This window comes from Hippopotamus amphibius, chromosome 13, assembly GCF_030028045.1.
Source record: "Hippopotamus amphibius kiboko isolate mHipAmp2 chromosome 13, mHipAmp2.hap2, whole genome shotgun sequence".
Taxonomy (NCBI): Eukaryota; Metazoa; Chordata; class Mammalia; order Artiodactyla; family Hippopotamidae; genus Hippopotamus; species Hippopotamus amphibius.
The window spans coordinates 102359371-102592549 of NC_080198.1; the positions used below are offsets into that span (position 1 = coordinate 102359371).

The following is a 233179-nucleotide window of genomic DNA, read 5'->3' on the forward strand; positions in this document are numbered from 1 at the left end:
GGGCGCCCTGCACCCCACCCCCACCCCCACCCCCGCGGCCGGGTGGCCCGGACGATCCCGCCCTTGCAGGGCTGCCTGCAGAGGCCATCCCACTGTGGGTGGGCACTGCAGGTCCCAACAGAGCCCCCAGTGCAGACGTGCCCAGTGGCCAGGCCCTAGTCCTCCAGAGAGGGTCCTGGCCCAGCAAGGACCACGGGCAGGGCCGACCGTGTCCCAGACAGCTGGGCGGGGGTGGGGATGGGGACGAGGGGTCCCGGTGGGAGCTGCGCCCTTCAGACTTCTGGGCCAGGGGCGGGGTGGGGGCTGACGCACTCCGGAGGGGTGGCTTCCCCGCCGCCGCCCCAGCTTTTCCCAGTGGGAGCTGGGGGACGGCGAGCAGGGCCCGAAGTGCCCAGCCTCGGCCACCCCCGTGACCCAGCGTCCTGGTGGCTCCTGTCTCCTCTTAGGCCCCCCCAGAGCCACCTCCTTCAGGCAGCCTTCCCACACAGGGGTGCCCCCCATCTCCCACCCCCCACCCACACACACTTTCAGAGCAGCGTCTGGGACCCTTTGCAGGAGTCAGCGAACCTCCCAGACCCTGTCCTGCCTCTGAGACGGGAGGCGCGGATTCCAGGCCAGCACAAGCTCAGACGTGACCTGCCCCCAGAGACTTAAACACGTGGGGCTGGGGTTCCGCTGGTGTGCTTATCTGCTTCCACGAGTTCAGGGAAGCCCAGGGCTGGATCCTGTACTGGAACCGGGCAAAGATGAGCACCCGGACGCTCCAGACCGGCCCCACCCTGACCCTGGGGTCTGCAGGTCTGGGGGCCACGCAAGCTGGCTGAGAAGACTGGGCCTTGGCCCGGGGGGGCAGGCTGGCAGTGGAGAATGGGGTACCAGAGCGACACAGACGCAGCCTGGTCAGAAAGGGCGATGATCCCTGTGAGGGTGGCGTGCAGATGGGGAACAGGACGGGGTCACCCCAGGCCCCAAACGTCGGGCTTGAGCAAGGGCGGACACAGTCAGATTTGTGATTTGGACACCTCGGGGGGAGGGGGAGGCCCTGGGGCAAAGCCAGGGCCCCACTGCTCCACCAGAGGCCACAGACACTGCTCCCACCTTGCTGCTCCCCAGCCCTGCACCACTCAGGACCCTCTTGAGCCGGGGGGGCTGTGACCTCTGATGGAGGCAGTGCGGGCACTCTCGCCAGAGCCTGATCTGCCTCCCTCTGGGTCTAGAAGCAGCTGCGTGACTGGGGGCTCAGGGATGGGGGGTCAGGGGTGGGTTTACTGGGCTCAGGCCCTCAGAGCATCCAGCCTGAGACTAGGAGGCCTCTACCTTATGACTGTGTGTAGCAGCCAGGGCCAGGTGAAGGCCACCTGGGCATGGCCTGGAAGGCCCAGAAGGCTTCCTGGAGGAGATGCGGAAGCAGGCCAGGAACGCCTAGGCCAGAGAAGCCCAGATGGTAGGACTGGGAGAGGGGTGTTGGGGCCCGAAGCCCCTGTTGTTCAAGGGAGGGAGGTGTGCCCGTCTACTCCAGATTCATCCTCCCCAGGCCTCGGGGAAGAAAAGGCCCTTAGAAACAGCCATTAGGCCCCTGCAGCAGCAGCAAGGCCAAGCTGGGCCCCTTGCCTGCCCCACCTGAGCCTGGGTCCAGCCCCTGGGACTGGAGGAGGCTGCTGGCCCTGAGCTGTCAGAGGCCCTGGCCCTGCGGCTCCTGGAGCCGCCGCAGCAAGTGCCTCAACCTGCATCACAAACCTCCTCTGTAACTTTTTCCTGAAAAAAAAATTTTAAAGAAAATTTTATTGTTGTGCTTTTGGACATTTTTAGCTACAAAAACTTAATTTACAATTGTCTAAATGGTTCAGGGGTCATTGAATATAGTGGGAAAACCCTGTAAAGAGAGAAAAAAATTTAGGCCACAAATCGTTCACAAGTATAATCAACTTTTTTCTTATTTTAAATTTAAAAACGATGTTGACATTATGTTGACTATGCAGACATTTATTACATCTTCACGTGCCTTGATTTTGTTATCTTCTTGTGTTCTGGAGACAATTTTTCCTGAGTGTTAAACTTTCTAGAAAGCCCCCAAATGCCCTTGGTGGGGTGGCTTGGGCGCCATCTGACGTGACTCTGGTGCTGCCCCACTGTGACTGGACAGGCCCTGCCCCATTTCCCTACGTGGAGGGCCTGGGGTTAGAAGCACTTGCTGATTTGGGGCTGATAATATCCCTGCCATTTCCTGCCCTCCCCCACCCCTGGCCGGCGCCCAGCCCACTACTCCCCAGGGCTTAACAGGCATCCTTTATCACAGCCCAACCACCCTAAGAGGCTGCTACTGCCAACTCCATTTTATAGCAGGGGAGACCGAGGCTCAGAGAGGCTTAAGGGACTGGGCCAAGGTCTTGCGGCCAAACTAGAATCCAGGGCGGCTCTGGGGGAGGAACCCAGTGACAAAAGCCCCCAGAGTTACCCCCTGGTCCTGGCACACACCAGGCATCTCAGTGCAGGGGAGCCAAGGCTTCTGGGAGGCCGGCTGCAATGCTGGGCTAGGCGTGGCCCTCCGGCACCTGATAACCCCGCAGGTCATCGCTGTCCGCGGGCCCCACAGACCCAGAACCCACCTGCAGGGAGCTGTTGGAACTTGCCCCTGCCTGGGGTCTGCGGACAGCGGCTGGGGGGAGGATTCCAGCCCTGACCCTCACTCCCAGGATGCTGGGTCTGGGGGCACCGGTGGCAGCGGGAATCCACAGCAGTGACTGACCGGGCAAGAGAGGAGGCAGGGCCAGGGCCACATCATCCTGGAGGTGTGAGAGGACGCTCTGGAGGGGGGCGGGCCTCGCACACCTGCTCACCCTGGGTAGGGGTGCGGGTGCTTCCTGATGCTACAGGCATGTCCCAAATGAGTGTGTGTGGCGGCTGGGGGGCGGGGTGGGTGACATACTGGGTCCAGAGCAGGGGAGCCGTCTTCTGGAGGTTTCTTTCCCTCAGGTCTCCTCAGAGGGAGCCCTCGCAGGATCCTGGGGGTGGGGAGTAAGCCAGCCTTTCCCAAGCTTCCCACCAGGAATCCTCCTGTCCTCCTCCAACGCCCAGAGGCGGGCACTGCCGTTCTCCTTTGCGAGCCAGGGAAGCAGAGGCTGGGGTGGGGGGTGGGGGCGGAGGAAACCCACGGAGCGGACCGCCTTCCACCCACATCCCTAAGGCTCTTCTGGATTCAGGCCCCACCCCTTCTGCCCTGGCCGGGGGCTCTGGGGCTAGCGGGGCTTCCCCCAGGGCAGGGAGGGGAACGGCCCGGGAGAATGGGCAGTGCGGGGAGTGCGGGCTGGCCCGGGAGGGGTGCCCTGCAGGGGCCGCCGGGGGTCCTGGGTGCATGGGAGGGGATTCAGGGGTGAGGGCAGGAGCAGCCCAGGCTCTGGCTTGTGCTCTAAATGAAGGTAAGGGCGGGGGCCTCGCTCCCGGAGGGTGGAGGCCTGAGATGCCCGCCTCCTCTCTCCCCAACATGGACTTTGCTGGTTCCCACTCGGACAGGACCCCGCAGAGGAGAAGAGGCACAAAGGGCTGGGCAGGCGTGGGAGAGGCGGGTAGGCGAGGAGGCAGCTGGCCCAGCCTGGGCTCAGAGAACACTTCCTGGAGGAGGTGACTGGGCCCTCCTGGAGACCTGCCCTATGGAACCGGTCCTAGGGATGGCACCCAGTGCTGGCCTCGGGCCTGGACCAGCCAGCGCCCACCCAGGGCGCCAGCGGCGCCTAAGCCGCTCCTTCCACCTGGCGGGGCGGGGCGGGGGGGACGGGCACGGAGGCTCTGCGTGCGGAGACTTGACGGGTCCCGGGCAAGGCCATCCCCCCATATGTCCCCTGGCCCCCCAGCACCCCCAACCCGCGGCTCCTCGTCCTCGGAATCTCCCCCGGGAGCTCTGGACTAGCTCACAGCTGCTGGGCCACGCCCGCGGCCTCTCTGCTCCCCTCATCCGCCGTCCGGCCCACGCGGCGCCGCGGGGCTGCCCCTCGGCCTGGGACCCCGACGTCTCCGCCCGCGCCCGCCGGGCCCACTTCTCCCCCCACTCCCCGCGGCGCCGGGAAGTGGCCGTCCCGGGTGTGGCTGGGGGAGGGGACCCGCAAAAGGCCTAGATGCAGTCACGCCTCGGCACCTGTGCCGTCTGCTGTGACACAAAGCGCACCTCATGCCCCGCGGCAGGAAGGAGGGTGGGCGTCTAGCAGGTGCACGCACACCCGCACAGGTGCAGGCTTTAGGCCTGGGGCCAGCAGCCCAACCCTCACACAAGCAGGGATGGAGTGACCTTGCAAACACCAAGTGGTAAGGCGGGGTCCTGCCTATGCTACCCCAGAGCTGGGCGCCCTCCTTTATGCCACACAGCCCTGGGCTGCCCTCCACACTAAGCTATAGGGGCACAGCACCCACTCTTTTTTAAAAATTAATTAATTAATTAATTAGGCTGTGTTGGGTCTTTTTTGCTGTGTGCGGGCTTTCTTTAGTTGCTGTGAGTGGGGGCTACTCTTCTTTTGGTGCACGGGCTCCTCATTGCTGTGGCTCTCGTTGCAGAGCACGGGCTCTAGGCACATGGGCTTCAGTAGTTGCAGCACATGGGCTCAATAGTTGTGGCTCACGGGCTCTAAAGCACAGGCTCAATAGCTGTGGCACACGGGCTTAGTTGCTCCACGGCATGTGGGAATCTTCCTGGAGCAGGGATCGAACCCATGTCCCCTGCATTGGCAGGCGGATTCTAAACCACTGCGCCACCTAAGAAGCCCAGCACCCACTCCTGACAGGGGCTCTGCCCTGGCGTGACTGTGGAGCAGGGGCAGAAAGGGCCAGGGTTAACATCGAGGTGCCAAGTTGTGTTGTTTGGCTGCACCTCGGGGCTTGTGGGATCTTAGTTCCCTGACCAGGGATTGAACCTGGGCCCCAGGCAGTGAAAGGGGAGAGTCCTAACCAGTGGACCCCCAGGGAAGTCCCTCTAGGGGTTGTTTTAATGTCTAAGCAGGGCTGTTAATCCCAGTTTCCATGTTTCCTCATTGGGTCCTGCCACCCTTGGAGGGGGTACACATTCCTAACCCCATTTCTCAGACCAAGTGTGCTGGGCCAGGAGGTGATTTGGTCTCCACACTCCTGTGTCACCAGCCCAGGGTCACATGAATGGCAGCACTAATCTCCATCCCCCTGGAACTGCTGGGAGACCATGGCGCGTCCCTAAACCTCAGGATTCCTTGTCTGTAAATTAAGGATGCGGAACCCCAAGGAAGTGCATATAAAGCAGGCGATAGGTCCTAGGACTGGAAGTGCTTGATTTTTAGTTTTTGTTCTGTTTTGCTGGCAGCAGCGGGGGGAGGGGGGTCCAGACACCTCATACCCCACACTCTCCAGCCTGAAGGGCCCCCTCCGCAGGAGCCCCCAGGCCACCAACCTCAACACCCGGTGAGAGGGAAAACCAAGGGGCACGGAGGCCAACCTGGGGCTGCCCCTAGGCTGCCAGTCCTGCCCCTGTGGGCCAGCTTACAGTCAGGGGTCGCCGGCCCCCGCCCCCAGCCCCCAGCCCCCAGCCAGCCGGGAGCGTGATGAGGCGCTCTCTCCCCTCTCAGGGAGGGCAGTTCTCCCCCCAGAAGGCGCTTCCGCGGCCAGAGGGGCCAAGCGCGAGGCTCCCGACACGTGCCCACCCTCCGGGCCCCACGTGAGCGCGCAGCGCCCCGGCGGCGGGCGCGCGTCTAGGCTGGGAGGCATACCCCGGCCCCTCTCCTCTCAGACCCTTCCTTCACCCCGGCGTCCACTGCGCGGCCCCTGCGCCTCTGGGCCTCGGGTTCCCCGCTGAGATGCTCAGGGAGGCCTGGCTCTCGGGCTCGGGCCGCCTGCGCCCCTCCTCCAAGCCCCAGGCTCTCCTGGGGTCACGCCGCGTTCGGCGGGGAGGGCTGTCGCGGGCAGCCCCGCGGGAGACACGAGGAGTCTGCGAGGAGACCGCGAGGCCCCGAGCTTCCGCGAAGCCCGTGTGGTAGCAGGCCTGGGGCGACGGGCCCCTGCGCAGAGGGCGCGGGCCCGGCGGGCCGTCCGGGGCGCTCCCCGCGCCATAACGGGCCCTCACGCGGGGCCGGGCGGCGGGCGCTCCCAGCGCGCTCCGCTTCCTCTCGGCGACGCGTCTGGCCGCGGCGCCCTCATTGGCCGCGCGCCCCGCCGCCGGCCATTGGTCCACCGTACCTATTTTACATAGACCGCTCTGGGCCAATCGACGCGTGGCGCCTACTTAACATGCACGCCGGCCGCCAGTCAGCGAGCGCGGGGGCCGGGCCACCACGTGCTGTTGCTAAGCTTGGGCTTCTAAATTGTTACTACCGCGGCGGGCCTATCGCAACCGAGCTTCGCATCTGTCAACATTCTCGGCCCGGCCCGAGGCGTTCGGCCGGCTCCCATTGGCCCCGCCCCAGCCCAGCGCCCGCCCCCGGAGCCGAAGCGCCGGCTCCCATTGGCCGCGCCGGCCGTCCCTCGCCCTTATGTGTCAATTTGAGGGCCTGAGGCGGAGGGTGGCGGCCGAGCGCACGGCGAGTCCGCGGGAGTCGGGGAAGTGGGGCCGCCGGGCGCGCGGGCCGGGCGGCGAGCGGAGCCGGCCGGAGCGGGCCGGGCAGCGGCCGCCGCCGTCCCGGAGCGCGCGCGGGCGGGCGGGAGGATGGAGCTGAACTCCCTGCTGATCCTGCTGGAGGCGGCCGAGTACCTGGAGCGCAGGGACCGAGGTAGCGCCCGCGCCCCTTTGTGCGCCGGGCCGCGGGCGGGCGGGCGGCGGGGCCGGGGCCGGGGCGGGGCGGGGGCCCGCTGACCGCGCCGTCTGTCCGCAGAGGCCGAGCACGGCTACGCCTCGGTGCTGCCCTTCGACGGCGACTTCGCCAGGAAGAAAACAAAGGCGGCGGGCCTGGTGCGCAAGGCCCCGAACAACAGGTACCGCCCCCTGCGCGGCGGCCCCTGCCCCGGCCCGGGGTCCCGGGCCCGCGCCCCCGGAGCGCCCTGCCCCGGCCCAGCCCCAGCCCCAGCCCGTAGCCCGGCCGCCGCCGCGCGTGCCGGCGGCCAGCCTGGAGGAGGAGGCGCGCCCGGGCCGCGGCGGCCCCGCCCGGCCGGCCCCGCCCGCGCCGTCGCCATCTTCCCGCGGGCCGCGCCTCCTCGGCCGCTCGCGTAAACAGTGCCACGCGTACAGCGCCCGCCGCCCGGGGTCTCCTCCCGCAGCCGCTCCCCGCCCGGAGTTGTTCGGCGCTTCTCCGGGCAGGAAAAAAGTTGTCAGGGGCGCTGGCCGGTGCCCCGTGGGTCTGGGGAAACCGAGGCTCGGCGCACAGCAGCGTGGGGCTGCCCGCCCGGACCTCCGCTCGCCGCGGGCGGGTGGGCTGCGTCTCTCCGACTGTCTCCAAGGGCCGAGCCCCGCCGCTGGGCTGAGTCCCGCTGCCCCCGGGGGCCTGCGCACGAAAGGCTCTTGGTGGCCCTGCCCTGGGCCCCTAGCCCTCGCACGGCGCCCACGGCTCCCACCCAGCCTCCTGACGCGAGAGAAGCTCCAGCGACCGGTGTAGGGGTCCCCTCCTTTGGGTCAGAAGGCCCTTTCTGAGGGGCCGGAAGAGGTTGCGGGCGGCTGTGCAGCAGCCTCTCCTGGTGCCAGTAACCCTCCCGTTTGGCCTTGTCCTCAGGCTGTGGAAGCCCGAGAGCCGGCGTGCGCATCCCTGGGTGGGAGAGAGGACCCTCAGCGGGGGCTCCCGTGGGATCCCACTGTCTTGGCTGCCGTGGGGAGCGCAGCACACCTGGCGCTGCCCAGGGGCCCCCTTTGGCCCCGGACCATGGCGCCAGGCTGGGAGCTGCACTTCCAGGGGGCTTTGGGGCCCCTTGGCAGAGGGCGCGGCTCATTCCTGTGGCCTGCTCGTTCTTGGGAAACAGAGAGGCTGGCACGAGGACCCATCTCCTGTGACGTCCTGGCGCCCTGGGCCTGGCAAGGAATTGGTTGAGTCTCCATCTGCTCGGGCTGGACATGCCTCTGAGTTCCAGCCCCTGGTGTCCTGCTGGGGACCGTTTGGGAAAGGACATACGTGGGTTGGGGGGACACCACTGCCTTAGGCGTCCTCGGTGAGCAGGCCGGGCCCTTGCTGTTGATTCTCACTGTCCCCAGTGCCCTGCCACCCGTGGAAAACTTTCGGCTGTGACCTTTTACTCTCACGGCATAGGGTACCCAGAGCCGATAACCGGAATCATCGCTGAGGTTTCCACGGATGTGCTCGTTAGTAGTCACCCGACCCCATGAAGAGGATGTTATGTTTATCTCTACTTTAGGGCTGAGGAAACTGAGGCATAAGGAGACTGAACTACTTGCTGGGGCCACCCTCCCACCTCCGGGGCTTCTGTTCTGAGGTGGGATCCTGGCCTCCTACGTGCTGCTGGGATGGCGGCCTTGAGGGCACAGGGAGGGACCCAGAGGGTCTCCCGAGCCCAGGTGCACCTCCCTGCGGCACGTCTGGGTGGAGCCCAGCTCCCCCAGTGCTTCAGGCACCCCCACGGCTCACAGGCGGCCCCACACGCGGCTGTCCCGGCCTAGCGGAGCTTCGGACAGTCCAGGCCCGGGGCCAGGGCGGTGCAGGGCCCAGACGATGCAGAGGCCTCTCTTGGCGGGGCAGCGCCATACCTACGAGGCTCTGTATCTGCCCAAGGCGAGGGGAAGGGACGGGCACAGCGGGGACCGGGATGAGGCATGGGTGGTGGAGCAAAGGGCAGCGCGTGTTGGGGGAGATGCGGGTCTCTGCGGTTGCCAGGGTTGCAGGCAGGGCCTTGAGGGCAGTGGTTTAGCAGGAGGGGGCTGGAGCCAGCCTGCCCGGGATCAGGTCCTCCAGGGGAGTGGGCAGAGGAGTGCCTGCTTCAAGGGGCTGAAAGACAAAGCAAACAGTGATGCTGGGAACCCACTTAGCGTGGCTCTGGCCAGGGGGCCCCTCCCCTCCCCAGGCTCCTGTGCTCCTGCGACCCAGGTGACAGTCTTCCATAAGGCTCTGAGAGTGTCTGGACCTGGGGGGGAGCTTCAGGAGGGCTGGCTCCTCCGTGTGCTCCAGCTGCCCAAGTAGCGCCCCCTCCCTCCAGGATGTGGTCTGGGCCAGCCGTGCGGGGCAGGCTGGCAGGCGTCTCTGCACTGAGGGGGAAACCCACTGCCCCTCACATCCCTGAAAGTCAGCCCACCCGCAGAGCCCCAGCGCCAGGCTGTGGTTCAGACCAGCGAGGAGCCTAACGGCCATGCCCCCCCCCCCGCGGCCCAGCCCCGGCCAGCCCTGGCAGACGTTCGGAGGCTCCTTGCCGCAGCTCATGTGATCAGCAAGGCCCTCGAGGCCCTGCAACCTGGGTCTGAGGTTCTGGGCTGCACAGGGCAGCCTAGGAGCCAGCTGCCCTGGTGAGAGGAGGTGAGGCCTTGAGCCCCACTTGGCGGTGGGGGGACCACGAACCATGGCAGGTGGCAGAGGCACAGGTGGAAAAGCCTGAGGGTTATGGACGGGGACACCTAATCCGAGTTCCTGGAGCAGGAGGGAGTTGGAGCAGGTAGGCAGAAGCCAGCAGAGGCACCAAGAAGGAGTGCGGGGTGGGGGGGGCATGGCGCTTGGTCTGGGTGTGCTCTGAGGTGTGCTGGGTCTTCTGCTCCTGTGTGAGGCAGCCTGGGAAGCCTTGGAGCCCTGGCTGGCCCCCGGGATTCCTGCCTGGACGGGGAGGGTGACCTGGAACTGGGAACGTGGCCGCACTGCCTCCCTGTCCTGCAGGGTGTTGCCGTGCTCCTGCTCCCCGTGGTGCTCAGACTCTGTGCTTCTGTCTGAAGGCGGGCAGGCCTTGGGCAGCAGATGGGGCCGCTGCCCCTGGAGAGGACAGTCCTGCCAGACCAGGGAAGCAGAAGGGCCAGCCTCGTTGTCCCCACTGGCCCAGAAGCATCCATGTCTGAGAGGCCCCCTTTTGGGCTGATCCCTCACGGGCTGCGACCACTCCGTTCCTGGGTGTCCCCGTGGGCTTGGTGGGCTGTGATCACACGGCTGTGTGAGCTGGATGGGGTGGGGATGGTGCTCTGGGTGGGGGCATTGGGCCAGGATGCCCGTGCCCTGAAGTCCTGGCCTCTGTGCTCACCTGTCCTTGGCCCTCTGTGCCAGCCCAGGTGACTCCCAGGACACCACTAGCCTCGGGGAGCAGGGAGCCGAGAAGGCAGGTGGCTCAGTGCCCGGGCAGTCTTGGGGGTACCGGGTGGCTCAGTGCCAGGGCCGGCTACTGCTGCTCCTTGGGCCTGGCCCCCCCCCTCGGAAAGGGACCTGGACCCTCCTGCCGGCTGGACAGCCGGGACGCGGCTGCGCTCCCGTGTCTCTTGTCTTTGTCATCGGGTGCGAAGTCCCCCAGCTGTTGGGCAGCAGCTGCTCACCTGCCCCAGCCCTCCCCGTCCTGGGCCATCCTGGGGCCCAGACCCTCCCCACACTGTCTGCAGGTCCCCAGGCCCCCGAGTAGGGCCCTCAGCCTGGGTTCCGCTGGTGCTCTGGTGGTGGGCAGCGAAGTGAGCTCTGTCTTTCTGTTTCTCTAAACAGGTCTTCACACAATGAACTAGAAAAGCACAGGTAAGCGATCTCCTGTCCCCCACCCCCCACGTGGGGGCGGGGGTCGCCTGACGCGTGCTCCCCCCCTTCTGCTGAGGGACGCTGTGGCCGGCCCCCACCCCGGCTGCCTGCCTTGGGTCCTGGCGGTGGCTGGGCGTGCTGCCGGCAGGCTGTGCGCCCCCCTTGGGAAGGGGCCGTCTGGACGGAAGAGGCTGGGCTCTGCTCTCAGGCATTCCCATGCCAGCAGCAGGGGTGGGGTCCAGGCTCTGCTCTGGGGAGCGCGGCCTGGGGTCCAGAGCCAGGTGGGGGTCAGGGACGTGGGGCAGGGCCCCGCGTGCTGTCTCAGTCAGGGCCGGCTCTCTGGAAGAGGAGCTCCGTCTCTTTGGGGGGGTTTGAGTCCTTTGGGAGCAGCGCCTCGGCTCCTAGTGGGATGCTGGCCTCCCACTAGGAAGGTTCGGCCCTCTTGGTCTGGGGCCTCTTGTGCCCTGGGGTCTGCCTTCCGAGAAGTTCCCAGTAGAGTCTTGTCCGTGGTCAGTGGAATGGGCAGCCAGTCCCTGGCCACGTGGGCCTGGTGGGCAGCTCTGGCCCAGGGCAGGATCTGGGGGAGTCCCTTCATGCCCACCCATCGGTCTCAGCGCGGGGTCCACGCTGGTCCTCCTCTGAGGCGTGGCGGGCTTGCAGGGAGAAGCGGGAAGGGCAGCGTGGTTGCCGGAAGAGGGTCTGCTCTCCAGCCTGGGTCAGCCCCAGGCCCTGTGTTCTTCGCTGCCACCTCCCCGCCTCTGCCTGGCCCCGGTCTGCGGCTCTGGCTGCAGGCCTCCCTCTGCAGGGGGGCTAAGGGATGGCAGACAGGTGTCCGCGTGGCCGATCCCAGCTGGGCCGACGGGGGCTGCGGGTGCGGACAGAGGCCCCGGAGGCGGGAGTCCTGAAGCCGGGACCGGGGTGACTCCCCGAGGGATGCTGGCGGTCGCTTTCTCCTGACCTTTGCTCTCGTCTCCGGAACGGGCCAGCCCTTTCCTCCTCACTTGGCTTGGAGTGGGGTACAGAGTGGGGGTCTGCACACGAGATAGACTCCCAGCCTGCGCTGGAGCTCGGCCAGCTCCCTGTGTCCCCACCCCCATGTCCACGCCCACGGCCCCGCCAGCTTCCGCTCCCCTGGGACCGGGGCCTCTGCTGGGCGGCCGCTGAGCAGGGACAGAACGCCGTGTTCTCTGCAGGAGCCGTACTTCCTGGACCGCTCTTGTGCGTTTGGGGGGTTCCTGAGAGACCATGAAGGTGGGGCGGGTGCAAGGGCCCAGAGAACCAGGCCGGCCCTGGGGTTGCTTCCCAGCCGGAGGAGACGGCCAGCCTCGGCTGGGGCCTGGAGCCTGGGCAGGCACCTAGGGCTGTTCTGGGGAAGGCTTCCCAGGGGGTGGTACCCTGGAGAACCACCTCTCGACGCAGACAGAGTGGGGATGACGCTGGGGGAGGGTGGGTGGCAAGGGCATGGCCGCCTGCAGGGGAGGACAAGGCCTGGCCTTTGACCCCTGCAACTGCCGCTTGACCCTGGCCTTGGCCTCAGCCTCGTTCTCCCAGAGCCTGCCCTTAGGTTGGGGCTCGTGGGGCCCTTTGGAGACACAGAGGTGGGGCTGGTGGGCAGAGGTCTCTGTGTACTTCCCCAGCCCAGTGCAGGGGTCTCTGTTCCTGCTGGCCCGTAAGCAGGTGTGGTCAGCCTTGAGGACCCACAGACGTGGAGCTTGGGACCGTGTTGGGGCCCTGGGTCACGGCTGTACCTGTGGCCGCCTGAAGCTGATGCTGGAGGCTGCTGGCTGCTGGCCACAGGAAGGGCCGTGTGCCGTCCCGAGGAAGGAAGGAAGCACCTGGCTGGGTCACCCGGCCAGCCCCAGGGAGGCTGGCCCTGGACGTCGCCTTCCCCGGAGGCGTGCTGTGTTGGGCCTGCGGGGCTTCCCCTTGCCGGTGCTCCAGGCCGGTGGCCCCCCCCAGCCTGCCTGTTCCTCCTCTCCTCCGTGCCCTTCCCGCTTCAGAGACAGCGGCTCCAGCCACTCGGCTCAGGCCAGTGCTCGGTACTGACCCCGGGGGCTGGGAGTCCTGATGGCCATGTGTTCCTGGGCAGGATGACCGCCCTACGCTCAGCTCCAGGTTTTAGCTGTTGTGGGGGGGAGGGGGCCTGCAGGACTCATGGCAGAGGCCAGCTGAGGGCCCTGAGTGGAGCCCCTGCCCACCTCTGCCCAGCGTGGAGATGGTCGTTCGGGTCCTGGTGGATCCTTCCAAGGGAGGCCTGCTGTGCAGCTGCCCTGTCTGCCTGAGGCCACCCCACCAGGCCTTTCCAACCTCACGACAGCTGGAAGATACAGGGGGATGGGGAGGGGACCAGGCTACCTTGCTTCCCACCCCACCCCCTGAGGAACCACGGATGGGTGTCCCCGTCACCTCTTCCCCGAAGCCAGGCCTGGGGAGGTTCAGAGCGTGGCTCTGCTGGGCGGCTGGGCCTCTGCCCTGCAGGCCTGGGGGCCCTGGCGCGGGAGCTCTGGGTCCTCTCCTGAGGAGCAGGGGGCTTTCGGTGAGAAGCTGGGTAGGGCCGCGTCGGGGCTGGGCTGTGGCAGGAGCTGCCGTTCACAGCGTGCAGGTTCACAGCAGTGCAGGTCTGCCTCCCGAATCCACACAGGGTTCCTTGAGGAAGTGGCGGGTTTTCAAAGCTCCCAGGAATGGCGGGCGCAGCCGAGGGCCCTGGTGCAGGGCCTGGGCACCGTGGCAGCTTCAGAGGAGGGCCGAGCAACAGCCCAGAGCAGTCGCGGGTCCTTGGCTGTGCCTCCGGCTCCAGGGAGGTGGTGGGGATGCCCGCTCCCCGTGGGGTGGGACCCTGGGGCTCAGGAGGGTGGGCGCTGGGCGTGTTGTGCAGGGTTGTAGCTGGCGGCCTCTCTCTGTCTCTTGAGGAGCCTCTGCTTTATGATTTCTAAAGCTGTCTGTTCACGGACACCACGGACATGTGTGGAGCCGCTGTGCCCCACCCCAGAGACGGCATCCTAGGCAGGAGAGAGGCCAAGCCTGCATCCTCTCCTCCCCCACGCGGGGATCAGAACCTTGTTCCCTGCCATTTCCTCACCTGACCTCTCCCCTGACACCTGCGAGCGCCGTCCGCCTGCGTCGGTGCATTCTCCTCTTCCCCTCCGCCCAGTGCCCGCGCAGGACTTGCAGCTGTAAGGCAGGGACGTAGTGATGGTTCTCCAGTAAAATCAGACCGGGCGGCAGCCTGCAGTCTGTTTGGTCTCGTGCTGGGCGGTAGATTTGTGGGGCCAAAATGCTAGACCTAGAAGTGCCGGCTGAGGGCCTGAGTTGCCTTGGTGGCCCTTCAGAACTGCCATTGCCCCGAGGAAGCCGGGACTGCCTGCTGGCCAGCCTGACGGCTAGTGACACCTTTTTGTTTCAGCCCAAGCTAGCGTCTCCTCGGTGAGTTTTCCTTTCCTGGGTGGCTGCGGGATGGAATTGGTTTTGTGTTAGATGAGCTCTTTGTGTTCTGCAACTTGCCTGTTTGTGTCCTTTGCCTGTTTTCACATTAAGATATTCCTCTTTTTATTGTGATGTGTATGAACTCAGAGTGTCGTGAATACTAACCGTTTGTCTTTTGTGTGTATTGCAGATATTTTTCCACTGTTATTTGTCTCTTACCTGTGTTTTTTGTTTCTTGTATAAATGTGTCTTTCTCTGATTGTAAAAGTAATACGTGGGTTTTTCAGCGTAGTAAATCTGAAAAATACAAAAAAACGCACAAAGCCAAAGAAATAAACGTTGCCAACCACGTCACGTGGAGACGCGTGCTTCCTGCTCTTCCTTGTGTCCTGTGGAGTCTCTTGTGTGCGTCTGTTGCTTTATTTTTTTGACACTGTTTTGGGTGACTTGTCACATAGGTGGTTCTATATCTTGATATTTTCACTTCTGTTCATGATGGGAAAATGTGGAATATACTAAAATGATGGCATTTGTCTCTGGGTGGTGAAATTTGGGGGATACTTTTCATTTATTCTTTTCCTTTGATTTGCATTTTCTAAGTTTCCCCAGAGATCACATACTGTGTATGTACTCACATGGTGGGGTGTGAGAGTGGCCTCTTGCCATAGAATGAGTGGACGAGGGAGCCCCGCTTGTGAACTGGGTACAGGTGGCGGCTCAGGGCCCGTGGGGGTGTCTGACTGCGAGCTGGGCTTGAGCACACAGCGCGTGCGCTGGGGCGGCTCTGCACCTCCTGCCCTGCAGTCCTGGCGCCTTGGACGTGGGGAGACTGAGGCTCTCGGCCCCTGGCGGCCACACGGCAGTGAGCCCAGCAGCGTGTCCCCTTCCACAGCCCTGTGTGAGCGTGGGGCCAGGCTCCTCTCTGAAGATCCTCCAGCCTTGAGGCGGACCCTGGGGCCTGCTCAGAACGCAGGTCCCTGGTGTCCAGGCTTCGGGCCCTGCTCTGTGTGGCGTGATGGCCGAGCGCAGCCTCAGCCTCGTGTTCCAGGAGTTCCTTCTAAGGTCGAACTCAGGTTCACCTGGAGGACTTGGCCCGGGTGCTGGGGGTGGGGGTGCCGGGAGGGGAGGAGCTTCGTCAGCAGGAGGCGCCGAGTGGCCTGGTCGCAACTGGGTCCGCCTCCTCCCGTCGGGCGGGGCTGTGATCGCCCTCCGCAGACGGGCTCCGGCCCTGCACCTGCACTGAGCTGCCCCCTCCCTCCCTTGCCCTTCGGGGCCCCCTCCGTCCAAGGCACGTGGCCCTTGCTGCCCACTTTCCTTCCAGAGACTAAGGGAGACTGGGTTTGCTGGGGCTTTGGCACGCGGGGGATGACAGGGGGGGCCCCCAGGGTTGGCACCTGCAGAGCGGGAGCGCGCATGTGCGCTGGTGATGGGGGGGCGGTGGTCGTCAGAGCCTCGGGGACGTCTGCCACGGTCCTCTCCTGAGAGCATCGCCGCGGCAGGGCAGGGCATCTTGGTTTGGGGACTAGCTGGGCAGCCTGCAGGGGCTCTGGTGGGTCACGTGCCATCAGCGTGCTTTGGGGGTGAGCCTTGGCTGCCCCGTCCCCAGACCAGATGAGCCAGGGAAGAGGGCCATGTGCAGGTGTCCCTCGCCTGAAGCCCTGTATGTGAGCAAATGCCATTGAGTCTTAAGTTCCAGTTTCGCAGGGAAACTGCATTCATCTGCATGGACGCAGGGACAAAATCTAGAACTAAGCGGTTTCTGAAGGGATCCCAGACGCGGGTGGGAGGGGCTCACCCTTGACCTTCCCTGACTTGGATGGACTCGCGTTTCTGTGGTGACGAGTGACCAGAGAGCGCCCTGCGCTTGGCGAGGGGGGGACGGGAAGCTCGTCGGGGGTCTTGGATCTCCACTGGGGAGAGCCTGGCCGGCACCCTGCGCCTCTCCCCCTCCAAGGCTCCCCACCCCCACTGCCGTCTGGACCGCGCTGTGGAGGGTGGGCACAGCAGGGTGAGCTGGGGCTCCAGGGGCTTGGCTGTAGCACGTGGAGGCTCCAGGGGCCATGGTGGGCAGGCTGGCCACACGGCCCAGCCACAGGCCCTGCTCTTTTCCTGGGGCTTCCGGAGAGCCGTGGGTGCCAGGCTGCCGCAGGGGGCAGGGGGCACTGCCAGGCAGACTGGGAGGGGAGCCCGGGGAGGGACCCTCAGCAGGTCTGTGTGGGAGTCCGGCTAGACGTCCCCGGCGCCCCCCCCCAAAGCTCTCGGGCTGCTCTGCTGCGCTGTCGCTGCTCCACAGCCTGTGCCGTCACCCTGACCGTCCTGTCTCTGGTTCTTTCAGACGAGCCAAACTCCGGCTCTACCTGGAGCAGCTCAAGCAGCTGGTGCCCCTGGGCCCCGACAGCACCCGCCACACCACGCTGAGCCTCCTGAAGCGCGCCAAGATGCACATCAAGGTGAGCAGGGCCGCCCCCGCTCGCCCACCCTGCCAGCTGCCCTGGCTGACCCCGGTCAGGCCCCGTGCTCCCTGTGGAGTGACCAGAGGACCCGAGGCTGGAGTGGGGAGCCTGCTCAGCAGGTGCCCGGCGCGGGGCCGGAGGCTCTGGTGGGAGAGGGGCACTGCAGCGGGAGCTGCTGAGGGTCGGGGGGGTGACAGGTGCAGGTTGGTTTTTGTGGGGTGGGAGACGGGGGTGGGTTATACATCGCCCCCTGGGGTGTGAAGGGGGGGCGGGAGGCGTGGGATGGGGTTCCTTCAGTGCTGTTGTTGGAGGCCAGTGGGAAGCGGGCAGCCCAGGCGCGTGGGGAGTTTCTGGGGCGGGCGTAGGGGTTGGTTCCCAGGGGCTGGCAGTGGGGTACGGGCTCTGGTGAGACCTTGTTTCTGGGGCTGGCCCCCTAAGGCCTGAGGACTGAGACCTGCTGGCTTGGGGGCCTGGGGACACTGGGGCCAACCCGGGTGGGTCTCAGTCCTCCCACAGGGCCCCCCGAGTCTGCGCAGGCATGGGCTCCCCCAGGCAGGGTGGCAGGAGCATTGAGGGGGCACACCCAGGGCCCTGGGGCCCTCGCAGAGAGGCCGCAGCTCCGTGCCTGGGAGGGCGTGGAGCAGGCGAGCAGGCAGGGCGGCCGGACTGTGCAGGGAAGAGCCGTCGTGGGCAGGGCCGTCCTCCGGACGGGTGTTCGGCCACGGCTGGGCGCTGCTGTCCCGGGGCTTCAGGCCCACGTGGGACTGCATTTGGCCAAGCTGGCTGGGGGCCGGGGGCCGGGGGCCAGGGGCCCTGTGGCTGGTGTCAGTCAGCAGACGGCAGAGCACAGGGCTGGGAGGTGGTACCTAGCGTAAACGCCTGGTGGGGGTGAGGAGGGGTGCCTCAGGCCTTCGGGGCCTAGACCGGGTGGGGGACAGGAACCTGCCGTGGCGTCTGTGCCCTGGCGCGTCCCGCTGTGGGGGTGCCCCGCCCCAGGCTCACAGCTTCCCCCTGCCAGAAACTGGAGGAGCAGGACCGCCGGGCGCTGAGCATCAAGGAGCAGCTGCAGCGGGAGCACCGCTTCCTGAAGCGGCGCCTGGAGCAGCTGTCGGTGCAGAGCCTGGAGCGCGTGCGCACGGACAGCACCGGCTCCGCCGTCTCCACTGACGACTCGGAGCAAGGTGGGGACGTGCGGGCCACCGCAGGGGCTTTGGGCACGAGGGTCTTGCAGCCCCGGGTGGGAAGCTGGGAGGGGGAGCCGGCCTGGGGGAGGCTGGGTCGAAAGTCCCCGCATGTGAGGGGCACGTCGGGGCGCCTGCGTGCGGTGGCAGGAGGGCGGGATGAGGAAGGTGAGGCGTAGGGGCTGAGCGCGGCTCGGCCGGGCGGCGTGCCTCGGGAGGCCTGGCTGGCACCCGCGCAGCGTCTGACCCCACCCCGTCCGTTCTCCGCAGAGGTGGACGTAGAGGGCATGGAGTTTGGCCCCGGCGAGCTGGACAGTGTTGGCAGCGGCAGTGACGTGGACGACCACTACGGCCTGCGCGGTGGCGGCTGCAGCCACGGCGGCTACGCGCCCCCCTGCCGGCGGCCTGGCCGCCCCGGCCTCTCGTAGGCCCTGCCCTCTGCTCCTCGGCCCGCCTGCCCGCCCGGCCGAGCGCCCAGCCCTCCGGTCCTCGACGCCTCTCCGCGGGCCCACTGCTGTGCCATCCTGGAAGCCCCGGCTGCTGCCTGGGCCCCGCCGCCGCCCGCCCGCCTGCCGGTCAGGGCCTGCCGCGCCGCCCGCCCGGGCAGGGACCCCTGCGGGGAGGCGGGGCCCAGCTCCCACGTCCCGGAGCCCAGCATAGCCGCCCACGGTCTGTTCTCAGATTCCTAATCATTCCAGAAGTATTAAATATCATTGCTGCAAACCTCGGCGGGCGCCGTGTGAGGGGCTTAATGACCACCACGGGGAGCTCAGACCCCAACCCCGGATCCCAGGAGAAAGGAGTGGACTGAGGAAGGAAGGAAGGCGTGGCTCTCCGTCCGTCCGTCCGTCCATCTGTCGGTCCACGTAGGCTCCTGAGGCGTGGACAGAGGGATCCACGAAGGGCGGGACTCGGGTGAGCACCTGGGGCAAGTGGGCGGATGGGGCCTTTGCACCCCCAGGTGTCAGGAGCCAGGGCTGGGCTTCGGGGGGCTGCCAGGCTACCCCACCCTGATCTGGGCGGCTTCTGCTCTGTCGTTAGAGCTCTCAGATGTACACACGCATGCACCTAGGCGCACACACCTGCCCGCACACACATGCACACACGCAGACACAGGTGGTCCCTGGGAGCCCGAGGGCACGTGTCCTGGGGCCTTCAGGGGTCAGTTGGGCAAATACTGGCCACTGGCCTGTGCCCCGCTCCCCTCCCACCCCAGGCTCACCTGCCCGGTCTGCCCAGGGAAGGGACTTCTCCTCCCCTCAGGGTCTGAGCAGTGCTGGCGGCTAAGAGGTGAACCACTGGGTCCTGAAAGGGCTCGCGCGTCTCCCTTTAAAAAACAAAAACAAGACAGAAAAATTGCTGCACTTCCCAGCAGCCCAGGACAGGGCTCCTGGGAGAGAAGCTTTTCCCAAAAAACAAAGGAAAAACGTTTTTAAAAAGAGAAGGAGCTCTAAAGACTCCGGCCGTGATGCTGGTGTGTGCCGCCTATTTCCTGTATGAGATTTTTCTACTCTATTTTCCTAGCCGTTACCGCGTCCTTGTTTGCTGAGGGGTGGGAGCGACCCAGCGTCTCAGGGACTCGTCCGACGGTCACCGTCCTCCAAGTGTGCCTTGTGTCCCGGGTCAGGCCCCTCCCCGCCTGCCACCACCAGCATCTCCCGCGTGGCTCACGGGACGCCCCCAGGTCCCCTCCTGCTTCCTCCCGGTGGGCACCCCTCCCAGCAGCCAGGCTCCCTGGTCAGGCCAGCAGCTGTGCGGCAGCAGGGCTGTGCTGTCACCTGGTGGGAGGGGCTGTGACCTGCTGTGCAGCCCAGCCTCCTTGGGGCAGGGGTGGGGGTGGGGCGCTGCCCGTCAGAGAACGAGGTTCCTACCTGTGACCCGCGTGACGCCTCCCTCCTCCCCGACCTGAGCGAGGGCTCTGGACGGCAGACATGGACAGCTGCTGGAGACAGCCATTCCCCCTGGGTGGTCAGGCCTGGGCCTTTGGAGGCTTCTCCTGGCCCTTTGTTCCTGAGTCTTTGTCCCCGGGGACCACACAGCAATATGTGGGTGGTGGGCTGAGGGGCTGCCTCACAGCTGCGTCTGCCGCCGTTGGGTGCGTGGTAGCCAGTTTCCAGGTGAATTTGTTTACCTTTGTCACGCCGACGGACACCCCAGCTGGGTGGCCTCCTGAGGCAGAAAGGGGCTTCTGGAAACGACTCTGGCACGGAACCTGCCCACAGGGGCCTGGGGGGGAGTGGCGGGGACAGGCGTGTGGGGGGCAGGGCACGCAGTCAGCGAGACCATCCAGGTGTTCTGCCGCTGGTTGCAAGGGCACCTCCTTCCAGCTCCCGTGGGGTCCAGAGGGCCCAGAGGGGGCTTCTCCCGTCTGCCTGGGCAGGTGCACTGAGCGTGTCTTGCACGGCCCCTACACCCTCCTAGCAGGGCTGGAACACGCGTATTTAAGAGCCTTCTTTAGGAGATACGATTCCAGGCCCCTGGGATGGTCTCTGTTCTGAATTCTTAAAGCATCAACTCTCCAACCACCCCCACCCCCAGCACCTGGGAGAGGTTCTGCTCCCCCCTCTGGTTGGCAGAATCCTACCCAGGTGACCAGCGGTGGCCCTCAGCCGACCCTCCTGGCAGCTCATCCCATGGCTTTCAGGCTTCAGTTCCCGTGTGGACCAGGGAGTCGGCCTCACTGGCAATCCAGGGGTGCTGGGGTTCCAGATGCCACTCCTGGCCACCCGCAGACACTGGTGAGGGTCTGGTGCTAGAGCTACTCACGTACCCACCCCCCATCCCTCTGGCCGTCTGCACAGCTCGGCCCCTGCTGGTGGCCAGGGGGACCCAGAGGATTGTTAGGAGCAAACCTGAGTGTGGTGGGGTCCGTAGAAAGCCAGCGGGGACCAGAACAGGGCCCTTGGGGGCCTGCGCCCTCTCTCTGTGTGCCCTCCCACACCCATGTGGGCCTCAGGGGCCGAGACCCTGGAAGCCCAGGCGCCGGTTTGGGTCCACACCTCACTGTGAGGTGGCCCCTATGCCTCAGTGCAGCCCGGCGGGTTGGGGAGGCTGCAGGAAGGCTTCCCCTCCATGGAGCCCTGGCTCTGCCCATGCAGAGCGGGTCTCAGAAGCACGGTGCCCAGGCTCGCTTTCCTGGGTCGATGGAGCCTTGAGCCCAACTATGGCCCTGAGGGCCCATACCCTCCCGTCCGCCCTGGACAATCTCCACCTCCTGGGCGAGACAGGCTTCCCCTCACTCTCCCACCCCTGTCTCTTTCTGGGCCAGCCAACCTGGGGCCCCCTCCCCACTGCCAAGCACACAGGACTCTCACCCCTCAGCCACATCTTGGGCACTAGGGCAGGTTCTGTGCCAGAGTCTAGGGCCGCCCAGGGAGCCTGGTGCTGGCCAGGTGGGCATGTTACAAGATCCTCGCTGGAGAGAGATGGGCCACCCACCCGCCTGTCCACCGGAACTGTGCTGTACCGTTCTGTCTTTGTAACATAAATACAGATTTTTATACCTCATCTCTCTGGCTTCCGGTTCTTTCCATCACCGTGTTGGGCTCCCCTCCCCTCGGCCTCTGTAGGAAGCTTGAGCCCACTGGTGGCCTTGGTGGCCCTCCCCACCCTGCCCATAGCCTCAGCTTTCTGGGAGTCCCAACAGACCACGGGCCTCCCCCTCCTACTAGCTGGCCACCGAGACCCCAGCATCACAGCTGCCTCCCTGGGCAATCACGCGGAGATGAAGGTAGGTGTCGAGGTGGAAGCCACCCCCTCAGCCCCGGCCTGTTTGCCAAGCAGGGGCTCTTGCTGCTGGCCTCAGATGGTGCCCCTGCGGCTGGGGCGCTGCCCCCCGAGCACAGCTAGGTCCTCAGGGTGCTCCGTGCCGGCCAGGTGCCCTCTGCCAGTGCCCTCAGCCCTCAGCCCAGCCCTACGTGCCTGTGCCCTTTCTGCCCCGCGGCTGCTGGCTCTTAGGGCTGCACTGCGAGAAACTCTCCTTGAACCTGTCCTCAGTGTCCCCAGAACGTCCTGTCGTGCAGTATGGGGGTGTGAAATGGCATGGCCCCAGAGAGGGCAGCCCGGGGAGGAAGTGCCACCCAGAGAGTCAGGTGGCCAGGACAGGGCTTCCCTAGGAACCGGGGCTGCCACGCTGGGCTCCGCTCCAGCACATGGAGGCCACTCCATGAGACCTGCTGGTGGGTGTGGGGGGCACCTGTGGGGGAGAACTTAGAGGGACCCCCCGGGGAATGGGAGTTCCTCCCCCCTCCCCCAGCAGGAAGCAGTCCTCTGGCCCCTTGTAGCTGTGTGAGTCCCTTGGGGACCCTCTAGAAAAGAAGGGAATCCTACTGGGAACGCAGCTGGGGCCTTGAGCCTCCAGGACTTGGACGTGAATGTTAATGGGAGTATTTGAATCCAGATGTTACTGTGACTCCAAATCACCACCACTTTTTATTGAGGGCATGAGGGCTCCCCGAGCTGCACCTGAAGTCCTCACCCTGGGCCTGTCTCACAGACAGGTTAACTGAGTCTCAGGGAAGGTGCCTGCCTTCCTCAGGTCACCCAGCTGGAAGGTGGTGGCCCTGGGACCCGACCCTAGCCCCCTAGGAAGCCCCTCCACCACCAACCCATCTCTGTATTCCAGGTCTGGATTCCAGCAAGCCCCCCAGCCCCCAAGCAGCATGCCTGCCTCAGCCTCAACCCTCACGCTGGCCTCGGCAGCCAGAATGGCTGCGGGTGGTCCTGTTGCCCCCATCACCTCCAGGATGAAACCCAGGTTCCTGCCCCCTCCCCACCCACTCCTGCACCTTCAGCTCAGCCCAAGCCCACCTGGCTCCCCTCCGTCCCTCCAGCTCACCAACCCCTCGGCTCACAGCTCAGTCCAGCGACTCCTCTGGGAAGTGGGTCTTCCTAGCGCATTCTTGCCAGGATTATGGCTGCCCAGAAGGGTGCTGGTCTAAGCTGGCTACTCGGTGGCCGGGCCGTTTTCAGGCTGTTTCCATCCCTCCTTTCCCGGCTCCTCGCCAGGCTTTCAGGGCACACTAGCCCCATAGGGATCTTTCCAGAATGTAACAGGATTACGCCTCTTGCCCATGCAGTATGCAGTGGCTCTCAGTCCCTCCTTCCTCATTGCCTGCTGCTCCTCAGCCTGTCCCGATGCTCTTTAGGAGACCCCCAACCCCCTGCCAGGCCCCTCGCTGCTGCCCCCTTCCTCTGACACCCGGGCCCCACCCCCATCACCCCCACCCCCTGCCGGGTCATCTTGGTCAGCTCCTCACCCCCACCCACTCAGGAGTTTGAGGACTGAGTTTTCACCTTTGTCACGACTGTCAACGTGATGGAGGACAAGCGCACTCTCCTCTCACCCTCCTCCAGCCCACAGTGTAATGTACACGGGTGGTGTTCTTCGGAAGAGCAAGGATGGAGGGAGAAAAGCAACGAGTCACTTCTTGCTCAGCCGTACACGGAGAGTCATCCAGACTCGCCCTCTCTGGCCCTCAGGCCCCAGGCCTCTGCCCTCAAGGCCGCCCTCCGCTCCCCCTCCCCCCAGTGCACCTGACGCTCCCTGCATCTGTCTCTTGCCACCGTTGGTCACTTTTGTGACTGCAGAATAGAGCTGCTAACACTGTGGAAGAGTGTCACACCCCCGCCACCATCACTGAAAACTATCGATACATCTGAAAACAAAAGCTCTTCAGCATCAGACCGCAGTTTAACAAGAAATCGTGCAAAACCTAAAATACTTTTTAATATCAATAAGAGAAGAAAAGATTTCCACGGGAAGGAAGGAAACAACAAACACACCTCCATCTTGGTCTGTTTAGTCCAACTGAGTTTCAAGGGCTTTCTCAGGGAAGTCATTCCAGGTTCCCTTTGTCTTCTGACTCCCTAAGTTCCCCACTAAAGCGACAAATAATTTTGACTGGAGGAAAGAAAGCTTGTCCTGAAAGTAAGTGCAACACACTTGCTTTCTTAAATTCCAAATGCACCCTCAAGTACAAAAATGCCCTAGTAAGTCAAGTTTGCAAGGAAAACGTTCTGAGCCTGGGTAGTCTATCCTCTAGTATTTGTCCTTTGTACCCTGGAGGCTAATACCGTTATGATTTTTACTGTAAATTTTTATGGCGTTTTTGTTTGGGCCCACGAACATCTTTCAAGCAAATAACCATGGCCAGCAATTCGAAGACATACGGGGAACTCGTGGGCCCAGGACACGACGCGGGAGTCACCAGGAAACGTGGGCTTATAGTTCAGGCTCGGTGGGCTGGGGTCTCACCCTCCTATTCCCAGAGATCTTCCTATAAAGCAGCCCTTTTCTTTCTGCATCTTTACTTCTGTCTCCTCCGAGTTCCTCCTCACAGTCTATAAATATCCCCAAGTTCCTCCCATCTTAAAACAAAACAAAACCCAAACCCTCCCCCCCAGCTCTGCATTCCCACCCCCTCGTCTCCTGCCGTCCTGCCGCGCTCTCTCTCCCTCGATCTTTGCCTCCTCAGCAGAATCTCTCGAAGGCGCTGCCTCCGCAAGCCTGCACTTCCTCCCCATGAAGCGGCTCAGCTCCTCTCCCCGCTGCCCCGCCGCTCCCCGCCTCGGCTGGGCCAGGGAGCCTTCCCGGGCCGGGGGCTCTAACCCGGCTCCCAGCTCGCCGACAGGACCGGCCCCTCCAGGGCCCGGGCCCCTGCGCTCCGCCGGGGCACCGCTCTGGGAATTTTTCTCCTGTAACGTTTGCTTTTCCGATCATTGGAGGCTTCGCTGTCTTTTAGAAAAGGAAGATTAAAAAAAAAGTAAAACAAAGGGAGAATGAGTATGTTCCAGTCGAGATTAATTTCATGGTCTCTGCCCCCAGAACATCACTCTTTCTTTTCTTAAAAACATTAAGAAAAATCGCCGGTGAAGACTCCCGGCCTTGCCGTGCCACCCTAGACTGGGACGTCACCTCGCGGGCCGGCTCAGGGCCACCGGGCGCTGCGGTGGGGGGCACCGACTGCGTGGTAACGACCGGGGCCAGCCTCGCGCGCTTAGGCGCTAACCCGCAGGGCACGGGCGCGCTAAACAGGACCCGAGCCTGGCAGAGACGCAGACCAGCTGCGCCCGACGCCGACGGCAGCCGCAGGTCCGGCTCCCCGGGACGGCGGGCGCCCGCCGGACGCGCGCCAGGCCGGGCCCCTCGCTGGGCGCGCCCCCCGGGAGCGCCGGCTCCGGCGTTCACGGCAGAGCCACGCGTGCACGACGGGGATGCCGGGCGAGGGCCCGGCGGCGAAGGGCCCCTGCGCAGCAGCGTTCGCCGGGACAGGCCGTGGGGCGCGCGCGTCCGCTCCGCGAGCTCCTCCGCCGCGGCCGCCGGGGACCCGACGCAGAGGCCGCCGGGCCGGGGCTGTCCGGTCCCGCGGCGCGCGGGCAGCAGGGCCGGGCTGGCTCCGGGGCGCGCCCCCGAACGGACGAGGCTGCGGCGAGAAGCCGGCTCCTCACGGGACGGGGACGCGGGGCAGCGCGCACGCCGAACAGCGGCGCGAGACCCGACCTCCCCGCGAGACCCGACCTCTCCGCGGGCGAACCCCAGACCCCATCCCGCCCCCGCGCGCGCCCTGGCCCCGCCCCTGACGCAGCGAGCCAATCAGCTCGCTCCCTGCCGGTAGACGTCAGGCCGGGGCCCGCCCGCTCCGGGCCCGCCTCTTCGGACGCTGCGCCTGCGCAGAAGGTCGCCCCACGGCCGGGAGTCGGCCTTCTGCGCGCGCGCGGGGGCGGGGAGGCGGTGCTCCCGTGAGGCCGTGCGAGGCGCGGCGGCGGGCTGCTGAGGTGGGCTAGCCGAGCTTCCTGAGGAGGGTGGCGCCGGGCTCGCGGTTCTCTGAGGTGGGCGGGGGTGCTGTGGCAGCGGTGCGGGCCAGCGGCTGCGTCTTCTTTCCTGGCGCCCCTGGGGGCGTCTTTCGGGCGCGCGAGTATTTTCCCGCGCGGCGCAGTCTCTGTCTGCGGGGCGAGGGGGCGGGGGCGCGAGTGAGGGGCCGGGGGCGAGGGCAGCGCCCGGAGACTCGGGGTTCCCGTGCCGGCGGGGAGGGGCGGGGGACGCGGCCGGAAACGGGGTGCTCCGGGGCTGGGGGTGGGGGCTCCGGCCGGGCCGGACCCTGAGGCGCTGCTGCGACGCGGCGCGGGCCGGCCGGGAGCCCGCCCGGGGTTCGTGCGGATGGTCTTCGCGCCGATTCGGCGGCGTCCGTGGACGACTATTTTATTGGCGCGCGCGCCACAGATCACCCCGAGGGCCCGAACGTGTTGCTGGGTCCCGCCTCGGGGGTGCGCAGCGTGGGTTAGTCAGCGGTCCCTTTGAATAAAAGCCTGAAAGATCTCTATCCAACGACCGCTCAGTCCCTTGGTTCTCCTCAGGTCGGGGGGTTCTTAAACCTGCAGCTTCATTTTCTCTGCACTAGGTTGGTCGTATCTGACTTTGGTTCTTGCGTGAATGCGGATGTTGATCGAGTCGCTCAGGTAAATGTTTAGTGGACTCTTCCTCAAAAGACTTTCTGTATTTATTTGTTTTTTCTCAAGAAGGACAGGGAAAAGAGGCAGCTTAGCCACGTGATGGCTTGGACATATTTAGATTGACTTATTTTGAATTAGAAACTGAACTGCTGCTCTATAAAATGTAATATGTGTTAAACCATTTTGGGAAAAAGTGATTTTCTTGTTAATTAGGTTTTCATTACCGTTGCAGTGTTCTAAGTAATACCCTAACTGTTGCTCTTTATCTTCATCAGACTTTTCAGCTGCATCTGTATCTTGTGGTATTTATCTGTACCATCCTTTTAAAGATATCATTTGTAACCTTATTTGTGGTCTAATGCTTGTTTTCTTTCCCCTCTAGGAGAAATTATTATAGATTCTAAAAATATTTTCCCCCTTTTCTGTGGACTTAAAATTAGTTTTGTGTGTATTTGGATTTATTTTCTAAATATCAACACCATAAAGCCTTATCAGTTACAAAAAATTGGGGTAGTTAAACCATGAGTTGTGGCAAAGAGTTTGTGGAAACATTAAAAAAAATTGATTATCCCAAAGCTGATATTCTTAATGGGGAAGATTTTGACTGGTTGTTTGAGACTGTTGAAAATGAATCATTTTTGAAGTGGTTTTGTGGGAATGTGAATGAACAGAACGTATTGTCTGAAGAGGAATTGGAAGCCTTTAGCATTCTTCAAAAATCGGGCAAGCCCATCCTAGAAGGAGCAGCATTGGATGAAGTTCTTAAAACCTGTAAAACGTCTGATTTGAAGACACCTAGTCTGAATGACAAAGAGCTAGAGAGATTAGAGGATGAGGTTCAAGCTCTGCAGAAATTAAAGAACCTAAAAATTCAGCGGCGTAACAAATGTCAGTTGATGGCTTCAGTAACTAGCCACAAATCTCTGAGGTTAACTGCTAAAGAAGAAGAAGCCAATAAAAAGCTGAAGCAGAGTCAAGGAATTCTAAATGCTACGAATACTAAGATCAGTAATGAACTTCAGGCTCTTACTGATGGAGTTGCAAAATTAATGGTGTTTTTCAGACATTCGAATTTGGGTCAAGGGACGAATCCACTGGTGTTTTTATCTCAATTTTCATTGGAAAAATATCTAAGCCAAGAAGAGCAAAGCACAGCAGCATTAACTTTATATACAAAAAAGCAGTTCTTTCAAGGTATACATGAAGTAGTTGAAAGTTCAAATGAAGAAAGTTTTCAGCTTTTAGATATACAGGCACCATCTGTTTGTGATAATCAAGAAGTTCTTGAGGAGAGACGGCGAGAGATGGCTAGGCTGCAGCTGGCATACATTTGTGCTCAACATCAGTTAATTCACTTGAAAGCAAGTAATTTGAGCCTGAAGTCAAGTATAAAGTGGGCAGAGGAGAATCTTCATTGCCTCACTAGCAAGGTAAATATGAGAAATGAGACTAGATTCGTATTGAAATTGTTGTTAATAATGAAGTAATACTGATAGTAAAATACTTTAGAGAGGGGGCTGTAATAAGTAATTTTCTTATTTTATGTTTGTTCAGTGTTTAGTTGTGATATGTGTCATTGTTTCATACAAACAGATCTTCATATTAGTGGAGGGCAGAAATAGTAATTGTAACCCAACCCCATTATCGGCTCATTTTAAACAAAGTACTTTTGCACTCTGTGTTTGTTCAGATACAGACGACGCTGAAATTTCCTTTTTTATGATGAATGGGTAAAGAGCCTTATGGCTGTGTTATGAGTATTCTGCTTTGTTTGCTCTGTCCAGAGGATAGTGTTAATGAAGTTAAGGTCCAGTTCAGTGGATTGAAACCTTGATTCTTTTTTTAAGAATGTATAGATGTGTTATAGATACCAATCTGCACTCTTGGGAAGCTTGCTTTCTTGGTAATGTAACCGCTAGATAGTTGAGTAAAAAATAACAGCCTTTCTGAAGCTGAATACCTATAACTGACACAGATTTTGGAATGATGTGTGAAGTCTTGTCTTTCTTTAGAAGTGCTAAAATCAACAGGCAAGCTGGGAGAATAGCTACTGAGGTTATTTTAATTTTAAGGAAAACTTAAATAACATACATTAGCATTCAGTGAGTAGTGTGATTTTTATTAAGACAAACATGACAAGATGTCTGTTTTGGTAGCCATTACTGTGTGTAGTATTTTACACAGTAGTAATAGCATTGAAATTTAGCAATTCATAATGGCTTTACCCTTGGTTTTGTTTACAGTTTTCCTTTTTAAACTGTAATTTTGGCTTTTGCTAGTATGAAATAAGTTTTTATTAGTGAGTATGTTGTCTGATAACCTAAAATGGAAAGTGAAAATAATTTTAAAACTATTTTAACTTTATACTTATAGTTTGAAATGTAATTGTTTTCTTTGTGTAGGCTCTTGGCAAAGATAATTTGGATGCTAAAATTTCAAGCTTGAACAGTGAGATTCTGAAACTTGAAGAACAAATCACTCATATAAACAACAAAATTTTGCCTGCTGTGGTAAAAGAGAATGCCCAGTTATTGAATATGCCAGTTGTAAAGGGAGATTTTGATCTGCAGATTGCTAAACAGGACTATTACACAGCAAGACAAGAGTTAGTTTTAAATCAGTTGATAAAGCAAAAGGCATCATTTGAACTTCTACAATTGTCATATGAAATTGAATTGAGAAAACATTGGGACATATATCATCAGCTTGAAAATTTGGTTCAAGAACTTAGTCAAAGTAATGTGATGCTCCACCAGCGATTAGAAATGCTAGCAGACCCATCAGTATCTCAGCAGAGAAATCCAAGGAACACCATCGATACCAAGGATTATTCTACTCATAGGTAGGCTTCATTGTTTCTTTAATGAGTAATTATTTTTCCATTCATTTTTGTAAAATTAGTACTAGAGTGTCAGCTAAAAGTGTGGAAGTTTAAAAAATTCTTTGCACTCCATTTTTGGCCTTTGTATTCTTTTCTTCCACCTTTCTGTTATATGCTTTTCCCTTTTTTAATTTCTTGCTCTCTTTTTCATTTATGTTAAATCTGGAAATAGCTGGTTTTAGAGGTGAGGTGGATGGGTTGGAGGATGGAAAATATACAGTACAAGGCCTTTATTCATGTTTAGGCACTATTGGGTTGGCCAAAAAATTCGTCTGGTTAGTGAATACGTTGTACAATAAAGTTCTTGGTGAAAATGAAAAGATGTGTCTTTTTATTTAAAACCAAAGAACTTTTTGGCCAACCCAGTAGATGTTTTTAGTTTTAGGGCAGGAGTTTTATTTACAGCAGGAAGTTTAACTACAGCTTGGCATATAGCAAGTGTTGCTGAGCAGAGAATTGACTGCATTTGGAGAAGGCAGCAGTAGAGAGGAGAGGAGACTTCATTTTTGTGTCGTCAGGTGAATCAGCAAGAATGAATGCTAGCTTCCAATCTCTTTTGGATGTCTAAGCAATTGATGGCATGGGGATACTGAAATTGGAGGGCTAAAGTAGTCAAAGGACGCAAAGATCTGGATCCTACTCCTGATTTTTCTCTAGAGTAGAAGAAAATCACCTAATACTTTGTGTTCATATTAATGAAATGAGGGATATGGATAGGGCTGCCTCACTGTACAGTTTCAGAAAGTGGCATTGATGTCGTGGTTCTGTGTGAATAGTGCCCCCTGGAATTGTTCCACGAGAACAGAATTAGCCTTGGGCTTGAACCAGTTTTAGGAAGTCTGTTGCAACTTGTTAAAATAATTAAAATAATACATTTTTAAAAAATGCTAAGAAAAAGAGCGTACACTTTTTGTTATAAACGTGCAGAAGGTGCTGCCTCACATTTTTCCGTTTGTCTCATAAGATTTTTCTGCCATTAATGTTTACAGTGTTGAAGTGGCCTCATGGTTCATTAGGAATTTAATTTGTCAAGCAAGTATGGACATGACTGGAGTAGCAAGTTTACAGTTACTATTTATGTAGCTCTTTATTGTTTACTTTTTAAAACATTTTTCATTGTTTATGTTTTCAGTTTTTCTCTTTTAAGTCTACCACACTCCTTTAAAATTAGGTAGGTATTAAGATGTGAAAATTAGGCCTCAGGGGTTGACTTGACTTAGGTCTTACGTGACAGCCAGAACTCAAGACGTAGGTCTTGGGGCTTGCTAGGTGGCACAGTGGTTAAGAATCCGCCTGCCAATGCAGAGGTCACGGGTTCGATCCCAGCTCCAGGAAGATCCCACATGCCGCGGAGCAACTAAGACTGTGTGCCAAAAAAAAAAGACGTAGGTCTTGTGTTTCAAGTTCATTGCTGTTTCAACTACATCATAGCTGTGTTCTGTGAAAGAAGTGTTTTCTAGGGAGGTATCTCTGAAATGTTTGTTTGAAGTAGGTTAATGGCAGTTAAAGTCAAAAAGAATTTTATGTCTAAAACTTGGAAGATGGGAAAGCTGGGGATTCAGATACAATACTTAGAATACATATTTCTGTAATGAGGTAGTATTTTAGTTGGAATGTTTTTAGTTATTTGATTAGTATTTATAAGGTCTTAGCTTTCCCCAAAGATGCCCCAATATAGTGAATTAGAATTTGGAAAACTGTGCTGACTTGAAAGTTTTTTCCTGTAATTTTTATTTTCACATTTTAGGCTTTATCAACTTTTAGAAGGAGAGAATAAGAAAAAAGAATTGTTTATAACCCATGGAAACCTGGAAGAAGTGGCTGAGAAATTAAAACAGGATGTTTCTTTGGTACAAGAGCAGTTGGCAGTATCTGCTGAAGAACATTCTTTTTTTCTGTCCAAACTAAATAATGATGTGGACGTGCTTTGTGATGCTTTGTATCAAGGAGGAAATCAGCTTTTGCTTAGTGATCAGGTGGGTGCTTGCCATAGTAATTAAAAACACTTTAAAAAATGATGTTCATTGTAAAAGATACTAAAGAAAATGTTAACATGAGGAAAATATTACCCCATATCCCATTGCGCTAATAATAACATTTTTATATCTCATTTTATTCACATATAAATATATTTTTCGGATAGTTTTCATCAGTATACACATAATTTTAAATTTATGAAATATTTCAAATGTAAAAGGATATGTAATGCTTATGCTAAGAATCAAAAAAAAAAAATCATCCCTATATTTTTTTCACCTGTCTTAGTAAATGGAGGATTGCTCTTGTATCTTTACTATCCTGTGTACACTTAGTAATAGCACGCTCCTGCTAATAGCATTCCCCTCTCTTCAAGGAGTAACTGCTGCATTTAATTTTGTCATTTGCTTTCTTTTATTTATAATATAGACTGTGCGTTAGTTGTTTTGTATGTTTATGAACTTTATGTAGATTGTATTATATGTATTCTTCAGTAACTTGTTCGTTTCTTAATATGATTTTTGGATTCATTCATGTTGATATTTGTAAAGCTATAGCTCATTTATAGTTTTCTCTTTTGTATAGCTAGTATTCCCTTATGTGAAATTCCACAATTTAGTTATCTGTTCTGTTGACAGACATTTAGATTATTTCCAGTTTTTGCCATTGTAGGTCATACTGCTGTGGATAGTCTCTTGTTGCATGTGTTATAGATGTGTACCTGCACACACAGACACACACACACACACACACACGCACTCACTCGCTTTCACCCCACACAGGAGTGGGATTGCTGGATAACAGGTTCAGCTTTACAGCGTACATCGAACTGATTTGTAAAGTGGTTGTACCATATTGTATCAGCAGTGCTTAAGAGATGCTATTTATCCGTATCATTTTCATCACATAGTGCTGTCTGATTTATAATTTTCTCCACTCTGTATAGATGTAACATAGGGTCCCATTGAGGTTGAAATTTGTATTTCTCTGATGATTAGGGAGGTTGAGCCCCCTTTCAGTAGGAATTATTTGTATATTTCAAATGCCATTCCTTTGTCAGTGATGAGTGTTATGTATATTTGCTCTCTATTTGTGGCTTGTTTTTTTCTTTTACTGTTTCCTGTTAGTTTGGTTTTGGCTTTTTTTTTTTTTTAAAGATTTTAATTTGATGTCATTTATTGCTGTTATGGTTGGCCCTTTTTTATATCTTGTTCTTTATATCTTGTGAAGGTTTGCCTTTAACATAATAATGATAGTCCCTTTTAGTTTACCTTAAAGTTAATGCTGTTCAAGTTCAATTCTTTAATCCACCAGGAGTTTATTTTTATGTATGACATGAGAGGCAGAGTTCTAATTTTATTACTTTTTTCTCCATGAATAATCATATTGTCCCATCACCATTCATTGAGGCATACAAATTTAAAATCAGTATCTTTCTGGTGAAAGGACCCTCTTCCATTATGAGATAAAGGCCTTTCGCCTTCATGTATGTTTTGTTATATATTATGGACACTGCCTGTTCTGAACCATAAACTAGGTTCAAAGTCTGTTTTTGGAGGACCCAGGTGCTTCCTATTGGGGCTGTAATTCTAACCAAAGGCTCTTCCATCTCTGGCCATCCTGATATTAAGATTGTTGGTGTCCTTTGAGTCCTTAGTTTATTATGAAGAGAGTCTCCTGTTTGACTTCCCAGCTTCTGTTGCCTTTGGACTTTGATTTTTCTCTCACTCATCTTATGAGTCTCAGGAATCATGGATTCTGATTTTCCAAGGTTGTCAATTGAGTAAAGCGGCCCTAGGCTCCCTTACCAATTTGTGTTGTTTTATGGACTTACAGTTTGTTTTAATGTCTGGTTTATCTCTGTTGCTTTTAGGGAGCTTTTGTTTTGTTTGACTCTTTTTAAATATTTCATTTCACCTTTTACATCTTTTCATATGGAAGAATTGATCTGAATAACTAGCTTATCATTTCTTGAAATAGAAAGGCTTATGATTAGTTTTTTAAAATAATTTTTTCTACTTTGGTAAAATACACAAAATGTAAAATTTACAGTTTTAACCAGTTTTAACATGTGCAATTCAGTGACATTAAACACATTCACAATGTCATGCAACCATGACACCATACATTTCCAGAACTTTTTCCTCATCCCAAATGGGCCAAACTCTGTGCCTATTAAATATTAACTCCCCATGCCTCCTTTTCCCCCCATCCCTGGTAACCTGTATTTCACTTTCTGTCTCTATGAATTTGTGTACACTAGGTACCTCATGTAAGTAGAATTGTATAATATTTGTCCTTTTGTGTTTGGCTTATCTTAGCATAATGTCCTTAATTATCATCCATATTGCATTAGGTGTGAGAATTTTATACCTTTTTGGAGCTGAATATTGTGTATACACACCACATTTTATCTGTTCATCTGTTTATAGACACTTAGGTTGTTTACACCTTTTGGCTGTTGTGAATAATGCTGCTGTGGACATTGGTGTACAAGTATTTGAGTCCCTGTTTTTTCACTCCTTTGGGTATATACCTAGGAGTGGATGCTGAGTCATATGGTAAGTCTGTGTTTACCTTTTTGAGGAACTGCCTAATGTTTCCACAGCAACTGCACCAGGGTTCCAGTTTCTCCATATCCTATGCTTGTTATTTTTCCTTTTTAAAAAATATGTAATAGTCATCCTAATGGATGTGAAGTGATATTTGTGATTAGTTTTTTAAAGTCTCCTATTACTGATTTTATCTTCTTGATCTTTTAAATAATTATGTAAAAATCCCATGATGATGGATTTGAAAATTTCTCCTTGTAGTTCTATCAGTTTTTTCTTTATATTTCAGTTTATTTTATAACTTACATCCAAGTTTAAAATTACAGTGAATTATTATCCTGGTAGATTTAAATTGCAGTGAATTGAGCCATTTAGCATTATATAGGTTTTTATCATACCACTTTTGACTGTACGTTAAAAGGAAAAAAGCCAATTAAAATGGTTAAGGTATTTCTAAAGCTTCACCTTTAGAGTCCACTTCTATGTTATTTCCTGATTCAAAGTATTTTTTACATTTTTCCACACTATACATCAAGAATGTTGGTGATAGCAGAAACCTTAATAACCTGGTTTAAAAATGGGCTAAGAACTTGAATAGACATTTCTGCAAAGAAGACACAAATGGCCAACAGGTTTATGAGTAGATGCTCAGTGTCGCTAATTATCAGGGAAATGCAAATCAAAACCACAATGAGATATCACCTTAGACCTGTTAGGATCACTATTATCAAAAACCCAAAAAGGCTAGGTTGGTGAGGATCTGGGGAAATTGGAACCCTTGTACATTTTTGGTGGGAATGCAAAATGGTACAGCTTACTGTGGAAAACAGTATGGAATTTCCTCGAAAAATTTAAAAATAGAACTACTATTATGATCCTGTAATCCTACTTCTGGGTATATAGCCAAAGGAAATAAAAACAGGATATTAAAGAGATGTCTGCACTCACATGTTCATTGCAGTGCTACTCATGATAGCTAAATTGTGGAAACAACCTAAAAGTCCATCAGTGGAGGAATGGATAAAGAAAATGTAGTATATACATACAATGGAATATTATTCAGCCTTAAAATAAAAAAGAACTGCAAAATGCCACAACATGAATGAACCTTGAGATTATGCTAAGTGAAAAATAAGCCAGTTATGAAGAAATAGTGCATGATTCCACTTGTATGAGCTATCTAAAACAGTCAGACTCATTAGAAGCACAGAGTAGAATGGTGGTTGCCAGGGATGGGAAGTTGTTAATCAACAGGTATAAAGTTTCAGTTATGCAAAATGAACACGTTTTAGCAATTGGTATACAGCATTGTGCCTGTAGTTAACAATACTGCATTGTACTCTTGAATTTGTTGAGGGGCGATCTCATGTTATGTGTTCTTACCACAATAAAAAAGTAAAAAAAAAAAAATATTGGTGAGGGAATTCCCTGGTGGTCCAGTGGTTAGGACTCCCCACTTCCATTGCAGGGACCATGGTTCAATCCCTGCTTGGGGAACTGAGATCCTGCAAGCCTTGCTGCACAGCAAAAAATAAAATATTGGTGATACAGTGCTTCTTATGAGTGTCTGGTGAATAACAGTTACATGATCCTTTTGATTATACAGTGCATATTGATTTCAGTTATATTAAAAATGTGAAGATTCCATTCTAGAATCACTGAAATATGGTGATTTCACTGTATTGTCATTGGGTATCATTATTTAATGTTTTTTGCCTAGCCCAGTGAGGTATAAAATGCCATCCATGTGAATTTTAATTTGCATTTTTATTAATGATGTTGAATATTTTTCAGTATTTGTAGGAGTATTATTTTAGTAACTGTTAAGATCTTTAGTATTGAAATTAAAGATGAGATTTTTTTCATTGTATTCAAGTTTACAGAGTTTTTCCTCAAAGAGAGACCACTTAATGTAGATACTACTTGATTTTTTTTTTTTAATGTATTTAGCTCTCTGGAACTGGGATTTATGACAGGTGTGACGCTATTATTCTTGAACTTTTACATTAGAATCACCAGGGAGCCTGTTGAAATGTAGCTTCTGGCCCTGTTGCAGAGTGATTTAGTGTGGAGTGAGGTGTAGGATCTATTCATAACAAGCACCCCCAGGTGATAACCGTGCTGTGGACCATGCCGAGAGGCTGTGGAAGGTTGAGGTGTAGTTATAGCTACAGATTTTCTGAGGACCTCTTTGATAATACTGGCTGAAAAAAGCCATGGAAACTTGTTAATAAACTGTTTTTAATGTTAAGAAGTGAGGAATTTCAGTTATTAAATGTGAAGGGTCCATCATGTCTAGGTTTTTGAGAAGAATTACATGGTAAGTCATTATTGTTGAATGTCACATATAATTCCATCTTCTGTAACAATGTGAAAAAAGAAAAATCGAGGGGCTTCCTAGGTGGCGCAGTGGTTAAGAATCCGCCTGCCAATGCAGAGGTCACAGGTTCGATCCCAGCTCCAGGAAGATCCCATATGCCGCGGAGCAACTAAGCCCGTGTGCCAAAAAAAAAAAAGAAAAATCGAGATTTTTGTTAAGGTTTTTATATTGGTAATTGCTTCATTTCAGGTTTTTCCCAATACCTCTGATGTCTAGAGTAAACAGATTAGGCTAAAACAAGATTTGATTACTCAAGTTCCGTGAAGGAAATGGTGTTCATTCTTTATATTTGTAGACTCTAAAACAGTGCTTGGTACCTGATGGGCATTCAGTGATATTGAATGTATGAATATGCAGAACAGTTTACATATCAGACTCTTCCTTCAGGGAGTAAGAGTGTGCTTTGAATTACTTAAAATTGCCTGTAGGAAGTTGTTGCAGTGGATCTTCAATACATAGACTTATTAATCCTGCTATGGATTTGGTTTTTTTTTTTTTTTTTTTTTGGCTACGCCCTGCAGCATGTGGGATCTTAGTTCCCCCGACCATGGTTTGAACCCTTGCCCCCGGTAGTGGAAGCGTGGGGTCTTAACCACTGGACCGCCAGGGAAGTACCCCCTGCTATGGATTTTTAATTGAGGTTCATTTACTGTTGAGATTGTGGGAATAATCATTATATCATTTAGATTCTTATGTAAGTTACATTTTAAATTTATAATTGGTATTATGAATAGAGCTTGAATTAAAGGCATTATTGTTTTCCTTTTAGGAGTTAATGGAGCAGTTTCATCAAGTTGAATCTCATCTAAATAAGCTAAATCATCTTCTTACTGATATTCTTGCCGATGTGAAGACAAAAAGAAAAATTTTGGCATCTAATAAACTGCATCGAATGGAAAGAGAGTTATATGTATATTTTCTTAAAGATGAAGATTATCTGAAAGATATTGTGGAGAATTTAGAAAACCAGTCAAAGATTAAGGCTGTTGGTCTTGAAGGTTGAAAATTACTAAGAATGAAATCTTTACTGCATGTGTTGTGTTTTAATGTTTTATTTATTAGGAGGAGAATATAGCTAATAAACACTATGAAAATTTTAAATTCGAGGTCAATGGAACATTTCCTTTAATGAATTCAGATATTATATCAATTTGGTTTATTTCTTATATGTTTGCTCAGAGTACCAGTGCTTTTTATGACGAACATTTGCTTGGTGGCACTTAGTCCTGATAACTTCTACAGGGAAAAAGCATTATTATATAATGCAGATATTTTTAATAGAGTTAATTGTATCTCTCATTTTTTTTTGAGATAGAAATTTCTACTGTTAAATATTTTAAAAATCTGTAGAACTTTGAATCATCATTGTTAAAGCTGTGGGCCTTAATAAATGGAATAGTCAAGTCCCCTCATTTTTACCTGTAAAGTAAAATTTTGCCACTCAAACTGTATTCACCCATAATTCCCTGCTGTAGACTTTGAGACTATTTTAATGTTCCCTACTTGTACCACAAAGAATGTCAAGTTTCCATTGGCCATTGCTCAGTTTAGAGGTTGGGTCCTGGGGATTCAGCATTTCTGCAGGACAGATCTCAGCAGTGCTCTGACTTCAGTGTGACTTACATATCATGAATAGCTTTCAAGTGAAATTTCAGAATTCCTTAGAAGTGGTTGCTCAGATGATGTATAGCACTATTTTAATCAATTTCTTAGGAGTGAAAATACTGAAGTGTTAGATTGTATTGCTTGGGATACAAGTGTAGTATTTGGACAATTAGAAATTATTTTTAAGAGTTGAGGTAAAATAATTTGCAGTAGCTTATTTATCAGCTATTACATCAAATGCATCTTGAGTGCCTGGTTTTTATGTGGCCTGTGTTACATACTAAGTAAGCTTTATGGAGAGAAGAGAAGATTTAGACATTACTTTCAGGAAATATTCCTACTCCAAGAAGGTATTACCTGCTTGTAATGTGGAATGCCTGTCTAAAAACTACTATGCATTTTAGGTGATCTTTATGGAGTTTTTTAGCTATAACCATCAGAAAATGGGTATGCTTAGGTGACAGATGGGCCTTGACAATTTTTATAATCTGAAATATGTTTTGCCAATTATTGTACTTGTATATTATTTGAAATTTTGTATTTACCAAGTAGATCTTAATATGCTTGAAAAATTTGTAGCAATAAATTTTGTCTAAGACTCTGCTTATTAACCCCTCACAGGTAACCTTTTTTTGTTCCTGTTTTTCCCTTTGCCCTACCTTGGAATCGAGAATTTACTTGAAATTTTTCTTCTTTCCAGTAATGTGGGAAAATGTCACCTGGTTTTCTGGTTCATGGAAGAGCAAATTCTGTTTAGATTAGTGCCAAACACATTAGATGTATGATCAGCTACCTGATGATTCATACTGTCCCTTCTAGACCTTCACCCACTCAGCCCAGGGGCCCAGTACAGCTGAGCAGTGCAAGTGAAAGGATGTCAGGTTAATTGTCTGTCATAATAACCCAAGTCAGTTAAAAATAATTTCTGTTACTAGATGTGTATGTTTAAGATTATAACAGCCATTTGTTTCAAACCTCAGGAAGTAGGAAATATACAGTAGATCTCTTGCTTCAAAATTGGTTAACGAGGAGATATGTTCTTTAGTTTGTTTCCTATTTACCATAATACCCAATTGAGCCTCTTAAATGTTTTGTTTTCTTCTTACTATCCCATCTATATTATGGGGACAGTTGATACCTATTTCCTGTAGTGGTGAATATCGTAATTTTTATGAATGTTTACATAAAAATTTTTACATGACTTGTTTCTTATTTTGAAGTCTCAAAATTAATATGTGGGTATTATGTTTATCTTATGTTTAGGAGTTTATGAAAATGGAAAATTATGAGGCATTTGTAGGCTTTGACCTATGTAAGATACCACTGTCCAGTGTTGCTCAGAAGATTATGTCTGCTATGCATTCAGGTGATTTAGTGGAGTCTAAGAATTGGAGAGAAAGTGAAAAGAGTGAGTAATTTTTACGAACCTTTGTATTTTTTGCTACCTTGAATGTTAATCATTCTTAAGACTAAGTTTTGAAAATTGACCTTAAAAATAAAAGTTATTTTGTCAGCAAAAATGGGTTTACTCAAGAATAGCATAGAATTGCAATTTGGGACAAGCATGCTATATAAGGGCCAAAGACAAGTCTAAACAAAGCAGAGGAATATTATTTTATAGAGAAAAAGGTGGATGTTGGTGGGGGTTGTTTTTAACCAAAGTCCGTCGGAAAAAGGTGAGAGTTCAGAGTGGTGATGGTTTCTAGCTGAGTTGCTGGGGTGGTGGATTCCTTGTAGCAGATACCCTGTACATCTTTTGCTGGGGGGACCTGTAATTGATGATTCTTCCTCCAACTGACTTTGAGTGGTACTGCATGAGAGCTCCCCCTTCTGGTCCCCTGACTCTATTTAGTGAGGTTTCTCCTGACTGATTTTCACAAAATGAAGTGTAGCAGAGTTTTTCTATAGAACTTTGTATTGTGTAGGGAAGTTCCTGCCTACAAATGAACGGAGTCCGGCTTCCCCTTGCATTACTCTCATTTGATGATGAATGAGCTTCTGCTCACTAAATTTTACATTCTCTTAGCCCTTACTGCTTTGAAAATGTAACACTCTTCCTTGTTGTAGGCATTTCTGCCAAACATTCCCTTAGCATCTGGATCAGCTGTTTAACCTCAAAAGAGGTGGGTTCTTTCATAGTGCCTGTTGCTAAACCCTTAGCTCTCAGGTCATTGAATCTGTATTTGCTTATTGTTTGTGGTGGACAAGAGAAGTGTTCTTGACAGTATGTGTATTATACTGCTGTAGAAACATATAAACACTTAGGTGGCAAAGATTAGTAGATCAGTGTACATATGTGTATGACATGATATAATAGTAAAAGCTCACAAGTGTGACTGAAACGGTTGGAATACCAGGGTTTTTGGTTTTTGTTTTTCCTCTTTTTTTTTAAATTTTACTAACAAAGCAGTCTGTATTTTGAATTCTAAGTCTGGGCCACTAATTTGTTTTTCTCTTCTACAGAGTGGGTTATAAGTGAGATATGAAATAATTGAGAAGTATTGACCAAAAATTCAAAAGCTGTTATAAATACAGTTTGTCAATTAAGATATAGTAATGCTTAACATTTCAATCTGTTCATATTCAGGCATCTGTTGCCCTTGTTATAGAAATCAGTAATGAACCAGTAAGAATTTTGGGGTGAGGACTGCATACCTAGTAGTTGATAGTGTTTTAGGGGAAATGTTGGTGCTGGAGGAAATAGTGAAAAAAGGTAACATCACACATCAAAGAGCCTTCTCCTTTGTATACTTTCTATAATAACAAGAGCAGTGTGCACTTGACAGAGCTCGAAATACACTTTCCTTCAAAAACTGATGAGAATAACAAAATGCCTCTGGAAGCTAAAATGTGAGTCTCTGTTGAGAAAAATTTATGGCAGTCAGCACATCTCATGAACTGTCTTGTCATGCTCTTAAAATACTCTTTTAAAATCCTAGTTTTCATAAATTTGAGAAGATAAGGTATTACTTTTCTGTCAAGTGTTCTTGGATTTGGAAAAAGAGTGGAGTTTTCACAAAGATTCTGTACATCAGTCGTTGTGTAACAGTCTTACTACGAACTTAGTGACTTAAAACAACACACATTTGTTATCTCATAGTTTCTGTGGGTCAGGAGCCTGGGCACAGCTTAGCTGGGTCCTCTGCAGGGCTGCAGTGCAGGTGTCAGCCAGGGCTGGAGGCTCATCTGAGGCTCGAAATGGGGAAGCATTTGCTTGTAAGCTCACATGGTTGTTTGCAGAATTCAGTCCCTTGTAGGCTCTTGGACTGAGAGTCTTGGTTTCTTGGTGACTGTTGGCTCAAAACCACCCTCAGCTCATTTCTACATAGTTCTCTCAATGGGCAGCTTTATGTTATTGCAGCTTGCTTTTTCAAAGCCAGCAAGAAAGTGTCCCCAGCAAGACTGACATTACAGTTTGTGTAAGGTAGTCACAAACATTCTGTCACTGTTGCTGCAGTCTTTTGGTTAGAAGTGAGTCAGTAAGTTCCACCCACACTCAAGGGGTTACACAAGGGCATGTGAATGCTAGAAGGGCGGGGTCTTGGGACCACCTTAGAGTCTGTCTGCCACAGAGTCCCACCAGTTTTATTCTTTTTTCATATAAATCTGAATTAAAGTTGGATTGCTGGAGTTATTGATGAATGATGCTGAACCTGAATTGATTGATTCCTGGACTCTTGTCACATGCTGAGCTGTTATGTCACATCCTTCTCATAAGTAAAATATTGTAAATCAGCGTTTCATCTTTGAAAGACCATTTCATACCAAATAAATATCAAAATTGAACTCAGAAATCAATGGAAGTAAACTGCCAATATTTGCTTTTACAAAAATGTAATAAGTAAAACCAAACAATGTTAAATGTCACTTTGGGATCTAACTTTTGATCTGCTAGACTGACTGACAGGTATACACATCCAGTAAGGATTGGACTGTGTGTATCTTCTTGCAGCAAGATTGGTCTTTATTTTAAAACCCTTTGCTGTGAAAATACAAAAGATGGAAAAACTTAAAATACAGCTTAATGAATTAGTATAAAGAGGACCTCATGTAGCTACCACATACATTGCCAACATCTCAACATTTCCTTCTCAATTAGAACTCTCTTCCTGCTCAAAGGTAACCAGTATCCTGACTTTGATGGCAGCCACTTCCCACTTCCTCATCACATGAGGGCTTTTGCATTGCTCCAAAGGCCTTTCTGGCAGAGGTTACTCGTCCACCACACTGGAGTCCGTGCTTCTCTTTGGAGGCATGCCATCAGACGGCGTGGCTCAGTGTCCTTGCAGTCAGGTATGAAGTGGCAGGGTCGTGTCAGTGGGGTGTGCTGTTGCCGGCGTAGTCCTGAAGACATCTGACTTGCTTCCTAGCTGGCCTCTTTCCTCCCCTCCAGTTGGAACCTGAAATAACTCCTTTCCAACCTGCAAATGATAAGTGTCCTAGAGGACTGTGGACCAACGTGCTGGAGGGACCCTGGGTCCAGAGTGACTTCATGAAACAGCTGCTCCACCAGCTGAGACCACTCACCTCAGAACAGGAGAGAAGAAATAAACTTTGTTGTTTAAGCCATTGTATTGGTGGGTCTTTTGTGACTGTGGCTTAGCTTTTTACCTTAACTCTTAACACCTGTAAACTAGACTCAGAATTGGGTTCATCTGACTTAAATTTATATTGTCATTTTAGTGTTCAGTAATGCCACTGAAAGTCCTGGGAAATATTGGGGAGGACGATTTTTCAGGCTGGTTTCAAGGTTGTCAGCTGGCCTGGTGCTATGTATAGCATTATGCATTTGATTAAGCACATATTTATTAGGCTACATCTCTATATTCTGCCTAAGTACCTATAGTGATCAAATAACAGTTTCTAGTACACATTTATCCAAAATTATTTTTAACTTAATAGAGCTTAGAGGTGAATATGGTTTTTTTCTAGTAAAATAAGAATAGTTTTACAGACATTACAAATTAATGCAGGTTTAAGACTCTCAAGGTAAATATTTGTCAAAATCCAGTTCATTAATTTGAAGTGTGTCTTTATTCTCACCATCTAGTGGAAATCTTTGCAATTTCAAGGACAGATAACATAAAGCTAAATGAGAAAATAGATTTATTTTTATTATATTCATTCTGGTCAAGAATATATGGATAAACATTTTTATTTCTATTAAATAAATGTAAAATCCTCATGTCCAGTCACTTAGCAAACCCTGCCAGATGTTGGGTCACAGTTCCCACCATCCTAATTCAAGCCTTCGTTCCTTCTCACTTGAAAATTTGCAGAAGTTTCCTAATTGCTGTTTACTGCTGATTTATTGCCACTTTTGTCCTGCCTTTACACCATTGCTGGGATTAGCTCAGCTCTTGTCTTTGCTCTGTACAGAATTTATCTGTAGAAACATCCCCATGTGTTCCTGCAGGGCAGCCTGGCCCTTGCCTGCCCTTTTAGTCTTCATGTCCCATCACTTTCCCTCTCTTTATGCCCCATTCAGATTTTTAAAAAATAATTAGTTTTACAGTAGGTCCTTCTTGGGTTATCTGGTTTAAATATAGCACTGTGTACATGTCAGTCCCAAACTCCCAATCTATACCTTCCCCCCACACCACCACCCCACCCCAGTACCCAAGGCAATCTACAGGCTCAACACAATCCCTATCAAATTACCAATGGCATTTTTCACAGAACTAGATCAAAAAATCTTAAAATTTGTATGGAGACATAAAAGACCCCACATAGCCACAGCAATCTTGAAAAAAAAGAACAGAGCTGGAGGCATCAGGCTCCCTGACTTCAGACTATGCTACAAAGCTGCAGTCATCAAAACAGTATGGTACGAGAACAAAAATATATATCAATGGAACAGGATAGAAAGCCCAGAAAGAAACCCATGCACCTGTGGTCAATACAACAAAGGAGGCAAGACTACACAATGGGGGAAAGACAGGCTCTTTAGTAAATGGTGGTGGGGAAACTGGACAGCTACATGTAAAAAAAATGAAACTAGAACATTCTTTAACACAATGCACAAAAGTAAACCCCAAATGGATTAAAACCTAAATGTAAGATGATACTATAAAACTTAGAGGAAAACATAGGTAGGGCACCCTGACATAAATTGTGGCAGTATCTTTTCTGATATTACATCTCCCATGGTAATGGAAATAAAAACAAAAACAAACAAATGGGACCTAATTAAATTCAGAAGTTTTTGCACAGCAAAGGGAACCACAAGCAAAAAAAGACAACCCACAGAATGGGAGAAAACATTTGCAAATGACAAGGAGTTAGTCCCCATTCAGATTTGACTCAACTTCAAAATGTATCGTTTCCTGGCTTCATCCTCTGCTTACCTTTCTTTTTCTCCTTCATACACAACACTAAGTGGTGAAATAGCATTTTACAAAGTTCTGCTCAGATGGCACTTCATTACCAGAATGCTTTATTGGAAGTAAACTGCATTTGATTCATTTGCAACTCAGAATTTCCTGTGATGTAGTTTTTGGTTATTTGCATAATGCTTTAACTCTCGATATGTTTTGAGCTCTTTGAAGGCAGGCAAAGGTGGTCTCAGCTTTGATGCTACCACAGGTGGATTGATCCGTGAATTCAGCTCTTACTGATTTGTAAGAGCTTTCTTCAAACATATAAAACATATGAAAGACTATTATTTATGTTGTATTTTCATATATGAAGGACTTTACTATTTATGTTGTGTTTTCTTCAGCATTTTGGAGGGTCTTTTTTTGTTTGTAATACTTAAAAAAAATTTTTAACAGAAAAACCAGAAAGTCCATAATCCCACATTAAAAAACAATTTTTTTTTTTACATATTTACACACACACACACACACACACACACACGAGTGAAAGGTTTATATGTACATTGCTTTCTTAATTCAGGCTTTTGCTTTGTTGAACCTTCTTCACTTGCTCGTATCCCATATTAACAACTTAGCACATGCCTTTCAGGTTTTTGTCCATCCGTTTTCATGGTTGTGATTATAGCTTGTGTGTGTGTGTGTGTGTGTGGCTGTGCTGTGCCATCCTGACCTTCCCCTCGGATGGGATTGGTGAGGCCTTTGTTGCAGCTATATCATATCAGAGCTTCCACTCCCTCAATCCTTCTCCCCGAGAGCATCCCCAAGTAAATAAATGTCTGTAGGCAAAGCTCAGTCTGGTCCTCAGGGAACTTGACCCATGGCAGTTGGTGCCAGTAGTGGTCTGAGAAAGCAGACATGGCATTTTGGAATTTGGTCACCCTTAGGTGGGCTGCCACCGACGACTTCATCACAAGTGGTGGGTGAAGTACAGATGGCAGCGGCGCAGTTAAAGCTTTTACTGGGGTGGCTGGTCTGGCCGCTGGGCAGTACTATGTATTTGAAAAGTATAGGGCAGTGGCATTGCTGGCTGTGGCTGGGTCTTTTGGGAAAAGACAAAGGCTGGGGGTGATTATAATTAGCAATTAAAGGGTAAATGTGATAGCCAGAGGGCTCACTTGCTAGCCTGTAAAGAAGTCATCTGCAATCACAGCCCTGTGCCTAGTAAGGCTGGTAGAGCTCCAGAGGAGGTTGGATTCTCAGCCCCAGTGGGTGTTCTACCTCAAGGTCAGGGCCTGGGTCAGGAAGAGGGACCTGACCCCGAGGTGCAGGATGGGGACTTCCAGATGGGTGCATTCACATCTTGAATCCCAGATACCTCTGGGACCTGCAGAAGTAGCTACTCCTCTTCGTTAAAGGCCAGCGCCTCCTCTCCACCCCCCAGCCCCTCAGCCTGAAGACAATGCAAGAAGGTTCTATTTTGAGAAATAACACATTTTCCCTCAGGAACTGGCACCTCCTTCTCTTTTGACCATTAAGTCACGACATAACCTGGCCAAGAGGTACCAGGACCTATTAAGGGAGTGGGTGAGACAGGGCTGGTCAGGGAACAGAAACCGTACAGTCATTGGAACAGGGACAGTTTAAAGCATTATTAACTAGTAATGGGATTGGTTGCCAAGGTGTAAAGAAAACTCTGGAGATTACAATAATAACAGATGCAGGGAGCAGCTGCCTCAGGTAGTTCAAAGGAAGGAACAAAACTGGAGTGACGTGGCCGGGTGATGTCCATCAGCCTCTGTCATCTGCTGTCCCAGTACAGGCAACTTGGGTTGCTTAATAGAGTGGCCATGGAGCTGGGGTGGAGGCTACGTGTGAGCCTGACAGCATGGCGCTCCCACTCGCCAGGGCTGATCTTGCTGTTGCCTCTCTTGAATGTCCGGCTTTCCAATGACGGAGAGTACGCTGTGTCGCCAATTGTACCGAACTTTGAGAACAGTCACTTGGGGGCTCGTTGGCAACACTGAACCTCTTGTGCCCCCAAAGGTGCTGTGATTCTTCTTGACTGGAACCCACACGTATTCCAGGCATGGGTTTGCCTGCCCCATACCCAGAGCCTCGGTGAGCTCTGTTATCCAAGGCTCTCAGAGTGTTTGATCCACTGACACAGAATCCCACATAGCATTGCCCTGGACATAGGGACCCACTTTACAGCAAAGGGGCTGCAGTGGGCACATGATCGTGGGACCCATGGGTTCCGTCACAGCCACACACCCAAAACACCAGCCCGACAGAGTGGTGGAGTGGTGGGTAGAGGCTCAGCTCGGGTGACTTGCATTATACCCTGTACATCAGTGACTAGGGCAGGATGCAGTGTCCCCAGTATAAATAAGAGCTCTGGGAACCAAGAGGTGGCAGTGGAGTGGCCCTGCCTACCATCACTCCCAACACCCCTCAGTAAATTTGTGTTTCTCTCCCCTGACACCTCTGGGTTTTGCAGGTTTAGTCTTGACGCCCCAGGGGGAACCCACCAGCGGCACAGGAAGAGTACCGTTCAATTTCAAGCTATAGCTGCTGAGAGGTCATTTCAAGTTGCTTACACCAAGAGACTGGCAGGCAAGGGATGTACTCCCCATCCTGTTCACCAGAAGTCAGGACTGCCGTTACGTAACGGGAGCAGGAAAGCTTGTATTTGGCACCCAAGTGATGTGATTGGACACCTCTTGGTCCTCTGACCAGATGTGACGGTAAATGCAGTGGCCGTGGCCTGAGAAGGGCGTGGTGACCAGGGACTTACACCTGTCAGGGATGCAGGTTTGGGTCAGGATCAGGCGAGCTTCCTAGCCCAGCAGAGGTGTCAGGCCAGGGCGAGGGGGCCACAGAATGGGTAGTAGAGGGAGGTGAATGCTGTCTGCAGCCTTGAGGCCAGCTGCAGGACAAGGACAGGCAGTTCACCCCATTAACCTTCCTTTGAAGTTCCCCCCAGGAAGAGGCCAAGCAGAGTCCCGAAGGAGCTGCTCCCAGAGCACATCTGAGCCACACAGTGTAGTGAGTTGCAGGCAGGACGGTAGTGAGCACTGTGGGTGCCCAGAGCCCCCATTCATCACCCCAGCTACTGCTCACAGCCCAGCCCTTCCTGATGGTTGCCTCAGCCGCAAAGGACTTCTTTGCCCAAGGGCACACCCCTGCCCCAGGAGCAACCAGGTAATGAGACTGGTGGATGCTGGGGTATCAAGGCTCAGCTCCCTTGACCCTGTGCCAGGTGCAGAGCAGGCCTTTGTAGCGACTGCATCTTGGACCTGTCCTCCAGCCTTCACTCCCCTACAGACCTTGATCCTGAGGACGCACCCCAGTCACCTTTCCGACCGCAAGCCTTCATCTCAGGTTCAGCCTCCCAGGGGCCAGACCTGTGCCAGTGTGTGAGCATAACACACTCATGTACACACATGGGGAGGCTGGGTCATGGTTTTCAGAAATGGGGTCATACTTTCACAGAGCTCTGCATCTTCAAGTCAGTCAGTACAGCTCCTTTTCAGCGGCACTGCTTCACAGTGGGGTGTTACATGATACAGTCACTGCCCTCTTGGCTGCTGTCTCTTCATTTTCAGTCCTTTGCCATAAAGCAATGCTCTTCTGGTTTAAGCATATTTACTGTTGCATATATTTCTATGAAACAGCCAGGAGTGAGGTGGTTTGGTTAGATGATTTATATATTTTATATCTCTGTTTTTATTGAGGTTACAACCCCCCTGCCCCCAGCACATCTATCCTAAGATTACAGCTCAAAATTTCACAAACTGAACACCCCTATAACCTTCGCCCAGATCAGGAAACAGAACATTGGTAGCATCCCAGAGGTCCCTTTGGGTCCATCCGTTTCTTCCCAACTCCTGAGAGTGATGCATGCTTTTTAAATTTTAGTAAGTGTTGACGCTTTTCCTTCTAAAAAGATCCTAACTATTCGCATTTTTACCAGCAAAAAGTGAGACTACCTCTTCTCCTCCACCTCCAATTATGTTTACTTAGTGTTTCCCTGACTACTGATGAGTTTAAGTATTACATCATGCTTGTTTGCTTTTTGGATTTGCTGTTTTGTGTATTGCCTCCCCCTATCTTTGGCTCATTTTTCTATTGAATTGTTTCTTTTTTGGTCAGTGTAACTTGTTGTATAATATAAATATTAACTTTTTTTTTTTGTCCCAAATAGTTTTCCCAATGTATTATTTTCTTTCAGAAGTGGTGCTGGTTGTACTTTCCCTATTTATTAATTTACCTTCTCTACTTAATTGAAATACCATCTTTGTTGTTTATTAAATTCTTATAAGTCCTGGGGTCAGTTTCTGGGTTGTCTACTCTGTTCTAGAGATCTTTTTGTCTATTCCTATTCAAATACCTTGTGGATTTGATTACAGTGGTTTTATAGTATGTTCTGATAATCTGGCAAAGGAAGTCTTCTTTTATTTTTTGCAACTTATCTTTCTTGTCTTAAGATATTTAATATTTCATATGTACTTCGAAATTTTTTTTTCAATTAAAAGAGCCCTGTAGGGTCTCTGATGGAAGTTGCATTAAATTTATATTTGGGAGAATTAAATGTTTTGTTCATATCTCAATGCTATTTCTTTCCATTCGTATAGATCATGCTTTATGCCATTTCATAAGGTTTTAAGTTTTCATCATTGAGTGCCTTGTGCCTTTCTTGTTAAATGTATCCTGAGTATAACTGATGTTTTACTGAATCTCTAATTGTTCCGTTGCAACATTATTCAGTCTAAGAATTTCTTCAAACCTTTAATACTTACAAGCTTTCTGTAAAATGTTGAACTTGGGTTTTCAGAATCCAGTATTCAAATGCAAATGCCAAGTAATACTTTTTAATAAACATTTCATGATTACATAGATCTGTCTCCAGTTAACTTGAAGATACTTTGCATGAATATTTATTGCAATGGTAGCATGCATTTTGGTTGTAAATTGTATTACATTGTTTTAATTACATAAATAATGAGTAAGTGATTATAGAGGCTATTTTCAATGTTTAGCTAATTATATGATTTTAATTTCTCTGTTCCCTCACATTTCCTTTCTGTGTCTCTTAAAGCTGCAGAAGTGGTAGACAAATCCAGTGCTAAGTATTCAGTACTACTTGAAGATGGGAAGAATCAACCACTGGAAAAAATGGTGAATCCTTGCAAATATGAGTAATTCTAAACATAACTTTCATTGAGTCAGTAAATACTTATCAAGTGTCTACTATATGCTAGGCACTGTGCATGCAATTGTTAGAAAACAGGAGTTCTTCTCCAGGAGCTTACAGTTTAATTTGTATGAGGGGATGAGGAAGACAGATAAGCACAGTATTTCTCTATGACACGGTGAATTAGTGTCACAATAGGAGTCAGGGCCGAGTGCTCTGGGACCAGTAGGGGACACAGCTAACCCAGTTTTTGTGCTATTTCGTTCCGCTTTTTCTGGGTGGTGGGGAGAGGAATCTGGGACGTCTTTCTGAATATGAACACTATATCTGAGTTGAGATCTAAAGGATGACTAGAAAATGGTCAGTCTAAAGACCCTCACCTTTAGAGAGTGGGGGAAGGACTTTGGGAAAATTTTTTAGGTTAAGGGAAGAGAGTTTAGAAATTTGGGGTAGTGGAAATAAAGAGACGTTCAGAAAGGAAGGGTTATAAAATTTACATGGGTGAGGTATGTGGTTTGGGCTTGGGGGAGAGATGAGAAGAAGTCATGTTACCAAAGACCTTATATATGAAGCAGTGGTGGAGGTGGCATAATAGTCAAAGAGAGTGGACTCTGGAGCAAACTACCTGAGGTCAAATCCCAATCTAACTGAGTCTAACTTAAGCTCCCTGTAGTAAACCCCTGGATTGATGGGATGGTTATTTGCCCCTTAAGTGGAAGGAGCAGCATCTTTGACAGCGAAGGGACTCTGTGCAGCCCTTTGAAAGTGGATGGAATTTATCTCTCCCAAAGGTATTCAAGCTGTGCTCCTTGGATCCTTAAGGCAGAGGTCTTCAAATCTTTTTGCTCCCTTTCTCTCAAAAGACTTTTGAAAAGCTGTGTATCTCCTGACATATTTTTAAGTTGAAATTTAAAATATTCATCATTGGGACTTCCCTGGTGGTCCAGTGGCTAAGACTCCGCGCTCCCAATGCAAGGGGCCTGGGTTCAATCCCTGGTCAGGGAACTAGATCCGGAATAAGAGTTCGCATGCCACAACTAAGAAAAGATCCCTCATGCCGCAACTGAAGACCCCACATGCCACAAGTAAGATTCCACATGCCGCAACTAAGAGCTGGTGCAGCCAAATGAATAAATATTTTTAAAAATAAATAAAATATTCATCTCAAGTTTAAAAAGTTTCGTAGGACATGATTTCTGGTGTATTGATAATACTGACATTTTAAAAACTGTTTTATCAGGTTTAAAATACATCCACTAATATCTAAATACCGTACTTTGGTAACTTGATATCTACAATCACCCCTTTAAAAACACATGAGCAGGATATTCCTCAACAATCTGAATTGTTATATTTTCCTTTTCCTTCTTTACTCCTTTTCTTGTGTACTCCTCTACAGAATTTTTTTTTTTTTTTAGCTGCACCACATGGCTTGTGGGATCTTAGTTCCCCGACCAGGGATCGAATCCAGGCCCACAGCACTGAAAGCACCGAGTCCTAATCAATGGACCACTAGGGAATTCTGCTCCACAGAAATTTTAATGCGATGTAATTTTATGTTTGGAAGTCTCTTCTTGAAAAGCATATAATATTTCTATGCAATAAAAATGAGTATAATTTTAAATTTTCTGTGGTCATGTGACCAAGTGTTAAGACATTTTCTTTCAAAATTATTTTTGAAGTACTGTTGGTATGCATTTGTTTAGAATAGCATAAATATATCATAAAATCTGAAAAATGAACATTAAAGGTAAAATCTTATTGTGAATGAATCCTTCAGTGAAACAGAGAGATGCATTTTCCCCTCCGTCTGTGAAGCGATGAATGAATATTGCGCATTGCTGGACGGAAGCAGGGAAGAGGATTGCTGCGGAACTGTATTTTTTTTTAAATTTAGTAGATAGATTAACATAGTATCAGCTGGTTGTGGTGATTTCATTTTCTCTATAAATGGCCTTTGCTTGGAAGCTGTTAGTGATTCACCCCCCCTCTTAGGCACACGCACAGCACACGCCCCTGCACAGCACCTCCTGTTACACCACGGCTCCCGCCCAGGGCTGCGGTGGGAGACTTTCTAAACCAACTCCTGCCTGCTCCAGCCCAGGATGCAGATACGCACTCCTGCCTGGGTTGAGAGAAACCACTGCCCATTAAAAAGCTCAATCATAGTTAGTGTGACACTGTGTCCCCACTTCACCTTAGATTAGTTTTATCAGATTTTACTTTAGTTTATAGACCTGTCTTATGAATCCATATTCTAGTGAAGTATTTTCCATTTTTCTCTAGAATCTTAATTCTCTTACAAGCCAGACATCAAGAGTTTGCATCAAGTTCTCTCCTCAGTCCTCCAATATCAGACTCACAGATCAATTGTCTAGTGACCAAAACCAGAAGAGCATCAGCTCATCGGCTTCTTCCAGGTGCTTAACTCCACAGTGTGACCAAGAGGCCTCAGTTCTACGGAAAATGGGACGTGAAAGAAAACAGCTGCCAAAGGAAAATATAAGTAATGAAAGCAACAAAGAAAGCATGAATCTTAAAAGAAAACATATCACATGTAATAATTCATCAGAGAAAACAAGTAAACTTATGGCATTGGAAGAAGATGCTGATGAGGTTGAAACCTACCTAAATTCTGGGAACTCAAAAGCATTCAAAGACGATTTTTGTGATGTTAGATATTTGGATGCTTTGGAGAAAAGCCAGCTGATTGAAATGCTCAAACAGGCAGTGGCCTTGGTGGTAACTCTGATGTATAAGGATGGCTCAACTCAGCTGAGAGCTGACCAGGTTAGTAAAGGGCATTGGTGTTTGTTTGTTCTGTTTTGTTGGCACCATAAAAGAAACCCATTTTCTTAGTGACTGGTTTTGATAGGAGAGCTAGAAATAAGATTTTAAGCCTCCTCCTTCCCCCAGTGGTGAGTGACTGATAGTGCATAGTTCTCGTCAGGTTGTTGAGAAACTGCCAAATGGTTTCCAGAGTACCTGTACCATTTTACATTCCACCAGCAATGTGTGAGTTTCCAAATTCTCCACCTCCTTGTCAGTATGTGTTGTCTCTCTTTTGTATTTTAACCATTCTACTGTGTGTGAAGTGGTATTTCATTGTGGTTTAAAATTGCATTTCCCTAATAACTGGTGACGTTAAGCATCTTCTCACATGCTTAAGGCCATTTGTATATCTCCTTTGGTGAAATGTCAGTTCAAGTCTTTTGCTCTTTTTTTTTTTTTTTTGCTCATTTTTAAAATTGGGTTATTTGTGTTTTATTTTGGATCTGTAAGTGTTCTTTATATGTTCTGATACAAGTCTCTTGTCAGCTATATGATTTGTAATTCTCCAAAATCTGTGGCTTGTTTTTATCAATTTCTTGATGGTGACTTTTATTAATTAATTAATTTATTTATTGGCTGTGTTGGGTCTTTGTTGCAGTGCATGAGCTTTCTCTAGTTGCAGCGAGCGAGGGCTACTCTTGTTGTGGTGCACAGGCTTCTCATTGCAGTAGCTTCTCATTGCAGAGCATGGGCTCTAGGCGCATGGGCTCAGTAGTTGTGGCACATGGGCTTCAGTACTTGTGGCTTGCGGGCTCTAGAGCACAGGCTCAGTAGTTGTGGTGCACGGACTTAGTTGCTCTGTGGCATGTGGGATCTTCCCAAACCAGGGATCGAACCCGTGTCCCCTGCATTGGCAGGCAGATTCTTAACCACTGCACCACCAGGGAAGTGCCTTGATGGTATCTTTTAAAGCACAAAAAGTTTTTTAATTTGATGAACTCCAGTTTATCAAGTACTTTTATTTCTTGTGCTTTAGTTGTTATATTTAAGACTGTTTTGCCTATCCCAGGTTATGAACATTTACTGTATTTTCTTCTAAGAATTTATCATTTGAGCTCTTACATTTAAACCTGTGACCCACTGCGAGTTTATTTTTGTGCGTGCTGTGAGATAAGGGCACAAATCTACCCTCTTGCATGTTGATGGCTAGTTTTCCCAGCACCATTTGCTGAAAACACACTTCCCATTAAACCTTTTGGCACTTTTATAGAAGCTCAATAGACTGTAAAAGTAAGGGTTTATTTCTGGACATTTAATTCTTTCCACTGATCTATATGTCTGTCCGTATGCCAGTACCACACTGTCTTGATTACTTTAGATTTACAGTAAGTTTTGAAATCAGGAAGTATGTCTTCCAGCTTTGTCTTTTTCAAGATTGTTTGGGGTATTCTGGTTCCTTTGCATTTCCATATAAATTTTAGGATCAACTTGTCAATTTTTTCAAATATCCAGCTGGGATTTTGGTATAAATTGGGTTGAATCTGTAGATTCATTTTGGCAGTTTTGTTACCAACCCAAGCCCTTGGACTCTTTAATCAATACACATTGATAAGAAGTCAGGCAAGAATGTCCAGCAAGCTTTACTGGGGCTCGTGCTGCAGCACAAGGGAGCAAGAACAAGAAACAGGTTCCCTTGCTCGCCACCTGAGAGGAGCTGCTTGGATCCGTAAATAGCATAACAGTGGCAGCAGATCCGTGGGTTGGGCAGGAGACGTGGCCGAGGGGTCTGTCCACCCCTCGTTGGTGCCGTGTGCAGGGATCACGTGCAGTGCCCTGCTTTTGCTCCCAGCACCTCAGAAATGGCCGTTTGCTTGTGGCCATGTATCCTGTTGCTCATAATTGCCCCAACTTGCCCACACACACAGTTATTTTTAGTCACTTATAGCTTCTTTGCATCCTATTGCTCAGGGAGACGTTTGTCCAGGTGCAGCACCATCTCATTTCCCCCGAGGAATTCTACATCCCTTATTCTTAAGGGTTAAGGGGCTGAAGGTCTCTTCTTCTGGAGTTGCTTCCTGCTGAACTGGGGCCACAGACCCTAGCCAACTCTAGAGGTGTACAAGTCCCTTGCTGACTGTTCCAAGGACCTGCAGGGACCCGGGTCACCCTCCACGGGAATGGGTTGAAATCCTTGGGCCATCATGAGCCTTACTTGAAACTGTTGGGGTCTAGAAGACACAAACTTGACCCAAAGATTAAACAAACAGAGGCTAGAAAGGAGAACAATAATAGCCACTAACGGGCCTAGAAAGGGAAGGAACCAGGTTGCCTTGGGGAGGGCGTCCCTAGCTCTTGACCAGACAGTGGAGGCGACAGCGGCCCTGCCAAAACTGTGAAGCCGTTCTGCTTGGGTGTGTATCTCCTTAATATTAACTTCCACCTGGCCTGTCGCATCGATCCAGCAGGAAGTAGTGGTTAGCGCACAAAATCTGCCTTGCTCTGCTAGAAGGTAATCAAGAGCGGCATCAGCCAGAGAAACAGGAGAGATCTTCAGTCCTGTTAAGGCTTAAGGCTTGCCCTGTCTGTTCCATTATATAAGCAAGCTGCTTGGCGAAGTTTCTTAGTGTAACTTCAGGATGGGTGGAGCACCCCTCCATGGGGCTGCTGGTCTGACGGTCAGCCCCGCCCCGCTGAGATGTCCCTAGTGCTCTCCCCCAGGGCAGTCCCACCATGAGTGAAAACTCCTCCTCCCCGTGGTTCCCATCGTGCATTCCCTTATGAAGCGGACATCATCAATGCACTTGTAGGATATAGCTTCATTGGAAGAGGTTGGGATCTGGCCATTATTCCGCAGCGTGTGGTGGTTTGGGTGTTTGCAGAGGAAAACAGAACCTTCAGGGGCTCAGATCTGAATGTCTGTCTCACTGTTAAGAGCGGACAGTCCTTGAAGCACATAATCATTGCTAGTGCTGAGCAGGTAGGGGAGGGTGGACCCTTGTGTTGCTGATTTGGGTCACATAGTCTTACAGTGGTCTTGACAAGATGCTCGTGCGTGACCTTGCTGGCAGTGTCAGGAGGTCGCACTGATAGGCCTGATCACTGTTTGCTCAGTATCCCACAGGTGAGTTGAATTGGATGGACCAGGTGGATGGGCCGTTTCCTTCCCACCATCCACATTCCCCTTCTGTGTTGTTTAAGGGGACGGAGCCAAGCTTTGAAACAGGGTATCAGTGGGTGAGGTTGTAGGTACAGCCCATTCCTGTGTAAGAGGCAGGATATCTGTTGTAGTTGTACCTCGGGGGGCAGGGATTCTTGGCACATGTGAAGCAAGGGCCATTTGTGCAGTTTAATTTAGTGTATCCCACGCCTCGCGTCTGGTTGTTTAACCCAGGAGTCCGGTGAAAGCACTGTGTGACCAGCAGGGGTTGGGGGGTGGCAGGTGTCCCTGACCCAGATTGTTCATTAGTAGCAGAACTGACAGGTTCAGAGGGATTGCGAGGGGCAGGGAGAGGGACTCGTAGCCGGGGTGTTGATCGCATACCCAGCGTTCTCTTAAATGTTCCCCTTCCGATGCGAGTCTGGAGATGCTGATAAGTGAGTTCTCCTGCCACTGTTCCCTAGTCACAGGGACTAGCTGGGCAGATAGAATCGATAGGAGTGTTCCCTGTGGTGGAGTGTTTCCCTAAACCCAGCACAGACAAAAGAGCTGCTTCCCTGCTGGGGGTGGCTGAGCAAACCGGCAAAACACAAGCAAGGTTATAATGACAAAAATGGCAAATAGGGACTTCCCTGGCGGTCCATGGTTAAGATTTCGCCTTCTAACGCAGGGGGTGTGGGTTCAATCTCTGGTTGGGGAGCTAAGATCCCACATGCCTCATGGCCAAAAAACCAAAACATAAAACAGAAGCAATATTGTTACAAATTCAATAAAGACTTTAAAAATGGTCCACATCAAAAAAAAACTTAAAAAAAAAAAAAGGCAGGTAGGAGTCCCGCCCACCACATCACTTTTTACTTATCTGTTGGTGGTGCTTGTCTTTGAGTAGGTATCTTAGGTCCTCCACTGGCTTATGGGTATATTGTTCCTCCCTTATGACCTGCGGGGTTTGGGCAGGTAAGAGCTTTAGTCTGGACAAATGTACCCAACTAGGTACCCCTTGCAGTTTGACAGCAGTGGGGGTGGCTAAAATCACTCTGTAGGGGCACTTCCATTTTGTCAAGAGTTAGTCTTCGGGGGAATGCCTCCTTCCAAGTCTTAAGAACTTGATCCCCAGGGTTAATTTGTAGAGGGGCGGCTCCTTCTGCTGTGTTTTTAGCGGAAGCTGGAAGAGCCTGATTGGCATAGTCCTGGACTGCCTTCTGAACTTGTCATAGGTTAATAACATATCTCAGGGTCTGGCTCACTTCCTCATGCAGTAGGCTGTCAGTAGTAAGAAAAGGCCCCCATAGGACATTTCATATGGGTCAAGCCTCAGACCACGCCTGGCGAGTAATGGACCCTGTGGAGTACAGTAGGAAGCAGGTTGGTCCAGGGTTCATGGGTCTCTTGTCAGAGCTTTGCTAAGGCTTTCTTTAAAGGATGGTTCATTTTCTCTACCTTCCCTGAAGATTGGGGGTGCCAAGAGGTGTGTCGCTTGCAGTCTATCCCTACAGCTGCTGAGCACCCCTACAAAAGAGGGCCGGTGATCATTCCGGAGGGATTTTGGAAGCCAGAACTGAGGAATTATCTCCTTTAAAAGGGACTTTCAGACTTCAGTAGCCCTTTCAGATTGAGCGGGAAAAGCTTCAGTGCAGCCCGTGAAGGTATCAACAAACACAGGAAGATATTTGTATGCTGAGTGCAGGGGCATTTGGGTAAAATCTAATTGTCAGTCTTCTCCCAGGTGTGTTCTTCAGCGTTGTACTGGCTTGAGTAATGAAGGGGGATTGGGGGGCCAGTGGGTTGTTACGGACACACAAATCACAGGCAAGGATCACTCATTTCACTGCTCCCTTAAGTCCCTTCCCTGAGGAAGCCTTCTACGTCAAATCCCATAGTGCATCCCTCCCATGATGGGTGGCACAATGCAAAGTCTTAACGAGCCGCTGTCATTGGTCTTCAGGGGTAAACACTTTGTCCTCTTTTATGTACCGACCAGTGTCTTTTTTGTCATAGACCCATTTTTCAACATTTCCTGTTCCTCCAGCGACGGCTAGGATGGCTGGGACGGCTAGGGAGCCCGGGGAGCCAGTTACCAGGGCCGTGATCTGTTTGGGCTCTTATAACCAAGTTGCCTGCTTTGCTGTTTGATCAGCTTTGCTATTCCCTTGGCTCTTAAGAGATCCATCCTTCCAATGGCCTTTACAACAGCAGGTTACTGCCACCTGGGTTGGGAGCTGTACTGCTTCTAGAAGGGCCAGGATTAAATCTTTATGTCTTATGGGAGAGCTTCTAGCAGTTAACATTCCTCTTTTCTTCTAACTGGCAGCATGAGCATGTGGCCCATGGAGCCCATGTTTAGAATCAGTAAAAATATTTCATCTCTTATCCTTCCCTAATTGCAACACTCTCATTAATGCAAATAGCTCGGCCTTCTGGGCCAATGTCTGGGTGGCAGGGCCTTGGCTTCTGTGACTTCATCTAGACCAACTATGGCATACCTTGCCTTCCGGGTCCCCATCTCTATAAAACTGCTCCCATCAGCAAGCCACTTGCCCTCTGGGCTGTCAAGAGGTTCATCTAGAAGATCAGACCTGTGGAGAAAGTTTGTTCTGTGGTCTCTATACATGATGCAGTAAGTCTCCATTCTCAACCTCTGGGAGCAGAGTTGCTGGGTTCAGAGTTTGGCATACCTTAAGGTCCTAATGTCAGGGGTGTCCATTTGGAGGGCCTGATATCTTTGTTAACGTCCTCTAGTGAACCAATGATGTCCTTTGACCTCCAGCACAGATTGTACCTGATGAGGGGTTAGCACATCTAAGTGTTGTCTAGGATGAGCTTGGAAGCCTCATTAATCAACAGGGCTGTGGCTGCTACTCCCTGCAGGCAGCTTGGCCATCCCAGGGCCACGGAGTCCAGTTGGTTTGAAAAGTAAGCCACTCGACTTTGCTCTGGCCCCAGCTTTGGAGTCAGGACTCCGAGAGCTATCCCTGACCTCTCATGGACATATAGGGTAAAGAGTTTGTCTAATGTTGGAAGCCCTAGTGCTGGTGCCCTACTCAACTCAGTCCTTAGAGTCTCAAAAGCCCACAGGCGGCCCCTATTCCCTTTCTTCCCCCTTCAGCGCCTTATATAGAGGTTTTGCTATAAGGTCATAATTTGGAGTCCGGATACAACAGAACCCAGCCATCCTGAGAAGGCCTTGGAGTTGTCTCTTTGTGGTTGGCGATGGTAATGCACTCATTGCTGTCTTTCAGTCCATGGTCAGGACTCATGCTCCTGGGATCAAAACAGATCCTAAATACTGAACCCATTGTTGTGAAATCTGAGCCTTCGTTAGAAAAAGAGGACCTTAACAGTATTCTCATCCCAATCTTGCTTTGTCTCACTGCTTATTAGCAGGATCATCAACATACTGTAATAGAGTTCAATTTTTCAGGCTTAATTCTCTCAGTTCTTTTGCTAACGAGTTTCCAAAAAAATGGGGGCTATCCTGAAAACCCTGTGGAATCAATGTCCTAGTGTGTTGAGTAGCCTCCAGAGGGTCAGGGTCCCTCCATTCAAAGGCAAAACGATATTGAGCGTCTAGATGGAGGGGAATATGGAAAAATGCACCTTTGAGGTCTTACACAGAGATACGGAGCGCTTCCTGGCACTTGGGCAAGGAGGCTGTGTGGGTTTGGCACCGCTGGGTGACTAGGGATGACTGCCTAGTTCATCGCGTGTAAGTCTTGCACAAACCAATACTCCCCTTTAGGCTTCTGAACGGGGAGGGTCGGGGTGTTGCAAGGGGATTGGCAGGGCCTGATGAGTCCGTGTCTTAGGAATTTGGTGAGCAGCTGTTGGATCCCCCTCAGGGCCTCGGCCTTTAAAGAATGTTGTCACCAGGAGCTGGGGCCAGCCAGGCATCCCACAGGAGGGCACTCAGGACGTTCCCTTTCCCAGTTCCCCTCCTTCCACGGAAAGTCACACTGATTTCTGCCCAGGCGGCTCCTGGGCTGCTGGTCTGGTCTTCTCGGCCATCTAGGGTCACCTCAAGATGGCGGGTGATCAGAGCAGCTAAGAGCTGCGTTTTCTTGATTAATCTCCTATCCTTGTTGGCCTCATCTGCCATCTTCAAGGTTGTTATAGACCTTGAAGGCCTCCTCTGCTAAGGTTGACAGCAGGATTTGGGGCCCAGCCTCAAGCTTTTGTAATTTCCTCCTGATAGGAGGAGTGGACTGGGTGATACAATGCACAGCCAATAGTGACTTCCCTTCTGCAGACTGAGGGTCTGTGTGGGTGTCCTTCCTGAATGCCTCTGTTGCCCGGCCCAGGAAGACTGCTGGGTTTTTATCTTTTTCTTGTGTAACCTCTTGAACCTTATCATAATTTACAGGCTTCATACACCTGTTCATTCCTTCTGATAAACAAGTAATATAATATCTCATCCTGGCCTGGCCTACATGATCCTCAGAATCCCAGTGGGGGTCCTGTTTTGGGATTGAGTCACCAGTTCGATAAATCCGGTGGTGTGGGTTGGTGGCCACTAGGCTGTCTGTGTGTTCCCTGGTCTTGCTTAGTATGCATTCCTTCTTGTCCAGGGTGCAGCAATGGGCCAGAATAACTGCGATTCCTGCCATGTCAGGGAACACGTTAACCCCAGCATGGTAAATTTGTCCCTAAACTTGTCAGGGTTCTGTGAGAATCTGCCAAAGCCCTCCTTACAGATTCCTAAGTCTCCCATTGAGAAGGCGACATGCAGTCTAGTAATTCCCGCATTCCCATCAGCTACTTCCAGGAGGGGGTAAAGGCCCTATGGTGTGAAAGTAGGGGATAATTTTGAACCTGATCAGAGCCCCATTGGGGGCAGCACTGGGGGTTCTGGTCTCAGGGTTCCTGGCTCAGTGGGGTAAGGTGGGGGTCCAGGGGCTGAAGGTGATATTGAAGGGGAAGAAGTGGGGACCTTAGAAGGAGGCCCATGTGCCAGTGACTAGCTGGCGGTTGAAAGAGGGGATCTGTGAGAAAGTCTGGTTCTGAATCTTGGGGGCAAAGGAGAAATAGAGGCCACACACACATGACAGAAGTCCCTCAAACCAGGGTCTTGATAAAGTTTCATAAAGGCCTGCACATAAGGGACCGCTCCCCATTTTGGGGACTGCTTACAATATTTTGGTCCAGTTGTAAAATGGTGTTAAAGTTAAGGGATCCATTCTGTGGCCACTTCTTCTGGTCACCTAAAGCATATTGCACCTAGGCTGTGTTGCAAAAGAAGATAGTTTTTAAACCATCTAATTTAAACTGTCCTCAGTTTTAAAGAATTCAACCCAGAGGAAAATCTTTGGGGGCGTTTCCCATGTTTACATATAAATCTGGTGGCTAACGACTAGAGATCCTGGGGCTGGATGAAGTCCTCAAGACCTGATGTAACAAAACCGAAGGATGAGATGACAAAGGAGATTTCAGGACTCGTTTCTCCACAGTTGAAGACACAGAACAGAGAAATACTGGGAGGTTGTGTAAAGTTCGCCCCAACAGGGGCCTTGGAGGGTGGGGGTATAGATGTATGAAGTAAGGAAAAAGAAATAAGAGAAAGAGAGAGAGCCTGCTGTTTCAGCCTGCCCATCTGTGGGCATCTGTTCAGGCAGTTCCAGTCTGCCATGCTCTTCCACAAGGGCCAGTGGAGGGAGGCACTCCGTCCACCACCCACCAGGGTGAACAGACCCAGAAACCAGTGCTGGTGGGACGACTGGGACTTTACTCCACAAATGGGACTTTAACCCAGGAAAAAGAAGTTGAGAAGTTTGTGACGACTGGGCTTCCCACCACTACACGATATGAGGATTGAACCTCTGTCACTCTCGGAACTCTCCCCTCAAGGAAAGCCCACCAGACCAAGATCTGCACACTATGAGGCAAGCCTCTCCCACCTCTGTCACCCATTAGGGTGAGCCAGTGCCAGCCAGAGGGAGCATGGTCTTACCGGCTGAGAGGAGTTAGGCTGTACTTGCAGGGCATTCACTTTCTCAGAAGGATGTGGCAGAGTAGGAGAGGACAAAGGAAGGAGATGGGGTGAGAGAGAGAGAGATCAGAAGAGAGAAAAAGGACAGAGGGAAAGGGGAAGGGGAAAGTTGCCTGGACAAGGATAGTGAGATCCCTGGGGCAATGAAGGAAGGCTTACCAACTGCTGCAGCACTGAAGCAAAGATTCAGGTGGCTGCTTCTCAGCTGCAAGGGTACCGAATGGGCCCAGATCCTCTCTCAGAGGGGCAAGGAAAAAAGAAGGCCCCACATGTCCCAGCAGAGTCACTAAAAATTATGTTACCAACCAGGGCCCTTGGACTCTTTAATCAATAGAAATTGATAAGAGGCCAGGTGAGAACTTCAGACAAGGCTTTTTTGGGGCTTGTGCTGCAGCACAAGGGAGCAAGAACAAGAAACATGTTCCCTTGCCTTCTTCCTGAGAGGAGCTACTTGGGTCCTTAAATAGGGTAATAGTGGGGGTGGGTCTGTGGGTTGGGCAGGAGGCATAGCTTAGGGGTTTGTCCACCCCTTGGTGGTGCTGTGTGCAGGGATCATGCGTGGTGCCCTGCTTTTGCTCCCAGAACCTCAGAAATGGCAGTTTGTTTGTGGCCTTTTTGTATCTTGTTGCTCATAATTGCCCCAACTTGCCCACCATGGAGTTATTTTTAGTTGCTTATAGTTTCTTTGTATCCTATTGCTCAGGGAGACATTTGTCCAGGTGCAAGCACTCTGGTAGAGGATCCCAAGTCCCGGCCTAGTTCAGTTTTGCCATCTTAACAGTATTGAATTTTCTGATCCATGAACAGGGGATGTCCTTTCATTTATTTAAAACTTCAATTTCTTTTAGCAATGTTTTGTAATTTTCAGTGTAGTATATAAATCTTGCTTTACCTTTCATTTTTGAAATGCATTTTTATGAGATAAAGAATTATAAGTTGATAGGTTTTTTTCTTTCAGTAGTTTAAAGAGGCCATTGTCTTCTCACTTGCTTTGTTTCCCATAAGAAATTTGCTATCACCCTTCTCTTTGTTTCTATCTAGGCAATGTGTCCCATTCCCCTTCCCCAGCTTCTTAAGGTTTTCTCTTTATCACTGTTTTCAAGCAAATTGATTATGATATGACTTGGTGTAGTTTTCTTCATGTTTTTTCTACTTGGAGTTTATTGATCTTGGTTCTACAACTCAGCTTGAGAGAACTGACATTATTTTGAGTTTTGTAGTCCTTAAACATGGTATGGGTCTCTGTCATGTAGGTCTCCTCTGATTTTTTTTCATTAGTATTTTATAGTTTTCAGTATACAGATCCTATACATGTTATATTGATTTCTATCTAAGTATTTAATTTGGGGGAATAGTTACTATAAATAGTAATTTCTTTTTTAAAAGTTTATTTTTACATGTTCATTGTCAGTGTATGGAAATATAATTGATTTTTGTGTTTTGCTCTTGTATCCAATAACCCTGCTAAACTCACATATTAGTTCCAGGACATGTTTTGTTTTGTTTTGTAGATTCCTTTGCGTTTTCTATATAAACATTTACATTATCTGTAAATAGGGACAGTATAGTTCGTCCTTTCTAATTTATATACCTTTTATTTCTTTTTCCTGCTGTATTGCATTGGCTAAGACTTCCATTATGATGTTGAATAGGGAGGAGACCAGATTTGGAGAGTAAGCTCATGGGTTTGGCTTCTGGCATTGATTGTCATTAAAAGAGGTGTTCATTTACAAATTTTAATTTTAGGCCTTTTCTTTCTGCTTAATTATAAAACGTGCAGATCTTTGTTGAATAAATGCATTGTTTATGTTTGATTTTGGAACCTTATTTTGTGTTCACAGGTTCCAGTTTCCTCTGTTAAAGGCATTGTGATGTTACTAAGGAGCCGTGCAGAGGAAGGCAGTGGTCCTCTGGCTGCCCCAGCCTCTGACAGTGCTCTGGAGGAAGGTTTCACGCCCAGTGATCCGTGTATCTACATAAAAACTGAGCACTCTTCTATCTGGGGCCAAGAGCAAGAGGCACACCATCAATTTGCCAGGTGAGAAATCTTTATTAATTACCTTAAATCCTACTTATTCACCTGCTTTCTCCTAATTTATTAGAGTTTCCCAAGCTCCAGTTTTAGTTATTTAAGCTTTTAGAAGTTTTGTACGAGCACATGAAAATAAAATAGATCTAAATGACAGAAACCTCTACAAACACTGGCCCTGTCTCCCTCAAAGAGCTTCTGGAATAGAGGGTCCATCCACGGGAGCCTGCCCTGGATTTGAGTCAACATTGCAACAAGAAGTTGGTGAGAAAAGCATCATCTTAAGGTGTGAAAACCCACCGTCGCTGCTGGAGTCCTGGGTGATTTCCTTATCACACTCGTCCACTCGCTCATGGCATTAGAAAATTGTTATCACTGCCTTCAAACAGTAAATAGTCCTCAATACCACCAAGATATTACTAATTTCAAAGCTTTGTCCTGTGAAAATAGACAAGAAATGCCTCACTTGTATTTGCCTTCCTAGAATCTTAGAATTTCAGAGCAGGCAGGGTTGCTTGAGTCTCATTGTGGGTGATGCCCCTCATCACTGTTTCTTTGTTCATGTTGTCAGCCTGACTCACTTCTGCTTTGGGTGCAGGCATCCACTTCCTGTTTGCCCAGCCCTCTGAGCTCAAGTCAATTAGGTGCCTGGAAGGAGCTCCTTGAAGCCACTGCCTGAAGAGGTGTTCAAGGAGGCTCAGGGTGAGAAGGTGGGGGCCTGATCCTGGCCCTTCCTGCCTAATACAGTCTCACGGGGCTTTGGGTGGGTTTAGGTAGTTGTTGTGTCGGCTTCAGCCTACGGATAGGGATGCTCTCGTGGCTAGGAGTACCTGAGGCACTGGTCCCGCCTCTATTCCTCCCCCCAAACCCCCACAGACACTTCCTCCACAGGGGCCAGCACTGTAGCTGCACCAGCCTTTGTGGTTCTTATGATCAGCAAAAACTATTAGGGAATTTGAGGAACAAGATTTATCACTCATGAGGATTAAGATGGTGGAGTAGGAGGACGTGCGCTCACTCCCTCTTGCAAGAGCACCGGAATTACAACTAACTGCTGAACAATCATCGACAGAAGGACACTGGAACTCACCAAAAAAGACACCCCACATCCAGAGACAAAGGAGAAGCCGCAATGAAACGGTAGGAGGGGTGCAATCACATTAAAATCAAATCCCATAAATGCTGGGTGGGTGACTCACAAACTGCAGAACAGTTATACTGCAGAAGTCCACCCACTAAAGTGAAGGTTCTGAGCCCCACATCAGACTTCCCAACCTGGGGGTCCAGCAACGGGAGGAGGAATCCCCAGAGAATCAGACCCTGAAAGCCAGTGGGATTTGATTGCAGGACCTCCACAGGACTGGGGGAAACAGAGACTCCACTCTTGGAGGGCACACAAAAAAATGTGCTCACCAGGACCCAGGGGGAAGGAGCAGTGACCCGATAGGAGACTGAACCAGACCTACCTGCTGGTGTTGGAGGGTTGCCTGCAGAGGTGGGGGGCAGCTGTGGCTCACCAAGGAGGCAGGGGCACTGGCAGCAGGGGTTTTGGGAAGTGCTTATTGGTGTGAGCCCTCCAGAGAGTCTACCATTAGCCCCACCAAAGAGCCTGTGGGCTCCAGCACTAGGTGGCCTCAGGCCAAACAACAAACAAGGTGTGAACACAGCCCTACCCATTAACAGACAAGCAGATTAAAGTTTTACTGAGCTCCGCCCACCAAATCAGATTAAAGCTTTACTGAGCTCCGCCCACCCAGCCCTATCCACCATCAGTCCCTCCCATCAGGAAGCACACAGGAGGCTCCTAGATAGCTTCCTCCACAAGAGGGCAGACAGCAGTATCAAGCAGTATCAGCACTATTTCATCTTGCAGAACTGAAAACCACAGCCATAGAAAGATAGAGAAAATGAAAAAGCAGAGGACTTTGTACCAGATGAAGGGACAGGATAAAGCCCCAGAAAAACAACTAAATCAAGAGGAGATAGGCACCCTTACAGAAAAAGAATTCAGAATAATGATGGTGAAGATGATCCAAGACTTTGAAAAAAGACTGGATGCAAAGATTGAAGAGTTTACCAAAGACCTAGAAGAATTAAAGAGGAAACAAACAGAGATATGCAACACAATAACGGAAATGAAAAATACACTAGAGGGAACCAATAGCAGATTAACTGAGGCAGAAGGGCGAATAAGTGAGCTGGAAGACAGAATGGTGATAATCACTGATGCAGAAAAGAATAAAGAAAAAAGAATGAAAAGAACTGAAGACAGCGTAAGAGACCTCTGGGACAATGTTAAACGCACCAACATTCGCATTATAGGGGTCCCAGAAGGAGATGAGAGAGAGAAAGGACCTGAGAAAATATTGGAAGAGACTCTAGTTGAAAACTTCCCTAACATGGGAAAGGAAATAGCTACCCAAGTCCAGGAAGCGCAGAGAGTCCCAGGCAGGATAAATCCAAGGAGAAACATGCCAAGACATATAGCAGTCAAACTGACAAAAATTAAAGACAGAGAAAAGTTATTAAAAGTAACAAGGGAAAACCCACAAATAACATACAAGGGAACTCCCATCAGGTTAACAGCTGATTTCCCAGCAGAAACTCTGCAAGCCAGAAGGGAGTGGCATGATATATTTAAAGTGATGACAGGGAAGAACCTACAACCAAGAATACTCTACCCAGCAAGGATCTCATTCAGATTCGAAGGAGAAATCAAAAGCTTTACAGACAAGCAACAGCTAAGAGAATTCAGCACCACCAAACCAGCCCTACAACAAATGCTAAAGGAACTTCTCTAAGTGGGAAACAGAAGAGAAGAGAAGGACCTACAAAAACAAAAACAAAACAATTAAGAAAATGGTACTAGGAACGTACATATCGATAATGACCTTGAATGTAAATGGACTACATGCACCAACCAAAAGACACAGACTGGCTGAATGGATACAAAAACAAGACCCATATATATGCTGTCTACAAGAGACCCACTTCAGACCTAGGGACACATACAGACTGAACGTGAGGGGATGGAAAAAGATATTCCCTGCAAATGGAAATCAAAAGAAAGCTGGAATAGCGATACTCATATCAGATAAAATAGACTTTAAAATAAAAAATGTTACAAGAGACAAGAAAGGATACTACATAAAGATCAAGGGATCAATCCAAGAAGAGGAGCTAACAATGATAAATATATATGCACCCAATATAGGAGCACCTCAATACATAAGGCAAATGCTAGCAACTATGAAAGAGGAAATGCAAGGCAGAAATAGAGCCACAGGTGTAGAGAACAAACACATGGACATCAAGTGGGGAAAGCAGGGAGGGTTGGGGGGGAATGAATTGGGAGATTGGGATACCGAATTGTACACTCTAAATATATGCTGTTTATTGTCTGTTAACTGTAACTCAATAAAAGTTCTTTAAAAAAAAAAAAAAAGATTTATCACTCACGAGTCCTGGAGGGTACACAGCATGGCCAGGGCCACACAGCGAGGTTATGGGGAGAGAGAGAGAGAGAGCATAGACCTGGGGCTCTGCCATTTTAGGGTTTGAAGGAGGGGTGACGGGTTTCAAGGATTCACTCTTTATTGACTAATTTAAAGCATAAGAGCAGGAATTAGGGCACAGGAAGGTTGAGAAGCCACGTCATCACGCAGTCAGTTATCTGGGTTACACAGGGCTTTCTGGAAGAGGGAGCTTCATCTGGTTCCTTCTCTGGTTGTTTTGCCAGCAGCTGTGTTGCACAGCTGGCAACATGTCTGTTCAGGATGGGTGTCTTTTTGAAATGGGTGCTTTGGCAGTCAAAGCATGATGTCAGGCATGTACACCACAATGTGTACATGGGATGATGTTTGACAACAGAGCACTCTGCTCCCAAGAACCCATAACCTTCCTTTTGCATGATTTTCTTTTGAAAGAACAATTGGGCAGGCTTTTTCTATGGAAGACCTCTGTGAGAACAGGGCCCTAATATTTGGACAGCCTTTTCTGAATTCTGGATTTATATATTCTACTCGACATCCTCCACTGGACATCTGATGGTCTCTTCAGCTCCAGTCCTCCCTGTGCCTTTTGTTTTGCAGATGTGGCATAATTGACCTCTGTGACTGACTTAGAAAATACGCTGTGTTTCAGGCACTTTGTCTTACAAGATACTCTTTTTGTTATGTGTCCTTTCTTAAGCTAGAAATCAGATAGGCTGTGTCTCTTAGTGGAAGAGATCATAGTTGTTAGGTGGCCTTATTGAGAACTTCTGAGTTTCCAGCTACAAGAGCATCAAAGTGGGAGGATACTCCAGTAGTCCTAGCTCTTCTCCTTCATAAGGCCCCCACCCCTGCACAACCCCTCCAGGTCCAGCAGAGCTAAGACATGAAGCCTTGCTTTCAGCAGTGGTCCTCTTCATGGGAAACCAAAGTGAAAGCACACAAGAAAATGCAAAAAGCCTAAAAATGTCTGTCTGTGGAGCAAGCAGAGCTAATTGGACTCCAGGTTTCCTTCTTCCTCAGCCTTATCCCAAGACCCTCATTGATGTATTAATAAGGAGAGATGAGGGGCTTCCTAGGTGGCGCAGTGGTTGAGAACCTGCCTGCCATTGCAGGGGACACGGGTTCGATCCCTGCTCGAGGAAGATCCCACGTGCCACGGAGCAACTAAGCCCGTGCACCACAACTGTTGAGCCTGTGCTTTAGAGCCCGTGAGCCACAACTGTCAAGCCCATGTGCTGCAACTACTGAAGCCCACGCGCCTAGAGCCCGTGCTCCGCAACAAGAGAAGCCATGGCAATTAGGAGCCCATGCACCACAACGAAGAGTAGCCCCCCATCACCGCAACTAAAAAGAAAGCCTGCACACAGCAAAAAAGACCCAACACAGCCAATAAAATTAATTAATTAATTAAAAAAATAATAAAGAGAGATGAATACCTTGGGCCCTGGCAGCAGCAAGATTGAGTCTCAGACCTCAGCTTTGCCATTTCTCAGTTGTGTAAGGCTGGAAAAATTGTCTCACCCCTCCCAGCCTCAGTTTCCTTATCTGTAAAATGGATCTAGCTCTTGCCTAATGCGATTATGATAAGTTTCAACACAACAATCCTTGTGAAGTGTTTGGCGTGGTATTTGCGCATGGTAAGTGTTCAATAAATGTCAACTAATATGAATCCCATATTCAAGGAGCTCGTGATTTAATGGGGCCATGGTAAATTGCAGTATTGCAGGTGTGGTCCCAGCTGTAGCAGGTGTGTGGAGTACTACAGGAACAGGGGACTGGGCAACTCCCTGCCGAGGAATCAGGCCCTTGAGCAGTTTGTAGAAATTGCGGGAGGGAAATTTTAGGCAGGAATACAGCATGTGCTGCGGCCCTGAAGTCTGAGAGGAGGTGGCGCAGTCTGGTGATGAAGGAAAGAGAGTCCAGTGTGGGCAGAGGGTAGGCTGTTTGGGGCCGGCTGGGAGGAGTCCATGGCGTGTCAGCTCTGCTCAGGAGCTGGGGGCTTGGCTGTAGTGGTTGTGCTGCACCCAGGGATTGGCCCTGAACAACTGTGTGAACGCGAGTTCATCGCTAGTCTCTCTGTGTCTCAGCGTCACTATCTGTAAAATGCAGATAATAAGTAACACCTATCTCTGTCACCCAACAAATAGTGCAGGTGGCTGCGAATAAGAAAGGAAGTTTAGCTTTTCTGCCCGTGGACACTGCCGAGTAAGCATCGTTGACGTCTCCGCCCTCCACTGCCGTCATGTCTAAGTCAGAGTCTCCCAAAGAGCCCGGACAGCTGCGGAAGCTCTTCATCGGAGGTTTGAGCTTTGAAACAACCGATGAGAGTCTGAGGAGCCATTCTGAGCCATGGGGAACGCTCACAGACTGTGTGGTGATGAGGGATCCAAACGCGAAGCGCTCCAGAGGCTTCAGGTGTGTCACCTACGCCACTGTGGCGGAGGTGGATGTGGCCATGAATGCAAGGCCACACAAGGTGGATGGAAGAGTTGTGGAACCAAAGAGGGCCGTCTCAAGAGAAGATTCTCAAAGACCTGGTGCCCACTTAACTGTGAAAAAGATTTTTGTTGGTGGCATTAAAGAAGACACTGAGGAACATCACTTAAGAGATTATTTTGAACAGTATGGGAAAATTGAAGTGATTGAAATCATGACTGACCGAGGCAGTGGCAAAAAGAGAGGCTTTGCTTTCGTAACCTTTGATGACCATGACTCCGTAGACAAGATTGTCATTCAGAAATACCACACTGTGAATGGCCGCAACTGTGAAGTAAGGAAAGCCCTATCTAAGCAAGAGATGGCTAGTGCTTCATCGAGTCAGAGAGGTCGAAGTGGTTCTGGAAACTTTGGTGGTGGTCGTGGAGGTAGTTTTGGTGGGAATGACAACTTTGGTCGTGGAGGAAACTTCAGTGGTCGAGGTGGCTTTAGTGGCAGCTGCGGTGGTGGTGGATATGGTGGCAGTGGGGATGGCTATAATGGATTTGGTAATGATGGAAGCAATTTTGGAGGTGGTGGAAGCTACAATGATTTTGGCAGTTACAACAATCAATCTTCAAATTTTGGACCCATGAAGGAAAGGAACTTTGGAGGCAGAAGTTCTGGCCCCTATGGCGGTGGAGGCCAATACTTTGCCAAACCATGAAACCAAGGTGGCTGTGGCGGTTCCAGCAGCAGCAGTAGCTATGGCAGTGGCAGAAGGTTTTAATTACTGCCAGGATACAAAGCTTAGCAGGAGAGGAGAGCCAGAGGAGTGACAGGGAAGCTACAGCTTACAACAGATTTGTGAACTCAGCCAAGCACAGTGGTGGCAGGGCCTAGCTGCTACAAAGAAGACATGTTTTAGACAATACTCATGTGTATGGGCAAAAAAAACTTGAGGACTGTATTTGTGGCTAATTGTATAACAGTTTATTTTAGTTTCTGTTCTGTGGAAAGTGTAAAGCATTCCAACAAAGGGTTTTAATGTAGATTTTTTTTTTTGCACCCATGCTGTTGATTGCTAAATGTAATAGTCTGATCATGACACTGAATAAATGTCTTTAAAAAAAAAAAAGAAAGAAAAAAAAAAGAAAGGAAGTTTATCTGTGGTCTTAAGAATTGCAATTCAGGGGACTTCCCTGGTGGTGCAGTGGACACTGGTTTGATCCCTGGTTCTGGGAAGATCCCACATGCCATGGAGCAACTAAGCCTGTGCCCCACAACTACTGAGCCCTCATGCCACAACTACTGAAGGCCACACGCCTAGAGCCCATGCTCCGCAGCAAGAGAAGCCATTGCAATGAGAAGCCCACGCATGACCATGAAGAGTAGCCCCTGCTCGCCACAACTAGAGAAAGCCAGCGTGCAGCAACACAGACCTGATGCAGCCAAAAAGTAAATAAAGCCATAAAAAAAATGAATTGCAGTTCAGGACACAAAGATTCATTATTGTTCTACATAATGTTCCAGGGGAAGAGAAAGAGTCATGGGCTTATGAAAACAAAAAGCCACAACATTGTTAAAGTTGCCAGGTGAGAATTGTGACTGACTCTGATACAAGCCAGAAAACGTTTATCCTTCAGGAATTGCGAATTGTTTCAGGGTAGGGGTCCGCCAAGTAGATAGGGTGACCTGGGTTTCCAGCAGATGTTCTGGATGCCCCCATGAGGCCACAAGGTCAGATTCCATCCAAGCTGAGACGCACATTGGCTCTGTTCTTGGGACTGAGCAACACTGACCGTTTTGATTTTCCTTCCACACCTCGTAGGATGTGAGTTAATCTGCGGAAAGCTTTCAGAAGAAGAATGTCTGCCCACAGTACAGCATAAGTGACAGCTGTTAGCGGAGTAGTAATACTTTTCCAAGGTGAAAAGTTTCAAATTAGTGTCAATCAGTGAATGTCTTTTCCTCCTCTAGGAACGTGCTGCTTCAAACACTGAAACGTAAATGCCCAGTTATTTGTTTTAACGCAAAGGATTTTGTGAGAACAGTGCTGCAGTTTTTTGGCGATGATGGCAGTTGGAAGTGTGGTACGTTTTAGTTTTTAGAATCTCCTGAACTTAACTCTCCAACAGTGCTTCCTCCTGGAAATGGGAGCACGGTGAGGGCTGCCATGTGGCACAACTCGTGGGTGGGGGGTGGGAGGGAGGTCACACTGCTGCCATGCCCCACCTGTGCAGCCACGGGCCCGAGCCTGAGGAGCAATTTCCCTCTGTTTTAGATTATTTGAATTTTTTCAAATGTGTATTCCTTTTGTAATTTAAAATAGGGAAGAAGTAACTCATGCAGCATAGGCAGATGTTATTACTACAAATAGCTTCTATATAAACTTGCTAAGAATTAAAGTCCACAGTAATTAACATCAAAACAATATAAAACACATTTTTATCTTTCATTTAAAATTGTAAATAAGAATTTTTAAAACTTTTTTGTACTAGATGGACAGATACATAATAAAGTAAATATAGGAAGAGTGTTCATTGTAGATTCTAGGTAGTGGATATATGAGTGCTCACTGTACAGTTCTTTTCAAATCATCTGAATGTTTGAAAATATCCATAAGATCTTTTTATTGTACAAAATTTCTAAGACGTGCAAAATTACCTGGGATACAATGAGAAGTATGTATTTGGTCTTTGTCCCTGGTTCCTGGCACTCAGCTCCCAAAACCCGTGCAGTCCCCAGGGTGATGAGTGCCTTCGGTGTGTTGCTGGAGGCTGGAGGCCCCCGTGGCTTCAGGGTGGGCGTGGTCAACAGAAAGAGGAGGCACTGTTAGAGGAGCAGAGCTTTCAGTCGACCCTCGCCCTCCAGGAAGGGGAGGGGCAGGAGAGCACGTTAACCACCAGTGGCCGGTGACTTAATCACACCAACGTAATGAAACCTCCATAAAACCCCCTAGCCGGTGGGCTTCCTAGGTGAGCACGTCAGGGTGCTGGGAGGGGTGAACCTGGAGGGGGTGTGGAGGTTCTGCGCCCCCACCCCATGCCTTGCCCTGTGTGTCTCTTCCATCTGGCGGTTCCCGTGTTGTAGCCTTTATGATAAACAGGTGTCCGTAAATAAGGTTCTGTGAGCCGTTATAGCAAATGATGGACCCTGAGGAGGGGTCGTGGGAACCCCCCATTTACAGCTGTTTGGTCGGACGTGCAGGAGGCCCAGGACTTGGGGCTGGTGCCTGAAGTGGGGCCGTCTTGTGGGGCTGAGCCTTGACTGCAGGGTCTGCACTAACCCCAGGTAGTTTGTGTTAGACATGATTTGAGTCTTTGGACCTTGGCTGGCGTCTGCAGAGAACAGGAAGTATGCGGTGGGAAAAACACAACAGAATATACATTGCCCAGCTTCAACAGTTATCAACTATGGCCAGTCTCCTTTCCCCGTAACTCCCCACATCTCCACGTCTCCATCCCTGGGGCTATTTTGTAGCACATCTCCAGTGTCATATTAGTAACCTGTAAACATTTCAATTTCAGATGATGCTGTCATCACCTCCCCACACAATTAGCCATAATCTTTTCATGTTGTTAGCTATCCAGTCAGTGTTTTTACTTCCCATTGTCTTTAAATATTTTTGCTTGTTTGTTTTTGTTTTTCACAGTTTATTTGAATGGGGACCCAAACAGGGGTTAGTGTTGTCCTTTGCTCGGGTTTCTTATATTCTACATATTCTCCTGAGTTTCTCATATTCTACATATTCTCTCCCTCTGTTGTATTTTCTTGCAATTATTTCGTCATTTTTGACGGACTAGGCTTTTGTCCTGTAGGATTTCCCTTTCATGTCATTTAACATGTTCTCGCTCTTCTATTTCTTGTCGATTGGCAATGAGATTCAGTGGCCTGATCAGATTCAGGCTAGGTTTGGGGAGTGCAAGACTGAGCCTGACTTTGAGCGGTGTTGTGTCCTTCTGTCAGGAAATACACAGTGTCTGGTTGTTTATCTTTTTTGTGATGTTTGAATTGTTACTGTGATTTCATATGTTGAATCTTCTCCATCTTTCATATTTATCACCTTATCTAGAATCCATTTTCAATCTCTTCATTTTTTTAATTTAAAAAATATCTTTTCCATCTTTTTGAAAAAAAACTTAAGGCGTTATCTATTGCACTTATTTGCTTTTGTGTTTTGCCAGTTTAGTTTTTATTTCAGAAACGGTTTTTTGGTTTTACTGTGCTTTCCTGAATTCTTTCATTTCTTCATTAAGTTTTTCTTTTACTAAGTCACCTAATCTATAAGAATTTCTAACTCTGAGTTCTTTATTTGTTGTAACTTCAATCGTTTTCTTAATTTTTCTTAGCTTGCTTAAAATCTGTTTTGTTGGCATTTCTTTTTCAACTACTGCCATTCTCCCCATTGTGGGGCTTGTCCTGGCAGCTTCAGTTTATTAGTTACAGGAGTGTATAGGGACCAGACCCCAGACCATTCCAGTGCTGTCAGACCTTCCCTGAGGATTTTAAAAAATACGAGGATGAGTCAAAAATTATCTGCACTCCAGTTGTTATTAAAACTTCTATAAATTCTACAGCTAGAGTGTGGATAATTTTTGACTCACCCTCGTATATGTTAATAAGAACACTTAATTTTGAACATTAGAGTTTTGAAGAGGCAAGTAGAATCACAGAGTCTGGCTGGGTCAGTGTTGGCAGACATGGTTACGTAATGTCATGATGGCTGACTTGGGCGTCAAGTAGCCAGAGGGCCTGCCGACTTCCTGTCACCCCAAGTCCCAAATCTGCCAACATAGGAGACTTCCTACATATCAAACGGAGAAGCAGTGATACTGGCTGCTTTGGTAAATATAAGTCTCTTAGACTCCTATGATTTAAAGATGCCAGAAAATATTGTAATATTTAGTGGGATGTGATCTAAGACTACAGTTTTATTTAAAGGCAAACTCCTTGTTTTTGTAAAGCACACTTCAGAATGTTAAAGTAACTTCCGAAAGCAATCTCTTAGGATTCAGACGTATCTCTTAATTTATCAGCTGCGCCAGGCTTTTATAGCTCCCTCTCCATGTCTAAAATACTCTGGTACTAAAATGCATTTAGCAAACATCACTTTTACGGTTTGAAAAGCACCTTCATGAGTGTCCCACGAATACGTACAGTGATCTTTCTCCCAGTTTTCAGACGAGAAAACTAACACTTAAGAGGTGACATGGCCTCCCAGGCTTGTGGGTGGCCTTGCACCCTGGTTTTTTTCACACGTCACAGTGCAGCACACAAGCTGTTTCACAGGGTATCCTCACAGCAGGTGACTGCACAGAATATCTGGCATCTTCACCCTCAAGTACACTGCCCACCTGCCGGCTGCTGTGCGCTCAGGGGGTTCCACCGCTCCTCTTTCACTCGCAAGACGCCGGTTCCTGACACCTCGATGTGGGGTCAGGAGGGCCTGGAGGCAGCCCAGTGGGAGGGTGGAGGAGGGGAGACTTGGAAAGAGTGGACGTGGGGACACACATGGTTGAAAAGAGAGGTGAGCAGGGCAGAGAGGCTCCGTAGCAGGGAGAAAAGTGGGGGAGAGAAGGCAAGGGTGTGGCTGAGGGTTCTGACTTCTATCTCTTTCAGCGATTTTGGGAGAGCTGGTTTGGGACGGATTCCCCGTGGAGACTGGCTGTACGGGACCTGGTTGGTGGAGACCACTCTTATCAAGGGTTCAGCATTCTTTAGGAATGACCGAGCATCACTTTGGTACTTAGCTCTGTGACTTGAGGGGATGGTAGTCCCATAATTATTCATTTGAACCTTGAGAACCTTGTTAAAACAGGGAAAAGTGTAATTATTCATTTTTCTTAGAATGAGTAAGTGACCTTTCTCTCTGTAGTTGCTGATTTTGTGGGGCTAGATCCCAGAATTGCTGCATGGCTTATAGATTCTAGTGATGCTGCAGCTTCTTTTGAAGATTTAGTGGCAAAATACTTCAGGAACTCCATCACTGTCAAGGTGAACAGCACATATGGAAATTCCTCAAGGAAGACTGTGGTAAGTTGTTTTAAGATAAGGTTTATCAACCTTAATACAATCCTGATTTTCCTCTAGGAACCTTTTCTACTTCATAGACAGTTCAGTAGTAAAAAGAACATTGCTGACATTCATTTTTACTTATTCAGCAGAAATGCTTTTCACCCTGACATTTCTGGTACAGGATACTGAACAGGATGGGAGATTTCTGTCCCTTTGTGAAACTGCCCCTGGGAGATGCCATTCACATCGTGATTCTTCAAAATGGATTCTTTGTGTCAGAGAGTCACCTGCTCTGTGAGCGGAGAGCTGCTTGTCTCGAAATTCTCGGTGATGGTGGCACAGCCACGGTGGCTCTCCTCGGTCCCCGTGGGGAGAATTGTCGAGGCTGCAGGTCTGTCTCTCCGAGCCCCCTCTCTGGAAATGCACCCAATGGTTAGGAGCCACTGTGTGGAGAAGCTCTGGAACCCGGCCCGGAGGCCAGCGAGAGGGAGACTTGACCTGCCGTGCCGCAGGGCCAGAGGAGGCGTCCCAGCGGGAGCAGCGCCGGCTACCGTCAGGCCACGCTGTTTAGGCTTCCTGGTTGTGGGTTACCAGGCACGTGTTAAAAGCATGACTCCAAGGCCGCGCAGGAGGCCGTGTGAGCTTGTCCTGCATGCTGGGGCTGAGCTGGGGCGCTTGGGGCACTTGATACTACAGACCCGCTGAGGCTGGGAGGGTGGGTGGGAGGGGGAATCTGTGTCAGATGGGCGCTTGGGGTTGGAAATGCAGAAACTCCCTCTCCCTTAATTTAAGAAGAGATTTGTCAGAGGAATGTGGGGTAGCTCAGAGCCTCAGAGGAAAAGCAGAACCAAGCTTTGGGAAGACAGGAGCCAGGGGGCTCTAGGGACCCAGGCAGTAGGGACCCACAGGCCCGGGGCCAGCAATGAGCCGTGATCCTTTCCTCCTTGCCTCGCTTTTGTCCAAGAGTCGAGGTTTTAGCGCTCAGAGGCTCCTTTCCACCACCGAGCCCCGCGTCTGCCCCTTGGCAGGGCAGGCAGGGCGTGGAGATTAGCAGTCCCCCCAAACGCGTGCTGCTAGGGAGGGAACTTCCCAGACAGGAGCCGAGCTGTTACTGCTGAGGGAAGGATTGTCCGCTGTGTGTTATCAGCCCCGATTTACAGCTGAGACCCCAGGTGCAGAAGGGTTCATGTACACGCACCTTGCCCAAGGTCCAGCCGCGGCCATGGTTCAGTTTAGAGTTTGGATTTCTGACTGTATAGTTTCTTCCCAGTATGCACGTGTGCACGTTACAGATGGGAGTAGCTGCACGGAGCAAAATCCCAGCTCCCTGACCAGAAGGCGGTGCCCTCACCCAGGCCCAGCAGCTGCTCCCAAAGCCGTGCGACTCAGCCACTCCCTGCGTGCAGTTGCCTTAGGGTTCTGCCAGGAGCTTCGCCCCAAGCCCTCCTCCATACGCTGGGCAGGAAGGAGGCTGCCTGGGATGAACTTCCACTTGCATCTTATGACACAGGCCAGCGGTGTGTCTGTTGTGGAAGCACGAGGTGCGGCAGCAGGCGGAGGTGGAGGTAGAAGTCGGGCCACTGCTCCGCAGGGTCTGCGGCGCCTGCTGCCCTGGAGAGGTGGTGTAAGAGGAGGGGAAAGGAAAGCGCGTGGTAGGTTGAAGGAGCAGCAGGGAAACAGTGAGGACTCCTGGGCAGGCAGCGAGACCTTGAGACCTCGCCAGGCGAGAAGGAAGATGCAACCACGGGGAGAGGAGATGCGGCAGGGCTGAGCTGCTCAGGGCCTGAGCTCCGCCTGGAACGTGACCGCGTCCCGGGGAAGCCTCGCGGGTCAGCGCTGTTGTGTAGGAAGTGCGTTCAGGCAGCAAGGCGGCCGCCATCTACCCGGCACGTGTGCTTGTGGTGCTGCCCAGCTAGTGGTTCCCGAGAGAGCCAAGACCCGGGGTGACTGCCAGACAAACGCAGCGTGCACAGCCAGCTGCCGCTCATCGTGGGGGCGCGGGGTTCTCTAACACTGAGTCTGGGGGGCTGTGTGCCAGGTGAGGGGGGCAGTGGGGACACAGGGCTCTGGGCAGGGGGCAGAATTAGACTGAGGGTCGGGGCCAAGACTCACCACTGCCCTCTTTGTCAGTTGAACACAGACACTGTTGGCCCACCTCCCAGGGTCTCTGTGTGTGTCTGGGGCGAGGACACATGGTGAGTGTGGGCGAGACACGTGGCTCCGAGACGCTTGTGGTGGGTGGAGGTGGTGAGCCGAAGGGCCGGGTCTCTCTCCTTCTGTCTCTACAGCACCGTGCAATTTTTGCACCTTGGACACATAGCTTCTTTGTGGTTCATTTCCTGTAAAATGAGGAAAATTGGGTTGGGGAGAAAGTAAGAAAAGCAATAAGTAGCTAGAATTTGCCCGAGAAGTACCTTCCGTGGTGTGGGAACTGCTCTACTTGAGGCAAAGGTGGCGGCACCAGACATGTGATCCCTGCCGAAGAAAGAGTGTTGCTTCCTAGGTTGTGATGACATTGCTGCCAAATGTGCCTAATTTTTCATTCTTTTCATCTTTTAAAGAACCAGAATGTATGTGCGAACCTGAGGGTGCTCTACAGACTTACGATGGGCCTTTGTTCCCAGCTGAAGGCAAGGCATTTCATTGTAACTTCACCGTCTGAGGGCCACCTTTCACGCGCATCCCTGCTCACAGGCAGCACCACCCTTGGGGTCTTTGTGCAGGAAGCGGGGTTCTGAGGCCAGGTGAACCTGTGCATCACTCCTGGAGGGGCAGTGGGATAACAAGACCTGAAGTGTTTTAAATGTTTTCTATAGGTTGACAACAATGGTAACGTTTTTTTTAAAGACTCCTACTCAATTGGAACATTTCTAACGCTGCAGTTAACATAAAAGCTAAGAGTTTATTTCAGTTAGTAGTGATGGACACAGCTCCACTTAGTCTCATTGGGAAGCAGAGGTCATTAAGGGTTGAATGAAGGGACTGCGTACCACAGCAAGGGCAGGAGTCTCCGTCCAGGAGACGGAGAAGCCTGCGGGGACAGGAAAAGCTGGAAGTTTTTCCACCCCTGGGCTCAAAGGGTGGGCTGTTACTGGGACCCTGGGAAAGCAGTGGCCCTGCAGGGGGTGGCTGGCCAGGAGCTGGGCACCAGAAGTGCTGGCTGCAGGCTGAGGACTGGGGCCACCGTGGGCTGGTGCGGGGGAGACCCGCTTCCCTCTGCTTCTGCCCCCAAGTGGGCAAAACCAGCCTGAGGGCAGAGAAGGAGCCTGGTTGATGTGGCCTGGAGGGCCTCAACCCTTCCTCCAGGGCCAAGAGCAGGACAGAGGGTGGGTCCTGGGGCAGCCGAGAAGGGGAGGGTACAGTGGAAGGGCAGGCGAGGCTGAGGGCTCTCAGATGGAAACCCTGATAAAGAGCTGGGAGGTGATCTGAGCAGATGAAGATGGTGCACGTCTCGCCACATTAATTTATAAAGTCTATGCAAAATCGATGAAAATTCTAGTTAAATTATTGGGAATTCAGAAAACCTATTCTGAAATTAAAATAGGAGACTAAAAGTCCACAAGTACTTAAATCACACTTAAAAATGAGAACGCTTAAAGAAAAGTGGGAGAGGGACTTGTCCCTCCAGACATTTCTGAATATCTCCTAGGACTTGGTAATAAAATAGGGCACTTGACCGAAATAGGGGTTTTATTAGGAAGGAGGATGGGGGACCAGCCATGTCCACTAGAGGACTTGCTCAATGAAACTAAGTAGGCTGTTCAGCAGACGCAGGTAGAAATAATAGTTTAACACTGATGTCATTTCTTCCTGTGAAACAGGTTTATGGTTTATGGCAGCTGTTTTGTACTTTAGAGCTTCCTCTGATACCAATTTTGGCAGGTAAGTTACCATAAACAGTCATCTTTCTGGAGAGTTCTTTGTAGTGTTTGGGAAGACTGTTTTCTCTTAGTTTGGGATAGGTAGAGCATCACATGGGCACTGAAGAGGTTTAAAGCCCTTAACTTTCCCTTTCTGTAACAAGAGGGGTTGGACTACAGCTCCTCTTGGTCTAGAAGGACTCGAAGGTGCTGACATCTGCGTCACACGGGATCTCTTCTGTACTGCCTGTTCTGCAGAAGTCCTGGCCGAGGGGTGATCCCCCTCTTCTGACTCCCACGCCCCCGAGAGCAGTGGTGGTGGGAGGGGGACTGTCTGGATGTTTTCTGGGTCAGCAGTTGTCCTGGTCCTGGTGCGTTGGACCCTCCCGCTTCGTGAGAACCCTGTGCAAGGACTATTGCAGGCTCTCCTTTGCCCTTTCTCTTACCCCCCAACCCACCCTGTCCTGCTGGGCACCCGGGAGAGCAGAGCCCAGCGCCCTGCAGCCGAGCAGCCGGGGGCAACTCTCCATCCCGAGTCCCCACACCCACTGACCCTCGTGGACGCTGCTGGGCTTGCATGGTCATCTTGGTCCTCCTTGGGGGTGAGGCTTGCTCCTGGCACTGCAGTTTTTCTCACAAGTGATTCATTGATGCAGTACAAATCTTACCTGCTTTGGTTTTGAATCACAGTGATGGAAAGCCACCGCATTCGGGTGAACAAGGAAGAGATGGAGAGGACTTCGGCACTTCTTGGGGTACGTTCTTGTGTCAGACTGCCTGCATGGGTGAGCGTGCTCCTGTCTGATGTGTTGCTCCCGTGGCAGTTCTAGGGTGACTGACTTTCCTTTTCTTCTCTTCCTCATTTGCCCCAGACTGATGTTGGCACTGTTCTTATCTCTGACTCCTGCAGGGGAGTACCACGCTTTTTTCTTTTTTTTGGCTGTGTTGGGTCTTTGTTGCTGCTTGTGGGATTTCTCTAGTTGTGGTGAGCGGGGGCTGCTCTTTGTTGTGGTGCGTGGGCTTCTCATCCCAGTGGCTTCTCTTGTTGCAGAGCCCGGGCTCTCGGTGCGAGGGCTTCAGTAGTTGCAGCACTCGGGCTCAGCAGTTGTGGCTCTTGGGCTCTAGAGCTCAGGCTCTCCATGTTGTGGTGCATGGGCTTAGTTGCTCCGCAGCATGTGGGATCTTCCTGGACCGGGGTCGAACCCGTGTCCCCTGCATTGGCAGGCAGATTTCTAACCCACGTGCCATCAGGGAAGCTCCGAGTACCACTCTTTGAAAGGATTGAAACAAGTGTCACATCTGGTTGCTCCCCATGCAGATGTGTGCATGGTTTAATGGATACCCACTGACCTTCTCCAAACTTAGGTTCTTCTTGCAAGGAAAGTGCCCCTTGAGTTGGTGAGGGGAATTCATGGGTTTCTTGGATTTTTTAAAAAAACAAAATCAAAGTTTTCTAACTGAAAAATAAAAAATACAGAGGGATGCGTAAAGGTGCATGAAAAAGATGCATTAGGTGTCCCACCCGGGTTGTTTTAAAGGAAACTCCGGTATGAGCATCACCTAGGTCAAAGCAGAGAATTTCCGGAAGCCCCACTTGCCCTTTCCTATCAGGACCCCCTTCCTGCTGCCAAAAGTAACCCCTTTCCTGACTTTTATAGTTGTTTCACTGTTGGTTTCCAATACGGTTTTCCACTTCAAAGCCTAAGCGATGTAGTCGTCTCTCCTGAAGGAGCTGTAAGTTAACGGTTGTGTCTGACCTCTCACTCGGCCCATCTCTCAGCTCCCTTGGTGCCTCGTCCTCCGTTGCATGACTCCACCCACTGTGGATGGCATCAGGTTGTTTCCAGTTTGCAGGCGTCACAAACCATGCTGCACCCCTGAGCATGTCTCCTGGGCCTGTGGGCACATGCTTCTTGGGGTACGAGGCAGGGTGGGCTGCTGCTGCAGCTTCATCAGACAACACCGAATTGCTTTCCGAGGTTGCAGCTTCCAGAAGTGCACACAGGGTTCTGTCCTTGTGCATCCTCACCCGCACAGGTCACGGGTCCACAGGACTCTTGGTAGAGCTGTTTTTTGTGAGGACGTAATGGTATCTCATTCTATTGTCCTGATTACTGAGGAAGTTTTAGCTTTTACTTCATCACTGGCTGTTAGGAGTTTCTCTTTGGTAAAGGATCTGCTCAAAATTTTTACCCATTTTTATATTGAGGGTTTTGCCTTTCACTTTCTAATTTATAGGACATGTTGATATATTCTGGTTACAAGCCAGTTACATGTACCTTCACCATCTCTGTCTTACCTTTTTACTCTCGTAATGGTGTCTTTTGATCAACAGAAGTTCTTAATTTTTAATGTAGTGCAATTTATCAGTCTTTTTCTTTGTGGTTAGTGCTTTTTGCATCCTGTTTAAGAAATCTTTCCATACTTCAAGCTCATGAAGTGTTCTTATGTGTTATGTTTGAAGCTATTTTCATTAGCCTTTGCATTTAGGTTTTTAAACCTGGAACTGATTTTCTTCTATTTAAGTACTTTTTTAATTGAGAAAGAAATTACATACAATGAATAGTGCAAATCTTTTAAAATTTATTGTGATAAAACATACTTAAGATTTACCATTTTAACCATTTGTAACTACACAGTACAGTGGCATTAAGTACATTCACGTTGTGGTGCAGCCGTCACCACTATCCAGCTCCAGAAAACTGGATAAAACCCTGTGCCTATTCAGCAGTAACTCCCCATCCTCTCCTTCCCCCACTTTCTGGCGACCAGCACTCTTCTTTCTGTCTCTATGACTTCGACTACTCTGAGTGCTTCATGTTAAGTGGTATCATACGGTATTTGTCTTTTTGTGACCAGCTCATTTCACCAGCTCATTTCACTTAGCATAGTGTCCTCAAGGTTCATTCATGTAGCATATTGCAGAATTTCCTTCCTTTTTGAGGCTGAATAATATTCCATTGTATGTACATACCACATTTTGACTCTCTGTCCATCTGTTGTTGGATGCAACCTAGGTTGCTTCCATATTTTAGCTATTGTGAATTTCAGCAATGAAAATTGATATATAAATATTTCTTTGAGATCCTACTTTCAGTTCCTTTGACTATATACCCAGAAGTGAATTGTTAAATCTTGTGGTAATTCTGCTTTTAATTTTTTGAGGAACCACCATAGTTTTACCACAGCACCTGTACCATTTTATATTTCCACCAACAGTGCACAAGGGTTCCAGTTTTTCTATATCCTCGTCAACGCTTATTGTTTTCTCTTTTTTTTATAGTAGCCATCCTAATGGATGTGAGGTGATATCTCATAGTTTCAATTTGCATTTCACTGATGATTAGTGATGTTGAGAGTTTTTTAATATACTTATTGGCCATTTGTACATCTTCTTTGGAAAAAATGTCTATTCAAGTCCTTTGCCCATTGTCGAATTGGGTTGTTTGGTTTCGTTTTGTATTTTCTTATTATTGTTGAGTTTTAGGAGTTCTCTATATATTTTGGATATTAATCCCTTATCAAGATACATGATTTTCAAATATTTTCTCCCATTCTTTGGGTTGCCTTTTTACTCTGTTGATACAGGTTTTTGATGCACAAAATTTTTAAATTTTCATAAAGTCCAATTTAAAGATTCGTTGCCTGTGCTTTTGGTGTTGTATCCAAGAGATCATTGCCAAATCCAATGCTCTGAGGATTTTGTCCTGTTTTCTTCTAAGAGTTTTATTATTTTAGGTCTCACATTTAGGTCCTTGATCAATTTTGAGTTAATTTTTGTATATGGTGTTAGATAAGGGTCTGGCTTCAATTTTCTGTATGTGGATATCCAGTTTTCCCAGCACCATTTGTTGAAAAGACTGCCCTATCTCCATGGAATGGTCTTGGCACTCTTCAAAATCATTTGACCATATAAGCAAGGATTTATTTCTGGGATCACTATTTTATTCCCTTGGTCTGTATGTCTGTCTTTATGCCAATACCACACTACTTTTTTTTTTTAATGTGCTAGGTATTTGTTCTGCTTTATTTATATTAACTCATCAAATCCTCCCAATAACCCTCTTTTTTTTTTTTTTTTTTTTTTTTTTTAAATTGGCTGTGTCGGGCCATGGTTACTAAACATGGTTGCGGTGAGCCGATGCTACTCTTTGTTGAAGTACACAGGCTTCTCAATGCAGTGGCTTCTCTTGTTGTGGAGCATGGGCTCTAGACGCGAGGACTTCAGTAGTTGTGACACATGGGCTCAGTAGTTGTGGCTCACAGGCTCTAGAGTGCAGGCTCAGTAACTGTGGCGCATGGGCTTAGTTGCTTTGCGGCATGTGGGTTCTTCCCGGATCAGGGCTCGAACCCGTGTCCCCTGCAGTGGCAGGCGGATTCTTAACCACTGTGCTACCAGGGAAGCTCAAACCCTCTTTTTTTTTTTTTTTTTAGGCTCTTTATTGGAATATAATTGCTTTACACTCTTGTACCAGTTTTTGAGGTACACCAATGTCAATCAACTGTATTTATACACATATCCCCATGTTCCCTCCCTCCTGCGACTCTCCCCCACCCTCCCCATCCTGGCCCTCAAAGGCATCACCCATCATCGAGTTGATCTCCCTTTGTTATACAGCAACTCCCCACTGGCTATCTATTTTACAGTTGGTAGTATATATATGTCTATGCTACTCTCTCACTTCGTACCAGCTTCCTCTTCGGCCCCCGCCCCCCCAACCTCGTGTCCTCCAGTCCATTCTGGGCATGTGCATCTTTATTCTTGTCACTGGGATCATCAGTAACATTTTTTTTTAGATTCCGTATATATGAGTTAGCATACAGTATTTCTTTTTCCCTTTCTGGCTTACTTCACTCTGTATGACAGACTCTAGGTCTATCCACCTCATTACATATAGCTCCATTTCATTCCTTTTTATAGCTGAGTAATATTCTATTGTATATATATGCCACATCTCCTTTATCCACTCATTTGTTGATGGACATTTAGGTTGCTTCCATGTCCTGGCTATTGTACCACACTACTTTTATTACTGTAGCTTTGTAGTAAGTTTTGAAAGCAGGTAGCATGGGTCCTGCAGTTTTGTTCCTTTTTTTCAAGATTATTTTGGCTACTTGCTGTCCCTTAAGATTCCATATGAATTTTAGGATGGATTTTTCTATTTCTGAAAAAAATGTCTTTAGGATTTTGATAGGGATTACATTGAATCTGTAGATTTACTTTGGTATTGACATCTTAGTGTATTGCCTTCTAATTCATGAACATGAGATGTGTTTCCATTTATTTATGTCTTTTAGAATTTCTTTCAGCAGTGTTTTGTAGTTTTCATTGTGTATGTCTTTACCTCCTTGGTTAAGTTAATTCCTAAGTGTTTTACTCTTTTTGATACTATTGTGAATGGATTTGTTTTTGTAATTTCCATTTCAGATTGTTCGTGTATAGAAATGAAACTGATTTTTTTTGTGTTGGTGTGTCCTGCTATTTTGCTGAGTTCAAAAAGTTCTAACAGTTTGTGTGTGTGTGTGTGTGTGTGTGTGTGTGGAATCTTTAGAGTTTTCTACATGTAAAATCGTATTATCTGCAAACAGGGTAATTTGGGGTGCCTTTTATTTTTTTTTCTTGACTAATTGCTCTGGCTAGAACTTCCATACCTTGTTGAATAGAAGTGGTGAAAGCAAACATTCTTGCTTTTTTCCTGATCTTAGAGGATCTTTCACCACTGAGTATGATGCTTGCTGTGCATTTTTCATTTATAACTTTTATTATATTGAGTTGGTTTTGTTCCAGTCCTAGTTGTCTGAGTGTTTTTATCATAAAAGCGTGTTACATATTGTCAGATGCTTTTTCTGCATCATTTGAGATGATCATGTATTTTCCTCCCATCCATCCTGTTGATGTGGCATAGTACATTGATTAATTTTCATATGTTGAACCATCCTTGCATTCCATGAGTCAATCCCACTTCATCATGGTGTATAATCCTTTCAATATACCACTGAATTCTGCTTGCTAGTATTTTGTTCAGGGATTTTGCATCAGTGTTTATAAAGGATATTGATCTGTAGTCTTCTTGTAGTGTGTTTGTCTGGCTTTGGTATCAGGGTAATACTGGCCTCATAAAGTGAGTTGGGAAGTGTTGCCTTCTCTTCAATTTTTTTTTTTTTTTAATTTGAGAAGGATTGGATTGGGTCTTCTTTAAATGTTTGGTAGAATTCACCAGTGAAGCCATTGCATCCAGGGCTTTTCTTTGTTGGGAGATTTTTTGATGACTGACTCAATCTCCTTACTAGTTATAGGTCTATTCAGGTTTTCTATTTCTCCGTGATTTAGTCTTAGTAGGTTTTGTGTTTCTGTGAATTTGTCTGTTTCATCTAGGCTATCCAATCTGCTGGTGTACAGTTGTTCACAGTGCTCTCTGATAATTCTTTTTATTTGTGCAAAATCGATAGTAATATTTTTCACTTAAATTTCTGATTTTCATAATTTGAGCCTTCTCTTTTTTTCTTAATCTAGCTAGCCAAAGGTTTGTCAATTTTGTTGATCTTTGATCAAAGAACCAAATTTCAGTTTCATTGATTTGCTTTATTGTTTTATTTAAGTTCTATTTTGTCTGATTAATATGCCACCCCTGCTCTGTTTTCATTACTGTTTGAATGGAATATCTTTTTCCATCCTTTCAATTTCAAACTGTTTGTATCTTTATATTTAAAGTGAATCTCTTGCAGACAGCATATAGTTAGACAATGTGTTTTTATCCATTCTGACAGTCTCTGTCTTTCAGTTGGGGAGTTAATCCATTTACATTTAATTAATTACTGATAAGGAGGGACTTCTGTCATTTTGCTATTTGTTTTTTATATGCCTTGTAGCTTTTTTGTCCTTCATTTCCTGCACTACTTGTTTTCCTTTCTGTTTAGTTAATTTCTGGTAGTGAAATATTTAAATTCCTTTCTCATTTCCTTTTGTATATATTCTATAGTTTTTTTTCTTTGTGTTTACCATGAGGATGACATTTAACACCCGAAAGTTATAGCACCCTAATTTGAATTTATATGAGCTTAACTTCAGTGACATACAAAAACTGTGCTCCTTTACAGCTCTGTCCCTACCCCTTCCAGTTGTTGATGTCACAAAATTACATCTTTGTACATTGTGGGCCCCAAAACATAAACTAATAATTTAAAAAAATTATTTAGATGGGACTTCCCTGAAGATCCAGTGGTTAAGACTCCACGCTTCCAATGCAGGGGGCACGGGTTCGATCCGTGGTTGAGGAACTCCACATGCTGTGGAGCATAAAAAAAATACAAAAATAAATACACAAATACATACACACATAAATAAAAATTGTTGAAAAGAAGCTTTGGAGTCACATACTAAAGTTACAGTAATACTAGTTTTTATACTCATAACTTTTTTTCAAACCATGTGGAAAATAAAAAGTATAGTTACAAATTGTTATAATACTAGCTTTTATAATTCATGTATCTACCTGTTTTGAGATCTTTATTTCTTCATTTGGCTTTAGGTTCCTGTATAGTGTCCTTTCATTTCAGCTTGCAGGACTTCTTTGAGCATTTCTTCCAGGGCAGGTATAGTGGTCACATCTCCTTCAGCTTTTGTTTATCTGGGAATGTCTTAATTTCTCTCTCATTTTTGGAGGACAGTTTTGCCAGTTAAGGATTTTTGGTTGACAGTTTTTTCTTTTAGCACTTTGAGTATATTAACCTGCTGTCTTCTGGCCTCCAATGTCTCTGATGAGAAATCTGCTGATAATCTTATTGAAGATCTCTTGTATGTGATGGCACTTTTCTCTTATTGCTTTCAAAATTCTCTGTCTTTGTCTTTTGAAAGTTTGATTATAATATGTCTTCTTGTTCTTCTCTTTGAATTCATCTTATTTGAAGTTCTTTGAGATTCTTCAATGTTTCTATTCATGTCTTTCATCAAATTTGAGGAGTTTTCAGCTATCATATCTTCAAATATTTTTGCTGCCCTTTTCTCCTCCAGGGACTCCCACAGTGTGTATATTGGTCTGCTTGATGGTGTCCCATACGTCCCTTAAGCTCCGTTCACTTTTTTTCAATCTTTTTTTTTCTCTCTGTTCCTCAGCCTCAATAATTTTCATTATTCTCTCTTCCAGTTCACTGATTCTTTCTTCTGCCTGCTCAAATCTGCCTTTGAATCCCTCAAGTGACTTTTTAATTTCAGGTATCATACTTTTCAGCTCCAGAATTTCTCTTCGGTTTCTTTTTACATTTTCTGTCTCTTTATTAATATTTCTATTTTGTTCTCACATTGTTTTCTTGACTTTCTTTACCCTTTTCTTTAGTTCTTTGAGCATGTTTCAGATGGTTGTTTTAAAGTTTTCTGGTATATCTGCCATTATGTTTTTTTTTCAGTGATAGTTTCTGTTGACTTGTTTTTTCCTTTGAATATAGCATATTTTCCTGTGTTTTGTGTATGTCGTGTGATATTTTTGCTGAATACTGCACATTTGGTCTAATAATGTGGTAACTCTGGAAATCAGATTCTCCCCTTTTCCCATGGTTTGCTTTTTCTATGTGTTATTGTTTCTGTTTATTGTTTGGGGTTTTTGATTGTTTGTTTGTTATAGGTTCTCTCTGTGTTGAGGATCAGCCTAAAGTATAAATATAAGATCTTCTCAGGTCTTTTCTGAGCCTTTTCCTGGGTATGTGGAGTCACTTTCTAATTTTTCCCATGTATGTGCTGTTATTTTTGTTTTTTTTTTTTTTGTTTTTTTTTTTTTTTTTTTTTTTGGCACACAGGCTTAGTTGCTCCACGGCATGTGGGATCTTCCTGGAGCTGGGATTGAACCCGTGACCTCTGCATTGGCAGGCGGATTCTTAACCACTGCGCCACCTAGGAAGCCCTGTGCTGTTATTTTTGAATGTCCTTATCTTTAATATTTGGCTCCTGGAAGGAGAAAAAGCAAAAAATGCAGAGGGATTTCAAAGGGCACTGGCCCTTTAAATCCCCTGGAAGTTTCTTCAACTGGATGGGGAGTGTCTTGCAATAATGGGGGAGGTGCAGCAACAGTGGCCGCAGCCAGTTCCTCTGCACGTCTGTGATCAGGAGCAGCAAGCATCAGTCAGAGCACAGACCCCCAATATCTGTACAGGGTCTTTTTCGCCCCCGCCCCCTGTTCCTGCAAGCTGTGTGCAGGCTGCTCCAGAAACAGGTGCATGGCCTCCTGGCCTCCTGCCTCCTGCTGGGGGTGGGTAGCTTCCACTGTGCTAAGAGCTAAAATTGACTGAAATTAACTGCAGTTCACCATCCAAGGCTTCTCCTGGAAGCTGGAAGCCTTCAACAGACTCCTGAGTTCCCAGATGGTTCCATCAGAGGGTTCTGCCCCTGCAGGTGTTGTCCAGGTGGGAGACGGATTCTCACCTCACAGGTGCTTCCTGCTCTGCCATCTTCCCTGAATCCACTTGGTACAGATCTTAAGTGTACAGCTTGACATATGTTTACATATGTACACACCCATGTAACCTCCACCCAGCTCAAGATATAGAATATTTCTAGCACCCAGAAGGCTCCTTCCTGTCCCCTCCCAGTCTGCACCCCCAGAAACAGCCATTCATCCGACTCTGTCCTCAGTGATTTTGAGCTTCGTGTAAACCACACAGCATGGGCTCTTTGGTTCTGGCTCCTCTTGCTCACGTTCTGTCTGTGGGATTCACCCATTCGGTCGAGTAGAGTGGAAGTAATGCTGGCAGAAAGTGCTTATAAGTGCCTACTGTAAGGAGGTGCCTACTGTAAGGAGGTGCGTAATGTCCTTACACACGCTCATGCTGTTGGGCTCTGCGATCACAGTGGCTGTGACTGTTCGTGTGGTGTGACTGTAACTGCAGTGGGTATGAGAGCTCTTGTCTCTTGGTTTTATATGTGGAAGTGGAATTGCTGGGTTACAGTGTATGCGTATATTTACCGATAGTAAGTACATCCAGATAGCTCTTCAGGTTGGTTACGTTTTCCAGTCCCATTTGCTACATCCTCACCGACACAGTACTGTCAGTCTTTTTCACTTTAGCTATTCCGGTGGGTCTGTAGGCATATCTCATTGTGGATTTAATTTGCCTTCCCTGATGGATAATAATTTTGAGCACCTTTTCATATGCTTGATGGTATTTTGGATATACTGTTTTTGTGATCCAATTTTTCAAAGAATTTGCCCTTTTAAAAATTTATGTCAAATAAAAAATTGGGCTAAGGGAAATCCCTGGTGTTCCAGTGGTTAGGACTCTGCGCTTCCACTGCCAGGGGCCTGGGTTCGATCCCTGGTCACGGAACTAAGATCCAGTAAGCCACATGGTGTAGCCAAAAAAAAAAAAGTCAACTTTTTCTTATTTACTTGTAGGAGTTCTTTATATATTCTTTTTTTTAATCTTTTTTTATTGTTAAATTTTTTAAAAATTTATTTTTTTGGCTGCATTGGGTCTTCATTGCTGCACGCAGGCTTTCTCTAGTTGTGGCGAGCAGGGGCTACTCTTTGTTGCGGTGCATGGGCTTCTCATTGCAGTGGCTTCTCTTGTGGAGCAGGAGCTCTAGGTATGCGGACTTCAGTAGTTGTGGCACATGGGCTCAGTAGTTGTGGCTTGCAGGCTCTAGAGTGCAGGCTCAGTAGTTGTGACACATAGGCTTAGCTGCTCCGTGGCATGTGGGATCTTCCCAGCCCAGGGATCGAAACCATGTCCCCTGCATTGCCAGGCAGATTCTTAACCACTGCACCACCAGGGAAGCCCTACAGGTATAAATTAAAGGTTTCCTTATACCAGCATTTCCTGATTGACAAGCTTATGCTTTAGTCGTCCTCTCCTGGTGTCTGGACTTACTGAGCCTCAGGTTTTTGTTGTCTCATCACAGAAAGAATTCAGTGAGACACAATGTGATAGTTAAGAAGTGGATTTATTTAGAGAGAAACACACTCCACAAACAGAGTGTGGGCTATCTCAGAAGGTGGGAAAGGCCTACATATTCTTACGTGAGTCCTTTGTGAGATACATTGAAAGTACTTTCTCCCAGTCCAGGGTTTGACAAACGGTGGTCTATAGGCCACATTCATCCTGTGGCTTGTTTTCGTATGGCCTGAAATTAAGAATGGTTGTTATAATTTTTAAAAAACAAACAGAAGTAGAGAGGAATACGTGACAGAGACCACATGTGACCCATAGAACCTGGAGTTACTTACTCTCTGGCCCAGCTTGTGTCTAGGGCTTGTCTTTTCACTCTCAGTAGCTATGTCTTTTGATGAACAGAATCTCTTCATTTTCATGAAGTCCAGTGAACCATTTCTTAAATGTTTGAGAATTTTTGTGTGCTAAGAACACTTTGCCCTCTAGTAAAGATATTCTCCTGTTTTCTTCTATAAGCTGTATTATTTTAAGCCTATCATCCATTTCAAAGTAATTTTTCTATGTGGTATAAAGTACAGTTAAGATTTTTTTCCCAAATGGATTTCCATTCATTTCAGCACAATTTATTAAAAGTGCCACTGTTTCCCCCACTAAGAATTACAGTAGTGTCTTTGTCAGAAATCAGGTCACTGTGTATGTGTGGATTTTCTTCCTGGACTCTGTTCTGTTTTATTGCTTTGTATGTCTGTCCTTGTGCTAATACTCCCTGGCTTAGTTATTGTAGCCTTATAGTATTTCTTGATGTCCTACAATCTTCCATCTTTGTTCTTCATGGTATTGGCCATTCCAGGCTCTTTGCATTTTCATATAAAATTCTATCATCTACTTTTACAAAACCTACTGGGATTTTGATTGCACTTGCAATGTATATGGTAAAGGACTTGTATGCAGACTATATAGAGAGCTCCTGTCAATAGAAAAAGCCAGTTAACACATTTTTATATAGGCTAAATATTTTAAATAAATCTAATGAAAGATGTGTAAACCTCTGCCTGTGAGGCCACAGGCCAGCACGAGCACCTCGCTGAGCCCCACCCGCATTGCTGGCCCACAGAAATGTGAACGGGTAACACATGGTTGGTTGAGTGGTGTGTTATGCGGCAGTAGGAAGTGGATACATCCTGGCCCTGGTGCCCAGCTGGGCTTTGGCCTCAGCTCTGCCCACCGCTTTGTGCTTCTTTCTCATCTAAGTTTTGTTTTGTTTGAAGCTGTCTTTTTGTTTTTCTCTTTTTATACTTACCCATTATTGTTGTGTGCTTAAACACAAGGAATGAATTAATGTGTTAATTTACTGTACCATTTTTAACTGGAAGCCTATGGTCTCTCTTAATTCTTTGGGATCAAATAATTCGTTACTGAATTTTTTCTTACCTAAGATACACCTTATTCCTGAAGGGATCCATTATCTGTTTTTTAATGCTTTGTTCCTTGTTTTTTTTTTTCATCATTTGCTCCTTTGACTATAGAGTTTTGGCATACTTTAACGGAGGCAGTTGTTTCTGGGTTCTTCTTTTTGCTTAGTACCATTTTTTCGTATCGTACTCGTCCTGCTCCTGCTTTCCCTGGACCTACTTGTAAACTTCTCTCAGCATCTCAGCCTAAAGGCAGTTCTTGTCTGATAAAGGTAGAGTGCAGATAATATTTCCCCAGAGTTGGTTGGTTTAGACTCTGCTCTCTCTTTTCTTTTATAATAATTTTTAAAAGCCGTGGTCATCTTCTACATTGCTTCACCAGAATGGTGAGGGGGTGATGGGTTCATGAATTCAGCATGTCCTGCTGCTCTGCTCAGACGTTTCACCAGGTACCTTTGTCTTTTCCCACCTGGGCCTTCCACGGCCCCTCCCCTTGCCCCAGGCTGTGCCCTAGGCTGTGCCCAGGCTGTGCCACTGTTCAGAGCCTTGTTGCTTGTTTCCCCTGCAGTGGCTCTGCTCGCTGTTGGGAGGGAAGGTCCTACCTCGTGGTCACTGTGGGCACCACACAGTTTGGTCCTAACTCCTCTGCCTTGGGATACTTTGAGGTTTTGAGGTTTATGGTGAGATGCTGGATCCCTTTACTGGTCATAATGTTGCTGGAGAATTTCTCCTTTCCCTCTTTTGTTTTGATGTGTTATTTACTATTTTTACTTCTTTCAAATTTGCTTCCTTGGGTTCGCTTCACTTAGAAGAGTGATTCTGTGAGCCTGAGTATTCCATCATGAGTCAAAAATATGCATTTTGTAATGTCCTATTTGGTAAATTATAGATTATTTTTTATTCTTATAGATCTTGTGTTGAGAGAAATAATCTTAAATTGTGAAAACTATTAATAAGATTGTGTGTGTCACATTCACAGTCTCGTCTCAAGGAGCTGGAGCAAGAAGCCCATTTTGTTGCAGGAGAACAGTTTCTTATAACGAGCAACAATCAGCTTCGAGAGGTAAAGCCCAACTCCAGTTCTTTTATAAGATGTACAGTATTTCCGGTTCGGGGTTAAAGGGAGATTTGTTCTGATTTTATAAACGTTATTTTATGTGATCATCTGAAAAGTATGAGAGTTGCTCAAGTTCTTTCACGTTGAGATTCATTACTTTGAAGCCTTTACATCTAAGAGAAGTACTGAATCAGAATCTAAGCATTTGTAACACGCGTCAGGTGTGTCCTCTCTGGCTGGTTGCCTGAACTGCGTTACAGTGATGCTCAGGTCCTCTCAAATCTGGGCCCTGCTTGTCATGTGAAATTTTTTTTGTTGCAGATCCTGTTTGGCAAACTACAGCTGCATCTGCTGCGCCCATGGGAGACTCTTCCCAAAACAGGGCTGCAAAGACACCTGTCCACATCAGAAGCCGTGGTAAGGCTCGACAGGGGTCCCCTTGCTCTTTCAAACAGAAGCATGTCCGTGCCACGTGTGAGTCCCTCTCAGACCCCCGTGCTCCCCTTGGCGGGACAAGCCGGCAGCAACCACCATGGAGCGGTTCCACTGGAGCATTTCCTTTCTGCGGCAGGAGAGGTGCCCCCACCCCAGGGTTGCCATATAGTTATGAACAAAGGACACAGGCTTATGGTTCAGTTTTTCAGAAGCAATAAATTGGCTTCATTTCCTGAAAAGGATTATTTGATGGAATTTTGTTCTGAAGACCAAATTCTTGACAATTTAGTCACATCTTTGTTTCATGCCCTCGTCAGAGACTAGAGATGGGAAAGGTCGTCAGTCTCCTCCTTTCCCCAAGTTTGTTTTAGAAGAATTTAGCTGCCCTTCTCTGGAGAGGAATGCATTTTTTAAAAGGCAGGGAGTCATGAGATGCCGCTTTAATGGGCTGGCAGAATGTGGGTAGACATTCAGGATCCAGTGGGCATGGTAACCGCTGGGAGCTTGCAGCCGGGGGGCCGGCGAGTGGCGAGAGGATCCACGCTGCTCCGATGAGAGCCGGCTTGTGGAGGCTCTGGTCTGTCCTCTCTGTGCCTCATCCAGTGTTTGATTTCACAGCAGAGGAAAGTCTCCTAACAGCCCTGGCAGAGCCCCGCGTTTGCCAGCTGGCCCCACACCTGGCGCCCAGGGGGCCCAGGCAGCAATCACTGCATGAACCCCCACCCCTGGGCAGTGCGCTCCCTGGAGGGAGCTGCATCTGCCCTCTTCCCTGAGTCTCCCCCACCTTGGTGAGCGTCCTCCTCCTGGTCCTGGGGAGCTGCAGTGAGCTTTCCCCTGCTGGTGGCCTGTCACACCCAGGCAGGATGATCTTTTAAAAGCATTAGAAAAATCATGTGGATCCCTTGCCTTCAACTTCCAATGGCCTCTTTCCATGACACTGAGAATAACAGCCAGCTCTCGAGTGTGTCCCCTAGGCCTGTGGGCCTGGCCCTTCTTTGACCTCCCCCACTCCTCACCCCCAGCACCCCACTGAGCACACTGCTCACAAGCTCCCCCTCAGTCTGGAGACTCTTCCCACAGCTTGTGCTCAGCCGGCTTCTGAGCGTCAGCTTACGTATTGCTTCCAGAAAGACCTCCTCTGGTCACAGAGGACAGTGAGGCCCCCAGTCGCAACCTGTTCCTTCACCTTGATTTGTTTTCTGCGTACAACTTGCCAAAATGCTGGCGACGGTGTGGACAGAAGGGAACCCTCCTGCACTGTTGGTGGGGTGCAGGCTGTGCAGCCACTATGGAGAACACTATGGAGGTTCCTTAAAAAATTAAAAGTAGAGCTACCATATGATGCAGAGATCCCACTCCTGGGCATGTATCCAGAAAAGAAGAAAGCTCTGATTGAAAAGACACGTGCCCCCCAGTGTTCACAGCAGCACCATTTATAGTAGCCAAGATGTGGAAGCAACGCAAACGCCCATCGACAGAGGAGCGGATAAAGAAGATGTGGTACGTGTACATACAACAGAATATGACTCACCCATAAAAAATGAAATAATACCATTTGCAGCAACATGGATGGACCTAGAGATGATCATACTAAGTGAAGTAAGTCAGAGACAAATATATAATATCACTCATATGTGGAGTCTAGTTTTTAAAAAATGATTCAAATGAACTTATTTACAAAACAGAAACAGACTCACAGATATGGAAAACAAACTTATGGTAACCGAAGGGGAAATGTAGCGGGGAAGGATAAACCAGCAGCTTGCGATGAACACACACACACTGCTGTATAGAAGGTAGCTAACCAACAAGGGCCTACTGCATAGCACAGGGAACTCTGCTCAGCATCCTGTGATAACCTGTATGAGGAAAGAAGCTAAAGAAGGAGGAATGTAGTATATGTATAACTGAATCACTTTGCTGTACACCTGAAACTAACACAACACTGTAAATCAACTATACTGCAATAAAATTTTTAAAAATAAAATAACCTAGTTACTTGTTTGCTTGTTCCAGTAGGATGTAGGTTGCACAGATCAAAGACGTCAGCTGACTTGTTCACTACATCCTCAGAACCAAATGGCCTAGAACTAGCACTCTTTGTGGCTGAACTGTCAGCTGTGTGTTCGTGGTCGCGGCGAGGGCAGGGAGCGGGACCCACCTTGCTGGAGAGACTCTGGCGCAGGTTTCAACACTGCATGGCGGTGTTCCCTCAAGTCCTGGTGGTGGCTGCACCTGTGCTGGGGGTCGCAGCCTGATTTATTCTCTGTCCGGGCACCAGCTGGCAGTGTTGCCCTTCCCTTTGCTGCTCCTTAGCTCTTCCAGACAGCCAACAACGGAAGGCAGGAAATGTGATTCTCCTCTGGTGTCGAGGTGCTTTCCCGTGCACAGAATTCAGACAGTGCCCTGAAGTTTTCTTCACAAAGACATAATCAACACGAATTGTATTACATCAGCCTTACTCTTACTTACTGAACAAGTCATACTATTCTTACATTTAAAAAGATGAACCTTCACTAGGCAACACGTGCACATGGTTCTCAATTCAGAATTAAGACCCTTCTTCCTACTTCCCTTCACCCTCCCTCTTCCCCTCCCCGTGGGAAGGGATGTGGACTTCTGGTGAGATGGACAGCCTGAAACAGTTCAAGTAAGGGCACAGCTGCAACTGTGAGCTTAGATATGGTTTTATTAGACTTGGATTTTTAGAGTAGTGTCAGGTTCACAGCAAAATTGAGCAGAAGGTACGGAGAAGTCTCATATACCCCTCCCCACCCAACACACACAGCCTCCCCCACCATCAGCATCCCCACCAGGGGGTACATTTGTTGCAGTAGATGAACCCACACTGACACATCATCTTTGCCTGACATCTGTAGTTTGCATTGGGGTTCAATCTTGGTGTTATAGGGTCTATGGGTTTGGACAAATGTATAGTGACATGTATCCACCACCGTTAACAGTATTAGAGTGGTTTCACTGCCCTAAAAATCCTCCCTGTTCTCCCTGTTCATCTCTCCCCTCAACCCTTGGCAACTGCTGTTTTCACTGTTTCTATAGTGTTGTATTTTCCAAAATGTCTTATAGGAATTATACATTATGTGGCCTTTTCATATTTGATCCTTTCAGCTAGCAATATACACTTGAGGTTCTTGCACGTCTTTTCATAGCTGATTCCTTTTTAGCACAGAATAATATTCTGTTGCCTAGAGGGACCACAGTTTATTCATCTCTTCACCTACTGAGGGACACCTTGGCTGCTTCCAGGTTTTGGCAGCTGTGAACAAAGCTGCTGTAAACATCTGTGTGCAGGTTTTCATGTGGACTTTAGCTTCCATCTTATTAGAGTAAATAAAGAGTATGATTTCTGGGTTGTATGGTAAAAGTATATTTAGTCTTGTGGGAAACCCCCAAACTGTCTCCCATGTAGCTGCACCATCCAGCGTTCCCACCAGCAGCGCTGAGGGTTCCTGTTTCTCCACATCCTCGCCAGCCTATGGTGGTGTCAGTGTCCTGGATTTTGGCCATTCTGACTGGCGTTAGCTATGTTTTAAAAAGACTACTCTCAGGACTTCCCTGGTGGCCCAGGGGTAAAGAGTCTGCCTTCCAATGCAGGGGACATGGGTTCAATCCCTGTTCGAGGAACTAGATCCCACATGATGCAGGGCAAACAATCCCGTGCCACAACTACTGAGGTCACTCACGTTAAGCAGAGAACCTGCGTGCCACATACTGCAGAGCCTACACACCCTGGAGCCCCCGCACCACAACTAGAGAGAAGACCGAGCACCGCAACAAAGAACCCGTGCACCAAAACGAAAGATCCCGCGTGCCACAAAGAAGATCCCATGTGCCACAACTAAGACCTGATGCGGTCATAAAAATAAAATAAATATTAAAAAAAAAAAAAGACCACTCTTGTCGCCGGTTGGAGAACGGAGGAGTCCCAGTAATAGGCTTTCGCTGCAGTGTGGGCACGGCTGGCTCAGTGTCCAGGCGACGGTGGTGAGGATGGAACAGAGCAGACACATGCTCAGAGCATTTTGAGAACAGAAAGGGGCTTCGGTGAGTGTGAGTTCACGTGAGTGTAAAGACAGAGTAATTCTTGATTTCCTCAGCTGTGCACCTGAGCAGGTAGCGATGGCCACTGCCCAGGGAAAACCGAGAGAGGAACAGTTTACAGCGGGGGCAGGGGGTCAAGCATTCAGTCTTGGACGTGTGAAGACAGACGTGTGCACGAGACATCGACACAGAGCCGTTGGGTCTGTGAGGAGAAGCCTTGCGCTGGAGATGCTCGCCTGGAAGCAGTCGGCCTGGGGTGGTGGTCCTCTACCCTGGTGGGGGCTTTGGGAAAATACTCACGTGCAGGCCCACAGCTGATCCACAGAATCAGAGCCTGTGGGCTCTGTGGCCCAGTCCGCACATGTTTTTGTTTTTGTTTTTCGGGCACACGGGCTTAGTTGCTCCGCGGCATGTGGGATCTTCCTGGAGCTGGGACCAAACCCGTGACCTCTGCATTGGCAGGCGGATTCTTAACCACTGCGCCACCTAGGAAGCCCCCTCCGCACATGTTTTTGAAGCTCCCCTGCTGATTCTAGAAGCAGCCAACACTGAGACCCACAGAACTGAACTCTGAGAAACTGACATATAGGGGTCAGAGAGAAGAGGCGCCAACAAGAGGCTACAGAGTGGCCACAGAGAGGGAAGGGGGCTGAGAAGAATGTGGTGTCAGGAGCCAACAGAGGGAGCGTTTGATAATGCGAGCAGGGCGGCAGCAGCCACGGCAGTCTGCCTCTGATCGGGAACCAGCACGCGGGCCTTTAGCCGAAGCTTTATGCAATCAAACACTCCATTCTTTTCACGTGTTCTCAGACAGCTCGATTCGAGATATACAGGGAGACTGTGGTTAGAAAGTTATTTTGTGAGTAAGGTATCAGGATAAAGAGTTAGTTTATCTTAAGCAGTTTTCTTGGCTATTTTCATGCGCTTTCATCTCCCTAGGGATAGCTTTTCTAAGAAACTGCAATTCTGGATTACACTGAGGCAGGAGTCCTCCCCCCTGGGGAGAGCCTGCTCCGAGCACACCAGTATTGGCCCTCCTGTTTATGTTCCTGAGGCTGGCCAAGACTCCGTGTCCTCAGGCTTTCCTAAATAGAGAGTGATACAGTTCCATGGCTTATGCTAGGACATTAAAGTTATGTCATCAGTTCTCCCCCAGATTGATTTATAGATTCAAAATGATCCTAACTGATGCCCTAACAGGAATTTTTGGTAGAAATTGGCAAGCTGAATCCCAAATTTATATGGAAATGCAAAAAACTAAGAAGTACCAAGGTAATCTTGGAAAAAAGCACTATTGAAGGACTTAGTCTATTGGAATCAAGACTAATCATAAAGCAATAGTAATTACGAGGAATTAATCAGTACAACGTAGTGTCAATTCAAGGATAAGCAAATAGACCAGTGGTCCAGGGTAGGGAATCCACAAACAGACCTGCACATGTGTTTAAAATGCATGTTCTCTGAGAGGGAGGGCTCGTTACATAAGGGGCCAGTGCATCTTGACCCCTGTTTCACACCATGTACAAAAATAAATTCCAAATGAATTGTATATCTAAATATAAAAAGAAAAACAAAGATTGTAAAAGATACCGTAAGCGATTATCTTTAAGACCTTGAGGTAAACATCCTTAAACAGGACATAAAATGCATCATAAAGGATGAGATGGATCAATTGGACAACAGTGAAATTAAGAATTTCCATTTATGGGAAAACACTAATAAACAAGTGAAAGAGCAGGCCACAAAAGGGTAGAAGATATTTCCACTAAATATAGCCAACTAAAGAAAACCCCGTCCAGAAAAATGAATTCTACAAATCAAGAAGAAAAAGACATACAAACCAAGGTTTTAAATGACAAAAAAAACCCCCAAAAAACCATGAACAGGGTTTCATGAAAGGAGGTATACAATCAGTCAACAAACATTTGAATAACTTCTGATTTTGTTCGGGAAACACACATTAAAACTGTAGTGAAACATCACTTCCCATTTGCCAGAATGGCTGAGACGACGACCGAGGGGGAACGTGTGTTGGTGAAGATGTGGAGCAACAAGAATGTTCACACGCGGCTGATGGGGCCAGAAGTCGCTGCACTCACCGTGGAGGACCGGCTGTGTCAGCTCCGCTGCCGGCGGCCTCGCAGTCTCCCTTCTCTTCACGTGCACGTCCAGCAGAGCTGTGGACGCGTGTTGACCGGGATCCATGTACCGCAGTGTTCACAGCAGCACTCTTCATGATAGCCGTGAAGTGGAAACCACGCACGTGTCCATCAGGGTTGGAATGGGTAGGTCGTTGTCCTGCGTTCAAATAATTCCACACGGCACGTGCAAGTCACTGAAATACTGCTTCATACCACAAGCACCAACCTTAAAACCAGAATGTGGAACAAAAGGAGCCACACACAAAGAGCACCTCTCCTACTCCACGGATACGAAGTTCAAAAACTGGAAAAAGTGGTCTTGCTGCTGGAGGCCAGGGTGGTGGTTGCCTCTGGGGGAGGGGCAGAGACTGCTTGGGAAGATGGGATGGTCCCTCTGGGTGGTAGTACCCAGGTGTCTCCGCTTTGTGATAATTTAATAAACCGTGTTCACATGATCTTGTACTTTCCTTAATGTATGTTGTATTTTGACTTTTTAAAATTAAACGTAACCATAGTCATGTTCCAGTGTTACCTCCCCGACTTTATGCCCAGATTACTGTGATTCAGGTGTTCCTAAACTATTGAGTTACACATTTGTAGGCATTTTCCTAGGTTACGCTCCTACACGGTATTTTACATGCCCTGGATTTAGATTTCAGGAATTTAAATCTCAAGAGGAATCTTATTTCCAAGTTCGTGTGAAGTGCCTTTAGCTACCATGTGTACAAATAGTGGTTCCATAAAGGATTAAGATTAAGACGCTTGATAAACCGAGTTTATTATGTCTTCATTTTGGAAAATATGCTCAAGATAGACCATTTATTAGGACTTCTCCAGCTGAAAATGTGTTTGAAATGTTAAAATTAAGTGAAGGAATTATATTGGTGATATTTATTCTTATTTTTTAGTTAAATGCTCTGCAAGACCTTCATCCATTACCCAAAATAATTTTGGAATATAGGCAGGTAAGTTAGATTTTTTTTCATCAGTAAATTGGTAATGAAGGGGGCCATATGGCCCCGCCTCTGTTCACAAAATCCATCATCACTGAAGTTCCCCTGACAGCGTCCTAAAGGGAATGCAGTTTGTTCAAGTTGACCTCACATTAGCACTGCTTCCTTGACGTTACTCAAGTCTACAAACAGCCCTGCTGTGAATCAGAGGAGGCGTAACTGGAAGAGTATTTGGTGCGTCATCCTTGTGTGGCCGCGTCCTTGTGTGCATCATCTTGTGATCTTGTGTGTGTCTACCTTGTGAGTTAGACCCGCATTGGCCCCGCGTTCTGTACGGAAGCTCTCACTCGCGCCTCCTCCCTCTCCCCGCCTGGCCGCGTTTTCTCATCCCGCCCGGACACTTACTGACTTTCGGACACGCCCTTCTTTCCAGCTGCTCTCCTGGCTCCTCCTGTTTTCCCCGTTCACGTGCTGCTGTCTGTTCACGTGTGTCTCAGGCTATCCTTATTTCCTGCTGTCCTTGTTAGGGCTGGGCAGCTGTGTGTGGGGGGAAGGGGGGTGGTGGCGTGATGGCAGCACCACGGGGACACTGGATGGTGGGACTCGGGAACCCTCCCTTTGTCTTTGCAACTTTCTGTAAAAAGAATTATTCCCGGACAGGGTTTATTTTGTAAGGGGTGGGTGACGTCTTTCTTTCTCGGTCATTGTTATTAACTCTGGGCACCACATCAGGCCATTTCAGGGCCTCCTGGAGTCACCTAAGGTGACATCAGTGACACGTGCCCAGCACGCTATGAAACACGGCTTTGATGCTTATTCCTAATTTAAACACTTAAACAAAGTGATTATTTTTGTCTTGTAATCTAGGTTCACAAGATCAAGTCCACCTTCGTAGATGGATTACTAGCTTGCATGGAAGAGGTAACTAAAACTAAAAAAAGATGTCATGATTGGGAATATGGCCTACACACCAGTTCAGATACATGTAGAATTTCTTTAAATAATCTAATATTCTTGAAACGATGAACCATGATTTTGTTATCATTTAGGTCTTAGCATAAGTTGACATTATATCCTAAAATCTCATATTTTTGTGGAAGTTCTATTGCTGACCACGTGCTTTCACGTCTGTTATTGAATCTCTTTTCCAATCACTTGAGGGAGATGTTTTAGTTCATGCGTGAGGAGTCTGTAGCCCGAGGTGTTCTGTGACTTGTCTGAGGCCACACAGCAAGTGACAGCCCCCGCCTTGAGTCCACAATGAGCCCCCAACAGGCACGTCGGCCCACATATCCTATTGCAGCTTCTGTACGGGTCAGGGAGAATCTCCTTCACCCTGATCACATGTAGGAGTTTTGTAACCCCAAGGACATTTGGGTTGAGAGTTTAGGGCCAGTGGCTCCTGGTTCTCTGGAGGAGAGCAGAGAGCGTGTGTGCTGAAGGGACAGCATGGTTTGACTTCACGTGGCATTATCAGAACATAAACGGACTCTTTCTACATGGACAAAGGGCTCCATTTCCTCCATGTGGAACCAGACTGGAACTGTGACTGGAAGACTGTCAGCGAAGCATCCTGTAAGTTAATTTTTGTTACATGTCTGTTTCTGTGTCAGGTTTGCAGCTTTGCATAGATGTGTTTGCCTGTGCCCTCTTTGTTTCTAAGAGGAGACCCCATACTGACAGATTGTGGGATTTTTTTTCTGTGTATTTATTCAGCTAATGTTTATTTAGCACATACTATATTTTGGGAACTCAATGTGGGGTCAGGACACAAGGTCCCGCACATGTGAAGTGTTGAATTAGTGAGAGGTTCTTCCCGTCCAGAGAGTCACACACTCTGTGCTGAGGGCAGGAGGGATAGACGCCTCTTTCCATCCCCGTCTTCATTTTCAGATTTGTACTGGACAGGTGGCTTCAGATTTCCAGAACTGTGTTGAAATATCTGATGCTCTGATGACCACCTCCATTTTTTTGTTGCTGTTCAAGACTACCTCTGAGGAGAAAAGCTGTAAACGCTCTTGAATTTATGATGCAGCCTTAATAACACTTAAAGCGATTAACTTTTTAAATGGCTTTATATTTTTGAAGTAAAATGATGTGTCACTAATTTCTCATTATAGAGCAGCTTCTTAAGTACAGAAAAGACATGTAAAACAAAAAAACTAATACAAGTCACTCATCATTCCCCCACGCAGCATTAACTGTAGGGATCTCCCTGGTGGTCCAGTGGTTAAGACTTGAGCTTCCACTGCAGGGGGCACGGGTCCAATCTCTGGTGGGGAGCTAAGATCCCACATATCACGGGGCGTGGCCTAAAAAGAACAAAAAAAGAATGAACTGTAGTTAACGTCTTGGTGTCTCTCCCTTCCAGGCTTTTTTGCTAAGCACATATATTTATAAAATACTATTTTTTCTACAAAAATAAAACAACACTTTTATGTTTTTTAATTTTGTTTAAGCTGTCTTGATATTATACATCAATATTGATCTGAATCTATATTCAGATTTAAGTATTTAAATTATATAAGTATATGAGTCATTTAAGTATAGGAATTAAATGCATGACATTTAAATATGCACTATGTAAGACACATACACGTGAACATATGCTCATAGTAAAGGAATTCAAGTAATCAGGTAACGTGGAAGTTTATAAACAGTATAGGTCCTCGTCCGTTCCCTTTGTGATACATCTGTCTGTGGCAGGGTCCCCTCTGTTAACAGTCCACCTGCGTCCCGCCAGGACTCCGCGGGCGCGTACGTGCACAGTCTCCCCAGAGCACACAGGCAGGAAGCGGGGTGACTGTGTGAAGGGGAGAAGGAGGGGCTGGGCAGGCTTGCACCTGGGTGTGCAGGACGCCTGCTCGGGGACCCAAGCCCTCGAGTCACTGCTGTCCCTCGGGCCAGGCACTCACTCAAGGAGGGCCTTACTTGGACACCCCACTTCGGAGAGCTCTCCTGTGGCCTTTATCCCACAGAAAGGTGGTCTCTGTCCGGCACGAGCACGGACGCTGACGACCCGCGTGATGCTGTGCTCGCACCGCCTCGTCTGAATGCAGGCGCTGCTCTTACCCTGCCCTTGCGCTGCCCCCGTCCCTCAGCTGCTGCTGCTTCCGTCCGGGAGCTGTTTAGGACCCTCCCGGGAACACTCACTCTTCGCGGAGGCCCTCGTTGCTGCCCAGGTGTGGCTCTAACGTGCCATCTTCTGTGCCATTTCCACACGACCTCTTGCTGAGCTTTATTCTCTTCCGGAAGTTTCTCACATGTCTGGCTTGTGGATAGCACTCCTCCCAGGTTTTCTAGGACGCTCTAGTTTTATATATTTATTTTTCTGTTATTTCAATTGAATTTTTTTAAAAAGGAGGTAAACATAACATGTGCATCTGGCTCCCACCTTTAACTGGAAGTCCTTGTCGTCATGTTAACAGCTGCGTTGTCCTCTACTTAGTGGCTGTCCTCACTGAGGGGCATTTAGATCACTTTCAGTTTAATTATTTTGTACGGAGGTGCCGTGAACTTACTGGTACAGATATTTCTGGTATGTTTTTCTGTTGATTTCCACAGCACGAATTCCTGGAGATGGAACTGCTGAGTCAAACTATAGGTGTGTTTTAAGACTTTACATTGCCAAATTGTCCTCCAGAAAAAAAAGTTTTACATTCCCAATCAATTTGTGAAATGTTTGGTCCCCTACATCCTTGTCAGTGCAGGGAGTCTTCACTTGATGACTAGTTCCTGGCTTGATCTTTAAATTTCTGTTCCTTTAAAACGTAATTGAGGCTGACTATATAAAAGTTATACTTCTGTGAGTTGTCTGTTCATGTTGTTTTGCCCATGTCTCTGGGGGATGTATTTTTTTCTATAGGTATGGAAAAGTTCTTTCTGTAATAAAAGATCAACGCTTTGTAAAATACTGAATTATTTTTCTCCATTTCTCTTTTGCCCCTTAATTTTAAAAATATATAACATTTGCTATACTTAAATTCGCCTTTTTCTTAAACAAATAATACATGATAATTCTAAAGAACTCAAACAATAGGTAAAAGTATAAATAAAGTGAAAGTCACCTGAAACACCACACGATTAACATTTTGGTGAGCACACTCTGTTTCTTTGCGCACACACGTATGTGCATGCGTGGGCATGAGCGCATGCACGCCTATGTGGCTGGGATTACATCCGATGTGTTGTTTTTATTGCAGACACTCCCTCAGCACACCCATATCTCAGCCCCTTACCCTCAGGCCCAGGGCGTTGGAAGCTCATGTGAGCAGCCTAGAGTGCATACATCCGTGCAGACTTATGATAAAATGTTATGCAGACCCATATGTATCTCTGCATTTATATACAGAGACACATGATGACTTTCTCATTCTTATTTTACAGAATAAGAATTTTACTTTTCTGCCTCTTGCTTTTCTGTCTCAGCCACAGCTGGTGAAGGCCCTGCAGTTCATCTGACAGAGTCCCATTTCACTCTTTTTTTTTTTTTTTAAGTTGAAGTATAGTTGCAATATTATGTTAGTTTCAGGTGTACAACATACAATATTTTATATGCTACGCACTGTACAACATTATTACAATATTATTGACTACATCCCTGTGCTTCACATGACATCCCTGTGAGTCATTTTAAAACAAACGCCCGGTTTCTCCTTGTCCCTGTTCTGCCCTCCTGTGCCTTTCCTCTTGCTGGTGGACGTGCGCTTCACGACCAGGTCCTGTCCTCTAAGGGTGAAGCCACAATAAGCATCACGCACGTGCGTCCTGGTCTGCTGATACTTGTACTTTTGTGGGATAGATGATCAGGTATGAAATTACTGGATCAAAGGGTATTACAGTTTTTTACTTCGAATAGCTGTTGTCAGGTTGCCTTCCCCAGTGCTTCCAGCTCTTGCCACCGCTGTGATGTGTGACCATACTTACCCCACTATCTGTCGTGACTTTTCCCTGTACTGGGGTCCCTTACTGTTTCTGCCTTAGTGTCGTCTTGGAATGGCTTTCCTCAGCTCCAGGGTTATTTAAATAATCACCTCTATCTTCTTGTAGAGCTTTTGTGCTTTCACTTCTTTTACAAGTAAACTTGAATCCTGCTGCATATTATGTAACCAGATATTATGCAGGTTATATAATGGTACTCTAAAATGGCTAGAACTTGAATTACATTTTTTTTGTTTAAAACACACAAAACACACTTGATTAACATTTTAAAAGATCAGATTATAAATATTTTTCAGCGTTTGCAGCAAGCTAGTTTCTCTTACACTCATGCCCTCCCAAGAAAACTTTATTGTTACCAGGTGACGGCTGGAGGTCTTACCACCCACTCGTGTTCTGCTTCACAGTTATTTCTTTTTTTTTCAATAAATTTATTTATTATTTATTTATTTATTTATTTTTGGCTGTATTGGGTCTTCATTGCTGCATGTGGGCTTTTCGCTAGTTGTGGCGAGTTAGGGCTACTCTTCTTTGGGGTGCGCAGGCTCCAGGCATGTGGGCTTCAGTAGTTGTGGCTCATGGGCTGTAGAGCGCAGGCTCAGTAGTTGTGGCGCATGGGCTTAGTTGCTCCACGGCATGTGGGACCTTCCCAGACCAGGGCTTGAATCCGTGTCCCCTGCATGGGCAGGAGGATTCTTAACCTCTGTGCCACCAGGGAAGCCCTTCACGGTTATTTCTGATAATAGGAAAATGTAAAATGCTTTTGCCTTTTGGTTGACTCATGTCTTTCCCATATTTTGACGTTTTAATGAAGCATTAGCAGGTTATGGTTTATTTAAGAACTGTGAGGTAATAGTAGATCCAGTTGCTTCAACTCTAGTCTCAGTAATATACATAATAAATATCTTGGAGCACTTTTATAACAGCTGTTTTAAAGTTTTTATCAGATTATGCCAACATCTGTATCATCTTGTCATTTTTTTAAGCATTTGAACAATGAATTTTTTAGTGAATAAAAGATTCTTTAAATTCTATAGTGCTTTATAATTTTCAAAAGTTTCACATACATGATTTCATATAATCCCATAATAACCCTTTTCCCCCCGATACCCCTGTGTTGCCCCTCCCCCCTTCCTCTCCCCGCTGGTGACCGCTGCTTTGTCCTCTGTACCTGTGAGTCTGCTTCTGTTCTGTTATATTCACAGGTTGTGTTGTTTAGGTTCCACATGTAAGTGATATCACAGTGTTTGGTCTTTCTCTGTCTGACTTACTGCATAATGGCGTCCGTGTCCATCCATGTTGTTGCAAATGGCAAAACTTCATTCTCTTGTATGGCTGAGTAATATTCCATTCTGTGTATGTACCACATCTTCTTTATCCCTTCATATGTTGGTGGACACAGGTTGCTTCCATGTCTTGGCTACTGTAAATAGCACTGCTGTGAACATTGGGGTGCATGTATCTTTTCAAAGTAGTGTTTTTGTTTTTTTCAGATATATGCCCAGGAGTGGGATTGCTGAGTCATATAGTAGTTCTATTTTTAGTTTTTTGAGGACATTCCATACTGTTCTCCATAGTAGAGAACTGTACCCATTGACATTCGCACCAACAGTGCATGAGGGTTCCCTTTTCTCCACATCCTCACCAATATTTGTTATTTGTGTTCTTTTTGGTGATAGTCATTCTGACAGGTGTGAGGTGAGGGCTCAGTGTGGTTTTGATTTGCATTTCCCTGATGATTAGCAGTGTTGAGCGTCTTTTCATGTGCCCATTGGCCATCTGCATTTCCTCATTGAAAAAAATGTCCATTCAGTTCTTCTGCCCATTTTTAAATTGGGTTGTTTGCTTTTTTGATGTTGAGTTCTATAAGCTGTTTATATGTGCTGGATGTTAACCCCTTTATCAGTCATATAATTTTCAGATATCTTCTCTCTTTGGTAGGTTTTTTTTGTTTTGTTGATGGTTTCCTTTGTTGTGCAAAAGCTTTTAAGATTAATGTCCCATTTGTTTATTTATACTTTTGTGTCCTTTGCCTTGGGAGACAAATCCAAAAAAAAAAAATTGCTATGACTTACACCTGAAGGTGTTCTGCGGGACTTCCCTGGTGGTCCAGTGGTTGACACTCCGCACTCCCACTGCTGGAGACACGGGGTCTGATCCCTGGTCAGGGTAAGATCCCGCATGCCCACAGCACGGCCAAAAAAAAAAATTTTTTTTTTAAGTGTTATGCTGTTTTCTTCTAGAAGTTTTATGCTTTCTAGTCTTAAACTCAGGTCTTTAATCCATTTTGAGTTTATTTTTGTATGTGGTGTTAGAGAATGTTCTAATTTCATTCTTTTACATGTAACTGTTCAGTTTTCCCAGCACCACTTATTGAAGAGATCATCTTTTCTTTACTGTATAGTCTTGCCTTCTGTGTTGTAGATTAATTGGCCATAAGTGTGTGAGTTTATTTCTGGGCTTTCTATCCTGTTCCGTTGATCTATATGTCTGTTTTTGTGCCAGTCAGATACTGTTTTGATTGCTGTATCTTTGTAGTATAGTCTGAAGTCAGGCAGTGTGTTTCCTTCAGCTCTGTTCTTCTTTCTTAAGGTTGTTTTGGCTATTTGGGGTCTTTTGTGTTTCCATACAAATTTTTAAATTATTTGTTCTAGTTCTATGAAAAAAGCCATTGATATATTGATAGGGATTGCACTGAATCTGTATATTGCCTTGGGTATATACAGTATATATCTTTCCAAGAACAGTGTATATCTTTCCATCTGTTGGTGTCAACTTCAGTTTCTTTCATCAGTATCTTACTGTCTTGATTGTCTTTGTCAACGTGATTTGCGATTTTCTTGCTTCTTTGTGTGTTCAGTAGTTTGGAGTTGTATCCTAGACATTTGGAATTGTGCCGTGAGACTCTGGGCATTGTTTAGAAATCCCATAAAAATGTTGACATCTTTGTTTTTGTGGGCAGTCAACCTGGTTAGGTCCAGGCTGCAAGCTGTGACCTGCCTTCCGTGAGCTGTGTTTCCAATGTGTGTTCAGTTTTCAAAGCCTTTGTAGTACTATTCAGATACTCCCAAATGATGGCCACCCAGTGGTCAGTCAGTTCCACGGCTGGGGATTGGGCTGTGGTCTATCTGTTAGTTCAATTCTCACAGTGTTTAGGATGATAGCTACACGTGTGTGGCTTGAGCCCAGCCCAGTGGTTTATAAATAACTCTGTGTTACCATCTCCCAAGCTCCTCCCTCTCCATGGTCTCCTTAGTTAATTTCTGATTCTTCAGCACTCTCTTTTTTGATCTTCTAGCCAGAAATCTGAGGCTTTAGTATTCTTCTTTTTTTTAATTTATTATTTTAAATTTATTTATTTTCTATTTATTGGCTGCATTGGGTCTTTGTTGCTGCACACGCACTTTCTCTAGTTGTGGTGAGCAGGGGCTACTCTTCATTGTGGTGTGCAGGCTTCTCATTGCGGTGACTTCTCTTGTTGCAGAGCATGGGCTCTAGGTGCTCAGGCTTCAGTAGTTGTGGCATGTGGGTTCTAGAGCTCAGGCTTACTAGTTGTGCCTCACGGGCTCTAGAGCACAGGCTCAGTAGTTGTGGCGCACAGCCTTAGTTGCTCCGCGGCATGTGGGATCTTCCTGGACCAGGGATCGAACCCATGTCCCCTGCATTGGCAGACGGATTCTTAACCACTGTGCCACCAGGGAAGTCTCTGAGGCTTTAGTATTCTTACTCTGCCACACACCTCATGCCACTGGCCCCATATCCGGGACCAAGTGGCAAAAGGAAGAAATGAACTCACTGCTTGTTGGGTGATACTTCAGCTTCTGGTCTGCTTCTCCAGTCTGCCTGCTGCTGTGAATGTGTCAGATCTTCAAGTTGCTGCCCTATGCATTGTGTCCAGTTTTTATAGCTGCATTCAGTGGAGTGTGCTTATAGTTTCTTACCAGAAATAGGAACCTCAAGTTTTCATTTTTTAACAGCTTTATTGAGGTATAATTGACATACAATAAACTTCACATACTGCGAACAGTTTGGTAAGGCTTGACTTACGTGTACAACCATGAAACCATTACCACCATCAAAATAGTGAACATATCTATCACCTCAGAAAGCACCCTTGTGCCCCTTGGTAACCTTTCCCTCCCTAATCCCAGCCTTCAGCCGCAACCTCACACAACTGCTGACTTGCTTCCATCACTAGACACTGGTTTGCATTTTCTGGAAATTTGCGTAAATGGAATCGCGTGGCATGTACTCTTGTTTGTCTGGTTTCTTTCGCTCAGCATTACTTTAAGATTCAACCAGATGTTCTCTGGCTCAACACTTCATTCCTTTCCATTGCTGAGCAGTCTCCCATCAAACCTGTATACACACTTTGTTAAAATTCACCTGTTGATCAATATTTGGGTTAATTCCAGTTTTAAGATATCTTCCAGTTTGAGTTATTACTATGCACAATCATGCCCGGCCCTTATATGGACATATAGTTTCTTTTCTCTCAGGTAAATACCAAGGAGTGGAACAACTGGGTCAAATAGTAGGTATATGTTTCCATTTTTAAGAAACTGCCAAAATGTTTTCCAAAGTGGTTGTACCATTTGCTGTTCCCACCAGCATGTGTGAGAGTTCCACCTGCTTCAAATCCCCATTAGCACTTGGTATGGTCATTCTTTTATTTCTTTTTAAAAAAATACTTATTTATTTTGGCTGTGCCAGATCTTAGTTGCAGCATGTGGAATCTTGTTGCTGGCATGTGGGCTTCTTAGTTGTGACATGCGGGCTCTTAGTTGCAGCATGCAGACTGTTAGTTGTGGCATGCTTGCGGAATTTAGTTCCCCCATGAGGGATTGAACCCGAGCCCCCTGCATTGACAGCACGGAGTCTTACCCACTGGACCACCAGGGAAGTCTCTGGTCAGTCTTTTTAATTTTAGCTGTTCTAAGAGCTGTGTAGTGGTATCTTGTTGTGGTTTTAATTGCATTGCCCTGTTGACTAGTGATGTTAAGCATCTTTCCATGTACTTATTTGCCATCCATTTTTCTTGTTTAATGGAGCATCTAGTCAACTCTTCTGTACATTTTTTAGGGATTTTTTTCTTATCATTGAGTTTTGAGAGTTCTTTATATATTCTAGATACAAATCCTTTCTCAGATATATACTCTGCAAATATTTTCTTCCAGTCTGTTATTTGTCTTTTTATTGTTTTAACGTAGTATTTTAAAGAGCAGAAAGTTTTAAATTGTAACAAATTCTGATTTATCAATGTGTTCTTATAAGGATTATGCTTTTGATATTGTATCTGAAATCTTTGCCTAAACCAAGATCACAAACGTTTTATCCCATTTCCTTCTAGAAGTTTTATAGTTTTTGTTTAACATTTAGATCTGTGTTCCATTTTAATTGATTTTTGTATGAGGGTGAGTCAAAAATTATCTGCACTCCAGCTGTAGAATTTACTTTAATTAACTTTTACAAAAGACAAATACATCATTTTTCAACATAATCTCCTTGCTTTTCAATACACTTTGTCCATCTGTCAACAAGCTTTCATTTTCCCTCATTAAAAAATTGATTTAGGCTGAGCTGCGAGCCACAAATGCACCGCTGTCTTCACTTCTTCATCAGAAGTGAATCTTCGTCCTTGTAGGGCTGCTTTCAGGGGACTAAACAGGTGAAAGTCTGATGGAGCAAGATCAGGACTATAGGGAGGATGCTTTAATATCTCAAAACGAAGTAATCCACGGCAGACTTAGGTTTCGAAAAGTTTGTGTGAGATGGGTACCGAAACAACTCACAGAAGAGCATAAACAGAAGCGTTTGGATATCTGCAAACAAAATTTGGACCGATGCTCTAAGGAAGGTGAAAATTTCTTAAAGAGAATCATTACTGGTGACAAGACATGGATTCATCTACGAGCCTGAGAGTAAATGGCAGAGTATGGAATGGAAACATCCTCAATTGCCAACAAAGAAAAAATTCAGAAGTCAACCATCAGCTGGAAAATTGATGCTTACAGTTTTCTGAGATTCTCAAGGGCCAGTATTGGAACATTATCAGGAAAAACATTCAACAAGCAACAGTGCTCATTACAGTGAGATGCCTATTGAAGAGCTGAAGCCTAAACTTCGGATTAAATGCAGAGGACTGCTACCCAAGGGCGTTGTGATCTTGCATGACAATGCACATCCACACACTTCTCCCCACACTGTCGATGCTCTGGAAAAACTTCGTTTTGAGGTGTTAAAGCATCCTCCCTACAGTCCTGATCTTGCTCCATCAGACTTTCACCTGTTTGGTCCCTAGAAAGCAGCCCTACGAGGACAAAGATTCACTTCTGAAGAATAAGAGAAGACGGTGGTGCATTCATGCCTCACAGCTCTGCCTAAAACATTTCTTAATGAGGGAATATGAAAGCTTGTTGACAGATGGACAGAGCGTATTGAAAAGCAAGGAGATTATGTCAAAAAATGATGTACTTGTCTTTCTTAAAAGTTAATTAAGAGACTTCCCTGGTGGCTCAGTGGTTAAGAATCTGCCTGCCAGTGCAGGGGACATGAGTTCGAGCCCTGGTCTGGGAAGATCCCACATGCCGTGGAGCAACTAAGGCCGTGCACCACAACCACTGAGCTTGCGCTCTAGGGCCCTCGAGCCACAACTACTGAGCCCACATGCTGCAACTATTGAAGCCAGAGCGCCTAGAGCCCATGCTCTGCAACAAGAGAAGCCACCACAATAAGAAGGCCACACACCACAACGAAGAGTAGCCCCCACTCACCACAACTAGAGAAAGCCCACGGAGCAATGAAGACCCAACACAGCCAATAATAAATAAACAAATAAATAAAAATGTATTTAAAAAATAAAATAAAAAATAAAAGTTAATTAAAATAAATTCTGCAGCCAGAGTGTGGATAATTTTTGACTCACCCTCATATATAGTGTGAAGCAAGTGTCTAAATTCCTCTTTCTGTGAATGGACATCCAGTTGTCCCAGCACCATTTGTTGAAAAGATCATCCTTTCCCCCTCATTTAAATGCCTTAACACCTTTGTCAAACATGAGTTCACCATAAATGTAAGGGTTTATTTCTTTACCCTCAGTTCTGTCCAATTGATCTATGTATCTACCATATCAGCAATACAATGTCTTGATTATTGTAGCTTTCTAGTATGTTTTTAAACTGGGGTGTGTAACTTCTCCAACATTGTTCTTTTTATTTTTTTTTCTTTTTTTATTTTATTTTATTATTATTTTTTTTCATTGTTCTTTTTAAAAAAAATAATTTGGTTATTCTGGGTCCTTTGTGTTTCCACATGAATTTTACAGTCAATTTGTCAATTTCTACAAAAAGGTATACTGAGTTTTACATTGGGATTACATTGAATCTAGAACTCAATTTAGGGAGATTGACACCTTCGCAATATTTAGTCTTCCATGTCTTGAAAAGGGTATATCTCTTCATTTACTTGGATCTTCTTTCATTTCTCTCAGCAAGATTTTATAGTCTTTAGAGTATAGGTTATTTTTAATATTTTGTCAGATTTATCTCTAAGTGTTTCATATTTTTGATAGTATTGTAAATTGTTTTATTTCAATTTCAAATTGTTTATTGCTAGTATGTAGAAATACGATGGACTTTTGTATTTTGATTTTGCATCCTGAAACCTTAGTTCTAGTAACCTTTTTTTGCAGATTCCATCTGATTTTCTGTATAGGTGATTGTGTCATATGTGAATAAAGTTTTATTTCTTTCTTCCTAATATAGATTCTTCTTCTTTATTTTTCTTGTCTGATTGCACTGACCAGAGCACTCTGTACCATGCTGAATAGAAGTGGTGAGAGCAGACACCTTGTCTATTCCAGATCTCTAGGGGGACACACTGTTTTATCTGTAAGAACGCGGTTAGTTTTAGGTTTTACGTTAAGTACCCTCAACCAGCTTAAGGAAGTTCCCTTCAAATAACAGTTTGCTGAGAGTTTTTAATCTGGATATTGGATTAGAGCTAGCAGGGCATTTTCCTTCCTTTCACTTCTTTTTTCATCCTTTTACTTTTAAACTATTTATCTCATTGTGTATAAAGTGCATTTATTGTAGGAAGTATGTAGCTGGTCTTGCTTTTTATCCATTTTGATAATATCTGCCTTTTAATTGGAATGTTCAGCCCATTTATATTTAATGTGATTGTGCACAGGATTAGATTCAAGTCTGTTGTCCTGCCATTTACCTTGTCTATTATCTCCCAGTTGTTCTTCGTCCCCCTTTTCCTCGTTTTCTGCCTTCTTATGGATTGAGGTTTTTAATGACTCTTTTGTCTTTTTTGATATGTTAGCTATAACTCTTTGTTTTGTTATTTTAGTGGTTAATTTAGGATTTACAGGCTACAACTTTAACTTATCACAGTCTGTCTTCAATTAGTTGTATCATTCCACATATAGTATAAGAACCCTTGTAAATCAATTATATTCCAATAAAGATCTTAAAAAAAAAAAAAGAACCTTACACAAATAGAGTCCCATTTCTCTTTCTGGCCTTTATGCTATGATTGTCTTTTATTTTACTTTATACATAAGTCATAAATTCCAAAATATGTTTTATTTTTGCTTAAACAGTCCATATCTTTTAAGTAGGTTTAAAAAATAAAAAGAAAATCTTGACTATTTGCCCATGTATATTTTCAGTGCTCCGTGTTTCCTTGTGTACATCCAGATTTCTACTTGGTATTGTTTTCCTTCTGCCTAAAGGATATCCTTTAACATTTCTTATAGTGTGGGTCTGCTGTTGATGAATTCTTTTAGCTTTTGTAGGCCTGAAAATATCTTTATTTCACTTTCGTTTTTAAAAGTGATTTTTGTGAGGTATAAAATTCTCAGTTGAAAGTTTTTTCTTTCAATACTTTGAAGGTGTTACTTCACTCTCTTCTCTCATTGTTTCTGCTAAGAAATGTACTGTCATCATTTTCTTTGTTTTTCCATCTGTAATTTGTCTTTTTTTTCTGGCTGTTTTTGAGATTTTCTCTTAATCACTACTTTTGAGAAATTTGATTATGATGTTCCTTGGTGTAATTTTTTCATGTTTCTATGTTTGAGTTTCTTGGATCTGTTTATAGTTTTAATCAAATTTGGAAAATTATTGGCAATTATTTATTCACATACTTTTTATGTTTCTCCTCTCTCCTCTCCTTTGGGAACTCCACTTATAATTATGTACAGTAGGTCACTTGTATTTGTCCCCTAGCTAACTAAAACTCATTTTTCTTCTTTTCCTTGGATTTTTTTCCTGTTTCAATTTGTATAGTTTCTGTTATTATATCCTGTAGTTCACTAATCTTTTCTTTTGTCATGTCAAATCTGTTGTTAATCCCATTGAGTATCTTTTCCATGTTATATGTTATGGTTTTCATTTCTAGAAGTTTACTTCTGATCTTTTTTACACCATCCCTGTCTCTATTTCATTTTTAATATATTTGATACAGCTGTAATGACTGTTTTACTGTCCTTGTCTGTAATTTCAACATCTGTGTCCATTGTAGGCTAGTTTCAGTACATGGTTATTCTAATTATGACTCCATTTTCCTGCTGCTTTGTATGCATGGTCATCTTTGTTTGGATACCAGACATTGTGGATTTACATTGTCGGGTGATGGACCTTTTTGCATCCCTGTAAATATTCCTGAGCTTTGCGCTGGGGTAAGTTACTTGGAAACAGTTTGTTCCTTTCTGGTCTTGGTTTTATGATCTGTTAGCAGGTCCAGAGAAGTTCTTCTTATAAAACTAATTATAGTGTGGGTCTGCTGTTGATGAATTCACCCCTGAGGAAAGACCTTCTGACTATTTTACCTATTGTCCGTGGATTATGAGTTTTCCAAGGATGGCTGGTGGGGGACTTCCCTGCTGGTCCAGTGGGTAAGACTCTGAGCTCCCAATGCAGGGGGCTCAGGTTTGATCCCTGGTCAGAGAACCAGATCCCACATGCATGCCGCAACTAAGAATTCACAGGCTACAACTAAGAAGTGCACATACTGCAACTAAAGATCCTGCATGCCAGCAACGAAGATACCATGTGCTGCAATTAAGACCTGGCACAGCCAAAATAAAAATAAATAAATAAATAAATAAATAAATAAATAAATAAATAAATGTATTTTTAATGAATAGCTGGTGGGAACAGAATCCACTCGTGGCCCTGTGTGAGTGTTGTGCACAGTTTCTAACCCCCTTGGGTGCTTTTCCCAGCCTTTGGGAGCTTCCTCACGTGCATGCACTCAGCCGTTCACTGCTGGGTCCTCAACTCTCTGCTGGGCTCAAGAAGGTGATGATTTTATACGTTATCTGTCCTTTCCTCATTATTAGGGTGGGAGCACTTTCTTTTCAACTGTATACTTCCCAGGTGAAAGTAGAAGCTCCCATCCAATAATTTTTAATCCTAAAACCCTGCATTCTTTTTTTTTTTTTTTTTTTGGCACACGGGCTTAGTTGCTCCATGGGATGTGGGATCTTCCTGGAGCAGGGATCGAACCTGTGTCCCTTGCATTGGCAGGCAGATTCTTAACCACTGCGCCACCTAGGAAGCCCCACCCTGCATTCTTGATGTCCTCTTCACCTCGGATAGTTCATTAATCAGTATTTGCTTTATCAGAACATCGTCTCAGGTCCCTCCAAAGTAGACCCTGAACTCCCCATTCGTGATGCTTATTACGTTGTGTTTTAACTGCCTAAACTGTTTACTTCTGTGTACCTCACCAGACTGTAAATTCCCTGAGGACAGGGACCTTTCCCACCTGTTCCCCTGACATATTTCCAGGCCTGGCTCTGGACCTGGCACATGCCAAATACCAGGTTTTTATTGAAAGAGAAAGTGGACGGTGATCCAGTCTCACGTCGTCTCCCAGCGCCTCCGGGCCACCTGGCTCAGGACGACATCAAGGTGACAGCGTGCTGACAGTGGGGGCCAAACCATTCCCCGAGCTGGACGACCCGTCTGCATCCCAGGCCGGAGTGGGTCGTGAGTCTCCTGTTCGTGTAGATTCCCCTCTTGCCCTGACTCCGATCCTTCAGGGGTCACACCTGTCAGTCTCTGTTTCGTGCGTCCCTCTCATGACTATCGTGTTTGTACAAGACCTTCTCCTGGGAAGGGGCCGAGCACCTTTGTTCCTATTGCACCTGCCAGGAGCCACATTCTTACCATCTCTTCATCACCGAATACCTCCTTATCAGGCGTGGCTTTAGATGTCCCTTCTAGTGTTTCCGCGTCCACAAGGCCAGTTTTTGTCAATGCCTTCATTTCACTGCAGTGCCATTTGTGGTACTGGCTCAGCATTCATCAACATTTTGTAATTCAAAATACCCAACCTTTCACATTGTATTGTTATGCATTCTCTAGTATCCAGAGTCCTCATTCTTCTTCTAGGTTAGTGTTTTAAAAAATTTTTTTTAACGTTACAGTTTTTAAAATGTATTGATTGGAAATGTTAAAATCCAGCCATTATTTAGCTGGATTTTTGCATTAGTTCCTTTGTGAGTCATTTTTCCCGATCGTTTTCTTTATTTTTCTAAATGTATGTCCAGTATTTTATTAGCATGTTTGCACTAGCTTTTTGGTATCTGACTTGGAGCCACATTAAGATTTGTCATGCTGTGGTTATGACTTGCACATGATTTATGATTCCTGGACCCCTCGTGCTGCCCCTACCCTCGAGCCTTTGCTCTCGTTACCTCTGTTAGATACTTTTCCACCCTAGATCCCCAAGTGTCCTCCTCTAGCTGTGAGCGGCAGTTTAGTTTCTAAGACATCTGGGTTTTTCCAGGTTTTGGCTATTATAAATAAAACTGCCACAAACATTGATGTACAGATTTTTGTGTGAACTTAAGTCTTCATTTCTCTGGGATGAGTGTCTAGGAGTGCAATGGCTGATTCATATTTTTTAAATATATGCTGAATTTTATGTGCTAGTATTTTTAAAGGATTTTTGTGTCTTTTTTCATGAGAGATATTCATCTGTTTTTATCTGGTTTGATATCAGAATAATACTAGTTTCATGAAATGGGACGTGTTCCTTCCTCTTGCATTTTCCGGAAGATACTGTGTGGAATTGTGTTAATTCTTTACGTATGTGGTAGAATGTGTTAATAAAATCCTCTGGGCTTGAAAATTTATTTTTGGAGAGTTCTAAAATTATGAGTTCAGTTTCCTTACTATTTATAGGCTTATTGATACTATGTTTCCTATTGGGTGAATTTTGATTGTTTGTACTTGAGAAATCGGCCCATTTTGTCTGAGTTGTGAAACGGACGTGTGTGTAATCGTTGATTAGCGTTTCCTCATCCTCTTGATGTCTGCTGGGTCTGTAGTGATGTTTCCCTACTTCACTCCTGACATTGGTAATGTGTGTCTTCTCTCTTTTTTCTTTGTCAGTCTAGCTAGAGTTTTGTCAATATTACTGACTTTTTCAATGAAGCAGCTATTTTTTTAATTAATTGATTAATTTATTTATTGGCTGCATTGGGTTCAGCTCTGGCTTTCAGCGTGGAACTTGTGTGAGAGCACAGCAGAAACAAGGAAGTATCAGAAGTGAAGATCAGAGAGTGTTGGGCTTTTTTTTTTTTTAATTTCGTAAGCTTCCCTTTAAATATCAAGACTCAGAGACTTGTATTTTCAGTGTTTATTATGTAAGGTATGCAAGATATACTATACGGGCAAGTCCACTTCACATGGAGGCATGAAAACTCCCTGTGAGCTTGGAGGAAAAGCTGAGGAGACCAGCACCAGTGAGTACCTCCAAGGGAGCTCTGGCCTGGCCTCCTGGGGGAGAAGCCCAGAGGAGGGGATAGACCCTCACAGGCTGTAACCCACAGGGATGAGGCTTGGCTTCTAACCCAGAAGCCCGGGAATTCCAAGCCAAGACAGGGCATGGGCGTTGGGCAGGGAGCCTGAAATGGCTCTCTCCGGCCAAGTCTCCATGGGCCCCAAGGGGCATGAGTGAGAACTGGAAAGCTCCCATGGTCCCTTGGCACTGTGGTCCTCTGGTGTGGAAATGCAGGACCACGTTTGTGTAGGTCTGACTGGACCACAGAGCGGGGCTGTGAGGTGGACAGCCCAAGGCCAAATCCATACGAGGAGGCATCTGAGTTTCAGCAGATCAGTAGCGTTCAGCAAAGCCAAGGCCAAGGCCAGGTCAGCAGAGGAGGGGCTGTCAGATGCCGGCCATGGGTGATGATAGGCCTCACCAGCAGAAGTGGCGAGGGCAGGTGGCCCCACGCTGGTGACGTAGGACCCACCCCTTCCGGATGCTGTGGGTTTGTAGGCCCCTCCCCTCAGACATCACGTGGGGTGAGAGGAGCATGACTGAGAGGGGAGAAGGGCTGGGCTTTTGCCGAGACCAGCTCGGCGACTCGAGGCGAGTGACGGGTGCCGCAAGCTTGAAGAAGACACAGACACAGACTGAAGAGAAAAGTGGGACCGGGGGGCTCAAGACCTCTCGGATCAAGAGCCCCGCTGACTCATCCCAGGCTGCTTTTATTGAGTTCGTGGGCTAACATTCTCAGGTTACACTCATAAACAATCAAAGGCCTCACATGACTGAGGCAATTATCTTTGTTTACTTCCTGGGTCTGAGTTGAGCAGGTGTGGATTTGAGCTGGGGGTGGAGAGCAAAACAGCCCTGGGGGCAGGAGACCTCTCTCTAAAGGATTAAGGGTCTGTGCCCCACCCGTGTTGGCCCCTCTGCGACTGTGCCTGTCTTAGGTTGTTCCTCCCTTGAGGAATCTTACCCGTCTCTGGCTAACCAGTCATCCTCCAGGGCCAAACACGGTGATATAAGGAAGGTTCTATGCACCACCCCTGTTGGCCCCTCTGCGGCTGTGCCTGTCTTAGGTTGTTCCTCCTCTGAGGAATCTTACCCGTCTTTGGCTAACCAGCCATCCCTCAGGACCAAACAGGGTGATATTAGTCTCCACGCCCCGCACCCTCAGCTCCTCCACTGCTCAAGAATCCCATCGCTTGGCCCACATCAAAAAGGTTCCCGAATGTCTTCCCACAGGCTTTGAGGACTGTGGGTCCTACACTGATTGAGTGCTTTTCCCCGAGAGTTTAAACTGGTGATTAAAATACCTCTAGTCCACATATTCAGCTGCAAATGACAAAAAAAAAATCAGACTACATTGATATAAACAATTAGGGTATTTCTCAGCATACCTGGCTTAGAAGTCCACGTAAGGGCTAGCTTCAGGCAAGGTTTGATCTAACAGGAGGAGGAAACATCTTTTGCAGACGCCCTCAGCAGGCATCTCCTTGCATCTCTGTCTGAAATAGCTGCAGGCCATCCTGGAACTAGTTACTGTGGTCAGAAGATAGGCTGTGCTGGCTGGCGTGAAGAGGGGAGGGCCCTGGTGAAAGCCTAAGTGCCATTTTCTAAGGAGAAAAGAAAAGAGCATGCTGCAAGGCCCAAAACAAGTGGCGAGATTATGAGATTTTTCATGCTATCAGCAGAAATAAGGGTTACAGATTTTAAACCTACTAGATAAGTTTAACCTATATCTCTTTGAATATACTAAAAAAAGGTAATGTATATTTACTACGTATCTTTTTAATCTAGCAGCAAATGTTCTATGCCTTCTTCCACTGTGCTGGCCATTCTTCCGTTGTTATTTGGTAAAGAGTCTTGGGAAATTTGTCTTCAGGCTCAGACTGTGCCACCAAATGAAGAGGCCTGGTCTTCCTGATAGGATGCTTAAGCCCTGTGTTTGCCAGCACCTGCATAACATTAAAGTAGCTGATGTGGAATAGTTCTAATCATGCTGTTTCCGTTGTTGGTGTGTGAACCTTTCAGCTTTGCTTATCAATACCCCTCCCATGTGATATCACTTAAATATCTATCAAAATATTTATTAGCAAGATTTTTGTAAGTCAAACAATTATTACTAAATCTGCACCATTTGAAACCCAAATGAGATTTTTAAACATCTATACTTTGTTATTTTAGTGATGTGTTACTTTCCTATCTCTATTTAGAATAAAATGAGCAGTCCCCTCCTTGTTCATGGACCACGTCACAGCACTTTCCGTGCATCTCCTTTCGGCAGGGACCTTAGCAGCTAGAGGATACTAGGAGCAAGTGCCACTGAGAGCAGCGCACACTGCTATTCTGTTATTCTGTTCAATTTCATCTTTTAAAGCACCAGTTGCAACCTGCAGCTAAACAGACCATCAGAGCCAAAGAGCCGGCAGGGAGAGGAGCCTGTTCTTGGAGTCACACTGCCTGGCCGCCCCTTGGCCTCGCTGGGCCCAGCCCCCTGCCCTGCTTGGCGGAGGCCCACGCTCTTCCTGGCAGGAGCTTTGCTCTGCTCTGCTCTGCTCCTCCTGCACTGCCCCCCTGCTGGTGGGCCAGGCGCTGCTGCCTAGTTCCATCCTTCCTCCTGTCCTGGTGTGGTCCTCCCGTCTTGGCATGGTCCTCCCGTGTCTGTTCCCTCTCTTCCCCGCTGGGGGCCTGTTTCCTTCTCCAGCGCCCTCCTCCTTACTGCTCTCACGCAGCCTGGGGCTCCTCCCTCCTCTCAGCCCACTGCGCGTGCCCTTCTTTCACCAGCAGCTTGCTGCGTACGTGCTCACGACCCTCACATCTCTCTCTTTACTTAGCTCTCCCTCAGGTCTCTCAAAAAAACAAAGTCACGGTCCCTGTCTCAGCTCCCTGGTCACTCAGGCAAGGACCTGCGTGTCTAGCTGATTAGATGCCAGCCTGATGCTCCTTCAAGCCTCAGCCGCTGCCAGGGCTCTCAGGGTGAGGTCTGAACCCCCTGCCTCCTTCTCCAGCCTCATGTCCTGCCGCTCCTCACTCACTCACTCACGAGCATATCCTGTGTGCCAGGCTGCTCACAGAGCTCACGTTGAATGGACCGAAGCCCGTGCCCTCATGGAGTCTGGGGGCTGGAGGGCACGGACAGACGGATGTGCTAAATGAGTCACGGTGTGGAGGGTGATAAACACTGTGGGAAACGGTTACCTGGTCAGGGATTTGCACATCTTGACTCGCAGCCCCTAATGCTGACTCTTGCTGGCCGGAATCCACCTTTTGCTGCTGCAGAGCTCACGTGTCTCTGTCCACACCAGCAGTGTCCACTGGTGTGGACAGAGACACTGCAGTGTCCACTGCAACGGACATCAACGCTCCCTCCAATGGCACTGTTGCCTGGACTTCAGTTTGCTGTTTGGCCAGTGAGTGCTCTCCCCAGGTGGTAAGCTTTCTCACAACACCACCCCCTCACGTCGTCTCTCTCATTGTACACAGAAAAATACTTCATGTGACCACTTCCCACCCCTTGAGCGAGGGCTGTGCTCAGAAACTTGATTTCAAAGAGTACAGCATAGAAAGGGGGAAATAAAAAAAGTAGCTTTTCAGTGGAGAATTTAGCAAACACCACCTCAGATCAAGGTCAACATCAGCAATGATCGGTCATGTTGACAGCAGATGCCCTTGACGTGATGGGGTGAGAAGGGCACTTTATCTCTGAGGTCTTCCTCCCCAAACCCATAACCCCAGCCTAACCATGAGAAAAACCACAAGCAGATCCCAGCTGAGGGGTAGTCTGCCTGACCAGTGCTCCTCAGAACAGGTCATAAAAAACAAGAAAATCTGGGAATCTGTCACAGTCAAGAGGAGCGTAAGGAAACATGATGACTGAGTGTGATGTGGTGTCCTGGATGGGGTCTTGGAGCAGGAAAAGGACAGCAGATGAAAACTGGTGAAATCCAAATAAAGTATGGGGTTTCATTAATAATAATGTATTGATGTTGGTTTCTTAGTTATGTGAAAGAGACCCTAGAAACGTAAGATGCTAGCAAAATGGGAAACTGGGTGACGGGCATATGGGGACTCCCTACACTGTCTTCCTAACTTTTCTGTAGAACTCTTCTAAAATAAAAAGGTTATATTTATTTTTTTAAAAATTTAACATAATAGAAAATTCCATAGATGTTTTTGGTGCTCTCCATCAAAATATTCTGGTTCTATTTTTAACAGCTGATTTATTTAATTTTAATAACTGTTATCTCTAGACATATTTGGGACACTTCATAAAAGCAATTCTGATTGAAAGTGATTTGTTTTTTCTTATTCGGTGATTGTACGTTCCTCTAGTCTCCAGTCAGCGTGCATGACATTTTTATTTGGCTTGCTTAAGGTTGGCTTATGGGAACTACTGTTCCTCTTCTTTCCCTGCAACTTGACAGTGAAAGACAGTGTTCAGGATTTCCTTGGTGGCTTAATGGTTAGGATTCTGGGCTTTCCCTGCTGTGGCCCCGGTTCAATCCCTGGTTGGGGAACTGAGATCCCACAAGCTGCTCAGCGCAGTCAGAAACACCCAGACAGCATTCACGGTTGAGGTTCTCTTACGTAGTCAGGTGCCAAAGCTTTATTCATGCCTCAGCAGTCACCATGGGCAGAATGGCCACTGTGGGATAATAGAAAAGAAGATGCCATTTGAGATTAGAGGGAGTGCCTGGGAATTGCGCTAATGTCTGTCAGCAACGGTGGAGGGAAAAAAAGAGCTAAAACCTTCAAGTCTCTTCCTAGAATGCATTCTTCCATATGGTCAAAGGACAAAATATATATTTTAACTTTCCTTAAAATGTTCAAATTATAGAACACATTTAACAATGTGTGCTATACAGGTTAGATATTTAGTGAAGTTTCTGTTATTTTATTCTTACGTTGTAAAACATAAAAAGTGGCATTTAATTATTAAAAAGCTTCCTTCATATTCATCTGAAGATAATCAATTTCAACTTCATATTTCTGCTTTCTCAGGACAAATAGAAAACTTGTTTATCCCTCTTTCTGTCGGTAAAGTGACTTTCGTTAAAACTGATATTCTATGTGCTGTGGGAGGGGAATGATTTTAGGGATCATGTGCTTGTTTGCCAGGTGACCCTGACACCACACTGTGCTTACCGAGGGCTCCTAGCTTGGTAGGTTGTTAGTTACCGTCTGGTCTGATCCTGATTTGACGTGCTGCTGGATAGAGAACACATTCTGTTTTATATGCTGTTTTATATAGCTATAGACACTGATGTTGCTCAAAGTGTGTAAATTTTGTAAATGTTCTTTTAATAACTTGAGAAAAGTCCCTTATTTTTCTAGTTACTTGAGATGTCTTAATATGAATGAGTGTTGGATTTGGTCAAATACTTTTAATGTTCTATTGTGGTGATGATGTGTTTTTTTGTCCTCTAATCTGTTGTATTATACTAATTATTTTTGGATTTTAAACCAACCTTGTATTTCTTTTTTTTTTAACAAGTCAAACATGTATTCAATTCATTAATTAAAGAGGGATCCAGTAAGATGTTAACAGTGGTGCAAAAGGAAAATTGAAATACAAAGATTTATATAGTCAAAGTCCTGCTAAGACAAATTTGCTAATAAATGCAAAATAGTAAATATTCTACATAAAAACCACCTTGTATTTCTGAGATAAATCCCACTTGGTCGCGGTACATAACCCTCTTTATATGTTGCTAGATTCAATTTGCTAATATTTGTTGAACATCTTTGTGGCTATTTATGGGGGATGTTGTATTTGGCATCTGGCTTTAGCATCAGGATAAACCTCATAGAATGACTTGGCAATCTCCTCACTTTGCCATCCTGGAAGTATCTTCATTGCTGAATTTTTTGAGAGTTCTTCATATGTTTTGACTCCAACATCCAACTTTTTGTAAAAAAAAAGTTTGATGGAATCCAGTTTTTCATTGTTTTCTTTTATGGACTGTGCTGATGGTGTGTATCTAACAACTCTTTATCTAACCTAAGATTACGAAGATTTTCTCTAAAAGTTTTAGAGTTTTACATTTAGTTTAAAAAATATTTATTTATTTGTTTGTTTGTTTATTTATTTGGCTGTGCCGGGTCTTAGTTGCAGCATGTAGGATCTTTAGGTGAGGCATGTGGGATCTAGTTCCCTGACCAGGGATCGAACCCGGGCTCCCTGCACTGGGAGTGTGGCGTCTTAGCCACTGGACCACCAGGGAAGGCCCTAACCTATATTTATGTTTATGATGCATAAATTATAGACTCAGCTTGTTGATGGCTATGAAGAATCCTGCTCATATTTTGATTGGGATTGTGTTGAATTTCTAGATCAATTTGGGAGTCATTGGCATATTAATGTTGAAAACCCTAATCCATGAACATGGTATATCTTTCCATTTATTTAGGGTTTTTAAAATTTCTTTCATCAAGATTTTATAATTTTCAACATACAGATTTATACCTAAATATTTTGGGGTGCTATTATAAATGGCATTTTTTATTTAATTTCAGTGTTCAATTATTCATTGGTACTGTGTAGACATAGAATTGATTTTTGCATATTGACTTTATAGTGATACTTTGGTTAACTCATTTATTAGTTCTGGAAAACTTTTTTGTAGTTTCCATAGGGTCTTCTACATATACAATCACATCGTAGTGAATAAGGATCATTCTGCTTCTTCCATTGTACTGTATGCTTTTCATTATTTTTTCCCTCCCTATTGTGCTGGCTAGAACCTCCTATACTATGTTGAATAGAAGTGTTGGGAGTGAACATCCTTGCCTGCTTCTGATTTTCAGGGGAACACAATGAAACTCCCACCATCAAGGATGTTGTTAGCTTTAGGTTTGTCACAGGCTCTGCTTATCATGTTAAAGGATTCTCTTGTGTTCCCAGTTTGCTGAGAGTAGGTTTTGTAATGAATGGATATTTAATTTTATCAAATGCTTTTTCTGCATCTATTGAGATAATTATGTGACTTTTCTCCTCTAATCTATTAATATGGTGAATGACATTGATAGATTTTCAAATGTTGAACCAGCCAAGGCTGGGATTTGGGGGATTAACCCCACAATGGGACAGATTATCCTATTGCTGGATTTGATTCGCTAATATTTTGTTAAGGATTTTTGATGTCTATATTCATGGGGATGTTGGTCTGTAGTTTTCTTTTCCTGAAATGTCCCTGTCTGATTTTGTTATTAGGATATTATCGGCTTCATAAAATGAGTTAGGAAGTATTAATATTTCCTCCTCTTTTATTCTTTGGTAGGGATCATGTAAAATTGGCACAATTAGCAAGCACTAAGACCAAGGCCAGTGCCAGCTGCCAAGAGCAGTAGCCTTGGTTAGAGTGGAGAGACCCAAATACTCATCTTAAAATACACTTTTAAAGGAAAGTACGGTATACAAATTTCACAGAAATCTACATTAGCATATTATGTAGGAATTTTAAAGGTAACTAAGTTCATAATTCAAGCTGCTGATGAAAGAATTACTGTATATAATATGATAAGGGTCACACAGACCAGAGTCAAAAAGAATTGTTCTTGTAATTGCTGATAATCCTTAGTGGTATACCCACCAAAATGATGTTTCAGTATTAGTTGTACTAAGTATTGATACACTTATGCATAATATATTAGCATTAGTTTGGTTTGTTGGGTTTGGGGGGGGTTGTTTTCCATTTTGTTTTTGTTTTTTTGGCTGCGTTGGGTCTTCATTGCTGCATGGGCATTCTCTAGTTGTGGCAAGCAGGGGCTACTCTTCATTGTGGTGCGCGGGCTTCTCACTGTGTTGGCTTCTCTTGTTGCAGAGCACAGGCTCTTGGCGTTTGGGCTTCAGTTGCTCTATGGCTTAGTTGCTCTATGGCATGTGGGATCTTCCTGGACAAGGGATCAAACCCATGTCCCCTGCATTGGCAGGCAGATTCTTAAGCACTGTGCCACCAGGGAAGTCCCAGTTATTTTGATAATATTTAATAAAATGTGACACATTTTAAATACCATCAAGTGCTACAGATTAATTTAAGAGAAGATATTTCAACTAAAGCAATTTCCCTCTTATTATTCACAGAATATCCAGGGTATCTCCAAGAATCCAATTCAAATAACTAAACCTCAAAATTTTAAAGGTAACACATTTCTTTCTACTTTGCAAAAGTCTTGGATAACATTTTTTAAAAACCTAGAAATGTTTGTAGTTGTTTTTCTATATAACTAACTGCTTTTCGTTCCTGAAGTTCTCCTTTGTATTTGCATGACCAGGATTTAAATATACATTGAAAAATAAAACATAGCTAAAGTGATATGGTACCTCCCCTTTAGCAGTTTATAAGTTAAAATAGAAGATAATTATACAAGGGAAGTAGCTCCCCTCCTACTATCTCTCCCCCACCAACTTCCCAACAAAGAAAAAACAGACAGACATACAATAGAACTGGCTTTTATTAAGGTCTGAAAATTACTGGAAATGTTTATAAAAGCATAGTAACGCTCTTCTTTCTCTTAAGCTATTCCACTGTAATGCTGATGGTTACATTTCTAAAAAAGAAAAAGGTCAGATCCGAGCAAAGTAGGGCTCTGTGGCCCATTCCCAGTAAACTCCTGCCCCTTTTGCTTTGGAAACTGCTGCTTCTGGAAGGTCAGGGCCAGACAACGAAGCGCGATGAGCAGTCCTTTTGAAAGTCGTGCGTGAGCAGAGCTCACGGGAAGTGAGCAGCAACTTTGCCTCCTCCAGCCCTTTAAAGTATACTCGGGGGAAGGTCTTAGAAACTGTGCTTCCCCAGGCGAGATCTTATCAGTGAGGCCAGGGGGTCTCTAGGTGGCTCTTACTGCAATGTTTGACCTTTTCTTATTTCATTAAGAATTCTACACAGAATTTTAACAGCAGAAAATCCAGTTTACTTTCAGTCGTCTTATGATGTTTGTTTGTTTTTTTAACTTTTTATTTGTTTATTTTTTACAATAAACTGCATATATTTAGAGTGTACAATTTGGTATCCCAGTCTCCCAATTCATTCCCCCCCAACCCTCCCCGCTTTCCCCTTTGGTGTCCATATGTTTGTTCTCTACATCTGTGTCTCTGTTTCTGCCTTGCAAACCGGTTGATTTGTACCATTTTTCTATAGTCCACATATATGTGTTAATATACAATATTTGTTTTTCTCTTTCTGACTCACTTCACTCTGTATGACAGTCTCTAGGTCCATCCATGTCTCTAAAAATGTCCCAGTTTCATTGCTTTTTACAGCTGAGTAATATTCCATTGTATGTATGTACCACATCTTCTTTATCCATTCATCCATTGATGGACATTTCGGTTGCTTCCATGTCCTGGCTATTGTAAATAGTGCTGCAATGAACATTGGAGTGCATGTGTCTTTTTGAATGATGGTGTTCCCTGGGTATATGCCCAGGAGTGGGATTGCTGGGTCATATGGTAGTTCTATTTTTAGTTTTGCAAGGAACCTCCATACTGTTCTCCATAGTGGCTTTGTCAATTTACATTTCCACCAACAGTGCAGGAAGGTTCCCTTTTCTCCACACCCTCTCCAGCATTTACTGTTTGTAGGTTTTCTGATGATGCCCATTCTCACCAGTGTGAGGTGATACCTCATTGTCGTTTTGATTTGCATTTCTCTAATCATTAGTGATGTTGAGCAGCTTTCCATGTGCTTCTTGGCCATCCGTATGTCTTCTTTGGAGAAATGCCTATTTAGGTCTTCTGCCCATTTTTTGATTGGGTTGTTTGTTTTTTTGATATTGAGCTGGATGAACTGTTTATATATTTTGGAGATTAATCCTTTGTCTGTTGATTCATTTGCAAATATTTTCTCCCATTCTGAGGGTTGTCTTTTCGTCTTGCTTATAGTTTCCTTTGCTGTGCAGAAGCTTTGAAGTTTCATCAGGTCCCACTTATTTATTTTTGTTTTTATTTCCATTAGTCTAGGGGGTGGATCAAAAAAGATCTTGCTGTTATTTACGTCGAAGAGTGTTCTTCCTATGTTTTCCTCTAGGAGTTTTATAGTGTCTGGCCTTAAATTTAGGTCTTTAATCCATTTTGAGTTTATTTTTGTGTATGGTGTTAGGAAGTGTTCTAATTTCATTCTTTTACATGTAGCTGTCCAGTTTTCCCAGCACCACTTATTGAAGAGGCTGCCTTTTCTCCATCGTATATCCTTGGCTCCTTTGTCATAGATTAGTTGACCAGAGTTTATCTCTGGGCTTTCTATCCTGTTCCCTTGATCTATATTTCTGTTTTTGTGCCAGTACCATACTGTCTTGATCACTGTAGACTTGTAGTATAGCCTGAAGTCAGGAAGCCTGATTCCACCAACTCCGTCTTTCCTTCTCAAGATTGCTTTGGCTATTCACAGTCTTTTGCGTTTCCATACAAATCGTAAAATTTCTTGTTCTAGTTCTGTGAAAAATGCCATTGGTAATTTGATGGGGATTGCATTGAATCTGTAAATTGCTTTTGGTAGTAAAGTCATTTTCACAATGTTGATTCTTCCAATCCAAGAACATGGTGTGTCCCTCCATCTGTTTGTGTCGTCTTTGATTTCTTTCATTCATGTCTTATAGTTTTCTGAGTACAGGTCTTTTCCCTCCTTGGTTAGGTTTACTCCTAGGTATTTTATTCTTTTTGTTGCAATGGTGAATGGGATTGTTTCCTTAATTTCTCTTTCTGATCTTTCATTGTTGGTGTACATAAATGCAAGAGATTTCTGTGTGTTAATTTTGTATCCTGCAACTTTACCAAATTCATTGATTAGGTCGAGTAGTTTTCTGGCGGCATCTTTAGGATTTCCTATGTATAGTATCATGTCATCTGCAAACAGTGACAGTTTGACTTCTTCTTTTCCAATTTGGATTCCTTTGATTTCTGTTTCTTCTCTGATTGCTCTGTCAAGGACTTCCAAAACTATGTTGAATAGTAGTGGCGAGAGTGGACATCCGTATCTTGTTCCTGATCTTAGAGGGAATGCTTCCAGTGTTTCACCATTGAGAATGATGTTTGCTGTGGGTTTGTCATATATGGCCTTTATTATGTTGAGGTAGGTTCCCTCTGTGCCCACCTTCTGGAGAGTTTTTATCATAAATGGGTATTGAATTTTGTCAAAAGCTTTTTCTGCATCTGTTGAGAGGATCATGTGGTTTTTATCCTTCAGTTTGTTAATGTGGTGTATCACATTGATTGATTTGCATATATTGAAGAATCCTTGCATTCCAGGGATAAACCCCACTTGATCATGGTGAATGATCCTTTTAATGTGTTGTTGGATTCTGTTGGCTAGTATTTTGTTGAGGATTTTTGCATCTAAATTCATCAGTGATATTGGTCTGTAGTTTTCTTTTTTTGTAGTATCTTTGTCTGGTTTTGGTATCAGTGTGATGGTGGCTTCATAAAATGAGTTTGGAATTGTTCCTTCCTCTGCAATGTTTTGGAAGAGTTTGAGAAGGATGGGTGTTAGCTCTTCTCTAAATGTTTGATAAAGTTCACCTGTGAATCCATCTGGTCCTGGACTTTTGTTTGTTGGGAGATTTTTAATCACAGTTTCAAATTCATTACTCGTGATTGGTCTGTTCATATTTTCTATGTCTTCCTGATTCAGTCTTGGAAGGTTATACTTTTCTAAGAATCTGTCCATTTCATCCAGGTTGTCCATTTTATTGGCATATAGTTGCTTGTAGTAATCTCTTATGGTGCTTTTTATTTCTGCAGTGTCCATTGTAACTTCTCCTGTTTCATTTCTAATTTTATTGATTTGAGTCCTCTCCCTCTTTTTCTTGATGAGTCCTGCTAGAGGTTTATCAATTTTATTTATCTTCTCAAAGAACCAGCTTTTAGTTTTATTGATTTTTGCTATTGTTTTCTTTGTCTCTATTTCATTTATTTCTGCTCTGATCTTTATGATTTCTCTCCATCTACTAACTTGGGGTTTTGTTTGCTCTTCTTCCTCTAGTTTCTTTAGATGTAAGGTTAGATTGTTTATTTGGGATGTTTCTTGTTTCTTGAGGTAGGATTGTATCGCTATAAAGTTCCCTCTTAGAACTGCCTTTGCTGCATCCCATAGCTTTTGGATCGTTGTGTTTTCATTGTCGTTTGTCTCTAGGTATTTTTTGATTTCCTCTTTGATTTCTTCAGTGATCTGTTGGTTATTTAGTAGCATATTGTTTAGTCTCCATGTGTTTGTGTTTTTTACAGTTTTTTTCCTGTAATTGATTTCTAATCTCATAGCATTGTGGTCAGAAAAGATGCTTGATACAATTTCAATTTTCTTGAATTTACCAAGGCTTGATTTATGACCCAAAATGTGATCTATCCTGGAGAATGTCCCATGTGCACTTGAGAAGAATGTGTAATCTGCTGTTTTTGGATGTAGTGTCCTATAGATATCTATTAAATCCAGCTGAATTATTGTGTCACTTAAAGCTTGTGTTTCCTTATTAATTTTCTGTCTGGATGATCTGTCCATTGGTGTAAGTGGGGTGTTAAAGTCCCCCACTATGATTGTGTTACTGTCGATTTCCTCTTTCATAGTTGTTAGCATTTGCCTTATGTATTGAGGTGCTCCTATATTGGGTGCATATATATTTATAATTGTTATCTCTTCTTCTTGGATGGATCCCTCAATCTTTATGTAGTGTCCTTTCTTGTCTCTTGTAACATTTTTTATTTTAAAGTCTAGTTTATCTGATATGAGTATTGCTACTCCAGCTTTCTTTTGATTTCCATTTGCATGGAATATCTTTTTCCGTCCCCTCACTTTCAGTCTGTATGTGTCCCTAGGTCTGAAGTGGGTCTCTTGTAGACAGCATATATATGCGTCTTGTTTTTGTATCCATTCAGCCAGTCTGTGTCTTTTGGTTGGTGCATTTAGTCCATTTACATTCAAGGTGATTATCGATATGTATGTTCCTATTACCATTTTCTTAATTGTTTTGGATTTGTTTTTGTAGGTCATTTTCTTCTCTTCTGTTTCCCGCTAAGAGAAGTTCCTTTAGCATTTGTTGTAGGGCTGGTTTGGTGGTGCTGAAATCTCTGAGCTGTTGCTTGTCTGTAAAGCTTTTGATTTCTCCATTGAATCTGAATGAGATCCTTGCTGGGTAGAGTATTCTTGGTTGTAGGTTCTTCCCTTTCATCACTTTAAATATATCATGCCACTCCCTTCTGGCTTGTAGGGTTTCTGCTGAGAAATCAGCTGTTACCCTTATGGGAGTTCCCTTGTATGTTATTTGTCGTTTTTCCCTTGTTACTTTTAATAACTTTTCTCTGTCTTTAATTTTTGTCAATTTGACTACTATATGTCTTGGCATGTTTCTCCTTGGGTTTATCCTGCCTTGGACTCTCTGCGCTTCCTGCACTCGGGTAGCTATTTCCTTTCCCATGTTAGGGAAGTTTTCAACTAGAATCTCTTCCAGTATTTTCTCAGGTCCTTTCTCTCTCTCTTGTCTCCTTCTGGGACCCCTATAATGCGAATGTTGGTGCATTTAACATTGTCCCAGAGGTCTCTTAGGCTGTCTTCAGTTCTTTTCATTCTTTTTTCTTTATTCTTTTCTGCATCAGTGATTATCACCATTCTGTCTTCCAGGTCACTTATTCGTCCTTCTGCCTCAGATAATCTGCTATTGGTTCCTTCCAGTGTATTTTTCATTTCAGTTATTGTGTCACATATCTCTGTTTGTTTGTTCTTTAATTCTTCTAGGCCTTTGGTAAACTTTTCTTGCAACTTTTCAATCTTTGCATCCAATCTTTTTTCAAAGTCCTGGATCATCTTCACCATCATTATCCTGAATTCTTTTTCCGGAAGAGTGTCTATCTCCTCTTCATTTAGTTGTTTTTCTGGTGTTTTATCTTGTCCCTTCATCTGGTACAAAGTCTTTTGCCTTTTCATTTTCTCTGTCTTTCTGTAGCTGTGATTTTCAGTTCCGCAAGATGAAATAGTGCTGATACTGCTTGATTCTGCTGTCTGCCCTCTTGTGGAGGAAGCTGTCTAGGAGGCTCATGGGTGCTTCCTGATGGGAGGGATTGATGGTGGGTTGGGCTGGGTGGGGGGAGCTCAGTAAAACTTTAATCTGATTTGGTGGGTGGAGCTCAGTGGCACTTTGGTGGAGCTAATGGTGGACTCTGGAAGGGCTCTCGCCAATGAGCACTTCTCAGAACCCCTGCTGCCAGTGCCCCCGTCTCCTCGGCAAGCCACAGCTGTCCCCCACCTCTGCAGGCAACCCTCCAGCACCAGCAGGTAGGTCTGGTTCAGTCTCTTATGGGGTCAATGCTCCTTCCCCCTGGGTCCTGGTCAGCACACTTTTTTGTGTGCCCTCCAAGAGTGGAGTCTCCATTTCCGCCAGTCCTGTGGAGGTCCTGCAATCAAATCCCACTGGCTTTCAAAGTCTGATTCTCTGGGGATTCCTTCTCCTGTTGCTGGACCGCCAGGTTAGGAAGCCTGATGTGGGGCTCAGAACCTTCACTTTAGTGGGTGGACTTCTGCAGGATAACTGTTCTCCAGCTTGTGAGTCACCCACCCAGCATTTATGGGATTTGATTTTAATGTGATTGCACCCCTCCTACCATCTCATTGCAGCTTCTCCTTTGTCTCTGGATGTGGGATGGTTTTTTTTGGTGAGTTCCAGTGTCTTTCTGTGGATGGTTGTTCAGCAGTTAGTTGTAATTCCGGTGCTCTTGCAAGAGGGAGTGAGTGCACGTCCTCCTACTCCGCCATCTTGATTCTTCTTCCGTCTTATGATGTTTTAAAGTTACATGAAAAATATTAAGAAAAATCAGAAATCTAGACTCTTCTGACTTTAGAATGATGTTAAAATAACTTTGTATGAGGAATAGCTATGAATCAGCTCATGACCAGATTCACCAATTGCTCTGAACTAACGATTCAGGTAAAGATGACAAACTCCTCACCATCTCGCCGAGGACCATGTTTGTTTCATCCGAAGGCCACACCTTCCTAGCAGCAGGTATGTGCAGGCCATGGTAGAGACACTGGGTCATTGGAGCCCACATTATGCATTTCATACAATTCAAATATTTAGAAGCTGAGTAATCCAAAGGTGCTTATAGAACTCATTCTTCAAAATAAATCCTGAGGCAAATATTTATATGAAGCAAAGATTTCTTATGCGCAGGAGACGAGACCAGCTCTGCTTGCTGGGTCTCTTCACTTTTCCACATTCCCCTGCTGGTCCCACTCAGTCTGCCCCCCTTCGCCCTGTCCCCATCACCCATGGCGCTCTGCCGTGCTCGCTTGCTGCAGTCATGCTGGTTCCTCTGCTGTCCCCCACCAGCTGGCCAGCTGCACCTTAGGCCCTGTGTGGAACCCCCTCCCCAGATGTGGTCCTGCTGCCTCCTCACCTTGTGCCTCTGCTCGAAGGTCACTTTCTTGACAACACTTTACAGCAGCAACCTCCTTACACACACTCTGGAACCTCCTTCTCTTGATCCACCTCTTCCATTTCATTTCTCACCTTTCAACACACCAAATAACTCACTCCAGCTGTCTCCCTCTCCTCCGGTGTAAGCTCTACGTGGGAAGGGGTCACTGTTGGTTTTGTTCACTAGTGTTTCCCAAGCACACAGCCTGGTGCACAGCAGGCCCTTTAAAATCCTGACATTCCAGTGAACCGGTAAATGAATACAGCCCACCTGGAGGCACGACCAGCCTCACAGAAGAGCTCTTGGGGCTTTTAGACCCCAGGCCAAAGGACCGCGGCAGGTGGGAGGTGGGCACGATGACCTTGAGTCCTCGGTGGGGAGGGAGGTTGAAGGGCCCTGGGGGTGAGTAGCAACAATGAGGGACATTGTTGGTAGATTCTGAATTAATGCAGAGTTCTGTCCAACAGACTTTTCACAGATCGAATTGCGCATTCTTGCACACTTATCTGGGGACCCAGAACTTCTGAAGTTATTCCGGGAATCTGAAAGAGAGGATGTGTTTTCCACCCTGACTTCTCAGTGGTAAGACATATGAGCTCACAATAGTATCAGATCTGCAGGAATGCTGACATGATTTTAAAAGCCTGAAGTTGGTCCAAACCTATTTTCATAAGAAAAAAAATTATGTTTTTCTCTAGTAGTTAATCTTTCTGAAAAGAAGAGTAGATAACGAGGATGCCAAGAGTTTCCTAATTATAAAAGGAATGGTTGTTCTTCACCAGTAGAAAGGAAGTCAGTTGCTATAGAATGTATCAAAAAATCAAAAGCAAGAGTCAGGAGTGCCCTCTAGATGAGTGTCACTCAAAGAGGACAAAGCCCAGGGCCTGAAGGCCTGCGGTGGCACTCCTGTCTCCAGCCCAACGGAAGCCCTCATCTGCTGTGTGAGTACAAAACAAGTCCACGCCTACTCCTGTTCTTTCTCACTGCCGCCTCATCCTTCCTTGCTTTTTTAAATAAACTTTCATTTTGCCTGCTTAGGTTTTCTTCTTTCAATTTGAAGCCTGGAGCTCCTCCCATCTAAGGCGATGACTGCCTTTCTTCAGGGTGCAGTTGGTCCTGAGGTCCAGAGCCACCAAGGGCAGGCTCAGACCCTGCCCGCGCCTCCCTGCCGGCCCCCAGCTCTGCGGCTCTCAGAGCTCGGGTTGACCCAATGCCGCCAAGTCCCCATGCTTTCTCCCCGCCCTCGGCTCCCAGGGGACGGCCCTTCTCCGTGGTGCACACCATTTATTATTTATAAAATTGAGATAAAATTCACATACCATGAAATTCACCCTTTGACAGTGTACAATTCAGTGGGTTTTAGTACATTCACAGGGTTTTGCAACCATCATCACTGCCTAATTCCAGAACATTTCCATTGCCATGAAGAGAAACCCCACACCCAGTAGCTATTACTCCCCATCCTTCCCTCCCTCATGGAAACCATTAATCTACTTTCTGTCTCTACACATTTGTCCATTCTGGACATTTCACACTAACGGAATTATACAGCTTATGGCCTTTTGTGACTGTCTTCTTTCACTAAACATGATGTTTTCAAGTTCTTCCATGCTGTAGCATGTATCAATACTTCATTCCTTTTTGTGGCTGAATAATATTCCTTTAAGAGGAATAGTATATTCTATATATTTCAGTATAAACAAACAAATAATATTCCATTTCTTTATCCATTCATCAGTTGATGCATATTTGGGTTGTTTCTACCTTTTAGCTGTTATGAATAATACTGCTATGAACATTCATGTACAAGTCTTTGTATGGAAGTATGTTTTCATTTCTCTTGGGTAGATACCTAGGAGTAGAATTTCTGGGTGATATGGTAATTCTCTGTTTAACTTTTTTAAATTGTGGTAAAATAACACAATATAAAATTTATCATCTTAACCATTTTTAAATGTACAGTAGTGGCAACTGTATTTAATTTTTTGAGGAATTGTTGAACTAGTTTCCAAAACAGCTACACCATTTTACACCCCACAAGCAGCGTATGGGCTTCCAACTCATCCACCTTTCTATCCTCCGTCTCTTTGGTCCTGGCCATCCCAGAGGGTAGGAAGTGGATCTTTGTGGTTTGATTTACACTCCCCTGATGACTGCCATGTGAAGCATCTTTTCTTATCCTCCATCTTTGTCTCTTTCCCGCCTCTACACCTTTACACAAGTGCACCTGGGTGTTTTTGCTCACCCCAGCTTTCTCTGTGTACTTCCTCCCAGAAGATGGTCTTTCTTCTGTTTCAGTTTCTCTCCAGTTAGGATATAAGATAACATAGAATTTTTAAAGCATGTGATAAATTTAATAATACCCCACCCTCTCACCAGAGGTGTGGAAAGTCTTAGAAGACTTTTCCTACCTCAGCGGGAAGAGTATTTTGCTTATTTGGTTCACGGTTGAGCTTTGTTGCCATCTTAGTGCTCTGGTGAAGTGGTGCTCTGGGTATCCTCCTTGACAGTGTGGGAAGTCTGTCTGTGATTCAGGGTGAGTGCTTGTGCATAGACCACCAAATGTGTTTTCTGTTCAGTGGGCCCAAAGCTACTCTGGCTGTTGCTGACCAAGTGTTATAGAAAAACATTTTTGTCAAAGTATCAAGCAAAGGATGCAGCTAAAGCAGGACCAAGAGAGAAGTGTGCAGCACTAATGCTTACATTTCAAATGAGGAAAGGTCGCAGATAAATAATTTAACTTTCCATCTCAAGAAACCTGGAAAAGATGAGGAAGAAGAAAGGAAATAGTAAAGATAAGAGCAGAAACCTACGAAATTGAAAATAGAAAACAATAGCAAAAATCAATGAAACAAAAGCTGGTTCTTCGAAAAATCAATAAAATTAATAAAGATTGACAAAAATAAAAATAGAGAAGACACATAACATTAGTGTTGGGAATGGAACAGAGGATACTACAGATTCTGCAGACATCAAAAGGATAACAAGGGAATACTATGAACAACTTTATGCTCAAAAATTCAACAATTTAGAAGAAATAGATTAATTTCTTGGAAACCACGAACTATCAAAACCCAACTATGATGAAGTAGATAACCTGAATAGCACTATAAACATTAAAGAAATTGAATTTTTAATTTAAAATCTCCTGGAAAGGAAATCTGCAGGGCCAGATGCCTTCCATGGAATATTTTACCAAACATTTAAAGGATTAACACCAGTTGTATACAACCTTTTCCAGAAAATAGAAGAGGAAGGAACACTTCCCAGTCATACTGTGAAGCCAGTATTACCCTGATACAAAAACCAGAAGAAGACTAAAAACGAAATAAAACAAAACAAAACCCCATGCAGACCGATATCACTCCCAAATTTAGATGTAAAAACCCTCAGCAAAATATTAGCAAACCAAATCTAACAACACCTAAAAATAATTATACAGCATGACCAGGTGGGATTTAATCCAGGTGCTCAAGGCTGGTTTAACATTTGAAAATCAATCAGTTAGTCCACCATGTGACCAAACTAAAGAATAAAAATAATATGATTAAGTCAGTTGACCCAGACAAAGTGTTTTACAAATCCAACAGCCACTCATGATAAAAGTTCTCAGGAATTTAGAAATAAAGGGGAGCAACCCCAACTTGATAAAGAACGTCTACAAAAACCCTACAGCTGACAGCACATTTAAGCTAAAAGGCTCAATGCTTTCCCCAAGATCAGTAACAACTTATTAATGTTGAATGTTGAAGTTCTGGCCACTAAAAGAGACAAGGAAAAGAAATAAATGGTATACAGATTGGAGAGGAAGAAATAAAACTGTCTTTGTAGATGACACGATTGTCTATATAGAAAGTCTCAAAGTAGGTACAAGAAAAAAGTTTTTAACTCCTAGAACAAATGAATGAGTTTAGCATGGTTGCAAGACACAATATGAATACACACAAGTCAATTGCATTTCTCTAAACTAACAAAGATACGGAAATCAAAATAAAAAATGCAGTGCCATTTATATTCACTCCAGAGATAATGAGATACTTAAGTTAATGAAACATGTATAGGATCTGTGTGTTTAAAACTACAAAATGCTGATGAAGGAAATCAAAGAAGATCTGATAAATGGAGTGACATACTGTGTTCATGGAACAGAAGACACAACATGGTAAATATGTCAGTTCTCCGTAAATTGATCCATAGGCTTAATGCAATCCCTATTAAAACCGGAGGTAGTTTTGTAGACTAGACAAGCTTATTCTAAAATTTAAATAAAAAGGCACAGTCCTAGAATACCTAAAAAACAATCTTGACAAAGAAGAAAGTGGGAGGAGTGACTACCTGATATTAAGACGATACACAGTAATTGGGACTTCCCTGGTGGTCCAGTGGTTAAGACTTCACCTTCCAATGCAGAGGGTGTGGGTTTAATCCCTGGTCAGGGAGCAAGACCTCACATGTCTCTGGGCCAAGAAGCCAAAACATAAAACAGAGCAATATTGTAACAAATTCAACAAAGACTTTAAGAAGGGTCCACATCAAAAAAATCTTTAAAAAAGAAATACACAGTAATCAGAGTGTGGTATTGGCAGAGGAACAGACACAGGGACCAGTGGAACAGAAAAAAGAACCAGAAACAGAGCCACACAGACATGTTCAGCTGGTTTGGGGAAAGGTATAAAGTCCCAGGCAGAAATTAGTTCTCTTCAGATTCACGTTAGGCTGAGCAGGCACTAAGCCGGCTTGAGAAGCCATCTCTACACTGGGTATTGTGTATGTCTTTCCTGCATTTTTATCTTGTGCTGGTTTTGGGGAGAACTTCAAAAATAAGAAGCTTTTAGTATTTACTGGTGGTTGCTTCTAATTTCCTACCAGCAGTAGTGATCCAACACTTGTGACTTATACTATAATTAGTTGCTTTGGAAATGATTTTTATGTTCCAAACAGAGGACTAGAATAGCACATGGTGAAACAGCAGCAGGAGCAAATGCACTCTTAAAAATGTTTGTTTCATCTAAATGCCTTATTGTTTGAAACACAAAAAGCAAAAAGGCAATTTAATGTTGCATTCTGAAATATTTAGTAACGTTTACAAAGAATAACAATTTTCTGGAAAAACCTTTGAGAATACGTAGATTATGTATAAAAATGGAGACTTCAAATGGAGACTTCAAAGAGGTCTTGGAGATCATCTGTAAGGCTACAGCTTGACTGATGAGAGCCTGATTCCCCGAGAGCCGGCCCTGGGCACAGGTGCGCGTCTGAGCCGGGTGCAGGCCTCAGAGCCGCCTCCTCCCGCTCCAGCGTTTTCACCTGCGCTTGGAAGACAGCACTTTGCTGCACAGAGGCGGCTTCCTTCCCGGGAATCACTACACGTGTCCGATCGGGTGTTTCCTGGAAGTTGTACAATGCACGTGAAAAGCAGTCCTTATCGAGTGTGCATTCAACTCCACAATTTCAGACTGAAACTTAAAAAGTAATTTTTCACTGCAGAATATATTAATTTTTCTTCTTCTTAAGACTTTTCTTGGGTGCTTTTCTGAGATAGTTTCTCGTAAGGCAAGTGTGGTAGGTAGTATTGTGGCCCCCTCCCCTTCTCTGGGGGAAGGTGGTGCTTCCCTGTCTGTTAGAGGTCAGACTTGGGTGTGCGACTTGTTCAGGCTAATAAAAGGTACGCAAAAGTGACAAGGGTCACACCTGAGCTGAGGCCTTAAGCAGCTGCACATAGTTCCTCTTGGTCTCTTTTCTCTCTATTTTGGCAAACTTGACAGAGGCTGCTCCACCGTCGTGCATTATAGACGGTAGCCTGTGGTGGAAAGGTGGCAAAGAGGAGAAGTCAAGTACTCTTGCTGTGGCAGTAAGGTTTCAGAGTGACTTCTTATGGCAGTGTACCCTGGCCTGTCATAGTATCTACAGGACTGAGTGCCAGGACTAAGTGGCTGCTGTCACAGGTCCTAAAACATGTGGCCCTGGCTTTGGGACCAGGTGGCAAGCAGTGAGGAGAGGTTTATTGGAGGCTGGAGGGTGGCACTAGGTAAATGGTATAACGTTTGGTAAAAACTGTGGTCACCTGTGATAACTTGTGAAGCAGATAATACCCTCGTGAGCTGGGGTGTGGGGCAGAGGGGCCAGAGGAATGCTAGGACATGCTTTGGTTGCTGTTGTTTGCATGTGACAGGGAACTGTAAGAAACCAACTCAGAAAAGAACTGGCCAGTGTACAGGTAGGAGTATGAAGGAATAAGAAGACTCCAGAAAATTGTCCTTTTACATATTTGAGTATAGACATGATTCTCATCTCCAGCCAGTAAAAGATGAACCTGAAAAGGGCTTTGAGCAACAAAGGCCGATTAAAACACTGCCTTAAACAAATTAAAGGTGTGGCTTTGATGCCTACTGTTACCAGCTCTGAAAGAACTACGGTGGCACCCATAAATCCTTACAGTTGGACACAGCTCTGGAAAAAGAGACTAATGGTGGCTTTCCCCCAAATTCCTATTAAGCTGCAGGCACCTGTGGTGACGTCTAGAGAGAGGATGCGTCTCTAAGTGAACCGTGGGTGTGTCTGTTGGCACATGGAGGTGACTGAAGTCAAATAGGGCTGATTGTGTTTCTCAGTGCTGTACTTCCCAAAGAACCTCCAGGCGGGGCTAAAGGAGACTGTGATTGCAAACCTCGGGCCCCACGTCTGCTATAGCCAAGAAGCAGTCCAGAAAATATGCTCACTCTGCCAAGGAAAGAAGATCCTTCAGCGCCCTCTTACATGTAGCCAAGAAAGATAATGGAGGAGGAAGTCCCAGGGGTGGAGCAAATGGCCATGGCGAGCAGGGCCCCCCAGCACCTCCCCAGTGAGGACGGGGAGTGCTGTGGACCAGTGGCGCCCAGGTGTCTCCCACCCTCCCCTTTCCACACGGGGCAGCTTGTTGTGCTCGTCCTGGCCCTGCCCCCACTGTTGCATATCACACATGTGGAGTGAAAGGTAGACTTGACTTTTTAGTTCCTTGGCCTGTGGATCAAGAGGATCCCCCATCAAGACCTGATATAAAGATGATCACAAAATCCTGATGCCCTATCAGATGGAACTTTGAATTGTCACTTTTGTCAAGTGGGAAGAAAGCAAATATGTGTGATCAGAAGGGTGGACCATGGTGGAATGTGTTATGACTCAAGCAGATTTGCTCTTCCTCCCTAGAGGAAGAGTGTACTTCCTCGCCCACTGACTCAGCCTTGGCCATGTGACTTGCTACCAACGACCTGTGAACAGAAATGATATCTGTCACTGATGGGTAGAAAATTTAAGAGCCAACACATGGTTATCCATATTTTTCTTCCCCTGCCATGACAACCATCAGTGTTCCAGATGCAGGCCAGACTCTGCTCCTGAATCACAGAGTGCAGCTGACCCATGACAGACGTGTTGTATGAACAAGAAATGAGCCCTTGTTTGTGGAAGTCTCTGAGCATAACCTAGCCTGTCCTTACTGTACAGCAAAGGTGCAACCATTCAGGTTGTCGGTATTTGGGAATGTCTCCCTTAAAGATGAAATTAAATACCACGTCCTGTCTGCCTCATTGTTGAGCTGTACTAGGCTTCAACAACCTTGGGGTAAGCAGGTTAATGTCCCAGAGACTTATATGAGTGCTCTGGGTGCTCTATGCTGGCTTTTAGTGACCACCTGAGAGGTTCTCTACCTGGAAGGCCAAGAGCAGCTTTGGGGGGTGGGGTAGGGAGTTATTGGGTTGCCACTAACAGTGCTGAAGAGCATCTTTGGGACCTTGTGGTTTAGGCTCCTGGGTGGCAATGCCACATGATGGAGGAACCAAGTTCATAGGCTACATGCCCTTGAAAGTTAGCACAACTTCCCCTCAGCTTCCTCCTGAGGCACAGTACTGGATTATATGTCCTGAAACATAGCTCTTTTAGTTTTTTCTAATTTATGCAAAAATTAAAAGATGAATTTCTATTTAAGATATTAAAAACTATAAGAAGCTATTGCTCTAACCCTAACAACCAAACCAAGATAAACTACAAAATTAGTTTTTCTAAACTTACCAGAAATCTGAGGCTACAGCTAAGTGAACAGAGCTCCAGAAAGTGATGAACCCTTCACAGAAAAGAAGAAACCCCTGGCTTCTCTCATCCCTGGTGGAGTGGCAGGAGGAGGAGGAATATGCCATAGAGGGGGAAGAAGAGACCATCTAAACCTTAATTGCACATGGGCTGGTGTGACAGAATTCTAAAGAGCCCCAGCTACAGGCTCCATCACGCATCAACTCTTCCTCTTGAGTCTTTATGGAGCATCTAGGGGTCAAAGCTGAGGGAAGGGCAGGACAGCTGAGAGAAGGCGCCCCAAGGCATTCCAAAGCTTCATCTGCTAAGGGCTATGGTAGGGCAGAAGATGAGAGAAGGCCCTCCAGGAATTCAGGTAGAGGAGAGATCTCCCAAGGTGCAGAAAGCTGGGATGGTACTGAAGGGCAGAATGAACTTCCTAGAAACCCCAAAGGCTGCCAACTGGCTTGTGATGCAAAGAGAGGTCTCCTGTGGTCTGAAACACCAACAGCTTAACTGTAAAGTTCCAAGAAATCCTGCAATTGTGCCAGTTCTCAGGCTTCAGACCCCGTAGAAGGGAAATTTTTGGATCCCACCCTCAAAACATTGCAAACTGAATCAAACTAAAGTTGCAACAAAGTCCAGACCCAGCCAAAGCACAGATCGACTTGACTTTGCTCCCAACTCTAATAACATGACATAAGAAATTGTATGTCCTTTTTAGGAAGTAAATATTTACTTCAGTCTCTACTGCCATTTTATACAAAATGTCTAGCAAATAACTTTTTTTAACTTTAAGGGAGACCTAAGAAGTAAGAAAATGTGGCGCATGACCAATAGAAGTCAACCAAAGAGATGGCCTAGATGTTGGAACTATCAGGAGAAAAAAATTTTACTTAAGATAAAAATACAAAGTATTTAAATGAACAGGTAAACAATATGTGTTAAGAGATAGTTAATTTTAATAGAGTTGTGAAAACTATAGAAAGGACTCAAATAAAATTGTAAGAGATGAAAAATATGATATAAAAACTGAAGAATCCTTTAGATCAGCTTCACAGCAGACTGGACTCAGCATAGGAAAGAGTCCATGAACTTGAAGACAGGCCAATAGAAAGTATCCAAAATGAAATATAAAGAGAAAACAAGTGAAAAACAAACAAACTAGAGAGTCCAAGATCTACGGGTAAATATCAAATATTCTAACCCATGTAAATTTGGCACCTCACAAGAACAGAGAGAATGAGGTAGAAGAAACATTTGAAGGTATAGTGGCTGAGAACTTTCTAACATTGATTAAAGACATTAATCTATATTTCCAAAAAAGCTCAACCAATCCCAAATACATTAAAAACAAAGAAAACTGCACATTAGGCACATTGAAGTCAAACACATGGAAACCAAAGATAAAGAGAATCTTGAAAGCCACCTTAGGGAAAAAGACATTATATACAAAGAACAACACAAATTACAGCTGACTTTTTACAGAAACGGCAGAGACCAGAAGACAATGGAACCAACATCCTTACCATGCTGAAAGAAACAGTCAATGTAGATTTCTAGACCCAGAAAATTATCTTTCAAAAATAAAGGCAAAATAAAGACAATTGAAGATTTAAATCTGAAAGAAGCTGTCTTATTAGAACTGCTCTACTAGAAATGCTAATTATAATAAAAGTTCTTCAGGCTCAAGAGAAATGATACCTCATGAAACTCTGGATCCTCAGGAAGGAATAAAGAGCACCAGAATGGGTCAGTATCGGGATAAATATAAAAAACATTTGAATCTTTATTTTACATAGTTTATTATATATATTCTATATAGTTTTATATATAGTTTATAGGTTTGAATTCTTGAAAAGACTAAGTTTTTTTTTTAAGTTTATAACAGAAGTAAAATATAAGGCATTTCTTTAAAAAGTACAAAGGGTAGGAAAGGGAGTAAACAGAATTACACTATTTTCAGGTACTTACACTGTTTGAGAAGTATTATACTATTATTTAAAGGTAGACTGTGATGACTTAAAGATGCATACTATAATTTCTAGGGCAGCCTCTAAAACAATACCAAAAGAAGTGTAGCTTAAAATGTCAATGGAGGCAGTAAAATGGCATAATAAAAATATGATTCACCCAAAGGAATTCAAGAAGAGAGAGACAGAACAAAATGAAAATGAAAATCAAATACCGAGATGGGAAGGTGACCCTGGAAAACAAAGAGTGTTACCAGAATAAAGGGAAGCATTTCATAATCCCAGGAGACTGGTTCATCAGGAAGACGCAGCAACTCTAACCCTGACTGCACCTGATAAGAGCTTTAAAGTACCTGAAGCAAAACTGATGGAACTAAAGAGAGAAGTAGAGTTTACATTTCATTCATTCATCTGCTGAAAAAGTCTCACTGCATTTCCCAGAAGGGTAATTTATTTTTAAATGAAGCTTAATAAGTACATAATTAGGATGTCATGTTGTATCATTTGGATTATTGCTCTTTTAGGGTACAACTTATGGTGCTGATTTCACGATACACGCATTGTTAAGCATTTGTTGACCACAGGTTATTATTTTTTCCTAGATCCTGTGTAGAGCTTCCATAAGAAGGTTCTGTCATAATGTTTAATTATAGCAAAGGACTCCTCTCATAGTTAGTTCTGCTTCAGAGGGTTGTTTTTGTTTTGTTTTGTTTAGTTTCTTATCTAGTCACTTTCTCCTAAATTATAGTGCTTAATCTTTCAGATTCTTCTGTTAAAAAGTTGATCGGATCTCTGGCACATTTAATTCCTTCCAGTATTCCTACAAGCATTGGCAATTTTAAAACAATTTAGTGTTGTCAGCTCTCAGAGCTTTGTAAGGTTACACATTCTCCCAGACATCACAGGAGTGACATGCACAGGTTAATAGACAAAGCAAGCTTACCAGCGCCTGCTGATGAAGAGCCAGCGCTTCCAGCGGGATGGAGTTATCACCATTCTTCTTGTCAAAGAAGAGAGAATCCTGGCCTGCCTGGTGACCGTGGCCGGGGCTGCTTCCCCACCGAGGTGCCAAGAGCTGCATGGCTCGGACAGGGCCACCCCCAACCTCTGTCCCCCAGGCAGCTCTGGTCAGCACAGCTGAGTCCCACCGTCTGGGGGACACAGCATCTCACTGCATCCCTCAGGGTGGGAAAACTGGGACAAAATCGCCCGGAGAGTTTTCTTAAATTGTAAAGGACTTCAACACACATAATGCAATGAGTACTTTACTCTGGAGCTTTAATAGCGATTTAGTAGAAAAATAGGCAGAGCCTACGCTTGTGGCCGACCGCCCGTGCCCGGGCAAGTTCTCGCCCTCTTCCTTCTCTGCTTTCCGTCCCTTTAGCAGCAGAAGAAACGAGTCCTTGCCGCGTCTCAGCATGAGCCTTGTGCCGTTTCAGGCACGTCTCGCCTTCTGCCGGTGACGCTGTTGTTCCCAGCGTTTCGGAGGAACCGCTGCGGAGGCCGTCGAACTTGCCGAGGCCTCACGGTCGCCGCCGTAGCGCCGTGACCCACGTCCAGCGGGATGGGTTCTAGGGCCACGGCCCCTCACCCTTGGGGTTTTGGGGAGCCTGCGCCCCACCACACACAGTCTGGAGCTGCGATAGTCAGAGCCTCCGCCGGGACTTCCACTTGAAGGGGGGCCGTTTGCAGAGGTGTGGCTGGCGAGCAGCTGGGGGTGCCTGGAGGAAGGCCAGCCTGCAGCCTGGTGAGCGCGGGGAGGGCCGGGCAGCTGGCAGTGGAGCCTGGAGGTCACGTGAGGTCCCAGATGCCGTCAGGGCAGCTCCCAGGTGGGGGGCAGGAACACCCAGGGCCTCCTCCTCACCTTCCCGTCTGCTGGTGCCCCCGTTGGCCTAACCCGTGATGCCGGAGGGCACCAGAGCTGTCTGCGGAGTGTGGTCCCTCGGGACACAGGAAGGTGCAGGGGTCTGGGGAGAGAGCCCACTGAGGACGACATCCAGGGGTGAGAGCCAGACACCGCCAGTGCTGTTCTGATGAAGCTGACTGTGCTCAGACAGGCAGCTCCCACCTGCCTCTGAATGGGGCCCACGTCCATACTGCAGAATTGCCCGCAAGGGCAGGGCTCACCACGTGGTGCACAGACCGGAACATGTCCAAGCTGGAGCCACCCGTCAACTTGCTGGTGAGCCAGGCCGCCTCCCACGGGGATACCAGAGTGGGCATGGGGGTGGGGGGCCTGCCCCTCCCAGTGAAGGGGTTCCCAAGGCTTTCTCCAGGGCCCACGTTCATCACCTGTGTGCTCCCAGGATGCCCGCTTCCCTCTACTGCTTCCATCTGGGCTCCAAGTCTACCTGTGCCATTGGCTACTAGTGTGACCTTGGAGTTTTTCATTCGAAATGGGAAGAAGGACGCCTAGCTCCCGAGATGGTCATCCAGACGCCTGCTCAGCAGATAGCAGAACATCAATCACCTGCCGATACAGCAGTGAAAAGACGGAGGGCATTACACCAGGCAACTGAGTATTTCACTGCAATGTTCTGAAGGTCATACAGGAGAAGTCCAGGGCTCCAGTCAAGAAGCCTTCCTTGAAGAGGTGAGGTTGCACTGAGCTCTCAGGAGTGAGGAGAAAGCAGGGAAGAGAGGTGGCTGACGGCAGCAGGAGTGGTGGAGACCTCGGGAAACAGTGGCACCTCCTCGCAGCGCCTGTCCTGAGCTCCAGGCCAGCAACTCCGGGTCTCAGCGGTGGATTCCCTGACTGTCCCAGGACACTCCAGACGGGTCTGGAGAGAGCTTGGCACCGGGGCCCAGTCCCTGCAGGGGCTGTCCTGACTCTCCCCTTCCTCCCCGAAAACCCCCCATTCCAGCCAGGCCTGTGGTCTGTCTGACTCGGGGCCTCTTCCATCTGCGACCTCAGCTCAGGCTTCGCTACCTCCCACACCTGCTGCTCTCACAACTTCCTGACGGCCCCTCCATATCCACCTCCCACTGCCTCCACCTTATCTCTCGGGGATACAGTCAGACCATGTGACTCCTCTGGGCCTCCCTGACTGGTGCCTCTCACCCACCACAAGCCGGCAAACCCCAGCAAGCCGGGCGTGAGCCCCAGAGCAGCCTGTGAGGCCCAGGACCCAGGCGAGCCGCTGCCACCACGGCTGTCCGCTGTCCATGGTCGCTCTGGTTAGTGCATCAGCGGAGAAGCGTAACAGCTGGAAAGGAAGAGGCAAAAGGATTGTTTGTGATGATGGGGGGATGGCCTGCCTAGGAAACCAAGGGAACCAACTGAAAGAAAAGGCTGAGCCTGGGATTCGGGGGAGACCAGGTGCACGTGGACATGCAGAGGTCGCCTCCAAATATCAGCAACACCCAGTTAGAAAATGTGATGGTAGAAAGGATGCAAAGAGAAAGACACAGCACAGGTGATAAACTTAGGTAAAAATGTGCAAAATCTAGATTTAAAAAGTTAAAAATAGAGAAATACGGAAGATAGGAAATCTCAATTTTATAAAGATATCACTTACCTTAATGTATAGATATAGAAATGTCCTAATAAATATGCCAAGAATACCAAAAGGATTTTCCAGTAACTAGACAAATTAATCTGTAGTTTATGATGCAAAAATAACCCATAATAATTATGAAAAACATTTTCAGAGGAATAACGAGGAAGCCCGAGTCCCACCAGATATTAAGATTTATTGTAAAGCACAGCTACTAAAACATTGTTATAGGATACAAAGTGGAATAGATCTATTTAAAAGCCAAAGTCCCCAAATAGACATATATGCACACATATAAATTAATACTTGATAAAGGAGATGCTGAAGTGGAAAATGGGCTCTCAAATGATTCGTTAAATTATCATCTGACGACCGTGGGCTTTTATGTAACCGACGCTCCGTGTGTTGGAAGAAGAGACTTCCAGAAATGCTTTTCCTATTTAATAGCCAAGTTTTATAAGTATTTAAACAAATTAGGAACACGGACAAGCCAACTTTAGCATTATTCCCAGGGCAAAAAGTGATCAAGCAACAACCTATCAAGATGACTGGAGTCCTTGGAGATGATTCCCACAGGGCGCGGCAGCAGACTGTGAAGTCCGGGGCCTGTGAGACCTCCATGGGGTTCACGATGAGAGAAGAGGGAAGCCAGCCACGGCTGAGGGACTCCCGCCAGGCCTCGCACTTCTCAGGAGACAGGGAAGGACGTTCACGGGCAAGTCCCCATCCAGCGTTGTTGTGCACTGGCTCTGTGAATGCTGTTTCTTCCTCACAGCTGCACAGAGGGAATCTTCTTCTTTTCTTTCTTAGATGCTTTTTTTTTTCTTATCTGTGGATACTTGCATTTTTAAGGCCAGATTCTGGAATTTCTTTAATTAGCATTATGAGCAGAAAGCAGACCCGTAGGGACGACCTTGGTGAGAAGAAATGAAGAGGAGCCTGAGGAGGAGTTTACACACCGACGTGTCTGTCTTGTTCAGGGGCGTCCACGTGCTCCCGGACCGAGGGGGCTGCTAGGTTCGGCCCCGCGAGACCATGGGAGCGTGTGGAGCTGGCTTCAGAGGGGCGGCGGGCAGGCTCGGGGCCGCGCTCAGAGCGACGCGCTGCAGGTTTGGCCCCAGCTCTCGGCTCAGGGGCAGAGGGCCGGCCTGTGGACCGCACCTCAGAATGACCAGGCTCTCGGGCACAGCACACTGGAGACCCCCAGGCACCCAAATACAGGGGTCACTTTTCCAGGGCCTCCAGTCTCCGTGGAGAGCTCTCTGGTTCCTTTCACTCATCATTGTATCTCTCTGGGGCAGTGGATGCCCACCGAGGTGGGGTGGGGGTGACGGGTGGTGAGTCGGAGAGGGGGCGCCTGCCCATTCTGTGCACACGCGTGGATTCACGCCCCCTCCTGCGCCCAGCCCCGCTCCTCTCTCCTGCCTGGGGCCGTACCTGACGGTCCCGGTGCCAGAGCCTTCCGTGGCTGCGCTGGGCCGACAGCCTCCCTGGGGCTGTTACCCCTGTGCCCGTCTCAGGTGCCGCTGTGCTGGCCTCTCCCCCAGCCCTTCGCAGATGTGCTGAAATCTCTCGCCTGCCGAGAGCCCTCTCCCACGCTCTTCTCGCTTGTGGGTTCATACGTTTTAACTCCTTGCTCTGTTTTAGTGGAATCTCAGGAGGGAGCAGGCAGACATGTCTGACAGGTGCACCACCTTTCACGAGGACCCTATCGACTGGTTTTCAGCAAGGGAGCGTTTACGTTTCACTGTAGCTCCTGTGGGGGCAAGAGAGGCGGAGGGGCTGTTGCACCTCCCGGGCTTGTGCCGGGGAGAGGTCAGTAGGGGTGGCAGAGCCGGCAGATGTGGAAGCGACCACACCTGGGATGTGGGAAGGGAGAAGGTGAGCCCGGGTGAGCAGCTTGGTGGGCGAAGGGCAGGTGGGCAGCCCGTGCGTCGCGTGGAAGCAAGAGTCCAGTCTGGAATGCGTAGAACTTGAGCCGTCTCTGCAGCACCCGCACGGACGCGCCAGGAGGGAGGCTACAGGACCGAAGCCCAGAGGGGACCCTGGGGCTTGGTGGACGCTCAGCAAGTGGCCCCTGTGGGACCACGTGCGCCCCGCGCGTGCACATTTCTGAGGGGGAGCCAGTCTGACTCACTGTCGCCCCAGCAGCCCCTGCGTGGCCCTCACCTCACCTAGACGGGGAGAGCAGGTGGAGGGGAGCCGGCAGGACGGGGGAGGGCAGGAGGGGTGGCAGCAAGGGCTCACCTCTGGCTGAAGCCTGGAGTCGGGCTCGACGCTGCGGAGTGGATGGCCCTGATCCCTGACCTGAGCCCGTCATCTGCCATCAGGGCTCGCTTCCTCCCCAGGCCACAGGGCACCTGCCATGGCTCACGTGGTCTGACGGGGCAGCAGGGGCCTCTGCTCCTCAATCAGCTCTCCCTGCAGAGAGTCTGACTTACTCATTAAGGCTCCAGGGGTGTGTTTTCTGAGGTAAAACTGTGCTCGAGGACTGACCTGGGCTTCTGCTTTCCCCTGGGACAGAAGTCATCTGTTCTCATACACGGCCGGTGGGGAAAATGCTGCAACCGCTGTGGAGCACAGCCTGGCACCCAGCCATGCCCTCCTAGGCGTAGTTCCACGAGAAATGAAAACAGGTCCATCCAGAGACTTGTACTCGAATGTTTATACAGCACGATGCACAGCAGCCAACAGCTGGAAACAACCCAAGTGTCCACCAACAGCTGAAAGTGTGGTCCATGCACGTGGTGGACTGTTAGCCACAGAGAGGAATGAAGCACTGACCGTGTTACTACACAGAAGAACCCAGAAAACATGCTGTGTGCAAGAGGCCCGTCAGAAAACAGCACATGGTGTAGGAGTCCGTCTATATGCAGCGTCCGGAAGAGGCGGGTGTGTAGACAGAAAGCAGAGCAGTGGTGGCCGGCGGCTGGGCTGACAGAAATGAGAGGGACTGGTTACTGGTATTGGGTGTTTGGTTTTTTTGAGGGGGACAAATGGAAATATTCTGGAATTAGATAGTAGTGATGGTTGACAGAGAACGTGTGAATATACTAAAAACCACTGAATTGTGCATTGTAAAAGGATGAGTTTTACAGTATGTGAATTATATAGCTGGATAGTAAAAAAAAGGTGAAAGGCGTCAGTTCCTCCCCCTCACAATAGTTTTAATTATAGTGAAAAGTGAATAGAAATATGGGTACAGAGTTTCAGCATGAGATGATGAAAAGCTCTGGAAATAAATACGTAGTGGTGAGTCACAACAGTGTGGGTGTCCTCAGTGCCATTCAAGTGTGCACTTAACATGGGCAAAATGATAAATGTTAGGTCATGTATGTTTTACAAAACATAGTGACTCAACTGCGGAACCATAGCTGAGTCACTGGACACGCTGTTGTAAATGAGAGACTTCGTCACTCGCCGGGAGGCAGACCCAAGGAGCTTCAGAGGCTCTTGCAAACGTCTAAATCCTGGCTCGAGTGGGGCCTGGAGGGGACAGCTCCAGTTGTGAGCCTCTGGTTCCTGCCCTGCGGTCACACTAGTCTCTGCCTGCCTCGCGGGCAGGGGAGGCGCAGACAGGCCCAGCCAGTGGAAAGCCCAGCCCCAAGGTGCTGTCCGAGGTCTGGGCGCACCCTCGGGCCTGGCTCCCAGGCAGCATCAGATCCAGAGGAAGCTCGCTTTGGCTGGAGGCCAGCGTCTGTCTGCCGGCAGATTTGGATCTGCCCTGCCCCCCTCGCCCCGCGAGCCCCTCACTGTGCCCAGAACCTGTATCCTCCGCTCTGGTCACTCCTCAGTGTGGGCAGACGTTGTGCTTGCCAGTCTGCTCTGTGGAAGGTGATGTCTTGTGATCTTTATTTGCATTTTACAGGACTAATATGGTTCTCTTAATTAGCCCTTCCAGTTCTGCTTTTAGAAATGATCAGTTTGTAGCTTCTGCGCAGTTTTCTATTAGATTCTTTTTGTTAATGACTGGTAGAGGTTCTTTACATATTCTGGATATTGCCTTATTTCCCCAGGGCATAAGTTCTAACTTTCTTAACTTATGATGCTTTTTATCTTACAGGATTTTCAAATTACAATGTAGAATACTTTACCATTATTTCTTACTGTGGTTTATAGTGTTCATGTCTTTCTATTAATACTCTTCTATTTTGGGAACTTACATTCTCCTTTGTTTTCTTTAACTTGATTTAAAATTTGCTTTTTTTTTTTTTAATGTGTGGGCTTTTAATCCATCTGGACTTGGATTTTTTGATTTAGTGATACATGAAAACAAAGAGCTAATTTGATTTTTTTGCAGCAGGGCAAGCGAGTTGCCCCAGCGCGACGTGTGAGCATGTCTTCGCTGTACCCACGGCCTGTCCACTGTCAAGCGCCAGGGCCCTCGGGCTGCAGGCCTGCCCCTCGGCTTTCCGTGCTGTTCCATATACATGTTTTATCCTCATCCTTTCATGATGTGTGATTTGTCTTTAACTTATTTTTGTGTATGTTATGAAGTAGGCATTTAATTTTATAATTTTCCAAATAGTTAATTAATTCCAACTCAATAGAGCTTTGAAATGCCAGGTTGTACACACCACGTTATATGTACCGCAGCCTGTGCGGGGCTTCCTCTTCTCTTCTGCTGACCTCTGTGTGTTCCATCAGCGTCAGTGCCGAGCTGTCCCTGTTGTGCACGACCGCTGCTCCCTGTCATTCACCCTTCATAACACCCGTCAGGACCGTTCTCACTTGGTGGTGTTTTTCAGATGGACGTTAGAATCACTTTATACAGTTTTCACTTTATAATCCCACTGATACTGTGACAATAAAACTTACTGGGGGGAGTTGGCGTCTTTGCAGCGTCCCCGTCTCCTATTCAGGAGCGTCACGTGTCTGTCACGTGTCCCGTGAGGTCCCCTCCGTCGTAAAGAGCTGGCACATTTCTTCTTAAACTTACTGTCAGGTACTTGGGGTTTTTTTGGTATTGTGAGTGTAGGGCTTTTATTATACTTTCCATCTCAGTACTGGTAGGAAAGTTGCCGATTCTTTTATATTTATGGTGGGGTTCTTCTTTTATGGCCTAATTTTTCTGTAGAATTTTTATTGGTTAGAAAAAAGTTTAATTGCCAAATGTTAAAAATGACAAGACCTAATAGTCGTAAGCCCCACTAGAGTTCCTCTTGTTTTTCCATGTATTTATCTACATTTCTGATTCAAAAACCAATCATACTATATCTGCTATTTTGTAAACCGGCATAATTTTATCAATTTTTAAAACAAACTTTTCATTTCAGAACAGTTTTAGATTTACATTAAAATGGCAAAGATAGTACAAAGGGTTCCCATATATCCCACACCTAGTTCTCCCTATTATTAATCTTGCATTAATATGGTACATTCGTTACAATTAGTGGACCCAGTGCTGATACATTGTTATCAAGCAGAGTCATACATGACTCGTATTTCCTCCATACTTCCCTAACGTCCACTCTGTTCCAGGATCCCACGCTGCACTGAGTCGTCATGTCCCCTTAGGCTCCTCTGGGCTGTGACAGGTTCTCAGACTTTCCTCATTTTCAATGACTGACAGTTTTGAGGAGTGCTGGTCAGGTGTGTTGTAGAATAGCCCTTAACGTATATTTGTCTGATGCTTTTCTCGTGGTTAGGCTGTGGATACAGGTTCTGGGGAGGGAGACCAAGGAGGTGGCGTGCGTGCCTTCTCCTCCATCATGCCAAGGGCCCGTACCGACTACCACTGTGGGTGTTGACCTTGATCACCCGGCCGAGGTGGCGTTTCACAGATTTCTCTACTATAAAGTTCCTCCTTTATCCCCCTAGTCACTGACCACTGCCCACCCTTACGGAGTGGGGAGTTCTGCTCCATCCTCTTACAGACCGAGTATCTATATGTCGTGTGGGGCTCTTCTGCGTGGGCAGTCTGCCTATTCTCCCCCATTGTTTATTTATTCACCCACTTACTTACAACAGTATGAACTCTGGCATATTTATTCTATCCTTTGGGTTATAAACCAATATGACATTCTTTATTTTGATACTCAAATTATTCCAGCTTTGGCCAGTGGGAGCTCTTCCACTTGGCTTCTGTGTCCCTTTGACTTAACCTCTTCAGTGTGTGTGTGTGTGTGTGTGTGTGTGTGTCTGTGTGTGAGCTCCAGGCTCATCTTGTGTATTTCCTGATGCAGGCCTAGAATCAGCGGTTTCTCAAGGAGCCCTGGTTGCTTTTACTGGACTCGGTATCAGACGCCAAGATCTGAGAGCCTGGTGTGCTCTTTGCTTCTAGGCCCTCTCAGCTGACAGAGCAAGGAGATCCCTATGTGTACACACCCTGTGTACATACACGTATCTATAAATGTTCCTGTGTGTAGCCCTCTGTGTCCATATGAAGCTACACACGGGTCCACACTGCTGTCTCCGACTCTAATCCACCACCACGTGGAGCATCCCAGCCTCCTCTCCTTGTTTTTCCATCTGGCATAAATTTAAGTTTACCAAGACCTCTACAGCTCATATTTTCATTTCACTAAATATTCTTCTTCAAAAGTGTCTTAAATAACTATATAGGATTTCACTGAATAGATATATGCTAATTAAAACAATTTCCCAAATGCCTTCTTAATAAATATCTTCAAACCAAATCTACTTCCTTAGGATAAAGTCCTAGGAGAGAATTTTGGGGTCAAAGAGTATATGCACATTTTAAGGATCTGATGTATACTCCCCAAATGCCTTTGAACAAGGTGGTAATCGTTTATTCTCCCATCAGAAATAAACCACAATGCCCTGCACCCAGCACCTGTGCTAACAGCACATATTTCCATTTGGCTTAATGTTTGCCAGCTTGATAAGTGAAAAATCTCTTATTAATTCACTTAATTGCATTTGCTTAATTATTAATGGAAGCTGAATTTTTCTTTATTCATTGATCATTTCTTTTTCTTCTGTGAATTGCCTGCTCGTATCATTTGCCCATTTATATCAGGATTTTTTATCTTACTACTTTTCAAGAGCTCTTTCTGCAATACATGTATTAGCCCTTTGGCAATTATGAGACAAATATTTCTCCCTGGTTTTTATTGGCCTTCAGTTATGTTAATTCTTTTTAATGTTCAAACATTTTAAATTTTATTCTGTAAAATCTATTAGTCCTTTTATTGCATGTCTTTGATTATCATCTTTAAAATACTATTTCCCATCCCAAAATCGTTTAAATAGTCGAGTATATTTTTCGTCTTTGTGATTTAATTTGTTATAATGAAAGCTCTGACCCACGTGGAATTTACTCAGCTTATGGTGATTGGTAGGGTCTGCCTGCATCTTGTGAGTTTCGGTCTACAGGGCGGAGACAGTCATACTCTACAGTGAATGACAGGGCATCCTCCTTGGTCCTGGAAAGGCCCCTTGGTAAGAGAGTAAACAAAATAATACATTGTAAACATACCCTTGGTGCTAAAAAAAAAACATAGGAAATTAAGAAATGTTTGGAAATTAGTGATAATAAAAAATACAGTTTCTGAAAACTTGTGGGACACAAAAGCAGTACTTAGAAGGAAATTTAGAACTTTACGTTTTTCAGGAAATGGAAAATGTTAAAAAAAATGAGATCAGTATTCAGCTCAATAAGTTTAAAAAAGAACAACAAATCTAAATACACAAAAAAGATAATTTATAAAGGGCAGGAATTGTAAAAATCAAGGAGAAAACAGAAAAAAATAAGAAAATAAAACGCTAATTATTATCCTTTTATTATTAATGTATTAGTGTTCTGTAGTGTAGTTAAGAAGATAACTTGTGTAATATGGATCCTTTGGTAGTTAATGAGGCTTAATTTTTGGCCAAGTGTGTCCTTACTTTACTGGTCTTGGAGTTCCACATGTCCAGCAGCCTGAGCTTGTTAAGTGGCCTGTTCAGATCTTTGGTTTCTCTGCCTTTCTGCTTGCTCGCCTGACCTCCAAGTCCGGGGAGGAGTGTGCTGAGGATCTCCAGTTTGGTAACTGGTGATTTGTCTATTTCTTCCCGAGGTTCTGTAAGTTTTTTCTTGAGAGGTTTTGAGGTGAATTGTTAGCTGTCTGTGTTTTTGATGGATATATCTTCTTGTTTTATTTTCAGCAGAAGTGATCTCCTTCTTTATCGTTTATGCCCTTGATTTAAGTCAAGTTGTGGTCAGTGTTTAGGGTTCTTTCAGAGTGTATTTGTCCTGCATATATTTTCCTGTGGGTGTTTTTTTACATTTTATTTTACTGGTTTTTTCCCCATGATTTTATTTTAACCTTTCTGTGTCTTTTTGTGCATAATATTGGAATTTTTAAATTCAGTCTGAGTCCCTTTATCATAATTGGTGAATTAACATTTGTTGTAAACAAATATATTAAGCCTTTTCTATCTTCTTATATTTTCATAGCATACGTGTTTTCTTTTCTTTCCTATTTTCCATCAGATAGGTCATGTTTTTTTCTGCTAGTTTAAGATTTTGCATCTAAATTTATGCAAGCAGCCTGAACATAATTTTCCTTTCTTTTAATTTCCTTGTCAAGTTTTTGAGTTAGGAAGTATTCCTTCTTTTCTCATTCTCTGGAAGAATTTATATGAGTTGTCTTGTTTCTTCCTTAAATGTTTGAAGGAAATCATCAGTGAATTGGCTGAACCTGGAGGGGTTTTGTGTGGGACTCAACTTATTTAATAGCTATATGATTGTTCAGATTTTCTACTACTTCTTTTATTAGTTTTGGTTTGTTGTGTTTTACATTGAATTTGTCCATTTTGTCTATATTTCCAAATTAATTGGCATGAAGTTGCTCATATATTCTCTTTTTAATCATCTTTTTTTTAATAAATTTATTTATTTATTTATTTATTGGCTGCATTGGGCCTTCGTTGCTGCACACGGGCTTTCTCTAGTTGCGGCAAGCGGGGGCTGCTCTTCATTGTGGTGCACAGGCTCCTTATTGGAGTTCCTCATTATGGTGACTTCTCTTGTTGCGGAGCATGGGCTCTAGGCATGTGGGCTTCAGTAGTTGCAGCACATGGGCTCAATAGTTGTGGCACATGGGCTTAGTTGCTCCACAGCATGTGGGATCTTCCCGGACCCGGGCTCCAACCTGTGTCCCCTGCATTGGCAGGCGGATTCTTAACCACTGCACCACTAGGGAAGGCCCTCTTTTTATCATCTTAATAAATATAGTCTGTATTGATGTTCCCTTGTCATTCTTGGCATTGATAACTGCCTTTCCTTTTTCATTTTTTATCCAGCTTTTCTAGGGACTTTTAAATTTTATTAATCTTTTCAAAGAACCAATTGTGTCTTTGTTAAATCCATTTATTGTATGTTTATTTTCTGTTGTATTAATGTCTTCCATTTATCATTTCCTTCTTCCTGCTTTCTTTGGACTTATTAGCATGTTCTTTCTTTTTCCAACTACTTGTTATGGTATTTAGATCATTGATTTTTAGCCTTTCTTCTTTTCTAATACAGATTTAAGGCTATAATTTTCTTTCTGAGCTTGACTTTAGCTGCATTTCATATATTTTGTTATATCTATTTTCACTATCATCCAGCTAAAAATATTTTCTAATTTCCATTGTGATTTCTTCTTTGACTCAAGACTTATTTAGGAGTACAATGTTTAATTTCCAAATGTATGGGAATTTTCTAGTTTTTATTGTTATTGTTGCTGATGATAATTTTTACTTTAATTCCACTATGGGGGGAAAGAACATTGTAGGATTTTGAGCCTTTGAAATGTGTCTGGTTTTTTTTTAATTGAAGTATAGTTGATTTACAATATTATGATAGTTTCAGGTGTACAGCAAAGTGATTCGGTTATACATATATATATGTATATATCTGTATTCTTTTTCCTATTCTTTTCCATTATAGTTTATTACAAGGTTTTGAATATAGTTCCCTGTGCTATACAGTAAATCCTTGTTGTTTATCTGTTTTATATATAGCAGTGTGCATCTGTTAATCCCATACTCCCAATTTATCCCCCCCCACCTTCCCCCTTAGTCCCTATAAGTTTGTTTTCTATGTCTGTGAACCTGTTTCTGTTTTGTAAATATGTTCATTTGTACTATTTTTTAGATTTCACATATAATTGATATTATATAATATTTGTCTTTTTCTGCCTGACTTACTTCTCTCAGTATAATAGGTCCTTCAGTCAGGTCCATCCATGTTGCTGGACATTATTTCATTCTTTTTTATGGCTGAGTAATATTCCATTGTGTATATGTACCACATCTTCCTTCTCCATTCATCTGCTGATGGACACTAAGGTTGCTTCCATGTCTTGGCTATTGTGAATAGTGCTGCTATCAACACTGAGGTGCATGTATCTTTTAGAATTAGACTTTTCATCTTTTCCAGATATATGCCCAGGAGTGGGATTGATGGATCATATGGCAATTCTATTTTTAGTTTCTTAAGGAACCTCCATACCAGTCTCCATAGTGGTTGCACCAATGTGCACTCCTACCAGCAGTGTAGGAGGGTTCCTTTTTCTCCACACCCTCTCTAGCATTTATCATTTGTAGAATTTGTGATGACGGCATTCTGACCGGTATGAGGTGATATCTCCTTGTAGTTTTGATTTGCATTTCTCTAATAATTAGTGACGTTCATCTTTTCATGTGCCTACTGGCCATCGAAATGTGTTTTAAATGGGTTCACAGACGAGCCCAAGGTCAGTTTGTCCTTGTGCCTTTGATAGGAGCGTCTCTGTCACTCTCTCTGTCTGCGTCTGTCAGGTCAGGCTTGTTGCATGAGCCATTCCCATGTTCCGTGTCGTTGCTAATATTCGTGCGTTTGTTCTATGAGCATCAGAAAGTCGAGTCAAAGTTTCCCATTAGGATCATGGATGTCTCTGTTTTTCCTTTCAGTTTTGTCAATTTTTGCTTCATATTTTTGAAGCTATATTAGTAGGCATATGTACAACTATTTTTTTTCTGATATGAGTACAGCTGAACCAGCTTTCTTTTGGTTGGAGTGTGTGTTCTCTTTCCCCCACCTCTTACTCTGCTTCCAGCCTTTCTGTGCCCTTATATTTAAAGTATGTCTTTTCAGACCTAATTAAACTTAAAAGCTTTTGTACAACAAAGGAAACCATTGACAAAATGAAAAGACAACCTAGTGAAGGGAGAAGATATTTGAAAATGGTGTGACCAATAGGGAGTTAATATCCAGCACATATACAGCTCAACATCAGAAAACAAACAGCCCAATTTAAAAATGGGCAGAAGACCTGAATAGACATTTTTCCAAAGAGGACATGCAGATAGCCATCAGGCCCATGAAAAGATACTCAACATCACTAATCATCAGGGAAAATCAAAACCACAATGAAATATCACCTCACACCTGTCAGAATGGCTATCATCAAAAAGAACATAAATAACAAATGTTGGTGAGGATGTGGAGAAAAAGGAACCCTCCTACACTGTTGGTAGGCATGAAAGTTGGTTCAACCACTGTGGAGAACAGTATGGAGGTTCCTCAAAAAAACTAAAAGTAGAATTACCCTATGACCCAGAGATGGCACTCCTAGGTATATATTAGAAAAAACCAAAGACACTAATTTGAAAAGATACATGCACCCCAATGTTCATAGCAGCATTATTTACAGTAGCCGAGACACGGAAGCAACCTGTGTCCATCAAGGGATGAATGGATAAAGAAGACGTATATATATAATGGAGTACAGCCATAAAAAAAGAATGAGATTTTGCCATTTGCAACAACATAGATGGACTTGGAGAGTATTATGCTAAGTGAAATGTCAGACAGAGAAAGACAAATACTGTATGATATCACTTGTATGTGGAACCTAAAAAAATACAACAAACTTGTGAATATAACAAAAAAGAAGCAGACTCACAGAAGTAGAGAACAACTCTCTTCAGCATGCAGGATCTAGTTCTCTGACCAGAGATCAAACCTAGGCCCCCCCACATTGGCAGCACAGAGTCTCAGCCACTGGACCACCAGGGAGGTCCCCAAAATTTTTTAAATGAATAAACTGTGTCTTTTATAAACAGCATATAGTTGGGTTTGGGGGTTTTGTTCAGTGTGACTGTTATATTCTTTTAATTAGAAATTTTAGTCTTTTAAATTTAGTGTAATCACATGTTTTAGTGTAATCACTGTTGTTATTTATCCTGTTTTATCTTCTATTTTCTTTTCTTTCTTGCCTTCCTTTAGATTAATGTTTTTTCTCTGTGAGCGTCTGGTCCTGCAGTCCTTTAATATTTTCATAATGGTTAGAGGACAGCGTGAATCGTTGACTCATTACAGTCCGTCGTGTATCAGTACTTCTACCACTTCCCAGAGGATGCTCCGATCAATCGCAGAGCCTCTGAGCTCTCTTCACCCCTTCCTGCCTTTTGTGTTATTCCTAACCATACACTTTACTTCTACATATATTTAAATCCCATACGACAATAATACCATTCTTTCACAGTGAATAGTATCTCATTATCAAATGTTATCCAGGATGTCTTACCTGAAAGGCTTCCTCATCTGATGTTTTCTACAAAGGTTAGTGTCTTCATCATGTATCGTTTCCCATCTTTTTACATTCAACCTTTCTGTGTTTTTATATTTACGGTGTATCTTTTCTAGGCAGTGTTTTTAAAATGTAATCCATTCTGACAATCTTTGTCTCTGAATTGGAGTATCTTTCTCATTTACATCTAATGTAATTGCTGAGGCACTTAGGTATAAATCGCACCTTTTAATATTGTTTTCTATTTGTCCTATTTTTTTTCTAGACTTCTTTTTCTCTTTTTGCCTTTTTAGGCTTCAGTATTTTTTGTTTTTCAATTTCCTCCTTTATTACCTTGTTAGTTATATATTCTTTCACTATTCTTTCAGAAACTATTCTAGAGACTACTACAAGTATCCTTCACTCATAAAATGTAATATAAAGTTGTACTTTTACCACTTCTTAGACTATATAACACTTCAGCTCCATTTATTTCCCTCTCCTGCCTTTTGTACTATTGTTTTTATATATTTTAATTCTACATATATTTTGAACTACACAAAGCATTACGATATGCTTTTGTACAGTCAGTGTTGGTTTCAACTTTGCTTATAAGACCCTGCATTGCTCTTTACTCCTTCCTGCATCTCCATGCTTCTACATGGAGTTATTTTTCTTCTGTCTTAGCATTTCTTTTAGTGTAGGTATTCAGGTGACAAATTATCTCAGTTTTTATTCATCTGAATTTTTTTTTAATTCTACCTTTATTTTTGAGGAATATTTGTGCTGGATATAGAATTCTAGTTTGGCAAGTTTTGAGGGTTGTTTTTTTTTAGCATCTTTATGATTTCATTCCATTTTTTCCCATTTTCCATTATTTTTGTTGAGAAGTCACTGTTATTTCTATTGTCGCTCCTTTGGAGGCAGCCAATCACTTATTCTAGCTGTTTTTAAGGTTTTCTCTTTGTCTTGGTTTTCAGCAGTTTTACATTATGCTTAGATGTGGTTTTCTTTGCGTCTATCTCGCTTGTGGTCTATACTCCTCCGTTTATCTATGGTTTTATGTCTTTCATCATCTTTGGAAACTTCTCAGCCATTATCTCTGTAAATGTTGCTTCTCTCCCTTCTGTCTCCTCTCCTTCCGGGACTATGGTTACACCTATGCTAGAACTTTTCACCATATTCCATGTGTCTCTTATGCTCTTTTCTGTATTTTCCATCTTTTTTCTCTACATGCCGCAGGCTGGACATTTTGTCTAATCTTCAGTTATTTTTTCTGTCTTCCATCCAATTGTCTTTTCTTCAGGCATGACCAATAGGCTGTTAAATTAAACCCTATTTCAGTAAACTTTTTGAGTTTTTAATTTTATTTATTGTATTTTTCAGTTGTACCACCTGCCATTTAATTAATTTGTGTAGGCTTCAGTTTTTTACTCAGATTCTCAGCTTGTCATCTAATATCTTAAACATATTAATCACAGTCATTCTGCCATCTACAACTGATAACTGCAGTATCTATGTCTCCCATAGATCTGTTTCTGTTGTTTCTCTCTTGGTTTTTAGTCATTTGATCTTGTTTCCTGGGATGCCAGGTGATTTTGGATCAAATAGTATGAATGAAAATGAGAGGTTACAGCTATGAATATAGTTGGTTTAGTTTTGCTTCTAGCGGACAACTAGACTGAGAGCAGATCGCCTTCGTCCACTCAGGGATTGATCCTTTGGGAAGAAGGGCTTCAGTCTTTTGAAATTTCAAGATCACATTTCAAAATCACATTTTCCCCTAGAGTACCAAGGATCGTCTTTCTTGAGAAGCCTGGAACCTCAAGTTTTTCCCCTGTCCCATGGACTTCAGGAAGCTGAAATCAGCCTTTAAACTATCACTTCAAAATTAGAGTATTCCTCAAGGGAGAGTGTGGCCCCAGACATCAGGCTTACGTTTCTACATGTCCCCTTCTCTGAAGCCATGGCCTTTCCAGTTCTTACTGCCTTGGGCTTTTTTCTTACTGTTCTCTCATGCCTTCATACAGATGGTTTTTAATGTTTTCTCCAGCATTTATCATTGTTCTATGTGGAAACTGATCTACAACATGCTAGTCTGCCACTACCAAGAGTAGACAGCTCTCCAGATTGTTTAAAAGTTATATATTTAAAATTTGTTCTTATGCTTTTTGCCCTTCAGAATCATATCTATTCATTTTCTAACTCATTCACTCACTAAATACTTATATGAATATTTTCTATTTTCCAATCACTGTTTTAGGTGTTAGGGTAAATACTCGCGTTCTTTTGTTCACCTTTGGGTTACTTAAAATGATCAATATCTACGTCTTCTTTCTAATAAAACACATAATTTAGCATGTCCTCATGTCCCCTTCATATCCCCTTTCCACTGCACTCCTCTGTTGTCTAGCGTTTCTGTCATGCAGTTACAGATTTCTCTCTCTCATTTCATCTAAGTTTTTTTTGAGAAAGGAAAAGCCAACAATGAATTTACCAAAATACTGTGCTCCATTTACCTCTCAAGTCTCTCATAGCACATCCTGAGGTGGTTTCTTTCCTTGTGGAACACATCTTCTGAAGTTTTCTCTGAGGAGCTCTGTGTGGCGAGCTTTCTCACCCAGCAGATGTTTATCAAGGTCGGGAGCCTCCGCTTGTTCCCATCTGGACTGGTGGCCCTCCAGGCCTGGCACGTATCTGTCCACCGCGCGGCTCAGTGCCACCCTCCAGGGTCCCGCCCCACCCAGGTCCTGGACGCCCACTTCCTGCTACTTTCTTGGGTGACTCCATGGTCTTGGTGGACCATATCCTTGTTTGGCTCCCTCAGAAATGCTACCTGGAAGGTTAATTTTTAGAGACCTTACCTGTCTGAAAATGTCTCACCTTTGGTTGACAACTTGGCTGGGGATAGAATTCTACGTTGGAGACGGTTTTCCTTCCGATTTCTGAAGGCAGTGTTCCCTTATAATATTTTGTGCGGTTCTTTTTTCCTCATCTGCCAGAAGTTTTTCTTCTTAACAGGTCTTTTCCAAGGACTATCTCTTGCAAAAAAGGTTATTATGTACAACTCTCTGCTAACTAATATGTAAGTTTTAATGATATGAATCTTTTTCTAGGAAAATATAAATTACCATCAGGTATCCAAGGAGAGGCAGAAAGCCCAAAAGACCAATAACCTTTTCAGTGGAAACAGAAAAAGAAGGAAGAACTGCACTTCCACCAACACCAAAAAAAAAGAATCCAGGCCAAATAGTGCTTTCAAACCTCCAAAGGATGGGTGATGCCTGTGGTTTAAGCTGGTCCTCAGCCCCAGAACATGGAACTGGCCCACCCTTCACTCTTTGGCTGGCCAGGGGAGTTGTTTCAGGGAGGCGGGGCGGCAGAGTCAAAGGCAAACGCCTGACATCGTCCTCTGGCTCCTGTCTGTCCGCTGCATCGCAGCCCTGTTCACGATGGCAATATTGCATGACAGCAAGTCTGCTCTGGGAACCAGCCTGGCCCTGAGTCCCTGCTGCTCCTGTTTCCTCCCGTCACCAAGTCACCAGAACTGGGTGCTGTTCTCATCCCGGGGACAGAATTCACACAGAGCCACTGCCTCTGCTAGCAAAGGCTGGGCCTTCTCTCCTGACAGTGTTTGCGGGGCCTTTCCAGCACTGCGATAACCCCCTTTCACCAAGGAAACAAAGCAATAAAGAGCCCGCGTCCTGGACTCTCCCGTCCGCCTCTGGGCGGGGAGGGGGGTGGGGACTTTTCTGGGTTGGCCTTGACCAAAGAGCCTGGCTCAGCAGGCCTGGAGCTGCCGGGGGAGGATGCTGGGGGAGTGGGGACACTCCCTCAGTGGTGCTGAAGCAGTCGGGCTCTTCACCAACAGAGGCATCCCGGCACACCTCTCACATCTCCGGCCACAGCTCCCGGGAGGCGCGCCAGGTGGGACCTCAGAAGAGGACACCCAGGAGCCCATTCCTTCCAGGCCGGTCTGCTCTCCCTCTGCCCCTGGACTGCTGACCGCCTCTGCTGGCCACACGTGGGTCCAGACTGGAGGCCTGTCCTGGCAGCCCTGATGGAGACAGTGAGGAGCTTTGGCCTGCTTCTCCCTGTGGGATTCTACCCTATCTGCCCTGGCCCCTGAGGGCCTCCTGTGCCCACAGGCGCAAAGCAGGCCCCCTGCACTCTCTGCCTGTCTCGCTGGGCACTTGCAGGGCTGATTGCGGTCTCTCCCCTGCTTCTCAGCTGCCCAGGGATGGCCTCTGGCATAACTGCAAAGCCAAGCACAGGTTTGACAGGGGATGTATGTAGAATTTTACTTACATTATTTTTGTACAGATCTCATTTCATTTTTCTGTTTGTCACCAACGGAACTGGAATCCAGGGTTGGCTTCATTGAATTGGGGCTCCTCTGACCTGTCGTGCACCCTGGCCTCTGGACAGCACACTGCACCTACATCCGTCTGTTGTCCGTTGACCAAGGGAAGGCATGTATGGGGGCATTTTGTCCCTCATCCCACATCCTGTTTCCACTTGGCCAGAATTCATTCCTACCCGCTCTTTCCCTCTGTCTTGGCCTCTGTCTCTCTCTGGTACACACACTTCTGTACTTTTCATTCCCATTCCTTTGTTTTTCTGTTTTTTGTTTTCAAAACCTGGGTCTCACTGTGTAAACATTTTATGGTTTAAATATTTTATGGTTCATGTGCTGTGGTAATCTGAATAATGGCCCCGAAAATATATCCACATCCTAAACCCTGGAACCTGTAAAGGTTACCTTACGTGGATAAAGATCTTTGCCGTGTGATTAAGTTAACCATCTTGAGATGAGAGGATTATCCCGGATTATCGGAGCGGGTTCTAAATGCCATCACAGGGCCCTTGTGAGAGCCAGAAGAGGAAGACTTGACACAGGCAGAGAAGGGGAGGAGGCCCCGTGGCCACAGGAGGGAGACCAGAGTGATGTGACCAAAGGCTGGAAGAAGCACAGAACAGGTTCTTCCCCTAGAGCTCCCAGCAGGAGCAGGGCCCTGCTGACTCCTTGGTTTTGGCCCAGTGGTGCTGATTTCAGGCATCTGACCCCCACAACTGTAAGGGAATAAATACCCCTTATTTTGAGCCACCAAATTTGTGGCAGTTTGTGACAGCAGCCTCAGAAAACTAATACACATGCCAGCCTCTCAAAGATGCTTTCAAGCTCTAGGTGTGCTAGTTTATGGACCTTCTGCTCTGTATCTACTTCTTAGTGGTCACTGCAGCAGGTAAATGCAATTAATGAAAAATTAATACTTTTTTCCTGGTGTGCAATCCCACGAGAGTACAGGTGGCCTCATTCCCTATCGCTGTGTCCGAGCACAATATACAGAGCCAGAGAGACGTGCTCTTCACAACAGCCCCAGCCTCTCCCTGAACCTGGAACTGGTAACGGGAGACACAGCGTACAGTTCAGTGGATGAGAACATAGATTAGAAACCAGGGGATCGAGACTAATCAGATAAACGTTTGAACGGCTCTGTTAGTACCAGAAAATTAGATTTCAGGACAAAGACTATTACCAGGGACAGAGAAGGACATTTCGTAAAAGGACCAAGTCATCAAGAAAACATAAGAGTTCTGTATAGGGTGCATCTAACAGGAGAGACTCAGAATACATGGAGCAAACCTGGTAGAACCGAAATGGAAAAGGCACGAATCCCCAAGTGCACTTGGAGAATTCAACACTACTTTCTCCATAATTAATAACACGTACAAGGAAAGTCGGAAAGTGTATGGAAGACCTGAATAGCATTATCAGCAACTCAGAATATTCTACATTTTACATGCACAATAAAGCCTTCCTCCAGATAGACCACATGCTTGGCCATAATACGAGTCTTAATAAATTTAAAAGGACTGAAATTGTAGACGCTCTGTTATCTAATACAGTGAAATTGAATTTGAAATCAAGAACAAAATATGTATAGAAAATCCCCAAATATTTGGAAATAAAGATGACATTTCTAAATAACCCATAGTTCAAAGAAAAAAGTCAGAAGGGAAATAGAAAATATTTTGAGCTAAATGAAAATGAAAACACATGTCAAAGATTTTGGGAGGCAGCTATAGAAGTTCTTAGAAAATTATGTCATTAAATGCTTGTAATAGAAAATAAGAGGGCTTCCTAGGTGGCCCAGTGGTTGAGAATCCGCCTGCCAATGCAGGGGACACGGGTTCGATCCCTGCTCCAGGAAGATCCCACATGCCGCGGAGCAGCTAAGCCCATGCGCCACAACTATTGAGCCTGCACTTTAGAGCCTATGAGCCACAACTGTTGAGCCCATATGCTGCAACTACTGAAGCCCACGCACCTAGAGCCCGTGCTCTGCAACAAGAGAAGTCAGGGCAATGAGGAGCCCGCACACCACAACAAAGAGTAGCCCCCACTCACTGCAACTAAAAAGAAAGCCCACACACAGCAGAAAGAAAAAGACCCAACACAGCCAATTAAATAAATTAAAAAAAAATAGAAGTCTAAAATAAATTATCAAAGCTTCTAAGTTTCCTTCTTAAGAAGCTAGAAAATAACTTAAATCCTAAGTAAGTAGAAGGAAGATAGGAGGAGCAGAAACCAATGTGACAGAAACAGAAAAATAGAAAAAAATCAAGGAAACCAAAAACACGATTTTTGAAAAGATGAATAAAATTGATAACCCCCTGGAGGGAGCGATCAAGGAAAAAAAGAGAAAATCCACAAATTACTAACATCAGGAGTAAAAAGGGTACGTCAGGGGACTTCCCTGGAGGTCCAGTGGTTAGGACTCCGAGCGTCCACGGCAGGGGTCGCAGTTCTGTCCCTGGTTGGGGAACTAAGATCCCACATGCCGCACAGCGCAGCCAAAAAAAAAAAAGGACATCAGCAGAATCTCTACAGATGCTAAAAGAATGATGGGCGATGCGATGAGCACAAAGACATACACGACAGATTCGTCGACTAACTGCTCAGCGAGTGGAGGTGGGTCACCACGAAGGTCTCACCCCCGTCGTCCTTGCGCTGAATGAGCTGAGGGGGGGAGGGGGAGGCGGGGAGGCGGGCACGCCCAGTGTAACATCACGGAAACACATCATGATCTCTGCCTGATTTTCTGCTTTTTCATGTCTCCGAAGATGTGGCACCAAGCCTTCTTCCAACATGTGCTTCAGTTTCATAGAGGATCCAGGTCATAAAAGAAGTCTCAAATGTCGGAGCCCTTCTGCGAGGTCACCTAACGTCAGTTTGTTCCTGGTGCTGCTTCTCCTGCATCTTCCTCTTCATCTGGTCTGGTGGGGGAGCTCTCATCTCCATCAAGTCGCCGGTTAACTTTTCTGGTGCAGTGTCTGTTGGCTCTTGAATTTTTCCAAGATCCATATCTTGGTACCCTTCATCTTTTTTCTCCCACAATTTCTTTCACCATCTCCCTGATCGGCTCTGTCATAAGTCCTGTGAGGTCACACACGACACCTGGCCACAGGTTTCTCCGGCAGGCGCTTACTGTCTGGGGTGTGATGGCTCTTCCGTAACAGGGGCAGCACCTTCGATGCTGTGACCCTCCCAGGTGCCACGATGTTCTCCCTGTCGGGGCTCCCTCCCACAGCGTGGATGACCCTCTCCGTAGAGCACATGTGTAAGGATCCTCGAAGGTCCTCGTGGCCCTTGATCTGGAGGCTGAATACGGACGTTGTCTGGGGGCGGGTGGGCCACTGACACCCTCGGGGCTGCACCCATGGGGTTCTGGGCGGCCGGGGCGTTGCCCAGTATCAGAAGAACTTTAAAGGCAGCCTGTCCTGGCAAGGTGCTTCCTGACTTCAGGGACAGAGCCTTGATGGAACCAATCCAGAAAAGGGCTCTCATTGTCCAGGCCCTCTCGCTGAGCAACCAAAGACCAGCAGCTGCTGTTCTTCTGCCTGCAAGGCTCAGGGTCAGCAGCTTGACAGCGGAGGGCACTTCTGACTATAGACCTGATGGCACTCGCACAAAACAGGAGTGAAGCCAGCCCATCCCTTCCTGCCTTAAACCCTGCTGCTCGCTTCTTCCTTACTGATAAATGCCCCTCGTGGCATTTTTTTCCAGAATAAGGAGTTTGGTCTGCACTACAAACTTGTTCAAACAGACGTCCTTTCTCCCCAGTGATTTTCTTAACAGCCTCTAGGAGCTCATCTGCTGCCTCTTGCTCAGCAGAAGCTGCTGCTCCTGTTATCTTTACAGGAGCAGCAGCTTTTAAAGCCAATCTTTTTACTAAAATTACCAAACCATCCTTTTCTGGCATTAAATTCTCCAACTTTAGATCTTTTCAAAAAAATTTTTTAAATATATTTATTTATTTGGCTGCATTGGGTCTTCATTGCTGCGCACTGGTTTTCTCTAGTTGTGGCGAGCAGGGGCTTCTCATTGCAGTGGCTTCTCTTGTTGCGGAGCACGGGCTCTAAGTGCTCAGGCTTCAGTAGTTGTGGCTCATGGACTCTAGAGCACACGCTTAGTGGTTCTGGTGCATGGGCTTCGTTGCTCCGCGACAGGTGGGATCTTCCTGGACCAGGGATCAAACCCGTGTCCCCTGCATTGGCAGGCGGATTCTCAGCTGCTGCGCCACCAGGGAAAACCCAGCTTTAGATCCTTCACCTTCCTCTTGCTTTAAGTTGTCCTGTAATGACTTCACTTTTCCTTAAATCATATAGAGTCTATAGCAATCCTGCACCCATGTTAAAGCTAACTTTTCAATACAAGATAAAGAGGTATTTTGCAAAAGTCCAAGGTTTTGTGCCTGCCGGAACAGCTGCAGCCACTACTTCATGAATTTCCTTTCCTTTCTTTACAACGCTCCTTGGCTGGGTTTCGTTCAGCTTGAAATGGCGGCAACCACAACTGCAGACCTCGATCTACGGTGCGTATCATGAGATTCAGCTTGTTGTCGTAACGTCATGGCTTCTCTCTGCTTCTTGGGAGCACTCCCAGCGTCACTGTGGCACTTCGTATGGGCTCCGTGGTGTTACTGAAGGGTCACGATATTGCACAAAACATGATGAAAAACGTGTGAGAACCATGAGCGATCACTTCTTACTGCAATTCCCGACTTACTGGAGAGACCAAGTCCTCGCGCGGAAATGACCAGCATCACAGGGCATCGTAAGTGGATACTCGAAACACTTGAGCTCAGCACGGTAGCAGCAGGAGGAGACTACGAAATCCCTAGAGCAGCTCGGTGTGCACTGCAGTTCATTCATGCAGGGGTGATTTCATACCGTAGCGTCACATTTGTCTACATCTCTCTCGACGGTCAATGCACCATGTATGTTCTATGCTTAAGTGTTTTATAATAACCATTTCTTAATTGTTTTCAATATTCAGGTTACAAAGTTCATCTCTGAGTTATTTCAAGTTATTGCAAACCTCCAAAATTTTTTTCAATCTATTTATTGAAAAAAATATACATATAAGTGGACCCACAAAGTTCAAACTGGTGTTCTTCAAGGGTCAACTCTACTTCGAGAAGAGTGTTAGCACTAGTGGAGGTAGTGGGCATCCTTGTCTGGGAGTCTCCCCACAATAAGAAGCTGGCTTTGGGAGTGAGGTGTGATGCTTTGTAAGTTTAGGACGTATCCAGTTATTCCTGTTTATTAGGAGTAGGACTGAACTGGGTTGGATTTTGTCGTGGAATTTTTTCCAGTAACTGTGTAGATGATTATGTAATTTTCTCCTTAGTCCTATTCATGTGGTGAATTATATTAACAGACTTCCTAACACTGAACCAAGCTTGCTGTCTTGGTACAAACTCTGCTTGGCCATGGGGTGCTGTTTCCTTACAGTAGAGCTGGACTCTGTGTGCACATATTCTATTTAAGATTACATCGATCAATACTCATAGGCAGTGTTAGTCTATAATTTTCCTTTTTTATGCTCTCTTTATCATGTTTTGGTTATACTTTCTTAATAAAATTAATTTGGGAGTTTTTGTTAATTTTCTACACTCTGAAAGCAATTTGTACAGCATGGGAACTCTCTGGTCTCTAAAGTCTTGATAGAATTCTCCCCTGAAACCATCTGAGCCTGGTGTTTTTGTGGGATAGCTCCTTAATAACTTTCTCTGTTTCTTCTTAAGACATTGTTCTGTTCAACTTTCATCTCTACTGGAGTCAGTTTTTACAACTGTGCTTTCTTAAGAAATTGTTTCACCTGGGTTTTAAAATTTAACATTGTGCAAAATAATTTTTAAGGTTTTTTTTAACTTCCTGCATATCTGCTGCAACTTTCCCCTGTTGTTTCTTATTTTGTATATCTGTGTTTGCCCTTTGGATTAAACTAGCTAATGGTTTGTTTATTTTTTATAAGAACCAGAATTTTTATTTACTAATGATCTGTTTTGCTGATCTCTACTTAATTTCTGCTCCTCATTAAATTTCTGCTCCCATCTTTAATCTAGCTTTATTTCATCTCTTGTGTATTCTTTTGATTTGCTTGTTTTTTTCCCTTGCATTTATTTATTTTTATTTTTTTATCTTTATTGGAGTATAATTGCTTTACAGTATTGTGTCAGTGTCTGCTGTACAACAAAGTGAATCAGCCACATGGGTACATATATCCCCATGCCCCCTCCCTCTTGAGCCTCCCTCCCACCCTCCCCATCCCACCCCTCTAGGTCTTCAGAAAACATCAAGCTGATCTCCCTGTGCTCTGTAGCAGCTTCCCACTAGCCATCTATTTTACATTTGGTAGTGTGTATAGGTCAGTGCTACTCTCTCACCACGTCCCAGCTTCTCCTCCCCCCGGTGTCCATTCTCTATGTCTGCATCTCCATTCCTGCCCTGCCACTAGGTTCATCAGTACCATTTGTCTAGATTCCATATATATGCATTAATTCATATGCTTTTATTCTTTCATTTTTATTAATACAGGCATTTAGGGATATGAATTTCCTTGCTGTTTTAGTGCAATCCCTTGGTTCTGGTGTTTGCATTAGAAACTACATGATTTCTGTTTATATTTCTCTTCAACCAAAAGTTGTCTGATAGGAGTGTTTTTGTTTTATTTCTAGGTAGATGGGCTTTTGGGGGTTTTGTTTTTAATTTCCAGTTTTCTTGCTCTGTGATCAGGGTGCAGCCTTTTGAGGTTTGTGTGCCCTGGCGCACGATGGGCTACTGTGCGTGTGCCCTACGTGCTCAAGGAGAAAGTGTGTTGCCTGTTATCAGAACATGATGTTCGATGTGTGTCCAGAGCATCTACTGATCATGTGGTTTGAATTCTGTCACACTCTGACTCTGGGAAGAAGCAAGTCCCAGCAGAGTTAATGCTGCTTCTTCAGACAACTTTCCAGCTCCGGGTAGAGTGGAGGGGCTAGTGTGGTTTGGTTGAGGGGAACCTGCTCCAAAATGCCTCCTTCGTCCCCTCCCTGCAGTGTCACCAGACCCATTTTTTTGGGCCAAGGCCTGGTCTGCTGTCACTGCAGGTGGCCGGGTCAGGTAATGGGGAAGCTAGTCTTAGGTTAGCTTTTCAGCACTGTCTTTCTTGAGCAGGTTTGGGGTGTCTGTGGGATTTCCAAAATAAAGGGGGTTCAGTGAGGACCAAGGGTAGCTGGTGACATAGGGGTTGGCACACATTCGTTCTGAGCTTGGCAGCATTTTGGTGTTTTGCTTCTTATCTAAATACAACTGTTGACAATACAAGTTCAAGGGTGGGGTTTTTTTAAAGTGGGCAAAATAGCTTAACAGAAGGAAAAGGACAAAAAGAAATGCATCGGTACTTACTAGAAATCAGGTGGTAAAATGAATGAACTCTAGGACATCAGTGAAAACGGTGAAGCAGGCAGCTCTGAGGGCCTCTCTCTCGACAGAAACATCGAAAAATGAAGCCAAAAACTGTCAGAACCAACTTTGTCAGAGCGCTGAAAAACAATCAGCAGTTTACAGCAACCATGCAATGCTGAATCAAGAAAAAAGCAACTGAAAACAGTAGGAGAGCTCTGTGGTGTTTCCCCTCGGCCCACACCATGCCTGTGACTCGCAGCTCCCTGCCCAGGGTGGGACCCTGCCCCTGCTTCCAGAGACAGCAAGCAGACCTTATTTGCAAAGAACAGTGTTTGTCTGTTCCAACTCGTCTGGGGGCTGCTGAAGGATTGACACAGGCATTGTCTCCCCAACTCGGAACTCTCTCCAGGCAGAAAGGTGGCCATGTTGCTGGAAAACATCCTGAGGTCCACCTTTCAACAAAAGATCTCAGTGGAGGCAAATAGCCTGAAAACTTTGGAGGAAAAGCTGGGGAGAGAGGGTCTTTGGGAAATAGGGCCTTCAGAGCCCCGTGTATACCGGGAAATCTAGAAGCCACGTGCAGGCCCAGGGCAGCCCACATACTCCAAAGCCCTGAGCAGAGCCTAGGCTTCACCCCGTGGCCACGGGTGACGGCCAGCACTGCAGGAGGGTCCAGCACAGAGCCGCCCACAGAGGTCGGGACAGGCTCCTCTTCCTGGTGTCTTTTTCTTCCTCCTTTTCTGTCTGTGTGTCTCTGCTAATCTGATGTGCTCACTCCATCAGGGAGACTTGGGGCGTGTGCAAGGCTAGGCTAGGAAGGCCTAGCAAGGAGGAGGGGCCCCGGGTGCCCGCCGGCCCCCAGGCTTTGCCGACCAAACTTTAATCTGTGGAGACCGGCATGGTTATGCCCTGTCAGATGTGTAGCTGGTTCTTACTCTGTCTGAGCGCTGGGGCCCAGGACAGGGCTCGCCCACTGGCCCTTCCTCCTGCGGGAGGCCAGGCACAGGCTGCTCATCCAATCCTGCAGAAGGGCCAGGAGCTAGCCCCCCACCGCGGCACCCCGAGGCGGGCCCCGGGCCCCGGGCCTCCTCCCGTGAGGCTGGCACTCCAGCGGGGGAGCCGCTTTGTGGTTTTGGGTGTGAACACCCCGGAACCTGGCTGGCCTCTGTTTGGAGGGCCCAGGCTGATCCAGACGCTTCAGACGCTGACTGTCTCCCCTACCATATGACAGGCCTGGCCGTGACGTGGCTGGTGTGAGGGGTGCGTGTGGCTCGGACCCTCGAGGACCCTGCGGACAGGTGCCAACATGTCTGATGACGTGTCATCTTTCCGTGCAGGAAGGACGTCTCCCCGGAACGCGTGACGCGTGCAGATAGGGAGCAGACCAAGAAGGTGGTGTACGCGGTGGTCTACGGGGCAGGTAGGCTGCGGGTGGGCCTGAGGTCTTGCTGTCACCCACAGGCCCGGCGGAGGTGGCTCTGCTCGTGTGCCTGTGTTGCAGTGTGGCTGTGACTTGGAGAAGTCACTCGCGGCCCGTGGAGCTCGTTCTGTGAACGTTGACGGTGTTCGTGATGCACCAGACACCAGTCAGACCACTCACGCCCCTAACCCGCAGGGCTCCCCCAGCCTGTGCAGGGAGAGTGGGCGTGCAGAAGTGAGGGCTGACCAAAGCCTCCTCCCACCATCACGCCGCTGCTGGGGGCCACTCCTGTGCTGTGAGATGCTGCGGGAGCCCTCCGCCCGCACCCTATCACCCCGCGCTTCCGTTCCCAGGACCTGGGCAGAGCAGCCTGCTCCCCTCCCCTCCCCCACCCTCTCCCCTCCTTGCCTGGCCATGGCTCTCTGGGCTTTTTAAGTCCTTTCTCCCTCTCGGCCTTGCTGAATCGGTGAAGCCCCTCGGGAGTCGAGGGAGAGGTCAGGAGAGTGTAGCCTGGTGGCCAGGCCTGTGTGGCCTCTCCTGGACCAGTTCTGCCTTGAGGAGCAGGGCTTGTATAAAGACACCAAGAAGAGAATCCCCTCCCTGCCACGGGAGCCCGGTGTTCGTTCTGGGACGAGCTTCCAACGCAAGAACCCCTGCTCGTGATGAGCCTGGAGCCCGCCTCAGAGCCGCCAGGGCCATGGTCTCAGCTGTCGGCCCGGCGTGGGCTCAAGCGGGGGCACTGTGGCTGCAGGCTCTGGCGGCAGGCCTCCCGACGTGGGCAGCGGATGGCTTGGTGGCGGGGTGCGCGTGGAGGGCCTGCGCCCTGGAGCCCCCCCGCTCCCCAGCACACCCAGAGTCAGTCTTCACTCCTGCGGGTCTGACACCTTCTGCACTGCTCACTCTCTTATCTTCTGGGGAGGAAAGAGCTGCGCCTGGTAAGTAGCAGTGAGTCATCAGGCCTGATGCTGGTGAAAAGGGTGATTTGCTGCCTTTAGCCTCGGTGATGACCCGAGGGCTCCCACCCCAGGGCTCGCATCTGCTGTTCTTGTCACCGCCGTCCAGCCTGACAGCCGGCCTTCTGTGCACCTGCCGGGCTGTGTCTGCCTCGTGGGTGCTGCAGGGCCTCGTCTTTTGAAGGGCTGGGCATCCCAGGCTGCCGGGGCCCTTTGGAAACTCAGCAGAAACGCTTTGGACCGCCTGACTGCCCTGGGCTGCAGTGCTGTGGTTTCACCTAAACACGAGAGGTCCGGAAGTGGCTCCTCTGGGTGCTGGGGGCACGTGGCCCTGGCCTGGCTTCAGGGTCATTATTGTGGTGAGGGTGACGACGAGAGACCGTAGAGGGAGAGCAGGACTGGGAACCCCACCCCTGCCCGCGTGGTCCCCACGCCTCCCTCAGCCTTTCTCCCCAGGGCTCAGGAGCTGCCAGGCCTCTGCCAGCGGAGGGCTGTCCCCCACCGAAATGGGAGTGCCCAGTCACCTGGGGGCCTTGGCCCAGGGGGCAGGCCCTGGGTTTACTGCTTGCCTCAGCCCACCAGCCTCGGCTGCCTGCCCACCAATGTGCCCCCAGGCCCGCTGACAGCAGGCACCTCCTCCAGGAAGCAACCCCTGCTCCTCCTGTCCTGCCTGATCTCCTGCTGTTCTTAGAGTCAGTCTACCTCTTGATTCTCCTCGAGTTGTTGCCGCTTCTTAAGTTTGCCTCCATGTCCAGTCGCTGCTGTGTGCTGTGTGCCGGGCTCACACATGGCTCCAGGGCTCCTGCTCCAAGGGGCTGACGTTGGTCGGATGAGACCCACGAGCAGGTCTGTGGGGACGGCACTGAGTGCTTGGCCGTGTCCAGCATGGCTGCTGGTGCCTGCGGAGCCCGGGGAGGCCAGGAAGGCTGGGCTGAGTTGTTGTTTTTTTTTAATAAATTTATTTATTTATTTACTTATTTTTATTATTTTATTGGCTGTGTTGGGTCTTTGTTGCTGTGCGTGTGCTTTCTTTAGTTGTGCTGAGTGGAGGCTACTCTTCATTGTGGTGCACGGGCTCCTAATTGCCGTGGCTTCTCTTGATGCAGAGCACGGGCTCTAGGCGCATGGGCTTCCGTAGTTGCAGCACATGGGCTCAATAGTTGTGGCTCACGGGCTCTAAAGCGCAGGCTCAATAGTTGTGGCACATGGGCTTAGTTGCTCCGTGGCATGTGGGTTCTTCCTGGAGCAGGGATCGAACCCGCGTCCCCTGCATTGGCAGGCGGATTCTCAACCACTGCGCCACCTAGGAAGCCCCCAGGCTGAGTTTTAGAGGATGTGCAGGGACCAGTCAGGCCTGGGCCAGGAGCCCATGAGTGGGCACCAGGCTCTCACAAGGCCCTGGAGCTGTGACCAGGAGTGAGAAGCTGGTACAGTTCTGTGTGGGGCAAAGAGCACGTGGAGGAAAGGAAGTGAAGATTTCCTTCCTAAACTTAAAATTGTATCTCACACACACTCACGCGCACACACATACACACACACACACACACACACACGAGGCAATTAGGCCTCTGTGGGGAAAAGCCAAATAGCGTATTCACATGGGACCTATGAGGGAGCACCCCGTGCTCCAACCCAGGGGCCCTGTGCGCCCAGGGCTGCACCCACGGACACAGGCCTGTGTTCTCACAACTGAAGCAGCGGGAACCTGATCAGTTGAATCAAAGTGTGGTGGGAAGTTGTGTCGGAAGAAGAGGCCAGCGTACACAGAACACAGGACAGAAGCCCTCACAGAGCCAAGCATCGTCCTACTTGGGCAGGGGCACGATGGCCTTGGAGAGTGACAGACCCCCCAGCAGGGGCGTGGGGAATGAGGAGGACCAGGGCCTGGAGAAGTGACCGGACCTGCGGGCTCCAGCTCAGCCCATCGCTGCTGCTCCCAGAGTTGCCGCACCATCGGCTGCTCTCGGAATCACGCTTTCTTCCCGTGCGGGGACCTTGACCCCAGGGTGTCCCAACAGCTCTCCAGAGAAAAGGAAAGGAATTCCTTCTTGGCTGCAGACGTGGAGAAGGAGGAGTGTGTCTTCTGGCAATGGTCACGGCGATCCCATCAGACCACCCTCCCGCAGACATCCACTAGAGAGTATGCTGAAGTATAATAAACAACTACCTAAAGGTACTGAAAAGCAGCCAGAAGCAGACAGACACTGCAGGTGGGCTGACACCTGGAAGGAAGGAGTGGTACAGGATGAGTCCCGCCTTGTAGCTCTCCACCTGAAGGCAAGCCCCTGTCCACGTTGTGTGCGGCTAAAACTCCGACAGAAATCCAGACTCTTGCTAGCTTGAAGAACCAGAGGACAGAGGTCAGGGCAACCAGTGAGTCTGGAAAGTGAAGGGAGAAATCTCGGAAGGAAGAGACCACAGCAGAACACCAAATTCTGGGCTTCAGCTCTGCCCACGTCTCTGGCTAACCCCTGACTGTGCATGAATCAGGCAGACCTCAAACAGCCCGGCTAAGGCCAAAAGCACTGACCTGGGATTTCAGCGGCTGCTCACTGCAGGGGGACAAAATTTAAAGTTTCACTTTAGCCAAATTAGCTGCCCCTTTAAGAAAATCAGTACTAGGAGTTCCCAGGGGGTCCAGTGGTTCGGACTCCACGCTTTCACTGCCGAGGGCCCAGGTTCAACCCCTGGCTGGGGAACTAAGATCCCACAAGGAACCTACAAGCTGCGCAACTCGGCCAAATTAAAAAAAAAAAAAAAAAAAAGCGCTGCTGAGAGAATGATAACAGAATCCAGAGTGTCTTCAATGCATTATTTACAGTAGCCAGGATGTGATCCAGAATGACTACACGTGAGAAGAGGGCAGCCTGACCCACTCCAGAGGAGAGACACGCACTGCTGACTCATGCGCTGTGCACCTGAGCTAACACAGTACTGCAGATCAGCTACACTGCAGTTTAAAAAAGGAAGGACTTTCCTGGTGGCACAGTGGTTAAGAATCTGCCTGCCAAAGTAGGGGACAGGGGTTCAATCCCTGGTCCAGGAAGATATCACATGCCATGGAGCAACTAAGCCCGTGTGCCACAACTTCTGAGCCTGCACACTAGAGCCCGGGAGCCACAACTGTTGAGCCAATGTGCCGCAACTACTGAAGCCCACATGCCTAGAGCCCATGCTCCGCAACAAGAGAAGCCACAGCAATGAGAAGCCCATGCACCACAACAAAAAGTAGCTCCCTCTCGCCACAACTAGAGAAAGCCCTCGTGCAGCAACAAAGACCCAGTAAAATCAATCAATAAATAAATACATGAATACACAAATTTTTTTAGAAAAAGGAACAACCTATTGATACAATCATCAATGTGGATGAACCTCTAATCATTACGCCAAGAGGAAGAAGAAAGCCAAGTACAGGGAGCATTTATAGTACATACTTCATTACACCATTTATGTGAAATTCTGGAGCACTCAAAATTAATTTACAGTATGGCATACTTTATGTTATATATATTTTATCACAATAAAATAATGAGGACTTCCTAGGTGGCGCAGTGGTTAAGAATCCGCCTGCCAATGCAGGGGGACACGGGTTCGAGCCCTGCTCTGGGAAGATTCCACATGCCGTGGAGCAACTAAGCCCGTGCGCCACAACTATTGAACCCATGTGCCACAACTATTGAAGCCCACGTGCCCAGAGCCTGTGCCCTACAACAAGAGAAGCACTACAGTGAGGAGCCCTAGAGCCCATGCTCTGCAACAAGAGAAGCCACTACAATGAGGAGCCCGCACACCACAATGAAGAGCAGCCCCCGCTCGCATCAACTAGAGAAAGCCCGTGTGCAGCAACGAAGACCCAACGCAGCCAATAAATAAAAGAAATAAATTAAAAAAATAATAATAAAGAAACCACTAATTTGCAATCTTTAAAAAAATAAATAAATAATGAAAAGAAAATCTGCACTGATAGAACGCAAACATTAGTGGTTGCCTGGGACCTGGAATCAACAGCAACTCGGGTGTCATGCTGGAACTTGGAGTGCTGTGCTGGAACTCGGGTCTCATCCTAGAACTTGGAGGGCTGTGCTAGAACTCGGGGTGTCATCCTAGAACTTGGAGTGCTGTGCTGGAACTCGGGTGTCATCCTAGAACTTGGAGGGCTGTGCTGGAACTCGGGGTGTCATCCTGGAACTTGGAGGGCTGTGCTGGAACTCGGGGTGTCATCCTAGAACTTGGAGGGCTGTGCTGGAACTTGGGTGTCATCCTAGAACTTGAAGTGCTGTGCTGGAACTCGGGGTGTCATCCTGGAACTTGGAGGGCTGTGCTGGAAGTTGGGGTGTCATCCTGGAACTTGGAGGGCTGTGCTGGAACTCCGGGTGTCATCCTAGAACTTGGAGTGCTGTGCTGGAACTCGGGTGTCATCCTAGAACTTGGAGGGCTGTGCTGGAACTCGGGTGTCATCCTAGAACTTGGAGGGCTGTGCTGGAACTCGGGTGTCATCCTAGAACTTGGAGTGCTGTGCTGGAACTTGGGGTGTCATCCTGGAACTTGGAGGGCTGTGCTGGAAGTTGGGGTGTCATCCTGGAACTTGGAGGGCTGTGCTGGAACTCGGGGTGCCATCCTAGAACTCGAGTATCATCCTAGAACCTGGGGTGCTCTCCTGGAACTCAGGGTGCCATTCTAGAATTCGGGTGTCATCCTGGAACTTGGAATGTCATCCTAGAACTTGGGATGCTGTCCTAGAACTTGGGGTATCATCCTAGAACTCGGGGTACTGTCCTAGAACTCGGGTGTCATCCTGGAACTTGGGGTGCCGTCCTGGAACTCAGGTGTCATCTTGGAACTCGGCGTGCTGTCCTAGAACTCAGGGTGTCATCCTAGAACTCGGGGTGCTGTCCTGGAACTCGGGTATCATCCTGGAACTTGGGATGCTGTTCTGGAACTTGGGTGTCATCCTGGAACTTGGGGTGCCGTCCTGGAACTCGGGGTGCCGTCCTGACAAGAGACCTTGCTGTGAGAAGCTTCGCCAGAACACCTGCATCCTCTAGGAAACAAATGTTGGTCTGAACCAAAAGTGTCTCACAAAAAAGTTCCAATGATGGGAGCTCCTCGTGGCCGGGCACTGGAGCCTTCCCATCCTCTTTCCTTCACTGGCCCTCCTCAGCCTCCCCCGGGTCCTCAGGCAGGCCTTCCTCGGCTGTGGGCAGGGACTGTGTCTCCTGCATCCAGGGCTGCTCCTGCAGCACCTGCCAGGCCCTCAGCAAAACTGTTGAGTAAATAAATGTTTACCAGGCGCCGGTCCAGGCAGGCCAGCACGAGCGCTTAGTTTGTAAAGCCAAAACCAGCCCCATCCTGACCAATCAGAAGAGACCAGTGGTGCCAACTAGACCTTGGCTCACCGAGTCTTCCAGGAGCCTGCCTGTGGGCTCACTTCCACGTGTGGTGGCTGCTGCCCAGGCCTCGGGCCCGCCAGGTGAGAGTCAGGCTGGCCCCTGACCGTGCTTCTGCCCACACAGGGAAGGAGCGGCTGGCTGCTTGCCTCGGAGTCACCGTTCAGGAAGCTGCCCAGTTTCTGGAGAGTTTTTTGCAGAAGTACAAGAAAATCAAGGACTTCACCCAGGCGACCATTGCCCGGTGTCAGCAGACAGGTAAGCTAGCTGCAGGCAGAGCCATCAGCGGGCCCCTCCCTCTGCCACGCCCTCTCTGCACAGCTGGGTGGCCTCCCAGCCCCTGCTCCTCCGGTGGGTAGGTGAACAGGGGGGAGGGTGGGCGGGGGGGGGGACTGGGCGAGCGTCCAGCCCCTGCTGGACAAGTAGGACCAACAGGCTCCACGTAGGGAGGGTCCAGAGCCAGGCTCTTCTTGAGGCAACAAGACTTAGCTTGAGTTAGAAGTGATAGATGGAGGGATACACAGAAAGATAAAAGCCTGCACCTAGCAGTGGAGACCCGTGTTCTTAGGAACAGCATGTGTGTATCTATACAATTCCACCACACTTTGGTCACAGATTTCAAAGACTATCAAATAGAATGTGTTCTGTGACCACAGTGGCATAAAAAGGTAGTTTTATGTCCATATGTGGGGCCATCCCTCCGTCTGCCTGTTTGGAAAAATCAGTCCACTCCTAAATTTAAGGTTTTAAAAAGAAGTCCCAAGCCAGACAAGCATTTTAGAAATAAATGACGGTATAAGTATCTCAGCGGAAACCCATGAGACGTGGCCAAACTGACCTTCACTTAGATGTGCAGGAATTCTTTACAAGAGTGTTTTAAAAAGAAAGAAAAATTTCTGAACATAAATGACTGTATTCAACACGAGGCACTTGGGAAGGAGCAGCAGAGTCGAGCAAAGAAACAGGAAGCAGGGAGATCCGTGTCGGAGCCGAAGCCCACGACGCAGACGCAGAGCAGAGAGTCAGCGCCCGCGGCGTCACGGGGGTCACTTGCGAAGCAGCCCCGCAGGCCAGCCTCCCAGGGAGGCGCTGCCCGTCCCACAGGGCCCCGGCCTGTCGCAGGGGCTGGCCGATGCCCTTCCTCTCAGGAGCCCGTGAGTGCGGGCGGCCCCCCCACGGGATCCCCCTGGCCTGGCCGCACGTCCAGACACCCGCCTTTGCGGGGTCAGGGCTCAGCTCCTGCAGCCTCCGGAGGCCCGAGGAAGCCAGCAGACCGTTTCCATCTCCCAGCGCGTGTCCACAGGCCTTGGGCTCCTGGGCCTGGGGGTGAGCCCTGCAGAGGCCACACAGCCCAGGGTGACGCCGGCAGCCTCCTCACTGGGCCCCCCCACACTTGGGAAAAATAGAATACTTTCAATTATGAAATGTGAAAACAGTGATAGAACCCAGAACTGATGAGTCCATGCAGCCAGGGTCCCTGCAGGAGGAGAGACGGTCAGGCGCAGGCCCTCGAGCCGCACAGTGTGGCCAGGCGTGGCGTCCACGCTTCCCATAACTACCTACGCGATCCTCACTGCAACTCGAGAGCTTGGGTAGGATCACTGCCCAGCTTTACAGGTGCCGAGAGTGAGCGCTGAGAGGCTAGGCAGCTTCCCGCGTCCACACAGCCAACAGGTGGTGCCAGGCTGGGCCCCCGCCGGGCAGCTCAGCCGAGCCAGCCCCCCACCCCCGCCCCCACTGCACGGCTCTGCCTCCCTGCCCTGTTCTTAGCTTTCTCGAAGGGCTGTGGGGCTTTACACGTCCCAGTGTGAAACATGCCTGCCCTTTGACCCAGCAGTTACACTTCTGGGCAGACACTCAACGATCGTTAAATTATGCCACAAACATTTGTTGGGCGCCCACCCTGTGGTGGGCACTGTGTTGACACCGGGGACAGGAGCTCCCCGCTCTCCCAGAGCCACAGTCCAGGGAAGCGCCACCCACAGGTGAACACGTACATCCAGACAGCGTCAGAGGAGGAGACCCGGGTGTGGGAGAGTCCCAGGGCCCTGGGCAGAGAGCAGCAGAGGGTGACCCTGGGGACACGAAAAGAGGTGACCCCTGAGGAGACATGAGAGGCCAGGAACTGCTGGGTGGGGGAGGGCAGGAAGAGGCAGGCCTGCCCAGACCCCGCACAGCACTACGCAGGTCAGAAAAGAACCTGGGTTTCATTTTTCACAAATTGGAAGAGAGGAGGGGCGCTGCTCAGAGCCAGCACCCGGGAGCAGAGACGGGGCTGTGAGCTCAGTAAGCCCCGGGGAGAGGGCAGGGGGGCAGAGCCACTGGTGAGAGGTGCAGGGAAGGCGGTGGAGACAGCAGGATGAGCAGTGAAGGGGATGGTGTGAGCCTGCGCCCTCCCTGCAGGCAGACTGACCTGTCCTGGGGCGGACAGGGGCTGGGCAGGTTGGCCAGGATGTTGACGAAGCTGTAAGTTCAGGGTCCCCCTGGGGCTTCCCTGGCGGTCCAGGGGTTAAGACTCTGGGCTTCCACTGTAGGGGGTGCGGGTTTGATCCCTGGTCGGGGAACTAGACTCTGCATGCCGTGTGCTACACGGCCAAAAAAAAAAAAGCTCAGGGCTCTCCTTGTATGGGCCCCTCCTCCCAGGCCTCGGGAGAGGCCCTGCGGTGCATTCACGTGGTCACCTCTTCTGTAAAACTGGCAAAAGCAGGGTACTTTAACTGAGCGTCACGGAGACTGTGGCCTCCTCCACTCCACCTGCCTCCGCCACACTCCTTTCCCTGGTACGTGGTGTTGCCGTGGCCATGGCCACTCTTTGAATCCAGCTTAAGGGAAGTTGGGTTGGTGGCTCATTTAGTTCGGATTTCATTGTGGGAGTTCCTGAGGTTTGCTGCTCCTTCCACACACGGTTGAGGGATGCCAGCCGTCCTGGCACAGGAATGGCTCCTGGGAGCATTCCTTCCACGGCTGCCCACTTCCCGAGGGCAGTGACAGGAAGGTGCAGGGCCAGAGGTTATCTCGCAGCGTGAACAGGAGCTATAATCGCCAGCAAGCTTTGGAAGCAAGATTTGAAATGTATGGAACCAGGGGCCTCCACTTTGGGCCACAGAGGAGTTCAGACCTTCCTCCCACCATAAGCAACTAGAAAACTGGGCAGAAGGTACGAAGCAACCGTTCCAGGCACAGGATCACAGGCAGTGTATTACTCGGGTCTCTGAAAGAATAGAAACAAAGGAGGGGAGCCCTCGACACCCTGTGTCTATGGGCGCAGACCACCGTGCAGGAGGGGAGCCCAAGCAGATCACGGTGGTCCTGCTTAGTTGAGGAGACAAGGATTGGGTCTGGGGAGGCAGAGGCAACCGGATTTTGCAAGGTAGAGTATCAGAGAGGAGGTAGTTATAGAGAAAAAGTCTCCATAATCCTCAGAGGATTCTCCCATCTGTCTTTAATACTAAGATACACGTGCAGAGTGTGAAACTCCACAGGACTAAGCAGAATCATTTCTGGGGAGCAGTAGGCTGAATAGTCCCAGAGCTCACACAGGGCCAGGAGGTGTTTGCATTCTGACCATTGGACTGGAGGTGCTCACTGGACATCTGGGACATTCAGTGGAGACCCCAGAAGGCTAATACCTTAGTAGTAGGTCTAGACTAGCCCTAGACGAAAGGCTGCTCTAAACAGCCTAACAAAGCTTAAAAACGGGCTTGAAAAGGATCAGGCGATCTGCAGGTACCTTAGGCCTGCCTCACACTCTCGAAAGGAAGACACCAAACCCCAGCACTGAACAACCTGAAACGCACAATACCCAGCATCCAGTCAGAAATCACGAGACACACACAGAGGCAGAGACAGCGGGCCAGTCGGAAACATGGCCCTCCCTGTTCTCACTGCCTGCAACTGTCGGGACTTTAATTATATGTGGCCTGGCATTGTAGCAGGTGCTTAACACAGCATCGTTTTTATAATTATTGTATACATGAGAAATCCTTCCACTCCTCAGACACGTAAAAGTATAAGTTGGGAATTTCGTTCTTACCAGCACCTAGAAAACCAAAGTCCTCACTGGTCAGGAACAGGACCAACACAGTATCTCCGTGTCCCTTTTCTTAAAGAGGACCCCAACTTACGGACACGTCAGGCCCCGCAAAGCTTGGATGTGCCCTCGTGTGTGTAAGGTGTGGTCTCTGATGCAGACCATCAACCCTCCTTGAGTGAACGAAGGATTGATGCTTTTCTGCCCCATTCCAGCTGCCACACAGTCCACAATTATTTCTGTACCCAGTCCCACAAGTGGTTCTTCACCTTCATAGTGAGAAGACCGCCCTTCCTGTCTACATCAGATCGAAGCACAGCGAGAAGTTAGAAAGGGCGCAAAACATGCCACCAGGCCAGCGAAGGCCACGCTGCTGCCGTCCCTGCTTTCCCACCACAGAACCCGCCTGCAGCGGGGAGGGGTCCCGCAGGGCCCCGGGACCGGATCTGAGCGCAGCCGTGCCCACCGAGGGGGCCCACCGGGCGCCGTGCCCGCTGGGGCTGCTCATCCTGCTCTTCCTCCCTGTGGTGCAGGCTGCGTGGCGTCCGTCGCGGGCAGGAGGAGGCTGCTGCCGAGGATCCGGGCCCGCGACCCGCAGCTCCGGGCGCAGGCAGAGCGGCAGGCGGTGAACTTCGTGGTGCAAGGTGCCGGAGCCCCTCTCTTCGCGGGTTTTCAGCCCCACGAGATGCGTGTCGCGGTGTTCCCCGCTCTCGTCCTGGCGGTTGCTCTGGCGGGAGCCGCGGGGCAGGCGCAGCACGGGCGGGAGTCGGCTTCCTGGCCGTGACGCTCGCCGGCAAGGCCGGCTCTGCAGCCGGGAGACGGGCTCCGGGAGGGCGTCCGGCCAGCGCTGGGGCCAGACCCGGAGTTCAGTCCCTTGACCCTCGGCTGGGACCCTCTGCCGCACCCCTTGTGCCTGGCAGGTGTGAGACAGGTGGGGTGGCAGCCGAGCCCGGCGCACCCGCCACACATCCGCAGCTGGAGGCGGGCTGCGGGAGTGGCGCCCGTGGCTCCCCCACCGTTGTGAAGACTCCTCAGTCATCTTTAGCCCCAGCGTTCAAATGGTGAAAGCAACAGTCTCTGTGTGGAGGGGAGGTGTGACACTGGGTACCAGGGGGCGCCTGGGCGTCGGGGATCGTCCCCACCTGTGACGTCAGGGGTCGCGGTTGGAGAACCAAGGCACACACATGTCTCCGTGTGGGACGCTGACGAGGAGGCTTGGCCACACGTCGAGCTCTCACAGAGGGAGCATCTCCCCACTGAGCCACTTGCCGCGGGGCCATCTCTGGACACGTGACCCGCCCTCGTCCGTGCTGAGCAGAGCCAGGGCCACCAGGAGCTCTGCCTCCAGCTGGCAGACGCAGGACCCGGCAGGCCTGCTCCCTTGTCCTGCCCCCCGACTCTGCTCCCTGCCCCCCCACCTCCTCTTTCTCAGCTCTGCCCACTCCTCCTAAAGTAGCAAACCTCCCGACATCCCACCCCAGCAGAGGGTTTCCCTGGCGCTGAGACCCCTCGGCTGGCAGGTCGGCCACAGAGACCAGACCCGAGTGCCCAGCCTCCCTGCCGCGCTGGTGGGAAGTGCTGCCCTGCGGTGGAGGAAGGCAGCCCATTGACTGCGGTGTTTTATTTCTTTGTGAACCTCAGGAACCTTGAACAGCTAAAGCAGCTTAAAGCTGGGAATGGAAATCCGAACTGCAGTCTGTTTCCCATGATGAGAACCGGTTGTTAAGACACCAACCACGCGCCTGGCGCTGGAGTTAGCATGTCCGCTACGCTGGCCAGCGTCTCGTAGCGTGCCCGACTGACCGTGGGATCCCACCCTGTAGCACGGCCCCATCCGCGCACTGGAAGGCTGAGGCTGGGCGAGGGTCACAGGCAGCACAGCAGGAGGGAGTGGGGGCAGAGCCCACGGCCGCTGTCCAGGCTCCCTCATTCTGTCGGCTGGTGCGGCAGGCACAGCCCACGTGTGGTCAGAACCCGTGAGCTGAGACACTGCTCCCAGGGGCAGATCGTGTTACAGCCAAAGGGGGTTTGCAGGTGTAGGGTCCCCAGCCAGCTGACTTGAGCTCGTTAGAAGGGGAATCCCAGGTGGGCCTCACCTGGTCAGGGGGACCCTCGACAGAAGGCTTAGGGGTCAGAGTCAGGGCTTCTAGCCTTGGAGGAGCAGACTGCACGCTGGGGATGGTCACAGCTACCAGGAAATGGGAACCTCAGTCACGTGGCTGCAGGGAAATGAATTTTGCTGGCAACCTGAGGTCATCTGAAAGTGGGCCCTCCCTAGTGGGGCCTCCAGGTGAGGACAGAGCCAGGTCCACACTGACCTCAGCCTGTGAGGCCCTGAGCAAAGGCCCAGCCACAGATGCAAGAACTGAGAGATGGTAGATCCGTGTGGTTCTAACCTGCTGGATGTGGGGTCACGCGTAGCACAGTGTAGAAAACTCAGATAGCCTGGGTGGGCAGGGCTGCAGGGCCCAGGGCCTCACCCCGTTCACGTACCAGCACCCTCTGTGCCCCGCAGGCTCGGCCGCGGACCTCTGCAAGATGGCCATGATCCGCCTCTTCACGGCAGTGGCCGCATCTCCCACCCTGACGGCCAGGTCAGTAAGTGAGCAGCCAGCCTGCCTGGGCCCAGCCCAGCACGTGGACCTGTCCTCCCCAGGGCTCGGGTGGGAGGCCTGCTGCTCTGCTTGCGGCCGGTGGGCACACACACTTCCTGGAAGCAGACACGCCGGCCACTTCCCTCCGTGGGCCCGGATCTGACGAGCTCACCAGCCCCCATCTGAGGGACCACTTGAGCCAAGCTGCTGCTGGCGCTCCGGGAGGGAGAGCCCCGGGTTCCCCGCTGGGGCTGAGTGAGGCGGCCTGGACCCACTCACCCCGGAGGGCGCTGAGTGTCCCCAGCTTGCCTGTGCAGAAGCGCGTCTCCCCTCGGTGAGCCTGAACCCCTTCTGTCACAGCCCCAGGGGCACACGCGCAGCTGCCCGCCCTGGAGGCGGGTGGGCCCCACGGCCCCTCGGACGGGACATGGGGGCTCCACACCGTGCCCACTCCCAGCCCACGGTAAGCGAGCCGGAGGCCTGGCTCCTGCGCGGCCCCCGCCCCTCGAGGGCTCTCACCGGGCTCCGTCTCTGCCTCGGCTGCTCCCCCGGGGCACACACCCCGCGCAGAGGGTGCATCGGGCGTCTGGGTGACAAGGCGCGCCTGTCCCAGGCTTGGCTGGCTCACAGCCACCCTCAAGCCCCCCGAGGCCCTGGCCTGGGCGCAGGTGGGACAGGTGCGTTCTCCTCCTGAATCCCAGGACCCCTCCCGGCAGCTCACCTGGGGCCCCCAGGGAAGCCTGAACGTCCGACCCCAGGAGGTCTGTCTTCCGCCCTCCTTGGTCTCCATGTGCGTTTGCCGCCCCACCCCACCCAGGCTCCGCATGTGGGCCAGCACGGGCCCGCCGGGCTGAGGAGTCCTTTCCGGGTGTCAGCCTGTCCGCACCTGGGGAGGAAGCTCGTGGCAGGTTTGGTGTGAAACCTCATGAAATGTTAAGGGGTCTCACGGGCCCCACCCTGAGGGGCGTCTGCTCCCTCCACATCCCTACGGGGTGTCGCCAGCACAGAGGACAGCTGGACCCTCCTCCTGCCACCTTTGGGACACAGGGACCTACTGGCCTGTGGTCACCCTCTTCCCTGTGAGCTTACAGTTTTCTCTTGGCTTCTGATGTTATTTTACTTTCTCAAGACATAGGGTTTTTCCCTTACCTGAGAGCTTTCATCTTTCCTAAACAAGCTTCTGTCTTTACTTCTTCAAATGTTTCCCCCTGTTCATTTTGACTTTTGAGCCTACATTCTTTTGGCAATTGCACAACTTTGTACAGAAGTGTGTCCCAGGCAAAGGCCCTGGCCCAGGAATGTGGGGTCGCGTCCCAGTAAAGGAGAGGGGAGGAGACCCTCCCGGGCCCCCTGCTGCCGGCCTCCCGCTTCACAGCCCCTGCACTGGCGCTTCCTCTGGTCCACGGTTCACCTCGCAGCCCTAGAGAGGAGACCACACTCTGGCTGTCACCCCGGGGCTGGAAGGAAGGACCGAGGGTGAGATGCTGAGACCGGCAGGATGGAAGCGCTACCCCAAGTGCCCTGCGGTACCTGCGCCGGGGTCTGGGGTCTGGGCTGCTGGCGCTGGTTTCTGCAGCAGCTGTGGGAGCTGAGGGTCAGGAGCCGCATGGGAAGGGCTCTCCTCTCGCTGGGTCTGCCCCCTCCCCAACACGCACACGCCGCGGCCAGGCGCCTCTTCCATCCAGGGATCCTTATGGCTCCCCGACTGGGTCCTGAAACCGTGCGTCCCGCTCACGCGTGTCATTTCTGAGGGTAAACTGAGCGGGGGTGTGCGGGCCTGCACGCGTGCTCCGTCTTGGCAGGAGCCAAAAGCCAGCCGGTGGCTCTGTGTCCGCGACGTCGTTCATCTAGGAAGTCTGGTCTGTCTCCGGCTTCCGTGGGATGGGGAAGGGAAGCTGGCGTATGAGGACCTGGGGCTTTTTGGTGACAGTCCTCACCCAGGAATTCAGAAACCTGGTGGCCACCCCGTCGCCAGCACGCTGCAGTCCTCAGGAAACGCGTTTCATAACAGAGCACGTTTGTTGCATCATGCCACGCTGTGCACGTGGACTTGAGTTGTTCTCCCCGAGGGGCAGGGGAGGCCTGGGACGGGCAGACGCGGGCCACGCGTGAGCTGCTATCTGCCTGAAGCAGTGTGACTGAAATGCGTCTCGGGAGCTCCTGCACCTCGTCCAGGCGCCCCGAAGTGCCCAGCGGGTGGAGCTACAGGATCTGCCCACGAGCTGGGGCAGGAAGGCCGGGGGGCTTCTGACCCCAAGCGCTGCCGTCGCCCAGAGAGCTCCCTTGGCCTCGCACTGAGCTGTCGGCAGGTGGCCTCCCCCTCTTCCGACGTGGGACCCCCACGACAGGCCTTTCTAGGCTTCAGAACATGTCAGGCTGGAAAGAAGCTTTGGAGGCAGGTGATTCCAACACCTGCGTGTGGAGAAGGGCACCTGAGAGCACAACGCAACACGGCCGGGTTCACAGAGCTGGACCAGCGCTGGGCCTCCCTGGCTGCATGTGCCCCTTGCCTGGGCCCGTGCAGGGGACCGCAGCCTCACTGCTTCCCCGCGGGCGGCACCGCAGCCTCCCAGGATGCTCGCCTGTTCCTCTGCCGTCGTCTCCCCACACAGCCAGCCCTGCCCTCTGCCTACCTGGCCATGCAGCCGCAGCCCGAGGGCACCTGTGGCCCGGCCTGGCCCAGCAGGTGGGCTCTTGCTCTCCCGCCTCAGGAAGGGGCAGAGGAGGTGCCCAGAGCCCAGGGGAGGAGACAGGACCCGCCGGGCAGCGAGGGGCAGCCGCGAGGGACAAGTGGCAGCAGGACCTGGGCTTCCCGTGACGACAGGGCGGGCCGTGGGCGGGGCCCTGCAGCTCCTGGGCCCTGGAGGGTGGACGGAGACGAGGCCAGAGGGGCCCGCAAGCCCCACGGCGAAGGGCCTGGACCGTGGCAGCCGCCAGCTGGCGTGGACTGGAGGGAGGCGGGGCCTATGGGGGTGGGGGGCCCCACGCTGGTCCAGCAGGAAGGACACAGAGCAGCTCACAGAACCTGACCTTGAGAGTTCAGAGGGACTGCAGGGGCACAGAGACCGAGCCCCCAGGACTTGAGAAGGGCAAAAGCATGCTGACCCCTGCCCCACCCGTTCCTTGAAGTTGCCTCCAGGGCAGGGGGCCCTCGCGGCCTGGATGGCAGACGCAGGTGGACAGCCCGCGGTCTGGCCGCCGCCCTTCCCCACCACCCATCATTGACTCTTGATGCCCAGCTCCCCCCTCACCCACGTCTTGTGGCCACGGGGGTGGGCGCGTGGTCAGCGTGCAGAGAGGACCCAGTGAGCCTCGTGGCTGTGAGGATGGGCAGCCTGGGAGGCGTTCAGGCTGAGCCCCATGCACTGCGGCCTCGGGACGCTCAGCTGCGCCCTGCCCAGGTGGACGTGAGCCCTGTCACACCGCTGCCCCTGTGGTGCCGGCTGGATGTCTGTGTCCCAGGCCCTCGGGGTCCGCACCCTCCGGGCACCAGCGTGGCCATCCGCCAGCTGCCACCTGTGAGCAAGGGGCCTGTGAGAGGTGTCCTTCCTGGCGTGGCCGTCTGCGATCACCTGTGCAGGTCAGGACCACAGCATGACCGCGAGGGCGTGGGGCCTCGCCGTGTCTCTTGAGGACTGCGGCCAGACCGCGGGAGGGCCTGGGGGATCGAGCCCCAGGATGGGGCCTCCGCATACGTGTGCTCTCAGGATGCATCATCACGGCGTGCTCAGAGCTGGGGCACCTGGAAGGGTGCTGCCCCGGGCGGCCACGGACGCCGGGCCACGGACAGATGAGGGCAGGCTCTGCTGGAGTGCCCGTCCCCCTGGGAGCACGGCCGTGCGGCCTGTCAGCTCAGGACAAGGGGACGGGACGTTCTCAGCAATCAGCTTGCTTCCCAGGAAACAACGGGCCCGACCCCTGGGTTCACCTGCCCCACTCAGGCGCCTCCTGTGCATTTCCTGTGCCCCAGTTTCCAGCTGGAAAGGTGGGAACACCGCAGTCAGCTGTGAGAGTGACGTGTGAGTGACTCGCGAGTCAAGCCTATTCTTAGGCTGCTGCCACACCAGCAAGTCAGAATTTCACAATGTCATTCCAAGAAGTGTGAAAACTTCTGCTAAATCTGGGAAAAGATACAAATGCCTGTTCTGAGGTTTCTGCCCATTGGAAAACTAAGTCCCCACCAGAGGCCTTGAAGTCTGCTTAAGAAAGCAAACACCAGCCCGCAGCCTGCTCCCCGGTCTGGGTCCAGCATGCCCTGTGGACTCATTCCCCCAAGGGCGTGCCGGGCCTGGGCACAGCAGCTCAGACTCTGGGAGCTGGCCTTTCCCCCGTCATGAGGAGTCCCGCACCAGCCGCTGACTTCGGTTCGGAGGCTCAGGGCAGCAGGACGGAGGTGCCTCTGGCTCCCAGGCCCTCTTCCTTCTTGGTGCCATGGTGGGGGTGGCTGCTGCAGCAGTCACAGCGCCCTTGCAGGCAGAACGAGAAAGTAGTGGGGTGGGAGAAAGGGTAACCCCCCCACCCCCGCACACATCAGCCTTTAAAGAGGCTCCTTGGGAGTTCGCGGGTGTGCACCTCGGGTGGCTGGGAGCGCAGCCTCACCTCCAGCCCACCCAGCAGCAGAGAAGGGGGGGAGAGTGGGTCGACGTAGAGCCCTGTGCTTCTTGGCTGCAAAGTCCTGCACAGCTTCTGAAAGCGCCAGGGCAATCTGTCTCTGCACTGGGCTTGAAGAGCTGCTCGCTGCCCCTGGCTGGGACCCATCATCATGGTGACCACGGCCCGGGCCCCTCGCCCCCCCTCCCCATGCAGCCCCAGCTTCCTGGTGCCTCTGGGCCTCCAGCTTTGCCCATGCTGCCCCTGCCTGCCAGCACTGTGCCTGCTGTGGACAGGAGGTAGGTGACAGGTGTGCACAGGCGGTAAGGTGACAAGGATAGGACGTGGCCCCTTCCCTAAAAAGCAGCGTCCTGGAGACAGAGATCAGGTCACACAAAGGGCAGGGCACCCCCCAACCCCCCACGCTCACCATCCTTTCCCGAGGGCTACAGGCCCCGGCGTCTGTCCTGCGGGCCACCTGCCCCACACCTCTCCCCTCCCTGAGTGCACAGGGCGAGCCTCCTTCATCTGTCCCAAGGAGGGGCTGGTACCGGGTCTGGGGTCACAGCCCCCAGCAGGTGTCGGAAACCAACCCAGACCCCACCTTCTAAGCACGGGGCACGCCTGGCCCACGCAGGCCAGATCCTGCCAGGCCGTGTTCTGTGCGGCCAAGGCAGAGCTGCCAGGGCCTATCCCTGGGGTGCACCCCCTCCATGCCTGCCCCGGGCACACGTGCCCGCCAGCCCCTGGCACTTGAGGCCACGTTCTCGCGGGACCCCTGGCCCTCAGCAGCGCCTTTGTTGCCCCCACACCTCCTTCCACTGCAAATCCCGCCCCTGAGGCACGTGGGGACAGACACCACTCAAGGGGAGGCCTGAGGGGCTCTGAGAAGTGGGGCACTGAGTCCAGACCCGCCCAGCGGAGGGGCTGGAGTGAGTGCAGACCCCTCCTCTGGGGCTCAGCCCTGGGCCCAGAGCCAGGCGGGGGGGGGGGGGGGGGCGTGGTGGCAGGGGCAGGACGTAGCCAGGAGGGCCGCCGCGAGGGACCAGGCTGTGGGCCAGGATCTGGGAGCAGGGACATGCGGGGGTCTTGTGCCTGCACCGTGGCCTCGACGAGAGGTCAGTCCCTGTCAGGGTCCCCCCCCACGACAGTCCGAGGGGGGCTTTTCTTCCTCAACATGCTCAGCCCCACGGTGTCCGCGTCAGGTCCCGCGTGGTGGTGGCAGTGGGGGGGGAGGGGCGGTTTGCCTGCGCCCTTGTCCTTGGCCCTCTGCCTTCAGTCACGTCACGTCTAACCTGTGTTCTCCTCCTGGAGGCTGTCCTGGTGACCGTGCCGTGACCCCCGCCCTCCAGCCCCTGCCTGGGTCCTTCCACTCCCCACGGAGCCACGTCCTCACGGGCACCTTGAACCAAAGCCTTGGCGGACTGGCCAGCACCCTGCAGCGCCCACATGCCCCCCACGCCGGCTGACACACCCCTTGGCGCGAGCAGGCACGGGTGCAGCAGGCCCGCGCACCAGGGCGCCCCCTTCCTGTGTGTCTTGCAGGCTGGTTGCCCAGATCCACGATGAGCTGCTCTTCGAAGTGGAGGCGTCGCAGGTCCCTGAGTTCGCAGGTGAGCTCTGAGTTGCCAGGGTTGCTCCTATTTCACGAACGGTTATAGCATCTCCCCTGGGGGCTCACAGCCCCCTCCCTGCCCCCTGCTGTGTGTCGCCTGCAGAAGGGCCAACCTGGTTTTGGGGCCCTTGAGCGGTCTGGGCGGCCACTTGCTAGCCAGCAGCCCTCAGGGAACACCAAGTGCCCTACTGGGGGCCCCTGCCTCAGCCACAGGGGCCTCAGAAAGAAGGGGGCCGCACTGGGACCCCCAGGCTGGTAGGAGCCAGGCGGCGGGGCCCGCAGCAGGGTTAGTGCCAGGGTCTCGAGGTGGCCCAAGGCCACAGGCTCAGCACAGACTCCAAGCCTGGGCCCCTCCATGCCCTCTCTGACGCCGCACCACCGGCTGTCAGCCCTCAAGGGTTCTTTGACGCTAGAGACTACCTGTCCCCTGACTCAGTCCTCAGGGAGGGGAGGACCTCCTCCCCTGACACAACCACGACTGCAGGGGGTGGGGGCCTCTCTTCTGCCTCTCGGCTGAGAACAGGAGCCATAGGGCCCTGGCTCCTCTATGCCCTGGCAGGGTCTGTGGGGGAGCTGGCCAGAGGATGGAGGAAGCCCGAGAGTGGGCATTAGGGCTGGATGCCAGCCTCCGGACCAGCTCCCAAGTGACAGCTGGCCGAGCCCTCCCCCCCCCCCCCCCACCCCTAGAGACCTGCCCTGTAAGATGGTGAAACTCCTATCCTCAGCGCCAAGGCCTCCACGGGCCTCCATCTTACAGTGGGAAAGCAAACCCACACCAGTCCCCATCCGACGCGGGACCCCTTCCTCCACGGGGCCCCATCCGACAGGGGTCTTATCCTACAAGGGTCCATCCTATACGGGGCCCCATCCTATATGGGGCCCGTTTCTACACAGGACCCCATCCAACTTGAGGTCTTTATCCTACACGGGTCCCATCCTACAGGGGACCCCATCCTACACAGGGCCCCATGCTACACAGGACCCCGTCCTACGTGGGATCCCATCCTACATCGTGGCCGTGTCATTTGAAATCTTTTTGGAAGTAATGGGTCTGAAGGAAACCATTTGATGGCAATGACATGCGCTCAGCTGCTGGTTAAACAGGAAAGAAAAAGTTCCAAATCTGGAGGGAGCCATCTTAGAAACAGCCCGTTCCCACTCATCCTGGGGTAATCGCCGACCACCACAGGCAGGCATTGAGGCTCGCTCCCCATGTCTCCCTGAGGGATGCAGGGGCCTCCAGCCACCGGCCAGCCCTCAGGAGGCACCACATGGCGCTGTGCTCAGAGAGCTCTGGGGTCATGACCCAGCCAGGGTCCTGGAGACAGGTGAACCCAGTGTGGGCCGGGCTGGCAGCCGTCTCTGATCTGCTGGGTGGTCAAGACACACCTGCTGGCGGCCCACAGGGCAGACTCCAGGCCGAGGCTCCGTGGCCTCCAGGCCCTGGGACCCAGCCCTCACGGGCCGAACGGTACAGGCTAGGAGTGTGGGTGACCCCAGGGAGAGCCCTGGGCGAAAGCCAGCTCTGCTCAATCGCCACGGCCCCTCTGCACAGTGGTTACATAGGGTCCGTCATTCGGGCAGTCACACAATGGAGGGGACACACGGGAGGACTGGTGGTGTCTGCACACCCGGTGAGGGGGGCCAGGGTCCTGACTCCTCCCATCAGAGGCACCCGGACACCCCTGCAGCTCCCCTGGGAGGCCGGGCCCGCTTCAGGGCCTCACCCAGGAGCTGCAGCAAGCGGCTCCCCACTCCCCACCACACCCGTGTCCCTCCGCAAGCACAGAGAGGGTCGCGAGGCCTTCGGGCAGCCGCTGGCCCTGCTCTGGGCACCCCGGGACCAGCGCCCCCGGAAGTCAGCCAGGGAACCCACGGAGGACAGAGGGCAAGGCAGCATCTGCCCGTTCACATAACTTACGGTGAAACAAATTATTCACTTATCCAAGGGGCAAAAGGGTTTGCAGCAAATTCTGAGAAACACTGAGCAAGCCGGCACCCCCTGCCGGGCTGCCCCCTCTCCCAGGCCCCAGCCCCAGTGCCACGGGGTTGTCCTCGTGGCTTCTCGCGCCCGTGACACGTCACAGGGGTTTCGGCGGGGGCGCTGGGCTGGATTGCCAGGCCGCCTGGGGGGCAGGGTGGGGGGTGTGCGGCAGCAGGGGAGCATGTGAGCTGGGCTGCAGCACCCTTCAGGGCGCCTTCCAGCACCGGCTGTGGGCGCAGCCCGTTGAGCTGGGGCCAGGTAAGGAGCACGGGGGGCTTCCAGGGCAACGGGGCTGGGGTGGGCCCGGCACCCTCCCAGCTCCAGCTCTGCCAGGCCAGCTCAGGCTGCCCTGGGTCTTGCCTTTGTCCCAGCGCTCGTCCGGGGCGCCATGGAGGCCCTGCAGCGTGTGCCAGCGCTGGAGCTGCAGCTGCAGGTGAGGCGCGGGGTGGGCGCAGGGGCCCCTCAACCCTGCCGGGCCGGGGGGGGACGTCATCAGCCCCGCCCCACCGCCACCCCCCTCTGCCCCGGGCCGCCCTCACGGGCCCCCGATGCCCCGGGACATGCCCGGCCAGTCCCAGCCCGACGGCTGCTGGCAACTCTGAGGGGCTCCGGGTCCCCACCGGGAAGGCCTTCGGGTCCCGGCTCCCCCAGGGCGGTGGGGAAGGTGGAGGGACAACCAGGAGGCAGAGTCCTTGAAGCCTTGCGGAACGCCTCCCCCAGCAGGGTCCACAGGCAGGAAAGGACGGCTCCCCTGTCCATCCCACGGCCCCTCTCTCCTCCCTCGCGCGGGAGCCGCCGTGCTCTGCGCCCCTGGGGCCCTGCACCCATCCCGCCTCGCCCTGTGGGCCCAGCCAGGGACGGGAACTCCTGCGGCAGGTGGAGACGTGGGGGCCGCAGGGTCCCAGGAAGCCCCGCTTCACCCTACCAGCAGCCTTGCAGGTGGCAGGGGCGGCAGCTGTGGGCGGCCCCCACCCTCCTGTCTAGAGGGAGCTGTCGAGCCACGGTCAAGGGCCCCTCTGATCCCCCCCGGGGGACCACACCTCCCCCCCCCCCCCCCCAGAAGCCAGCTGGACCAAACCCCGACAGGCCTCCTTGCTGCACAGAGGCCCTGGCAGGTGAGGGGCTCAGCCAAGGTGGAGGCGTCATGACCGGGTGCGTGTGCCGTGATCCGGTTTGCCTGTTGCTGCGTGTGCACGCGCATGTCTGTCCGTAGCCTGAGCCGCTGTGGCCGGGTTCCATCGTGTGTCTTTGAGCAAGTGGCTGCCTGCGTGGGAGCCTGGGATGTGGGCAGGAAGGCCAGGCACTCACCTCTGGCCGCCACCTGCAGGTGCCCCTGAAGGTGAGCCTGAGTGTCGGCCGCTCGTGGGGACACCTGGCGCCACTGCAGGAGGCCCCGGGCCCCCGGCTCCACCAACGTCCTGCCGAGTCTCCAAGCAGCCCTCGGCCACCGCGGGTCCCTGCGTGCCTACCCCGGTGTGTGCATTTTTCACCTTCATTTGGTCTGTAGCCCCAGGCAGCAGCGGAGAAGAGAGCTGGTTTCCACCAGCCTGCTGTGTGGCCTTCCCCAAGGTCAAGTCGAGCACGTAGTATGCAGCTGGGGCCACCTTCCCCCTCCGGCTGCGGGGGCTGAGTCACCCCTGGAGTAAATGCCTCTTGTGAAGCTGTCCTCGGCCCTGTCCGTGTGAATTCTTCCCGTGGCGAGAAACACCACGTCCGCAGCTCTCAGCCGCTCGGCCACAGCCAGGGTGAGCGCCCGAGTCGGGAGTGGCCCAGCCTGGCTTCCCCGAGGCTGACAGCGGCTCACCACCTTGCGGGCGCCGGGGAGCTGCCAGCAGCCTGGCTCCCACAGCCTCCCGGGCCAGGGCGGCCACGTACTGGCTGGAGAACTCAGGCTGACCGTCCTGAGGGCCAGAGGGGCCTGTGCACGGGTGCTCGCCGGCCAGGTGTCGGGCCTTCTGCAAGCCGAGGGCGGGCCCGGCCCGTGCACCGCAGAGCCTCCCAGCAGCCTGCGACACAGGTGCCCGCCCCCCGGCACCGCAGGGACACAGGCACAGGGAGGTCGCCTCACCAGCACAGGTGCCCCACTGCTCTGCTGCCTGCCTCCCCGGGGGCCCTGCTTCCAGAGCACCCCCGTGCCCGCATCCTGTCCGGGTCCAGGCTCTGCATGCCACCCGCCCAGCAGGGCGCGGCGCCCACGCAGGGCAGGGGGAGCACGTGGATGGGCCGCATGCAGCTGGGCCGGGCCGGCTCTGCTCCTGCTCCACGGCGGCTGGAGCCACGGGGCCGGGCCTCGTCGTCTCTCGGTGACGTGGGTCGTCACAGCTCATCGTGCCCAGGCCCGTTTTACTCATGGCTTCGAGATTTTGTCACTGGTCTCATGGGGTGTGCAGGGTCCAGATGGCCAGGCCTGACCACCGTGATGGAACATTCCAGAACCTGGAGAGCTGCTGGGCCCCTCCACGCCACCGCCTCTGTTGTGTGTCGGAGTGGCAGCCTGTCTTCATGCTCTGTCACCTCAGAGGCGAGGCCACTGGTGGGCTTCACACAGGCATCTTGCTCAAACAACAAGCCTCCCAGGACATCCCTGGGCCAGCCTGGGCCACCGCGTGCCTCGCGGGGGGAAGCCACGTGCGGCAGGCAGGGCCCAGAGCATCCCACGCCAGCCTGCGGCTGGTTTCAACTTAGCCCACCCGTGAGAAGGGAGCAGTGGGGCGGACCCTGCAAGGACGTTCCCTCCCACCCGGAAGCCAGGCCAGGGCAGGAGAGCGGCCAGAGGAGGGCCTGCAGCGGACAGCCGGGCTGCAGAGCCCCTGGATGTAGCTGGGTGTGTGTCCACCCTGAATCTCAATGTCCCTGCCCCACCTCTGCTCCCTGCTCTCCCGCCTGGCGCCCCAACCCCATCACACTCCCTTCCTACAGACGCGGGGGTCTCACTGCCCCTCCCACCTGGATCCCACCCCTCACACCCCCCCTCAGAGCCCACCCACTCCAAGGAGGTGTCAGACAGACAGGCAGACCCCCAGCCTGCAGGAGAGCCGGCTGGGGCTGCTGACACAGGAAGGGGGCCTCAGCCCACGGCCCCCCGGGCGCCTGCTCCAGCCTCTGGAGGAAGAGCCCAGCGCCTCCTGGAAGGCAGCCCTGCCGGGCCCGGCGTCGCACGGAGGTCACCACAGGAAAGCACGGAGCCTGGTTCCATCAACTCCGGTTTTATTGAAAAACAGCAGCACTGGGGCTGGGCGGGCAGAGGGAGGCTGCTCCCGGCCCCCCGCTGCTCACACTCGGGAGGAAGCCTGGGCCCCACCCCAGCCCTGCAGCCTGTCTCCCCTGCGCTCAGCCCACTGCCCCCCGGGCCCGCTCGGGGGCCATTTGGCACATCCTGGATGTCAGGACAGCCGCTGCAGTCCTCAGCTCACACACGGGAAACACGGGAAGTGAAACCGGCCACCATGACCCGTCCTGGGCTCTGCCCGCCTCAGGACACCCCGTCCACGGCAGCTGTGGTCAAACAGCCTGGCCCAGGGGACTCCACGTCACCAAATCTGATCTAGGCCACCCTCCCCACATGGCCAGAGAGCTGGGCAAAAGCTTCCCCGGTCACCCCCTCACACGGGCCCGTCCAGCACCTTCGGTCAGGGAGGAGGGAGCCCTAGATCCAAGGTCCACTGGGTCTGGAGAAGGAGCGTGGACGAGGCCTCAGGCCAGCCCACCCCTGCAAGCACCTCCCGGCCTCCCCCTCCCAGGCTGGAGCGGGGGCCCTCCCTGCACACACGCACACACCCAGAGGCACACACAGGCACACCCCTTTTCCAAAATGGCCAATTATTGCTGTTAAACCACATCCAACAACGGTAGGTCGGGGCTCCCCCTCCCCCATGCCAGGCCCTGGGCCCCCGCCTGTCAGTGGACCTCACGCCCCCACGGGAAGCCTGTTGTCGGCACCAGGGAGCAAACAGAGTCCAGGATCTGCCCCGCACCCAGCCCGAACCCCAAAAGCCTCGGCCAAAGGGCCAGCAACACAGGTACATGGGCCCACGGCCAAAATGATTCACAGAAGCGGCTTCACACAGACACAGGAGCAGCAGGAACAGGCAGGACGCAGCCAGGGAGAGGCAGCGGGCTCCCGAGGCCTGGGGGCCCCGTCCAGCCACCCCCCAGACGCTGGCAGCAAGGTGGCCCCGGGGGTGGCCCGAAGGTAGGCAGAGACCTGCACCCACGTCGTCCACATGCCTCCCAGAGGCCAGAGCCAGGCCCCGTGGCCCAGGGAGCCTCCCAAGCGCTTGTCAGACCCTGGAAGGGGCCACGTGAGGAGTGCCCCCCTGCCCCACCAAGGGCTGTCTCTGAGGAAGGACACCAAGAGCAGGATGGGGGCCGCCCCAGGGCCACGTGGCCTCCCAGCCCAGGCCTTCTGCCCTCGTCCCTCCGCCCCCACCCCACCCGAGGGCAGTGGGGGGAGGCCAGGCCAGACACGATGGAGGTACCACCTGGCTGGCCTCTACACACGCACACCACCCACCCTCACGGGCCAGCTGTCTGCAGAGCCCACAGCTGGGCAGGGGGAGCTACCCAGGGAGGGCCCCCCAGCCACATGCCAGGACCCGGGTGGCACTCAGCCACCTAGAGGCGCTGGAGGCTTCGGCTGCCCGGACGTGCCCACCGGCCCTGTGGTCCAGGCTCAACTGATAGAGACACCCTGCACGCGCTGCCTGCCACTTTCCGCGCCAGGAGCAGAAGCCTCTAAACACAGAAGCCCTGCGAGGCCAGCCCCGGAGGCACGGGTGCCCAGCCCAGGGTTGGCTTTCTGGCTGGGGGAGGCCAGGAGCCAGCGGGGATGGGAGGGGGCCCAGGGCCACCCCACACAGAGACACTGCCCAGACACATCCCTGGGCAGGACCCCAGCAGGACGCTTCACAGAGGTAGAAGAAGTCACATCAGAATTTCTACAAAGGTATAAAACTCACATCTCAGTGCATGTTTGTGGAGCTGTCCGCTCCCAGGCTGGGGGAAGGATGGGAGCCCTGCCCCCACGGTCCTCAGGAGCCCACGAGCCACACGCTGGCCAGGCAGGCGTCCTGACCTGGGCACACAGGTGCCTCTGCCCACCTCAGAGGCCAGGCAGCAGCTGGCCAGCAGAGTTCTGGACACGCAGCCACCCTGCCACACCCTCCTGGCAGCAACTAAAGGGCATAAGGGAAGGTCGAGAGCCCCGCCAGCACCCACCCCTCTCTGGGCCGCTGACTGGCGGGGAGGGGGCGCAGCATGAACAGACACCGGCAGGACGGGAGGGGCCACATCACTGCCAGGAACGACACCAGCGAGGTGCTGGGGTCAATGCCAACAGGTGTGGGCAGCCCCAGGGCCCCTACCCATGTGCCCCACACCAGGGACGGGAGGCCTAAAGGCACAGGATCAGAGGAGGCTGGAGGCGTCCCAGTGCCACCACCTGACACCTGACAAGACACAGACCTCATGGGCCCCCACCTGCCCAGGCCTCAGGCCAGCCGCAGCCCCGACTCGCCCCATGCCAACGAAGGCCACCCCAGGCCGACACTGAACCAAACAAAAAGAGGAAAAAGGCACAACTGTTTGTTTTCCATTTTGCTAAAACACTTTACGTCTGTCTGTATAATCCAGATTAACAAAATCTGAGAGCTGCAAGAAAATAGGGTGCCGATTTCTGTACAGTCTACAAAACTCCCATCCCCGAGCGGGGACCGGGCCACCAGGGAGAATGTACAGGGGAGCGTGGGGTCTGTACAAGGTTCTGCAACTGTCTCAGTTGCCAACAGCACAAAAGGCCCCTCAGGAAACTAGGCTTGTTCTGTTCATTTGCTTATTTCCAAAGCGCCCTTTAAGGACACTCCCTCCAGGGTCCCCCATGTGGGACCCAGCTCAGTGGCCCTCGAAGCCTGCCACTTCCCCTCCCCCAAACCCCCAAATCAGGGGGTCTTCGTGGGCATCTATGGTCCTCCTACCACCAGGCCAGGTACAGGCTTACAGCTGGATGTGCGGGCATGCCAACCGCCACCTTCCTCTCCCCTCTGGGCCACCCCTGCACCCACAAGCCCCTGCCTGTGACCTCAGGAAGGAGAGGGTAGGGGTACAGGTGGTCCCCCAGAGCGCATGGTGACCCCGCTTGCCCCTCCCGAGTGCCGTGGCCCAGCTCCGGCACTGGGAGGCTGTGGGGCACTTGCTCCCATCGTGCCCTCTGTCCTGCAGCACAAGGGCTCGGCAGGGTGGCCCGGAGACTCCTCGCAAACCAGGAGTGCTCTTTGGGGGGAAATCATGGTAAATCAGGGTCTCCCTCCAGGCTCCGAACTGAAACCCTCCACCTACCCGGCCACCCACCCCCACCAAACGGGGCCAGAGACAGTGCATGTTCTAGACCACACAGGAGTGTGTGTGCATGTCAAGGTATCAACTACCGTTTGTCCCAAGAACTAAAGTCATGCAGAGTGCTATTCTGTCTAAATAACTTATTAAAAAATAGGTTGGCTTCAGGCTGGGAGAAGCTGTGGGCTCGCGGTGCAGGCAGCAGCCTGGGTTGGTAAGATTCACAGGACAGAGCCCGTCAGCCGCGAGGCAGGAGGTCCTCAGGGAGATCTGGGAGACACCACCGCGATCAAGCTGGCACTGGGGGAGAGGTGACCCCACGGCCGCCCCCCACCCTGCTCTCCTGAAGGGCCCTGACCACAGCTGTGCCACACATTACCATGGGAAACACAGCTGGATGATAACACCAATCAGCAAAGCCGGGCAGAGGAGGAGCGGGTGCCACAAGGAGAGAAAGACGATCCGACGTCAGAGCAAAGCTCGACCGCGTGAAGCAAGGGGCAAGGTGGACACTCGGGCCTCCCAGAAAGGCCGGGCTGGGGCCGGGAGGCTGCGGGCATGCAGCATGCTGCAGCCAGCCCTCAGCAAGCACAGAGCAAAGCGGGCCCGCGGCCAGCTCGGCGCCCGTGGGCAGTGGCCGGCCAGTGCCGCAGGCCATGCCTGCTGGGGACGGATGGCTGAGCCACTGCCTGGCCGCTGGCCAGGGGTCTGCTGGGGGGGGGGCCTCACTGCAGAGGCTCTGTGCTCGGTGGGCAAGGCTGGGCCCTCCCCCAGCTCGGGGGTGGGCCGGAAGAGGCCCCTCGCGCCAGGGCCGGGCAGCTGCGTGGGCTCACGGGGGCCCGCGCTGTGCCTCTTCCGGGTGTGGCCCCAGGAGACTGGGGAGGGCGGGGGGCGTGGCTGGGAGCAACCCGCTCCCCGGGGGTCACAGATGAGCAACGGCCCCGCACCCCCGAGAACCAGCCAGAGGACCGGGTGGTGTCGAGAGAGGAGAAACCCAACACAAACGCCAAGGTGAGCGTCTGAAAGCGGCCCGGGCGGCGGGCGGGCGGGCACAGGTGGGCGGGGCGGTGGGCGGGGCGGCGGGCGGGCGGGCGGCGGTCACTCCTCGCGCAGCTGCAGGCGGTAGCGGTGGTAGCGGACCTGGAAGAAGAGGCGCTCGCCCAGCGACAGCGTCATGCCGGGCATCACGTGGCGGTCGCTGGAGCCCACGTGTCTGAAGCCCAGCGACTCGTAGAGCCTGTGGGCGGCCACCTTGACGGCCGTCGTGCCCAGCACCACCGCGGAGTAGTTGTGCACCAGGGCGAACTCCAGCACCTTGCGGCCCAGCGCCTTGGCGATGCCCTTGCCGCGGAAGCGTGAGTCCACGGACATGCGCAGCAGCTCCACCGTGTTGTCCGCCGTGTGGGCCCGCGCCGCCACGATGCCCACCACGTTGCCGTCCAGCACGGCCACCCAGAAGCAGGAGCCTGCGGGGAACGCGGCAGTCAGGGCCACCGGCACGATGGCAGGACAAGCGCCCCGGGGAGCCCTCCGGGCAGAGGGCGTCCGACCTGCCTGCCGCCCGCAGCCGCCCTGGGCCACTCTGCCCCTGGGCCACTCTGCCCCTGGGCCTGAGGCTGCACAGCGAGCCCTGTGGTCAGGTCAGCCGTCCCCACGCCCCCACCCAGACCAATCACCACCCCAGGCAGGGAAGGAGGGGGAGGGGAGGACTTCAGGGGGACAAGAGGAGCAAGAGGGGTGAAGACCAGAGGGGGGGAGGCCTGCAGGGCACAGGCCACGGGGGGAGCCGTCTCCTCTGGCGACCCAAGGCCCAGGGGCGACGCGAGGCAAGGTGGGGGGAACGCCTGCTCCGAGGGGCCCGGCCGGCACACACCCCACCCATGGCCACGCCCGCCTCTGCCGCCATGTCCTCCTGCCAACCACCCCCCACAGCCCTCCCACCCCAGCCTCCCCCCTGCAGTGGCCAAACCCTCCCCCTGAAGCGTCTTCACCTGACCCCCGCCTGGAAGACACGCTTCACTCCTCCGCCCGGTGCCTGGGGGTCCCCCGCTGCCTCATCTGCCAACACGCCCCTCATCGGCCTGTCCACTCCACCAGGGCGTCTCCTGTCTCCTTCACCGCCAAACCCGGAGACTGAGACCAGCCACGTGGCCAGAGCTCGGGAATGAGCGGCGTGCCCCTCCATCAGCTGACCCGCCCGCTGTCCAGGAGTTCGGGCTCTCCCCACCTGCCCAGGCCCAGGTCAGAGGGCAGCACAGTGCCTACCCCGGCCTCAGTTTCCCCACTGCAGGAGCAGCTCCGGAGTCCAGCATGGCCCCGTCGGCCACTGCCCAGCCTCTCTGCTCCTGAGGGACCTTCCTGCAGACCCACCCCCCCATCTCACACCCCAGGACACTGCACCCCAGAGAGGGCAGGGCCACACAGGGCCCCATCCCCTCTTCTGCTCCTGCTGCCCGGGCTTTGGCGCCATGTGGGGCTCACGCTTCTGCCCCCTCCCGTCCTGGATGGAGCCCGGCTGAAGCCAGAGCTCCACAGAGGCTGATAAGGGGCTTTGTTTGGGCTCAGGAAAGGGTCAAGGAGAACCAAAGGTGCCCAAGGCCAGCCAGGCAGCTTCGGGGCGGGGAAAGGACCAGCCAGCACAGCACAGAGCTGGCCGCACCAGGGCACGTCACCCTTGCTCCCGGATGCCCTGCATCTCCTGTCCCCCGCTGCCTCCCCCAACACTCACCAGGACCCTGCCAGACCCTAACCAACCATCAGGCCCACTCTGTCTCCCCTCGTCAGGGACCTTCCTACACCTGGGAGACCCTCACACCCGAGATCCAGAGAGGTGAGAAAGACCTCCCTTCCCTTCATTAAACGCCAGGGTAGCACGAAGAGCAGGGCTGGGACACCATGGCCCAGGGCCAGCTCAGGCCACTCAGCACCCTGCCCTCAGAGGACACAAGACGGAAGCCCAGCGATACTCAGGGAAGAGAACCTAGTCCTGCCAACCCCAGCCCCTGCCAGTCTGCAGCACCCCAACCCGCGGCCAGAGCCCTCGGTCTCCCACAAGGCTCATGTCATGGGGGTGCCGCAGCCCAGGCCTTGGCCCCAGGCCTGCCCCGAGGTTGCTGGGGCGGGGGCGGTTCTGCCAGGAGGAAGGGCTGGGGAGGAAGGCAGGAGGGGGAAGGGGAAGGAGAAGGCCAGAGACGCCGGGAGACTCACCCGGGGGCTTCATGTAGTACTGCTCGATGTCGGCCATGTCGGTGTGCAGCGCGCAGTCCAGGTAGGCGAGGACCACCTTCCGGCTGTAGTAATAGCGCAGGCCCAGCAGCCCCGCGGGCACCAGGCACGTGAGCAGCAGCGAGCGGGTCAGGGCGAAACAGAGCGCTGCGGGAGAGGAGGCCCACGTGAGCGGCCGGTGGGCAGAGCCTGCGGGGAGAGCCCCGCAGACCAGGGCGGCGGAGACGGGCCCCGACACCAGGACCCCGGCCACACGCGTCACACGGCGCAGCCGCGCCCGGCAGATAAGCGGGTGAGGGACACGCGCAGAGCAGAGACCGAGCCTCGTACAGCAGGCCTGCTCCCTCTGGGAGAGCAGAGAACGTGACAGTGGCTGCTTCCACTTTTCCCTGTTATCAAACTTCTCCCCGTGAGGACGTGCTACCTTTATAACCTGACATCACAGGATTTCTACGTGTCCTGAGCGCAGCAATGGCCTCTGGGCGCGCCGCCCCCAATGGCTGGAGGGCACAGCCCCCGGCGGGGCTACTGAGAGGTGGCCTCTGCCCATCGCCCCGGCCCCCTAACTGGGCAAGAGGCTTTGTGCACATCCTGGCCCACACCATGCTGGAGGGAAGCCAAAGAGCTGCCCCGCCAGGCGCCTGCAGGCCGGCCCCCCTTGGGAAGCGGGGGTCCCACCTTCCAGCAGGAGGGCCCCAGCCAAGAGCGGCCCCCCACCCCGGGCCAGCCCCCGGGTGTTGTGAGGACAGGGACCAGGGAGCAAGGGCGAAACTGCTTCCAGCCTAGGCTGCGGGAGGCAGACGTGCCTGCAGTGAACGTGCCTCTGCTGCGTGACCTTGGGAAAGTACCCCTCCCCCCCAGCCTCAGGCTCCTCATCTATGAAATGGGGAGAACCACCCGCAGCAGAGTCTCAAGGGGCAAAGCCCCAAAGCCCCTGCGGGGGCCAGCCGGCTTGAAGGCCCACCGCCCCCTCGTTCTGCCTCCTCGGCGCACACCCTCCCCCGGCACCCTGGGGAGCTGGCTGTCTTCCCCCCATAAATTAGCACTTGGAGCCGCCGAGGCAGCCTCCCCCGCCCCGCGGATTATATATAGTTACACGCGCCAGGCGCGGGGCCTCGGCAGCGGGCGCTACCTGCCGTCACCCCGCCCCCCTCCCCCCCCCGCATGACCGCGGAGGGGACGCAGGTGGCGACCCCAGGTCTCCCCCGCCCGCAGCCCCCGCACCCGGCCCGCACGGGTTCCCACGTCCCCGCCGGGCGCGCCTCGGCCGGCATCCCGGGCCGGCCCCGGCGCTGGGGGCCACCTCGCCCCGGGCCGCCGCGGCACGCGCGGGTGCGTGTCCGCGCGCGTGCGAGGCGGAGGCCGGGGGAGGCCGGGGGAAGCCGGGGTCCGCCTCCCTCCCAGGACGAGGCCCCGGCCCGACCCCGAGGCGGGGGCGAGCGGGCCGGAGGGAGCCCCGCGCGCGTCCCCAGAAGACCGGGCGGCCGCGGACGACGGCAGGCGGGGGTGCGCCCGGGCGGCCCGGGCCCCGCCGTCCCCGCGGGGTCCCCGCGCACTGACCGGCTAGCAGGGCGTAGAGCAGCTGCGTGCGCGGGTGGTGCCGCAGGCCGCGGAAGGCCGTGTTGGGGATGCGCTCCATGATGCCGTCGTAGAAGATGCGGCGCGCCGCCTCCTGCTCCGCCGCGCGGAACTCGCGGATGTGCACGCCGCGCCCCCCCGGCGGCTCCGCGCCCCCCGCGCCGGCGAGGGGCTGGGGGCCCGGCGGGGGCGCGGGCGGGGGCGCGGCGGGGGCGGCGGCCGGCCCGGGCGCGGCGGGCAGCGGGGGCCACATGGCGCCGGCGGCGGCGGCGGCGAGCAGCGCGTCCTTCTTGGCCCCCGGCAGCGCCCCATGGTCCTCGGCGGCCACGATCTTCGTCTCGCAGACCATGTCGGGAGACCCACAATGCATGCACCCGGCCGGGCGGCGCAGCGCGGGGACGCGGGCCGGGCGGCGGGCGGGCTCAGCCCGGGCCCAGGGCAAGGGCGCGGCGCCCTCGGACCCGCGGCGGCGGCGGCTCGGGCGGCGGCGCGGCGGCGGCTCAGGCGCGCGGGGCGGAGGCGGAGGCGGCGGGCGGCCGGGGCGCGCGCAGGGAGCTGCGCCGCATTTTGGAGAAGTATTTATAATGCGGCGGCGCCGGTGCAGTCGCGGCGCCCGGGGTCCCGCAGGGTCCTAGCGTCCACTGCATTGGCTGCCGAGGGTCACCATGTGATCTCGAGGGTGGGAGCAGACGCCGCCCCCGCGCCCGCCCGAGGGCACGCCGGCCGGGGGCGGCGCGGGCGGCCCGGGGCGCGACGGAGCGGCCGAGCCCCGCGAGGTGGCCGGGGACGAGCGGGCGTGCGGTCGGGGCCGAGGCCCGGAAGGGGCGCTCCGTGGGGCTCCGGGCCGGGCGCCCCCACGCCGCCGCCGCCCCGCGCGGGCCAGGGAGCGCCGGGACCCGGGGCCGCGCCGCCGGAGCCCGCAGCGCCTCGTCCTCCTCCTTCTCCTCCTCCTCCTCCTCCTCCTCGGCCGCCGGGCGCTGTCACGGAAGCGTCTCCGTGTCCGCCTCCATCTCCCGCCCCTTTGTCTGAACGCGGCGCCTGGCCGGGGTCCTGGGGAGGGGGCGCCCCGGCTTCCCCCGCCCGGCGCCCCTGGGAACCCGAGCCCGGGGCCGCACGGGCTGGCGACGCGAGGACTCGGTCAGGGCGGGGGTCCGATGCCCACGCCGCCCGCAGCCCAGCGCGTCCCCGCGCGGCGCAGCGCGCCCCACTCGGAGACCGGATCCCCGCAGCCGGCGCGGGGGTGCGGGGCCCCCAGGACCCCTCCCGGCTCGCCCCCGCCCTCCCCAGCCCGCGCATGCGCCCGACGATCTCGGTGCAGGTGCGGGGGGGCCCTCGGCGCGTGCTCCTGGTCCCCGCGAGCCCCACCCGCCGACGCCGCGGGGGGCGAGGGGGAAGGTGGCAGTGGGAGGACGGGTGGTCCCAGGCCCGCCCCCAGCCCCCCGCATCTCTGCACCCCCCTCCCCGCCTTGCCCCAGGGCAACCTGGAGCTGAGTTCACACCCGCGCGGGCGGAGATGAGGCCCAGGGTCCAGGCCCGAGACCCCTCAGTCCTCGTGGGGCCCGGCGAGGCGGCTGCGGTCACCTAGAGGCCAGGCAAGGGACCTCCCCCTCGCGGCGGCGCGCGGAGGGACCCGGGCTGAGTGAGGAGGAGGAGGACCCCGGATCCAGGAGCTGACCGGGTCCCCAGGCCGGGGCCTAGAGTGCTAGGTCGTGTGGGGGGGGGGGGGGCAAGCTGGGAAGTCACCCCCACGTGCGTTTCAGGGATGCCAGGTTTTGTCTGGGGCGGAATTGTGACCTTACAGGAGAGCCAAGTGGGATGACGGGAAATCTCAAAGGCACTCGTCCATCGGCTCAGAACACCCCCCAGCCCCCCCCCCCCCCCCGCCGCACATGCTGCCTGGGGGCTGCCAAGTGACACTGACCAGGCACAGTGGGACAGGCTCAGAGGCGCCCTGGATGGCAGGAAGAATGTCCCAGCAGAGAAGACAGTGTGGAAGGGGTCCAGGAAAGAAAAACCCAGAATGGGGGGCAGGGGGCGGCAATGGCAGCTGGTGGTCTGGAGCTGTCAAGGGGCTTCCAAGAAGCAGAGTCTGGGCGTGGAGTGTGGGCCTTGAGTGCCAGACCAGGGGTCAGGAGGCCCTCTTAACATGCTCCCTGATGGGGGCCAGGAAGGGACAGAGCCAGGTCCACTGTCCAGGAGGGCAGATCCAGGTGTGAAGGGGTCCCTCAGAGCAGAGGGGCCCAGTCCCTACAGGGCCACAGCCTCTCTGGCTGTTACCCACCCCACCTAATCCCCAGCCCTAAGCTGAGGCTGTGCCTCCTCTACCGCCAACAGCCAGGCCCAAGGATGGAGGGAGGGGCCTAGGCTCCCACTCGGCCTGACCTTGTGGGACCCTGTCCTGTCCATGTGGCCTGACCTCGCCCTTCGGCCCCCACAAGTCCCTGAGCCCCCAGGGCCTTGAGGCAGCAGTAAAGCCCCTGGTCCACAGGATCCCAGAGAGTGCCCGGACCAGGTGGGGAGGAGGAGTCGGTCTCAGCTTGGAAGGGGCAGGGCTGGCCCCCAGGATGACCACCTGGAAGGTCTTAAGTCCTGGACTTTAAGGGGCTGCAAGTTGGGGGTCAGCCTGAGAGGGGAAGAGGTGCAGGCAACGGGGCGGCCCCACACCCTGCCGACGAGCCTCAGTCTGGGGCCCAAGGAGGTGGCTGTGATCACCTAGAGGCCAGGAAGGGCACTGCCCCCTACAGCATCACGCGCTCAGGCACCCAGGCAGAGTGGGGGCACCAGGAAGCACGTCCTGTGCTGCCGTCAGGAGCCCATTTTACAGAAAACCCAGGGTGGATGTAATCGGGGCCGTCTGGTCTGTCCTCCTAGTGCCGGGGTTGCCCACCTCGCCCCACCCCGCAAAATCCTGCCCACTCCTCTGGCTTTGGCTGCCCTCACCACCCCGAAATTCCCCAGCCAGACACCACCAGAGCCCCGCAGGTCCCTGACAGGGGTGGCAGGGGTCCTTCGCACAGCAGTGAGAGCCACCCCAGGTCCCAGAGGCCAGAGCAGGGAGGGCGCCCAGGGCCTCGGGTGCTCCATGTGGGGAGGAGGCCCCCAACACAGGACGGTTCATTTAGAGGGTAGCCCTGCACTGCACCTGGAGAAAGGGACCCGTGGGCAGAAAGGCTCTCCAGGGCCACAGGTAGAGGGCGCCTGGGAAAAGGGACTGAGAAAGGCGGCAGAGGCGGTGGAAGTGCTAGAGGAAGTGGACCAGAGGCCAGGAGAAGGGAAGGAGAAAGAAAACCAGGACCAGATCAGAGGCCCAGGGTCCAGCTCACGGGAGCTCCTCCAAAAGAACGTGAAGGGGAGGAAACAAGAAAACAAAGCTTATTGTCATTACTATTTCCACACCTTGAGGAGCGAGACTCCTGATTAGAACCTGTCCAGCGCCTTGAGTGGACCTGCAGTTCTGAGCGCCTCCTGAGGGCAGGAAGGGAGGGATACTCCTGAGACCCGCCCCCCGCCCCCGATGCAGGCAACTGCCGGCCACTGGACCCAAGCTGCTCACCTCCTCACCAGGAGTCTGGGACCCGCCCCCCACCCATCCCTTCAGCACAGGTTGGGTGAGTGCCTACCTTTATTGGGCCCTAAAAAGAACAAAACTCTGCTCTCCTGGCACTTTACAAGCGGGGGGGTGACTTGTAAAGTAAACTAATAACAGAGATCAACACTTGGGACAAAGAAAAGTAAGTTGGGATAAGGGGCTAAAGAGTGAGGTGGGTGGTGGAGACCAGGTGGGAATTCCACGGAGAGGGGACAGCATGTGCCAAGGCCCTGGATGGCAAGGGCTTGGAGTTAAATGTGCCAGCAGAAGACATTTTCAGACAGGCCAGCTCAGAAAGTTTATTTACCACACTGTTTTCTAAGAAGCTGCGTGAAGGTCTGCAACAGGGAGAAGAATCTAGGAAACAGTGGCTCCAAACCAGAAGAGTGAAAGGAGGGCAGTGGACAGTAGGAATACCCAGCTGGCTGGGAGCAGGAGGGCATGGGCCAGAGAGGGGCCATGATGGGAAGGACTTGACTGCTAGAGCATCTGAGGAGGTGATAAAGGCACAGTCTCTAGGGAAATAAACTGTCCTCAGTAGAATGCACCCCCAGCACGAAAGATGCTCTTGCTCCAATAGCCAGAAAGGGTACGACAGCTCCAGGACAGAACCTGACCCTTTGCACCGTCCTCTGTGCTGAGTCTCCAATCTACTTCTCTAGTGACATCCCCATTCAGGCCTTCCCCACCCCCAAACTGGACCCTGTCCAGGTTGACGATGACCAGGGCTGCCCAATCCAGGGATCGAGGCTTGGGCCTCGCTTGACCTCAGGAGAGTGTGATACGCTGACTGCTTTCTGAAGCCCTCATGGGTCTCCGTTCTTTTCCTGCCTCAAGACATCTCCTTGGGGGAGTCTCATCCCCCGGCCCAGCACATCCCTCCTCTGTCCACACTGGCCACAGGGCTCTCAGCACTGTCCCAGGCTTCTCTCTCCAGCCCCTTTCCCAGCTGTGTCTGTCCAGTGGTCTCCTGGACCTCTCTGCTACTCCGTCCCTCCTCCCCTCTCCCCTTCATCCCTTCCTCTCACAACACACCCGTGATTCCCACTGGCTCTACTTCCAGATACAGCTGGACTCCATTCCCCCTCACTCTGCCCCTGCTGCCACCACCGAGCCCCGGCCCACGTCAGCTCTGATGGCTGTCGCATCCCCACGGGCCCTGGTTCTGTCCCTGACCCTGAGTTCATCCTCAAGCAGCAGCCAGAAATGTCCCGTTCAGACAGTCGTCGGCTTGCCCAAACCCCCCGAGGCTTCGAGGAGGCCCCGTCCGTCATGCTGCCCCTGCCCTCCTGACCGCCTCTGCTGGGCAGACCCTACACAGCAGCGTCCTGGCCCTTCTGCCTGCTGTTTCATGCCCATCCGCCTGGCGTGTGCCCCTACTTCCTCCCAGAGGGCAGCTCCCCTGAGAGGCTTTCTACAAGCACCCTCGACTGCCCCCATCACTTATGGCAATAGAAACCCCAGTTTGAGCAAAGGTTCATGGCTGCCCACAAAATACAGGGTGCCCAGGTGAACTTCAGTTTTGGATACACCAGTAATTTCTAGTTTAAATACATCCCAAATATTGCATGGGACATGTGTATACTAAAAAGTACTTATGGGAGTACTTGTACTTTTCATACCGAGAAGTACTCACCGGTCCTGTGTTTGTGCATCTGGCCGCAGGCCAACAACACAGGCTGCATCCCCGCTCCCTGGCAGCCAGGAACCGCCACATGACTGAGGCCAACCAGTGGGACGTGAGCCCCATCTGGCAGTGCCCTGACCGAAAGGCACCTGCCTCCACCACCCCTGCTCCTTCCTGGGGCCCCAGGACAGGTGGATTCTGGTCCCTGCCACTGTGCCCCACTGGTGCCCAGGCCTGAGGGCCGGCCGAGGCCAGCTGTGGCTTCAGCACCCCCCACCCCAGTCTCTCTCTGGCCAGATTTCAAGTTCACAGCCATCCTCGCCACCAGACATCTATAGCTCGACCTCCCACCACAGCCAAGGCAGGACTCTGGTTTGTTCACCGTGGTCCTGACACCTGGATTGGCACCTCCCTGCCAAAGGGTTCCAGCAGAAGAGAACCGAGGACAGGACAAGTCAAGGTCAAAGGGTGGGAAGCCTGTTGGAGCAGGGATGGGCCTGCGGCAGAGGATCTGAATAGATACTTGCATTCAGATCACAGAGACAGGCCAGGCCGGGTGCCGGCCTCTGGGCAGTGGACCGGGAGTGTCCAGCTCCACCCACCTGAGACGGCAGCTGGGGGGGCGAGGGGGATGCTGCACTGAGGTGGCCACAAGCAGGGAACCAGGTGTCCCATAGCGGTCCCTTCCCTTTGTGTTCCTGGATGCTTCTTACAACGCGCACGCGTTACTTTGAGAAAACACTATACTCTTTACTTTAAAAAACATTCCCAGGATGAACGGAGAGGAGAGAGGCCTCCTGCCTGGTACTGTGCACATACACGTGTGGACTGGAGCGCGTGTGACCCAGGAGTTCCTGGTGCCCAGGGGCCGGGCTGGGGTCCGCAGAAGGGACCCAGCATATAGGGCAGAAGCTGCGGGAAGGGCCCCAGCCCTCTCTTCCCAGTGGAGCCCTCCCCCACTGCCCAATCACCCCCCTCTCCCAGCACCCTCAGGCTCCTTGGTCACCGTGGCTCGTGGCCATGTGGCGTCCACCAGCTGTACCACCAGGGAGCCCCTGACCACAGGCATCCTCACCACAGGGCAGAAGGGCCTCGGGGGCTCGGCATGGAGGCAGCTGCTCCAGGGACCAGGCCAGCTTCTACACCCCCCCACCCCCGCCTCAGAATAAGTGCAGGCAGGTAAGGGAAGAGGTCCTTGGAAGGTGGACTCGCCGTGGCCACCATGCACGTGGGTACAGGTCCACAAGTGTGGCCAGACCTGCACACCTTCAGCTCCGGCACTGGTGAAGGACAGGTGCCCAGAAGGCCTCAGCCTTTAGGCGACACCTAGGGAAACCTAGGCCCAGAGAGTCCCAACCGGGGCCCCAAGGGGCAGCGGCGGTGGGCTCTGGCGGCCACAGCAGGGAGACGGAACACATGCTTGCTGCGCCAGGCGTTTATTGGTGAGGGAGCAGTGCTGGCTGAGAATGCTCAGCGGCCGGCTGGCCAGCAGGCGCACAGGGCCCGGCGCTCCGCCTGTAGCAGGAGGGTCTCCGTCTGAAAAGCAACAAGGGGCCGTGAGGGCGCCACCCGGCGGACCCCACCCCCCAGCTCCCGAGGGCCCCCAGCTCCTGGCCTCCCCCCAAAGCCCACCGGCAGTCCCTCCATCCTCTCCTAAGACTCTCGAGCCTGAGCCTGTGTGAGGACATCACCTCCCCCAGCTCTGCAGACTCGGACTGCAGGAGACCCTCTGCTGCGCTCCAGGCCTCCCCCGCTGCACCCCCCAGCCTCCGCAGCTCCCGCCCTGGGCCACTCCTGCCTCCCTCGGCCGGCACCTCCACGACTTTTCCCAGCTTCCCTTTCAGGACATACACCCCCTCTCGGGAGCCCCCGTCCTCTGACACATCCCCCAACCCCCCAGGGTGGCCTGGGGGTGCCCGGCTCCAGATTCAGTGAGACTCAGGCCCTTTAGCCCCCAAGGGGTGCCGCAGGTCTCAGTCCGGGGCCTTGGAAATCAGCCAGAAAAGGGGACCAGGATGGGGTCTCCCCTCCTTTCTACTTCTAGGAACGCTCCCTCTTTCCCACAGGAGTACATATTTCTGTCACAAAACTCCCTTGGCTGGAACACAACAGTTACCTGGGGGGGGGGTGACCCTGGCGCCTGTGCCGCACCCATCCCTGCCCAGATGACGCTGGGCAGGGGGGAGCCTCCCAGACAGCTGTGCCCAAGCTGGCCTTCCACGCTCCACACCCCCCACATCCCCTTCCGACACCCCCTCTCCCGCCTCAGTTTCCCTCTGCGCCTCGCCACTCCACCCGGCACAGGCTGGGCCGGGGCTGGCCGTCCTTCCCGGTGACCCCGGGGCTAGACACCGCGAGTGGGGGCATTCGAGGGGGCCGTGCCCCCCGCCCGCTCCTCGGGAGGCTCACCCGCGCGTCCAGGCTGAAGGCCGTCTTCCGCAGGTCCTGCAGGGCGCGCTGCATGAACTCGAAAGCGTGGCAGTCCACGCACGGGCGGCCTGCGGGGCGCGCGGGTCAGGGCGCGGGGCGCGCTCCCCGCTCCCCGCCCGGCCCCCGCCCCGCCCCACCGCCGGGGGCGCGGGGACCACCCGGGAACAAAGGCGGGCCACGCCCCTCCCGCGCGCCGGGCGCCCGGGGCCCGCGGGGCCCCCTCCGCGCGCGCGCGCGCGCGGCACCTACTCTGCGCGGGGACGGCGCTCCCGGCGGCGGGCTCGGCGCGGGCCTGGGCGCCCAGCAGGGCCACGCTCAGCAGCAGCAGCAGCAGCAGCCGCGGCGCCCTCGGGGGCCTGCACGGCGGCGGGGGGGCCATGGCCGAGCGGAGGGAGCCGGGCGCCCTGCGGCGGCCGAGGGTCAGCCGGGGGGCGGCCGGGGAGCAGCCGCGCGCGCCCCCCGCCCCGGACCCCGCCCCCCGGGACGGGCGAGCCCCCGCCTCACTCACCCGGTCTCGCGGCTGCCCACCCCACCCGGGGTCCCCCCCCCGGCCCGACGACCCCGCCCCCTCCCTCCCTCTCCCGGCCCCGCCCCCCCCCACTGCGCCTTTACCGCGGTTCGGGGACCCCGCGACAGCAGCGCGGGCCGCTCGGGGAGACGGGCTGCGTCCGGCGCGCTCTGCGCACGCGCCCCGGCCCCGCCCAGGGCCCCTACCCGCCGTCGTCGTCATGGAAACCCGGGCCCGCGCGGACCGCCGGCTTAAAGGGACCGCGGTGGCTCCCGAGCTCCGCGTGCGCGGCCCCCGCCGGGTCCGCAGCCACTGGCGGCCGGGACACAGCCGCGGGAGCGCGGCGGCCCGGGGACCCTGCGGGAGGGGCTCGGTGCGGCCCGGGGGCCGCGGCCCTGGGTGCAAAGGCGCGGCCTCTGCTCCCGGCCAGTGGGGTCCAGTCGGGTCAGACGGCTCTGGGGACAGCGGGGCCAGGAGCGGCCCGGGCCCACGGGCCGGCGGGGGGTCCGCTGTCCCCGCCCCGCCCGCCGCCGCAGCCCTGCGCAGCCTCGGGGGAGAGGGTCCGGGGCCAGCCCGCCGGCCTGCCGGGCCCCCCCCCTACTCCGTGCCTCGCAGCTCTTCGCCACACCCCACCCCCGCTGCGTGACCTCCGAGGCGTCGCTTGGCCTCTCTGTGCCCTTTGCTCCGTCCTCGCCGCTGGAGGTCGTGGGAAGTAAAGAGCCGAGTGTGGCCCCCGCGGGCCCCCGATGCGCGCGGGTTTCAGGTCCCCGCCAGGCCCACGCGTGCGCGGGAGGCCCGGTCCCCGTGAGCGGGATGGTCTGCACTTGGCGTCTACTAGGTCTCTACGAGGCCCAGCAGCAATGCGGAGGCCGCGACCTCCGGGAAGTGCGCCCAGGCCCGCGCCGTGCGGGGCAGCGCCCGGCCCCCTTGCTGGTGGGCAGCGCCGGGCCAGGCGCCCTCTGCCCCACCCCCGGGCCACGGGTCGGCTGTCGGCCGGCTGGGGATGGGACATCCGCGCCCCGACCGGACGCGGGCTTGCTGACCTAGGGGACGCGCCCCCGTGGCCGCCACTCTCTCCTCCCTGTCGGGCTCAGGGGCAGGCTCGCGCTGCAGCCCGGGCCCGGGCGGGGGACGTCCGGAAGCGCGAGCGGGCCCCTCGCCGGGGCTGGGGGCCCGCGGGCCGCGTTCCCGGACGTGCGCATTTCCGCGCTCTTTATCCGGAGCCCCGCGCCCAGGTCGCACGGTCACAGCCCCCGGTGGGGCGGGGCGCAGGGCCGCTCGGTTGGGACGTGTGCTCGGAGGCCGCCACGCGGCACAGGCTTGTCCCACCTGCGGTCCCACGCTGCCGCCGGCGCGCGGCCGGCTCCTGCCCCGCTCTCCCCGCGCGCGCACGTGTAAGGCTCGGGGAGACCTCGGCGGCGGTGCGACGGAAGGTGCAGCTGCAGACTCGGGGCTCCATAAAGAGCCCCTTCTCTCGCTTCCCCGGCGCGGTCCAGCCTCACCACCCCTGCCCTCCCTCTCTCCTCCCCAAGGGTGCGGATTTTCCCTCTCCTCGGGATCTTCTCTTCAGCAAAAAGGCTGTGATTTCTTTCATATGCAAATAAGGCAAACTTCGTGAGCCCCTCGCCCCCCATCACCTCTCCTCACTGTCCAGTTTCTCTCCTTCTCTCTTGAGCCCACACCTGTCCAGCCGCATCCCGGCACTGTCCGGACCCATCTGCAGAATCCAGGACCCGTCCTCAGCCCTCCCCACGTGGCCATCAGCAGCCCCATGTCCCCTCCCCTCCCCGCTCCATCTTCGGTCCCCCACATCTTTATGTCCCCTCCCCAGGGCCAGGTCCTTTGTTACCTTGTCCAGTCGCAGCTGTGAAAACCAGCCACACAGCTCCAGGTGCCCCGTCCAGCTGCCCTGGACACCTCCACTTGGAGAACAGACTTCTCACGTTCAGCATGTCCAAAACGGACACCCTGACTTCACCCTCCGTCTGCCGCCCCTCCTCCCCGCAAGATAAAACCCAACAGCTGCTCATGGCCTTCCCCATCTCTGAGGAGAGCAGTCCATGCTGGCAGATGCTCAGACCAAACCCACAACAGTCCTCTCAGAAATCCTGTGCGCTCCACCCTCAGAGCCACCAGAATCGGTTCCTGCCCTGGGCCCCTAGTCCCCGCGGCCCCTCACCTGGACTCTTGAGTCCTCTCACCAGCTCTGTGCTGCCCACCTCCTTGTGGTCCCGTCTCCCTAAGACAGCCAGGGGAACCTTTCTTATTTCCTTTTTTAAGTTGTGGTAAAATATAACATAAAATTCACCCTCTTAGCTCTTTTTAGGTGCACAGCTCAGTGGCGTTAGGTACAGTCCCATTGCTGTGCAGCCATCACCAGCACCCATGCACAGGACTTTCTCATCTTCCCAGACTGAAACTCTGTCCCCATTAGACCCCAATTTCTCCCTCCCCCAGCCCTGGCCCCCCCCCCCTCTACTTTCTGTCCCTGTGGATTTGACTCCTCGGGGGGCCGCATGTGGGTGGAAATGCATAGTATTTCGCCCTTTTGTGACTGGCTTGGTTCACTGAGCAGAATGTCCTCAAGGTTCGCCCACATTTTAGCAGGTGCCAAAATGCCCTTCCTTTTTAAGGCCGAATAGTATTCCATCGTGTGTATGGACCACGTGTGTTTCCGTGCACGTGGGGGTGCTTCCATGCTTCAGCTGTTGTGAATGGTGCTGCTGTGACAGAGGGGCCTTTCAATCACCATCAGACACGGCCCGCCTCTGCTCCCAGTCCTGCACGGGTCCCGTGACAGACCGCAGTGACAGTCCAAGCCCTGACGTGGCTGGGAGGCTGTGTGCCTGCTGCCTTCCCTCCACCCCGGGCCAGCCACACGCAGCCAGGCGGGGGACACTGCCACTCCCGCCCCCGGGCCTTCCCTCGAGCGGGGCCCCCCTGTTTCCAAGGATGCCACAGGCGTCTGCCGCTCTCCCTTGAGGTTCTGCTCAAGGGTTTCCCTCTCAGTGAGGGCCAGCCCACCCACCCTGTGTCCTACAGCTGCCCGCCCACCCCACCGGCTTAGTGGGCTCCGGCCGCTGCAACAAAAACAAACCGAGCGGCTTAAACATCCTCCCCGTCCTGGAGGCTGCGTGTCTGAGGTCAAGGTTCTCACCCGTTTGGTTTCTGACGCTTCCTGGCCTACAGATGGCCACCTCCTTGCCATGTGCACGTGGTGAGGGAGCGAGCAGAGAGGAGAGACATGCAGGGGCCAAGCCTCTAGCGTCTCTTCCTAAAAGGGCACTCATCCTGTGAGATCAGGGCCCAGCCCTCTGACCTCATGGAGCCTGTTTTCTTCCGTAGGGGCCACATCTGTGAATACAGCCCCCCTGGGGATCGAAGCTTCAACACACGAACGGGGGGGGGGGGGGGGGGAGGGCCGTAACGCCACCCCATCCTCCCCAGCCCCTCTGACCCCGTCCTACGCTCTTCATTTTCCTCACACGCTCAGCTGACGCGCTACGTACTTCATTAAACACGTCCATCGTTCCTTGCGTCCGGAGCCGTGGAGGGTGGGGGCCGTGTTGCCCTCAGGGACACTTGGCGATGTCCAGCGGTGTTTTGGGCGGCCTTGGCTGGGAGGAGAGGTGCTACTGAGTCCACGGGGCAGGTGCCGGGGGTGCTGCTGAGCATCCCGCCAGGCAGGATGGCCCCACAGAGGATGACCTCGCCCAGACTGTGGGCCAGCAGCAGCTGGGGGGCCCCGGTCCGTACCTCCGCGCAAGAAGCTCAAGCCCTCCCTGCCAGGTGCTCAGAAGGTGCACGGGAAGCGTGAGTGTGTGGGTGCGGAGCCCAGGTGAGCAGGAGACAGGCCTGCGCAGGCGGAGAGGTGCTGGCCCTGCGGCCCAGGCCCGGGAGGAGCTGCTTCGCCAGGGCTTGGACCAGATGGGAGGATGGGGGCGGGGGTGGGGGCGCTGCTGGGCCACACTGTGGCGGTGGGGGGGGGGGTGCGGGGGCCGGCGGGGCAGCTGCGTGAAAGGGAGGGCGGTGTGAAAGGGTGCACCTCCTAGGGCCTGGGCTCCGAGCTGCTTCCCGGCTGGAGACGGAAGCAGGGGGGCTGTCAGCTTGAGCTTGGCCTGTGCGGTGACACCAGGACGCTCTGGGAACGAATCCCTTTGATGCCCTGGAACCCTCGACCCCTCCACACTCTCTCCAGCTGCCGCTGCTGTGGGGCTGAGGTGTGGGTCCAGGGGCATCTGATCAGGGACCAGGAAGAGGCTTGCCATGGGCTCTGCCCAGGACAGCGTCTCAGGGACCTTCTCCCCTCCAGAGCGGAGCCGCCCACAGGCCCGCCCCCCGCCCCAACTCTCAGCAGTCAGGGGTGGCCCTCCCCCCGGCCCCCAACCTGCACCTCCTCCGGCGGGGAGGTGGAGCCCAAGGGAGTTACCAGTGACCACGGGGGTGTGAGTGAGGCTTGGGGGGCAGGGGTGAGTTCAAGGGGCAGAGGTCATCAGGTTAACTCAGCGGAGGCTCTGCCATCCAACAGAGCAGGGGAAGAGGCATGGGAGTCTGGGCTCCATGCTCCCAGGGTTAGCGGGCGAAGCTCAGCGTGCACGTGGTGCACACACAGCTCCACGCCTGCAGGCCGGGGCGTGAGCTGTCCTGATGTTGACCGGAGGGAAGAGGGCTTGTAACCCAAGAGCCGGCCCCTGAGAAGCGGCAAACAAAACGCACGCCGCTGAGCACGCCGAGAAAGTGTGGACGAGGAAGCTCTTTTTAAATGGTTCTGAACTAGGAACGCTTGCGGCAAGTGGCAGAAGAGAACTCGGGTGACCCCTGGCAGAAAGCACCTCCACCTTAGGCCTTGGGAGACCACAGCGGAGCGGGTAAAACCGCATGACCTACCCCCGTGCTGTCTGCAAGAGGCTCCCTTTATGTCCAGAGACATAGGTAGATTGAAGGTGACAGGATGAAAAAAGTTATTCCCTGCAAGTTATAATCAAAAGGGAGAAGGGATGACTCAAGTAATATCAGACAAAGTAGACTTTTAATCAAAAAAGTTTACAAGAGGGATTTCCCTGGTGGCACCGTGGATAAGACTCCGTGCTCCCAATGCCAGGGGCCTGGGTTCAATCAGGGAACTAGATCCCACATGCATGCCGCAGCTAAAAGTCCACCTGCTGCAACTAAGACCCAGTGCAACTAAATAAAGATTAAAAATAAAGTTTACAGGAGACAAGGACATCACATGTTAATGAAAGGTTTGATACAGCAAGAAGATATGACGAATATAAATCTTTACACATGAAAATATATGAAGCAAAAACTAACAGAATTAAAGAGAGAAACAACCGGTTTGTGGTGGCCAAGCGTTCATAGTGACGTCGCTTTTTGATCCTTCGATTTTTTTTTTAAACAAAAAAATTAAACAAATAAAAGAAAAAAAACAAAAAAAAGGGGAAAAAAGAGAGAAACAGACAGTTCTTACAGTAACAATTGGAGATTTGAATACCCCACTCATATATTGGATGGAACAAACCAGACAGAAGATAAGTAAGGAAATAGAGGATTTAACCAACTCAGTAAACCAACCAGATGTGACAGACGTGCCCAGGACACTGCACCCAATGACAACAGCACACACGTCCTTCTCAGGTGCACAGGGGACGCTTTCCACGAGAGACAATATGTTGTCACTAATTGTGTCGATAGATTCCCGCCCCACCCTCACCCCCGCCCCCAGACCGCACTGTGTGACTTGTTTAGTTCCCCAACCAGGGGTCGAACCCGGGCCCTCAGCAGCAAGAGCACAGAATCGCAACTGCAGGACTGCCAAGGAGTTCCCATCAATAGGTTTTTAAAAGCTATATATCATAGAAAGTATATTCTCTGACCACAAGAGGATGATATTGGAAATCAATAACAGAAGGAAAAGTGGAACATTAAAGAACCAAGGGATCAAAGAAGAAATCAAAAAAGAACTTAGAAACTACTTGGAGAGGAGTGAAGATAAGAACAAAACCTTCCAAAGCTTATGGGACACTGCGAAAGCAGGGATAAGGAGGAAATTATAGCTATGAACACATTTTAAAAAGAGGCAGATCTCAAATCAACAACCTAATTTTACAACTTAAGGAAGTAGGAAAAGAAGAAAAAACTAAGCCTAAAACTAGCAGAAGGAGGGAATTCCCTGGCAGTCGAGTGGTTAGGACTGCCGCTTTCACTGCCGAGGGTGAGGGTTTGATCCCTAGATGGGGAACTAAGATCCCTCATGCCATGCAGAGCAGCCAAAAAAAAAAAAAAATAGCAGAAGGAAAGAAATAAAGATTAGATTCGGGTGGAGATAAATAAAATGAAGAATAGAAAAACAATAGAGAAAAATCAACGAAAAAAAAAGTTGATTCTTTGAAAAGATAAACAAAATTGAGAAACCATTAGCTAGATGGACTGAAAAAAGGAGAGAAGACTCAAATTACTAAAATCACACATGAAAAGTGGAGGAATTGGACTTCTTAGGTGGCGCAGTAGTTAAGAATCTGCCTGCCAATGCAGGGCACACAGGCTCGATCCCTGCTCCGGGAAGATCCCACATGCTGCGGACCAACTAAGCCTGTGAGCCACAACTATTGAGCCCATGTGCCACAACTACTGGAGGCTGCGTGCCTATAACCCGTACTCCGCAACAAGAGAAGCCACCACAATGAGAAGCCCGTGCACCACAATGAAGAGTAGCCCCCGCTCACCACAGCTAGAGAAAGCCCATGCACAGCAACAAAGACCCAACGCAACCAATAAATAAATAAATAATTTTTTTTTTTTTAAAAAGTGGAGGAATTACTACCAATTCAACAGAAAATAAAAAGGATTGAAAGAGAGTACTGTGAACCATTGTACACCAACAAATTGGAAAATGGATAAATTCCTAGAAACACAAAACCCACTAAGACTAAATCATGAGGAAATAGGAATTCGGAACAGACCCACAACTGGGGAGGAGATGGAATCAGTCATCAACAATCTCCCAACAAAGAAAAGCCCTGGAGCTGATGGCTGCCCTGGTGAATTCTAGCAAACGTTTAAACAAGTATTAACACCAGTCCTCAAACTTTTCCAAAAAATTGAAGAGTGTAAAATATTTCCTACCTCATTCCATGAGGCCAGCATTACCTGATACCAAGGCCAGAGAGACACTACAAGAAAACTGCAGACCGACAGGAACATTGGTGCAAAAATCCTCAACAAAATACAAGCAAACGGGCCAGCAGCGTTACAATGATTATATCGGGAGGGGTGCAGAGCGATTCCAAGGCGTGGATGATACTCTGGTTCTTGATTCAGATGCTGGAGACACAGTGTGTTTACTTTGTGGAAGTTCAACTGTGTATTTATGATTTGTGCACATTTCTGTATGCATTTACTAAAAAAAAAAAAATAGGTTACTTATATTTTTAAACAAAGAATGAGGCAAAATAAACACATGTTCAGACAGAGACAGAATGTCCTTAGGAAGGAAACTCTAAAAGATATAGTTCAGGCTGAGATAAAGAGCTCCCAGACAGACGATGTGGGACTAAGTGGGGGACAAAGTAAGAGGAGAATCTGGGGGTAAATATAAAGAAGCTATGACTCCACTAAACAACAATAAAAAGATAGAATTAAAACATGTGACAACATATAAATCAGAACAGGGTAAATAGAGTTAAAGTTTCTGGATAAAAGACCCAAAGGATCTGTATTTCTGGTAGGAAGGTGAAAGTATTATTCAACTTATTTTGTCACTTTTTTTACAGGTTCATTCAGGTGTGACTGACATGCAATACACGATTTGATTGATTTTGATACATACATGTGAAAATTAGTCAGGAGAAACCTCATTAAATGGAGTCAGAGGGCCAGAAGGGGGAGCTCTCGTGCGGTACCGCTCAAAGTCAGTGGCGGAAGAATCATCAGAGGTCCCCCCAGCAAACGGTGTGCAGGGCATCTGCTGCAAGGAATCCACCACCCCAGCGACTCAGCCAGAAACCATCACCAGTCTGAACTCTCACGTCTCTCCGACGGACTTTGGTTCAAAACATCCCCTCCTGACACCCACCTTTTTCTCTGTAAAATAACATTCCTCTCCTTCGTTTAGACTTGCCTTTGGCCTTTGTATAGCATGCTTGTCCCCAATTTCAATTCTATGCTGTTCTTGAGTAAACCCACTTTTGCTGGTAAAATAACTCTGTCTTCAAGTCAGGGGTGCACCCCACTTTATCTGGTTTCCTCCTCCCTGTCCTGCAGCCTGGAAACTTCCTCCAGGGGCAGGCTGGCCGACGGTGGAACGCAGCTTGCTGTTTGCCTTCTCCCAAGATCACTGTTCTGCGGTGCCTGTCTACTGCCTGAAAAGCTTTGTTTCGTATTTTGTCCAGTATTTTTAGATGTTTCAAGTGGTAGGCTGCCAAACGGGAGCCCTCCAGGTGACCGAAGCTACATAACTCAGTAGCTCGTTCATCCGTCCACGTCAGATGGGTCGCGGGGAAGGTAACTGGAACAGCAGTGCAAAAAACGGCTAAAGTGAGAATGGCCAGGCTTGTGCTAGATCCCTGTTTGTTAAAGGCTGCTGAAGGAGAGCGTGGTTGATTATAGAAGACATCAGGGCTGAATCTCCAAAAGGCTTTTACCCAGAGGACCAGTATTTCATTAAGCGAAACCCCGTCTGCCCACGACGCTCTCCAGCAGAGCACTGCTGGGGATATTATGCTTCTCAAAGCTCTACCTGCCCCTTGGGCAAAGCACGCGAAGCATGAGCTGGCTGAGATCATTTTCAAAGTTGGACAAGTCGAAGGTCCAGTTCCCAGAAAGCGCTGCACAGGAACCACCTACCTGGAGAGTCCAGTCCTTCTAGAAACCACCCACATAACCAAAAACCTGGAAGAATCCATCTCTCTTCAACACAGTGAAGGAGGATCAAAAACGGAGCCAAAAGGGGAGGATTTCTAAGTTTGCTTTATGGAAACACTTTTCTAAGTTTTCTCACAAACTGTCCAGTTTCTCTTCTGGTATTTATGACATAGCTAAAAGTAAATGAAGTAGAGGCCTTGTTATAATTTTTCATAAAGGTTTACAGTCATGTTTCAAAAATAAAAAATTAAGTGTAGGCCATATGACCATACACGGAAATTGATGTTATTCATTTTAGACCGTAACAAGTGAAGCAGACCCATTGTGACTGCTGGTGAAACTACTAAAAAAAAAAAGAAAGAAAACAAGAGAAAAAGAAACAGAGTGAATAACTTTTAAACTAATGTGTGTGAAAAAATGAATGGTAAGGAATAATCAAACCAAAAGAAGACACAAGAGGAGACAACCAACATATCAATGATTTTTATTCGACGATTATGGACAAATGTTCCAGTTGACAAAGACTGTCACCCTAAAAAACAACAGCAAAACCAACACAAGTACATGTTGTTTAAATGGGACACAACTACATCATAAGGATACAGAAAAGGTGAAAGTAAAAGGATGGATAAAAGGTATACTGTGTAAATACTCATAAAAACAAGCCTGCCAGCACTATGTTAACATCAGATAAGACAGATTTTAAGGCAAGAACAAAAGAAACATAGACGAGCCCATTGTAATGGTTGGAGACTGACACACCTGTATCAGAAATGCGAGGTCAGTAAGGACATGATGAGGTCAACAGCGCCGTCAGTGAACTGTGTACAAGGGCCACCCTAGCCGAGTCATCCAGCAACAGCAGGGCGCACGGTCTTCTCAAATGCACCGGGAACATTCATCAACACAGACAGGGACCACACCTGGTGGTTGTGGCTGAGACTCCGCACTCCCAATGCAGGGGGCCCAGGTTCGATCGCTGGTCAGGGAACTAGATCCCACATGCATGCTGCAACAAAGATCCTGCAGCCCATAACTAAGACCCAGAGCAGCCAAATAAATAAAAATAAATATTAAAAAAATTAAAATAAATTTTAAAATAAAGTTAAATTAAATTAAAAAAAGAGAAAGACAAATACTATATGATATCATTTATATGTGGAATACAAAATATGTCACAAATGAACCTATCTACAAAACAGAAACAGACTCACAGACATAGAGAACACACTTGTGGTTGCCAAGGCGTTGAGGGAGAGGAGAGGGATGGAGTGGGAGTTTGGGGTTGACAGATACAAACTACTACATTTAGAATGGATAAACAACAAGGTCCTACTGTATAGCACAGGGAACTATATTAATATATTAATATAATAACACAAAAGAAAATTAAGAAAAGAATGTATATATATGTATAACTGTCACTTTGCTATACAGCAGAGATTGGCACAACATTGTAACTCAACTACACTTCAGTAAAAAAATAAACAAACAAACAAAAAGCCACAACTTCTAAATAACACATGAATCACTGAATAAATTTCAAGAAAAATTAAAAATAATTTGAACTAAATTAAAATAAAACAACTTACCAAAATTTGTGGGATTCAACAAAAGCAGTGCTTAGAGGGAAATTTATAGCATTGATTGCATATATTAGAAAAGAAGGGGGTTTATTCCAAGAATGCAAAGATTCTTCAATATATGCAAATCAATCAATGTGATACACCATATTAACAAATTGAAGGATAAAAACCACATGATAATCTCAATAGATGCAGAAAAAGCTTTCAACAAAATTCAACACCCATTTATGATAAAAACTCTCCAGAAAGTGGGCATAGAGGGAATCTACCTCAACATAATAAAGGCCACAGCTAACATCATTCTCAGTGGTGAAAAACTGAAAGCATTTCCTCTAAGATCAGGAGCAAGACAAGGGTGCCCACTGTCATCACTATTATTCAACATAGTTTTGGAAGTTTTAGTTATAGTAATCAGAAAAGAAAAAGAAATAAAAGGAATCCAAATTGGAAAAGAAGCAAAACCATCACTGTTTGCAGATGATGTGATACTATAAATAGAAAACCCTAAAGATGCCACCAGAAAACCGCTAGAGTTAATCAAAGAATTTGGTAAAGTAGCAGGATACAAAATTAATGCACAGAAATCTCTTGCATTCCTATACATTAACAATGAAAAATCAGAAAGAGAAATTAAGAAAACACTCCCATTTACCATGGCAACAAAAAGAATAAAATACCTAGGAATAAACCTAACTAAGGAGGCAAAAGACCTGTATGCAGAAAATTATAAGACACTGATGAAAGAAAATACTACCCAAAGCAATCTACAGATTCAATGCAATCCCTATCAAATTACCAATGGCATTTTTTACAGAACTAGAAAAAAAATCCTAAAATTTGTATGGAGACACAAAAGACCCCACATAGCCAAAGCAAACTTGAGGGAAAAAAACAGAGCTGGAGATATCAGGCGCCCTGATTTCAGACTATACTACAAAGCTACAGTAATCAAGACAATATGGTACTGGGACAAACACAAAAATATAGATCAAGGGAACAGGATAGAAAGCCCAGAGATAAACTATGGTCAACTAATCTATGACAAAGGAGGCAAGGGCATAAAATGGAGAAGACAGCCTCTTCAGTAAATGGTGCTGGGAAAACTGGACAGCTACATGTAAAAGAATGAAATTAGAACACTCTCTAATACTCTACACAAAAATAAACTCAAAATGGATTAAAGATCTAAATGTAAGGCCAGATGCTATAAAACTCTTAGAGGAAAACATAGGAAGAACACTCTATGACATAAATGACAGCAAGATCCTTTTTGACCCACCTCCTAGAGTAATGGAAATAAAAACAAAAATAAACAAGTAGGACCTAATGAAACTTCAAAGCTTCTGCACAGCAAAGGAAACCATAAGCATGAAGAAAGATAACCCTCAAGATGGGAGAAAATATTTGCTAATGAAGCAACTGACGAAGGATTAATCTCCAAAATATACAAGCAGCTCATGCAGCTCAATATCAAAAAGACAGACAACCCTATTCAAAAATGGGCGGAAGACCTAAATAGACATTTCTCGAAAGAAGACATACAGATGGCCAACAAACACCTGAAAAGGTGCTCAACATCGCTGATCATTAGAGAAATGCAAATCAAAACCACAAGGAGAGGGACTTCCCTGGTGGTGCAGTGGTTAAGAATCCACCTGCCAATGCAGGGACATGGGTTCGATCCCTGGTCCGGGAAGATCCCACATGCCGTGGAGTAAGTAAGCCCATGTGCCACAACTACTGAGCCCATGTGCCACAACTACTGAGCAGGTGCTCTAGAGCCCCATGAGCCACAACTATTGAGCCCACATGCCACAGCTACTGAGGTCCATGTGCCTAGAGCCTGTGCTCCACAAGAAGAGAAGCCACCACAATAAGACCATGCACCACAACGAAGAGTAGCCTCCACTTGCTGCAACTAGAGAAAACCTGCACAGTGAAGACCTAATGCAGCCAATAAATAAATAATTAATTAATTACTTAAAAAAAAAACAACCACCACAGTGAGGTATCACCTCACACCAGTCAGATTGGCCATCATCAAAAATCTAGGAACAATACATGCTGGAGAGGGTGTGGAGAAAAGGGAACCCTCCTGCACTGTTGGTGGGAATGTAAGTTGATACAGCCGCTATGGAGAACAGTATGGAGGTGCCTTAAAAAGCTAAAAATAGAACTATCATATGACCCAGCAATCCCACTACTGAGCATATACCCAGAGAACACCATAATTCAAAAAGACACACGCACCCCAATGTTCACTGCAGCACTATTTACAATAGCCAGGACATGGAAGCAACCTAAATGTCCATCAACAGAGGAATGGATAAAAAAGATGTGGTACATATATACAATGGACTATCACTCAGCTGTAAAAAGTGGTGAAACTGGGACATGTGTAGAGATGTGGATGGACCTAGAGACTGTCATACAGAGTGAAGTGTGTCAGAAAGAGAAAAACAAATACCGTATGCTAATGCATATATATGGAATCTAAGAAAAAATGGTACTGATGAACCCAGTGGCAGGGGAAGAATAAAGACGTAGCTGCAGAGAATGGACCTGAGGACAGGGTGGGGGGGTTGGGAGAGGAGAAGCCGGGACGAAGTGAGAGAGTAGCACTGACACATACACACCATCAAAGGTACAAATAGTGGGAAACAACTGCATAACACGGGGAGATCAGCTCGATGATGGGTGACGACCTAGAGGGGTGGGATAGGGAGGGTGGGAAGGAGGCTCGGGAGGGAGGGGATATGGGGATATATGTGTAGATGCAGCTGATTCACTTGGTCGTAGAGCAGAAACTAGCACAACAGTGTAAAGCAATTATACTGCAATAAAGATTTGGAAAAAATAAAAATTAAATAAAAATTTAAAAAGAAAAGAAGAAAGCTCTGTAATCAACAACCTAAGCGTCTACCTTGGGAAACTAGAAAATGAAGAGCAAATGCAATCCAAAGTAAGCAGGAGAGAGACAACAAAAATCACAGCAGAAGTTAATGAAATTGAAAAGAGAAAATAGGAAAGTCGGTGCGATGAAATAGAATTCGTGTTTTATGACAAAAGAAATATTTATTTACTTTTAGCCTTTTTTGTTGAAGTATAGTTGATTTACGATGTTGTGTTAATTACTGCTGTACAGCAAAGTGATTCAGTTACACACATACGTACATCCTTTTTTTTATAACATTTTTTTCCACCATGTTTTATCATAGGATATTGAATAGAGTTCTCTGGGCTCTACAATAGGACCTTGTTGTTTATTCACTCTCTATATAAAAGCTTACATCTGCTAACTGCAGCTTCCCAATCTTTCCCCCACCAACCGCCTCCCGCTTGGCAACCACTAGTCTGTTCTCCATGTCCGTGATTCTGGACAAAACAGGAAATATTTAAACATAACATTTTTCTCTGCCTGTTTGGCCTCCTCCCTCCACTTGAGTGTGGGCTGAGCACCGGTGTTAACCAGACCGCATTAGGAAAGAACCTTTCTTCTTGCTCTAGTGAGGGGGTCATGATGACCCATTCACATTCTGACCAGGTTACCCGGACTGTGTAACCTGTCAGGATGCCATCTGAATTACAGCTCTCTGTCTCAAAAGCTTACATACGTGCGCTTTGATGTATGTAAGCTAATGGGTGGAACAGCCCTGAGAACTTTCTGAAAGACTGTCTCCCAGGGTATAATTGTCAGGTTGGCTCAAATAAAAATTTCCCTTTTTTCTTTTAAATAAATTTATTTATTTGTTTATTGGCTGTGTTGGGTCTTTGTTGTTGCTCACGGGCTTTCCTAGTTGCTTTGAGCGGGGACTACTCTTCTTTGTGGTGTGCAGTTTCCTCATTGTGGTGGCTCCTCTTGTTTCAGAGCACGGGCTCTAGGCATGTGGGCTTCAGTAGTTGTGGCTCATGGGCTCTAGCGTGCAGGCTCAGTAGTTGTGGCGCACGGGCTTAGCTGCTCTGCGGCATGTGGGATCTTCCCAGGCCAGGGCTCGAACCCATGTCCCCTGCTTTGGCAGGCAGGTTCTTAACCACTGTGCCACCAGGGAAGTCCTCCCTTTCTTTCTTAGATCAACTGCTGAGGAATTTTTTGTCAACATTAGCATGGCCTATCAGAGAAACCCACCAGAGGACAACTGGCGTCTCCCCCAAACCCGTGCTCAGTACCAGCTGGACCCGTGGACCCCACTGGCTTCTCGGTACTCCTCAGGTGTTCTGGTGAGTTCTCCTGATATCCAGATCTCACTGCTTTTAAGGGATGATCCTGAAAATTTTATTCAAGCTGTTTCTACCTGACTTGGAGCCTTAAGGAGCACCGGTGCATTTCCCAGGCAGGGACCTTGGAGGATACGGAAGGGAGGCCCAGGGAAACAGAGGTGGCCGGGTTTTTGTTAAATTTGGCTTAAATTGAAAAACAAACAACAACAAGTTGATACATGGTCTGAATAAACCGTTCGGTAGTGAAAGAAGAGACCGAATTAATTCAGGTCCCAAGAACAAGGGACATCTGCTCCTTCCAGCTCCAAGGTGTTCCCAGGTGACCGAGACCCTCTCGGACGTGTCTGAGGACCCATCATCCAGGTGGCCATCGTCCCGCAGGAGCTCCCGCCACAGCCATGAAGCAAATACTGCTCGTGCAGGGACACACAGCATGGACGGCTCACCTGGTGCCCAGGCACACACGGCGGTTTCTGCCAGAGGGAGAAAGCCAGACACCCTCCCCCGGGGAGCTGGACGCAGAGGCAGCACCCGCACCACCCACGCTGTCCTCAGGTCATTCAGATTGCATCTCACTTCTCAACGAGGCCACCGAATTGGTCGTGGGAAGTTGTGCCTCCGAGGCCAAATAGCTCCCGTGCAGATGGCCCTCTGTGGGGGTGCCAGCTGGGCTTATAGATGCTGGCACTTGTAATGTATACCTGCATCCTTGACCGGGAAGGAAAGGAAATCAGGCCCTGAAGCAGCCGCACTGGGGCTCTTTTGGCATTCCAAAATGGATTTTTGTGTGCCCAGAGAAAGCAGGCAGAGGGTAAGTTCTTTCCCTGTCAGTCAGTTTCCTGCTCCCTGCCTGCAGGGTCTACTGGAAACAAGGGTGGTAAGAGCTTTTCTCTTTTCTGAAATTAGATTAGCACAAGAAAATGTTTGTAGGGCTAGCTTCTTGGATCCTTTGAATTGGAAAGACTTCTAAATTGTTAACAATTTTAGAGAGCTCTCAATTTATTATTGTACCTATTTTAATTGGTATGCAAAAGCCCCAAGTCTTCAAAATTCCAAAATAGCTTCACTGAAGGATGTTGTAGAAGGCTAACGAAAGGCTGATATAAAAGGTGCCTACAGCAAACAAAACAAACAAACCCTCTGAGACTGACCTAACTACTGTTCCCTCCATCCTCCCTTGAGTGTGCTCTCACCCTCTGTCTGAATTGTCTTCCACTCTGAAGACACTATTCAATGGTCACCTTTAGAAATGGGACCACCTGAGGCTGTAGGCAAGCCTCTTCATGTCAAAGGTGGAACCGAGGGCCACAGTTAAAGAATTTCTTAAGCCCAGGTAGGGTCCTCCAAAGTTTTTGTAAATGGATTCCCAAGACTGAAGGCCACTGGTCTGACTAAACTGAACATAGCTGACATACAGAGCCTGGTGGGATTTCTTTTCCCTTCTCCCCTAAGCTACATGAGGGAAAGTAAAACATTGCAACAGGTGAATGGGTATGTCAGTCCTTTGATATCACTGAGGTGGCCACCCAATTCTTTGAGGAATTAAAAACAGCAGTCCTTATTTCATGATTCTAATCTTTACAGGACCAGAGGTGCACCTCCAGAAACAGCCCAATACCCACCAATTATTTTACCACTCCCCAAACCTCCCCTATTTATCTTGAGGCTTATAAGAATTAAAAAAAAAAAAAAAAAATTCTGGCCTTAAGGGAACAGAAGTTCCTCCTAGGAGAACTTGCCTTTCTCCTCCTATGTTTTTGGGATGTAAACGTTCTACCTGGTCTCCAGGGACACTTATTTAGGCCACCTTCTGAAACTGCAAATTTCAGGAAAGTAACTTATCAAAAGAAAAAACAAAAGGGAGATAGGTAATTTGGAACTTAGGACAAATCTTAAGTGTCTTCTGCATAGTAAAAAGGGTTTAGCCATCTAAACAGACGACCTTAATTTGTTCCATTGGCCAGAAACCTAATTTGAATCAAACCTCTTCCCGCTGCCCCCTCAACCCCCTGCCCCGGGGCCACACCGCACAGATTGTGGGATCTCAGTTCCCCACCAGAGGCTGAACCTGGGCGACAGCAGTGAAAGCGTGGAGTCCTAACCACTAGGCAACCAGGGAACTCCCCTGAATCCAACCTCTTTTGTAACTGATGTGTTTTGTATTATTGTACCTGACGCGTGGCGAAAATTTTGGGATGGGAAGTGATGCTGAAACTAGGCCTCTGTGCACTGGCACTGAGTTGAATCTCAGAGTCAGAGTTTTGGATGAAGTACAGAAGAATAGCTTTATTGCTCTGCCAGGCAAAGGGAGTCACAGCAGGCTAATGTCCTCAAAACTGTGTCCCAACGCGGGGCAGGGGGGGTGCGAGGTGTCTTATAGTCCAGGGGCAGGGTTGCTGATGAGGATTAGGGTGCATGCAGGGTGCGCATTCCTTCAATTCAGAGATCACCTGGTGTCAGGTGGTCTCGAGATGGGCTTCTGTGGTTCTCAACGTCATCGAACTGTGAAGGAAGGAAGGAAGGAAGGAAGGGGAAGAAAGAATGCTTCATCAAGTAGTTAACATCTTCCATTTGTTGGGGGTTTTAGTTCTGTAAAGGAGCTGAAAGATACTGTGTCCCTTGAGGAGGAACCGGGACCCTGCCCCAAGGCTGCACTAGCGCTTCTTGGCTTCGCCTCCCTGGTCTCTGCATCCCCTCCCTTCCCTAACTAGCAGCTGTTTGAACCTGCCCTTTGGAATTCAGGGAAGGTCATGGAGGCTTGTCTATTTTCTACAAACAAGAAGTTGGGCTACACGAACGTCTTTTGTGCCCAGGAGCCCCACAGGGTCCTGCTTGGTTTCAGAAGTACAGGGTCTCTGTATGCGTTTGTGTATATGTGTGTATTGTAGATGTGTGGTATTGCCAAAATTCATTTGTGAAAGAGCTCTATTTAGTTGGCGTAAAGGGAATTAAGAGCTTATGTAGATACTCAGAAATATAAGACTAACCCAAATGAATTTCAGGGGCACATCTTCTAGGATTAATTTTTAATGAATGAAAACAAGTTTGGTTTAATTAAGACAGACCTGTCTTTAGGCTCATCAACAGTAACTTTTATTGTACTTGGGTTTACTAGACTGTCAAATTAAGATCTGATTATTCCTGTTATAAAATTTGTCAGCAAGGAAAATAACTTGATATGATAAAACTGAAACCAAGCAGGACCCTGTGGGGCTCCTGAACATGCAAACCTTTCTCTGTCCCCAGTTTTTTGTTTGTAGGGAACAGCCTCCAGCCTCCATGACCTTCCCTGAGTCCCAAAGGGCAGATTCAAACAGCCGCTAGTCAGGGAAGGGAGCGGATGCAGAGACCAGGTGGGAGCAGCCAAGAAGCAGTAGTGCAGCCTTGGGGCAGGGTCCCCGTTCCTCCTCAAGGGACACAGTAACAATTTGAGCTCTTTATAGAACTAAAACCCCCAGCAAATGGAAGATGTCAGCATTCTTCATTCCAGACTAGACCACCTGAGGTCAGATTAAAGGAACCAAAGAAGCTCATCAAGAGATCACCCCAGACCAGATTAAAGGAGTGCAGGCCCTGCACACACCCTCATCTTACCAGCAACCCTGTCTTTGAACCATTGCTATATAACTTCTCCCCAAATCCTCCTGGGCTGGGACACACAGTTTTGAGGGGCTGCAAGCCCTGTGTACCCCCCCTTTGCCTGGCAAAGCAATAAAGCTCTTCTTTTCTACTTCACCCAGAACTGTCTCCGAGATTTAATCCCGCACTGGTGCACAGAGGCCACATCAAAACTTTTAAGTAAATTTAATGTAAATGAGGTACGAGTTTTTAGATGCACTCTTTAGGAAGAATTATGTTTTAGGACTGTCTACTTAAAATGGTTTCTCCAGATTTTTGGTAACTTGAAACTGCTACATTAAGTTAGATGATGGTTAGACTGGGGGAAAGAAAAAAAAAAAAAGCACAACCTAAAAGCTGAGCGTTACGTCCAGGACACAGCATCTCAGATAACGCTGAGAGACGGCTCCAAAGAGGCACGGGAGGAGCCAGGAGTACAGGAGTTTTTGCAACAAAGACCAGGTAGTGGGAACATCAAAAGGTTACTGTTAAAGAAAACCAGGCATTTCAAGTTAAGGAATTTAGTGCTTTTCCATGTATGGGGAGACCCAAGAGTCTGGATTCACTGAACTCACTCCTTTGATATGCATCTCAGCTATCTGGGGCCAGCATCCCATGCTTTCTCAACCTGAGTTCCCTCAGGGTGCACCCTGGTTGGGGGGCGGGGGCAGATGCAGCCTCTGAGGGTGGATGGCGGCATCCTGTTTCCATCCTGAGTTCCCTCAGGGCTCACCATCGGGGCGCCGCTGGCGTGGCTGATGGCTACAACATCCTTTGTTTACTGATGTGGCAGACAATGCTTTCCACTCACAATGGGAATTCCTCAAGCATCCAGATCATTCTCAAATATGATACTGGAACATTAATTGCTAAAGAAGCCTACGTTTTGCTACTTTTGCTTTTCATTAAAAACTGAAGATGCGTGGCTTCATTGGACATGTACTCCACTGAGGAAAGACATCAGGTTATAGAATATGTTTACACATTGTGTGTGTGTGCGCTGTTTACAATGTAATGACTGTAGACACAACACACGTAAAGTTTCGTCTTCACTGATAGCATTTTCTCCATCACTTTCTTAAGTCCAGACAGTCGAGAGGACAATGAGGCCCTGATCTGTGGCATCTGCCAGTTTCCATGGTCTAAACACTCCCACGATTGCTGCGTCTGAGCCACCAGTGTGGTAGCCATGAAAGCGGGGTTAGGTGGGAAGCGCAATAACACGTTACAGGCTCCACCGCCCGTCCGTTACAACAGACAGACACGGGCAACAGGGAACGAATACCATAAAATGAAGTCATGTTTTTAATAACAGCAGCATTTAATGACAAGCTATAAAATTCCTGAAAATGTAGCACTCTTCTCCTGCAAGCCTGTGTAAGCTGAGCCCACCACACAACGGTGGGAGGTGAATCAGGACAGCCCCCCTCAGAGAACTTCGGCAGCCCTCTTTAACACGGGCTGGCTGCCCTTCGGCCAGCACCCCACTCTGCAGAACGCGCCTCCCCGACTCCTGCATGCAGTCCTGGAGGGCCTCGTAGGAGGCTCCTCCTCATGGACTGTCCACAGGCTGCGGCAACTGGAAGCAAGGTGAGGGTTTCACCCCAGGGGGATGGAAAGCTAAAATGTGGATAGGAGGTGGGCACAATCTCACCTGTCCACACGCGACACGAGTGTCTGTCATGGACTCACCCGTCCGTCTCAACCCACGGTAGCAGGGGCGGAGGCGCCTAGGGAGAGGTGAGCTTTGGGATTGGCGGCAGAAGGAAAAACCAGACTCAAGTAAAACAAAAGCAGCGCTGGGCCTCCCTGCAGTCACCAGGGACAGTGGGCCCTGACGGGAAGGCTCCGGCCCGCTGACCCGTCCCCTGCCAGGTTCACCAAGAGGGGTGAGGCAGCGGGCGCCCCCGACCCTCTCCCCTCAGCGGTCCGGATGACGTGGAAGGGCTGGAGCCCGGGGCCCGGGTGGCAGAGGGGGGCCTGAAGGGGGGTCCGGACAGGGGCACTCTTTCCAGAGGTGGCGAGGTCCGGGTGCAGGCTGAGAGCTGGGGAGGGGCAGAGGCAGGCGAGGAGCCAGGAGGCCGGGGCGGCCCGCGGCCTCGTTGAACCCGCGGAGCAGCGCGCCCTCCTCGGAGAGGCGCCCCGGCCACGCCGGGTCCCCCAGTGCCCACCCTCCTCGGCCTGCGACCACGCTCGGGGGCACCTCCGAGCCCGCGGTCCTCGTCCACGCCCGCGGGAGGCGCGTCCCGGGCTCTGGGCGCTGTGACCCGGGCCGCTGCGAGCAAAGGGCTCGGCCGGGCAGGCGCGCTCTCCCCGCAGGCGGAAGCCCGGGCTCCGCGCCGCGCTGGGCTGGAGGGGGCCCGCGGCCGCCAAGAACCCCGCGGGCCGGCGCCCGGGAAGGGCAGGCGCGGCCCCGGGAAGCGGGTGGGCGCAGGGCCGCCCGGGGCTGAGGACGTGGAGCGGCCGCGGGCACCGTCTCTCGGTCCTCCCTCGGGACGGCGGCCCCGCGCCCAGGGAGGCCGC

The 233179-nt window shown here is 49.7% G+C and overlaps 6 protein-coding genes across 8 annotated transcripts; 4 read left to right on the plus strand and 2 right to left on the minus strand.

The window, feature by feature from the left end:
- The first annotated feature begins 6510 nt into the window (after positions 1-6510).
- Positions 6511-21138, plus strand: MXD4 (MAX dimerization protein 4). Of its 2 annotated transcripts, XR_009048794.1 has the most exons (7): positions 6511-6716; positions 6819-6918; positions 10545-10574; positions 16333-16447; positions 17469-17631; positions 17902-18546; positions 19156-21138. XR_009048794.1 is itself a non-coding variant. In XM_057705964.1 (6 exons), exons 1-6 carry the CDS (start codon positions 6653-6655, stop codon positions 18057-18059), a joined length of 630 nt encoding a protein of 209 aa, XP_057561947.1. In that variant the 5' UTR covers positions 6511-6652; the 3' UTR covers positions 18060-21138. The 2 variants fall into 2 exon arrangements, 1 of the variants encoding a protein (XP_057561947.1); XM_057705964.1 differs by having other exon boundaries at positions 17902-21138.
- Positions 21139-25331: 4193 nt separating this feature from the next.
- On the plus strand, positions 25332-38647 carry HAUS3 (HAUS augmin like complex subunit 3). Of its 2 annotated transcripts, none has more exons than XM_057705902.1 (6): positions 25332-25407; positions 26031-26088; positions 26465-27512; positions 28485-28924; positions 30711-30939; positions 36642-38647. In XM_057705902.1, the coding sequence occupies exons 3-6, from the start codon at positions 26604-26606 to the stop codon at positions 36873-36875; spliced, it is 1812 nt and encodes a 603-aa protein (XP_057561885.1). In that variant the 5' UTR covers positions 25332-25407; positions 26031-26088; positions 26465-26603; the 3' UTR covers positions 36876-38647. The 2 variants fall into 2 exon arrangements, with proteins under 2 accessions (XP_057561885.1, XP_057561884.1); XM_057705901.1 differs by having other exon boundaries at positions 25386-25461.
- Positions 25397-194592, plus strand: POLN (DNA polymerase nu). Its single transcript, XM_057704662.1, has 26 exons — positions 25397-25461; positions 26031-26088; positions 38741-38885; positions 48893-48972; positions 51275-51778; positions 62742-62938; positions 70819-70931; positions 74717-74874; positions 77418-77486; positions 78678-78738; positions 79407-79471; positions 91986-92069; positions 92385-92480; positions 99610-99666; positions 100522-100575; positions 101164-101229; positions 125468-125525; positions 132289-132366; positions 133249-133363; positions 171850-171932; positions 178399-178530; positions 182836-182946; positions 184818-184896; positions 191032-191099; positions 193457-193518; positions 194413-194592. The coding sequence occupies exons 3-26, from the start codon at positions 38747-38749 to the stop codon at positions 194590-194592; spliced, it is 2709 nt and encodes a 902-aa protein (XP_057560645.1). The 5' UTR covers positions 25397-25461; positions 26031-26088; positions 38741-38746.
- LOC130834879 (heterogeneous nuclear ribonucleoprotein A1-like) lies at positions 68586-70328 on the plus strand. The gene has a single exon (XM_057705903.1). It carries the CDS (start codon positions 68666-68668, stop codon positions 69563-69565), a length of 900 nt encoding a protein of 299 aa, XP_057561886.1. The 5' UTR covers positions 68586-68665; the 3' UTR covers positions 69566-70328.
- Positions 194593-200513: 5921 nt separating the features above from the next.
- On the minus strand, positions 200514-204588 carry NAT8L (N-acetyltransferase 8 like). Its single transcript, XM_057706862.1, has 3 exons — positions 204201-204588; positions 202623-202787; positions 200514-200881 (listed from the first exon to the last, which is right to left on the minus strand). Exons 1-3 carry the CDS (start codon positions 204586-204588, stop codon positions 200514-200516), a joined length of 921 nt encoding a protein of 306 aa, XP_057562845.1.
- A 6267-nt stretch (positions 204589-210855) lies between these two features.
- On the minus strand, positions 210856-212562 carry NICOL1 (NELL2 interacting cell ontogeny regulator 1; the record flags this gene model as incomplete). Its single annotated transcript, XM_057704663.1, has 4 exons — positions 210856-210970; positions 211844-211932; positions 212114-212268; positions 212477-212562. Coding segments are annotated over 4 exons (396 nt in total), but the record flags the coding sequence as incomplete, so codon positions are not given.
- Between the last annotated feature and the right edge of the window lie 20617 nt (positions 212563-233179).

Coding starts and splice junctions, on each gene's coding strand:
- HAUS3 (XM_057705902.1), top strand. CDS start 26,604: ATGAGTTGTGGCAAAGAGTTTGTGGAAACATTAAAAAAAATTGATTAT. Junction 27,513..28,484: donor TTCATTGCCTCACTAGCAAG/GTAAATATGAGA, acceptor TTCTTTGTGTAG/GCTCTTGGCAAAGATAATTT. Junction 28,925..30,710: donor AAGGATTATTCTACTCATAG/GTAGGCTTCATT, acceptor TTCACATTTTAG/GCTTTATCAACTTTTAGAAG.
- POLN (XM_057704662.1), top strand. CDS start 38,747: ATGAAAATGGAAAATTATGAGGCATTTGTAGGCTTTGACCTATGTAAG. Junction 79,472..91,985: donor GGACTTCGGCACTTCTTGGG/GTACGTTCTTGT, acceptor TCACATTCACAG/TCTCGTCTCAAGGAGCTGGA. Junction 182,947..184,817: donor GGTGAACTTCGTGGTGCAAG/GTGCCGGAGCCC, acceptor TGTGCCCCGCAG/GCTCGGCCGCGGACCTCTGC.
- MXD4 (XM_057705964.1), top strand. CDS start 6,653: ATGGAGCTGAACTCCCTGCTGATCCTGCTGGAGGCGGCCGAGTACCTG. Junction 6,717..6,818: donor CCTGGAGCGCAGGGACCGAG/GTAGCGCCCGCG, acceptor GTCTGTCCGCAG/AGGCCGAGCACGGCTACGCC. Junction 16,448..17,468: donor GCGCCAAGATGCACATCAAG/GTGAGCAGGGCC, acceptor TCCCCCTGCCAG/AAACTGGAGGAGCAGGACCG.
- NAT8L (XM_057706862.1), bottom strand. CDS start 204,588: ATGCATTGTGGGTCTCCCGACATGGTCTGCGAGACGAAGATCGTGGCC. Junction 202,788..204,200: donor GCTCTACGCCCTGCTAGCCG/GTCAGTGCGCGG, acceptor CCTCTCCCGCAG/CGCTCTGTTTCGCCCTGACC. Junction 200,882..202,622: donor GTACTACATGAAGCCCCCGG/GTGAGTCTCCCG, acceptor CGTTCCCCGCAG/GCTCCTGCTTCTGGGTGGCC.
- LOC130834879 (XM_057705903.1), top strand. CDS start 68,666: ATGTCTAAGTCAGAGTCTCCCAAAGAGCCCGGACAGCTGCGGAAGCTC.